This window comes from Pseudophryne corroboree, chromosome 2 (assembly GCF_028390025.1).
Source record: "Pseudophryne corroboree isolate aPseCor3 chromosome 2, aPseCor3.hap2, whole genome shotgun sequence".
In the NCBI taxonomy this organism is placed as follows: Eukaryota; Metazoa; Chordata; class Amphibia; order Anura; family Myobatrachidae; genus Pseudophryne; species Pseudophryne corroboree.
The window spans coordinates 766,044,623-766,332,980 of record NC_086445.1 but is presented as its reverse complement, the minus strand read 5'-3'; the positions used below and the strand labels follow the sequence as shown (position 1 = coordinate 766,332,980).

General features: G+C 43.9%; 1 protein-coding gene across 1 annotated transcript; it reads right to left on the bottom strand.

Annotated features, from left to right (window-relative positions):
- Positions 1-65,385: 65,385 nt before the first annotated feature.
- Positions 65,386-203,451, bottom strand: LOC135015769 (acetylserotonin O-methyltransferase-like). The gene is made up of 8 exons (XM_063952819.1): positions 203,369-203,451; positions 202,742-202,965; positions 174,643-174,772; positions 170,058-170,126; positions 169,366-169,484; positions 158,577-158,717; positions 86,998-87,120; positions 65,386-65,653 (listed from the first exon to the last, which is right to left on the bottom strand). The coding sequence occupies exons 1-8, from the start codon at positions 203,449-203,451 to the stop codon at positions 65,436-65,438; spliced, it is 1,107 nt and encodes a 368-aa protein (XP_063808889.1). The 3' UTR covers positions 65,386-65,435.
- Positions 203,452-288,358: the final 84,907 nt, after the last annotated feature.

Sequence of the window (288,358 nt, the reverse complement as noted above, 5' to 3'; positions counted from 1 at the left end):
GCCTTTGTCTCAGCCCCTGTCCTTAGACATCCCAACCCAGAATTGCCTTTCATCGTTGAGGTAGATGCCTCGGAGGTTGGTGTAGGGGCTATCCTTTCTCAGAAGGATCCAGATTCCCTTGAGTTACATCCTTGTGCTTTTATGTCCAGGAAATTCTCATCTGCTGAATCCAACTACGATGTTGGTAATCGGGAGTTGCTGGCTATTAAATGGGCTTTTGAGGAGTGGAGACATTGGCTTGAAGGAGCGACCCATACCATTTCTGTTTTGACAGATCACAAAAATCTTCAATACATTGAATCAGCTAAGCGACTGAATGCCCGACAGGCTCGTTGGGCTTTATTTTTCACTCGTTTCAAATTCATTATCACCTTCAGACCTGGTTCCAAGAATACCAAGGCAGATGCCCTCTCACGCAGTTTTCTTCCCGCTCAAGACAACAGTCCTGTTACTCTCATACTTCCGCCTTCAGTCATTCAGGCAGGTCTCACACAGGATGTTTTTTCTCAATTGAAGCTGCTTCAACATCAAGCTCCGGGAAATACTCCTGCTGGTCGTCTTTTTGTTCCTGAGTTTTTGAGAGCAACTGTTTTGGAGGAATTTCATGATAGCAAAGTTGCAGGGCATCTGGGAGTCGCTAAAACTTTTGAATTGGTATCCCGCTCAGTGTGGTGGCCTGGTCTTTCTAAAGACATTAAAGAGTTTGTTTTTTCGTGTCAGGTCTGTGCACAGCATAAAGTTCCCCGTTCTTTGCCTATTGGTCAACTTATGCCATTGAATGTTCCTCTTAGACCATGGTCGCATATCTCCATGGATTTTGTGGTGGATCTCCCCCTGTCAGCTGGATGCACAGTCATATGGGTGGTAGTGGACCGTTTTAGTAAGATGGCTCATTTTATTGGTCTTCCCCGATTGCCATCTGCCCAGGGATTGGCAGTCTTGTTCCTCCGTCATGTTTTCAGACTCCATGGGTTACCCACTGATATTGTTTCTGACAGGGGTCCACAATTCATTGCACAGTTTTGGAAGTCTTTTTGTGCTTCGTTAAAAATGAAATTATCATTAACCTCCGGTTATCATCCACAATCAAATGGACAGACTGAGCGAGTGAACCAATCCTTAAAACAATATTTGCGTTTGTACTCGGCCAAACTCCAAAATGACTGGTCTGAGTTTCTTCCATTGGCAGAGTTTGCTTATAATAATGCCTGTCATTCCTCCACCAATGTGTCTCCATTTTTTGCAGTTTTTGGTTTCCACCCCAGAGCTAATTCATTTTTCCAACATTCCTCTGTCTCCTCTCTGGCCCTGACCTCTCATCTTAAACTTATTTGGAAAAAAGTGCACATAGCTCTCAGAAAAGCAGCTTTCAAGGAAAAAGATTTTTCGGACAGGTTCCGGCGGCCGTGCACTTTTAGAGTAGGAGACAGGGTGTGGCTGTCGACTCGCAATATCAAACTTCGACAAACCTCAGCCAGATTGGGTCCTAGATTTATTGGACCATTTCTCATTATCAAAAAAGTCAATCCAGTTGCTTTCCGGTTACAGCTACCAAAAACGTTACGAATCGGAAATACCTTCCATTGCTCTTTGCTCAAACCATATGTTTCATCTAGCAGATTTCCTCGTAAAAAACCTCAGGGGAGATCACCAGTTAATGTACAGGGTCAGCAGGAGTTCGTGGTTGAGAAGGTTCTCGATTCCAAGCTGTCCCGGGGTCGGCTTTATTTTTTGGTGCATTGGAAAGGTTATGGTCCTGAGGAAAGGTCGTGGGTCCTAGATGAGGACCTTCATGCCCCAAGGCTCAAAAGGGCATTTTTTCAAGAATTTCCTCAGAAACCCGGATTTAGGGGTTCCTTGACCCCTCCTCAAGGGGGGGGTACTGTTAGGCGCCGAGGGTCTGCTCGTCAGTGCGGCCGGCGCCTAGCAACGGGGACGCCACTGTCGGATCGTGTTCCCCGTTGCTGGGTCTAAGTTTATATCATCACTGGTTTCCTGGCTGTGTAGCATGCAGCTGCACGGCATGTTGTAATTATCACTCATCTGTTTCCCTGGCCATGCAGCTTGTCAGCTGCATGGCATTTAATCCAATCAGCCTCCAAACAGCTGATTGGAAGACTCTCTGTTAAAAGCACTCCCAGGACTCCTCACAGACGCCGGTGATAGCTTCCTGTTTGCCTGATTCTGCTGCAGAGAGAGTTCCCAGTCCCGGTCTGTTCGTTTGTTCCTGTTCTCAGTGATCCAGTACTCGGAAGTTACCATCTGTTCCTGGAGTCTGACCGAGCACCTTTAACATCTGGTGGTGTTCGTGAGTCGCGGCGCAGCCGTGTGTTGCGGCTTGTCCGCTACTATTTATTATTGTGTTTATTTTGAGTTCTGGAGCTTTGCGGAGGATTCCGCTTCCACAAGATCCACTCTGGTGTCCAGCGGTGCCGGATAGGAGTGTCGGATCCGTGGATCCTTGGTTGTCCTTTTCCCTGGCGGCTAGTCCGCACATACCTTTTGATTTAGTTAAGTTAGCTTGTAACCCCTGGCTTGGTTGCTTAGTCAGAGGGCCCCTTGTTATCACCCTGTCTCGGACTTCCCCTTGTCTCCCATTAAGACCTGCGGGGGCATCGGGGTTGGGCAGACATAATCCGCCCTTCGAACGCGGCTGCCATGGGCTCAAGCAACCATAGTCTCGCAGGGGATTTCTGATAACACGGGCGAGACAACGGAGTTAGGGCGCCAGGGGTTACTAGGCTCTCCAGCTCCCACAACCTGTATTTCATTCCTGTACTCAGATCTCTGCCATAAGATCTTCTCCAGTCTGGAGTACAGGAATCGTAACACTCCTTTGGCAGCATGATATGTTCCAACAGACGCACACGAGAGCAGCGGGGACGGGCGGCGCTGTGACCGTCTTAGTCCCACGCATGCTCAGTCAGTGCGCCTGACGCTGGAACAACTGAGGGCGGAAGCGCTGCCCGGCACGCTCGTGACTTCCGGTAGTCACGGGCTCCGGGAGCGGGTACGCCGCTCGATTTCATGTTCCCTGGGGACCCAGCAACGCGGTGTATATGTGGGGGGGAGACACAGTAATTTAAATTAAAATATTACAACAATTGAAAGTTTTAAATTAAGTTGGTTGTCATTTCCCACTCAGGACCGGAAGTGACATCACTTCCGGAAATTACCTGAGTGGAGCTAATTGCCCAATTAAGAGGGGTATAAATATAGGCACATGTGAGCCATTGTGTATGCACTCCTGAGGAAGTCCAGCAGTACAGCGACGGACGAAACGCGTTGAGTGACAGACGAACACATCTGCTATCAGATAAGCTGTTTTATATTTATTTTATGGTACGGGCAACTTGTTTTTTTGTGTTAATGGTAAATAAAATTTTTTAAACTGTATTACACTATGGTGTGTTCTACTCTTCATCCTTTGCATTGTACGGTTTGAGACCGCAAACACAGACGTGACCAGTACATTAAGGAGTCCACTGCCAGAAGCGGGGAACGGCATTGATTTTCTGAGAAACGTTGATCAAAAGTGGTTATGAGACCACTTTACACGGTACACCTCTAATTTTAGGGTGTTCTTGGTGGAGGTATACTATATTGTCTATATTGCACTAGGGGCGCCTCTCTCATTTGTTTTTCTAGAATTATCGAAGATCTGCCGGAACAGCGGATCATTTTGGAGAATAGGCTGCCACCCCAGAGGATATAGGGGAAGTGCTCTGGACATTTTAAGAACTTATTGTAAAATACATGGACTTTTAGAGGAAGGTTTATTGCGCCAATTATCACTTCTTTTATTTCCAAATTACCATTGTTCGCTTGGATATAGGGCCGCAACCTTCAAATCTCCTTACATACATGGCTTCCCTCAGATCTCAAATAGGGGGACCAAGGAGAGGAGACATGTGTCACAAAATTTTTAATGAGAGTGAGAATCAATCCCCCCGTATTAATGACAGTTTGGACGACAAATTCTGGCACATTGAGAAATTACTTGTAAAGGAAATGAAGATTTGGTGGGACATCACCAGTCTGGAACAATATATTAAAGTAAACAGAGTACCCCGAGGCCTTAGAGTCCTTAAACAACCAACTTTTAACATTCAGAACGAACAGTTCATGAAGGAATGGGATCAAATATTACACGACTGTTCAATAAAATTAATGAGCCTTATAATAGAAGAGAAGAAGAGGGATCTAGTCATTATAGAGGAGGAAATTAAAAAAGATGAAACAACCTTGGAGCCGTATAAAGGGAAGGAAGACTACAAAATTAATGAAGTCGTATTGGTGAAGAAATTGGAGAAGATCGAGGGTGAAGTAGTACTTATCAAGGAAAAGAAATATAAACGAGATCGGATGGATTATACGAATAACAAAATTAAAAAGTGGAATGGAATCAGGAACTCCGACAATCAGAAGAATTGGGATTACCAAAAGAACTGGGAGCAGAAAGGTCACCCACAGAGACAGGGATATTACAAACAGAAGGAATATGGGAAACAACCAGGAACCCCAAGGAAGGTACATTTTGAAACAAAGAACAGGTATTCATCATTAGGAAGATTGAATTCTGAAACAGATGTGGATGATTTTTTATCACCAGTAGCCTCAGGGCAGAGGACACAGGGAGATCGACAGATCAAGGAAGTAATAAGAAGGGCCTCACCACTAAAAAGAAGACTCGAAGAGGAAGAAGAGGGGGCTTTAAGCGAGTACAAAAAAAGAAGAAACATGAGGCCATAAAAATTCCAGCAATGGGGGAGAAAGGGATCTTTAATTTATCAGAATACCAACTGACACCTATAGAAAATACACTGTTGACAAAAGGACTGTCTTTCGCACCCACATCTCAGATGGATCATTTCGAGGTTTTCACCGATCTGAATAAGTACGTGAGGAAACTCACCTTGAAAAGACATTTTCAGAAAAAGAATATGGGGCAAAATGAGAATGGACAAAGTACGTCAAAATCAGGACTAAAACTCCCTTCAAAATTTTATCCCCTTGAATCTAAAAGCAATCAAATAGATCTTTTTTATGAACTTGTGAAGAAAGACCTAGAACATCTAGAACACGGATCGGGAAAAAATCTTTCCAACTTTGAGAAGAAAGCACTCAAACATTTGAAAGACAACAAAGAAATAGTAATACGTCAAGCAGATAAAGGAGGTGGCCTGGTTGTCATTAACCGCAAAGATTATGAAGCAGAAGCTTTCCGGCTACTAGGGGACACCACCTCTTATAGAAAATTATCTAATGATCCCACACAGGCTTTTGTGGATGAACTAAGACCGATTCTGGTAAAGGCTTTACATGAAGAGGTCCTGGTAAAAGATGAATATCAGTTTTTGATGATCAACTATCCCACCATACCCATCTTTTATTTTTTGCCTAAAATCCATAAGCGTTTGGTAAACCCCCCCGGGAGACCTATAGTGGCAGGAATTAATTCACTAACGGCAAATATATCAGAATATGTTGAAATCTTCCTGAAGAAATATGTGCCTAAACTGAAATCATACGTTAAGGACACAACATCATTGTTGCAAATCCTGAAAGAGCAGGAATGGAAACCTGGTTACCTATGGGTAAGGATTGATGTTCAGTCGTTATATACGTCCATAAACCATGAAAAAGGGATTAGTTCATGTCTGGAATTTTTAAATGACGACCCCGACTTGGACACAAAACATAAAGATCTGATTTGTATTTTAATTGATTTTATATTGAAACACAATTATTTTAAATTTTTAGAGGATTTTTATTTACAGACATGCGGAACCGCAATGGGTACGGTTTTCGCACCCAGCTTCGCCAATCTACAAATGGGAAGCTGGGAACAGAAATACATCTATGCAAATAATCCTTTCTCGGAGAACATAATCTTATATAAAAGATATATCGATGATATACTTCTAATTTGGAATGGTACGGTGGACACATTTTACGATTTTATGGCACATATTGAGAGTAATGATTTTAACCTGTCCTTCACCCACAAAACAGATGATACTTGGATTGAATATTTGGACTTGATATTAATGGCAGAAGGGGACGAAGTTGTCACAAAAAATTTTGTGAAAAAAGTTGACAGCAATTCTTATGTACATTTCAAAAGCAATCATGCAACGAAATGGAAAACAAATATACCCTACTCACAATTCTGCCGAATTAAAAGAAATTGCAGTAAGGTAGAGGATTGTGAGGAACAAATTACATTATATGGAGAAAGATTCCTAGAAAGAGGCTATCCTAAGGATCTGGTGGAGGAGGCGAAAAATAAAACACACGCTACAGAACGAGACACTCTTTTAGCATATAGAAACAGAACCCCAAAAGAACAAGGTTTTAACTTTATCACTAGGTTCAATTGCCAGGAAAAACGAATACGCACCATTTTAAATAAACATTGGGGTATTCTAAAGATGGACACCATTTTGAACACTATTCTACCAGAAAAACCTATGGTGGTTTTCAAAAAGGCTAAGAATTTGAAAGACCACCTGGCACCAAGCATGATATCATCATTGAAACCAGAGATAAAGACACAATGGGATATGAAAGGTCTTTTTAAGTGCCAACATTGTAATGTTTGTCAATTTGTACATCCCCGATCAAGCTCCTTTACCAACTCGGAAGGATCGAAATCCTATACAACAAAAGACCGCACAACGTGCAATACATTGTGGGTCATTTATATGCTAGAATGTCCCTGTAAATTAAAATATATAGGGAAAACAAAACGTCCATTAAAAATCAGGATTCAGGAACACATCCGGAGTATAAGAAATAAACAGGAACACCACATCATCCCGAGACATTTCAAGAATTTCCATAGCTCTGAGACGAAAGAATTGACTGTGAGAACCCTAGAGAATGTCAAATTGGGGCCCAGAGGTGGAGATAGGGAAAAAAAACTTTCCCAAAGGGAGATGTATTGGATCTATGAACTTAAAACTTTGGCCCCAAGAGGACTCAATGATAATTATGAGATTGCCCCATTCCTCTGAAAGAGTATATTAGTGTGTGGTCAGTTTTATTTAATTATTTTTTGAGATATTTTAATATATTTTAGTCCTGAATATGTTTAAAATATGCACTAATTTTAAGTATTTTTATATATACTTTATATGTATATCCTGTACAGTATATGCCCTATATATATTTTTTTTAATTTTATTGACTCTTAATGATCCCTATTACTAATATCCTCTTTTATATATGATATAGTCTCTTATTATATTCATACGACTTCTTATTTTAATAATGCATCTAAATCCTTCATTTACAATGTTTAAGCAATATAATGATGAAATTCTGGGATAAAAATTCACTCATAAAGTTAATTGATTAAGAGTGACATTATAAAGTAAGATTGCATTTGTCTCCCTTTACTACAGCATTGTGCTGTATGGACTCCTTTGGCAGCATGATATGTTCCAACAGACGCACACGAGAGCAGCGGGGACGGGCGGCGCTGTGACCGTCTTAGTCCCACGCATGCTCAGTCAGTGCGCCTGACGCTGGAACAACTGAGGGCGGAAGCGCTGCCCGGCACGCTCGTGACTTCCGGTAGTCACGGGCTCCGGAAGCGGGTACGCCGCTCGATTTCATGTTCCCTGGGGACCCAGCAACGCGGTGTATATGTGGGGGGGAGACACAGTAATTTAAATTAAAATATTACAACAATTGAAAGTTTTAAATTAAGTTGGTTGTCATTTCCCACTCAGGACCGGAAGTGACATCACTTCCGGAAATTACCTGAGTGGAGCTAATTGCCCAATTAAGAGGGGTATAAATATAGGCACATGTGAGCCATTGTGTATGCACTCCTGAGGAAGTCCAGCAGTACAGCGACGGACGAAACGCGTTGAGTGACAGACGAACACATCTGCTATCAGATAAGCTGTTTTATATTTATTTTATGGTACGGGCAACTTGTTTTTTTGTGTTAATGGTAAATAAAAATTTTTAAACTGTATTACACTATGGTGTGTTCTACTCTTCATCCTTTGCATTGTACGGTTTGAGACCGCAAACACAGACGTGACCAGTACATTAAGGAGTCCACTGTCAGAAGCGGGGAACGGCATTGATTTTCTGAGAAACGTTGATCAAAAGTGGTTATGAGACCACTTTACACGGTACACCTCTAATTTTAGGGTGTTCTTGGTGGAGGTATACTATATTGTCTATATTGCACTAGGGGCGCCTCTCTCATTTGTTTTTCTAGAATTATCGAAGATCTGCCGGAACAGCGGATCATTTTGGAGAATAGGCTGCCACCCCAGAGGATATAGGGGAAGTGCTCTGGACATTTTAAGAACTTATTGTAAAATACATGGACTTTTAGAGGAAGGTTTATTGCGCCAATTATCACTTCTTTTATTTCCAAATTACCATTGTTCGCTTGGATATAGGGCCGCAACCTTCAAATCTCCTTACATACATGGCTTCCCTCAGATCTCAAATAGGGGGACCAAGGAGAGGAGACATGTGTCACAAAATTTTTAATGAGAGTGAGAGTCAATCCCCCCGTATTAATGACAGTTTGGACGACAAATTCTGGCACATTGAGAAATTACTTGTAAAGGAAATGAAGATTTGGTGGGACATCACCAGTCTGGAACAATATATTAAAGTAAACAGAGTACCCCGAGGCCTTAGAGTCCTTAAACAACCAACTTTTAACATTCAGAACGAACAGTTCATGAAGGAATGGGATCAAATATTACACGACTGTTCAATAAAATTAATGAGCCTTATAATAGAAGAGAAGAAGAGGGATCTAGTCATTATAGAGGAGGAAATTAAAAAAGATGAAACAACCTTGGAGCCGTATAAAGGGAAGGAAGACTACAAAATTAATGAAGTCGTATTGGTGAAGAAATTGGAGAAGATCGAGGGTGAAGTAGTACTTATCAAGGAAAAGAAATATAAACGAGATCGGATGGATTATACGAATAACAAAATTAAAAAGTGGAATGGAATCAGGAACTCCGACAATCAGAAGAATTGGGATTACCAAAAGAACTGGGAGCAGAAAGGTCACCCACAGAGACAGGGATATTACAAACAGAAGGAATATGGGAAACAACCAGGAACCCCAAGGAAGGTACATTTTGAAACAAAGAACAGGTATTCATCATTAGGAAGATTGAATTCTGAAACAGATGTGGATGATTTTTTATCACCAGTAGCCTCAGGGCAGAGGACACAGGGAGATCGACAGATCAAGGAAGTAATAAGAAGGGCCTCACCACTAAAAAGAAGACTCGAAGAGGAAGAAGAGGGGGCTTTAAGCGAGTACAAAAAAAGAAGAAACATGAGGCCGTAAAAATTCCAGCAATGGGGGAGAAAGGGATCTTTAATTTATCAGAATACCAACTGACACCTATAGAAAATACACTGTTGACAAAAGGACTGTCTTTCGCACCCACATCTCAGATGGATCATTTCGAGGTTTTCACCGATCTGAATAAGTACGTGAGGAAACTCACCTTGAAAAGACATTTTCAGAAAAAGAATATGGGGCAAAATGAGAATGGACAAAGTACGTCAAAATCAGGACTAAAACTCCCTTCAAAATTTTATCCCCTTGAATCTAAAAGCAATCAAATAGATCTTTTTTATGAACTTGTGAAGAAAGACCTAGAACATCTAGAACACGGATCGGGAAAAAATCTTTCCAACTTTGAGAAGAAAGCACTCAAACATTTGAAAGACAACAAAGAAATAGTAATACGTCAAGCAGATAAAGGAGGTGGCCTGGTTGTCATTAACCGCAAAGATTATGAAGCAGAAGCTTTCCGGCTACTAGGGGACACCACCTCTTATAGAAAATTATCTAATGATCCCACACAGGCTTTTGTGGATGAACTAAGACCGATTCTGGTAAAGGCTTTACATGAAGAGGTCCTGGTAAAAGATGAATATCAGTTTTTGATGATCAACTATCCCACCATACCCATCTTTTATTTTTTGCCTAAAATCCATAAGCGTTTGGTAACCCCCCCGGGAGACCTATAGTGGCAGGAATTAATTCACTAACGGCAAATATATCAGAATATGTTGAAATCTTCCTGAAGAAATATGTGCCTAAACTGAAATCATACGTTAAGGACACAACATCATTGTTGCAAATCCTGAAAGAGCAGGAATGGAAACCTGGTTACCTATGGGTAACGATTGATGTTCAGTCGTTATATACGTCCATAAACCATGAAAAAGGGATTAGTTCATGTCTGGAATTTTTAAATGACAACCCCGACTTGGACACAAAACATAAAGATCTGATTTGTATTTTAATTGATTTTATATTGAAACACAATTATTTTAAATTTTTAGAGGATTTTTATTTACAGACATGCGGAACCGCAATGGGTACGGTTTTCGCACCCAGCTTCGCCAATCTACAAATGGGAAGCTGGGAACAGAAATACATCTATGCAAATAATCCTTTCTCGGAGAACATAATCTTATATAAAAGATATATCGATGATATACTTCTAATTTGGAATGGTACGGTGGACACATTTTACGATTTTATGGCACATATTGAGAGTAATGATTTTAACCTGTCCTTCACCCACAAAACAGATGATACTTGGATTGAATATTTGGACTTGATATTAATGGCAGAAGGGGACGAAGTTGTCACAAAAAATTTTGTGAAAAAAGTTGACAGCAATTCTTATGTACATTTCAAAAGCAATCATGCAACGAAATGGAAAACAAATATACCCTACTCACAATTCTGCCGAATTAAAAGAAATTGCAGTAAGGTAGAGGATTGTGAGGAACAAATTACATTATATGGAGAAAGATTCCTAGAAAGAGGCTATCCTAAGGATCTGGTGGAGGAGGCGAAAAATAAAACACACGCTACAGAACGAGACACTCTTTTAGCATATAGAAACAGAACCCCAAAAGAACAAGGTTTTAACTTTATCACTAGGTTCAATTGCCAGGAAAAACGAATACGCGCCATTTTAAATAAACATTGGGGTATTCTAAAGATGGACACCATTTTGAACACTATTCTACCAGAAAAACCTATGGTGGTTTTCAAAAAGGCTAAGAATTTGAAAGACCACCTGGCACCAAGCATGATATCATCATTGAAACCAGAGATAAAGACACAATGGGATATGAAAGGTCTTTTTAAGTGCCAACATTGTAATGTTTGTCAATTTGTACATCCCCGATCAAGCTCCTTTACCAACTCGGAAGGATCGAAATCCTATACAACAAAAGACCGCACAACGTGCAATACATTGTGGGTCATTTATATGCTAGAATGTCCCTGTAAATTAAAATATATAGGGAAAACAAAACGTCCATTAAAAATCAGGATTCAGGAACACATCCGGAGTATAAGAAATAAACAGGAACACCACATCATCCCGAGACATTTCAAGAATTTCCATAGCTCTGAGACGAAAGAATTGACTGTGAGAACCCTAGAGAATGTCAAATTGGGGCCCAGAGGTGGAGATAGGGAAAAAAAACTTTCCCAAAGGGAGATGTATTGGATCTATGAACTTAAAACTTTGGCCCCAAGAGGACTCAATGATAATTATGAGATTGCCCCATTCCTCTGAAAGAGTATATTAGTGTGTGGTCAGTTTTATTTAATTATTTTTTGAGATATTTTAATATATTTTAGTCCTGAATATGTTTAAAATATGCACTAATTTTAAGTATTTTTATATATACTTTATATGTATATCCTGTACAGTATATGCCCTATATATATATATATTTAATTTTATTGACTCTTAATGATCCCTATTACTAATATCCTCTTTTATATATGATATAGTCTCTTATTATATTCATACGACTTCTTATTTTAATAATGCATCTAAATCCTTCATTTACAATGTTTAAGCAATATAATGATGAAATTCTGGGATAAAAATTCACTCATAAAGTTAATTGATTAAGAGTGACATTATAAAGTACGATTGCATTTGTCTCCCTTTACTACAGCATTGTGCTGTATGGACTCCTTTGGCAGCATGATATGTTCCAACAGACGCACACGAGAGCAGCGGGGAGGGGCGGCGCTGTGACCGTCTTAGTCCCACGCATGCTCAGTCAGTGCGCCTGACGCTGGAACAACTGAGGGCGGAAGCGCTGCCCGGCACGCTCGTGACTTCCGGCGGTCACGGGCTGCGGGAGCGGGTACGCCGCTCGATTTCATGTTCCCTGGGGACCCAGCAACGCGGTGTATATGTGGGGGGGAGACACAGTAATTTAAATTAAAATATTACAACAATTGAAAGTTTTAAATTAAGTTGGTTGTCATTTCCCACTCAGGACCGGAAGTGACATCACTTCCGGAAATTACCTGAGTGGAGCTAATTGCCCAATTAAGAGGGGTATAAATATAGGCACATGTGAGCCATTGTGTATGCACTCCTGAGGAAGTCCAGCAGTACAGCGACGGACGAAACGCGTTGAGTGACAGACGAACACATCTGCTATCAGATAAGCTGTTTTATATTTATTTTATGGTACGGGCAACTTGTTTTTTTGTGTTAATGGTAAATAAAATTTTTTTAAACTGTATTACACTATGGTGTGTTCTACTCTTCATCCTTTGCATTGTACGGTTTGAGACCGCAAACACAGACGTGACCAGTACATTAAGGAGTCCACTGCCAGAAGCGGGGAACGGCATTGATTTTCTGAGAAACGTTGATCAAAAGTGGTTATGAGACCACTTTACACGGTACACCTCTAATTTTAGGGTGTTCTTGGTGGAGGTATACTATATTGTCTATATTGCACTAGGGGCGCCTCTCTCATTTGTTTTTCTAGAATTATCGAAGATCTGCCGGAACAGCGGATCATTTTGGAGAATAGGCTTCCACCCCAGAGGATATAGGGGAAGTGCTCTGGACATTTTAAGAACTTATTGTAAAATACATGGACTTTTAGAGGAAGGTTTATTGCGCCAATTATCACTTCTTTTATTTCCAAATTACCATTGTTCTCTTGGATATAGGGCCGCAACCTTCAAATCTCCTTACATACATGGCTTCCCTCAGATCTCAAATAGGGGGACCAAGGAGAGGAGACATGTGTCACAAAATTTTTAATGAGAGTGAGAATCAATCCCCCCGTATTAATGACAGTTTGGACGACAAATTCTGGCACATTGAGAAATTACTTGTAAAGGAAATGAAGATTTGGTGGGACATCACCAGTCTGGAACAATATATTAAAGTAAACAGAGTACCCCGAGGCCTTAGGGTCCTTAAACAACCAACTTTTAACATTCAGAACGAACAGTTCATGAAGGAATGGGATCAAATATTACACGACTGTTCAATAAAATTAATGAGCCTTATAATAGAAGAGAAGAAGAGGGATCTAGTCATTATAAAGGAGGAAATTAAAAAAGATGAAACAACCTTGGAGCCGTATAAAGGGAAGGAAGACTACAAAATTAATGAAGTCATATTGGTGAAGAAATTGGAGAAGATCGAGGGTGAAGTAGTACTTATCAAGGAAAAGAAATATAAACGAGATCGGATGGATTATACGAATAACAAAATTAAAAAGTGGAATGGAATCAGGAACTCCGACAATCAGAAGAATTGGGATTACCAAAAGAACTGGGAGCAGAAAGGTCACCCACAGAGACAGGGATATTACAAACAGAAGAAATATGGGAAACAACCAGGAACCCCAAGGAAGGTACATTTTGAAACAAAGAACAGGTATTCATCATTAGGAAGATTGAATTCTGAAACAGATGTGGATGATTTTTTATCACCAGTAGCCTCAGGGCAGAGGACACAGGGAGATCGACAGATCAAGGAAGTAATAAGAAGGGCCTCACCACTAAAAAGAAGACTCGAAGAGGAAGAAGAGGGGGCTTTAAGCGAGTACAAAAAAAGAAGAAACATGAGGCCGTAAAAATTCCAGCAATGGGGGAGAAAGGGATCTTTAATTTATCAGAATACCAACTGACACCTATAGAAAATACACTGTTGACAAAAGGACTGTCTTTCGCACCCACATCTCAGATGGATCATTTCGAGGTTTTCACCGATCTGAATAAGTACGTGAGGAAACTCACCTTGAAAAGACATTTTCAGAAAAAGAATATGGGGCAAAATGAGAATGGACAAAGTACGTCAAAATCAGGACTAAAACTCCCTTCAAAATTTTATCCCCTTGAATCTAAAAGCAATCAAATAGATCTTTTTTATGAACTTGTGAAGAAAGACCTAGAACATCTAGAACACGGATCGGGAAAAAATCTTTCCAACTTTGAGAAGAAAGCACTCAAACATTTGAAAGACAACAAAGAAATAGTAATACGTCAAGCAGATAAAGGAGGTGGCCTGGTTGTCATTAACCGCAAAGATTATGAAGCAGAAGCTTTCCGGCTACTAGGGGACACCACCTCTTATAGAAAATTATCTAATGATCCCACACAGGCTTTTGTGGATGAACTAAGACCGATTCTGGTAAAGGCTTTACATGAAGAGGTCCTGGTAAAAGATGAATATCAGTTTTTGATGATCAACTATCCCACCATACCCATCTTTTATTTTTTGCCTAAAATCCATAAGCGTTTGGTAAACCCCCCCCGGGAGACCTATAGTGGCAGGAATTAATTCACTAACGGCAAATATATCAGAATATGTTGAAATCTTCCTGAAGAAATATGTGCCTAAACTGAAATCATACGTTAAGGACACAACATCATTGTTGCAAATCCTGAAAGAGCAGGAATGGAAACCTGGTTACCTATGGGTAACGATTGATGTTCAGTCGTTATATACGTCCATAAACCATGAAAAAGGGATTAGTTCATGTCTGGAATTTTTAAATGACGACCCCGACTTGGACACAAAACATAAAGATCTGATTTGTATTTTAATTGATTTTATATTGAAACACAATTATTTTAAATTTTTAGAGGATTTTTATTTACAGACATGCGGAACCGCAATGGGTACGGTTTTCGCACCCAGCTTCGCCAATCTACAAATGGGAAGCTGGGAACAGAAATACATCTATGCGAATAATCCTTTCTCGGAGAACATAATCTTATATAAAAGATATATCGATGATATACTTCTAATTTGGAATGGTACGGTGGACACATTTTACGATTTTATGGCACATATTGAGAGTAATGATTTTAACCTGTCCTTCACCCACAAAACAGATGATACTTGGATTGAATATTTGGACTTGATATTAATGGCAGAAGGGGACGAAGTTGTCACAAAAAATTTTGTGAAAAAAGTTGACAGCAATTCTTATGTACATTTCAAAAGCAATCATGCAACGAAATGGAAAACAAATATACCCTACTCACAATTCTGCCGAATTAAAAGAAATTGCAGTAAGGTAGAGGATTGTGAGGAACAAATTACATTATATGGAGAAAGATTCCTAGAAAGAGGCTATCCTAAGGATCTGGTGGAGGAGGCGAAAAATAAAACACACGCTACAGAACGAGACACTCTTTTTGCATATAGAAACAGAACCCCAAAAGAACAAGGTTTTAACTTTATCACTAGGTTCAATTGCCAGGAAAAACGAATACGCGCCATTTTAAATAAACATTGGGGTATTCTAAAGATGGACACCATTTTGAACACTATTCTACCAGAAAAACCTATGGTGGTTTTCAAAAAGGCTAAGAATTTGAAAGACCACCTGGCACCAAGCATGATATCATCATTGAAACCAGAGATAAAGACACAATGGGATATGAAAGGTCTTTTTAAGTGCCAACATTGTAATGTTTGTCAATTTGTACATCCCCGATCAAGTTCCTTTACCAACTCGGAAGGATCGAAATCCTATACAACAAAAGACCGCACAACGTGCAATACATCGTGGGTCATTTATATGCTAGAATGTCCCTGTAAATTAAAATATATAGGGAAAACAAAACGTCCATTAAAAATCAGGATTCAGGAACACATCCGGAGTATAAGAAATAAACGGAAACACCACATCATCCCGAGACATTTCAAGAATTTCCATAGCTCTGAGACGAAAGAATTGACTGTGAGAACCCTAGAGAATGTCAAATTGGGGCCCAGAGGTGGAGATAGGGAAAAAAAACTTTCCCAAAGGGAGATGTATTGGATCTATGAACTTAAAACTTTGGCCCCAAGAGGACTCAATGATAATTATGAGATTGCCCCATTCCTCTGAAAGAGTATATTAGTGTGTGGTCAGTTTTATTTAATTATTTTTTGAGATATTTTAATATATTTTAGTCCTGAATATGTTTAAAATATGCACTAATTTTAAGTATTTTTATATATACTTTATATGTATATCCTGTACAGTATATGCCCTATATATATATATTTTTAATTTTATTGACTCTTAATGATCCCTATTACTAATATCCTCTTTTATATATGATATAGTCTCTTATTATATTCATACGACTTCTTATTTTAATAATGCATCTAAATCCTTCATTTACAATGTTTAAGCAATATAATGATGAAATTCTGGGATAAAAATTCACTCATAAAGTTAATTGATTAAGAGTGACATTATAAAGTACGATTGCATTTGTCTCCCTTTACTACAGCATTGTGCTGTATGGACTCCTTTGGCAGCATGATATGTTCCAACAGACGCACACGAGAGCAGCGGGGACGGGCGGCGCTGTGACCGTCTTAGTCCCACGCATGCTCAGTCAGTGCGCCTGACGCTGGAACAACTGAGGGCGGAAGCGCTGCCCGGCACGCTCGTGACTTCCGGCGGTCACGGGCTCCGGGAGCGGGTACGCCGCTCGATTTCATGTTCCCAGGGGACCCAGCAACGCGGTGTATATGTGGGGGGGAGACACAGTAATTTAAATTAAAATATTACAACAATTGAAAGTTTTAAATTAAGTTGGTTGTCATTTCCCACTCAGGACCGGAAGTGACATCACTTCCGGAAATTACCTGAGTGGAGCTAATTGCCCAATTAAGAGGGGTATAAATATAGGCACATGTGAGCCATTGTGTATGCACTCCTGAGGAAGTCCAGCAGTACAGCGACGGACGAAACGCGTTGAGTGACAGACGAACACATCTGCTATCAGATAAGCTGTTTTATATTTATTTTATGGTACGGGCAACTTGTTTTTTTGTGTTAATGGTAAATAAAAATTTTTTAAACTGTATTACACTATGGTGTGTTCTACTCTTCATCCTTTGCATTGTACGGTTTGAGACCGCAAACACAGACGTGACCAGTACATTAAGGAGTCCACTGCCAGAAGCGGGGAACGGCATTGATTTTCTGAGAAACGTTGATCAAAAGTGGTTATGAGACCACTTTACACGGTACACCTCTAATTTTAGGGTGTTCTTGGTGGAGGTATACTATATTGTCTATATTGCACTAGGGGCGCCTCTCTCATTTGTTTTTCTAGAATTATCGAAGATCTGCCGGAACAGCGGATCATTTTGGAGAATAGGCTGCCACCCCAGAGGATATAGGGGAAGTGCTCTGGACATTTTAAGAACTTATTGTAAAATACATGGACTTTTAGAGGAAGGTTTATTGTGCCAATTATCACTTCTTTTATTTCCAAATTACCATTGTTCGCTTGGATATAGGGCCGCAACCTTCAAATCTCCTTACATACATGGCTTCCCTCAGATCTCAAATAGGGGGACCAAGGAGAGGAGACATGTGTCACAAAATTTTTAATGAGAGTGAGAATCAATCCCCCTGTATTAATGACAGTTTGGACGACAAATTCTGGCACATTGAGAAATTACTTGTAAAGGAAATGAAGATTTGGTGGGACATCACCAGTCTGGAACAATATATTAAAGTAAACAGAGTACCCCGAGGCCTTAGGGTCCTTAAACAACCAACTTTTAACATTCAGAACGAACAGTTCATGAAGGAATGGGATCAAATATTACACGACTGTTCAATAAAATTAATGAGCCTTATAATAGAAGAGAAGAAGAGGGATCTAGTCATTATAGAGGAGGAAATTAAAAAAGATGAAACAACCTTGGAGCCGTATAAAGGGAAGGAAGACTACAAAATTAATGAAGTCGTATTGGTGAAGAAATTGGAGAAGATCGAGGGTGAAGTAGTACTTATCAAGGAAAAGAAATATAAACGAGATCGGATGGATTATACGAATAACAAAATTAAAAAGTGGAATGGAATCAGGAACTCCGACAATCAGAAGAATTGGGATTACCAAAAGAACTGGGAGCAGAAAGGTCACCCACAGAGACAGGGATATTACAAACAGAAGGAATATGGGAAACAACCAGGAACCCCAAGGAAGGTACATTTTGAAACAAAGAACAGGTATTCATCATTAGGAAGATTGAATTCTGAAACAGATGTGGATGATTTTTTATCACCAGTAGCCTCAGGGCAGAGGACACAGGGAGATCGACAGATCAAGGAAGTAATAAGAAGGGCCTCACCACTAAAAAGAAGACTCGAAGAGGAAGAAGAGGGGGCTTTAAGCGAGTACAAAAAAAGAAGAAACATGAGGCCGTAAAAATTCCAGCAATGGGGGAGAAAGGGATCTTTAATTTATCAGAATACCAACTGACACCTATAGAAAATATACTGTTGACAAAAGGACTGTCTTTCGCACCCACATCTCAGATGGATCATTTCGAGGTTTTCACCGATCTGAATAAGTACGTGAGGAAACTCACCTTGAAAAGACATTTTCAGAAAAAGAATATGGGGCAAAATGAGAATGGACAAAGTACGTCAAAATCAGGACTAAAACTCCCTTCAAAATTTTATCCCCTTGAATCTAAAAGCAATCAAATAGATCTTTTTTATGAACTTGTGAAGAAAGACCTAGAACATCTAGAACACGGATCGGGAAAAAATCTTTCCAACTTTGAGAAGAAAGCACTCAAACATTTGAAAGACAACAAAGAAATAGTAATACGTCAAGCAGATAAAGGAGGTGGCCTGGTTGTCATTAACCGCAAAGATTATGAAGCAGAAGCTTTCCGGCTACTAGGGGACACCACCTCTTATAGAAAATTATCTAATGATCCCACACAGGCTTTTGTGGATGAACTAAGACCGATTCTGGTAAAGGCTTTACATGAAGAGGTCCTGGTAAAAGATGAATATCAGTTTTTGATGATCAACTATCCCACCATACCCATCTTTTATTTTTTGCCTAAAATCCATAAGCGTTTGGTAAACCCCCCCGGGAGACCTATAGTGGCAGGAATTAATTCACTAACGGCAAATATATCAGAATATGTTGAAATCTTCCTGAAGAAATATGTGCCTAAACTGAAATCATACGTTAAGGACACAACATCATTGTTGCAAATCCTGAAAGAGCAGGAATGGAAACCTGGTTACCTATGGGTAACGATTGATGTTCAGTCGTTATATACGTCCATAAACCATGAAAAAGGGATTAGTTCATGTCTGGAATTTTTAAATGACGACCCCGACTTGGACACAAAACATAAAGATCTGATTTGTATTTTAATTGATTTTATATTGAAACACAATTATTTTAAATTTTTAGAGGATTTTTATTTACAGACATGCGGAACCGCAATGGGTACGGTTTTCGCACCCAGCTTCGCCAATCTACAAATGGGAAGCTGGGAACAGAAATACATCTATGCGAATAATCCTTTCTCGGAGAACATAATCTTATATAAAAGATATATCGATGATATACTTCTAATTTGGAATGGTACGGTGGACACATTTTACGATTTTATGGCACATATTGAGAGTAATGATTTTAACCTGTCCTTCACCCACAAAACAGATGATACTTGGATTGAATATTTGGACTTGATATTAATGGCAGAAGGGGACGAAGTTGTCACAAAAAATTTTGTGAAAAAAGTTGACAGCAATTCTTATGTACATTTCAAAAGCAATCATGCAACGAAATGGAAAACAAATATACCCTACTCACAATTCTGCCGAATTAAAAGAAATTGCAGTAAGGTAGAGGATTGTGAGGAACAAATTACATTATATGGAGAAAGATTCCTAGAAAGAGGCTATCCTAAGGATCTGGTGGAGGAGGCGAAAAATAAAACACACGCTACAGAACGAGACACTCTTTTAGCATATAGAAACAGAACCCCAAAAGAACAAGGTTTTAACTTTATCACTAGGTTCAATTGCCAGGAAAAACGAATACGCGCCATTTTAAATAAACATTGGGGTATTCTAAAGATGGACACCATTTTGAACACTATTCTACCAGAAAAACCTATGGTGGTTTTCAAAAAGGCTAAGAATTTGAAAGACCACCTGGCACCAAGCATGATATCATCATTGAAACCAGAGATAAAGACACAATGGGATATGAAAGGTCTTTTTAAGTGCCAACATTGTAATGTTTGTCAATTTGTACATCCCCGATCAAGTTCCTTTACCAACTAGGAAGGATCGAAATCCTATACAACAAAAGACCGCACAACGTGCAATACATCGTGGGTCATTTATATGCTAGAATGTCCCTGTAAATTAAAATATATAGGGAAAACAAAACGTCCATTAAAAATCAGGATTCAGGAACACATCCGGAGTATAAGAAATAAACAGAAACACCACATCATCCCGAGACATTTCAAGAATTTCCATAGCTCTGAGACGAAAGAATTGACTGTGAGAACCCTAGAGAATGTCAAATTGGGGCCCAGAGGTGGAGATAGGGAAAAAAAACTTTCCCAAAGGGAGATGTATTGGATCTATGAACTTAAAACTTTGGCCCCAAGAGGACTCAATGATAATTATGAGATTGCCCCATTCCTCTGAAAGAGTATATTAGTGTGTGGTCAGTTTTATTTAATTATTTTTTGAGATATTTTAATATATTTTAGTCCTGAATATGTTTAAAATATGCACTAATTTTAAGTATTTTTATATATACTTTATATGTATATCCTGTACAGTATATGCCCTATATATATATATTTTTAATTTTATTGACTCTTAATGATCCCTATTACTAATATCCTCTTTTATATATGATATAGTCTCTTATTATATTCATACGACTTCTTATTTTAATAATGCATCTAAATCCTTCATTTACAATGTTTAAGCAATATAATGATGAAATTCTGGGATAAAAATTCACTCATAAAGTTAATTGATTAAGAGTGACATTATAAAGTACGATTGCATTTGTCTCCCTTTACTACAGCATTGTGCTGTATGGACTCCTTTGGCAGCATGATATGTTCCAACAGACGCACACGAGAGCAGCGGGGACGGGCGGCGCTGTGACCGTCTTAGTCCCACGCATGCTCAGTCAGTGCGCCTGACGCTGGAACAACTGAGGGCGAAAGCGCTGCCCGGCACGCTCGTGACTTCCGGCGGTCACGGGCTCCGGGAGCGGGTACGCCGCTCGATTTCATGTTCCCTGGGGACCCAGCAACGCGGTGTATATGTGGGGGGGAGACACAGTAATTTAAATTAAAATATTACAACAATTGAAAGTTTTAAATTAAGTTGGTTGTCATTTCCCACTCAGGACCGGAAGTGACATCACTTCCGGAAATTACCTGAGTGGAGCTAATTGCCCAATTAAGAGGGGTATAAATATAGGCACATGTGAGCCATTGTGTATGCACTCCTGAGGAAGTCCAGCAGTACAGCGACGGACGAAACGCGTTGAGTGACAGACGAACACATCTGCTATCAGATAAGCTGTTTTATATTTATTTTATGGTACGGGCAACTTGTTTTTTTGTGTTAATGGTAAATAAAATTTTTTTAAACTGTATTACACTATGGTGTGTTCTACTCTTCATCCTTTGCATTGTACGGTTTGAGACCGCAAACACAGACGTGACCAGTACATTAAGGAGTCCACTGCCAGAAGCGGGGAACGGCATTGATTTTCTGAGAAACGTTGATCAAAAGTGGTTATGAGACCACTTCACACGGTACACCTCTAATTTTAGGGTGTTCTTGGTGGAGGTATACTATATTGTCTATATTGCACTAGGGGCGCCTCTCTCATTTGTTTTTCTCTCTATATATATATATATATATATATATATATATATATATAGATAGATCAATACTGTAATAAGGTTCAGCTTTATTATATTTGAGCACATGGCAAGACACCATTTTAAACTTACTTCCTGGTTTTTCTTGCAGGAAGTTTGCTGCTGTCCTACAACACTCGGCCACCAGTGGATCAGGAGTGTTAGTAGGAATTCGGTACAGCTCAGGTTTCACTGATTGTAGTGTGACCCATGTGCACTGCACTTTGGGCTTAACACACTTTAGTTACATTTTTACCGAGTTGTGGGACTTGTCTGTCTTTGTCTACTTGTCTGTGACATAATGAGTAAGGCACCTGCAAAATCAATAAAGCAGCTTAGCTGCAAGGTCTGCGAGTGTGTCACCTGATGGATCTACAACATGCACAGTATGTTTTGTAAATACAGCTACAAATACAATTTCTCCTCCTGATCCAGCTAGGCTGATGTAATGTCTGGGTTACAATCGGAATTGGCCGCTGCACGAAAGGGGCGTGAGCCGGTTAGATCTGAGGCTAGAGTAATACCTCCTGAGATACCACAGGGGGATTAGGAGATGTCTAGGACTTTGCAAGGGTTACAAAAGTCCAAGTCTAGCTCAGTTCCGAAAGATAGTTATCATTTGTCTTATAATTTACCAGTTTCAGCTATGTTGCATTCTGACGATTCAATGCCAGATCTCATATCGCAAGAAGAACATGAGGAGGGTGAATTGGGCCAGGAGTCAGATAGTGGAGTTACTGATAGCCCACCCATTGATTATCTCATCGGAGCAGTACATCAGGTTCTAGATTTTACGGAGACTGAAGAACCTCTTTCAAATTATGAAGTGTTATTTCCTAAACAACAGAGAACTCTGGTGTGTTTTCCTTAGTCAGTTTCTCTTAATAAGCAGTTAACAGAAGCATGGAAGAATCCGGATAAACGGTTTTCTATACCTTGCCGCTTTCTGTCTAGCTACCCGTTCTTGGAGTCTATGACGTCTAAATGGGAAAATCCACCAGCTGTGGATTCCTCGGTATCAAAACTTTCTAAGAAGTTAACCATTCCAGTACCAGCTGCTACAACACTTAATGACCCGTCAGAGCGTAAGCTAGAAGCTATGCTAAAGTCAATGTATACAGCAGTAGGGGTGTTGCTTAAACCTGCTTTGGTGGGAGTTTGGGTTAATAAGGCTGTAATTGCATGGGCAACACAGCTCAAGTTGGCCATACAAGAAGACCACCTTATACTTCTCGCTGATCACATCTGTGAATCGGCTTCTATGGACGTCGGACAGGTTGTTCTCGCCTTTCAGCTTCACTAGTGGCAGCACGACGTGCACTTGGGCTGCGTTCTTGGCAGGCAGAGGCAAAGTCCAAACGAGGAATAGAAGCATTGCCTTACACTGGCGAGATGTTGTTTGGTCCTTAATTGGACAAATGGATTTCTCAGGCCACTGGGGGAAAGTCTGTTTTCCTACCATTGCCTACACAGGTTCCTAAACGTAAATATTCGGGACCAGTGTTCAAATCCTTTAGACCTCAACCCTTTTGAGGCCATGCTAGAGGAACAACCACACACAGTAGACGTGGTAGAGGACATGGTTTTCAACAAACCACTAACCATCGTCAGGACGCTAAGACCGCCAACAAGCCAGTGGCATGACGGGCTTCCAGACCATCTCGGAACGTCAGTTGTGTGAGCACGCCTTCAGACGTTTCACTTGGCGTGATTTCAGACATCCACAGATGGGTGGATCCGCAAGTCAGTGTTCAACGGTTACAAATTAGAGTACAATTGTCTTCCACCAATGCGATTTTTCAAGACAGGTCTGCCCGTGTCAGAAGACAAAAAGGCGGTTCTGCAGACCGTGATTCAGTCTCTCGTAGATTCAGCAGTTTTGATTCCGGTTCCAGTTCACCAACAGGGTCAAGGTTATTACTCCAGTCTTTTTGTAGTTCCAAAGCCAGATGGCTCTGTCAGACCGATATTGTACCTAAAGGGGCCCAATCAGTATGTCACTTACTACAGATTCAAGATGGAATCCCTGCGGTCAGTGATTGCAGGTTTAGAGCCACAGGAATTCATGATTTCACTGGATCTCAAGGATGCGTACTTAGACATTCCAATTTGGCCACTGCATCAGGCGTACTTAAGGTTTGCAGTACAACAAAACCATTATAAATTTCAGGCGCTACCGTTTGGCCTCTCGTCATCGCCTCGGGTATTCACAAAAGTGATGTCTGTGATGATAGCTCATCTCAGATCCTGGGGAGTGATAATAGTTCCATACTTAGACGATCTGCTCATCAAAGCTCCATCTCAACAAACACTTCTTCAACATACTTTACTAATGTACAGTGTACTCGTTCAGCACGGTTGGATTGTCAGCTTCAAGAAATCAAGCCTGATTCCATCTCAAATAATTCAATTCCTAGGAATTATTCTCGATACGGTGGATCAATGAATTTACCTGCCACAACAGAAAGCACAAAGTATTCATCATCTGGTACAGTTAGTGCTCAAACCACGGACAGTCTTGGTGCATTTGTGCATTCGACTGTTAGGAAAGATGGTGGCATCTTTCGAAGCACTCCAGCTCGGAAGATTTCATTCTCGTCCTTTTCAACTGGATGTTCTTGCACAGTGGTCAGGCTCGCATCTACAAATTCATCAGTTGGTGAGGTTGTCTCCAAGGGCCAGAGTATCACTACTCTGGTGGCTCCAACTTCACAATCTCACCACAGGAAAAAGGTTCGGAGTCTGGAATTAGATAATTCTGATGGCTGACGCAAGTCTCAGAGATTGGGGAGCAGTGGTCCAAAATTGTCAGCTTCAGGGTCTCTGGTCAGACCGAGAGAGATTACTGTCAATAAATGTCCTGGAACTCAGGGCGATTTACAATGCACTGTGACAGGCAGTGCACATGCTCCAGTCTTAGACTGCCCAGGTCCAGTCAGACAATGCGACGGCAGTCGCATACATCAACAAACAAGAAGGAACTCGAAGTCGCATGACCATGCGGGAAGTTGCTTGAATCCTGAATTGGGCCGAGAATCACCAAGTGATATTGTTGGCAGTGTTTATTCCAGGAGTGGACAACTGGGAGGCGGATTAGCTCAGCCATCAGGATTTTCATCCAGGAGAATGGCCTTTAAATCCAGAAAGAAATGTTCCAGATGTTGGTCCAGCAGTGGAGTTACCCACAGGTGGATCTAATGGCATCTCACCAGAATCATCAAACACCCCAGTATGTGTCCAGATCAAGAAAGCCAAAGGCAGTGGCAGTGGATGCTCTCACAATCGTGTCGCCATACAGCCTCGTGTATCTGTTTCCACCATTTCCACTGCTTCCTCGGTTGCTAAAGTGGATCAAAAGAGATTCCATGACAGTCATACTTGTGTCACCTCATTGGCCTCAGAGAGCGTGGTTCTCGGATCTCTGCAGGCTACTCGCAGACGATCCTTGGCCGCTTCCGCTACGTCCAGACCTGCTGCAACAGGGTCCGTTCCTTTACCCCAATTTAGTGTGGCTGCGTTTGACGGGGTGGCTGTTGAAACCACCCTCTTAAGACAAGAGGGCATTCCAGAATCGGTTATACCAACCATGTTATGTGCTAGAAAGCCAGTTACAGCAGCTCATTATCACAGGATTTGGCATGCCTATATAGGGTGGTATGAAGCTCGGAAGTTTCCGACATCATCTTTCAAGTTATCCCGTCTTTTGCTATTTTTACAGACTGGGTTAGATGGAGGACTACGTTTATCTACACCAAAGGTGCAGGTCTCTGCCTTGTCAATTTACTTTCAAAGGCGTTTGGCCCTTTTGCCAACAGTGCACACTTTCCTGCTGTTATGTTCTGCGTACATGGAACCCAGGAGATTGGGTGGCACCAGGAGAGTTCCAAGTACAGACACGTGAAGCTGCAACTTGACTGAGATACACAGATACCCCTAACAAAAATCCCTGACTCTGTTGTCCTTCCCAGTGGTCGATTAACACCTGCAAGACTATGGTTTCTTGTGCCCGTGGCAGCCGCATTTGAATGGGTGAATTAGGTCCGCCCAGACGCCGATGCCCCCGGTCTTAATAGGTGACAAGGCGTTAACCGAGACAGAGAAGAACAAGGGGAAAACTAACTAAGAGTGACACGACTAAAACAGAGAAGGATACAAAAAATAGCAAAGTAGTTTATGTGCGGCAAGGGCGTCTGGAACAGCAAATCAAGTAATGCAACCTAATTGCCAAATACGAACCCGTCGTAATAAGGTGAGGACAGCAATGTGGAAACCTCCGCAAAAATGACACAACCAAAAATAAAGACAATACGACTTCAGCCATAAAGTGCGGCAGAGCCGCTACTCACGACACCATGACAGGTGTGCGCAGGAAACGACCGGAACCCAGAAGCTTCGGATACCAGACCACTTTACTGAAAGCAATTCGGAGGACAGCAGGAAATGATCCCTCAGACAGGACTCAGGAAACGACACAGGACACTGGAGTACAAGCTAGACGCTGGAACACACCAGAGGCAGGAAGACAGGCTCCACAGGAAGCTGCTGACAGGGACCAGGAACAAGCTTACAGGAAGCTAACCAAGAACTGGAACATACAGGTACAATAACAAACTTCTATCAGCGGCGCTGGTCTGCAGGGCTAGCTGGGTAATAAGGGAAGCAAGCCCCAATCAGGGTGGCTGGAAGCCAGGCACAAGGTAATTGGCCAAAATACTGGCAGGTGAGGCTACACAGACAAGAGCCAGACTGCAATACACAGACTCACCACATAGTGACCAAATTATCTGACAGGTGAGGCTTAACACATAGAAAATATGCTGCAGTTACATAGACTCACCACAGGCGGCCAACAAGAGTCTTCTAAACAAGTACAAGAGAAATCCTGGCATGCAAACAGAAATATAACATAAAATTCATGAACAGAAAGCAAACAGGAATGAACCACTGCTTGTGCTTCATAACAGTACCCCCTCCTTAAGGGTGGACTCCGGACACCCCATAAAAGCCAAGGGGAACAGAAACAGAAGTATAACATAAAATACATAAACAGAATGCAATGGGGAATGAGCCACTGCAGTGGCTCATAACACCTGCAAGGTGTCCTCAGAGTACAACCTCCATTTATGCCACCTACAGCGCCATGGGACTTGAATCTGGTTTTATATTTTTTACAGTCCTCAATTTTTGAACCTTTACAACAAGTTGATGTTAAGTTTCTCACTTGGAAAACCGTTTTTCTCCTAGCCTTAGCTTCAGCAAGGCATGTTTCAGAATTGGGTGCCTTGTCGTGCAAGCCACCGTATTTGGTGTTTCGTGATGATAGAGCGGAACTTTGGACGAATCCCGCTTTCCTACCAAAGGTTGTATCATCTTTTCACATCAATCAACCAATCGTAGTTCCTGTGTTATCAGAAGGTGCAGGAACTCCAGCTACTTTGTATGTGGTACGCGCACTACGCGTTTATGTACCCCGAACATCAACAGTACGTTAAACGGATACATTGTTTGTTCTCTATGATGCAGTCAAGAGTGGTTGGCCAGCTTCCAAGCAGACCTTGTCCAGATGGATTAAGCTGACCATACGTCAGGCTTACCTTTATGCTAGGCTACAACCGCCTTCATCAGTTTCAGCTCGTTCCACAAGTTCTGTGGGAACTTCATAGGCAGCAGGTCGTGGAGCTTCTACGACGCAACATTGCCATGCGGCTACATGGTCATCAGTGCACGCGTTTGTGCGCTTTTACAAGTTTGATACATTTGCGGCATCAGCATCTAGCTTTGGCTGTCTAGTGTTACAGGTGCCAAACAGCTCTCCTGCCCAAGGGGGAAACTTTGGTACATCCCAAGAGTACTCCAGTGACCCCTAGAGGATGAAAAAGAAAATAGGATTTTGGTACTTACCAGATAAATCCTTTTCCCAAAGCAGTTTTTACCTGTCTTGCGGTAAGATCAGTGGCTCTTATGGTAACACATTCTCACCGACTTGTTCAAATGTTATGGTGATATCTATTATTGTGCCAACTGTTTAGTTGTCCGTTATGTTATGTGTCAACTTATTGTTGTCCGTTATGTTATAATGTTATATGTAATTCTCTATTGTTCATCCTCTCTATCGCTCCTGTGCGGCTCAGTAAAAACACTGAGGTCTCTATGGGAGTATGGAGGGGGTGGGGAGTTACTAATTAAAATATTTAAATGTGCCTATCCCTGCTAACGCCCCATCCATATCCCAGGAGTACTCCAGTGCCCCCTGTGGATTCAAAGAAAAGGATTTATCTGGTAAGTACCAAAATCCTATTATTATGCCCTCTGTTTCCTGTCTGACTGCTGGATACATTTAATGGTGCAATCTGCCTTTACTCACTCCTGGTCTCCATATTATTGCACCAGCTGTTACTCAGATAAGTCCCTAATGCTCAAGGTCCTGGGTCATATAATTACTGGTGAGTGTATCAAGCTCTATGGGAAAGGAGGGTTGCTATTGGTGAAGACTTCAATATACAGTATCTGGTTTTATGGCTTTAACTGGTGCTCAGTGGCCACAACACGATTTATAATGTCCATAACCTTCTTTTGTGTACTGTTTTATTTGCTCTTTTCTCTATTGTCTTATAAAAAAAATAACCTAGTCTTATTAAGAAACTAATTTTCTTTACGTTTTTAATATACCTTTTTCTGACTGAAGTATATATATTTTTAATTATATAAAACAAAATCAAGTAGTTAATATCAGTGTTTATCTGTCTCATATTGTGTCACTTTCCATCAAAGGCAATGTATGTTATCTAGTAACTGGAAGTGAGCTTATATGACAGGTGACAGACTGAAATGTCAAAGCTGATCTATTTTTTTCTACACTACGCAGGTTCATTCCTTTAGTATTTCCTTCAAAACTTTAATGATCTCAATGTACAGTATATGGACCATTTGTGATCATTTACTATTTAAGCATCTACGGTCATGAGTGGATTTGGGATAGGGGACCCAGGCATGTGGCCACTCCCCAGAATTGTTTAGACAATATACACAAATCATTTAAATTCCCTTTAGTATTGTTAAAATGCAATTTTATATAGTTTGCATCTGGCTTAGTTGTATTGAACTGGTTACAATTGGCAACACTGATGCATATGTGATCAGTATTTTAGCTGCGGCATTATGCAGTTTGGTTGCTATGTATGACAACTCATTTACATCTCAAGGGTAGTACGGATGGTGTAATAGGTAGCATGCTATGTTCTTGGACTTCCCTCTTAATTTATGATTGCCTTCACCTGTGTTGAACTGGTTTATTGGTAAAAACAAGATGTTTGAACACAGGTGATGGCAATCATAAATTAAGCGGAAAGTCCAGGAACAGAGCATTTTGTCCCTCCTGGAATGGGTCATATTGAGAGGTATGCACAAGCTTTTTGTTAAAGAACTTTGATCTCTGTGGTCCCTATTGTTTTGAAAGAGTAGAGTAGATACATGTAGTAGAATTTGATTCATTAGACAAAGAAATGTCCACTCTTCAACCATCTCCAAAACATTCTGGGGTATATTTACTAAACTGTGGGTTTACAAAACTGGAGATGTTGCCCATAGCAACCAATCAGATTCTGGCTATTATCTTCTAGAAGGTGCTAGAAAAATAAGTAGAATCTGATTGGTTGCTATGGGCAACATCTCCAGTTTTGCAAACCAGCATTTTATGAAAAATACCCCTCCTTATCCTAAACATCACTCTCATCTTAAAGAGGGATTACAAATCCCACTAATTGTCTCAAAGCATAGAACATATGTTTTATTTAGTAAAAATAAAAAAATTGAAGAGCGTCAACCCCTGAATAAGAAAAAACACAAATAAGTGGAAAAAGTAGGGGAGTATTGATATATATTTTATTGTTAAAACCTGTCTGGTTACAATTAGACGCAGAATGTGAAATGGAAGTTAGTTCACACAAATGTCCTTAACCAGGATGCTGTGTTTATTTGGTTAACAGTGTGTAAGAATCTGTTGCAAACGAATGACTATTCACACTGGTTGACTTAGATGGCTTCTTTACACATCTCAAATTTTATAACAGCACATTTGTCTACATGAGATGGCTTCCTGGTACTAGCTATGCCCCATCTTGCCCTAGCTATCGTTAGGCTGCTAGTCAGCATTGGAAGCCCTGCCCACTGGAACCCACAATCCTTTTATCCTTCATGCATTGCAGAATAATCACACCCAGGTAGTGCAGCTGTGTAAAACCTTTCCTATAGGAAATAACAGGATCCTTAACACTATCTGCCCATTGTCCTAGGGAGCGAGTCATGTTCTGGACATCAGATTGTGACAAAGTACCCTCTTGCCAAAAGTGATATACACATGGTTAAGCCCCAGACCGCCTCCGCCACGCCCCCAGACTGCCCCCTCCTGTGCGACCTGGCTGCTCCCTCCCTTGCCCATAAGTAGGCAAGAATGCTAATGGAGTGGATGGGGTCCGAGACACAATGCACCGGGCAGATCTTTGACCTTGGGAACCTGTTCTGGCCTTTCACTGGATGGATTTGGATGAAAACTTCACAGAGGGGTGGCAATTGGTCTGGAATGCCTAATGGAGTGGTTGGAGTCCCAGTCAGACCTCACAGCAAAATGCGCTGGACAGAACTCTGATATGAGTAGCCTGTTCTGGGCCCTCCACTTGATGGATTTGGACAAAAACTTCACAGAGGGGTGGCAATTGGTCTGGGGTGCCTGATTAAGTGGTTGAGGTCCCGATCTGACCTCATGGCAGAGTGCAACGGGCAGAACTTTTACACAGTGAGCTTGTACTGAGCCTTGCACTTAATGGATTTGGATGAAAACTTCACAGAGTGATAACATTTGCTCCAATAAGACACACTACACCAGACAGAACTTTGACACAGGGAGCCTATTCTGGGCCTTCCCCTGGATTGATTTGGATGAAAACTTAAATATTCTGTAATAGCTGATACAAATAACCATACAGTAGTTCAATTACCTGAAATAATTGATTGAAATAACCATGAATCAATGTACTAAAATAACTGACAGAAATATAGGTGGGAATACAAAAAATATTACGTACCCAAAAGCCTTGGAATAGCAACATTGATAACAAGAAGAAAACTTTGAACCCATCTCTCAATGTAAAAGTCATTATAAAAGTAAACAGAAAGGTAAGTTTAGGATTAGGGCTACTGGAGACACCCAAAAAACAAACAAATTCGACACTGGGCAGCTACACCACGGGGGTGTTGAATGAAATACTGAGCTGCAAATAATTTAAAAATGTTGACAGTTACATACAACTCATTGATAACTTAATAACTTGAACATTTAAACACAAGCACTGCCCCTACTTTAGCTAGTAAACAATAAATTATGAAACATACCGTATCAACATTTCAAATTAGAGATGTGCGGTTTGGTTCTCCACAAATATGGACCCACCCAAATTTTCTGGATCTCAACCAAAACCCAGTCCAGATCTCCCAGAGAAATCTGATCAGAACTGAGTCCTGGTTTGGATCTTCTTGTGGTTCTGAACTTTGGATTGCAAAAATTACACAATTTAAACTGTTTTTTTTTTTAATTTGTGTCAATGATTATCAATTTTTTACTGAACTAAAACCGAATCCAAACCAAAACACTAAAAGACTTGACAGTGGTTTTGCAAAAACCAAAACACGATAATTAATTATAATAAAAACCAAAAACAAGGGGGTTCTTGTATAAAAATTAGGGATGAGCAGGTTCTGTACCCTGAGTACTGAACCTACCTGAACATCACGTCCCAAGCCCGGATCCGAGTCCGGCTTGGGTTTTCCCCGCCAGACTCAGAAACCAGAATGACACAAAACGTCATCATCCCGCTGTCGAATTCTTACTGGTTTTTTATTCCATATAAGGAGCCGCTCGTCACTGCCATTTTCACTCCAGTCCTGGAGAGTGTAGCAAGAGGACGTATCTCCTCAGTATCTGTGCGGGAAAGTGGTGTGGTGCGTGGGGTGGTGACCCGCTCTTTTGTGTCATTCCACTGCTGTCTTGTGCTGCATCAGTCCAGTGGTGTCTTGTGCTGCATCAGTACAGTCACAGTGGAGGTGTCCTGTGCTACCATAAGTCCAGTGCTGCTGTATAAGTTCAGTGTAGTGGTGTTGTTTGTGCTTCATCAGTCCAGTGGTGGTGTCCTGTGCTGCCATAAGTCCAGTGGTATTGTCCTGTGCTGCCATAAGTCCAGTGGTGCTGCTGTATAAGTCCAGTCCAGTGGTGCTGTGTTGTGCTGCATGAGTCCAGTAGTGGTGTCCTGTGCTGCCATAAGTCCAGTGGTGCTGCTGTATAAGTCCAGCCCAGTGGTGCTGCCATGTAAGTCCAGTCCAGTGGTGCTGCCATATAAGTCCAGTGGTGCTGTCGTCTAAGTCCATCGGTACTGCAGTATTAGTCCAGTGGTGCTGCCATATAAGTCCAGTTCAGGTGTGCTGCCATATAAGTCCAGTCCAGGGGTGCTACTGTATAAGTCCAGGGGTGCTGCCGTATAAGTCCAGGGGTACTGCCGTATAAGTCCATGGGTACTTCTGTATAAGTCCAGTCCAGGGGTACTGCCGTATAAGTCCAGTGGTGCTGCTGTATAAGTCATGGGTACTGCCGTATAAGTCCAGTCCAGTGGTACTGCTGTATAAATCCACTGGTGGTGTCCTGTGCTGCCATAAGTCCAGTGGTGATGTCCTGTGCTGCCATAAGTCGAGTGGTGCTGCCGAATAAGTCCAGTGGTACTGCCGTATAAGTACAGTCCAGTGGAACTGCCATATAAGTCCAGGGGTACTGTTGTATAAGTCCAGGGGTACTGCCGTATAAGTCCAGTCCAGTGGTGCTGCCATATAAGTCCAGGGGTACTGCCGTATAAGTCCAGTCCAGTTGTGCTGCCGTATAAGTCATGGGATACTGCCATATAAACCCAGTCCAGTGGTACTGCCGTATAAGTCCATGCATACTGCCGTATAAGTCCAGTCCAGTGGTGCTGCTTTATAAGTCATGGGGTACTGCCATATAAGTTCAGTGGTGCTGCCAAATAAGTACATTCCAGTGGTACTGCCGTATAAGTCCAGTCCAATGGTGCTGTCGTATAAGTCCAGTGGTGCTGCCGTATAAGTCCAGGGGTACTGCTGTATAAGTCCAGTCCAGTGGTGCTGCCATGTAAGTCCAGGGGTATTGCCATATAAGATCAGTCCAGTGGTGCTGCTGTATAAATCCAGTGGTGCTGTCCTGTTCTGTATATTGTTAACTCCAAATAAAGAAGTTAATATTTAATCCAAATAGTTTTTACAGGGTTTGCCCTGTGTGGTGTAGGGGTACGCTCTCCTGTGCCACATACTGTTATATAACTCCAGAAAAATAATGGAGAACAAAAATTTGGAGGCTAAAATAGTGAAAGATCAAGAACCACTTTCTGATGGGGCGTGGCCTGGCACCGGAGGAGAGCAGTAGCAGCTTGCTTGTGCTCCTGCTTTTATGTCACCTTCCTTGTCCTCCTGGACTGCTCAGACCCGCTCCTCCACTGTCTACCGCTCCCCCAAGCCCCCTTATCATCCCCCTGTTGCAGCCTGACCAGAGCCGCAGAATCGGGGAGCGCCTGGAGGCTCCCGCGGATTGCGGCATGGTCTACACATCGGAGCCGGGACCCCGATTTAGATGCAATCCCGCCGGACTTCCGGGAGGACCGCTACCACCCTCTACGAGTTTCCTTTCCCCATCGCGGCACCCCTGGACGACCCCACACCGGCCGCTACACCCCGCTACCTCTCATCACCTGAAGCCGTGTGGCGCTGTGCCCGGAGGACGCCGTGGAGGGTGCCTGATAGCGCCCCTGCAGCCGCCGAGCCGCTAGACGGAGCGTGACGGCGAGAGACGCACTTCCTCCACCCGCCTGAATAGACGGCTCCGACTAGCCTGCAAGCTAGCCCACCTTCGCTGCCTCTGAAGAGGCAGCTTTACAGCTGTTACTAGAAGGGGTCCCTCTGCCCTACTTACTGCCTGGCTTGGCAGCTTTCTGATAAATACTGATACAGTGTAGGTGGGAGGGGAAAGGCTGATGCTCCACACTACCTGGCCTGCTGATAACATTGTTGGCTGATATATTAAGAACGCTCTGCTGGCCCCTGGACACACCTGCTTCCCTTGGATAATTAAACCCACCTGCTCTGCACCTAATGAGCCTGGAGACAGGTCCCCGGCTCCTACTGCGTGAGGATATTCCCCACCCCTCCGCTAAACATTCCGGTGGCGATATTCCTCACCCTTCCCTATATGATTGCCTGCCTCGGAGTCTCAAGAAAGGGAACATACTAGCCCCACACACGTTGGCCCGCTGTGGCCTTGGAGCACGTCTTTGTCTCAAATATTATCTCTGATCCCGGCTGGGAGACCTCCACATCTCTGAGTACCGTAACCGAGATGTGGTTACCTTGAATATGTTTGCCTAGTATGTGAGACCCCCTACACCCTTTACTATTCGGGCTCTCTGCGCTTTGTGGTCGCCCCTTTTCTCTGATACTCCTGCATGGAAAAGTTCCTGATACCTTTGCCCGTAATGTCCGCAGGCACTACTCAGCAACCTCGAGAGGATACTCCCTGTGGCGATTCATCCGATTCTGATCACTCGACTACACGCTCCTTGTCCCAGCATTCCCGCAAATCAAGACCTCCTGTGAAACAACCTAATATGAAACATAAAGACCTACTGGCAGTCTTGGGGCCTCTCCTCGATGAGAAGTTGGCGGGCATTAAAGAAGCCATAGAATCCTCATCGGCCCTGCTCAGTCAACACTCCACCCGCCTCGACGAAGCGGAGCAGAGGATATCGACCTTGGAGGATAACTTAGAAAAGGCGCAACGTTCCTTACAAGCCAAGCAATTGGAGGTCTCTGACCTCTCAGAGAAGCTAGATGACCTTGAAAATCTCAGTAGGCTTAACAATCTGAGGGTCATAGGCATCCCGGAGTCGATAAAAGGCCACGAGCTCCTAGATCTCCTTTCGTCAGGCATCCCGGAACAACTATCCATGGATATGAAAGGAGTCCCTCTTATCATCGAAAGAGCCCATAGGTTGGGGCCGGAACGCAAGAATTCTTCTGGGCGTCCTCCCCCGGTGATTATGAGAGTTCTGAATTATGCGGACAAAACGAGACTTCTTGACCACTACCGCAAGACTGCTAGCCTCTCAGTCAATGGTGAACGCCTCCTCATCTTCCAGGACTTCTCTGCATTGGTGGCCGCGAGGCGCAGAGAGTTTGCTCTTATCTGCACACACCTTTTTGATGCGAAGATAAAATTCTCCTTGCTCTACCCAGCTCGCCTCAGGGTCTTTGAAGATGGCAGACCACGATTCTTCGATGATCCCGTGGAGGCCAAGCGGCACTTCTCGCTAGATAACACTTGACCGATGTCTGCTCCTGCCTGAAACTAACTCTCTACCATCCGAGCCTGCGCTCGGGTCTCATGTACAGATTGCTCAGAGTGTGACTATTACACACTCTAAATTTGTTTTTTCCTTTTCTTGATACTTTTTGATGTTCTTGTTATTGTTTATATGTTTTGTTAATTATGCTTGCCTAGGCCGGGACCCCTTCCCTCCATGGGGGGAATCCCTCCCCGCTCGCTGGGACGGGTTGGGACCCTGTTTTATCTTTTACACTTTATTGCTAGTGTTCTTCCCGGTAGGGGTGGGTTGATATGTCTGCTGATGCCCACCCACTATCTCATGTAGATGGAGATCCAGATGCCACATCACTTCGTGTTGTCTCCTGGAATGTGGAGGGTCTTAATCACCCGGTCAAAAGGAAAAAGGTGATATCTCACCTAAAACGATTATCTTTCTCCAAGAGACACATTGGCTAGATGACCCTAGACACGCCTTAAGTGCCCCTTGGATCGGAGAATGTATCTCCTCTCCGCATCACTCTAAATCTAGGGGGGTAGCAGTATTATTCCACGCCAACCTACAATAATCTGTACTCAGAAAGCTTTGTGACCCTGGAGGTAGATTTCTGCTACTAGATACAAGTATCAATAACACTGTTTATACCCTTCTCAATCTCTATGCACCTAATATCTCACCTGACTCCTTTTTTGCAGATCTTTTAACAACTCTCCTTAATTGGGGTAGCCAAAATTTGGTTGTCGGCGGGGACTTCAATTTGGTGGTCGACCCATCCATGGACATATCCAGGGCACGTAACACCACCAATGCACCCTCCGCTCAGTTACTTTCCTCTTTCTGTACTCAACTAGAACTATTAGATCCCTGGCGTATACTACATCCTACTCAGAAAGACTTTTCTTTCTACTCCCATCCTCATTCCTCCCATTCTCGAATTGATTATATCTTTACTGTCACTGGCCTCCTCCCCAAAGTTACTCACACCTCTATTGAGAATATTATTATATCAGATCATGCCCCGATATCTCTCCATATCCGACTGACCCTGCCTTCCCGTAGTATCCCTAGGTGGCGTTTCCCTGCATATCTGCGTCACTCCACTGATTTCCTTCTTCATCTCAAACAGTCCTGGCTCAATTACAATCTAGATAATAACGACCAGAGTTTAGACTTGCCAATATTTTGGGGCGCAGCCAAGGCTGTCCTTCGCAGACACATAATGTCCTACACTCACTCTAAACGGAGGAAGTTTTCTTCCCAATTACAGACCCTAAGTGCCACACTCACCTCTGCGTACAGGAGATATACCCACCATGGCACGCCCGCACACAAGGAAGCTTACCTTTCTGGCAAACTCATCTATGATATGTTCCTCACGGAACGAGCCCATCTATCCTATGACTACCAACGCAACAGATTTCACAGGTGGGGCAATAAGTCGGGCAAACTGCTAGCCAATTTAATTAAGGGCCCTAAATCCCGCACATGGGTAAATGCAATCGATAACTCGAGCACACTGACCACTGACCCCGAAACCATATGCAACGAATTTCGGCACTTTTATCAATCTCTATACGCCAAAGGCCCTGATGACTTGGAGGCTAGTCGCTCCTTTCTAGAGGAGGCTGCCCCCCCAGTCTTGACCCAAGAAGAGAGAGACTCTCTGGAATCACCGGTCACGGTTGAGGAGGTTGTTGACGTCATCAAGACCCTACCTAACAATAAAAGCCCTGGCCCAGATGGCTTTGGCGCAGAGTTTTATAAAATGCTTTGTGATGAGATTGCTCCCACTCTTGCGTCTCTTTATAATCATATTCTTATCTCCAAATGTACTCCAATTAGATTTAATGAGGCCACTATAATAGTTCTAGCAAAACCTGGCAAGGATCCCTCCCTACCCAGTTCCTACAGACCGATCTCCCTTCTCAATCAGGATTTCAAAATTCTCACGAAACTGATGGCCAACAGACTACAGCCCTGCCTTTCCCGTATTATATCACCTGCGCAGATGGGCTTTATTAAACATAGACAATCTGTACAGGGTATTAGAACCGCCTTAGCGGCGATCACTTACTCACGCACTCACAATATCACTGATAACATTTTGATAAACCTTGATGCAGAAAAGGCTTTTGGCAAGATTGCTTGGCCTCACCTAGCTAGAGTCTTGATTTATCAACAATTTGGTGAGAACTTCCGTGGCCTTGTCGACTTCCTTTGTGATAACCCTACTGCGCAGGTGGTAGTCAATAATGTCCCCTCATCTCCCTTTATTCTTGAAAGAGGGACTAGGCAGGGATGCCCTCTCTCCCCCCTTCTTTTCAATCTGGCTCTAGAACCTTTTTTACGGTATATCCTCAACCTATCTGTTTTCCGGGGTATTAGGATAAGTAATAGAGAGGTGAAACTGCTGGCATTTGTGGATGATGTCCTCCTTTTTACCTCTAACCCAAGACAGTCTATTCCGGCATTACAGAACACTATTGAACGTTTCTCCTCCTTTGCCGGTTTCTCCATCAACTATGACAAATCCAAGGCTCTGGCCCTGTCTACCCAGGTCACCCTGGGGTGGGACACTCCTTTTCCGTTTCGCTGGGCCCCCACCCACATCACGTATCTTGGGATCCTCCTCCCCTCTGACCCTACTTGTCTCTACCTTGACAACATACGCCCTATCCTTACTAAATTCAGACTGAACTAGCGCTCTGGCAAAAACTGCCCCTTAATCTACTGGGACGCTGCAACCCAGTTAAGATGGCCAGCTTCCCTAAATTGCTCTATGTCCTCCAGATGGTTCCAATCATGCATTCAAAATCTGATCTATCCTCCCTTAACTCATCTATTTCTAAATTTATTTGGGCCAATAAACGACCCAGAATAAGCTTCTTTAAACTGTCCCAGACGGTACAGAATGGGGGTGTAAATTTGCCGGACATAGAGCAGTACAATAGAGCGTGCCTTCTTCGTTTCGCTATGGACTGGCTTAGAGGTACGTCAGTCTTTACCGACTCGATGTTTGATTCCCAACTTTGTGCCCCCCCGTCTCTTAGTTTTCTTCTTCACGCGAACAGATCTGAATTGTCGCCCCCTCACCTCGACAACTTACTCTTAACCTCTACCATTATGGCATGGCGATTATCTAGAAAATCTCTAAAGCTGCAATATACTTACTCATTATTTCTCCCTCTGGTTGGTAACCTGCAATTCCAGAAGGGTCAGGCCTCTTTTCCTTTCAATAATTGTCGCGCAGCTGGGATCACACAGATTGGTGACCTTCTTGACTCTAGGAAAAGGATTCTTTCTTTTGCTGATGTCTTAACCAAATTCGACATTCATCCTCACCATGCATTCTACTTTTTTTCAGGCCTCACACTATATACAATCTGTCCTATCCCATCTTCATCCGTCAGACTTTATTAATTCCCTAGATATGCTCCTACGCTTTGGGACACACTCCATTTCGACTATTTATGCCCGCATACGTACGGAACATGTACCCACTACTGACCTCACTCAGCTTCAGAAATGGTCCTCTCAAATACCTTCAATGTCTCCCAATGCCATACTGAATAATTTCACAGCTTCTTTAAAACTTATCCCGGCTAGCATATACCAGGAAATGTCCTATAAGATCCTACATAGAGCCTATATATCTCCAAAGAGGAGTGCTTTGATGGGTTTATCGGACTCAGCAAAATGCATAATATGCTCAGCACCATTAGCGGATCTCATGCACTGCTTTTGGCATTGCCCTCACATTCAGGCCTTCGGGGCTGCATTGAGGATCTATGGTACCTCCGAGTTGGGTTTGCACTTTCAATGTACTGCCTCTTGGGCTCTCTTTGGATGCGTTCTTGATCAAGTCGATCTCCCCACTCAGGATGCGAAACTAGTAGTGATTCTTTCGGCAGTAGGTAGGAAGGCCATACTTCAGCAGTGGTTCTCTCACATCCCCCCCCCCCAACGCTGTCACTGGCGACCTCTAGGCTGCTCTTTCTGTTCACGATGGATTGGCTGGAAACATCCCTCAATAAAGGAATACTAACCCCTGCACTATTTCAATGTTGGGGCCGGTTTATACACAAGCTGCCTACTCTAACGAAACTAGCCATTCAGCAGAGTTTTTGTTGCACCACATGGTATGGCCAACAACTCCTGGCTGATAACCCTTCAGTTTCCCTCCCCTAACTGCACGGTTCCATTCACCCCCCGCCTCTCCTCCTTTTCTCCCCTCATAACACCAATCTCTGCACATACCTTAGCTTTTTCTGTCCCCCTTTTCTACTCCCTCTTTATGGCTCTCCGTCAACTGTGTATTTTCTCTAGCTTTGTTGGTCTCTCCATGGATGGGTCGGCGATCCCCTGGCCTTTGCAGGTACTATTTTATTCTGTGTTTTAGTTTATTGTTTTTGGTTCCTGTGTTCCCCGATGGGGTGAATGCATTAGAATGTTATACTGTTTATGTTTTTGATTTGGGTTTATATCAGAATTACGATTGATGTTTTTGCAGAATGGCTCGTATATGACGTATACAAATCTGTCATTTATAATTCTGCTGCTTTATATTAGAAAATAGAAAATGGGAGGTTCCGCTCTAGGCCCCTCCGCCCTTCTGACTAGTTAACATGGGATTTAACATGACTCTGTACAATGATCGAGTTCTATGCTTTTTCCTGCTGCTAATTGTTGTTTCTAGTTAACTTCAATAAAATATATATTGAAAAAAAAAAAAAGAACCACTTCGTCCTACTGCTGCTGCTGGTGTTGCTGCTGGGAGTCGATCGTCATCCCAGAGGGGAAGTCGGAAGACCACTTGTACTACTTCAACTGAGCAACTGACTGTCATACAGTCCTTTGCGAGGAAGATGAAATATGACAGCAGTCATCCTGTTGCAAAGCAGATAACTGAGGCCTTGACAGCTATGTTGGTGGTAGACATGCGTACGGTATCCGCCATTAGTGCAGTGGGATTTAGACAATTGATGGAGGTAGTGTGTCCCCGGTACGAAATCCCATCTAGATTCCACTTCACTAGGAAAGCGATTCCTGGATTGTACAGGAACATTGAGAAAAGTGTCCTCAGTGTCCTACAAAATGCGGTTGTACCCAGTGTCCACTTAACCACGGACATGTGGACAAGTGGAGCAGGGCAAACTAAGGACTATATGACTGTGACAGCCCACTGGGTAGATGTATTGCCTCCTACAGCAACAACAGCAGCGGCACCAGTAGCAGCATCTCACAAATGCCAGCTCATTCCTAGGCAGGCTACGCTGTGTATCACCGGTTTTCGTAAGAGGCACACCGTTGACAACCTCTTATGGAAACTGAGGGACATCATTGCCGAATGGTTTACCCCACTTATATTCTCCTGGGGATTTGTGATATTGGACAACGCCACCAATATTGTGCGTGCATTACATCTGGGCAAATTCCAGCACGTCCCATGTTTTGCATACAATTAATTTGGTGGTGCATAATTTTTTAAAAAATTACAGGGGCGTGCAGGCGATACTGTCGGTGGCCCAAAAAATTGTGGGCCACTTTTGACATTCAGCCACTGTGTGCCACTCCTAGATGGGCCAGGTGTTTGTGCCGCACACTTATGTCGCTTAGCTTAGTCATCCAGCTACCTCGGTGCACCTCTCTTTTCTTTGCATCCTGTGCTGTTTGGGGCCTAGTTTTTAAAAGTGCCATCCTGTCTGACACTGCAGTGCCACTCCTAGATGGCCCAGTTGTTTGTGCCACACACTTGTGTCGCTTAGCTTAGTCATCCAGCTACCTCATTGCACCTCTTTTTCTTCTTTGCATGATGAGCTGTTTGGGCCCTAGTTTTTAAAAGTGCCATCCTGTCTGGCACTGCAGTGCCACTCCTACATGTGCCAGGTGTTTGTGCCACACTCTTGTGTCACTTAGCTTAGTCATCCAGCTACCTCGGTGCAACCTTTTGGCCCAAAAACAATATTGTGAGGTGTTCAGAACAGACTGGAAATGAGTGGAAATTAATGTTATTGAGGTTAATAATATGGTAGGATCAAAATTACCCCCAAATTCTGTGATTTTAGCTGTTTTTGTGGAGGGGGGGGGAGGGTTCAAAAATCATCCAGATCCAAAACCAAAACACTAAAGTGTGGTTTTGGCAAAACTAATCCAGATCCAAAACACGAGCGAGGATCCAGATCCAAAACCAAAACACGAAAAGTGCCCGCCGCACATATCTAATAAAAATTAGTAGGTAACTCGCATAATGCGGATTCCCTGCAATTGATTTCATTATAACAAAGTTACACTGTTAAGGTGCATACACACTGGGCATTTTCCCCCCCTGCCCAGCGATATCAGCGGGGGTGAATGGCTTTCCATAGCAGGACGGATTTTTTTTGAGTGAAAGTGAGATAGTGAAACCTTTCTTTTCTGATGGCTCAATGTACACAGACTTTGTATAATACACAAAGTTGTTAAAAGTATTGTATTAAATGACCTTCAGGCTGTGTGTATAGCTTAGATATATTTAAGTAAGGGGCCATTATCATGTGGCTCCTTGCTGGTTAATCATAGACCCAGAATGGGGTAATGGAGGTATGGGGTGTGGTGCCTCTGGACTGGCTGAGCTGGATGGCTCTAGTGTGGCTATAATACTATAGTTTTTTCACTGGTATGCTGCCCTGGGCTTTCTGGCTTATGCTGGTGCTTTTTTGGTGACACACCCTGCAACTAGATATAGCGCTAGGGACCCCAAATATACAGAGACGCCTTGATGCGGCTTTAGGGCTTATTCATACATTTGCGCAAAAATATATGTAACCGAGATCTCTGAATTCTAATATTGTGTGGGATTTAAATCTGGTTACTGTTATCATTCAGGGTGCTGGGGAAACAAAATGCCTTTTTTTTTCTTGCTTAGAAATACCCCTCCCTTTCAAGCACCTGCATGATATCACTAAGCTAATTGAGCATCTGCCATTATTTATGTCTTTTGTTAGAGGCAGAGAGGTTCCTGCATTAGGAGGAGGTGCAGGCCCTGACATGCCATATGGAGCATTATGGGGTTGCTCCAAGGTAGGTAGCTCTTAGCTTAGATATATTTAAGTAAGGAGCCATTATCATGTGGCTCCTTGCTGGTTAATCATAGACCCAGATTGGGGTAATGGAGGTGTGGGGTGTGGTGCCTCTGGACTGGCTGAGCTGGATGGCTTTAGTGTGGCATACCTTTACATTCTATTAACACTTTTCACATACTAATTTCTTTAACACTATTACTCCATTTTAATACATCTCATTTTTGTATCACCTTTCTAGCTTCGGCTTCCTGACACTAATTTATTAACACTATAGTTTTTTCACTGGTATGCTGTCCTGGGTTTTCTGGCTTATGCTGGTGCTTTGGGGTGCCACATCCTGCACCTAGATATAGCGCTAGGGACCCCAAATATAGAGAGACGCCTTGATGTGGCTTTGGGGCTTATTCATACATTTGTGCAAATATATGTAACCAAGATCTCTGAATTCTAATATTGTGTGGGATTTTAATCTGGTTACTGTTATCATTCAGGGTGCTAGGGGAAACAAAATGCCTTTTTTTTCTTTCTTGTGTGTATAAGGTGTATATGAAACATAAATGAATTTTGTGAATGTACACACACTTTGCTTAGTGCACAAAGTTATTACAAATATTGGCTAAAATTACCTTCAGGCTGTGTGTATAAGGTGTATATGAAACTTAAATCCATTCTGTGGTTAAACGTGGGTCCCATCACCATGATAACTCATTATGGTATGCAATTATTCCACAATACGGAAAAATCCGATATCCAAAATACTTCTGGTCCCAAGCATTTTGGATAAAGGATACTCAACCTGTATTAGAATATGATCACAATAACATGAGAATTTATTGATACAGTTCATATAGAAGACCCAATATATGTGCATTGTTATTCCCACACACAGCATATTTTATTATCACTATTTTCTTACTTTGTCTCTTCTTAGTATTGCGCAGTTTTTAATTATCTTTAAATGAACCAATAAAAGTTATATTTTATCTTTAGGTGCACTACACCAAGACAAATGCTTTTTTCGTCTTTCTGTTTTCATTGGTGGATAGGGCAACAATGGGTTGCTTCTTGCTTGCTAAGCTGATAAATGTGCCACTGTATCCCCAGTGCTTAAAGCGGTCCAAGAGAGATGGTGGAATTCATTTCCCCCACCACCTACTTCCCCCCCTCCCATTAGGCAGAGCCGGGACTGATGCTAGGGGCATGACCACGCAATACTACCCCAATTCAAATTACACCACACAATAGTACCATTTTATTCTCATTATACTATTCGCAGTACCCCTAATTCATATTACACCACATAGTAGTAGTGCTCCTAACGTTATGGCACTGAGTAGTGCCACTTATACACAATGCCCACAGTTGTAGTGCTGCTTTTAAAAATAGAGCCCCCAGTAATAGTGCCACTAATATACATAATGCCAACATTATCAGTGCCACTTTTACACATAATACCTCCACTAATAGTGCTGCTTATACACATAATGCCCACATTATCAGTGCCGCTTTTACACATAATGCCCACAGTAGTAGTGCCGCTTATACATATAATGCCACATTATCAGTGCCACTTTTACACATAATATATCCAGTAATAGTGCAGATTATAGACATAATGCCACATTATCAGTCCCACTTTTACACATAATAGCTCCAGTAATAGTGCTGCTTATACACATAATGCCCACATTATCACACATAATGCCCACAGTAGTAGTGCTGCTTACATATAATACACATAGTAGTGCCACTTACACATAATGCTCACAGTAGTAGTGCCCCTTACATATAATACACACAGTAGTAGTGTCACTTGCTATAATACACACAGTAGTAGTACTGCTTACATATCATACACACAGTAGTAGTGCAGCTTACATATAATACACACAGTAGTAGTGCTGTTCACATGTAATACACACACTAGAAATGCTGCTTACATATAATACACACAGTAGTAGTGTTGCTTACTATAATACACATAGTAGTAGTGTTGCTTACTATAATACACACAGTAGTAGTGCTCACTTACTATAATACACACAGTAGTAATGCAATTTTATTTAATACACACAGTTATAGTGCCGCTTACATATAATACACACAGTAGTAGTACTGCTTACACGTAATACACACAGTAGTAGTGACGCTTACTTATAATACCCACAGTAGTAGTGCCACTTACACTAGGATTTCACTGCTTGCTACTCTCACCCCATAGGAAGGAGGGTGGTTGTGATGCACAGAAATCTTACGGTTTGAAATCCAGAGTCTGCTGTCTGTTGTTCAGCTGCTGGATAGAAGTGGAGGTGAGCAGATGGCCTCCACATGCTCAAATGTGTGTCCAAGTCCATCTGCAGTGGCATCCAGCTCCAGAACAGTTTACGTTTCTTGTAATTTGCAGCGTGATGTCACATTACATACCAAGTAGCCGCCACAGCCATGTTTGCAGGGCAGGGGAACAACAGCACCAGCACTAAACAGGCTGGCACTGCTGTGTTAGTGGCAATTGCTGCCTGCTAACTTGTCACAGCCGAGTAAAGCACTCTCTATGTGTGGCAATGTGTGTAGTTAAGATGGGTAGGCAGAGGTGGAACAGGTTCTGTCTCCAGTTAGAACTTCTGGAATACAGTTCTGCCCTGTTCCAACCCACTTTAACCCCTGGGTATCCAAAATATGACCGAAAGTCATGCTCATCTGATCCCCAGTCAGCATCACAAAAGGCTCCAGTTCCTGCCTTCAAGTTTTGTAAGTCTTCAAGCCTAACTGATGATGTGCAGGCCCTTCATCTTTTAACTTAATTTTTATTCCAACAGATGCCTGACACTGGCTATGTGATTTTACTGCCCTGCTAGCAACAGAACATCCAGATATACAACTATGATGAACAACTTTTGCTCTTTTTTCTTTTGGTATATACAGTGATCAGTCACTGAATGCAGAAAGTCCATCTGAAATAGTACAGCATCTAGCTTAATGTACCAACAATGGGTTGGGGCTGAAATGCCAGCATTCAGAATTCTGACCGCAGCATCCCAATGGTTAGAAAAGTATACTATCCCTCCTACGTAACTTCCTAACCCTACCCCTCCCTTACCATAGCCTAAATCTAACCCTCCCTGCTGCAGCCTAACCCCAGTGGTGCCTAATCCTAACCCCCCTCCCCACAACCTAACCCTAACCCCCCACTCCTGCAGCCTAATCCTCCTCCCGCAGCCTAAACCTAACCTTCCCTCCCCTGCCGGTGCCGGCATTCCCAGCAGTATTGGGATACTAGCCTAGGTATTTTGACAACTGGGATCCCTACTATCAGGATCCTGACCGGATTCCCCAACAACGACCGCACTGTTTTAGACCATAGAATACCTTTTTCAACACTTTTCCTTCTTGTAACATGACCTCGTTGCAATTCTCAAGAGGTTCTATATGAATTTCCTTAACTAATTCAGTCTGTATTTTACTGTTTACAAAAGATTCACTTGTTCTTACTGTCCTTTGGAGACTTGGCCTGTTAACAACAGTCCATGTATCTTTGTCATCCAATGATGCAAGCTCTTTAGCTATTGCTGATTTCCATTCTTCCAAGTCGTTGCTTGACTTGTCTTTTGGATATTTTGTGGTTCACAGAAAATTATATTTGCAAACTACTTATAATATATTCTAGGGGATTTTCCTTTATTACTTCTCACAGAACTCCTGCTCTGAGATTGGAAATCCACATTAGTAGTCTCGCAGACATGCCTCCAGCTGTCAACAATTCCAGTGCAATAAACTAGATTTGCGGTTCTTGTTCCAGCTTCACTTTAGGTGGTGCTGTTTCTTGGAACACCACATCTCTGGATATCATAAACTTTTGTTTGTAATGTCCCATAGTGTGTATCATTTACTTTCCTGATAGTATCCAAGCATGATACACTCCACTGATTTGGGAACCAGTTTATGCCTCTTCTCCTTAGGGATTTGTGCATATGCTCTGTACCCAAAGACCTGGAGATGATTGATATTTGGCTTTCTTCCAGACCATGCCCCTAGTGATGTTTTGCCTTTCACAGCTATTGTGGATGCACATTTTTTCAGAAACTGTATACTGCATTCAATACTGCTACAGTCTCTTTTCTAGGCCTGTGTCACTCAACATAGTTTGTGATCTCTCCACAATTGTACAGTTGGCTTGTTCACTGACGTCATTCTTTTCAGGCATATATGCAATGGTTAGGTGGTGCTCTACAGTATGCCATATTTCTTCAAGATGGCTACATTTTAATATTATCCACCATTGTCAGATCCCAAGATCTTCAGTTTGTGGACAATAGCATGCCCCAGGTGGCCTAGGGTTCTATGGGACAGATGTATTAAGCCTGGAAAAGTGGTAAAGCAGTGATAAGTGGAAGCAGTGATAACACACCAGCCAATCAGCTCCTGTCATTTTTCAAACCCATAATTATTGGCTGGTGCATTATCACCTTCCGTTTATCACTGCATTTTCACCTTCCATTTATCACTTCTCCAAGCTTAATACATCTGCCTGTATGTACTAAGTCATGAAGAGAGATAAAATGGAGATAGATACAGTATAACTAACCAGCTCATAACTGTCATTTTTCAAACACAGCCAGTAACATGGCAGTTAGGAGCTATTTGGTTGGTACTTTATCTCACTCCACTATATCTCTCCCCAAGGCTTAGTTAACAGACCCCTTACTCATCTATGCCACAGCTCCATACAGACACCTCAATTGCATAACACTCCTCCATGTCTAGGACATGAGGTTGTAAAACTCCTTTCATAACAATAAATTTAGCCTTTGGAGGTTCTAAAGCTGTTTATCTTAACCTTGTTCAATTTGTCATGGGTGGAACAATTTAAAAAAAGATAAAATCTTGATAATGCAACGGTATAATTCAGTAAATGATATTTTAAGGTAATGAGCTAAAGCAAATGCTTACATCTAACCAACTGTACCCCTGACCTCAGAACCATAATCTCACTACGAAAACTTTTGTATGTTTTTAGTCATGGGTGGGACAATTGAAGCCCTCTGTTTTTGCAAGTTAAATATTGTACATAAACTTAAATTTTCAGACAAATTCTTAGATGAATCTTGAAGTACATGTAAACACTTTAAATAGCATCAAGACTCACTAAGAACTTGCAGAACATAAACAGCTGATCCATATGTATTGGTGGCAACTTTGGAAACAAAACGTCTTCAGTAGGCAGCTACATTACCAATACATGCATTTCTACCATGATTTAAGACAATAAATGGTGCTGCTAAATTATTTTTCTTTCACGGAACATAAAAGTTGAGATGTTTATTAACAAAATAATTAAAAACTGAACCTTGATAATGATTCTGAAAAAACAAGTATCAGGTTCACTTTCTCACAGAATACCCCTGTAAGGACTTTGTCACTGTTACCGGTGGGTTAAGTTCGCAGGGACAGAGATGGGTGGATTCCCAGAAAAGTACTTCAACAAACAACTTAAATATATAAAAACAGTGTATGAATTTATTGTGTACTTAGCTAAGGTTATTGATCAATTCATCAGATGTTCAATACAGCAATCACATCAGCATACTCAGGAGCCTCGCCCACTGCATCTAGAGGCTGAATTATATTCAGAGCAGCATGGCACTTCTGCAGTCAGTGGGTCATCCAGGCTGTCCAGTCTGTTAAGGCTACTGACCCATCTGAAGTTCACATACTTATAGGGCTACTGAGCAGCCTCAGATGTGGCAATACCATTTAAGGGCATAATCCTACAGATCACATACTGATTGGGTTACTGACCAACAGGATATATGATGCACAAAAGAATGTACAATGCTGTATGCAAAGTCCTGTTATTCACACTTATATAATGAACAGAATGAAGTTAAAAACACGTATTATGTATAGTCAGTATACAGTCTGACATGTAATCTCTTCAGTATATTTATTCATTCTGTTCTTTGTATTAGGTGCTAAAACTGCCTGAAAGCATCAGTTTGAAAATAGTGAAACTTATATTTTTGTATCACTCCTGACAGTCACCAATCCCTCCAACTGATGTAGGGTCACATATGCTCAATGATGTAAACCATTCTTGATCCCTTGCAGTTCCCGAGTCCACGTACCAGCAATCCTTCCTATGTCTGTCTGGGGCATTTAAAGCTTTCTCATTTATGTTATCATGCTTCTTTTGCAAGCGACTTGAGACTCTCAGTCTGCATTAAGAGGCCTTATGTCCCACTTTGTGTTATATGAAACACTGGTCCTTAGACTTTTTGGGTTTATTGTTTTTTTGTGAGTAAAGCAGTACTCTTAGCATTCAGTCAAGTGGTATGCGTTCTTTGGAACTGCAGAAACTTAGCCCTCCCAATCTCCATTGATAGCTTGGTAGCACAGGATTTCAAAGCCACTGCCCAAAAAAATCAAATTTGTGCATCAGATTTTACAGCACTGCAATTGCAACCTCCATTTTGTCCATCTGGAATGCTACAGATGTTAATTGTTTAAATATGGACAACATCTTGTCAATGTCCCGATGGAATTCACCCAAGGGTTCTTATGGAGCTTCACTCTGAACTAGCAAGACCGCTATTTTTGATCTTCAATGATTCAGTTATATCAGGTATGGTTCCCAAAGACTGGTGGAAGTAGTGCCAATATTCAAAAAGGGAAGTAAAGCTGAACCGGGTAATTATAGACCAGTTAGTCTTAAATCTATAGTGGGGAAAGTATTGGAAGGGCTAGTATACAGAAGTTACTTGAAGCCAATAAGGTCATTAAAAGGAACCAACATGGATTTGTGAAAGACAGATCATGTCAAACCAACTTACTTGGCTTTTATGAAACAGTAAGTGCGAACCTTGATCAGGGTTAGGAGGTGGATGTAATCTTTTTAGACTTTGACAAAGCTTTCGACACAGTACCACACATGCAACTTATCTATAAGCTACAAGAAATAGGGCTAGGGAGCACAATATGCACTTGGGTCAGAAATTGGTTAGATAATAGGGAACAGCGCATTGTGGTTAATGGATCATTTTCAAATTGGACTGAAGTACTAAGTGGTGTGCCACAAAGGTCTGTACTTAGACCACTATTGTTCAACATTTTCATTAACGACCTAACAGTAGGTCTAGAGAGCATGGTGTAAATTTTTGCAGACAATACCAAATTGTGTAAGGTTATAAATACGGAGGGGGATGCTGAGTTCTTCAGAATGACTTAGTTAAACTAGAAGCATGGATAGCAAAATGGAGAATGAGCTTCAATACAGACAAGTGTAAGGTAATGCACTGTGGTAGCAAGAACAAAAATAACACCTACACACTAAATGGGGTAATATTAGGGGATTCTGTACTGGAAAAAGACTTAGGTGTTCACATAGATCGCAAACTAAGCAGCAGTACCCAAAGTAGGATTGCAGCAAAGAAGGCTAATAAGATATTAGCATGCATAAAATGGGGAATTGATGCAAGGGACAAGAGTGTTATACTCCCATTATATAAATCACTAGTGAGGCCACATCTTGAATACTGTGTACAATTTTGTGCACAATACTACAAAAAATATATCCTGGAGCTAGAAAAGGTTCAGAGGTGGGCGACCAAACTAATTAAGGGCATGGAGATGCTGGAATATGAGGAAAGGCTTGCAAGGCTAGGCATATTTACACTGGAAAAGAGGAGACTAAGAGGGGACATGATCAACATCTACAAATATATAAGGGGACAATACACAGAGCTTTTAGTAAGATCAGCACAGCGGACATGTGGACACTAGCTTAGGTTACAGGAGATTCCGCACAAAATGGCAAAAAGGTTTTTTTCACAGTAAGGGCAATTGCTGTTCGCAATTCCCTGCCTGAGAGAGTAGTAATGGCCAACTCAGGGGGTCATTCTGAGTTGATCGCTTGCTAGCTATTTTTTGCAGCGCTGCTATCAGATAGTCACCGCCTATGGGGGAGTGTATTTTCGCTTTGCAAGTGTGCGAACGCTTGTGCAGCCGAGCGGTACAAAAAAGTTTTGTGCAGTTTCTGAGTAGGTCTGAACTTACTCAGCCGCTGTGATCACTTCAGCCTGTCCGGTCCCAGAATTGACGTCAGACACCCACCCTGCAAACGCTTGGACACGTTTGCATTTATCCAACCACTCCCTGAAAACGGTCAGTTGACACCCATAAATGCCTACTTCCTGTCAATCTTCTTGCGATCGGCTGTGCGAATGGATTCTTTGTTAACTCCATCACCCAGCACCGATACGCTTTGTACCCGTACAATGTGCCTGCGCATTGCGGTGCATACGCATGCAAAGTTTTGCCGAGTTTTGACCTGATCGCAGCATTTCAAAAAATAGCTAATGTGCGATCAGATTGGAATGTCCCCCTCAGTCAACACCTTTAAGAAGGGTGTGGTTCATAGGGTCAACAGTGTCAAGGTTGACCATGTTTGGGTCGACCACTATTGGTCAACAGTAACTAGGTCGACAGGGATGCTAGGTCAACAGGGTCTCTGGGTCAACATGGTCTAGGTCGACAGGTCAAAAGGTCGTCATGAGTTTGTAAAAAAATGTTGTGTCGTTTTATCCATACAGTAACTGGGAACCCCAATTAGTGCACCGTGTCCCCTCGCATGGCTCACTTCACTCGCCATGCTTCGGGCAAGATTACTATTCCCAATTGTAGTCTGGTGGATCGTTAAGTATGAAAAAGTTCCAAAAAAATGTGAAAACCTCATTTTGACCTTTTGACCTGTCGACCTAGAACATGTCGACCTATAGACCCTGTCGGCCTTGAAACCCTGTCGACCTTGTTACTGTCAACCAATAGTGGTCAATCTAAACATTGTCGACCTAGTTACTGTTGACCTAGAGACCCTTTAAGAATGGGTTAGATAAATTCCTAATGGATAAGGATATCCAGGGTTATAGTGTGTAGTCACGTACTATAGTTATAAAAAAAGAGGAATAAAACACAATGACTGACATCAGCATCAGACAAAATTAGTCCAAAAATAATACTGCATAGGAGACCACAAATAGGTTGAACTTGATGGACAAATTACATAGTAACATAGTATCTAACGTTGAAAAAAGGCAATGTATTCATATTTCTGCATGCACTCCATTTGGTAGTGTACAGTGTACATTCAAAAACAAAGTGGATAAGAGGTCAAAGGCGCAACTTGATCAAATTAGGGTGACATATAATAAATGTACAAACCAAAAGGGAGATTATACTTATATCAAGATATGGAGGTCATCAAGATGCAATTTCACAACTTGTCCTTAGTTCCACTTGAGGACATAAAATAACAGTGTACAAGCAAAAAAAGAAAAAAAACAATTGGTAAGAAAGTCTCTTGAAGGAATAAATAAGCACCCCATGTTTTTTTTTGAATGATGGTCAAAGGTGATGTGGAAGATCAGTCCCCAAATCAGAGAAGTTTAGAGTAGATCTCTATAGATAATGAATTTAGGGAATGCATACCCCACTCACATGAATATTAGTCCATTTAGACACATAATGGTTTCTTTGCCCTTTCCTCAAATTGATTAGTAGTATGGTATGGGGAACTACTCAAACAGTCCTTGTCTGAATATTTAACATATGGGGGATAAAATAAAACAATGTGAAGTATTACCTATAGTTAAGAGCCCTGCCAACATATACAACAATGCTGATTCTAAATGCAATTACTATAAGTCACAAATACAAACAATGGCATATATCACTCACATAATGGAAGTGAGGAATCGTCATATAAAGGTATATTTTTATGTGCAGTACGATATGGTGTGTATGGCAATGAAACAGCGTACCGAACTCACATGTGATGAAACAGTTCTCCTCATGTAAAGGTATCTTTAAAAGCTATCCATTCATCTCTTAGCTATCCACACTGGTAAATTTACATATGACGCAGGGATGATGTCTTTTAAAGATTTTATTTATAAAAAATGTAAAAAATAAGAATAAAAAAACAAACAAAATATAGGAACAACAAGATAGAAAATGTCCACAATCTCTAGCAACCGAGGTAACAGAGTTGGAAAGATGTCACACTTGAGGTTGAAAGCAGTCTGGACCTGACAACTTTATAAGTGTGTAGATGGTACCTCAGAGTCCCAAGATGTGGATATTGTGTAGGTTTTACTATCTGGCTTCAGCTTCCATTCATCAACATGTTTTGATCTGCAAAAAATCTTTTTCAAGATTTACAGTGTACGCCTCAGGTTCATTCTCACAACCAGACATTTATCTTTATATCCTGGCTGCAAAGATGGCCACATGTCACTTTCCTGTGACACTTTTTTGTGTTAGCATTCTACTTATTTCTTTACTTTCTATTATTTTATGCTAACACTGGAAAACCGGACATGCTCTATTTTCAGTATTTTGGTCTGTCTATCTCCTGTTTCATTCATACTGCTGTCCATATGAGTACAGAATTTATGAGAGCTTTATCATGTCTCAAATGATATGAGAAAATGCTCATAAAATGCTCCACTGAAATACTCTTAGGCTATGGCCATATGTTTGTTCCTTCCTTGCATTTTGTTCCAGTAGCCAAATCTGAGAATGAAATGGTGACAGAATTTCTAATGCTGGAACCTGACACTTTAAAAAGTGATTTGTTCTTTTTATTTATAAGTGGATTTTTGTAACTGTATATTTCAAGTAAACCCTCTCTGTGTGAACAATGTAGCCTAAGGGAAAATTTCATAGGCTGTTACAGTAGATGATACTTAAATATCAGAGATTTTAATATTTTTCCTGAATGGAGAGAAAGTATTAAGTATTTTAACTAATTTCACCAAGTACATAAGCCATCGTAATTTTGTAGGTGATCTAATTAGGCTTTTAGATGAAGCATTGAAGTGGGCAAAATGAGTGCTGATAATAAGTGGTTAAAAAAGTGACCTTTTCATTGAAAAATAAAAGTGCATTAACTAATGACATGTTTTATAATAATAATAGGACAAGTCATATTACACAGTGAGTCATAAGTCTTTAATGCCATTAATGTCAAATTTCTTTGCGATAAAGAAACTTTTCAATTAGGAAGTACACTTACAATGGCATGGAAGATGACTATAATTTGTTATACAAATTCACTGTAAACATGACATGAAAGCAAAAGCACGCACATTATGATTAAAAGTCATCATCATTAACTCAAGGCTTTATTTTATAATGTTCCAAATAATTTATTGGATAGTGATGATCTTGTGATGTTTCTTAAAATGATTCTATAGTATTATTAAATCCCACTATTTAGAACACAATGTAACATACACAACATATAAATTGTGATTGTTAGGGAACTCCAGCACTATGTGTGTGAGACCCATAGAGCCAGTGAGAGGGTATTCTGCCAATAACAGCCGCTGCTGTTCCCTTAGAGCTGTTGCACTCACCTGTGCTTGAGATGCCGCCTGGACGTAAACCTCTAGCAGTAGGGGCTCCAGGGCCGGTGCAAGGTTTCTCTGCACCCTAGGGAAATAGTCAGCAGCCCCCCTCCCCCAGGTAACCACCTCAGAATTTATCGGTTTTGGTTTGGATATTGGGGTTACGGTATTAGGGATAGGAAATAAGGGTTGATTTATCAGTGTGGGTTAAGGTTAGGTGTTATTATTAGGGAGAGGTACATATATATATATATATATATATAACTTTATAAAATATATTACATACGATATCCTGGCTCTCGGGATGCCGGCTGTCAGAATACGGACAGCGGCATCCCGAAGAATAAAATCCCAACACTTGCTAATTATATAAACTAACCCTGATCCCTAATCTTCCACCTCCCCTCCCCCTTCCTAATCCTAACCCTCCCCAGTGGTGCCTAACCTTAACTTTACCTTCCCCCAGCCTAACCCTAACCCTTCCTCCCCCAAAGCCTAATCCTAACCCTCCCCAGGGCTGCCTAATCCCCCCTACCCACAGCAAAACCCTCCCACCCCTGCAGACTAACCCTAACCCACCCACCCCTGCAGCCTAACCTCTCCCCCAAAATAGTAATTTGGAACCATTTTACAATGCTACACTCGTTCCCCAAGCCCAGCTGTTCATACTGGAAATGCACAGACCATATAGCATTAGTATATATATGTATATATATTCCCTCCAATGGCGGCACTCATGTCTCGTAAATAATGACAACAGGACACGGCTCTGATCGGCAACGTTTCAGCGCCTGTCAGCGCTTTTATCAAGCCACATAAAAGCACTGTGAGCACACTGAATGAGCCGAAATTCACATTGTAGCACACTGAATGAGCCGAAATTCACATTGTAGCACACTGAATGAGCCGAAATTCACATTGTAGCACACTGAATGAGCCGAAATTCACATTGTAGCACACTGATTGAGCCGAAATTCACATTACAGCAAACTGAATGAGCCGAAATTCACATTACAGCACACTGAATGAGCCAAAATTCACATTACAGCACACTGAATGAGCCGAAATTCACATTACAGCACACTGAATGAGCCGAAATTCACATTACAGCACACTGAATGAGCCGAAATTCACATTACAGCACACTGAATGAGCCAAAATTCACATTACAGCACACTGAATGAGCCGAAATTCACATTGTAGCACACTGAATGAGCTGAAAATCACATTATAGCACACTGAATGAGCTGAAATTGTGACAGCAGGGACAGCCAGAGTGACGACAGGGACAGCCAGAGTGACGACAGGGACAGCTAGAGAGACAAACAATTTGGAAGCTGCTCAATCATACCTGGAGATAATTATATATCAGGTGCTGGAAGGGGGAGGGGTCATAGACAGACAAACAAAGAGGAGGAAGGGGGGTGCAAATCCCCACCCCCAAATTCCCTTCCGCACACTGAAAATTACCTGTAACCATCCCTGAATCTATCTGGTAATAAAATTCAGAGAATTTGTCACAAATGTTTGCAAACACATGTTTAAGCTGCTGGCCACTTCACGGCTTCTCTGATACAGCAGTCCTAACTACTTAATAGCAGTGCCCACATTGGGCCATGTAATTTGTCACAGTACGCCTCATGATAAAGGTCAATACTAAAACATTTCCAGACAGAGAGCTAACTTACCAGGGAGCCACCCCCAGGATCTCCCATTGGCACTACAAGGAACAGCATGCCTTCCAAATGCTGCTCCCATTCAATGCCTCATGCTCACAAGCAGACAAACAATTTGGAAGCTGCTCAATCATACCTGGAGATAATTATATATCAGGTGCTGGAAGGGGGAGGGGTCATAGACAGACAAACAAAGAGGAGGAAGGGGGGTGCAAATCCCCACCCCCAAATTCCCTTCCGCACACTGAAAATTACCTGTAACCATCCCTGAATCTATCTGGTAATAAAATTCAGAGAATTTGTCACAAATGTTTGCAAACACATGTTTAAGCTGCTGGCCACTTCACGGCTTCTCTGATACAGCAGTCCTAACTACTTAATAGCAGTGCCCACATTGGGCCATGTAATTTGTCACAGTACGCCTCATGATAAAGGTCAATACTAAAACATTTCCAGACAGAGAGCTAACTTACCAGGGAGCCACCCCCAGGATCTCCCATTGGCACTACAAGGAACAGCATGCCTTCCAAATGCTGCTCAGTTAGGACTGCTGTATCAGAGAAGCCGTGAAGTGGCCAGCAGCTTAAACATGTGTTTGCAAACATTTGTGACAAATTCTCTGAATTTTATTACCAGATAGATTCAGGGATGGTTACAGGTAATTTTCAGTGTGCGGAAGGGAATTTGGGGGTGGGGATTTGCACCCCCCTTCCTCCTCTTTGTTTGTCTGTCTATGACCCCTCCCCCTTCCAGCACCTGATATATAATTATCTCCAGGTATGATTGAGCAGCTTCCAAATTGTTTGTCTGCTTGTGAGCATGAGGCATTGAATGGGAGCAGCATTTGGAAGGCATGCTGTTCCTTGTAGTGCCAATGGGAGATCCTGGGGGTGGCTCCCTGGTAAGTTAGCTCTCTGTCTGGAAATGTTTTAGTATTGACCTTTATCATGAGGCGTACTGTGACAAATTACATGGCCCAATGTGGGCACTGCTATTAAGTAGTTAGGACTGCTGTATCAGAGAAGCCGTGAAGTGGCCAGCAGCTTAAACATGTGTTTGCAAACATTTGTGACAAATTCTCTGAATTTTATTACCAGATAGATTCAGGGATGGTTACAGGTAATTTTCAGTGTGCGGAAGGGAATTTGGGGGTGGGGATTTGCACCCCCCTTCCTCCTCTTTGTTTGTCTGTCTATGACCCCTCCCCCTTCCAGCACCTGATATATAATTATCTCCAGGTATGATTGAGCAGCTTCCAAATTGTTTGTCTGCTTGTGAGCATGAGGCATTGAATGGGAGCAGCATTTGGAAGGCATGCTGTTCCTTGTAGTGCCAATGGGAGATCCTGGGGGTGGCTCCCTGGTAAGTTAGCTCTCTGTCTGGAAATGTTTTAGTATTGACCTTTATCATGAGGCGTACTGTGACAAATTACATGGCCCAATGTGGGCACTGCTATTAAGTAGTTAGGACTGCTGTATCAGAGAAGCCGTGAAGTGGCCAGCAGCTTAAACATGTGTTTGCAAACATTTGTGACAAATTCTCTGAATTTTATTACCAGATAGATTCAGGGATGGTTACAGGTAATTTTCAGTGTGCGGAAGGGAATTTGGGGGTGGGGATTTGCACCCCCCTTCCTCCTCTTTGTTTGTCTGTCTATGACCCCTCCCCCTTCCAGCACCTGATATATAATTATCTCCAGGTATGATTGAGCAGCTTCCAAATTGTTTGTCTGCTTGTGAGCATGAGGCATTGAATGGGAGCAGCATTTGGAAGGCATGCTGTTCCTTGTAGTGCCAATGGGAGATCCTGGGGGTGGCTCCCTGGTAAGTTAGCTCTCTGTCTGGAAATGTTTTAGTATTGACCTTTATCATGAGGCGTACTGTGACAAATTACATGGCCCAATGTGGGCACTGCTATTAAGTAGTTAGGACTGCTGTATCAGAGAAGCCGTGAAGTGGCCAGCAGCTTAAACATGTGTTTGCAAACATTTGTGACAAATTCTCTGAATTTTATTACCAGATAGATTCAGGGATGGTTACAGGTAATTTTCAGTGTGCGGAAGGGAATTTGGGGGTGGGGATTTGCACCCCCCTTCCTCCTCTTTGTTTGTCACAGCTAGAGAGACGACAGGGACAGCCAGAGAAACGACAGGGAGAGAGAGAGATGACAGGGAGAGAGTGTAACGACAGTGACAGCAGGGAGAGAGAAAGTGACAGTAGGGACAGGGACGGTAACGACAGGGTGAGAGGTGACAGCAGGGGAACATTACCTCATTTGTTGCTGGTGGCTGGCAGCGGTGAGGGGTGGGCTGCTGGCGGCGGGCGGCTGGCAGTGGTGAGCGGCGTGCGGTGGCCGGCTGCGGCGGTAAGCGGCTGTGAGCTAGTACAGCGCTCTACACAGCCGCCGGCTGCCGCGCAGGGACGGGGTGCACTTCCCTTGCCTCCTGCTGCACTTTCAGTTCCTCATTTCCGGGTCAGTGGAAGAAGTGGCGGTATACCATACCGCCGTATACCGCCCCACTTCGACCACTGTATATATATATATATGTATATACATATATATATATAAAAAACACAGGGTAGAGTGATGCTGTGTGACATTGAGGCAGGTCCACACGCCGGTCGCTGCTCACACTCCTGGCTGCACAGGGACAGGGAGAGCAGACGCCGGACTCTGCCAGGGAACGATTGTGCGGTGATACCAGCGTGTAACCCGCTGCCACTGCCTGCAGGTCCCTGGCTGCGCTGCGCTGCGCTGCTACTCACCGTTCTCCGCCGGGCTGACATCCGAGGCGGGGACACGCGCATGGAAGAGGGTATGCCGGTGGGGGAAGCAGCTCAAGCAATGGATCCGCGTGTAGTTGGTGACATATATCTTCGCCCCGTCCCCCGGGTGAAGGTCCGTTCTCCTCCTCTGGCTGCAGCAGCTCCGTGGCCTCTTTGAACGGTTTCAGGACCCTTTGGAGAAAGCAGGTCTTTTACGCGGTCATCGGGATGGGAAGGGGGGGGGAGTGAGGAGGAATGCGGTCACTTTTTTTTTTTCCCTATAGTTACAGTCCTAAAGCTGCCTAGTGGTGGCGCCGGCCCTGAGGGGCTCACACAATGAGCTGGAGGCCGCAAGGTAGCAATCCTGGAGTGTAGCAGCTGGCATGGCAAGGATTAATTGCAGGCAGACTGGATACAGGAATGATAACTGCAGACAGGCTTGACAAGATATGGTAACTGAATATTGCAGGACTGGATATGCACTGGTTACAGAAAATGATAACTGAAGGGATTAGGTGCTAGTTGCCCCAAAAATTCTAGAGTCAGTTATTGGTTGGCTCATTATAGGGGATGCTCTTCATATTACAAGGGGAAGGCACAATAATGTCTGCCACAACTTGATGGGGGCGGGGGGCACCAGCCAGTGGAAATACAGTGCAAACCCAACCCCCCTTTTGCACTTTAGAGGCCCCCCCATCCAGTGAAAAGAAGCAGGGCTGGGTATGAGGGTAAGGGAGCTGAGGGAGTCACAGTGGGGTTGGGTCGACCCTCTTGCTCACATGCAGTATCCTGTCTTCCCTATCCAATAGTAAAAGTAGAGGTTTAGATAGGTATAGGTCCATGTGTGTATAAAAAATGTATTAAGGTTTTTGTAATGTGTAAGCCCTTAATAAGAATCAGTGGGAATGTAGAATGCTCAGAACAGCGCAATAATGTTTTTTGGCACAACTTAGGGTTATCAGTTAACAAATGCAGTAGTGGTTTCAAAATAGGGAGCAGATTTATCAGCAGTTAACCAAACTGTGTTTTCTTTATGCTTTATTTTATGTGTTTTAACATAGAAATGCTATAATTTAATTTAAAAAAAAAAGATGTATATGTTTTTGTTGTGTATTGCACAGTAGTTTGTTACAGTATGTAAGTGGGAGTGTGCAACGCATATAACAACAAGTAGAGATTTCAGATTGCCTGGCAAGTTCACTAGTACAGTAGGCTGCACGATTTGTTCCAGTGTACAATGGTTAGGCCAGATGGGCTGCTCTCATCTAATCCCAATCTTCCAACCCACATGGGGGGGGCATATTTATTTGGCTATAAGGTTGAGCCGAACATGCCCCAATGCCTATGTGGTAAAACATGGTCTGTGAAAGTTCTGAGAGCCTTGACCTGATTTATTTTCCTTACCTTGTGTTCTATTGTAATTATATTCTTCAAAAAGTAAAGTGGTTACCAATTTTGCCCAAAATACAAGACTGCAGTTATTGGTTGGCACACTATAGCTGGGAGATGGCTAGTTGTCCTTTCTATCTTAACAGACTGGCTACAGTCAATCAACTGAAAGCAAATGTGTTAGTAGTGATTACAGAGCCACGCTGGGCCCCGTTAATGAACAGGGAGGGGGGGGGGGGAGACGTGGTATAAAAAGGGTGCCTTGCAGACATATTGAAAGCACATATTCATGCATGTAAGACTCTTTCTTCCTCAGGGTATAAGGAAATGTTTTTAAACATACTTCACAAAACATACCTCTCCGCATAAAAGATTTTTAATTGGCCTCTCATCATCTCATGCTTGTTGAAAATGTGGAAGCCCCCAGGTCGGACCTTTTTCACTGCCGTAGGCAGTGCCCTCTAATCAGAAGCTTTTGGGTGAAAATTCACAAATATGTCAACGATTATCTGGTGAATTATTTATCCCTATCGCCAGAAAGGGCACTCTTTGGCATTTTCCATAATAATCAGGCTATGTCAAAGGGTAGCAAAAAACTGCTTCTAGCGGTAAGTGCTGCAGCACGTAAATCCACATTACAAGTATGGATTCACCCTGAACCTCCATCATTACCATTATTTAAGGCAAAGTTGTTCTACTTGTTTAGAATGGAATGGGTGAGTGTAATATTGGAAAAAGACAAAAAAGTAGAACAATTATTTGGTGTGTGGGAGAGCTAATGTAGCTACACTCTACTCCTATAAGATTGCAAACAGTGTCGGACTGGGGCATGAAGGGCCCACCAGGGAAATTCAATCACAGGGGCACACTAAGGGGTGTTACCATATGCTGGAAGGGGTGTAACCACATGACCAGAGGGGAGTGGCCAGTCATTATAAGCACTACCCAGCATACTGTAGTATATAAAGAAAAAGAATTCTACCTCGCTGCCCACTTCAAGCTGTTGTGTATGTGCCTGGGTTACACCGGAAGAGAGCAGTAGTATATGTGCCTCGTTTATACCAAGAGAGGACAGTAGTATATGCGCCTGGGTTACACCGGAAGAGACCAGTAGTATATGCACCTGGGTTACACCGGAAGAGACCAGTAGATACACATATGCCCCAGTATAGTGTCAGATACACATATGCTTCCACAGAGCTGCTCACAGCTGCCACCCGGGCTCTGCTGCTGCTACTGCTGCCTGCTGCTCCTGTGTCTGAAGGCCAAGGAGGAGTGTCAAAGTCAAAAATATTACATAGAGAGAACATACAAACTCTACACATTATGAATCGCTGTATGTGCGAATACACGCAGCGAGTACAGCAATATATGGTAACATACACATTTACACAGACATGCTACAAAGATATATTCAACACATATTTCAAACAGCACATAAATTAAACATATCAAGCACTAGACATTATAAGGTTTTAAATTATATAATGGAGTATAATGTGATGTATGTCTATTGTTGGAGCAGAACAAGATGGACATGTCGTGCTTGGTGTCAAAGTAATCAGATTAATGAGTGGATTCATTTTTTGCCTGTGATTAGGTTGTAGCACATTGCAATGAGTAGTTATTATCAAATGTAGGAATATGAAGTCACTCTTATTGGAACAAAAGGACATTCCAAAAGACAGCATGTGTGGCCAGGAAACCAGAGGCCAGCCCCTTTGATGTCTTCTTCAAGGCTTGCATATGAACTGGCCAATGACTCATTATGAATGAGAAAGTTCCCTCCCCTGGACCAATAGCAGAAGACATGTTATCCCCCAACATGCACAGTGTATAGCTGATCCCAGAGACAAGAAGTTTCTGTTTGCTGATACTCTGCTGCTGTGAGTATTGAGGGATAGCTAAAGATCTAAAGATGGAGGAGATGGAGCGTAGTGAGCATGAGACAGGGAGATGGTAATTGTATGCTGGCAGTGACTGTATGAATTCTCTTGTAACAATTGCTTCCTATGAAAATGTACTCTGTAACCATATATATACTGTACATGTGATATATTGTATACATATCCTTTTAATATCAAATATATACATCACAGGTTCTCAAACTCGGTCCTCAGGACCTCACACAGTGCATGTTTTGCAGGTCTCCTCACAGAATCAAAAGTGAAATAATTAGCTCCACCTGTGGACTTTTTAAAATGGGTCAGTGAGTAATTAATACACCTGTGCACTTGCTGGGTTACCTGCAAAACATGCACTGTGTGGGGTCCTGAGGACCGAGTTTGAGAACCCCTGATATACATCAATGAGCTTTGGAACTCATAAATGTGTGTGTGTACTTGTTTTCTCTTAAGGGATGTAGTGTTTGCGACATACAGTGCACTTTTATCGTATATGGTAATAAGATGCGCCTTGCGTCAACAACATATATTAGCACTGGCATTTTAAATATTTATTAGAAATTAATTTGACTCTTACAGGAGAGTGCAGTCCGACTGTTTCCAGTATGATATATACTGATATTAAAATGTATTGGCAAATACTAATGCATGTTGTTATTTGTCACACTTTTCATGCTCAATTCTCATATTATATAAATTATGCAAATTAAGTGCTATATAAATAAACAGACACATGTAGGATCTACAAGTACCCGTTAAAATGAGCTGAGACATATTATACCTGACAGCAGCATAAGTCCTTGGGTGAGAAAATTAAGACATGTACAAGTGCTGAATTCCCCATACAGCCAGGACCCTGCTGTCAGGTGAACCATACTGTAATAAGTCCATGTGCAATTTACTCTCCAAACTTCTGCATGTGTATGAGATGCCAGCACTAGCAGCAGCACAGCCCGCACAAGGTACATGTACTGCATGCATGCATACATCGGATCACTCACCATCTACCTGAGGAGACTGAGAGACTGGAGTTGCTGGATGCTGCATGACAGGTGTAGTATGAGATGCAGCAGCAGGCAGGGGGCCTCCTCTAGCCCATTATAGTAATACAGACAGACCGAGAGAGCAGCTCGGTTGAGGCTAGATCCAAGTGGCCTAAGGGACCTTTTCCGTCAGGGGGAGGAGCCACGACACAAGGGGGAGGAGCTTCGCCAGCGGTACAGTTGCTCTAGTATCCACGCCACCAACTATTACCTTTAGTAATTAGGTGGCGAGCGAAGCGGAGCGAGCCACCGTGCCCGAAGCGTGGCGAGCGAAGCGAGCCCGCGAGGGTACTTTTCGGGTACCTTGTTCGGCCGTAGCTCCTCCCCCTGGTGACGGGTCTCCTCCCCTAGGTACGTCAGAAGGTCCCTTCTCCCACTCCGATATAGAGCCAACCAGAGCAGCTCCCCAGCCCTGGTAGCCGGCACTTCCTGCTCTGTCAGATGACGCTGTGCATGCTGCCTGCATGTGTTCTGCTCCCTGTCTCCCCAGGTGTCACTGCGCGCCCAGTGTCCAAGCCTCCACAGTCCAGGCTGTCACAGCAATATCCTAGCTGTGAATGGCAAGCCTGTTCCTCAGATGAGCAGTGACAGCAGCCTGGCAGAGAGAGCCGGAGCTCCCTTCCACTCCCATAGCTGAGAATTACACCCAGGCTGGGCTGCTGCAGGGTGCCTGCCCTCTCTGTGCAGGGTGTGGGGTGAATTTGTGAATGGCATATTGATCCAAACAGACTGCAGTGATATAATCTGCAAACATTGCACAACCAGCCTGGCTGGGACAGAGGGAGATGGTTATTGTGCAGGGATCAGATTTCATGGAACCAGTGTTATTAAAATTCTACACTGCATTCAGTATAAATAGTACATAGTATAGTGCATAGTGTACTGTATACAGTACATAGGGGATGGTCGGACAATGCCTGAATAAGCCACCTGAGGAATAAATGAGTCTCATACAGTCCCTCTGCTGCTGCTCCCACAGCTACTGATGCTTGCTGCTCCGTCTGAGGGCAGGGGAGGAGAGCGCACTCAGCGCAGTGCGCCTCTCCTGCCCCTCATGCTCGGTCCAACTCTGGTAGGCTCCGTCCTCACACAAAAGAGGGCGTGGCTACAGTAAGGCCTACCGGCGATCTCCTCGGCTCCCTAGTGGCCCAGTCTGAGCCTGATTGCAAATACACAACTCTTTAACCAATACTTTATGGTATATGACTAGAATATTGGGAGGTGATCCTCCGGTTACCTTGTAACACTTATTCTAGAGATATCTCGGGGGGGGGGGGGGGGGACATGAGTTTTTAAATTTTTTTAGTGTGTATATCGACATAGGTCGACATGGACACCATATTAGTGTACCACGTCCCCTTGCATGGCTTCCCCCTCCAGGTAAAGTTTGAACAAGTCGGTTTCAGTGAAAAAATCATGAAAAACTCATGTTGGCATTTTGACCTGTCGACATTTTACATGCAGGTATTTTGACCTTGTCTGTATTTTAAATGTCGGGATTTTGGCCATGTCGGGATTTTGACCGTCGGTCAATTGCTGTCGGTATTTTGACCGTCAGGATTTTGATTGTCGGTAAATTAACTGCATCCCTTTCCATGACCCTAACTGTGTGGAGTTTGTAATATCTCCCATTACCTGCGTGGGTTTCCTCCAGGTTCTCCGGTATTCTCCCACAATCCAAAAATAAACTGGTAGCTTAATTGGCTCCCAACTAAAATGAACCCTCATGTGTAAGTGTGTTCATGTGCATGTGGTAATCTCCACGGGGGCAGGAACTGATGTGAATGACCAAATATTCTCTGAAAAAGTGCTGCGGTATATGTGTGCATTATGGCCCTCATTCCGAGTCGTTCGCTCTGTAAATTTCTTCGCATCGCAGCGTTTTTCTGCTTAGTACGCATGCGCAATGTTCGCACTGCGACTGCGCCAAGTAATTTTGCTATGAAGATAGTTTTTTTACTCACGGCTTTTTCTTCGCTCCGGCGATCGTAATGTGATTGACAGGAAATGGGTGTTACTGGGCGGAAACACGGCGTTTTATGGGCGTGTGGATAAAAACGCTACCGTTTCCGGAAAAAACGCGGGAGTGGCTGGAGAAACGGGGGAGTGTCTGGGCGAACGCTGGGTGTGTTTGTGACGTCAAACCAGGAACGACAAGCACTGAACTGATCGCAGATGCCGAGTAAGTCTGAAGCTACTCTGAAACTGCTAAGTAGTTTGTAATCGCAATATTGCGAATACATCGTCCGCAATTTTAAGAAGCTAAGATTCACTCCCTGTAGGCAGAGGCTTAGCGTGTGTAACTCTGCTAAAATCGCCTTGCGAGCGAACAACTCGGAATGAGGGCCTATATAAATAACTGGTAAATAAATATTGTAGCAAGTATAAAAAAAAATGAGTAATAGTAATGTAACTTTCATAATTAAAGTTTTATAATGTTTAAATTTACCTCTTACAAGTGACAACTATTTCTGTTTATATAACTATGCATTGTAACACTCTGGTGACATCTGCTGGATGAATGTTTTATATATCTGGAAATAATACTGTATGTTCACACAAAACAAAGATAGTCTGCATTAATACATTTCAAATATATCTTATATCTTAGTCCAAACATGTTATATTAAATAATATTTAATTATAACTAAAATGCTTGAAGCACTAATACAAATAATAAATTAGAAACAAAGGATTAGAATTTCTATAAACGCGAAAATCATGCCAATTTTTTCCCCAGGATTGCATCATAAAGCTTTCCAGTTGATTTCACTTGTATGTCCCTGAAGCCACAGTCTGTGAGAATCTTGGTGTATTCAGATGGGGTCCTTTCTCTGCCTTCTGTCTGGACCAACATGTTTAATGAGTACAGCTGGGAAGTCACAGGGCCACTTCTGTCTTCATTTAAAAGAACTTCAACCAGAAGAACTCCACCTCCTTTATATATCACAAATGAAAGAGGCAAAGTATGTTTCACAAGTTAAGATTATTGGCAACATGATATAGATATATTTATGTATTTCAGATATTAAGATACAATTTTAATAAATTATCCTCTGCATATAAAGTATATATTAACTCACCACTCACAGCCTTTGCCACTCTATTGATCATGTATTCTTTCACTCCTGCAACATCTGTAACTCTCCTTAACCTGCTCTTGGTCACCTTCTCAGTGTCTCCCACACTATCCCAAATCTTCCCACATGAAATGTAATCTTGATGCCCTTGACTACACTATCTTCTCTTCCCCACTCAAAACCCTCCACTCTACTGTCACCATCTTGGCTTGTCCCAATCCAGTTATCACTTTGCACAACCACTCTCTCATCCTGCCTTTGGCTTTACCATCCATGTCACCTTGTTCTAAACCCCAGCCATAGCACTCCACACTCAGTTACTCCAAATATGCTCATTAAATTATGAATGCATGTGAGGTAATCTCACTCTCTTGCTGTATTCCTTCACTTAAATTCATTCTTTCTTTATCTACTGTAGTTCTGTCCTCCCTCAAGCCAAATAGTATTTAAGTTTTTCATCTGATCCCAATCTTCCAACCCATAACGGCTCTGCCCCACCTTCAACTCCTTTCTCTGCAGCCTCTCCTCTCATTCCTTCTCGCTCCGCCTGTGATTTCTCTTCATTTTTAACCTCCAAAACAGAATCTATGAGACAGAAAATCCCATCTACCAGTCACTTCCAGCACCTATCCCCACTTGCTCCCTTCTTCTTCCTCTTATGCTTCTTTCCCTGCAAGGCAGACATTTAAGATCTTCACTCTTCTCTCACTTCAACTTGCACCCTTGATCTCTTTCCATCCCAACACTTTGCTCTTTATCCACTAGCACATGTGTATACCTTGCCCACCTTTTCCGCTCTACTGCAGCTTTCCCATCTCCTTCTAACATGTACTCCAGTTCCCCATTCTCAAAAAAAAAGAAATTCTCTTGACCCCACCAAATCTTTTGAGAGGATTATCAACACAGATCTCACGACCTTCTAATCTGAAAATGCTTACACTTATCTATTACATCTGGCTTTCTTCCCCTCCATTACACAGAACCTGCTCTGAGCAAAAGTCACCAATTACCTCCTCTCTGGCATAGGCAAGGACCATTTCTCTGTTCACAATCTTTTTGATATCTCTGCAACTTTGAAACCTTTGCAATCTTTCCTTCTCCACACTCTACACTCACTTGGACTATGCTATACAGTCCACTCCTTGCTCTCCGTTTATCTCTCCAACCAATCCTCTGATTCATCCTACAAATTCCTGTTAGGATCTCTCAAGTTTCTATCCTTTACTACCTTCCATTTTTACTCTATGGTTATCTTATCAGCTATTTCAATCTGCATCTATATCTTTATGCTTTGATCTGCATCTACATTTTTATGATGACTATACCCTACTCTGCCGGTCTTCTCGTTACTTCTTGCAATTCCACCACGCCCTGAAGCTTAATTTGACCACAACATAATCTATTGTTTTACCACCCTTTGAATTCATAATTTCCCCATTTCTAATTCACTATGGATAACCACCATATCTTTTTTCATCAACTCACCATAACCAGTCCCTTTCCAACTCCTCTGTCAGTTCTCTAGAACATTACTAGGATTAGATACTCCCTCACCCATGATGCCACCAAAACACTGGTCCACTCCTTTATCTGCTATGTCAACTACTGTCAGCTCCTTCTCTCTGGTGTCTCCACTTCACTCTTCTTCAATATCTCCTTAATGTTGTTGTCAGACTAATCGTTCTTTCACATCACTCAGTCTCTCCATTCTGCAAATCCTTCCACTGGCTCCCTATCCCCTTCATAATTCAATTTAAATTCCTCAACCTCAGCTACAAAACTCTTTCCCTCTCTTCTCCCACCTACATCTCCAACGCATATTACAGAACACCTGTGACCTGCCCACTTGATTCTTCTGGCAACTCAGTATCCACGAAAAAGGTCTACAATCAATAGCTCGACCACCAATGGTAGACATGCATTAGGTCAACAGGGTCAAAAGGTCAACAGGGTCAAAAGGTTGACTCTACGATGGTCGACCCATATGGTTGACACAAGTTTTTTAAGTTATTTTTTATTTTTTTTCAACCTTTTTCATCCTCTACCATCCACGTGGACTACGAATGGGAAAAGTAACCTGCACCGGTAACAGAGCAAGGCAACTTGCCCGAAGCATGGTGAGCAAAGCAAGCCATACGAGGGGACATGGTACACTAATGGGGCTTGTTTGTGGCAGAAAAGTGACAAAACACCCCAAAAAATTGCATCTACCTTTTTCGTGTCGACCATTTCCATGTTGACCTTTTTGACCCTGTCAACCTTTTCTATTGTCTACCTATTCTCTGTCGACCTTTTGACCCTGTTGACCTAATGCATGTCTACCATTAATGGTAGACATATTGGCCCTCATTCCGAGTTGATCACTTGCTAGCTACTTTTAGCAGCCGTGCAAACGCATAGTCACCGCCCACAGGGGAGTGTATTTTAGCATAGCAAGAGTGCGAATGCCTGTGCAGCAGAGCGGCTGCAAACACATTTCTCTTACATCCTAGAGGATTATGGGGTCCACATTAGTACCATGGGGTATAGACGGGTCCACCAGGAGCAATTGGCACTTTAAGAGTTTGAGAGTGTGGGCTGGCTCCTCCCTCTATGCCCCTCCTACCAGACTCAGTTTAGAAAATGTGCCCGGAGGAGCAGGTCACAACTAGGTGAGCTCTCCTGGGTTTTTCTGGTAAAAGTTGTTTTTAGAGTTTGTTTTTTTACAGGAGGCTGTTGGCAACAGCGAGGGACTAAGGAGGGGAGCAGTTTCCGCCCTGCGGGGTCTGAGCCACTGACTCCGCTGACTGGACACTGAGCTCCAGAGGGGTCGGATCGGTCTCCGTCAGAGGGGACCGCTTGCCCCAGCAGCATGCCACCAACCCCTTACAGAGCTGAAGAGTGGTGAGTGAGACACTGACTCCCCTAGCAAGCGGGGGGCCGGTGTGAAGATGGCGGCAACAGGGAGGGAGCGCAGTACTAACTGCGCTCCTGGGATGGTTCAGAGGCACATAGTGCGGCGCTGTGAGGGGCGCCCTGGACCAGCGATTACCCCACACTGGTCAGCAAGTCTGTTGGGGTACGCGGATCTCAGCCACCAAGTTTTTCCTCAGGCCAGTATAATATCTGAAGAGCGGGAAGACAGCGCCATTAAGGGGGTGGAGCTTCTCCTCAGAGCGGACCAAGCAGCATTCCAGCGCCATTTTCCTGCCTGCACAGTGCTGGATGGAAGATCAGGTCCCTCCACAGCAGCTCCAACTGTCAGTACACGGTACCAGGGGGTTGTAGAAGGGAGGGGAGACTGTAAAACGGCTGTCTCCTATTAAGGGACACAGTCTGCGCTGGTAAGAGATCTCCTTTTACTGAAAGCGCTGTACTGTGGGTTGGCTCCGATTTCTGTGTCTCTCTTGCCTTTCATGGGGGGGGAAATCTGTCTGCCCCCAACTGTGTGTGTGGAGTGTTTGGTGGTCACCTTTAGCTATGTCCAGGGACACTGTGTCATATGCTGCAGAGGATTTATCCTACCAGGATAGCACTGGTTTAGCACAGATACCAGCAAGGGAACCAGAGTGGTTTTCCTCTATCAAATCTTGGATTTCTCAGGTTTCTGACAGGGTTGCTTGTTATGAATCTGCAACCCAGGTATTACAGAGCTCTATAGCTGTATGGCCTGTTTCTGGTACCTCAGGACACCCTGCTATATACCCCCACAAACGTGAGCTTGATAACACGGATACTGATTCTGACACTACAGCTGGTGATGGGGATGTGTTGCGGGGGTCCGCATCTCTAGCAAAGGGGGTGCAATTGTTGATAGAGGCTATCAGGGATGTGTTAAATGTTAATGATACCACACCTGATCAGGTTGAGGAGGCTTTTTTCACTGAAAATAAAAAAGCCTCGCTAACCTTCCCTGCGTCAAAGGAGTTGAATGCTATATTTGAAAAAGCATGGGAAAACCCTGAGAAAAAGTTCCAGAGCCCTAAAAGGGTCTAAGTGGCTTTTTCTTTCCCTGAGGAGGATAGGGAAAAGTGGGAAAACCCTCCGATTGTTGACGCATCTGTTGTCAGACTCTCAAAGAAGGTGGTTTGCCTGTTCCAGGATCTACCGCCTTAAAGGAGCCGGCAGATAGAAAAATTGATACCACGCTTAAATCAATGTACACTTCTTCTGGGGCCATGTTACGTCCCACTATTGCTAGTGCATGGATTGCAAAAGCAATAGTGAAGTGGTCGGGCTACCTTACTTGAGGATTTGGATACGATGGATAGGGATGACGTTTCATTGTATTTACGCAACATACATGATTCTGCAGGTTTTATGGTAGAATCCATGAAAGACCTGGGTTCCATGGCTGCGAGAATTTCTTCCATGTCTGTTTCAGCTCGTCGGGGACTGTGGCTGCGCCAGTGGTCGACCGACGCGGAATCCAGAAGGAGTGTGGAGTCCCTACCCTATACAGGTCAGGCTCTCTTTGGGGATGCTCTAGACGCGCGGATATCCACTACTACAGTGGGTAAGTCTCCGTCTCTTCCCTCAGCAGCACCTGCTCTGTAGAAATCCTTCTCTTCATCTGCACCGCAGTCCTTTCGGCCTAACAAGCCTAGAAAGGACAGAACATCCAATACCTTCTTTAGGGGAGGTCGGATTAAGTCCAAGAAACCTGCTGCTGCAAATTCCCAGGAACAAAAGCCTGCTTTGGGTATGCCAAAGTCCTCCGCATGACGGTAGACTGCATGCCCCGGTGGTGGGGCCAGTGGGAGCGAGACTCAGACTCTTCAGTCATGTCTGGGTATCGTCCGGCCTGGATTCCTAGGTGGTAGATATTGTGTCTCAGGAGTTCAATTTCAAGATGGAGTCTCTCAGGGCGGTGATATCAGGTCTGGAAGAGGGGGAATTCCTGGTATCCCTGGATATCAAGGATACGTACCTCCACATTCCGATCTGGCTGCCACATCAGGCTTATCTCCGCTTCGCACTGCAGGACTGTCATTTCCAATTCCAGGCACTGCCATTCAGCCTCTCCACAGCACCGAAGGTATTTACCAAGGTGATGGCGGAAATGATGATTCTCCTCCGCAAGCAGGAGGTGAACATCATTCCATATCTGGACGATCTGCTGAAAAAGGCATCATCCAAGGAGAAGCTACTGCAGTCCATTGTTCTCACAACACGACTGCTCCAGAGTCACGGTTGGATTCTGAATCTTCCAAATTCACATTTGGAACACACCCAGAGGTTGTCACTTCTGGGAATGATCCTGGATACGGAAGTGCAGAGGGTGTTTCTTCCACAGAAAAAGGTATTGGTGATACAAGTTATGGTCCGGGATGTCCTGAAGCCACCCCGGGTGTCGGTTCATCAATGCATTCGCCTATTGGGAAAAATGGTGGTCTCTTACAAAGCTCTCCAGTATGGGAAGTTCCACGCTCGGACCTTCCAACTGGATCTACTGGACAAGTGGTCGGGATCTCACCTCCACATGCACCAGAGAATTTGTCTGTCATCAAAGGCAGGGATTTCACTCCTCTGGTGGCTCCAGTTACCTCACCTTCTGGAGGGCCGCAGGTTCAGGATTCAGGACTGGGTCCTTCTAACCACGGATGCGAACCTTCAGGGCTGGGGAGCAGTCACTCAAGGAGTAACCTTCCAAGGACGGTGGTCAAGCCTGGAAGCCGGCCTGCCCTTCAACATGCTGGAACTAAGAGCCATCTACAACGGTCTTCTTCAGGTGGCCCCTCTTCTGAGAAATCGGGCCATTCAAGTGCAGTCGGACAACATAACAACAGTGACTTACATAAACTGACAAGGCGGAATGAAGAGCAGAGCGGCAATGTCAGAGGTGACAAGAATACTCCTCTGGACAGAAAAACACACATTAGCATTGTCAGCCATCTTCATTCCGGGAGTAGACAACTGGGAAGCTGACTTACTCAGCAGACATGACCTCCATCCAGGAGAGTGGGGCCTCCATCCGGATGTGTTCAAGGAAATAACAGATCTTTGGGGACTACCCCAAATAGACATGATGGCCTCTCGTCTCAACAAGAAGCTTCAGCGTTATTGTTCCAGGTCGAGGGACCCACAGGCAGTGGCAGTGGATGCCCTGGTGTCTCCGTGGGTGTTCAGTGTACATATTTCCACCACTCCCACTCATCCCAAGAATCCTAAAGCTCATAAGGAGAAAAAAGGTTCAAGCGATCCTCATTGCCCCAGACTGGCCAAGAAGGGCTTGGTACGTGGACCTTCTGAATGTACTGCAAGAAGAGCCGAGGCCTCTTCCTCTTCAGGAGGACCTGCTGCAGCAGGGGCCGTTCACCTATCAAGACTTACCGCGGCTACGTTTGACGACATGGAAGTTGAGCGCCTGATTCTTGCTCGGAAGGGCATTCCGAAAAAGGTTATTACTACACTCAGACAGGCTAGGAAAGGGGTAACGTCTAAACGTTACCATCGTATTTGGAAGAAATATGTCTCTTGGTGTGAGTCCAAGAAGTTTCCTACGGTGGAGTTTCAACTGGGATGTTTACTCCTCTTCCTGCAAACAGGAGTGGATATGGCTCTACGTTTGGGATCTGTAAAGGTCCAGATTTCAGTCCTATCCATTTTCTTTCAGAAACAATTGGCTGCCCTCCCTGAGGTTCAGACCTTTTTGAAGGGAGTTCTGCATATCCAACCTCCCTTTGTACCACCTACAGCGCCTTGGGACCTTAACATGGTGTTGCAGTTCCTCCAGTCGGATTGGTTTGAACCTCTACAGGAGGTAGAGGTCAAATTTCTTACGTGGAAGGCAGTCACGTTGTTGGCCTTAGCTTCTGCTAGATGCCTGTCCGTGCTGGGGGCTTTATCCTGTAAAAGCCCTTATTTGATCTTCCATGAAGATAGAGCTGAGCTCCGGACACGTCAGCAGTTTCTTCCAAAGGTTGTATCGGCATTTCATATCAACCAACCTATTGTGGTGCCAGTGGCTACTGACTTCTCAATTGCATCAAAGTCCATGGATGTCGTAAGGGCTCTGAATATATATGTGAAGAGAACTTCTCGTCACAGAAAGTCGGACTCTCTGTATGTCCTATATGATCCCAAGAAAATTGGGTGTCCTGCTTCTAAGCAGATGATTTCTCGCTGGATCGGGTTCACTATCCAGCAAGCTTATTCTACGGCAGGACTGCCGTGTACAAAATCTGTTAAGGCCCACTCTACTCGTAAGGTGGGGTCTTCCTGGGCGGCTGCCCGGGGTGTTTCGGCAGTATAACTTTGCCGAGCTGCAACTTGGTCTTGGTCGAACACGTTTGCAAAGTTTTACAAGTTCGATACTTTGGCCTCTGATGATCTGAAGTTCAGTCAATCAGTTCTGCAGGAGCCTCCGCGCTCTCCCTCCCATTCTGGGTGCTTTGGTACATCCCTATGGTACTAATGTGGACCCCAGCATCCTCTAGGACATAAGAGAAAATAGGATTTTGGTACCTACTGGTAAATCCTTTTCTCGTAGTCCGTAGAGGATTCTGGGCGCCCGCCCAGCGCTTTGTTTTTCTGCAAATGTTTTTTGGTTCAGTACAACTTCGTTTTAGTTGAGTACTGCATTGTTACTTGGTAAGTAATCTTTCAGCTGTTGCTGAGTAGTTCAAGCTCATCGGCTTGATGTGCCTTATATGTGTGAGCTGTTATGAATCTCACCACTATCTGTGTATAACCCTTATCTCAAAGTATGTTGTCTCCTCGGGCACAGTTTCTAGACTGAGTCTGGTAGGAGGGGCATAGAGGGAGGAGCCAGCCCACACTCTCAAACTCTTAAAGTGCTAATGGCTCCTGGTGGACCCGTCTATACCCCATGATGGTACTAACGTGGACCCTAGCATCCTCTACGGACTATGAGAAAAGGATTCACCAGTAGGTACCAAAATCCTATTTTTGTGCAGAGCAAGACCAGCCCTGTAGTTACTTATTCTGTGCGATGATTGCTGCGATGAATGACGGTAATGACGTCAGACACCTGCCCAGCAAACGCCCGGCCACGCCTGCATTTTTCCAAACATACCCAGAAAACGGTCAGTTGACACCCAGAAACTCCTACTTCCTGTCAATCTCCCTGCTTTCGCCAGTGAGACTGAAAGTGTAGCTAAAACCTGTGCAAAACCACAATGCTCTTTGTACCCATACACCGCATGTGCGCATTGCGGTGCATACGCATGCGTAATTTTGCCATTTTTTAAAATGATCATTACGCAGCAAACAACGGCAGCTAGCGATCAACTCGGAATGAGAGCCATTGACTGCAGACTTTTTTAGTGTAGATCTAATAAAACTCATCCTGGCGATTCACCTACTCTGTGATCACCAGTTCTCAATTACATCTTCATGAACTCTCCCACAATGCTCTAATCCCTCATCCTCCATTCTTAAATCTCACCTATTCAGTCATGACTACCCTCCTTCTGCCACCTTATTTACATTGTAGCTCTCAAGTGCCACCACTCCAACTTCTCACCTTACAAATTTACAGACAGGACCCTCTGTCACAGGGCCTGATTAAGAATCCCAGTCACCATAGGCTAATATCTGTGTTTATAATACTATCCTGTTCCTAATCAGGGTCCTCTCTGTGTGAGTTCTATGTTCTGGACCTATTTGGAAACAAAATAGTCTTTGAACTTCAAATATAAAAATACATTAAGTTCAAAACTATCTCTTCAGTATTTTAATAACTCATTTTGTTGATTCAGAAAACTGCTATATGCATGTTACAGAATATATTCAATATATTTGAATAGTATCTGGAAAGGGATTTTCAATACTACTGGATAATCAAACCCCCTAAACCCAATATTTTTATTGAAGCCTGTGCATCACATAAACCCAGCACCCAGTTGTCTGTATACTCTCCCCCCAGTTTATTGCAATCTCATGTACTGTACTGCGATTCAGGGCTTAAAGTGATCCTGGGGAGGTGGTGGAACTCATCTACCCTACCACCTGCTCCTTCACCTCCCCTTAGGTGGATCCAGGGCCAGTGGTCTCACAAGGAAGAGGCGTGGTCACACAATAGTACCCCGAATCCAAATTACTCTACACAGTAGCACAATGTTGTCCCCATTACACAGCATGTAGTGCACCTGATTCATATTATACCACATAGTAGTGCCCCTTATTCACATTACAACACACAGTAGTGCCCCTTATTCACATTATGTCACTCAGTAGTGCCCTTTATTCATATTACTCTACACAGTGGTACCACATATACACATTGTGAAATTACTGTGCAATACATGGAGGAGGTGGAACTGGTTCCCCCTACAATTACCAGTGGGGGAACTCAGTTCCACCTTGTCTGTCCCCCCCCCCACACCACTTTAAGCCCTGCTGCTATTACTGGCTTTTTAAGGCTGCAGCCACACATGCTTTTCTGCTGCCAGAGCCGGCCCTAACCAATATGATGCCCTAGGCAAGATTTTGGCTGGTGCCCCCTAGCACCGCCGCTAGTTCTGCCGGAGATGCCTGGCATGAGTGAGCTGGTAGCTCTGCTAATGTCGGGCGCCTTTTGTTTATGAAAATGCATCATATTATTTGCATTACTATGTGTCAAGGATGCACAAGAAGCTTCTGCTGATTAAAATGATATGCAGCATGCCTATATTCTGTGTGCGACTGCAGCTGTATCTGCATACATTACAGTGATTTCCAGGAATACACTGTAACGTAGCATTTCGTATGCAGATACAGACGCAGTCACACACAGAATATAGGCATGCCGCATATCATTTTAATCAGCAGAAGCTGCTGGTGCCCCTAAGCATAACAAATGCCCTAGGCATTTGCCTAGTTTGCCTATGCCTAAGGCCGGCTCTGCAGACATACGACCAATAATAAGAAGCTCAGATGCTGTTATAATATTTTCTAATTCTAGTCAAGGAATACATGCCAGTCATCAAGCCATATTGTCTATTATTTTACTCCAATTATGCAAACACTGTAGCCAGGTACATGATCACAATGAATTTGTTTTCCTTATGTTAACTACCTGTGCCTCAACCTAGCTACACAGTGGTCAATTTTGCCACTCAACCCAAAAGTATCATTGCTTCATGTTACTCCTTGTAATTTGGATAGGCTCAGTATAGTATTATATCTGTTTAGGCTTACACATGCTGCGTTATCAGGCCACCTGTCCAGATGCAATAATATAGAAGAGAGATCTCCAGGCACTGCTATACACAATTCTGATCCATATATTCCCGTGTTCCTCAGAAAGAAGATATGATATGAAATATATTCATTAGCAGATTTCAATGCTTCCGATCAGTCCTAAACTTTTTTTGTCATAGGAAACTGACCTGTACTAAAAACAATGCGTTCCCATAAAGGTTTCTTTTAAAACTTCCTGTGGCTTAAAATAAATAATGGAAGGCTCATCTGAACCAGGCTTACCTTTGTACTAAGCCCTATATGAGTTAAAAGGTATCTTTGGGTGTCTGCTTGCATGCAGACCTCCTGTCTCATCCATAGACGACTCCAACGTATGCGATAAAACAGCAGATTGTATATAAAAAAAAGTTTTATTCCATCATAGATAGGATAAAATTGATTTCACAAACATTGTGAAACACAATAAAAAAAAATCCAATAAAAATGAAAAACAAGACAAAAAAATACACATACACAGGAGGCCACTTCCACTGGTACCCCTTAGATGTAATGGGAAAATATTACCAGCCAGTATGGGGTTGGGATATAAAGTGCACATAAAAAAGTACCAACATAAGTGGTGTGGTCCAGCCCAGGGTCCTCCTGTGATAGTACCAACGCGTTTTGGATATAATCCTTCCTCATTACATCTAAGGGAGATCTATCTCAGTTGGATTACTGACAAGAAGCAGTAACTCTTTGATATAAAGTGATCTTGTATTCATGGGTTCCCCTCACCTACATGTGACCCCTGCAGTTCTACCATTGCTTGTTATGCCTCTTAGGGGTCAACTTATGTACATAACGAAAAATTAATTGTTACTTATCACTATACATCTCATTTATTTATTTACAGTTTCTTATATAGCGCAGCAAATTCTGTTGCGCTTTACAATTTCAAATAACAATAACAAACTGGGTGATAATAGTCATAGAGGTAGGAAGGCCCTGCTCGCAAGCTTACAATCTATAGGGAAATAGGCATATGTACACAAGGAAAGGTGCTATCTACTGCATAGAATGAGAAGACATGTGAGGATATGTGTGGACTGTACAGAGTGGATGCAATTTGATAGGAAGGTTTATGAAAGTTATGTGGGCGGTTCTGGAATTTGATATGCTAGCCTAAAGAGGTGAGTTTTCATGGAACACTTGAAGGTTTGGAGACTAGAGGAGAGTCTTATTGTGCGTGGTAGGGCATTCCACATCTCATCAGAGTTTGATGCGATATATAGCTTTGGTAAGTAGTTATTCATGTATACTCACCTTTCCGGCGATGTGATCTGGTATCCTGGGTTACAGTGGTGCGGTCTTCTCCTGTGGTCCCCTCTGCGATGCTTGGAGCCAGCAGGTCCCGTCTGTGCATGCGCCGGCCACTGAGGTCCCTGGAGGCTGCAGCACCCTTCAATTGAAAAGCTGGACTTTTTAGGAATGGAGTTAGGGCAGAGGTTCCCAAACTGTGTGCTGTGGCTCCCTGGGGTGCCCTGGGTTGGTGGTCCAGGACCAATTCAAATTATTCATGGTCAATATAATAGGCAAAACCAGTGCTGGTGTCTGCCGGTCATAAAATGTGGCCAAACAGAAGCAAATCTTGTCCCTCACCACACAACTGACCCTAAGGATGACATATAAATGCGATATACTTAATGTAATATTTCTTTCTAAATTTCTCAATAAGAAATTTTTGGCCTAGGGGTGCCGTGAAAAAAATTCTGATATTCTAGGGCGCCGTGATTCAAAAAAGTTTGGAAACCACTGAGTTAGGGGCATACTGTATGTATGAAAGCTTGGAGAAAAATAAAAAGCAGAATCTGCAATCCTTTCCATCACATGCTGAGGGCCGCCCATCGCAGGGAAAGGCCGCCCAGCATGCAAAATGGCCTGCCCAGTGACTGCGATCGCAATTTAATTGTGATGGCAGCAACTGTGGATGACTCCCTGCAGCCACTGCTAGGCTGCACATGAAGGCGGTCAGCCATCACATGCAGCCCCCCGAAAATGCTGCTGACCTGCCCCCATTTTGCCCGTGCCATCTCCGCAATGCCGTAACTCCACCCCCGCAATGGCCACCGCTGTCAAAGTGCGGTCACATCCTTCTGCGGTCCACGTGCGGTGAATGCGCGATCTGCCAAAAATCGCTCCATTGCAATTTGCGGTACTTTGCGTACCGAATTGAAAGTATCAGCCAATCAGCTCCTAACTGCCTTGTTACAGGCTGTGTTTGATAAAAGGGAAGTTAGTGTTATGGTGTTTGGAAGCACCTGTATTCTGGAAGCAGACACCAGGTGGTTGGCGTGACCCAGAGCAGAGGCGCGGAGTCTAACACACCAGGGGGTGTTCACCAGGGAACCCCGCAAGGGGATTTGGGCTTCGCTGCCCCTGATGTGCAGGTCGCGGCCCTCTGCCTGGGTCACCTGGTATCTGCACAGGAGTCCACAAGGTATAAACAGGATAATTTACCTGGAGAAATGCAGCTGGTAAGGCAAGGGTTAATTGCAGAGTGACTGACACAGCAGGGCAAATGGCAGAGGTTTGATTAGAGCTGAACTGGGACACAGAGGGAAACAAACTTGCAGGCTGAAAGTTCTGGATTGCAGAGCTGGAATTTGGCAGGATTCACAGGAGTTTGTTTGGAGTCTGGATACAGAATTGCAGGTACTGAATGGAGATGAACATGCAGAAAGGTCTGTGTGATTAGACTGCTGTTTGCAAAACTGGACAGGTGCAGGGTTACTGAGGCAAGATGCAAGACTGGCTGGAATAGTGCACAGATATCTTGAAGCAGGGATTCCAAGGCAGAAGAAGGACACACTGGATATATAATTGAAGTAGATACAGGTCCAAGATGAACTGGATGCAGGACTGTCAGGAATACTGGGACCAGTTACCAGGACACAGGAGACTGGGAACTTGCACAGCGTGCAATGGCCACATGCTGAGCACACAGGAACAGGCTCTAAGGAGTCCAGACTAGAACCTGACACTCTCTGATACTGAACTCTATCACTGGCACAGTGGTATGTGGATACTCCCTAGTTAAAGGGAGAAAGACCAATCACATGATAGTCAGGCTGAAGTTGCAGGTAATGAGGTCCAGGTGATCAGTTGCTAGGAAACGAGAACAACAGAAGGGAGCAGCCGGATCCAGGTGCTAATCAATGCAGAAAGCAGAACTGACAGATTTGCAGCTGCTGCACACATAACAGTACCCCCCTCTTCAGGGGTGGACTCCGGACACCCCACCTGGACCAAGGAGAACTAATAACAAAACAAGAACAAGAATTGACAAGACAGACTCAATTCCTCCGACGAGACTTCTTCTTTTTCTTTTTCCCAGGTTGTTTAGGTTTGAACACAGTAATGCCAAATATATTATCTGAACTGAAGGTACCTTCAACCAAAGGAATTTTATCGGCTTCAGAGTTGTAATCTGAGTTGGAGTCCACATCCAAGGGAAGGATTACGGTTTTCTTCTTTGTAATAGATGGTATAGAAGAAGTAGCATGGCAAGATTTAGCATATGCAGGACTCATGACTGACTGGATGGACACTGGATATTGTGGGTCATGCTTATTCATTACTTCACAGGATGGAGACAGAGAGGCATAGCCAGCAGTTAATATCCGGACTTGTGGTTTAGGTGAAGATGGTACTGTGCTGTGAACAACTTGAGACAGACAGTCCTTAGCCACTTGGTTCTTACAAACTTGATTTTTCTTGTTAGAACCTGAATCCTTGCTCAAAGACCTAGAACTCTCAGAGGATTCAGAAGGTACTAACTCAGGACCACCAAACTTCCTGATCACCGCCCGGCTGAAGGCATCCACGTTCTGCAGAACAGGATCACTGGACTCAATTAACTGGTTAGCCCATTTTCTTGCCTTCCCTCTGAAAGACATAAGAATTAGTAAGACAATCTCTGCCGGAGAGGTACAGAGTGGAGCCGTCTCCATAGTCTGTAGCATTAATTTGTGATACTGTTCCAGTTTTCCATAGAAGAAAGCTGGATCTGGATCTTGGTCTTTAGAAGGAGTCTGAACTTTGTGGTTGGAGTTTCTTCACAGATTTTATAGGGTTGGAAGCAAGATCAGAAGTTTTTTCAGAAGTCCTCTCTAAGGACAAAGCATGAACCACCCCTCCTGGGGTCACGACTGGAATTCTCCCTTCAAGTGATTCAACAACATTTACTCCTCCCAGGGTACTGACTGAAATGCCTCCTTCGGGAGTCGCAACAGGAATTTCCTCTCCTGAAATCTCAATAGGACTTTCCTCTTCAAGGGACTTGACTAGAATTCTCTCTTCAGAGATCTTGGCTGGAATCACCACTTTTGAGGTCTCGGCTGGAATTTCCCCTGCTGAGGTCACAACAGGTGCTACTTCTTCAAGGGTCATGACTAGAATCCTCTTTTCAGAGGCCTCAACTGGAGTCACCTTTTCATGGATCTTGGTAGGATCTCCCTCCTTTAGAGGAACATTCCTTTCATGGGTTTCAGGTAAATCTGATGCACTCTCAGGAACTGACAAATCCAATGCTCTTTCTAGAACTATGCAATCATATGCCCCCTTAGGGGCTCCAGGCTTGGATGCTCCTTCTGGATTCCGAACATTGTACCCCATGCCTGAGGTCGGTAGAGTGGACTCTTTTCTTGGGATCCATACATGAGATTCCTCTCCTAGGGTCGGCACCTGGCACAACTTTTCTGGAGGCTGGACATCACATTTCCCCTCTCGAGTCCTAACATTGGACTTCCCTTCTGGAGTCAAAATATTGGCTACCCCTCCTGGGGTCGAGCCATAAGCAGACACATCGAGTACTTCTCCAAAGGCCTGGATATCGACTTCCCCTCCAGGGATCAAATCATTGATCATGAAGTCGGATGCCTCACTTGAGGATAAAGAAAGGGGTTCATCTTCTGAGACAGGAACATAGCTCTCCCCATCTGGGGTCTGAACATTGGACGGAACATCAGATACTTCCTCTAGGGCTGGCGAGACCGAGCCCCCACCTGGGGCTGGACACTCGGAGCCCCCTCCTGGGGCTGGACACTCGGAGCCCCCTCCTGGGGCTGGAGTGTAGGATGCACTTCCTAGGGCTGAAGAACCAAGGTTTACCCCGGAATAGAGGGATTTACAAAGCCTCAATTGGTTCCCAAATCTAAGCTTGGGGCGTCGGGTCAAGGGACCCCAGTTGTAGGCTGGACTCTCCTTTTGGGAACCTTTGGCACCTTCATTGGAAGTTAGGGAGTTTGAAATGACCGTTAGAGTGGACTTATCGGCCTGGACCTTAATTGGTTGAGAGTTGTCACTTTTTCCTGACCTGCGGAGGGAGCAGTTCTTTATGAAGTGACTAGTGTTTCCGCAGTATATGCAAAGCAGGAGCTCCTTTCGTCGCTGGCGCTCAGCCTCAGAAAGTTTGGGGCGCCAAAAACTCTGGAATCTCCTTTCCATCACCTCCGGAGGAGTTACCCCGCAACTAGGAGAACCAGAGTCGGCGACCTCTTCTGCTTCATTACGTATGGAAGAGACTCTCACGGTGTCCGAAGAACTTCCAATCGTTTCTGAAAGTCAGAGCCGGCCCTAACCAATATGATGCCCTAGGCAAGATTTTGGCTGGTGCCCCCTAGCACCACCCCTGGTTCCGCCTCTGACCTTGCACTTCTTTACCAGAACCATCACCCCTCAGCCATAACAGTCCTTATTTTGGTGTTTGTACCCCCTATATTTTAAATAGGAACAGTTCGCACATTTGGCGCACAGCCCAAAAAGGGGTGTGTTTTTGCTGGCAAGGGGCATGGCCACACAATAGTAACCACAATTCCAAATACGCCACACAGTACTGCACTTTATTCACATTTGATCATGCGATAGTTTCCATAATTAATATTACATCCCACAGTAGTATCACTTTACCTTATAAACGTTACTCCTCACAGTAGAGCCCCTTGTTCACATTACATCACACTGAATTGCTCCTTATTCACATTACACTACACCCTATTGCTCTTTATTCACATTAGACGACACAGTAGTACCCTTTCTATACGCAACACCACATAGAAGAGCACCTTAAACACATAATTCCACACAGTAATGCCCCTAACACATATGAGACACATTATTAATGTCCTTCTAAACATAATGTGCTTACACATTATGACAACCTTTATTAATGCCCTTTTACACAGAATGTCCCTTACACATATGCCGCACATTATTAATGCCCTAATACACATAATGACACACATAGTGCCCCCTACACATTTGCTGCACATTGTTAGTGCCCCTATACACATAATGACAAATACAGTAGTACCCTGTTACACATACTGTATGCCACACATTATTAATGCCCTTATACACATAATGACACATAGTGCCCCTTATACATATGTTGCACATTAATGCATTTTTACATGACACACATAATGCACCTTACACATATTCCGAACACTACTGCACAACCAACCCACTCACATGCACACAGCACTCACACTGCTGCTAACACTGTGACCTCTGCCTCTGCTTGGATACAGATGTGTCCTCATAAATCTTGCCTCAGTGCTAACGTCGGGCACATTTTTTAATGAAAATGCATCTTATTTGCATTGTTATGTGGCTAGGATGCACAAGCAGCTTCTGCTGATTAAAATGATATACAGCATGCCTTTATACTGTGTGAGACTGTGGCTGTATCTGCATATGAAATGTTACACACAGAATATAGGCATGCTGCATATCATTTTAATCAGCAGAAGCTGCTGATGCCCCTGGGCATATCAAATGCCCTAGGCAATTGCCTAGTTTGCCTATAGCTATGGCCGGCTCTGTCTGCTGCACTTGCTTCATCATTTTGGGTGGTTGGGCAGGCTTCTTCACGCTTTTCTACACTTAATGGCAGTGTCAGGATGTCATACTGTGGATTTACATCCACATTACTGTAATGTTTACAGAAGCTTAGAGAAGCAGGGAGTTGGGCATAGCTGCAGACTTTCAGGCAGTGGGGCAGGGGGCACCATGAGAAGGACTAGTTAGAGCTGACAGGTACACTTTTGTGTGTCAAAGGGCACGCGTGCTCCCAGAAAAGGGGCATGGCCTAGTAGCTACAAGGGGCGTCTTTTCCTTTTGTCTACTGCACACCCTTTCTTTTATACTATCCTCCAGTCTTACATATCTAAAATACACCATAGCACAACTTATTGCATGTGTCACAGTGCTGGGCGGCAGGGGAATTTTACTGGTCAGACTTCCTGAAAAATAAAATGTGGGGAGCACATTGACTATGCTATGCCCCTAAGAACACCTGGGGTTTGCACACGTACAATATAAGGAACACACAGCATGACAGGATCCCCTCACCATTGAATCCTCCTCTGCCAATTACATGTTATATTAGCCACCCTGCTGGCTGTTGCTGCTGGTTCCCCTCGCTGCACTCTTTCGGTCTGTGAGGTCTCACAAGCAGGGCCGGCCAGCCAATAATGCAAGTTACGTAGCAGCGTAGGGTGCCATGCTCTAAAGGCGCTGTGTCCTGTCACCGCTCTGCAGAGTGAGACTTCCCTTACTTGTGTGTCTCACCTGTGGCTTCTGCTGTCCATCAGTGATCCTCTTGTAGCAACGGCTCTGAGTCTGCTGCACGCTGCTACTGGTGTCTGTGTTCTAGGGATGGCTATCGATGATTCAAAATCATCGATGTTTATGGCCGATGTAGAATACTTTTGCCATCGATGGGGGAGAACCAGATGGTTTCCGTCCATCGATGGAAAAGTATAACCAAATACTTTTTTTTTAATGTGGTTCCAGAACATGGAGCATAGCTCCACCCCCTGACACCCTCTAAGCCCCGCCCCTGGTTTTTCATTGGTCCGTGGACCATACAGCACCTTTCAGTGGTGGCCATCGAGTGGTTTGTGTACCATCGATGGTTATCGTTGATGGTATCATCAATGGAAACCATCGATGGACACCCCACTGATGGCCATACCTAGTGCGTTCCTCCGCTCCACTTCCCTCACCAGCCCCCAGCTGCTCTCTAAGCCAAAGTAATCAATCACAGATCGGCCTGTGCTTGTGAGAAGCGCATCGGTGGGCTCGGTGGGTGGTAGCTTTGGCCTGGTCTGTTGTGTATCAGCAGTTCCATGTTTGCTACACACTGCTCCCAGTCCCCGGAGTTTCCGTCTCCTCCACTGCGCTCACCGCACCCAACCATGGCCGATGCCTCTGACAAGCCCTACAGGGTAGAGTACGCCCAGGACGGCCGCGCCTCCTGCAAGAAGTGCAGGGAAATTCAGTGCAGCCGCGGAGGAGAGAAGATGGAAGAGGAGCAGCAGCATGGTAATACACACGGCCGCCCTCCCACCCGCAGGCACCCGGTGTGCATACTGACTGCAGCCTGTCTGCCTGAGCACCTGGCCCAGGCAGTCCCAGATCCCAGCCCCAGCAGCAGCACAGGGTTAGCTGCAGCATCAGCACAGCAGGGATACAGGAGCAGCCTGGAAGAGCCCACTAACATCCGGGGGAACGGAGATCTGTGTGTCGGCCTCCCTGCCATGATGAGTGCTTGCCCTAGCTGACTCTCACCTCTCTCTCTATTGTCCTCTGTCACCCTCACCTCTCTTTTTCTCTTGTCCTCTCTCTCTTTCTCTTGTCTTCACCTCTATCTCTGCTTCTCTCGTCTTCATCTCTCTCTCTTTCCCTCATCTTCATCTCTCTCGTCCTCACCTCTTTCTCTCTCTTGTCCTCTCTCACCCTCACCTCTCCCTATTTCTCTCTCGTTCTCTGTCACCCCCACCTCTCTCTTGTCCTCTCTCACCCTCACCTCTCCCTCTTTCCCTAAATTGTCCTCTCTCACCCTCACCTCTCTCTCTTTCTCTCGTTCTCACCTTTCTCTCTCTCCTCACCTCTCTCTCTCTCTCTCTTGTATTCACCTCACAGCTACTTCAATAGCGCCTCTACTGTGGTGTAACATGTATAAAGGGCTCTACCATGGCAAAATGTGTATACTGTAAGTGGCTCTACTTTGGTGTAACATATATAATCATCTGTACTATGGTGTAATGTGTATTAGCAGCTCTACTGTGGTGTAACGTGTAAAAGGGACTCTACTGTATAATGTAACATGTATAAAGGGCACTACTGTGTGATGTAACGTGTATAAGGGGGTACTAATGTGTAATGTGAATAATGGACACTACTGTGTGGTGTAATATGAATTGGTTCTATTCTGTGGCTATGCCCCTATATTTTCCCTGTTTAAATATGGGAAAGGAAACTGTCACCCTGAGCTCCTCAAGCTCTTGAACTGGCCCTGTATATAATAATAATAATAATAATAATAATAATAATACAGTATATATATGGCTCATCCTGCCTGTGATACAGTATATAATAATAATAATAATAATAATAATAATACTGAAAGGTTAGTGGATAAGTGGAATAGCCTACCATCAGAGTTGGGGGTATATGAGTGGGTTTTTTTTTAATCAACAGGTTCCTTTGTGTCATTGTTACATTATTACCTGTATTCATGATATGTCACACACCGAATAAATTACAGTTATGTAAATATGAGGGTTTATTCCTTCAAGGGGCGCTAAAATCTAAATCCGCTTGCCCCCAACAAAACAGGCTTGGGCCGGCCCTGCTCACAAGACACGCTGGAAGTAAGGGACAGTCTGCAAATTACTTGCCACTATACAAGCTTAATCAACGGTGTTTGAATACAATTATAAAGTGGCAGCTAATTTGCAGACTGTCCCTTACTCCCAGCATCAGATCTTGCAGAGAGGAAGAAACTAGTGTGACTGACTCAGGGAAGACTGAAAGAGCCTGAGCTCAGTTGCTGATAACCAGAAATTCCTGGAGGGGTGGACACTGGCCCAAGTGCCCACTCTCTGAATCCGCTTATGGTGCTAGCCTTACAAAGGGTCTTATTCAGGCCCAGTTGCAGCTGCGCATCTGTATGAAGTGGGCACATCCATCAGGTCTGCGCTCTGGCTATACTGCACGTGCGCGACCCTTCCCTATCCCGGAAGGATGTGGCCGCAAGGTGATTGACAGCAGCAGCATCGACCTAGTGTTTCGCTGGCACAGCGGGCAAAATGGGGGCATGTCAGGAGCATTTTTGGGGTGGCTGTGTGATATCACACGCAGCTGCGCAGGTAGGGATCAACCTCAAATCGCTGTGTTTGCAATTAAATTTCGAACACATTGCAGGTGGGGGCCACACACATGCTGAGCGGCCTTGCCCTTTGCTGGGCGGCCCCCAACATGTGAGTAGATGGACGCAGTTCTTGCTGTGGAAGCAAGATCTGTCCATCTCTGAATTATACCCTAAGTGCAGGTATAGAAGCTCAGTGCATACTGCAACTAGGTGCTTGCTGGCAGTGCCATGTGCCTCCAAATGCCATGTACCCTAGGCTACAGACTGATTAGCCTAATGGTTCATCAAGCACTTCTCTCTCCTTTTGTCTCATCCCTCTTCCAATAGCTCTTTCATTACATATATATATATATATATATATATATTGTGTAATTATGAATATACTTGTAATTATGCATTGGTATGCACTTTACCCTGTAATCTTGTTATTTTCTTTATTTTAATATTGTAGTTTCAGCACAGATGGTTATCTGTTTTGATACCATTAGAACTTATACGTTTAGCAAAAATTATTATCATCATTGTCATCATCATCACCACCATCACCATCAAAGATTTGAAAAAAGGAAATAGAATTTTGAGCTCCAGGGAGAAATAATTTTGTTCCTGATACATTTAACTGGCTACAAAATCTATCAATATTTCATTGGCCAAGTATTAAGTACTCAAATTAGCCACAATGTTGTGAAAACTCCTATTTATAGGCTGGAAACCAATTCAAACCCTGGACTTAATGTAGCCATCATTTTATGTAAAATCGGTAAAAATCTAAACTGAATATTAAGAAACTTATACTGAAACTGGAACCATATGCCTTTGCTTCAGCACATGACATAGAAACAGTAGGATTTATTTTCAAGAGATTAGGAACTCACCAGGTCTACAGGATTGGTAAACTTTATTCAGCAACAGATGACACTTATCTTCTGTCCAGTCATGTATAATCCTGGCTATAATAAATAGGTCTGCTTCAGGAATTGGGTCATTAAAGAAATCTCCTTTTGTAAAAAAAAAAAAAAAAAAATGCAAATAATTTATCATTTCAAAGAAGCTGAAAATCAGAAATCATGTAACAAAATTACATAATTGAGCTTTATTTACTACTGAGAGATATCCTGCATCAGTGTGATATCCACTATAATGTTAGTTCTGATCGCTAATATTTTATAATTATTTGGATATAATTTATTAAATACTTCTTTTATATTTGTTAGGGGTGTTACCCACTGCTATTAAAGACCATAACACCCACACAAGAAAAAGAGAGCAGCTGTGTGAGTGCACAAAAACATACACATTTTATTAGCATTGTTTAAAATGACATGGACACTCTGGGGGTGATTTAGACCTGATCGCACGCAGGCGTTTTTTTGCAGTGCTGCTATCAGGTAGTTGCCGCCTACAGGGGGAGGGGCTCAGTGGCAAACGCAGGATTTCTGGAGGGGGGTTTCCAAATGCAACTGCAAATATCCCACTCTGCGGAACATGGAATACAGTATAGATGATCTATCATATAGGCTGTATCTAATGGACCCTACACACTTTGCGATCCTCCGCCAAGCTGCCCGGCGTCGGATACGGCCGACGGGCGACCCATCACCCGGCTCCATAGCAGTGCAGGTAAATATGGATGAGATTGTCCATATTAGCCTGCATGCACAAGCGACGGGGCACCAGCGATGAACGAGCATGGGGCCGTGCATCGTTCTTTGCTGGTGCCTCCATACTGAAAGATATGAACGGTATCTCGTTCATTAATGAATGAGATCGTTCTTATCTTTCAGTATTATCGCCCAGTGTGTAGGGCCCAAAATATATTTAAATAATATAAATAAGATAAGTGGTCAGGAAAAGGTTAAACATACTATAATAAATAAATGCACAAACATTATAGAACCAGTACTGAACTTTCTAAGCACACATTCTCCCACCTCATGGTAAGGCTTCTGTCTCTTCTTTCTGGTAGCTACTCTTTGGTCCAGTGCACTCAATGAGGGCTCAGAACCACACAGACAGCAAACTTGATAGAAAAAGCTGCTACCACTGGCATGTGCAGCAGTTCTGCATGATGTGGCGCCAGTTCTAGTAATAGTATTATATGCCATTGGTATTGTTGTAATAATTTGCCACTTGCCAAGAGGAGGGGGGTTTCTGGGCAACCGGAAACCCCCCCCCCCCCCCCTGCATTTGCCTATGGGGTTAATCGCTTTGCAGGGGTGCGATCGCTTGTGCAGAGAGCTGCACAATCAAAAGTTTGTGCTGTCTCTGCACAGCTCAGGACATAGGGGGTCATTCCGAGTTGATCGTAGCTGTGCAAAATTTTGCACAGCTACGATCATTTTTCCTGACATGCGGGGGGACACCCAGCATGGGGCTAGTCTGCCCTGCATGTCAGTCCGGTCCCCCTTGCAGCGATGCCTTTGCACTTCAGGAGTAACTCCCGGCCAGCGCAGCTTTAGCGTGCTGGCCGGGAGCTACTCCTCGCTCCCTGGCCCACAGCGGCTGCGTATGATGTCACACAGCCGCTGCAGCCCGCCCCCCATTCGGTCCGGCCACGCCTGCGTTGGCCAGACCGCACCTACGAAACAGCGGACAAACGCTGCCGTTTCGCCCCCTCCCGCCCATCGATCGCCTCTGCCTGTCAATCAGGCAGAGGTGATCGCTATCCTGCTACGGCCTTCTGCCGTCCTGCATACGCAGGCGTTAAAACGCAGCGAGTGAATGGGTTGGAATGACCCCCATACTCAGCCACTGCGACGATCCGGACTGGAGCTGACGTCTCCCTCCCTTAAAACAGCTGGACATGCCTGTGTTCTCCCGGACACTCCTTAAAAACGGTCAGGTGACACCCACAAACGGCCTCTTCCTGTCAATCTTCTTGTGATCGCCGGTATGATCGCTTTCTTTGTTAAATCCGTCGTTGTCCGGCGATCGCCGGCAGCTGTTGCGCCTGCACATTGCGGAGCAAACGTATGCGCAGTTCAAACACGATCGCACTGCTGCAAAAAAAGCTAGCGTGCGTTCAGGTCTGAATAACCCCCTCTGTCAGCTAAAGTGAAATGTATTAGAATAATATTGAGTGAAAAAGGTAATGAAAAAGGGGTATTAAAACTTATTTGAATTAACAGAGACTGCTGTATCTATTGTGATAATCTTAATGAAAATAAAGGCATTATAGCCCCCATTCATATGTCATAAATTGTCAAGGAATTCCTTTTTCTACTAATAATAGTTATCTCTGTACTTTGTAACAGAAAAGTAACTGCTTCTGCTATATAATTCTCTATGAGTTTAAATTACTAAAAGAGATACAATGTTGCCAATGTTTATTCATGTGGTTAAGTGAATTTATATACAGTCACTGTGTCACTTCACATTTCATTACAGTGTGTTTGACTCCATGATTATATTCTCTATAGACTCAGTCACTTTTTTTTCCCTTTTTTGTGACTACACAAAATTTGCTTGTAATAATTTGTGTCACTAAATGGATCTCATTTACATATAAATCATACAGATGTTGCTGCTGCTGAGCCATACAAATAGCGCAGGTTAGCAAAAAAAAAAATGCACTAGAGGATCCACAGCATGCACTGCGCAGCTTCTCCACTGGGTGGCGATTGCTTCACTAATGAAAACTACAGTTCTGAATAGGTGCAGAAGGATATGGAACTACAGAATACTGTACAATGGCCCTCATTCCGAGTTGTTCGCTCGGTATTTTTCATCGCATCGCAGTGAAAATCCGCTTAGTACGCATGCGCAATGTTCGCACTGCGACTGCGCCAAGTAACTTTACTATGAAGAAAGTATTTTTACTCACGGCTTTTTCTTCGCTCCGGCGATCGTAATGTGATTGACAGGAAATGGGTGTTACTGGGCGGAAACACGGCGTTTCAGGGGCGTGTGGCTGAAAACGCTACCGTTTCCGGAAAAAACGCAGGAGTGGCCGGGGAAACGGTGGGAGTGCCTGGGCGAACGCTGGGTGTGTTTGTGACGTCAACCAGGAACGACAAGCACTGAAATGATCGCACAGGCAGAGTAAGTCTGGAGCTACTCTGAAACTGCTAAGTAGTTAGTAATCGCAATATTGCGAATACATCGGTCGCAATTTTAAGAAGCTAAGATTCACTCCCAGTAGGCGGCGGCTTAGCGTGTGTAACTCTGCTAAATTCGCCTTGCGACCGATCAACTCGGAATGAGGGCCAATGTATTGAGCCCTGACAAGCGGGTAGTCTTTTTTTTAATACAGTAATACTGCATGGTGGACTATGAAATCACCGGAACAGCAGACAGTGACAATATGTCTTACAACTGAAAGCTCCCCTGGTGCACTCTATAAAATGATCCCTACATTAAATAGAAATGTGAACACAGAAAAAGGATTTGCTCTCCGACTCATTCAAAGAGAAGCACAGTTCAAAGTTCTACACAGCTCTCTTAAAGAAAGAAAATCATTACAAGCAGCGATAGAGTTGGGATACACAGCACAATAATTTTTTTTTACAATGATCGACATCACTATGTCGCTATTGTCGATGGTTACCATGCATGAGAAGCTAGAGTTCGATTGCTTGTAATGATCTGCTTGTAGTGAACTGATTGTGCATCTCCGACGCACACAACCAGCAGTACCTTTTATTCATTGCTATGCTAATAGGATGCACAAGCAGCTTCTGCTGATTAATAAAATGTGGCATGCCTATATTCTGTGTGCAAGTGTGGCTGTATCTGCAAACGAGATGCTACGTTACAGTGATTTCCAGGAAAACGCTGTAACGTAGCATTTCCTATGCAGATACATCCGCAGTCTCACACTGAATATAGGCATGCCACATAGCATTTTAATCAGCAGAGTCTGGTTGTGCATCCTGTTTGCATAGTGATGCATATAAGACATGCAACTGTGATAAGACAGGATTATATGTACACATTTGAATTTAAAAGGAACAAGAATGAATAATCATCAGTGTCAATGTGAATAGGAATCTCATTCATGGTTATATTTATTGCACTGAATACACGGACAGTGCCCGACATAGCACGTGGACCCGCTGTGCATCAGGACTATTCAATATAACTATAGCAGCAAAGTTCTTCTTTTATTTATTATTTTATTTTTTGTTTAAAACATAAAGGTGCCTATTACTTAGTAAACTTGTAAGAGGTTTTCTCCACTATTAGGTATAAAGCCTAATATACTTGTAAACAGTCATCCCCTGGGTACTTAGTCATCTCTACCACATACCTATTGTATCATCTATACTTGTGATGTTATGCGGTCAGCATCCCAGCAGTCGCGATGCTGGTGGTCAAGTGACCGACGCCGGAATCCCAACACCACTTGGACACCTGGCGCTGGAACACTGACCACTGACATCCCAAAGGTAAGTATCAGGGTGACCGTTAGGGCATGGCTCAGAGAGTTTGTGTGTGTGTGTGTGTGTGTGTGTGTGTGTGTGTGTGTGTGTGTATGTTATGGGTAGCCGTAGCTGACACCCTCCCCCCACTATCTTAGTCCTAGCTGCCACCCCAGGTGGGTTAGGATTAGAGTAGGGGGCAGGGAATGGGTAATTTACCCCATTCCCTGTCAGCATTCTGAATGTCAGGTTGCCGATGTTAGTCATGTGACCACCAGCATTCCGACCGCTGGGATTGGATATCACACCCCTTTTGACAACTGATAACAAGCTTCAACAGAACAGAGATTCAATGCACTAACTGAAATGACAGATAATCAATGCTTCAATTCAGTTAGCTACCATTTCATCCTATGAGCCTGTCAGTTCTTAAACACCCTTCCGAGCAGTAACCTCTAGCACAAATGAGTATGCATCAGTTGCATCAAATAAACTATTGGCATCCCGGGGGTGAGGCCTCAATAAGAGTCTGGGGAAGATGGTGTTATGCAAATTGTTCCAAAACTAAGTATAACATAAAAAAGGTATGTCATGCAAGTGTTCTCCCTGCAATGCATTTGGGAAACTCCTTCTACTGGGAACACCATGTTATTACACTCGAAGGGTGTATAGTATGTGACCACACAAATGAAGTACAAACTGAAACATAATGCATACAGTAGATACATTAGGGTAAATTTACTAAGATGGGAGTTATATTTAAGCAGGGATGTTGCCCATAGCAACCAATCAGATTCTACTTTTCTTTTATCTAGCACCTTCTAGAAGATAATACTTGGAATCTGATTGGCTGCTATGGTGAACATACCATCTTAAATAGAACTCCCATCTTAGTAAATTTGCCCCATTGTGCTAAACACATAAACCATTGAAATAAAAATAAATTATATGTTTTAAAGAAATAAAAATAAAACAGTGCACAAAATGTAAAATTAAATGTATGCAGAAATATATCAATCATGCACAATTAAACAAATACATTGCAGAGAGCTAGAATATGTTACTAATAATGATAATATGTTACTCTTCAGAGAAATATATTAAAATCCCTAGAATCATTAAATTCACCAGAAAGCGATTGTTCATCCATCTTGAATATCTAGAACAACATCTACATGATGGCAGAAGGATTAACATTGCTGCCTCATAGCATTCTATTCCTCATCCTGATATGAACCTCTTTGTGTTAGATAAATGACTAGAATCAAAGAAGATGACTTACCCTAGCAACCCCTGTTCCCTAGAACACATTCAGCGGAATGTAATGGAGTCCGAGATCGCCAGAGGTGCGGGATGCTGGCCGATCTCTGACTTTTTTTTTAAAAGGGACAAACGATTACAAAACAAAAACAAAAATCTGAGATTGCGCCCCATCCCCGACCTCCACCTGTCTCGGACTCCATTACATCCCGCCATACGGGCCTGAATCAGTCGCATGCAATGGTGATGTTCAAGGAGTTGAGTGATATTTTGCTACTGCACATAAGCAAAAATCCCTAAACACTTGTTCGATGCCTGCATTACAATGTGTGTATGCATAAAGGTGCAGTTGCCATTGAGATGCAGGCAGTGGCAAACACAGGATTTCTAGATGGGGATTTCCAAATGCAGTCCACAATATCCCGCTCTAAGGAACATTGAAGCAAGAGTGAGAGTCTGAGGGGAGCCGAAGAAGAGCCTAGTAATGACCCTGGACATTTATTTAAACATTTTTCTTTTTATACACTGGACACTGTATGGAAATCAGTGTTAATTTTCAACACTATACCCAAAACAAGGTCCTCAAGGCGCCCCAACGGTCCAGGATTTAGGTATATCCATAGCTCAGCACAGATGGTTAAATCAAATTGACTAATGCGCTAATTAAGTCACCTGTGGCCTAGCATGAATACATTTAAAAGCAGGACCGTTGGGGTGCCTTGAAGACCGCGTTTGGGAACCTCTGGTAAAGGCTATATCAAACATTTTAACAATTTGAATAAATGGCCAGGAAAAGGTTAAACAAACCATAATAAATAAATGCACAAACATTATATAACCAGTACTGCACTTTCTAAGCACACTCAGAAAATCTGCACCTGTCATAGGACTGGTGCAAGTTTCAATTATTTGACCAATGGTGGTGTCCACAGATGCTGACAGTGGGCATCTCAATCCTTGCACATTCATACACATACAGTAGATGTTTACCAGGGAATGGCTTTCTAATGACATTTGCATAAAGATGCAGATAGGCGACTGACAAAATATGTAGCTGTGGAAAAGGCTACCTCTAAATCAGGCTCTATATGCTCTGCAGTGCAAGGGTTTCCCGATCATTTAAGTTCAAGGTAGTACTTGTTTGGAGACTAGAAATTTCCATAACAAAGATGTAAGTGACCCGCTCAATTCAGGCATCAGTCCAATGACACATTTTAGTAAATAGGCTCATGTCAGTCCAGGCAGCAATGAAATAGTAACGTCTAGTATAGAGGTAAGGTCAGTGCAGGCAGCAATCCAATGAGAAACTACAGTAGCAGGACAGGGTAAATCCAGTCAGCAATCCAGGAGCAAAATCCATAAAGAGGCAGATACAAGTAGCAAGTGAAATAGAATTGTCCAGGCACGGGGATTATGTGTGGGAAACACTATAACCAACATGGAGTGACGGAACCCAACGTTTGTAAAACACAGAGTGCTAATCAAGATATAGTTAATTCATATATTTACACTAAAAATGCCATTTATGAGGTATATGTTATAGTGACAACATCAATACTGAATAACCAACATTGTTCCGATAAGACAGGTAAATTGTTTAATTTATTCAATAAACTAGAGGTGTCAAGCAAGAATGTGCGCTGTTCCTTAATTAATGGTTGCAATAGTGTATCAAGGAATGTCGCTTTAGGCTGGAGCAAAGATCCTTGGGCTGATACAATTGGATGGCATGGTGGTAGATATAAGCCTTTGTGCACTTTAGGGATGTTATAAAGAACTGGTACTTGTGGATAATCTGGTAAGAGTACTGGTTTAATTTGCTCTGTGATCAAACCACAGTCTATCGCTGCCAATAGGCTATTGGATAACTGTTTTGTGCACCCCGGCATTGGATCAGCAGTCAGTTGTCACAGTATTTCCCTATTATAATTCATCAAGTCTTAAAGAACAATTGCACCCCCCTTATCGGCGCGGCATATTATAAGATTTCTATTTTCAGAAAGACTTCTAAGCACCTGTTGCTCTAATGGGGTCAGATTAGGATGTACTAGTGGTAACGATTTCATATTATTTTCCACTTGCTGTTCTAGTAACCTAGAGAATGTCTTAATACTGGGATTAAAAGACTGAGGTTCAAAGGACAATTTTGCTTTAAATGTTTTAACTGCTGTGGAATTGGATCTTGTGTAGCTGATATATCTTCTTTAAAAATGTTTTTATCAGTTTAGGTTTGCTAGTCAGATCATGTAACTCAATATTCCAGGAGAAGTCATCAAATTTTGTTGTAGGTACAAAATACAGGCCTTTAGCTATTAGACTGTATTCACTTTCAGATAGATCGTAGGAAGATAGATTCAAAATTAGGTATTTTTGGAGAGAAGAGGTTGTCCCACCCGGCCTCTGCCTTTTGTACTGTTGGCCCCTACTCGTATACCGCCTTTTGTGTCTCTTCTCACTGTTCTGGTGGTGACACCTAAAGGGCCATTCGCTTGATTCTGTTTCTTGTTCTCACTTTTAGTGCTAAGAAATTCTTAAAAGTATTCTGTATCAAATCTGGAAGCTTGATGAGATTGTTGACATCTGTTTCTTCTAAATAAAAGGACGTCTTGCTTCTCCTGGTTGTGTATTAGATAGCCAGCGATTCACGGTATGTTTTTCATAGTCAAGTTCTACTTTAATGAGTTTTTCTTTTTTATATCTAATTAGATCTCTCTTATAAATTGCTAGCTGATTTTTAGTTTTCCCAGCCACTCATTCTCAGCGTCAGTGTCAGAATCCTGGACTATTTCATTCATGTACTAAGTGTTCCATGTAGCTTACCTCCTGATCTGCAGGGGTTTTGGGATTTATCTCAGTCTTGCTAAGCTCCATGCTGTGTTCAGCTTCCAAGCTACAGCATGTGTTTGTGTTTCTCTCTCTTGATTAAGCCACCTGTGTGGGAATTCCTCTGTGTGAGTATTTGGCAGGTTCCTGTATACAACACCTTGGTCTCTCTGCGGATTGTTTTCAGCAGCCATGTTACCTGGTCAGTTGACAGGATTGTTTACCAATAGGAGTGCTAGTAATCCTCAGCTGACTCCTTCCTCCGATGGTGGCCTACCTGAGCGTATAAAGCAGGTCTCTGAAAAGAAGGGGCCTGAACATCTTCCTCCTTCAGTGCATGCTGCTGTGTGTTGGTGCTCCAGGTTCCAGGCTCTACTCTGTGTTTCCCAGAGCATTTCTACACTGATTCAACATTAAACTTTCCAAGTGCTGTGTGCTATCAGGAATCTCCAGTACAGCAGTGGATATCTATACGTGTTCTCCAGTGCCGATTACCATCGGATAGCTCTACGTGTTCTCCAGTTGCTATCAATTGCTTCTTCAAGTACCGACTGCCATCAGTTATTGCTTCTTCAAATGTTTTCTAGCTCTTCAGTGTCTCAAGTACTGAGTGCCATCGGTTAATATCGATTGCTTCTTCCAGTATTTTCTAGTTCTTCAACGTCTCAAATGCAGAGTGCCATCGGTTAACACTGATTGCTTCTTCAAGTATCTTCTAGTTCTTCAACGTTTTGGATATCTCTACATGTCCTCCAGTGCTGATTACCATTGGATATCTCTACATGTTCTCCAGTGCCGATTACCATCGGATAGCTTTACGAGGTCTCCAGTTGCTATCAATTGCTTCTTCAAGTACCAAGTGCCATCAGTTACTATCGATTGCTTTTTTAAGTGCTTTCTAGTTCTTCAGTATCTTAAGTACCGAGTGCCATTGGTTATCATCGATTGCTTCTTCAGATACCAACTGCCATTGGTCACCATCGACTGCTTCTTCAAGTACTGAGTGCCATCGGTCACCATTGATTGCTTCTTAAAGTATCTTCTAGTTTCCAGTGTCTCAAGTACAATGTGCCATCGGTCACCATTGATTGCTTCTTCAAGTGTCTTCTAATTCTCCAGTTTCTCAAGTACCATGTGCCATCATTTACCATTGATTGTTACTTCAAGTAACTTCCAGTTCTCCAGTGCTTCAAGTATCATCAGTCATTCTATATATTGTCATTTGTTGTTTCTCCTGGTTCTAAGGTCCTCCAGGCAATCAGTTCCTAGCATCTGGTTTCTGACTGTTCCAGCAGAGACTAATTCATATCTCACGGTCTACCTATAGCTATCTATACTCTGACTCCTCTGCCTTTACTGGGTACCTATCCAGGGGGCCGTGACCTGCTCATCGGGTGCCACGAAAACCAAATCCCCATAGGAGGGGGTCACTGGTGAAAACTTCCTGGTGGGTTAGACTCTGCGCCTATGGTCAGTCTCATGAACATCCGGTACTAGTGGTACATGTGGAAGTCCTACGCTACACTTACCCTGCTTGAATAATGTGGCATTACAACCCAGAATCCCCTCTCGCAACCATCAGCTGAGTTCATAGGGACTCAGGAAGGATGTAACAGTCAGCTTATAAGGATGCTCCCAAATAAAGTTATTTTTTTTAATTACTTGTAGTTCTTTTGTTGATTGCTCAATTGATGGAATATACACACACTTTTTATGGAAGCAATTCTCTATCAAACTGGGATTAATGATGAAGCAGAATCAATATCTCCAGAGATTGCCTTTAGTTAAAAAATTAAGAAATAGATTTCTACCTACATGGTATGTCGCTAAGCGATTATTATAAAGCCAGGAAAATACCTTGCAGCTTTAGAGTCTGTAATTGTCCTGCTATAGGATGCTTTGACCTCCAATTCTGTAGATGGTGGGTAGATATTCTAAATAAGTGCTCATTTGATTTAATGGTTCTTGTAATTGAGCAATCAACAAAAGAACTACAAGTAATTAAAGATAAAATGTCTTTATTTGAGAGCACTAATCTAGCATCCTTAGAAGCTGACCCTGAGAAGGAATGGCTGAGAAAAAAAAAAAAAACAGCTAGCAACTTATAAGAGAGATCTATTTAGATATGAAAAAGAAACTCATTAAAGTAGAACTTGACTGTGAAAAACATACCGTGTATCGCTAGCTATCCAATACACAGCCAGGAGAAGAAAGATTCAATTTTTTTAGAAGAAACAATTGCCAACAATCTCGTCCAGCTTCCAGATTTGATACAGAATCCTCTCACGAATTTCTTAGTACCAATAGTGAGAGTGAGAAACAGAATGAAGCGAGTGGCCTTTTAGCGATCACCACCAGAACAGGGAGAAGAGACCCAAAAGGAGGTATTATTAATATTTTTATTTACAGTTTCTTATATAGCACAGCATATTCCATTGTGCTTTACAACTGGAAGTACAAAGGTATACGAGAAGGGGCCAACAGTACAAAAGGCAGAGGCCGGTTTTGGACGACCCCCACTCTCCTAAAAGACCTAATTTTTAATCTCTCTTCCTACGATCTATCTGAAGGTGGATACTGGGGGTCATTCCGAGTTGATCGTAGCCCTGTGGCGATGGCGCATGCGCAGTTCTGACCCTATCGCGCCGCTGCTATAAACTGCAGCGTGCGATCAGGTCAGAATGACCCCCACAGTTTATTAGCTAAATGCCCTATCTTTTGTACCTGCAACAAAATGTGATGACTTCTCCTGGAATATTGCGTTACATGATGTGACTCGCAGACTTAAACTGAAAGAATTTTTTAAAGAAGACAGATCAGCTGCACGAGATCCAATTCCACAGCAGTTGAAAAAATTTAAAGCAAAATTGTCCTATGAACCTCAGTCTTTTAATACCAGTATTAAGTTATTCTCTAGGTAACTGGAATAGCAAGTGCAAAAAAATAAGAAATCATTACCACCAGTACATCCTAATCTGACCCCCAGTGCCTGATCAACCAATAGGCTGATCAGGTTACAGCGTGGAGCACAGGATCCTGGGGGCACAGTGGGTTTGGATGTCATGTGCGTCATGATGTCACACGCCAATGCTGTTCCCATGCTCCTAGAGTTGCTGGCCAGAGAGGAGGGTCCAGGAGGTTCTCACCTCCACCTGCCGCAGGGTCCACAAGGCTCCTCACCACCGCTGCCATCCTTTTGCTCAAGATGCAGGGTCCAGGAGTCTCATCACTGCTGCAGCCACTGCCATCCCGCTCTAGCCGCAGGGTCCAGGAGGCTCCTTACCACTGTCGCCACCATCTCACTCCAGCTGCAGGATCCAGGAGGGTCCTCACTGCCGCCGCCATGCTTCAGCCATATGTATATATATGTGGCACTGTGGGGACATGTGTATCTGGCACTGGGGGCATATATGTATCTGGCACTGGGTATATATATGTATATGGCACTGTGGGGACATGTTTATCTGGCACTAGGGGCATATATGTATCTGGCACGTGGGGCATGTATGTTTCTGGCACTGTGGGGACATGTATCTGGCACTGGGGGTGTATATGTATCTGACACTGGGGGCATATATGTATCTGGCACTGTTGGGACATGAGTATCTGGCACTGGGGGCATATATGTATCTGGCACTGTGGGAGATCTGTATCTGGCACAGTGGGGCATATATGTATTTGGCACTATGGGGCATATATGTATCTGGCAATGTGAGGCATATATGTATCTGGCACTTTGGGGTAAATATGTATCTGGCATTGGGGGCATATATGTATCTGGCACTAGGGGCATATATGTATCTGGCACTGTGGGAACATGTATCTGGTACTGGGGGTGTATATGTATCTGACACTGGGGACATATATGTATCTTGCACTGTGGAGACATGAGTATCTGGCACTGGGGGAATATATGTATGTGGCACTGGGGGCATATATGTATCTGGCACTGTGGGAGATGTGTATCTGGCACAGTGGAGCATATATGTATCTGGCACTGTGGGGCATATATGTATCTGGCAATGTGGGACATATATGTATTTGTCACTTTGGGGCATATATGTATCTGGCATTGGGGGCATATATGTATCTGGAACTGTGGGTACATATGCGTATCTGGGACTGTGGGCGCATATACATATCTGGCACTGTGGAGGCACCCATTTTTTGGCCTTTTTATATGTATGTGGCACTGTACTGGGTCATTATATGTATGTGGCACTGTACAACATGACTAAAAACAGGGTTATGACACAAGGTCATACGCCTACAAACGTCATACCGAAAGGTGTACACAGAAAAATGGGGTGTGGATTTGTGACAACTAGGCCATTCCCCCATTTTTGCGCACGCACCTTCTGCGCACGCATGATAGTGGCTTGCCTTGTCTACAGATCTTTTCTGGCTCTTTGCCTCTGACTGGTTGGCCATCCCTGTCCTAGGGGATGGACAGAATAAGAGACAGGAGGGAATAGTTGGAATGATAGAAATAAATACAGTAAAAGACAGGAGGGGAAGAATATTAGCTAAAAAAATCTAAGCAATAAAATTGGTGGGGTGAGGGGCAGCCACTTCTGTATTAGCCTAGGGCGACTGGAACCCTTAATCAGGCCCTGCTGACCCCATTAGAGCAACAGGTGCTTAGAAATCTTTCTGAAAATATAAATTTTCGAATACACCCTGCCGATAAGGGGGTGCAATTCTTCTAATAAGGAAATGCTATGCCAACTATCGGAAACCACAATTATATAGGAAATTGATCCAATCCAGTGCCAGGTTGCAAAAAACAGTTATCCAATAGCCTTTTGGCAGCGATGGACTGTGGTTTGATCACAGAGCAAATTAAACCAGTACTCGTACAAGATTATCCATGAGTACCAGTTCTTTATACCTTCCCTAAGGTGTACAAAGGCTTAGATCTACCTCCAGGCAGTCCAACTGTATAAGCCCAAGGATCTTTGCTGCAGCCTACAGCAACATTCCTTGATTCACTATTGCAACCATTAATTAAAGAACAGCCCACATTCTTGCTTGACACTACTTTTTTATTGAATAAATGAAACAACTTACCTGTCTTGTCGGAACAATGTTGGTTACTCAGTATTGATGTTGTCAATCTGTACACTATTATACTGCATTCTATTGAATTAATGTCCATTAAAAAACAATTGTTTCAGCATAGCCGACATGATGCAGTTCAGATTGACACCATAGTTCATCTATTTGATTTCCTGCTTAACAACAATTATTTTATATATGACAACCATTTTGTTCTTCAAACACAGGGACGTGCAATGGGGTCGGCCGTAGCGCAGGCTTATGCTAATATCTTTATGTTTTCAATGGAACAACAGATATTTTTTTATAAATCGTATCTTGTGGATTATATGTTGTTGTTCAGCAGGTTTATAGATGACCTTTTGATTGTTTGGCGTGGTGATAAAAAGATTTTGTGTGATCTAATTGATGACCACAATTTAACTGATAGCCCAGTAAAATGTACTTATCAATTTAGTGCATAAAATATTTATTTCCTTGATGTGAATATAGCGATTAAAGAGGGTCTAAGTGTATACATAAAGCCTATGGATCAAAACACAATTCTTATGGCCCAAAGCTGTTACCTTATCAATGGTTTTCCATATTCACAAATGATATGTATAAGACATATAAATGTGACATAAATATGGCTGAACATCAGATTGATATACTAATTGAAAAATTTCTATGCCGGGCTGTGCTAGAAAATTTCTATAAATATAAAACCAAAGTGATGGTCCTAGAAAGACAGAGCTTATTAAAATTTAAAGAACACAAAAGTGAGAGTACATCTAAACTCCCATGGGTAAATAAATATCACTCAGACTCGTATTAATAAAACAGCAAAACAATTGTGGGTCATTGTAAAAACTGATGAATCGTTGCAACTAACTGATCATGAGTTAATGCCCTGTTATTCCAGAGGCCATCATTTGAGGGATATTTTGGTAAAAACTGAGGTATTTACGAGAGCTCAGTCAAGCAAACCTTTATTGAGTAAAGCAAGAGTGCGTTGTTTTAAATGTACATGCACTCCCTGACAGTTTTTTTTTATATCAGGGGATTTGTTTGCACACCCCCATACTGGTAAATTAATGAAAATCCGACACCACTTTACTTGTGACTCCACGTTTGTGGTATATCAAGTTATATGCCCTTGCGGTTTGAGCTATATCGGTAAACCGAACGAAAATTTAAAGAAAGGATGTGGCAACACCGTGCTGCTATAAGAGCTGCACTGGCCACTAGTACCAGTGAAAAACCTGTCTCCCGCCATTTCTATGAACATAAACACTCTTTGAGTAATTTAAGATACCATATGATTGATTGCGTCCCAATGTCCTTAAGGGGTGTTAATAGAGCTCGACAGCTTCTAAAACTTGAGGCTAGATGGATACACAGGCTGGGTGTTGTTTACCTGAAAGGCTTAAATGAAAATGTGCCTTATGCATGTTTTAGATACATTTTTTTGGTTTTGTACTATTTGACTGATGATATATTTGTCATTATAGTAACAAGTAATAGTTAAATACTATCTGTAAGATGCTTTATGCCTGATAGTGCCAGCAGAAATAAGTTATTATAATATCATGTATACCAATGTACTTGCTACACTCTAAAATTTGGGTTCCGTTTAAATGTAAGAAATTTACTTACATTATGTGCTCTTTACAGCTTTTTTGATATGTGAGCGGCCTGATATGTAAGCGGCTTGTTTACTGTTTCCATAGTGACAGGTACTCACTTGTTTTGCTGTAGCGTCCGAGACTGATGACGCAAGGATGGGAAGGAAGTGCAGTCCCAGCCGCCAGTCCGGTATTTCACTTTGTGTATGTATTATATAAGGAACAGTATGTTACTGTTACTGTGTTCTTATCCTGATGACAATTCAGTATATATATTGAAACGGTGAAGTAGCACCTTAATGTCCGTGTCCTTTAAGAATATTATTGCCTAGAGTACAGCACATAAACTTATGATACTTGTCCCATTGTGAGGGCACCAGCAGCAGCAAAAGTATATATGTGTCTGGTATGTAATACCGGCTGTTGTGATCCCGGCGGTCAGGAGACCGACGCTGGAATCCCGACAGTTGGCATCCCAGAGGCAAACGCAGCCAGTCTCCTCGCAGGCTCTCTGCACTCACCACACTTCGGGCCCTGTGGCAAGCTTCGTTCGCCATACTATTATATTCCGCCTCTGTGGTGGTGTGGACCACCACCCGAGTAGGAATACGGGACTTCGGTCAGGATTCCGACTGGCAGTGGTGCTAGTATAAATTTTTTCTTAGTGGTACTGATAGTAAAAAATGGGCGTGATCACGTGTCATGAGGGGATGTGGTCACACAAAACTAGGGGAGTGGCTACATGGCAATAGGGGCATGGCCACATCATGGCACACACCGTAATGCCCCTTACACATTATGCCAAACACCGTAATGCCCATTACACATTATGCCACACACTGTAATGCTTATTACACATTATGCCACAGACTGTAACACCCATTACACATTATGCCTAACGCCGTAACACCCATTACACATTATGCTAGACACTGTAATGCTTATTACACATTATTTTAGACACCGCAATGCTTATTACACATTATGCAGGACACCGTAACACCCATTACACATTATGCCAGACACCATAACACCCATTACACATTATACCACACACCATAATGCCCATTACACATTATACCACACCATACTACCTATTGCATATTATACCACACACAGTTATGCCACTGACACTATTTTACAAAAATGCCCCTTATAAATGATGCCCCAGCAGTGGGCTGGTGGTAATGCATACCACCACCATATTTCTTAATGGTACAATGTACCACCCCATACCACCCTACTTTCAGCACTGCCAACCAGTGGACTTCACCAGCATTTCGCCAACTGGCAAGATTCCAGCGTCGGTCTCCTGTATATATATATATATATAAAAAATAATTTAAAAAATGACGATGATTTGTATTCTCAAATACCTGGTAAAGGAGCATAGCTAATCCAATAGCTCCATCTAATGGTCTTACATGGAAAATGTTCTCTTTGAACTATAACACATGGTTACAATATAATACCTTTTTAACAAGACCGAAACTGAAAGGAAAAGATAGCCCTAGTTTCTACATTATTTAAAGGAAGTTGTACTAATATTACAAGGACATAGCAGAGATTCTTTAGCTGAACAGAATCTTTTGGTAGCCAAAAGACTCTGGTGTCTACTGATGTCTCACTGTATAGCTGGAGACATTTTCTTCATCCTATAGAGATACAAGGAGCAGGATTTTATACCCTACTAAGTACATCCAGTGTATAAACTGGAGAGTTATAATAAGTTACTCATTTCATTATATATATATATATATATATATATATACATACAGTATATGCACATATAGGGACTATAGGCATTATCCTAACATATTCTTTGCACAGAGTGTGATGACCCAAGAGATTGTATAATTGTTTATAAACCAGTATGCCAAATATGTTTACTTGTGCTATTGCTCAGTAGCTAGCATCAGCAGCACTTTCGGACCTTATATCTATGGTTATTGAATTCTACATTATATCCCAAGATGCATACTGTAGCTCTTGATCCCATTTGCTAGCAATAAGAGAGTTGGGGTAGTTTTCTATATATGAGTTATGCGGTGATGTCATGCATACAGTACCTGTTGCATTTTACTGTATAATAAAGTAATTGTACATATGATGAAGAGGACGTTTTCACTCAACCTCTGTTGAGCCTTATCCCAGTTGTATGTGGTGGTACAGGTTGAGTATCCCTGATCCAAAATGCTTGGGGCCAGAGGTATTTTGGATATCGGATTTTTCTGTATTTTGGAATAATTGCATACCATAATGAGGATATCTTGGCGATGGGACCTAAATCTAAGCACAGAATGCATTTATGTTTTATATACACCTTATAAACACAGTCTGAAGGTCATTTTAGCCAATATTTTTTATAACTTTGTGCATTAAACAAAGTGTATCTACATTCACACAATTCATTTATGTTTCATGTGCTCCTTATACACACAGCCTGAAGGTCATTTAATACAATATTTTTAATAACTGTGTGTATTAAACAAAGTTTGTGTACATTGAGCCATCGAAAAACAAAAGTTTCACTATCTCACTCTCACTCAAAAAGTCCGTATTTCGGAATATTCCGTATTTCGGATATTTGGATATGGGATACTCAACCTGTATATTAAATTACACTATATATATATTTATATATAGCCAAACTGTCAAAGCTTTTACCTGCAGTATCAATGTTTTTTGTTTTTTATTCTCTTTATTTTGAAAAGTGGAAAACAGTACAAGATGACAATAATTACATCTGGAAATACAATTAACCAATGCATAATCCAATAAATGATGAAGGACAAACTATACATCCAAATGTAAAATAGCAGTAAAGTCCACTTACATTTTATATTTTTTGTAGACAAGTGGAACAAATAAAGAAATACAAATACCATTTGAGAATTGGGGGAATGGGGTTTAAAATGAGATGGATATAAACATTGGGTTTACCAAAATGAGTGGGAAGATCACATTCCATTCGTTATGAAAAGTGATAAGGCCGAACCTGCAGTGAGAGTAGTGCATGAACCTATAAGTTGCAAGGCAATTGTCTCTGAAAATGTTGGTGCCAAGGGTTCCATACTGCTGAGAATTTATCTACCGTATCGTGGAGTAGGGCAGTAATATATTCAATTGAGGCTGCAAACCAAATTTTATTATTCACTGCTTGTAGTGATGGGGCAGCTGGTTGCTTCCAGTTAGCGGCTATCAATAATTAGGAGGAATGGAATATATGATTACATAATTTGCTCCCTGGTCTGGATATCCGTTCCAGTGGCTTGCAAAGCAACACATGAAGTGGACTTTTGGAGATGGAGCAATTAAAGATTTTACCCAAAAGGGAGAAAATATCGTTCCAATAAGGGCCAATCCTTGGGCAATCCCACCACATATGTAAGAATGAGCTCTTGGAACCACAATGTCTCCAACAAAGATCTGAACTTAAGGGAAAGATACTATGTATCCTTACCGGAACCATATACCACCTTGAGTAAACTTTAAAGGCATTTTCCTTAATATTCTAATTTATGGAGGCTTTGGCAACCAACTGTCTAATTTCTGACCAATCCTCCTCCAAAGTTATACCCAAATCACGTTCCCAGGCTAGTTTGAATAACTTTTTGAAGGGGGGATGACCAGGAGAGAGTACAGAATTGATATAACACCTCTACAATCAGGGGTATAAAAACACAACCGTTGCGAAGGGAGTTGGAGGTCTGAGTTTGCCAGGCTTACTTAAGGAATGCACAAAACTGGTAATCTGCAGATAGTCAAAGTGTCTAGCGTGCTGTACGCCATATTTCTCACATAGGGCTGAAACATTTTGTGGGGCAAATTCCCCTGAGATGTGTAAAAGCTTGGTTATTCCTATGAGTATCAAGGTTTTATATATCAGGGTTTGCCCAAGTTGGCCCAGATAACAATGTAGTATTTATACCTCGGTGGAGGCACGTTGTTTTACCCATATAGCCTTGTATACTGAGTGTGGGTTACAAATGTATCTAAATGTAATATAACATGTTGCTCCAGTACTATATGCAGTACAACTTTTGACACTGTTCATGTAATAAATTCAAACCTTCACTTCTCAAATTGTAAAGTTGGAGTTTCAGCCTCCCACCTGGGAAACAATGAGTTAAGTTACAGTTTAAAATTGGAGATCATGAATAAATGAACCGTATTTATTTTGTAACTAATGGATCAGATCTTAGGTCCATCTTTAAGATCCTCTAGCTGACTCATTGGATCAAACCTAAATTGTGATATTTTATGACTTTAAAGTGGGCACAAACAAAAATTAATTGGGAGATGGAAATGTTAATTAATATGTTTAGGAACATTACTGACTAAGGGCATAATTCAAGATTGATTGATTGCAAAACAAAAATTAACCGAGAGAGTTAGATTTGGGTGGGTTATATCTGGGCCATAACTAGAAGGGGAAGGGGGGGGGCTAAGGGGGCGGGTTCAGTATGGTATGCCGGCGGTCGGGCTCCCGGCGACCAGCATACCGGCGCCGGGAGCCCGACCACCGGCTTACCGACAGTGTGGCGAGCGCAAATGAGCCCCTTGTGGGCTCGCTGCGCTCGCCATGCTACGGGCACGGTGGCGTGCTATGCACGCCACGCTATTTTATTCTCCCTCCAGGGGGGTCGTGGACTGAAGACCACCCTATGGGGGCATGCTGAGGAGATACAGAGGAGCAGAGTTGTATTTTTTTTTTACTGGCAGTGCTGTGCTGCTCCAGACAGACAGCATACGGCTCCCAGGGCAGTGTCTCTGACCCACCTGTCTGCCCGCAGCTGGCTCCGATGCTGTGTGGGTGAGCTCCTGTACCTGGGCTCTCTCCTATGCTGGCTACTGTCTTAAACTTTTGTCTTTGCCATGTAGTGCTTCGACTAGCATGCGGTGCACCATGCAAGCTATAGAAGCGAGCTGTTGGTGCTGTGTTTTTCAGCAGGCTATGATCTTAGTTGACTGCCCAGCACCAACCAATAACAAGCAGCCAGCTACACACCATTGAGAAGACACACTGCCCCAGACTTATGCTTGTAAACAGGTGCAGTCACCGATGTTACAGAAATAAATGGCTCACTTTGCTAGCTATCCACTTGACAGTGGAAACGAAGAGCCTGGACAACCTCCAACTCTCATCGACAGCAACTTTGTGGTGAGTTTAAAGACAGACTTTATTATCGGCACTGTGCTCCCAGTTAGCAGTATCAACCTCTGCTTTGAATCCCAGATGGGGGGATTTGGTGTAGCTTATAGGGGGATGTAGTGTAGTGATGTATTGCAGTTTATACAGTACATACATTGGTGTTTCTATAATGGGTGCAATGTGTGTGGTGTACACGGGTCCCTGGGTCCAGGGTGGCCCACACTGCACCCATTTTAATACTAACCATTTTGGAGTCTAGTGCCAGGTGCTGCGGTCGCAGTGGAAATTGACGCCAAAATTGCTGCAGCGCATGCGCAATAGCCAAATCGGTCTCTGGATCATGGGGGGCTCCATGTTTCCGGAGGCCTGCTCATGCGCAGTAGACTCCGGCACACTGCCAGAGTCTACAGAGCCGTTCAGAGGAGGTGGCTCAACCGGAAGTGCACAGGGGTACTCTCCTCTGTAGAAACGTCCCTGAGTATATAGGGGTATGTAGTGCACTGATGTGGTGTAGCATATAAGGGGATGTAGTGTAGTGATGCATTGCAGTATATATGTAGCATATATTTTAGTCTGACAGGGTTGTTGTTTTTTTTTTTTTTGGGTGGGGGGAACCAAATTATTTCCATGCCCCGGGTGATGAAAATCCTAGTTTCGGCCCTGGTTATATTGTTTCTGTGCAGGGTAAATATTGGCTGTTTTATTTTCATGCTCCAATTTAGATTTTAATTTGAACTAGCAAATCTAGGAATACAAAACAACTCCCAGGCATTGTCGTCAAATTTATCCTTGTATTTCAAATGCTGTAACTCAGAAGACTCAGAAGAAAACAGATTACATTAAAAAATGATATAGCTCTCTGGAAGGTGTGTATGTCTTGTCAAAGTCAGAAAAATATCTCTATGCACACTGCCATATTTGCACCTCACACTGGTCCGCGCTGCGCATGCGTGCGCTTTCCCGTGATAGCGCATACCCGCTGTTGCGTGCACCCGCTCGCACTCGGTATGCGTATTTACGGTAAGGAGTATGTAGTCGTAGCGTGCGACTCAATAGTTACATATTTTCACAATTAATGTAGTTTGTAGATCATGGTCCCTTTGATAGATTCTGAAAGTTTGGTTAATATAGCATGTTCCTGAACAGAGGGATTCCTCTTTGTATTGTGCGAAGGGTCTAACAGGGGTCATACAGTGGTGTTTGGTACCCATCGGAAGAGTATTTAAATAGCAATATTCCGGTGTTGGTTTGGAGCGGATTAATCGCTCGTGCGAATAGTTATGGACATAAGAAGTTATGTCCATTTATTAATATTTGTTCTTACTTAGTCATGCACCTGAACAGTTGGAGACAGGTATCAGTGGGTCTCAAATAGCTCTTTGACCTCAGAGATCCCCCAAACAATAGTTTGCATGTTGGGAGGGCCTCATATCTTCACATGCATAAGGTAAGCACAGGAATAGTAATTGAAGATCAATTGTACTCCAAATCCGCAGACGGAGTACAATAGCCTTTAATTACACTGAGCTTTGAGACTCAATGAGGAGGGCCAACACCTGTGTTTACGAATGGATTAGGGTTTGTATCCAGGAGAATGAGGGCTGAGATGTCATTGTCTCAACTGAAAGTGGACATCATGAATATAGAACAAAGCCCAGAGACAAGGTTCTGTTTTGTATTCGCCAAACAATAGCTCTCCAGAAGACAGGAATGTGTTAGTCATCACCCATTGTGTTGCATAACCAAGGCCACTGATACAAGACAGCCCACCTGTATGAATCAACCTATGACCTTTTGTTATAATGCGAAGCCGAATTCCTGTGTCCAATGGACGATAAGATTGTAGGGACCATTGGATTGCATTGTGTGTGGAGCATAAAAGACGGGCCTGTGGCATCCAGCTTACACTTCTCTTCAAACGATTATCATTGCTGATAATCGGGAAGCTGGATGTCCAGAGGCGCTTGCGATCGTTTCCCCTTGTGCGTAAGTTTCTCTCCGTAATCATATTGTCTTACTGTGAGCCATTTCTCTCGTCTCATATCTCTCTCTCCCCCTCTCTTCTCTTTCTCTCGTATTTTCCCTTGATTAGTATTGTATTGTATTGTATTTCTTGTATAGTTATTTGGTTAGGAAGTCTCTGTTATATTGTAGTGTATCATTTGTACTGTGATTCCTTTTTGCAAGTATATTAGTTATAATACATATAATAGGCTTTGGACCCTAAACAAGTATCTGTGTATTTTCTCATAGTGTTAAGTGTTCACAGAGCTTCGGTGACGCTCAAGCAGCTTTGTAGTTAATCAGGTTACACCAGGTTGCACTTACACATTGTCTCTACATAAAGGTATACTGTGTATCTCATTGTTAAAGGTATAGATATCAAGGTATAGCGTTGTGAGCGTCTGCGCCACTGGTGATCTCCTCGTGGTCTCGAGCGTCCGCTACGCCATAGCGAATCATTACGTTAGTCAACAGCCAATAGCGTGCCTGCCTGTGATCTCTGGGCCGTGAGCGAACGTGACGCTTGAGCGTCTCGCCTACGGCTGAGCGATCGTTACGCAACTAGCGTACCCTTACGGTACTTCTTAAGTAAACAGCGTACAGTGTTCTTAGACCTCATAAAGGGTTGTTTATACGATAAAAGAATCCAGCTTTATCAATTGGGGGCCGTCCAGTCCTTCTCATATCTGCACTAGGTAGATCAGCAGACATTATCCCTCAGCAAAGGGCGGGAGGTTGTCTCGCAGTGCTGACGGGATAAGCGTCTGCTTCGCTTAGATAAAGAGTGCTGAAGGAATCCGGGAACCGGAGGTAAGAACAAAACGCTTGTGTCTTTTAAAACTGTATTTTTCTTCTGTCTTGCGTATACACGCACGTATACATCTGTATTTCCTTTTCATTTAAAATTTTCGTATATCACTATCCTGTTTGCCAGTTTTATAGTTGATAGAAAAGTGCTAAAAGAGATTTGCTGTTATTTCATAGTTTAAGAATAGAAGTAATAGTTAAAGTATAGACCAACACACGGTTTGCCTGGGAGATAAGGCGAAGTCAGTGTGGTGTGCGGTAGATGATCAGGGATCATCTACATTGATAAAAGTATAAATTGTGTTACGGTGGATCTTTGCTTTGCGTACACGTGTCCCTAACTGAGACTTGCGTACGCAATCCAAAGGCCGACGCACGCAGTGTACATTACGCAGCGTAGCGTCCGGTTACGCCCACGTAGCTCAAGTCACGATAAGTTGATTTTTATCGCAAAAGCGATAAGTAGCGCAACGCGGTAAATAACACAAGGCGATAAATAGCACAAATTGATTTCAGCTTTCCAAAACTTAGTTTAAATACCTTACTTTACTGTAGTACCTCTGGGGAGAGCTATCAGAATACGGGAAATTATTTTTTTCTGATCAGAAAACTATAAGAATGATATTGGGTTGAAAACGGTATGAGTGTATTGAATCCCGCTTCGTGGACTTTGTGATCTATGTGATAATCCCGCTTTGTGAACTTTGTGATCTGTGTGGAACGTGATGAGCACGATCTGAGTGAAAACGTGCAACAGAGTGTGATAAAGTTTTCGTTGTATTACGCTCTGGCTGTTTTGGAGCACAGTAGGGAGACTCCAATGATCCTACCATTTATGGGCAACAAGTGTCTATAAGTGGTACGATTGGACCGCACGGTTGTATGTGTGACCAATAATGCAACGTGATATGAGGTCGTATATCCATGCGTAAATCTTGCCCTCATACGTGTTGTAGGGAGCACATGCAAGCGTGATTTGTGTAAAAGAAAAAGGAAGGGAATTTTCTCAGGAAAATCTCTAGAGATAGGGCCTGCAACGGCTACACGTGTCTGCTAGAAGGCGGAACGGAGATACCCGGAGCAGAAGAAGTTCAGTGGAAGAGCTTTAAGGATTTCCAACGAAGTTCTGTGTTTGGTGCATTTTAGGAAGTTTTTCTGTGTTAAAAAGGTCCACAATGGCAGCCAAGTGCACAATACAGAGACGGTCGGAGGTCAGGATTCAGACTCCAGAGGCTTGCAGACCCCGAGGGTCTGCTCGGTTAGTAATGTGGGGGAAATATGGTCCCCACTCTGAGACCTTTTGTGATGAATGGACACGAATGACTGCGGGGGATAAGGTACCATTTCCCGGGATAGGTAGTTTTGACTCAGAGGTGTTGCATAATTTAAGGAGAAAGATATGTCTCATTAAATCAGCAAAGAGACGAATCAAGCATTATGATTGTTTACAGTTATGGCAACAGGAAGGTGAAATGCAAAGAAATGTAACTTACTTACCTAACTTTCATCTTGAGAGGGGAGAGATGGCAATGGAGGGGATTGTGGTTGCGGAGAAAAGCACAAGGGTGAACAATAAAAACGCTCTTAGCAACTGTAGTATAGATGATAAGAATAAGTGTAATAAATGTAACAAAGATAATTGTAATACTGTTGAATGTACAACTATTAACCCATGCAAGTCGCACCCCATGTTAAACTTTCCTCAGGAACACCAACAAGAAAGTGAGCCCAGAACGATGTCGGCACCATTTCCAGAAGCCATCACACAAGACATCCAGGTGGACGCGACCCAATCGGTAAAGACTGTAAACAAACCCCCTAATGGAGGGTCAGGTGAGGTCGTGTCCACAGGTACGTATGGTATTATACATCACACACAAACAAATGTACCTTATATCGTAAAATCAATTCAGAATGACGTTACTGGACTTAATCCTGTTAGGGTAATCGCAGTACCAAATGGGAAAACTGACACTTCAGGATTCACTCCCGTCAGGAACATCGCCATGTACTGCCCCTTTTCCCGAACAGAATTAAGAACAATTCTGTCTGAATTTCCTGATCCCAGGAAAGATTTAGTTGCTTGTCAAAGATACATTAGAGTGCTAGGACATACTGCAGAGCCAAGTAACAAAGATTGGAGGACAGTTTTGAGGGCATGTTTACCCCCCGATGTTGATTCATTGAAATTTATCGCTGATTGTAAGCTAGATGAGGAAGTGCCACTAACAAACGAGTATAACCAAGATAATGTAAAAAGAATCAATCTACAGTTGAAAGAATATTTTCCTACAGTAGTAAAGTGGAATAAAATCTTTACAATAAAACAAAAAGAAGGTGAATCCGCATCAGAGTATTTTCACCGGGCTCTGCAGGATATGGCTAGGTACACTGGTATAGATGACATTGAAACTAACGTACACCACAGAGAGGTAGCTGTGTCCGTATTAATGGAGAGCTTAAAGGACACACTAAAAATTAGGGTACAAACCTCCATACCACATTGGAGAGGTATCTCGGTGGCGGCATTAAGAGAGTCCGCTATCGAGCATGACCGAAATATCAAAAGAACCAGGGAAGCGCAGGGAGAGCGGTTGATGACACTGAACATCCAAGCACTAGAGGATGCATCAAGTCGACCGGAACCCCAGGCCCCTAGCACATGGAGAAAGCCAAGGATTTGCTACCATTGTAGAAGAGAAGGGCATTATGCTAGCAACTGTAACAGCCCACATAAAGTTAGACCCCCTAGACCAAGAAATGAGCAAAGTAAGGACACACCAAATTATAATCAGAGATCCGACAGGAAGAATTTTGGCCCACACTCATGATATGTAGTCAGGAAAGGTGAACATTAGGACTGATGGTAAGCCTGAGGTAACGGTTAAAAAAAATTGGGAGGTCATTCACTGAAAGACACAGGAATGACCAGGTGAAACGTTGTAAATGTATCAGTGAAATGTTTTTTTTCTCTCTCTCTCTCTATCCCCATCTCTGACGAGTATTGGTAAGAATTCACACATTGCATATCCACTTGGTCCTTGCAGAAGTCTACCAAACCCCAGCATGACCTCCGCCACAATGTATTTCTGGCCAGATACAGACAGTGGAGTAATGCAGGTGCTGGTGGGGAGGGACTGCTCAAGGAGACCATTAGACACATAGATATGACAGCCTAATAAGTCTGACAATGTTTTTCTAATGCTAACAATGTTTTCGTAATGTTGACAATGTTTAAAAATGTTTTGTTTCTCTTTTCTTATTGATGGTTATTGTCGAGTTATGTAATGTATATATGCACATGAATTGTTCTCTATCTCTTTTGTTTTTTTTGTTGTCTCTCTCTTCCCACTCATGTTTCCATGGTTTAAAGATGCTATGTCACCCCTCAGTTGGACCAATGGTAATGCCAGATTTTTGCTCCTTACAGAAAGATCGTCGGTTGGGAAGGAATATTGCATCACCAGAATGTTCGTTTGGAAGACTGAGAGACAGCACCTTTGAGAGGACAGCAGAACAAGAAGAACAACAAGACGAGAGAACTTATTATCGTAACAAGTTCTCTCCCCCTCAAACTGTTTTCTTATACCCCATTTACAAATTTCTTCTTTTCTCCTCCTGTAAGATGGACTTGCCCCAAGAGACTGTGATATGGATTTTCCCGTTAACCATGATGTTGACCAGAGCAGTCTGTTTCGGTGAGAGTACCAGTGAGGTCGAGAAAGGATCCAGAAAGGTCCTGATGACTGAGACGGAGGTGTAAATTTCCAATAGCAACCCAATCACCAAGCAAAGGCGAGTACCGGGCACGATCTAACAACCATGTTATTTGTAAACAATTGTGAAGGATTGTTAGTTCAAAAAGAAAACTGTATCTGTAGGCTCTGTGACAATAGTTGAGGATGGATGCATAAAGAAATGCCAATCCAGTTTTAATACCCATATGGACCGGCATCCATTGAGTGACTATCACTCCTTAGTGGGTAGCGTGTTAAATAAAACAGATTGTTGGGTATGCTCTCAAGTACCTCAAGGTCATAGCAAATCAGGGCTAGTACCATTTCCTTTAACGTTAGGGGAGGTACTTGAGCTAAGTGGTGGGAGACCGGTGGACCGGAGGTTTAACATCTCCAGCCCTCCTAGCTTGAAGCTCCACCAATACCATGTGGATAGGTCCCTCTTATGTTTCAACATCTCCAATCCCCGAAAACCGGGAAATTGGGAAGTGTCATGGAGCAACCTTACCATGACCTTTTCACATAGAGCAGATAGAATGCCTACAGATACAGAGCTTGTACGCCACATAGCCAGTAGAGGAAAATCTTTCCGGTATAGGTACACCTTAGGAAATAGGATTACTAGAGTTGGAGAAGTATCACCAGGATACTGTGCACATATCGTACAACCTGATACGTGTATTAAGCAGATGGAAGAATTAGGATCAGGAGATTTCACATGAAAAATGTGTAACATGGTAATGACATATTCCGTCCCTTATGTTCTCCCCGATGATGCATATTTCATATGCGGGAGAAAGGCGTACAAGTGGCTTGCCCCAAACTCTGAAGGATTGTGTTATATTGGAAAAGTATTGCCTGAAGTGATGACTGTAACACATGACAAAATGAAAGACATACACCGTGGTGCCCAAGCTCCTTATACTCACACTCATTACGAGCACCGGGTTAAAAGACAACTGTCAGAAAGGTTAGAGCATCCGGCCTCTGATCTGATCCATGAATCCACCGGGATTCAGGTTCTGGTGGCGTTAGATTTCACTCGCACCGCTCGAGGAGTGATGAATTATAGATACATTTCCGCACTCGCCAATTTGTTAGATAATATCACTGAAATGTATGATGACACGTTTAGATACACTGGAAGAGAACTTCAAGCGTATAAAACAGAACTGGCACAGCATAGAATGGTTCTTAATTACCTCACAGCAGTGACAGGCGGATATTGTGTTACATTGGCAACACAGTACGGCGTGAAGTGTTGCACGTATATCACGAATAGCACCGAGGATCCGGTAGAGGTCATAGACCAAAAGATGGACGATATTCTCCAATTAAAGTGGGAATTTCGCCGAAAACACAATCTCACTCTTGCTGCTGTAGGTAATGAGCTGACTGGTTGGGTGTCATGGTTGAACCCGCGAAATTGGTTCTCCGGTTTGGGAGACTGGGCTCAAGGAGTCATAATGGATGTTGAAGGAATTCAAATGTATACTTCGCAATACCTCGAAGCTTGATTTACAACACGTACGGCACGATGATACATGACCCCCCAAACATGGACTCATACACACACGCTTCTGCTATCTCACTAGGTCATACCCTCCTCACACCTACTCCTCTCTCCTCCCCTACCCAACCATGGAAATGAATTAACCCCTGACCTATATTTTTCTCCTTTTGAAATGTTTTAGAAGGTGGCAGTTATTATTGACTGCCAAAGGGTAGACTGTCAAAGTCAGAAAAATATCTCTATGCACACTGCCATATTTGCACCTCACACTGGTCCGCGCTGCGCATGCGTGCGCTTTCCCATGATAGCGCATACCCGCTGTTGCGTGCACCCGCTCGCACTCGGTATGCGTATTTACGGTAAGGAGTATGTAGTCGTAGCGTGCGACTCAATAGTTACATATTTTCACAATTAATGTAGTTTGTAGATCATGGTCCCTTTGATAGATTCTGAAAGTTTGGTTAATATAGCATGTTCCTGAACAGAGGGATTCCTCTTTGTATTGTGCGAAGGGTCTAACAGGGGTCTAACAGGGGTCATACAGTGGTGTTTGGTACCCATCGGAAGAGTATTTAAATAGCAATATTCCGGTGTTGGTTTGGAGCGGATTAATCGCTCGTGCGAATAGTTATGGACATAAGAAGTTATGTCCATTTATTATTATTTGTTCTTACTTAGTCATGCACCTGAACAGTTGGAGACAGGTATCAGTGGGTCTCAAATAGCTCTTTGACCTCAGAGATCCCCCAAACAATAGTTTGCATGTTGGGAGGGCCTCATATCTTCACATGCATAAGGTAAGCACAGGAATAGTAATTGAAGATCAATTGTACTCCAAATCCGCAGACGGAGTACAATAGCCTTTAATTACACTGAGCTTTGAGACTCAATGAGGGCCAACACCTGTGTTTACGAATGGATTAGGGTTTGTATCCAGGAGAATGAGGGCTGAGATGTCATTGTCTCAACTGAAAGTGGACATCATGAATATAGAACAAAGCCCAGAGACAAGGTTCTGTTTTGTATTCGCCAAACAATAGCTCTCCAGAAGACAGGAATGTGTTAGTCATCACCCATTGTGTTGCATAACCAAGGCCACTGATACAAGACAGCCCACCTGTATGAATCAACCTATGACCTTTTGTTATAATGCGAAGCCGAATTCCTGTGTCCAATGGACGATAAGATTGTAGGGACCATTGGATTGCATTGTGTGTGGAGCATAAAAGACGGGCCTGTGGCATCCAGCTTACACTTCTCTTCAAACGATTATCATTGCTGATAATCGGGAAGCTGGATGTCCAGAGGCGCTTGCGATCGTTTCCCCTTGTGATTAAGTTTCTCTCCGTAATCATATTGTCTTACTGTGAGCCATTTCTCTCATCTCATATCTCTCTCTCCCCCTCTCTTCTCTTTCTCTCGTATTTTCCCTTGATTAGTATTGTATTGTATTGTATTTCTTGTATAGTTATTTGGTTAGGAAGTCTCTGTTATATTGTAGTGTATCATTTGTACTGTGATTCCTTTTTGCAAGTATATTAGTTATAATACATATAATAGGCTTTGGACCCTAAACAAGTATCTGTGTATTTTCTCATAGTGTTAAGTGTTCACAGAGCTTCGGTGACGCTCAAGCAGCTTTGTAGTTAATCAGGTTACACCAGGTTGCACTTACACATTGTCTCTACATAAAGGTATACTGTGTATCTCATTGTTAAAGGTATAGATATCAAGGTATAGCATTGTGAGCGTCTGCGCCGCTGGTGATCTCCTCGTGGTCTCGAGCGTCCGCTACGCCATAGCGAATCATTACGTTAGTCAACAGCCAATAGCGTGCCTGCCTGTGATCTCTGGGCCGTGAGCGAACGTGACGCTTGAGCGTCTCGCCTACGGCTGAGCGATCGTTACGCAACTAGCGTACCCTTACGGTACTTCTTAAGTAAACAGCGTACAGTGTTCTTAGACCTCATAAAGGGTTGTTTATACGATAAAAGAATCCAGCTTTATCAGTCTTAAAACCGTGTTACTACTGTACCTCTGAATTTGAATACACTTGAATTTATTGTATATAAATATCTACTGTCTATAGGCCGGTACACAATAGTCGATAAAGTAAATGACATCACTAATTTTGACCCTTCCTGAGCGACGTTTACTATATTGACTATTGTGTACGCTGTAAACAATGAGCATTGTACGGCCTTGGGGGTCGTTAATGACACTCTGTCTTGGCAGTGCATGCAGCTCAATTTGGACACATTAGCTTCGGTCGGCCGCGGCATGATGTCACTATGCGATATCGCTAGCGATATCGCACAGTGTGTATGCCCGCCATTGGGCGGCCTGGCTTGGGAGGGGAATACAATAGGCAATGTCGCTCACCCCACCTTATTATTTATGACTGATTTGTCAGAGAATTTGTAATCCAACATTTCCATAACTTCCCCTGCTCCACAAATATACAAGCACCTATGATACTGAATATTTAAAATCCTGTTACACACAAAGAAAGTTGTGTTGTTGCCATTGACACAGACACTCCTACTTGCAAAGTTTCTAATGGATTGTCTATATGTATTACTTCCAATAGAACTGATGACTTGGAGTACTGTGACTCTATAGAGAATTTCAACCAAAAAATAAATAAATAACAAATTTAGCAAGAATTTTATAAAAAGATATCTTTATACAGAATTTTTCTTTACAATTTTTCAAAAACAAAAGCTGATGTGTTGGAAATGGTTGTCTTTTTTATTTATTTGTCACTGCAAACATTAAGCAAACCACACACTGTACCACACGTCTTTCCAATGACTGAAATTTGCATCTACCAAGAATTAGAATACATTTCATTGGTTCAATAATTTCAATCAATTTATTTATCCTTTCAAAACACATCTGATGTGATTAACACTGAGAGTTTTCCTTACTGTGTATGGCTTGTTAAACCTCTAATGAGCATCTTAAATCCTCTGGTTTTCATATCTTTGATCCCCATCTACCTTTAATTCATCATATGCCAAGGGATATTACATTGATTCTTTTTTATAGGATTACCCAAGATTTTAATACTCGCCATATACTGTATCTCAATCTGCTGTCAGGGCTAAACATAGAGAAATGTTATTACTGCAGCTATAAGGATATAACTCAGAGACAGTAATTAAGGAGGCAGACCAGGGGGAAGAGGCCAAGGGATATAGATAGGCTAAAACAGTCTATCTTGAATGACTGAAAATGGTCTCTATGTATATAAAAAAAAGTCAACAAAAGGGTATTTATGATAAAGGGGGTAATTCTGAGTTAGTCGCAGCAGGAACTTTGTTAGCAGTTGGGGAAAACCATGTGCACTGCAGGGGAGGCAGATATAACATGTGCATAGAGAGTTAGATTTGGGTGTGGTGTGTTCAATCTGCAATCTAAATTGCAGTGTAAAAATAAATCAGCCATTATTTACCCTGCACAGAAACAAAATAACCCACCCAAATCTAACTCTCTCTGCACATGTTATTTCTGCCTCCCCTGCAGTGCACATGGTTTTGCCCAACTGCTAACAAATTTCCAGCTGCGATCAACTCAGAATTACCCCCAAAGGGTAAAGTGTGGGAATAAATACAAAAACATATACCGTATATACTCGAGTATAAGCCGACTTTTTCAGCACATTTTTCTATGCTTAAAAAGCCCCCCTCGGATTATACTCAAGTCAACGGCTGCAGCAGACACCGTGGGCTGTGTGGGCGTCCGCTGCAGCCGGCTCCAGGGACAGACACTAGAGTCATTATTGACCTCTAGTGTCTGTGCGGCGTTGCTATGGGAGAGACGTCATGACGTCTCTCCCATAGAGATGATCGGGTGCCGGGAAGCGGGCGCCGGAGCGGGCGGCCAGACGGAGCGGGCGGACAGACAGAGCGGAGCAGCAGAAGAAGCGGTCGGGAAGCAGGAGCGGGGCAGTGGTATTGTTTTTGTGTGTGTTTGTGTTTTTGTAAGCGGCGACGGGGGCACAGCAACAGGGGGCAAAGAAAGAGGGGGCACAACTACTGGGGGCAAAGAAAGGGGGCACAACTACTGGGGGCAAAGAAAGGGGGCACAACTACTGGGGGCAAAGAAAGGGGTCATAACTACTGGGGGCAATGAAAGAGGGGGTACAACTACTGGGGGCAAAGAAAGAGAGGGCATAACTACTGGGGGCAATGAAAGAGGGGGCACAACTACTGGGGGCAAAGAAGGGGCATAACTACTGGGAGCAAAGCAACGGGGGCATGTTTTTATCTGGCACTGTGGGGGGATATCTGTCACTGGGGGTATATGTGGCACTGGGGGAACAACCCTAGCAACAAGCATTACCCCCTGGCAACAAGCATAACACCTACCGCATGAAACCCCTGGCAACGAGCATGACACCCTGAGCATGAAAACCCCTGGCACCGTGCATTTCCCACCCTAGGCTTATACATGAGTCAGTAATTTTTCCCAGTTTTTTGTGGTAAAATTAGGTGCCTCTGCTTATATTCGGGTCGACTTATACTCGAGTATATACGGTAATCTTTTAAACATTCAAATACCAGGACTTTGTGTATTTCACCACTTCCCCAAGATGATAGAATGAGTTCCACCAGAGAAGTTGTTTGTGAGTGTCAGTGGAATATAAAAATACTAAAAATAGTTTACATGCTATATATAGGCATATTTCTGTTATGTATAATGCCAATCCAATTCATCTTAAATTTTGTGTAATATAAGGAATCACCTTGGGATGGCCAAACAGCACTGTACATAGCTTGAAAAAAGGTATTTTTTCCATTAAATTATTTAGAAACTGAGGTTTCTGCATAATTTAATGGTTTGTTGCTTGATACTAATAGCATATTGCTGGAGATTTCACTAAAATGTCCTGCTAAATGCTAATTAGTACTACAGATCGCAGTCCCCTTTATTATCATTGGGACTACAATCTAACCCCTACAGATGTGTCCTCACACTTTTTTGCTGGATTTACAGCCATGGTGTGGCGTTTCCACAATGCGAACGCATCGTGGAAATATGCATCACCATGGCTGCTTTCATATGCAAATGATCGCCTGCGCGTGCATATGCATGTGTGCCACGATCGCAAGCACAACAGGCATTATATCTATGGGTAGCAGGAGCATATCTAGCGGGTGCATGCGTATGCATGCACCCGCCATGGCATTGCGCATTCTCTGTCCCGTGATATGTTCATCGTGGGCAAAGATGTATAATGACACATCTGTATATACTGTGCCAAATCCTGGAAAGTGAAGCTTTTTAGATTTTAGCTATGTTAGTTTATACTAGAGATGAGCGTGTTCGGTTCTCCGAGATCCGAACCCCCCCGAACTTCACCTATTTTAAACGGGTCCGAGGCAGCCTCGGATTTTCCCGCCTTGCTCGGTTAACCTGAACGCGCCCGAACGTCATCATTCCGCTGTCGGATTCTTGCGAGATTCGTATTCTATATAAAGTGCAGCGCATCGCCGGCATTTTCACTCGTGCATTGGAGATTGAACGGAGAGGAAGTGGCTGCATTCTCTCCCTGAAAAGCTCCATATCTGTGCTCAGTGTGCTGAAAATATCTGTGCCCAGTGTGCTGCAAATATCTGTGCTCAGTGTGCTGAAAATATCTACGTTCTCTGCCTGAAAACGCTCCATATCTGTGCTCAGTGTGCTGCAAATATCTGTGCTCAGTATGCTGCAAATATCTGTGCTCAGTGTGCTGCAAATATCTACGTTCTCTGCCTGAAAAGCTCCATATCTGTGCTCAGTGTGCTGCAAATATCTGTGCTCAGTGTGCTTTATTGTGGGGACTGGGGACCACCAGTATATAATTATACTTATAGTAGTACAGTACAGTAGGCCATTGCTGTATCTTGCAGCTCTGTGTCACTGCAAGTATCCATTCCATATCTGTGCAGCATTTTTGTGAGCAGTATATATACTATTACAGTGCAGCATTTTGGTGACCAACAGTATATAGTTGTGTACAGTAGGCCATTGCTGTATCTAGCAGCTCTGTGTCACTGCAAGTATCCATTCCATATCTGTGCTGCATTTTTGTGAGCAGTATATATAGTATTACAGTGCAGCATTTTGGTGACCCAACAGTATATAGTTGTGTACAGTAGGCCATTGCTGTGTCTTGCAGCTCTGTGTCACTGCAAGTATCCATTCCATATCTGTGCTGCATTTTTGTGAGCAGTATATATAGTATTACAGTGCAGCATTTTGGTGACCCAACAGTATATAGTTGTGTAAAGTAGGCCATTGCTGTATCTTGCAGCTCTGTGTCACTGCAAGTATCCATTCCATATCTGTGCAGCATTTTTGTGAGCAGTATATATAGTATTACAGTGCAGCATTTTGGTGACCAACAGTATATATATATATATATAGTACAGTACAGTAGGCCATGTAAAATCCAAAAAACTAAAGTTCAGTAAAATGACCCAAAAATCTAAATTAAAAGCGTCTGAGGAGAAGCGTAAACTTGTCAATATGCCATTTACTACACGGAGTGGCAAGAAACGGCTGAGGTCTAGTGGTTCAGCTTCAAATGAGGATGGGAGCACTCATCCTCCCACTAGAAAAATGAAAAGACTTAGCTGGCAAAAGCACAGCAAAGAACTGTGCGTTCTTCTAAATCACAAATCCCCAAGGAGAGTCCAATTGTGTCAGTTGCGATGCCTGACCTTCCCAACACTGGACGGGAAGAGGTGGCACCTTCCACCATTTGCACGCCTCCTGCAAGTGCTGGAAGGAGCACCCACAGTCCAGTTCCTGATAGTCAAATTGAAGATGTCACTGTTGAAGTACACCAGGATGAGGAGATGGGTGTTGCTGGCGCTGTGGAGGAAATTGACAAGGAGGATTCTGATGGTGAGGTGGTTTGTTTAAGTCAGGCACCCGAGGAGACACCAGTTGTCCATGGAATGAATATGGCCATTGGCATGCCTGGTCAAATTACAAAAAAAATCACCTCTTCGGTGTGGAATTGTTTTAACAAAAATGCGGACAACAGGTGTCAAGCCGTGTGTTGCCTTTGTCAAGCTGTAATAAGTAGGGGTAAGGACGTTAACCACCTAGGAACATTCTCCCTTATACGTCACCTGGAGCGCATTCATCAGAAGTCATTGACAAGTTCAAAAACTTTGGGTGACAGCGGAAGCAGTCCACTGACAACTAAATCCCTTCCTCTTGTACCCAAGCTCCTGCAAACCACACCACCAACTCCCACAGTGTCAATTTCCTCCTTACACAGGAACGCCAATAGTCCTGCAGGCCATGTCACTGGCAAGTTTGATGAGTCCTCTCCTAACTGGGATTCCTCCGATGGATCCTTGAGTGTAACGCCTACTGCTGCTGGCGCTGCTGTTGTTGCTGCTGGGAGTCGATCGTCATCCCAGAGGGGAAGTCGGAATACCACTTGTACTACTTCCAGTAAGCAATTGACTGTCCAACAGTCCTTTGCGAGAAAGATGAAATATCACAGTAGTCATCCTGCTGCAAAGCAGATAACTCAGGCCTCGGCAGCTGTGGTGGTGTTAAACGCGTGTCCGGTATCCACCATTAATTCACAGGGAATTAGACAATTTATTGAGTTAGTGTGTACCCGGTACCAAATACCATCTAGGTTCCACATCTCTAGGCAGGCGATACCGAGAATGTACACAGACGTCAGAAAAAGAGTCACCAGTGTCCTAAAAAATGCAGTTGTACCCAATGTCCACTTAACCACGGACATATGGACAAGTGGAGCAGGGCAGACTCAGGACTATATGACTGTGACAGCCCACTGGGTAGATGTATTGCCTCCCGCAGCAAGAACAGCAGCGGCGGCACCAGTAGCAGCATCTCGCAAACGCCAACTCGTTCCTAGGCAGGCTACGCTTTGTATCACCGCTTTCCATAAGAGGCACACAGCTGACAACCTCTTACGGAAACTGAGGAACATCATCGCAGAATGGCTTACCCCAATTAGACTCTCCTGGGGATTTGTGACATCAGACAACGCCACCAATATAGTGCGTGCATTACATGTGGGCAAATTCCAGCACGTCCCATGTTTTGCACATACATTGAATTTGGTGGTGCAGAATTTTTTTTAAAATGACAGGGGTGTGCAAGAGATGCTGTCAGTGGCCCGAAGAATTGCGGGCCACTTTCGGCATTCAGCCACTGCGTGCCGAAGACTGGAGCACCAGCAAACACTTCTGAACCTGCCCCGCCATCATCTGAAGCAAGAGGTGGTAACGAGGTGGAATTCAACCCTCTATATGCTTCAGAGGATGGAGGAGCAGCAAAAGGCCATTCAAGCCTATACATCTGCCTACGATATAGGCAAAGGAGGGGGAATGCACCTGACTCAAGCGCTGTGGAGAATGATTTCAACGTTGTGCAAGGTTCTGCAACCCTTTGAACTTGCCACACGTGAAGTCAGTTCAGACACGGCCAGCCTGAGTCAGGTCATTCCCCTCATCAGGCTTTTGAAGAAACAGCTGGAGAGACTGAAGGAGGAGCTAAAATGGAGCGATTCCGCTAGGCATGTGGGACTTGTGGATGGAGCCCTTAATTCGCTCAACCTGTTGAAATCAGAGCACTACATTTTGGCCACCGTGCTCGATCCTAGGTTTAAAGCCTACATTGTATCTCTCTTTCCAGCAGACACAAGTGTGCAGAGGTGCAAAGACCTGCTGGTGAGACACTTGTCAAGTCAAGCGGAACGTGACCCGTCAACAGCTCCTCCTTCACATTCTCCCGCAACTGGGGCTGCGAGGAAAAGGCTAAGAATTCCGATCCCACCTGCTGGTGGTGATGCAGGGCAGTCTGGAGCGAGTGCTGACATCTGGTCCGGACTGAAGGACCTGCCAACGATTACTGACATGTCGTCTACTGTCACTGCATATGATTCTGTCACCATTGAAAGAATGGTGGAGGATTATATGAGTGACCGCTTCCAAGTAGGCACATCAGACAGTCTGTACGTATACTGGCAGGAAAAAGAGGCAATTTGGAGGCTTTTGCACAAACTGGCTTTATTTTACCTAAGTTGCCCCCCCTCCAGTGTGTACTCCTAAAGAGTGCTTAGTGCAGCCGGTTACCTTGTCAGCGATCGGCGTACACGGTTACTTCCAGAAAATGTGGAGAAGATGATGTTCATCAAAATTAATTATAATCAATTCCTCCGTGGAGACACTCACCAGCAATTGCCTCCAGAAAGTACACAGGGACCTGAGATGGTGGATTCCAGTGGGGACGAATTAATACTCTGTGAGGAGGATGCACACAGTGAAAGGGGTGAGGAATCGGACGATGAGGAGGAGGTGGACATCTTGCCTCTGTAGAGCCAGTTTGTGCAAGAAGAGATTGATTGCTTCTTTTTTGGTGGGGGCCCAAACCAACCAGTCATTTCAGCCACAGTCGTGTGGCAGACCCTGTGGCTGAAATGATAAGTGTGCATGTCCTGTTTATAGAACATAAGGGTGGGTGGGAGGGCCAAGGACAATTCCATCTTGCACCTCTTTTTTCTTTTATTTATCTATGCATCATGTGATATTTGGGGCTAATTTTTTTAAGTGCCATCCTGTCTGACACTGCAGTGCCATTCCTAGATGGGCCAGGTGTTTGTGCCGGCCACTTGGGTCGCTTAGCTTAGTCATCCAGTGACCTCGGTGCAAATTTTAGGACTAAAAATTATATTGTGAGGTGTGAGGTGTTCAAAATAGACTGGAAATGAGTGGAAATTGTGGTTATTGAGGTTAATAATACTATAGGATCAAAATTACCCCCAAATTCTATAAGTTAAGCTGTTTTTGAGGGGGTTTTGAAAAAAAAAACCACTCGATTCCAAAACACACCCGAATCCAACCAAAAATTTCCAGGGAGGTTTTGCCAAAACGCGTCCAAATCCAAAACACGGCCGCGGAACCGAATCCAAAACAAAAAAACCAAAACACAAAACCCGAAAAATTTCCGGTTCACATCTCTACAGATGGTGTACACAACTTTAAGCCTATGAAAGCACAGTAGCAGGAGAGAGATCTTTTGATCCCCCTCCTGCAGCCTCCATTTGGCACCTGCTGTATGGAGCAGCCATGTTGAAATGGACTCAGTGTTTAAAGGACAAAGTATAATTTCTGAACAGTTAAAACACAGACATTTGCATAATATGGACTAATTGTGTATTTATTTTTATCCCTGCATGTGTTATATATTTCTCATGCTGTAAATTCGACTATGCATCTCCATCTCATGCATATCATCTGTGTTTTAAAACTATGAAAAGTTATCTCCATCTTTCAAGCTACAAATTCCAACCTGCATTTCTGCATCCTGCAAACTCATGCATGTTTTATACTGTGTGATGTAATGTCTTGTTTGTAATTGGTATTACCTGTATGTGGTTGTTGTTCAGTAAATCATAGTTTACTATTGTATACTGCCTGGTGTGGGGTTGTTGTTGTTGTTGTTAAGACAGGTTACATCTTTAGGTTCAGTTAGAGGCAACCGTGGCTGAGGGGTGCAGCCGAGTTAAACCAACAGTTGTAAAGATAAAGTGTTATTTCTGAACAGTATAAACTTAACATTTTCCATTTTGTTATGTAGCATCTGAATAAGGGGTAGAAATTATAGATGCACAAACACAATTTTTAAAGGTATATGTGCAAATGTTAGAAGCTTTAGGGACAAAATCCCAGAGCTAATTGTGATGGTGACATGGGATGATCTGGATATTGTGGCTATTATGGAGTCATGGTGCAATGAGGATCATGACTTGGACATACCAGGTTACCATTTATTAAGAAAGGACAAAGTGGGTACAATTAGAGTAGGGTGAAAAAAAGCATTATGCTACTTTAATACAAAATATTGAAGAAAAAATTGAGGCTCTTTGGGTGACAATAGAAATAGGGGATAAAGACAAATTTGCAATGGGGTAATACTCAAAAATGGTGACAGGATATTGGGCATGCAGTATGTGTGGGTGAGAACCTAGGATCCAATGACCATCAAGTAGTATGGTTTAGTATAAATACAGGGTCCAACTCGTGCCACACAAAAAAGGATTTTAGTAAGGCTGACTGTGCAAAAATGGGGAGAGGTGTTAACGATTCATTGGTGGATTGAAGGATCTTGAAAGAAGTGCAGGAGGGTTGGGAAAAATTAAAAAGTGCACTACTTAAATCAACAGACCTTTGTATCAAAAGGTTTAGGTAAAGGACCAGGAAAAGGAAGCCAGTGTGATTCACAAAAGGGGCATTAACTAGTGTGAAAGTAAAATCAATGGCTTTTAGGAAATATAACAGATTCAGAAAAAGGAAGACAAACTGGTGTGTCTAGTCAGAAGCACAACTTGAGGAGAAAATGGTGCAATCTGTAGGTAAAGAGGGCAAAACTTTTTTTAAGTATGTAAGTGAAAGGAGAAAACCAATTGGAAGAATAATAATACTTAAGAAAGAGTGAACGTCTGGTTGAGGGAGACAAAACAATAGCAGATCTACATATTTAATTTTGCTCAGTATTCTCTACAGAATGAGGTAGATGAAAGTGCATTTACAGAGGAGAAGGGCCTAACAGAACTCTCAAAACTGAAAGTGGATAAATCAATGGGGCCAGAATGGATACATCCAGGGATACTAAAAGAGCTTAAAAGAGTGCTGGTAGCACAGTTAACAGAATTATTCAATCAGTCACTAGCTACTGTACAGGGCCAATTCCAGAGGACTGGAAAAGAGTGAATGTGGCACTACTGAACAAAAGTGGAAGCAAGAAAAAGACAAGTAACTACAGACCAGTAAGCCTTACACCAGCAGCAGGGAACGTAATGAAAACACTATTAAAAGAAATAGTTGTGGAATATCTTAAATTTATCAGTTTACAAGAACCCAAACAGCATGGATTTACTGGTGGGAGAGAATGTCAAACAAATCATATTAACTTGACTTTTTTGACTCCGAGACTAAAGTAATGGAGCAAGTGTGTATGAATGTGCGGATGTGCATGTGTGGGTGTGTGTGTGTGTGTGTGTGTGTGTGTGTGTGTGGGGAAGCGCTGTCGTTGTACCATATCTGGACTTTAGTAAGGCTTTTGACATGGTTCCACATAACAGACTGCTAAATAAATTTGAAAGCGAGGGATTGGATTTTAAAAGAGTTGAATGGATAACAACCTGGCTGCACAATAGGATACAGAGTTGTAGTAAATATGCAGTAATGAGGGAAATGTTACCAGTGGAGCACTCTAGGGATCTGTACTTGATCCAGTGCTCTTTAATATAACATAGTAACATACAGTAGTTACTGAGGTCGAAAAAAGACAATTTGTCCATTGAGTTCAACCTGTTAGTGATCTCCTACACTGTAATATTTTTTTAGACTCATTTTAACTAGAGATGTGCACCGGACATTTTTCGGGTTTTGTGTTTTGGTTTTGTATACGGTTCCGCGTCTGTGTTTTGGATTTGGACGCGTTTTGGCAAAACCTGCCTGAAAATTTTTTGTCGGATTCGGGTGTGTTTTGGATTTGGGTGATTTTTTTCAAAAAAACCCTCAAAAACAGCTTAAATCACAGAATTTGGGGGTCATTTTGATCCCATAGTATTATTAACCTCAATAACCATCATTTCCACTCATTTCCAGTCTATTCTGAACACCTCACACCTCACAATATTATTTTTAGTCCTAAAATTTGCACCGAGGTCGCTGGATGACTAAGCTAAGCGACCCAAGTGGCCGGCACAAACACCTGGCCCATCTAGGAGTGGCACTGCAGTGTCAGACAGGATGGCACTTTAAAAAAATTGGCCCCAAACATCACATGATGCAAAAATAAATTAAAGAAAAAAGAGGTGCAAGATGGAATTGTCCTTGGGCCCTCCCACCGACCCTTATGTTGTTTAAACAGGACATGCACACTTTAACAAACCCATCATTTCAGCGACAGGGTCTGCCACATGACTGTGACTGAAATGACTGGTTGGTTTGGGCCCCCACCAAAAAAGAAGCAATCTCTCCTTGCACAAACTGGCTCTGCAGAGGCAAGATGTCCACCTCCTCCTCATCGTCCGATTCCTCACCCCTTTCACTGTGTACATCCCCCTCCTCACAGATTATTAATTCGTCCCCACTGGAATCCACCATCTCAGGTCCCTGTTTACTTTCTGGAGGCAATTGCTGGTGAATGTCTCCATGGAGGAATTGATTATAATTCATTTTGATGAACATCATCTTCTCCACATTTTCTGGAAGTAACCTTGTACGCCGATTGCTGACAAGGTGACCGGCTGCACTAAACACTCTTTTGGAGTACAAGGGCCTCCAAATTGCCTCTTTTTCCTACCAGTATACGTACGGACTGTCTGACATGCCTACTTGGATGCGGTCACTCATGTAATCCTCCACCATTCTTTCAATGGTGACAGAATCATATGCAGTGACAGTAGACAACATGTCAGTAATCATTGGCAGGTCCTTCAGTCCAGACCAGATGTCAGTACTCGCTCCAGACTACCCTGCATCACCGCCAGCGGGTGGGCTCGGAATTCTTAGCCTTTTCCTCGCAGCCCCAGTTGCGGGAGAATGTGAAGGAGGAGATGGTGACGGGTCATGATCCGCTTGACTTGACAAGTATCTCACCAGCAGGTCTTTGCACCTCTGCACACCTGTGTCTGCCGGAAAGAGAGATACAACGTAGGCTTTCAACCTAGGATCAAGCACGGTGGCCAAAATGTAGTGCTCTGATTTCAACAGATTGACCACCCGTGAATCCTGGTTAAGCGATTTAAGGGCTCCATCCACAAGTCCCACATGCCTAGCGGAATCGCTCCATTTTAGCTCCTCCTTCAATCTCTCCAGCTTCTTCTGCAAAAGCCTGATGAGGGGAATGACCTGACTCAGGCTGGCAGTGTCTGAACTGACTTCACGTGTGGCAAGTTCAAAGGGTTGCAGAACCTTGCACAACGTTGAAATCATTCTCCACTGCACTTGAGTCAGGTGCATTCCCCCTCCTTTGCCTATATCGTAGGCAGATGTATAGGCTTGAATGGCCTTTTGCTGCTCCTCCATCCTCTGAAGCATATAGAGCAGGCATTCCCAACCACGGTCCTCAAGGAACACCAACAGTGCAGGTTTTAGTGATACCCAGGCTTCAGCACAGATGGTTAAATCAAAATAACTGAGGTACTAATTAAGTCACCTGTGTTCAAGCCTGGATATCACAAAAACCAGAACTGTTAGTGTGCCTTGAGGACCGCAGTTGGGAAACACTGATATAGAGGGTTGAATTCCACCTCGTTACCACCTCTTGCTTCAGATGATGGCGGGGCAGGTTCAGGAGTGTTTGCTGGTGTTCCAGTCTACAGCACGCAGTGGCTGAATGCCGAAAGTTGCCCGCAATTCTTCGGGCCACCGTCAGCATCTCTTGCGCGCCCCTGTCGTTTAAAAAAAAAAAACTGCACCACCAAATTCAATGTATGTGCAAAACATGGGACGTGCTGGAATTTGCCCACATGTAATGCACGCACAATATTGGTGGCATTGTCCGATGTCACAAATCCCCAGGAGAGTCCAATTGGGGTAAGCCATTCTGCGATGATGTTCCTCAGTTTCCGTAAGAGGTTGTCAGCTGTGTGCCTCTTATGGAAAGCGGTGATACAAAGCGTAGCCTGCCTAGGAACGAGTTGGCGTTTGTGAGATGCTGCTACTGGTGCCGCTGCTGCTGTTCTTGCTGCGGGAGGCAATACATCTACCCAGTGGGCTGTCACAGTCATATAGTCCTGAGTCTGCCCTGCTCCACTTGTCCACATGTCCGTGGTTAAGTGGACATTGGGTACAACTGCATTTTTTAGGACACTGGTGATTCTTTTTCTGACGTCTGTGTACATTCTCGGTATCGCCTGCCTAGAGAAATGGAACCTAGATGGTATTTGGTACCGGGGAAACAGTACGTCAATCAATTCTCGAATTCCCTGTGAATTAATGGTGGATACCGGACACACGTTTAACACCACCGCAGCTGCCAAGACCTGAGTTATCCGCTTTGCAGCAGGATGACTACTGTGATATTTCATCTTCCTCACAAAGGACTGTTGGACAGTCAATTGCTTACTGGAAGTAGTACAAGTGGTCTTCTGACTTCCCCTCTGGGATGACGATTGACTCCCAGCAGCAACAACAGCAGCGCCAGCAGCAGTAGGCGTTACACTCAAGGATGCATTGGAGGAATACCAGGCAGGAGAGGACTCATCAGACTTGCCAGTGACATGGCCTGCAGGACTATTGGCTTTCCTGTCTAAGGAGGAAATTGACACTGAGGGAGTTGGTGGTGTGGTTTGCAGGAGCTTGGTTACAAGAGGAAGGGTTTTAGTTGTCAGTGGACTGCTTCCGCTGTCACCCAAAGTTTTTGAACTTGTCAATGACTTCTGATGAATGCACTCCAGGTGACGTATAAGGGAGGATGCTCCTAGGTGGTTAACGTCCTTACCCCTACTTATTACAGCTTGACAAAGGCAACACATGGCTTGACACCTGTTGTCCGCATTTCTGTTAAAATAATTCCACACTGAAGAGGTGATTTTTTTTGTAATTTGACCAGGCATTTCAATGGCCATATTCGCCCCACGGACAACAGGTGTCTTCCTGGGTGCCTGACTTAAACAAACCACCTCACCATCAGAATCCTCCTTGTCAATTTCCTCCTCAGCGCCAGCAACACCCATCTCCTCATCCTGGTGTACTTCAACAGTGACATCTTCAATTTGACTATCAGGAACTGGACTGCGGGTGCTCCTTCCAGCACTTGCAGAGGGCGTGCAAACGGTGGAAGGAGCCACCTCTTCCCGTCCAGTGTTTGGAAGGTCAGGCATCGCAACTGACACAATTGGACTCTCCTTGGGGATTTGTGATTTAGAAGAATGTACAGTTCTTTGCTGTGCTTTTGCCAGCTTAAGTATTTTCATTTTTCTAGTGGGAGGATGAGTGCTTCCATCCTCATGTGAAGCTGAACCACTAGCCATGAACATAGGACAGGGCCTCAGCCGTTCCTTGCCACTCCGTGTCGTAAATGGCATATTGGCAAGATTACGCTTCTCATCAGACGCTTTTAATTTTGCTTTTTGGGTCATTTTACTGAACTTTTGTTTTTTGGATTTTACATGCTCTCTACTATGACATTGGGCATCGGCCTTGGCAGACGACGTTGATGGCATTTAATCGTCTCGGCCATGACTAGTGGCAGCAGCTTCAGCACGAGGTGGAAGTGGATCTTGATCTTTCCCTATTTTACCCTCCACATTTTTGTTCTCCATTTTTTAATGTGTGGAATTATATGCCAGTAATATATCAATAGCAATGGCCTACTGTTCCGTACTGCTATATATATATATATATATATATATATATATAGATTGGTAAATGCTCAATTAGCTTAGTGATATCATTCAGGTGCTCGAAAGGAAGGGGTATTTCTGAGCAAGAAAAAAGGAATTGGATTCCCCAGCACCCTGGATGATAACAGTAACCAGATATAAATCCCACATGATAATAGAATTCAGAGATCTTCGTTACACATATTTGCGCAAATGTGTGGTTAAGCCCCAAAGCCACATCAAGGCCTCTCTGTATATTTGGGGTCCCTAGCGCTATATCTAGGTGCAGGGTGTGGCACCCCAAAACACCAGAATGAGCCACAAAGCCCAGCATGGCATACCAGTGTAAAAAACTATAGTGTTAATAAATTAGTATTTAGGAAGCCGAAGCTATAGAGAGGGTGATACAAACATGAAATGTAATTAAAATAGAGAAATAGTGTTAGAAAATTAATAAGTGAAAAGTGTTAATAGAATGTAAAGGTATGCCACACTAAAGCCATCCAGCTCAGCCAGTCCAGAGGCACCACACCTCACACCTCAATTACCCCATTCTGGGTCTAATATTAACCAGCAAGGAGCCACATGATAATGGCTCCTTACTAAAATATGTCTAAGCTAAGAGCTACCTACCTTGGAGCAACCCCATAATGCTCCATGTGGCATGTCAGGGCCTGCACCTCCTCCTAATGCAGGACCTCTCTGCCTCTCACAACAGACATATAGATTGGTAAATGCTCAATTAGCTTAGTGATATCATTCAGGTGCTCGAAAGGAAGGGGTATTTCTGAGCAAGAAAAAAGGAATTGGATTCCCCAGCACCCTGGATGATAACAGTAACCAGATATAAATCCCACATGATTTTACATGCTCTCTACTATGACATTGGGCATCGGCCTTGGCAGACGACGTTGATGGCATTTAATCGTCTCGGCCATGACTAGTGGCAGCAGCTTCAGCACGAGGTGGAAGTGGATCTTGATCTTTCCCTATTTTACCCTCCACATTTTTGTTCTCCATTTTTTAATGTGTGGAATTATATGCCAGTAATATATCAATAGCAATGGCCTACTGTTCCGTACTGCTATATATATATATATATATATATATATATATATATATATATATATAAAGATAGAGGGTCCACACTCACGTTTGAATATAAACAGTGCTGGGGTGACATCCAATGAGGGAGAAAATTTCCACTCCAATACAATTCCAAATTATCGGAGCACTCACCAGTCTTCAAGTAGAAAAAAGTTTATTCAAACAATCAGCAGCAAATGGTTTATGTTGACGTTTCAGTCATGGTTCTGAACTTTGACAAAGGTCAGAACCATGACCGAAACGTCGACATAAACTATTTGCTGCTGATGGTTTGAAAAAACTTTTTTCTACTTGAAGACTGTTGAGTGCTCCGCTAAATTTGGAATTATATATATATATATATATATAACACTCTCCTTGGTCTGGCACTCCTCTTTCCCGCAGGGAATCTGCTCCTGTGCCCTCCTTAAGCAAAATAGCTCTGGATATGGGAAATGGAAGGCGGCACTCAGGAGACTTTCTTGAACGTAGAAAGCGTGCTTTAATGTGTATCAACGTTTCGGGAGACGTACTCCCTTCATCAGGACACAGCAATACAAGTGATCACAGTGATAAAACAAACTTAAATACCTTACCAGTCCCTGACTCGGCCACCTCCGTCACGGCCAGCGGCGTCCCGACCCCCGGAGCCCGCACTTCCGGTTTCGGCAGAACCCGCCCCTTCCGGATGACGTTGCTCCGTTGCCGGGCGACGCAGCCGCGGGGAGGACTCACACGAGCAGGAAACCTACATTGTCATGGCAACTTGTTACCATGACAACAAGAAGAAAATACATAAATATACCAAACCGTGCAAATCGGACCACTTGTGTGGATATAACAATGCATAAATAGTTAAAAAACACATCTAATGCCAGAAAGGCACACAGTGCTGTGCACAATATATGATGTGAAGAACAAATTATGCTCCATAAGAATCTGTGATATGAAGCTAATCTCACCTAAAGAATACATACTGACATAATAGAATGATAAGTTAAAAACATAAAGACACATATTGCTGCCATTTGTTATGTCTAATCTTGATAGGTACGCCTACAACAGACTACCATACAAATCTATAACTATATGAACTCTGCCCTCGTTAATCAACCAGCAGTTAGGGGGGGAGACCACTACCTCTCTCACAGGTACGTGGGTCCCCATGTATACACCTATCTGGAACTTATTAATGATTCCAGTGCTCTAACTTAGATGCACTGTCTACTAAGTTCTGAGTAACCCTTCACGTGCTACTGGGGGAATGCATACTCTGTTAGCCATGCTTAACCTTGCATCTATACCCTGCCTCAAAGAAAGCAATTTAGGCTTAAATATTCATTTACACCGCGAGGATGGATAGTGTCCAATTTATGGATCCATCTTGCTTCCAGTTGCAACAATTTTTTTGCTCGGTTGCCACCTCGGATGGAATCAGGAACCTGGTCCACTATTTTGTAGCGGACGGAGGCAAGGCTTTGACGCATCTGCGCAAAATGCCGTGCCACAGGTTGTTCACTGCTCCCTGACACCAAAGCTGCCCTAATCGCCGACCTGTGTTGAGCCATCCGCTCTTTAAATAAACATTGGGTCTTGCCCACATAGTAAAGGCTGCAAGGACAGATCAAAACGTAAATTACAAACATGGAGCTACATGTCAATGGTTTGAGGATCTTCAACTTCTTCCCAGTATGTGGGTGTGAGATGGAGTCCCCTGTTAACATGTAGCTACATGTAGTGCAGCCCAAGCATTTAAAGCAGCCTGCCTTGCGTGTCAAGAAATGTGTGGTGGGCCGTATCCTTGTAAAGCCCGTCACATCATTCTTAACTACAAGGTCTTTGATGTTAGAGCTACAATTGTAACAAGGCATTATTTGGCTATTCTTTAAGCTTACTAAATTAGGATCTGAAGTAATCATCGGCCATAGTTGCTTAATTTTCTTATTAGTCCTTCTGCTGGAAGTATTAAACTGGTTTACCCAGGCAATTTTAGAGGCAGAGGGCACAGGGACTTTAGCCTGTAACAATTCCTGTCTACTGAGGGATAGAGCCCTGGCGCGTGCGTTCTTCAAAAGACCAGGCGGGTAACCCCTCTGCGAAAATTTGTTCGTCATGATTTCTAACTGTGCCTCCAGCTCCTCAGGGTCGCTGGTGATTCTGCACACCCTGAGGAACTGAGAATATGGCAAACCCTGGATTAGAGCTGGGGGGTGGAAACTATCATATCTGAGAAGTGTATTGCGATCCGTGGGCTTGGAGTATAGTGTGGTATGTAACTCACCTCCTCGCACCAGGATTTTGGTGTCCAAAAAGCATATTTCAGACCTATGTGTGGCAGGGTAAACTTGATCGGGCTAGAGGAGTTGTTATGTTCCTCTATTAGTTTGACCAAGACTCCCTCGTTTCCGGTCCAAAACAGCAACAGATCGTCTATATACCGGGTATATAGAAAGATGGACCTGGCTGTCTCAATGTCCGCAAAAAACGTTTGTCTCTCCACCTCCCACATGTACGTATTGGCTAGCGATGGGGCCACCACTGACCCCATCGCACAGCCGGTCTTCTGAAGAAAGAACCTGCCATTGAACAAAAAATAATTGTGGCTGAGAGTGTATTCTAATAGTTTAACGAACAAATCAACATCTGGGCCCGTGTATTTAGAATTGTTGGTGATAAGGTGTCTCACGGCTGCTAACCCAGCCTGGTGGGGAATACAAGTGTAGAGGCTGGCCACATCCAGTGTGGCCAGCACCATGCCTGCTGGAATGGGTCCTAGCTGTGCAAACTGTCTCAGTAATGCACTGGTGTCTTTCAAATGTGTGGGAGTGGCTTGAATGCAGGGTTGCAGGAAAAAATCCAAATATCTAGCAATCGGCTCACATAGTGAGCCTCTAGCTGAGATAATGGGGCGTCCCGGCGGACGTTGCGCATCCTTATGGAGCTTGGGAATAGAATAGAAAATGGGGACGACAGGGTGTGGACTCAACAATTTGATATAAATATCGTGAGAAATCACGCCCTCCTCTTTAGCCTGCACTAACATCTGATCTAATTCTGTCTTAAACTGTACAGTAGGATCACCATCCAATTGGACGTATGTTTGACTATCTGCAAGCAATCGATCACATTCCGCTATGTAGTCATCAGTGTCTAATATCACGATGGCACCCCCTTTATCGGCGCTCCTGATAATGATGTCCTGTCTGGCGCTCAAATCTTGGAGGGCGCCATGTTCTTCCTTGGACATATTTCTATACACATGCGGAGGAGGATCATCCTGCAGTTGTTCCAACATTCGTGTGAATGTTTTGATGGTCGCGTTTTGCGACACTGGGTCGAACTGTGTACCCGAGGCCAGTCCTTTGATCAGCGGTGCAGACGTCCCTTTCTGTCTGTGGTCTACGTGCTTATCAAAGTGCTCTTTAAGTTTTAAACTTCTGTTGAATTTAAATGTTTCAACCTTCCATTGAAAATCATCTGGTGCTTTAGTCGGTACATACGACAGTCCTCTACTAAGGACAGCTGTTTCTGCCGTCGTTAGTGCCACATGTGATAAATTAAAAATTAAGTCCGACGTGACCTGGGTGGTCTTCTTCCCCGCCTGCCGCCTCGACTGGCCACCCCATCTGGTGGGTTTCTTCTTTTGCCGGAGGCCAGTGCCCGGGTGACTGCCCCTAAAGGGACTACTTGGGCAGACATCGCTGAATCAGACACAGCTGTGTCATCCGTTTCACTTGCAGACGTACTTGCTTGGGGTCTCTGAGTCCTTCGTCTGTAGCTTCTCTCCGTCTTTCCTCTAGATGCCACCCCCGTGGCTATTGCTAACCAGGTATACACCCGATGTTGCTCGTAATCAGCTTGTACTTTAAGCAATTTGGCTTTCTTGTATTTGAGCAACTCGAGTCTGTATGTTTCTACCTGGTTTTTCAGCTTATCCAGCCAGTTGGTCGTTTTATCATCAGAGAGGCTCTGGAGATGTTGTTCCTCAAATGCGCGGAGTTTCTCCCTGGTTAGATTGACCTCACGGGTGGACTCCTCTATGACCAGGAGCATGAGATCCATGGCGCACTTGTTGAGGACAGAGATCCACCGTCTGCAAAAATTCGGATTATAACGTCCAATGGTGGGGGTATTTTGTACCCGGAATCCCCTAGGGATCTGCTTGCTTCTGTAATAATCCGAGAGAGTTCGTCCGTGATACATAAAGTCCACTTCTCTCTTGCATAACTTAAACAACTCGCGGAACAGTTCCTCATTAGAGGACACCAGGTTTTCTTCAAAGGCGGGCTCTTTCAACAAAATGCTTTCTGCCTCTAGGTCAGAAAAGCTTAGCACGTCGTAGTTATCGCACTGTAGTAGGTATGCCTGGGCATCACCAGGGTCCCCTTCAGGCGTAGCCATATTATATCAGAAAAGGTTACTTCTTCCGTGCTGCTGTTAACTAAGGGTGTATGCGACCGACTGTCGCTGACAAGCTGCTGCCTGTGCCTTTAATTACACAATAAAGTGCAATGTGCTTGGTGCCTGTGTGCAGTGCTCAAGTGTGGCTTGGTGAGCCAGTGTCCAAGTAAGTGGTTCAAATGAACCTATGGAGGGTGCCCCGACCTGGTGGGACTAGGGGAAAGCGGCCCCAAGTCCCCCACATGCAACACTCTCCTTGGTCTGGCACTCCTCTTTCCCGCAGGGAATCTGCTCCGGTGCCCTCCTTAAGCAAAATAGCTCTGGATATGGGAAATGGAAGGCGGCACTCAGGAGACTTTCTTGAACGTAGAAAACGTGCTTTAATGTGTATCAACGTTTCGGGAGACGTACTCCCTTCCTCAGCACACAGCAATACAAGTGATCACAGTGATAAAACAAACTTAAATACCTTACCAGTCCCTGACTCGGCCGCCTCCGTCACGGCCAGCGGCGTCCCGACCCCCGGAGCCCGCACTTCCGGTTTCGGCAGAACCCGCCCCTTCCGGATGACGTTGCTCCGTTGCCGGGCGACGCAGCCGCCGGGAGGACCCACACGAGCAGGAAACCTACATTGTCATGGCAACTTGAAACCGGAAGTGCGGGCTCCGGGGGTCGGGACGCCGCTGGCCGTGACGGAGGTGGCCGAGTCAGGGACTGGTAAGGTATTTAAGTTTGTTTTATCACTGTGATCACTTGTATTGCTGTGTCCTGAGGAAGGGAGTACGTCTCCCGAAACGTTGATACACATTAAAGCACGTTTTCTACGTTCAAGAAAGTCTCCTGAGTGCCGCCTTCCATTTCCCATATATATATATATATATATATATATATATACTGGTGGTCAGCAAAATTCTGCACTGTCCTTCTACTATATACTGTACTGCGCACAACTACAATGCAGCACAGATATGGATAGTATACTTGACGACACAGAGGTAGAGCAATGGACTACTGAACCGTACTGCTATATATATACTGGTGGTCAGCAAAATTCTGCACTGTCCTCCTACTATATACTGCGCACAACTACAATGCAGCACAGATATGGACAGTATACTTGATGACACAGAGGTAGAGCAATGGACTACTGTACCGTACTGCTATATATATACTGGTGGTCCGCAAAATTCTGCACTGTCCTCCTACTATATACTGCGCACAACTACAATGCAGCACAGATATGGATAGTATGCTTGATGACACAGAGGTAGAGCAATGGACTACTGTACCGTACTGCTATATATATATATATATATATATATATTTACTGGTGGTTAGCAAAATTCTGCACTATCCTCCTACTATATACTGCGCACAACTACAATGCAGCACAAATATGGATAGTATACTTGACGACACAGAGGTAGAGTAATGGACTACTGTACCGTACTGCTATATATATACTGGTGGTCAGCAAAATTCTGCACTGTCCTCCTACTATATACTGCGCACAACGACAATGCAGCACAGATATGGATAGTATACTTGACGACACAGAGGTAGAGCAATGGACTACTGTACCATACTGCTATATATATACTGGTGGTCAGCAAAATTCTGCACTGTCCTCCTACTATATACTGCGCACAACTACAATGCAGCACAGATATGGATGGTATGCTTGACGACACAGAGGTAGAGCAATGGACTACTTTACCGTACTGCTATATATATACTGGTGGTCAGCAAAATTCTGCACTGTCCTCCAACTATATACTGCGCACAACTACAATGCAGCACAGATATGGAAAGTATACTTGATGACACAGAGGTAGAGCAATGGACTACTGTACCGTACTGCTATATATATACCGGTGGTCAGCAAAATTCTGCACTGTCCTCCTACTATATACTGCGCACAACTACAATGCAGTACAGATATGGATAGTATACTTGACGACACAGAGGTAGAGCAATGGACTACTGTACCGTACTGCTATATATATACTGGTAGTCAGCAAAATTCTGCACTGTCCTCCTACTATATACTGCGCACAACTACAATGCAGTACAGATATGGATAGTATACTTGATGACACAGAGGTAGAGCAATGGACTACTGTACCATACTGCTATATATATACTGGTGGTCAGCAAAATTCTGCACTGTCCTCCTACTATATACTGCGCACAACTACAATGCAGCACAGATATGGATAGTACACTTGACGACACAGAGGTAGAGCAATGGACTTCTGTACCATACTGCTATATATATACTGGTGGTCATCAAAATTCTGCACTGTCCTCCTACTATATACTGCGCACAACTACAATGCAACACAAATATGGATAGTAAACTTGACGACACAGAGGTAGAGTAATAGACTACTGTACCATACTGCTATATATATATATATATATATACTAGTGGTCAGCAAAATTCTGCACTGTACTCCTACTATATACTGCGCACAACTACAATGCAGCACAGATATGGATAGTATACTTGATGACACAGAGTTAGAGCAATGGACTACTGTACCGTACTGCTATATATATATATATACTGGTGGTCAGCAAATTTCTGCACTGTCCTCCTACTATATACTGCGCACAACTACAGTGCAGCACAGATATGGATAGTATACTTGATGACACAGAGGAAGAGCAATGGACTACTGTACCGTTGTGCTCTCTCTCTCTATATATATATATATATACTGGTGGTCAGCAAAATTCTGCACTGTCCTCCTACTATATACTGCGCACAACTACAATGCATCACAGATATGGATAGTATACTTGACGACACAGAGTTAGAGCAATGGACTACTGTACTGTACTGCTATATATATACTGGTGGTCAGCAAAATTCTGCACTGTCCTCCTACTATAAACTGCACACAACTACAATGCAGCACAGATATGGATAGTATACTTGACGACACAGAGGTAGAGCAATGGACTACTGTACCGTACTGCTATATATATACTGGTGGTCAGCAAAATTCTGCACTGTTCTCCTACTATATACTGCGCACAACTACAATGCAGCACAGATATGGATAGTATACTTGATGACACAGAGGTAGAGCAATGGACTACTGCACCATACTGCTATTGTTATGCACACCAGTGCCTGCAGGAATGTACTGGTGTCAGAACTGTTATGCACTCCAGTGCCTGCAGGAATGCACTGGTGTTTGAACTGTTATGCACACCAGTGCCTGCAGGAATGTACTGGTGTCTGAATGGATAGGTATGCAAAACAAATGAACTCACAGACAGACTGGGGAATATGACATTACGTACACAGAAGGTGATAGGGTAACAAAATACACACAAAGTGAACAGAGAAGCCCAGAGGCTAAGGAACTGGGTGTCTCCCTAGTATTAGTAATGCTCAGATGGGAAAAGCAAGATGTTGTGTTTTAATACGTAGAGAACCCGAAATGCTGTTGCTAAGGGCAACAGCAAAACCCTAAAGGGTTACCAACGGGTGTGGCAGTAAACTCCTTGGTCAGTGATGGAATGATAGACACAAGGAGAGTCTCCACAATCCTAATTCTCACTTGCAGTGCACAGGTTCAGCTTACTGCCACTAAACTGACACCTGACACCTTGCACAGTGAGACAGGATTTAGGCAGGCAAGTCTTAGAATACAGCCGCAAACTTGCTAAGTTCACAGAGTAGTAAAAGAACCCCAGCAAGCTAAACGACTGACTCCAGTCTTACTGCTAGGTCTGGATTGGCAGAGTGTAGTACCAAATCCCCAGGCCTATTTGCAGTAAGCAACAACAAATACAAAGCTACACAGTACTGGCTAACTTTCAGGAACTGACTAACCAACAAAGATTCAGCAGCATCTGCTTAACCTGAGAAGAGGCCTTATAAAGCAGGTGCTGTCCACGCCCCACTCAGACCTCACAGACTGTGAGCACAAAAACCAGCACCGGATCCCCTGCCGTGCACAGAGCCTATAACCACTGCACAGCACAAGACCCGAACCGGAGTATCAGCTGCGCTCAGGTTACTCCGCTAGCACTTGTCTCCCGGTTGCCATGACGACGTGGCAGCACAGGGCAGGAGACCCTAACAGTACCCCCCCTCTGACGAGGGGTCAAAGAACCCCTACCACCGGGTTTATCGGGGAACTGCGAGAAGAAAGAGCGTATCAGTCTGGGGGCATGAAGATCACAACTGCGCACCCACGACCGCTCCTCCGGGCCATACCCCTTCCGGTGCACCAAAAATGACAGCCGACCCCGAACCATCTTGGAGTCAAGAATCCTTTCAACAACAAACTCCCTCTGGCCACGTATCAGAAGAGGGGAAGGTCTTCCACTGGAAGAAGGATTACTAATCGCCCGTTTTAAAAGGGAACAATGAAATGTTTTATTGATACCCAAAGAACGGGGCAGATCTAACTGAAATGCCACCGGATTGATAACCCTGGTGTTCTTATAAGGGCCGATGAACCGGGGGCCTAACTTATGAGATGGCTGTCTCAACTTCAAATTCTTGGTAGACAACCAGACGAAGTCTCCTAATTTGAAGCTGCAGGGTCTTTTCCGCTTATCAAAAACCCTTTTGGTCACTAATGACACAGACACAAGGGCTTTCTTCACTTTCCTCCAAATACCTCTAAGGACCGAAACCACAGAGGAACCACCAGGCGTGGAGTCCAGGGGGTCAAAAGAATTGGCCTTAGGATGATGCCCATATACACAAAGGAAGGGAGAGATCCCTGTAGCAGAGTGAGCCGCGTTGTTATAGGCAAACTCCGCCATGGACAGATGAGCAACCCAGTCAGTCTGACACTTGGAGACATAACACCTGAGGAACTGCTCCAAGGACTGGTTCACCCTTTCAGTCTGCCCATTAGACTGCGGATGGTAGCCTGACGACAAGCTGACAGAAATCTGGAGATCGGAACAAAATGCCCTCCAGAATTTGGCCACAAACTGGGATCCGCGGTCAGAGACCACATCAAGTGGCAACCCGTGGAGACGCACAACATGCAGCATAAATAATTCAGACAGGCGTCTGGCCGATGGCAGCCCAACCAGTGGAACGAAGTGCGCCATCTTCGAAAACCTGTCAACGACAACCCAGATGGCTGTCATCCCCGAGGATTTGGGCAAGTCCACCACAAAATCCATTGAAATGTGGGTCCATGGCTTAGATGGAATAGAGAGTGGATGTAATGGGCCAACAGGAACCCCTCTAGGAGTCTTATTTCAGGCACAGATGTCACATGCCCGAACCAACTGATCCACATCCTTAGCCACGAGGGCCACCACACCGCCCTAGATAGCAACTCCCGAGTTCTGGCAATACCCGGGTGACCTGCCGACTTCTTGGCATGGAATTCCAGGAACACTCGCTGTCTTAACCTAGGAGGCACAAACAAAAGACCTACCAGAAGGTCTGGAGGAGCCTGCTCCTGTGCTCTAAGGACTAATGATAAGAGGTCCTGGGTAATGCCCACTTTAATACATGATGGGGACACAATGGGCAACGGCTCCTCGGTGGTCTCCTGGATTGGAGCAAAACTCAGCGAGAGCGCATCAGCCTTGATGTTTTTTGACCCAGGGCGATATGTTATCAAAAAATTAAAGCGAACAAAAAACAAAGCCCATCGTGCCTGCCTGGCATTGAGACGCTTCACTGACTCTAAATATGCCAGATTCTTATGGTCGGTAAGAATTGAGACCACAAACTCAGCCCCCTCAAGCCAGTGTCTCCACTCCTCGAGTGCATCCTTAATAGCCAACAATTCCCGGTTACCCACGTCATAATTCATCTCGGCAGGCGAAAATTTACGGGAAAAGTAAGCACAGGGATGAAGGCGATTATCAGACACTCCCATCTGAGAAAGCACTGCCCCAATACCCATCTCAGAGGCATCCACCTCCACCACAAAAGGACGCTCTGGATCTGGGTGTCGCAGCACCTTGGCCGATACAAATGCCCTTTTGAGACGGGCAAAACCCGCTTTAGCCTCACAAGACCAGTGAGCAACATCCGCCCCTTTCTTAGTGAGTGCCACCAAGGGCGCCACTATAGACGAAAATCCAGCGATAAATCGTCTATAAAAATTCGCAAAGCCCAGGAAACGCTGAAGCGCCTTCAAACTAGTGGGCTGCACCCAATCCAGGACTGCCTGTACCTTGGAACCCTCCATTTGGAAACCTTCTGGGGAGATAATATATCCTAGAAATGCGATTTGCTGAACTTCAAATTCGCACTTCTCCAGCTTCGCCCCAAGCCGGTGGTCTCTGAGTTTCTGGAGGACTAAGCGTACATGCTTCCGATGTTCCTCCAGGGAATGGGAGAAGATTAGGATGTCATCTAAGTATACAACTAAGAATCTATCCAAATATTCCCTGAGCACATCATTCATGAAATCCTGGAAGACTGCCGGGGCATTACAGAGCCCAAAAGGCATCACCAAATATTCATAATGCCCTGAGTGGGTATTAAAGGCAGTCTTCCATTCATCCCCCTCTCTTATTCGGATTAGATTGTACGCACCGCGTAGGTCAATCTTAGAAAAAATGGTGGCAGTACGAAGCTGGTCAAACAAGACCGAAATGAGAGGCAGTGGGTATGAGTTTTTAATCGTGATACGGTTCAATTCCCTGAAGTCGATGCAGGGTCGCAACGAACCGTCCTTTTTACCCACGAAGAAGAACCCCGACCCAACTGGAGACTGTGAAGGTCTGATAAATCCCTTAGCCAAGTTCTCCTGAATGTACTCTGCCATAGCCTGAGTCTCAGGACGTGACAGGGAGTACAACCTGCTCTTGGGAAGCTTAGCATTTGGCAACAAATCAATGGCACAGTCATAGAGGCGATGGGGAGGTAGTACCTCTGCAACTTTTTTGGAGAACACGTCCGCAAAATCTGCATAACACCCTGGCAATCCTGGCAAACTTAGCTGCGAGAGCCTGACTGGAAGGCTCAAGCAACTCCTGAAACAATCAGTACCCCAACTAAGAATCTCCCCAGAGACCCAGTCAAATTGAGGATTGTGGGCCCTTAACCAGGGTAACCCCAACACCAATGGGGCAAAAGTACAGACAGTCACATAAAAGGACAATTTTTCAGAGTGTGTGGCTCCAATAAACAAAGAAATCTGGCTAGTGCAAGAGGTAATTTTACCTTGGGATAATGGTTCCCCGTTTAACCCACAAATCTCAATTTCCGATGCCAAGGGTACTAAGGGAACAGAGTGTTTCAGGGCGAATTGGCGGTCCATAAAAACCCCGTCGGCCCCACTGTCTACAAAGGCCTCAGTCTTGACAGTTTGACCGAGGATCTTCAAGGTCACCGGAATGATAAAAGTCTTCTTGGGAAATTCTGACTTCTGGCCTGACAGGATATTTCCCATTACCCTCAGGCTCTGAAGTTTTCCGGCTTTTCTGGGCATGATACTACCACATGACCTTTATTCCCACAGTACAAACACAACCCCTGCTGTCTCCTCCGCGTCTTCTCATGCGAGGAGAGGCGGGTAGCCCCAATCTGCATAGGCTCCTCGGAAAATTCCTCAGAGTCTGAGGTTCCCTTGGGAAAGAAGGAAACCTCAGTCTCCCTTTCAAGCCTACGCTCTCTCAGCCGTCTATCCACCCGGATGGATAACTGCATGAGCTGATCCAAGCTATCAGGCAAGGGATATTGTACCAGTTGGTCCTTTATCTGGTTAGAAAGACCTCTTCGGTACTGGTGTCTCAGGGCTGGGTCATTCCACTGGGTATCATGGGCCAACCTCCGAAACTCCGTACAGTAAACCTCAACTGGCCTTCGCCCTTGCTTAAGGATTGAAATCTGAGCCTCGGCTGAGGCCGTCTTGTCAGGGTCATCATACAACATGCCCAGTGCCGTAAAAAAAGCATCAACACTTTTAAGCGACGGACAGTCAGGCTGCAACCCATATGCCCAGACCTGTGGGTCTCCTTGTAGCAAGGAAATCACTATGCCCACCCGCTGAATCTCCGACCCAGAAGACTGAGGCCTAAGCCGGAAGTATAGCTTGCATCTCTCCTTGAAACAAAAGAACTGCGAGCGATCTCCAGAAAAACGATCCGGGAGATTTACTTTCGGCTCCTTAACCCCTGATGGTGCTGCTGCTGCGGGAGCTCCACCAGCGGCCTGGGAGGTGTGCATTTTAATGGACAAATCATTAAATTGTCAAGTCAGGACCTGCACCTGATCGACCACCTGTTGCAACGTATTTTGAGGGGTATGCTCCATATTCCCACAAAATTTCAACAGGAGTATTAGGCTGCTGAATATGTTATGCACACCAGTGCCTGCAGGAATGTACTGGTGTCAGAACTGTTATGCACTCCAGTGCCTGCAGGAATGTACTGGTGTCTGAACGGATAGGTATGCAAAACAAATGAACTCACAGACAGACTGGGGAATATGACATTACGTACACAGAAGGTGATAGGGTAACAAAATACACACAAAGTGAACAGAGAAGCCCAGAGGCTAAGGAACTGGGTGTCTCCCTAGTATTAGTAATGCTCAGATGGGAAAAGCAAGATGTTGTGTTTTAATACGTAGAGAACCCGAAATGCTGTTGCTAAGGGCAACAGCAAAACCCTAAAGGGTTACCAACGGGTGTGGCAGTAAACTCCTTGGTCAGAGATGGAATGATAGACACAAGGAGAGTCTCCACAATCCTAATTCTCACTTGCAGTGCACAGGTTCAGCTTACTGCCACTAAACTGACACCTGACACCTTGCACAGTGAGACAGGATTTAGGCAGGCAAGTCTTAGAATACAGCCGCAAACTTGCTAAGTTCACAGAGTAGTAAAAGAACCCCAGCAAGCTAAACGACTGACTCCAGTCTTACTGCTAGGTCTGGATTGGCAGAGTGTAGTACCAAATCCCCAGGCCTATTTGCAGTAAGCAACAACAAATACAAAGCTACACAGTACTGGCTAACTTTCAGGATCTGACTAACCAACAAAGATTCAGCAGCATCTGCTTAACCTGAGAAGAGGCCTTATAAAGCAGGTGCTGTCCACGCCCCACTCAGACCTCACAGACTGTGAGCACAAAAACCAGCACCGGATCCCCTGCCGTGCACAGAGCCTGTAACCACTGCACAGCACAAGACCCGAACCGGAGTATCAGCTGCGCTCAGGTTACTCCGCTAGCACTTGTCTCCCGGTTGCCATGACGACATGGCAGCACAGGGCAGGAGACCCTAACAGCTATATATATATATATATATATATATATACTGGTGGTCAGCAAAATTCTGCACTGTCCTCCTACTATATACTGCGCACAACTACAATGCAGCACAGATATGGATAGTACACTTGACGACACAGAGGTAGAGCAATGGACTTCTGTACCATACTGCTATATATATACTGGTGGTCATCAAAATTCTGCACTGTCCTCCTACTATATACTGCGCACAACTACAATGCAACACAAATATGGATAGTATACTTGACGACACAGAGGTAGAGTAATAGACTACTGTACCATACTGATATATATATATATATATATATATACACACTAGTGGACAGCAAAATTATGCACTGTACTCCTACTATATACTGCGCTCAACTACAATGCAGCACAGATATGGATAGTATACTTGATGACACAGAGTTAGAGCAATGGACTACTGTACCGTACTGCTATATATATATACTGGTGGTCAGCAAATTTCTGCACTGTCCTCCTACAATATACTGCGCACAACTACAGTGCAGCACAGATATGGATAGTATACTTGACGACACAGAGGTAGAGCAATGGACTACTGTACCGTACTGCTATATATATACTGGTGGTCAGAAAAATTCTGCACTGTCCTCCTACTATATACTGCGCACACATACAATGCAGCACAAATATGAATAGTATACTTGACGACACAGAGGTAGAGCTATGGACTACTGTACTGTACTGCTATATATAAACTGGTGTTCAGCAAAATTTTGCACTGTCCTCCTACTATATACTGCGCACAACTACAATGCATCACAGATATGGAGAGTATACTTGACGACACAGAGGTAGAGCAATGGACTAATGTACCGTACTGCTATATATATACTGGTGGTCAGCCAAATTCTGCACTGTCCTCCTACTATAAACTGCGCACAACTACAGTGCAGCACAGATATGGATAGTATGCTTGATGACACAGAAGTAGAGCAATGGACTACTGTACCGTACTGCTATATATATATATATATATATATACATATATACACTGGTGGTCAGCAAAATTCTGCACTGTCCTCCTACTATATACTGCGCACAATTACAATGCATCACAGATATGGATAGTATGCTTGACGACACAGAGGTAGAGCAATGGACTACTGTACTGCTATATATATATATATATATATATATTTACTGGTGGTTAGCAAAATTCTGCACTGTCCTCCTACTATATACTGCGCACAACTACAATACAGTACAGATATGGATAGTATACTTGACGACACAGAGGTAGAGCAATGGACTACTGTACCGTACTGATATATATATACTGGTGGTCAGCAAAATTCTGCACTGTCCTCCTACTATATACTGCGCACAACTACAATGCAGTACAGATATGGATAGTATACTTGACGACACAGAGGTAGAGCAATGGACTACTGTACCGTACTGATATATATATACTGGTGGTCAGCAAAATTCTGCACGGTCCTCCTACTATATACTGCGCACAACTACAATGCAGCACAGATATGGATAGTATACTTGACGACACAGAGATAGAGCAATGGACTACTGTACCGTTGTGCTCTATATATATATATATATATATATATATATACTGGTGGTCAGCAAAATTCTGCACTGTCCTACTATATACTGCGCACAACTACAATGCAGCACAGTTATGGATAGTATACTTGATGACACAGAGGTAGAGCAATGGACTACTGTACCGTACTGCTATATAAATATATATATATATATAAATTGGTGGTCAGCAAAATTCTGCACTGTCCTCCTACTATATACTGCGCTCAACTACAATGCAGCACAGATATGGATAGTATACTTGATGACACAGAGGCAGTGCAATGGACTACTGTACCGTACTGCTATATATATAGTGGTGGTCAGCAAAATTCTGCACTGTCCTCCTACTATATACTGCGCACAACTACAATGCAGCACAGATATGGATAGTATACTTGACGACACAGAGGTAGAGCAATGGACTACTGTACCGTACTGCTATATATATACTGGTGGTAAGCAAAATTTTGCACTGTCCTCCTACTATATACTGCGCACAACTACAATGCAGCACAGATATGGATAGTATACTTGACGACACAGAGGTAGAGCAATGGACTACTGTACCGTACTGATATATATATACTGGTGGTCAGCAAAATTCTGCACTGTCCTCCTACTATATACTGCGCACAACTACAATGCAGTACAGATATGGATAGTATACTTGACGACACAGAGGTAGAGCAATGGACTACTGTACCGTACTGCTATATATATATACTGGTGGTCAGCAAAATTCTGCACGGTCCTCCTACTATATACTGCGCACAACTACAATGCAGCACAGATATGGATAGTATACTTGACGACACAGAGATAGAGCAATGGACTACTGTACCGTTGTGCTCTATATATATATATATATATATATATATATATATATATATATACTGGTGGTCAGCAAAATTCTGCACTGTCCTCCTACTATATACTGCGCACAACTACAATGCAGCACAGTTATGGATAGTATACTTGATGACACAGAGGTAGAGCAATGGACTACTGTACCGTACTGCTATATAAATATATATATATATAAATTGGTGGTCAGCAAAATTCTGCACTGTCCTCCTACTATATACTGCGCTCAACTACAATGCAGCACAGATATGGATAGTATACTTGATGACACAGAGGCAGTGCAATGGACTACTGTACCGTACTGCTATATATATAGTGGCGGTCAGCAAAATTCTGCACTGTCCTCCTACTATATACTACGCACAACTACAATGCAGCACAGTTATGATGGATAGTATACTTGACGACACAGTGGTAGAGCAATGGACTACTGTACCGTACTGCTATATATATACTGGTGGTCAGCAAAATTCTGCACTGTCCTCCTACTATATACTGCGCACAACTACAATGCAGCACAAATATGGTTAGTATACTTGACGACACAGAGGCAGAGCAAAGGACTACTGTACCGTACTGCTATATATATATATATATATATATATATATATATATATATATATACTGGTGGTCAGCAATATTCTGCACTGTCTTCCTATTATATACTGCGCACAACTAAAATGCATCACAGATATGAATAGTAGACTAGACGACACAGAGGTAGAGCAATGGACTACTGTACCGTACTGATATATATATACTGGTGGTCAGCAAAATTCTGCACTATCCTCCTACTATATACTGCGCACAACTACAATGCAGCACAGATATGGATAGTATACTTTACGACCCAGAGGTAGAGCAATGGACTACTGTACCGTACTGCTATATATATGCTGGTGGTCAGCAAAATTCTGCACAGTCCTCCTACTATATACTGCGCACAACTACAATGCAGCACAGATATGGATAGTATACTTGATGACACAGAGATAGAGTAATGGACTACTGTACCGTACTGCTATATATATACTGGTGGTCAGCAAAATCCTCAACTGTCCTCCTACTATATACTGCGCACAACTACAATGCAGCACAGATATGGATAGTATACTTGACGACACAGAGGTAGAGCAATGGACTACTGTACCATACTGCTATTTATATTCTGGTGGTCATCAAAATTCTGCACTGTCCTCCTACTATATACTGCGCTCAACTACAATGCAGCACAGATATGGATAGTATACTTGATGACACAGAGGCAGTGCAATGGACTACTGTACCGTACTGCTATATATATAGTGGTGGTCAGCAAAATTCTGCACTGTCCTCCTACTATATACTGCGCACAACTACAATGCAGCACAGATATGGATAGTATACTTGACGACACAGAGGTAGAGCAATGGACTACTGTACCGTACTGCTATATATATACTGGTGGTCAGCAAAATTTTGCACTGTCCTCCTACTATATACTGCGCACAACTACAATGCAGCACAGATATGGATAGTATACTTGACGACACAGAGGTAGAGCAATGGACTACTGTACCGTACTGCTATATATATACTGGTGGTCAGCAAAATTCTGCACTGTCCTCCTACTATATACTGCGCACACCTACAGTGCAGCACAGATATGGATAGTATACTTGATGACACAGAGGTATAGCAATGGACTACTGTACCGTACTGCTATATATATGTATATATATATATACTGGTGGTCAGCAAAATTCTGAACTGTCCTCCTACTATATACTGCGCACAACTTCAATGCAGCACAGATATGGATAGTATACTTGACGACACAGAGGTAGAGCAATGGACTATTGTACCTTACTGCTATATATATATATATATATATATATATATATACTGGTGGTCAGCAAAATTCGGCACTGTCCTCCTACTATATACTGCGCACAACCACAATGCTGCACATATTTGGTTAGTATACTTGACGACAAACAGGTAGAGCAATGGACTACTGTACCGTAAAGCTACATATATATATATATATATATATATATATATATATACAGGTAATCAACAAAATTCTGCACTGTCCTCCTACTATATACTACGCACAACTACAATGCAGCACAGTTATGTATAGTATACTTGACGACACAGTGGTAGAGCAATGGACTACTGTACCGTACTGCTATATAATACTGGTGGTCAGCAAAATTCTGCACTGTCCTCCTACTATATACTGCGCACAACTACAATGCAGCACAAATATGGTTAGTATACTTGACGACACAGAGGCAGAGCAAAGGACTACTGTACCGTACTGCTATATATATATATATATATATATATATATACTGGTGGTCAGCAATATTCTGCACTGTCTTCCTATTATATACTGCGCACAACTAAAATGCATCACAGATATGAATAGTAGACTAGACGACACAGAGGTAGAGCAATGGACTACTGTACCGTACTGCTATATATATGCTGGTGGTCAGCAAAATTCTGCACTGTCCTCCTACTATATACTGCGCACAACTACAATGCAGCACAGATATGGATAGTATACTTGATGACACAGAGATAGAGTAATGGACTACTGTACCGTACTGCTATATATATACTGGTGGTCAGCAAAATCCTCGACTGTCCTCCTACTATATACTGCGCACAACTACAATGCAGCACAGATATGGATAGTATACTTGACGACACAGAGGTAGAGCAATGGACTACTGTACCATACTGCTATTTATATTCTGGTGGTCATCAAAATTCTGCACTGTCCTCCTACTATATACTGCGCACAACTACAATGCAGCACAGATATGGATAGTATACTTGATGACACATAGGTAGAGCAATGGACTACTGTACCGTACTGCTATATATATACCGGTGGTCAGCAAAATTCTGCACTGTACTCCTACTATATACTGCGCACAACTACAATGCAGCACAGATATGGATAGTATACTTGACGACACAGAGGTAGAGCAATGGACTACTGTACCGTACTGCTATATATATACTGGTGGTCAGCAAAATTCTGCACTGTCCTCCTACTATATACTGCGCACAACTACAATGCAGCACAGATATGGATAGTATACTTGACAACACAGAGGTATAGCTTTGGACTACTGTACCGTACTGCTATATATATATATACTGGTTGTCAGCAAAATTCTGCACTGTCCTCCTACTATATACTGCGCACAACTACAATGCAGCACAGATATGGATAGTATACTTGACGACACAGAGGTAGAGCAATGATATACAGTACCGTACTGCTATATATATATATATATATATATATATACTGTTGGTCAGCAAAATTCTGCACTGTCTTCCTACTATATACTGCGCACAACTACAATGCAGCACAGATATGGATAGTATACTTGATGACACAGAGGTAGTGCAATGGACTACTGTACCGTACTGCTATGTATATACTGGTGGTCAGCAAAATTCTGCACTGTCCTCCTACTATATACTGTGCACAACTACAATGCAGCACAGATATGGATAGTATACTTGATGACAAAGAGGTAGGGCAATGGACTACTGTACCGTACTGCTATATATATATACTGGTGGTCAGCAAAATTCTGCACTGTACTCCCACTACATACTGTGCACAACTACAATGCAGCACAGATATGGATAGTATACTTGATGACACAGAGGTAGAGCAATGGACTATTGTACCTTACTGCTATATATATATATATATATATATATACTGGTGGTCAGCAAAATTCGGCACTGTCCTCCTACTATATACTGCGCACAACCACAATGCTGCACAGATTTGGTTAGTATACTTGACAACAAACAGGTAGAGCAATGGACTACTGTACCGTAAAGCTATATATATATATATATATATATATATATATATATATACAGGTAGTCAACAAAATTCTGCACTGTCCTCCTACTATATACTACGCACAACTACAATGCAGCACAGTTATGGACAGTATACTTGACGACACAGTGGTAGAGCAATGGACTACTGTACCGTACTGCTATATATATACTGGTGGTCAGCAAAATTCTGCACTGTCCTCCTACTATATACTGCGCACAACTACAATGCAGCACAAATATGGTTAGTATACTTGACGACACAGAGGCAGAGCAAGGGACTACTGTACCGTACTGCTATATATATATATATATATATATACTGGTGGTCAGCAATATTCTGCACTGTCTTCCTATTATATACTGCGCACAACTACAATGCATCACAGATATGAATAGTAGACTTGACGACACAGAGAGAGAGCAATGGACTACTGTACCGTACTGATATATATATATACTGGTGGTCAGCAAAATTCTGCACTATCCTCCTACTATATACTGCGCTCAACTACAATGCAGCACAGATATGGATAGTATACTTTACGACACAGAGGTAGAGCAATGGACTGCTGTACCGTACTGCTATATATATGCTGGTGGTCAGCAAAATTCTGCACTGTCCTCCTACTATATACTGCGCACAACTACAATGCAGCACAGATATGGATAGTATACTTGATGACACAGAGGTAGACTAATGGACTACTGTACCGTACTGCTATATATATACTGGTGGTCAGCAAAATCCTCAACTGTCCTCCTACTATATACTGCGCACAACTACAATGCAGCACAGATATGGATAGTATACTTGACGACACAGAGGTAGAGCAATGGACTACTGTACCATACTGCTATTTATATTCTGGTGGTCATCAAAATTCTGCACTGTCCTCCTACTATATACTGCGCACAACTACAATGCAGCACAGATATGGATAGTATACTTGATGACACAGAGGTAGAGCAATGGACTACTGTACCGTACTGCTATATATATACCGGTGGTCAGCAAAATTCTGCACTGTACTCCTACTATAAACTGCGCACAACTACAATGCAGCACAGATATGGATAGTATACTTGACGACACAGAGGTAGAGCAATGGAAAACTTTACCGTACTGCTATATATATACTGGTGGTCAGCAAAATTCTGCACTGTGCTCCTACTATATACTGCGCACAACTACAATGCAGCACAGATATGGATAGTATACTTGACAACACAAAGGTATAGCTTTGGACTACTGTACCGTACTGCTATATATATATATATATATATATATATATATATATATACTGGTTGTCAGCAAAATTCTGCACTGTCCTCCTACTATATACTGCGCACAACTACAATGCAGCACAGATATGGATAGTATACTTGACGACACAGAGGTAGAGCAATGATATACAGTACCGTACTGCTATATATATATATATATATATATATATATATATATATATATATATATACTGGTGGTCAGCAACATTCTGCACTGTCCTCCTACTATATACTGCGCACAACTACAATGCAGCACAGATATGGATAGTATACTTGATGACACAGAGGTAGTGCAATGGACTACTGTACCGTACTGCTATGTATATACTGGTGGTCAGCAAAATTCTGCACTGTTCTCCTACTATATACTGTGCACAACTACAATGCAGCACAGATATGGATAGTATACTTGATGACAAAGAGGTAGGGCAATGGACTACTGTACCATACTGCTATATATATACTGGTGGTCAGCAAAATTCTGCACTGTACTCCCACTACATACTGTGCACAACTACAATGCAGCACAGATATGGATAGTATACTTGACGACACAGAGGTAGAGCAATGGACTACTGTACCGTACTGCTATATATATAATGGTGGTCAGCAAAATTCTGCACTGTCCTCCTACTATATACTGCGCACAACTACAATGCAGTACAGATATGGATAGTATACTTGACGACACAGAGGTAGAGCAATGGACTACTTTACCATTCTGCACTGTCCTCCTACTATATACTGCGCACAACTACAATGCAGCACAGATATGGATAGTATACTTGACGACACAGAGGTAGAGCAATGGACTACTGTACTGTACTGCTCTATATGTAGTGGTTGTCAGCAAAATTCTGCACTGTCCTCCTACTATATACTGCGCACAACTACAATGCAGCACAGATATGGATAGTATACTTGACGACACAGAGGTAGAGCAATGGACTACTGTACCCTACTGCTATATATATACTGGTTGACAGCAAAATTCTGCACTGTCCTCCTACTATATACTGCGCACAACTACAATGCAGCACAGATATGGAGCATTTTCAGGCAGAGAACGTAGATATTTGCAGCACACTGAGCACAGATATTTGCAGCACACTTAGCACAGATATTTGCAGCACACTGAACACAGAAACTGAGATAACGCAGCCACGTCTTCTCGCTATCATCTTCAATGCACGAGTGAAAATGGCGGCGACGCACGGCTCTTTATATGCAATACGAATCTCGCGAGAATACAACAGCGGGATGATGATGTTTGGGCGCGTTCGTGTTGACCGAGCAAGGCGGGAAGATCTGAGGCTGCCTCGGAACCGTATAAAATGGGTGAAGTTCGGGGGGGTTCGGATCTTGAGGAACCGAACCCGCTCATCTCTAATTTTAACTGCTGTGAATGTTTAGCCATTATGTCACTTCTTCCTGTTTTTTTATTTTTTATTATTACTATAGTGCATGATTTACCCACCATAACCCTGTATATCCTTATCCATTAGGAATTTCTCTAGCCCATTCTTAAAAGTAGTGACTGAGCCCACCATTACTACTCTCTCAGTCAGGGAATTCCAAATACGTATTGTCCTTACTGTGAAGAAACCTTTCCGTCTCAGTGTGCGAAATCTCTAACCTCTAACCTAAGCGGGTGCCCTTTGTGACCTGTGTGACAATCTTACCAAAAACAAATCTCCCACTAGTTCTGTGTATTGACCCCTTATATATCTTTGTTTGTGACATTGCAAACTGTATTGAAGAGAATGCATGCCTATTTGCAGATGACACAAAGATATGCAACAGGGTAGACACACCAGGAGGGGGTAAAACAAATGATTGAGAATTTAGGTAGACTTGAAGAATGGTCAAGAATGTGGAAACAACAGTTTAACAATAAAAAAAGCTAAATCATGCACTTGAGTCTCAAAATCTCAAAGGCAAAATATAGTATCAATGGTACTTTATAATGGAAACTTATGAGAAGGAAAGTGATTTAGGAGTCACTATTAACTAAGTGACTTAAATGCAGGGGAAAAATATATTAAAGCAATGAGAAAGGCACGTCAGACGCTTGGTTGCATAGGGAATCAGCAGCAAGAAAATAAGTAATAATGCCGCTGTATAAGTCATTGACATGGCCTCATCTAGAATAATGTGTTCAGTTCTGGAGACCATATCTCCAGAAGAATATAAATACATTAAAGAGGGAACAAAGAAGGGCAACTAAAATGGTGAATGGCCTACATCACAAAACTTACTCAGAAACACTAAAAGATCTCAATATGTATAGTTTGAAGCAAAGAAGGGAAAAGGGGGACATGAGAGGCATTTTCAAATATATCAAGGGTTTTAACAAGAGAGGTACAGTAGGTTTGGGGGAAATTTAAGGAAAAATTACTTCACAGAAGAGGTAGTGGGTAAGTGGAATAACCTCCCATTAGAGGTCATAGAGGCTGAGACAGTAGAGCGATTTAAACATGTTTGGGATAGTTATATGAAAATCCTTGAGAAAAAACTAATGATCAAATAGGGTTAAAGTTACCCTAAGGGTTAAAAAATTGGCAGACTAGATGGGCCAATTGGTTCTTATATGCTATCAAATGTTTTTATGTTTCCATGTAACTGGCACTGTGCACATCCACAGTGTCAGATTCTCCCGGAGTTTTTTAAATAAAAACTCCTCCAAAATGTTGGGGACATTTCTTACAGGGAGAATGATTATTGCTAGCACTGTCCCTGCAGGTTTCCCTAAGTACATAGCGGTGATATTTTCATTAAAAATTTAAATTTTCCACTGTGAAACTGCGTCTTTTTCTTCCAGCCGTATAGAAAGGTCAAAACAGCTCCACATACAGTATATCGTATATATGGGGGAAAAATGGGGATACATAAAGTAGTGTAATCATGTTTTCACTTTGGTGTGGATCTCTTAATGGTTTAGCACTCATCTATTGGAGGTCAATAGTAATAACATGGTGTTCTACCATTGCCCGTAAAAGGAGATGTAATGTGTTGCTGCAAAAACACAGTGGGTTTTACCGGCAACAATGGGTTAACATATTCATTGCTACAGATGTAGCCATGCTCATCTTTGCTGCTATACAGCATGCTGCAAGACAGCTTTCTGTATGGCACACCGGGCTTTGACTATTGGCAGCTGGCAATCGCTCTATTAGCTCCTTTAATTCCATTTGTCACATCCCAGCGAGCCATGCAGAAAGCCGTATTGCAGCATGCTGCATCGCAGTAAAGATGACCATGGCTACATCTGTATATGCCTTTTTAATTCACAATGCTTGTAATTGCAATCATTTATTAACCACTTGCCTGGAATGGTCGCATCAGATGCGACCATGCCTGCAAGTGCTTTATCTGACCTGCGCGCACAGAATGTGACCAGTCAGATAAACTGTGTACGCAGCGGCAGGGAAAGGAAATTTCCCTCCACTGCTGCTGTCAGAGGGACCGGAGGGTCACCCAGCCCCCAGTGTTGCCGTACTGCCAATCATTGCAGATTGGTCAGCATGGCAGGATCCCCTACCCCAGTGGCTGCAGACAATAGCAGCTGCTGGTAAGTGGAAATCATTGCTCCCAAGCCAGACCCGGCCCCCCCTTCCCCCCCCCCCCCCGTGTTCCTGGCAGCTGTTCAGGCTCTAAAAACTAAAGATGCGATGGTTGCAATGTTCTGATGGTCACGATATTACCAATCGATGTTTCGATGTTTGACAAAAATTGTGTTGTTTTTTGTTTTTTTTAGAATGTTTTTTTTTTTTTAACTTAAGTCATTTTGGATAGGGTTTAATTCATGTTCTTCACCTAATTCACTCAAAAAAAAAAAAAAACAATTTCTAAGCTGTTTATTTTGGGGGGAAATTGTCAGTTAATTGGTTAATAGCATTGAAGTCTTGATACTCTTTTGAAATATGAGGGATTTTTTTCCAGCACTCCCCTTTTTTTTGTTACAGTAGGTTATTTCAATAAGCAAAAACATATTGTAGTGTGTTATTTATAAAAGATTGTTAAATTATCAGTAGTCAAGTTGGTTTTGTTCTAGGATCTAATTTGTGTATTTGTTATATATAATAAATAATCAATACATTTAATTATGATGACTTTGGATTTCATTTTTAAAACATTTGTATACTTTTATGTTTCCTTTTGTATTCTTAAAATGAAACCTAGTTAAATTAATAATGTTGATGTTAATATTATTTATGCTGATTCAACTAAAAATTTTATGTTAAGTAAATAATTCAAATAAAGATTTTACATAAAACAAAAATACACAGATTTTATTTTTCTAAATGAAAGTGAAAATTGTTTAGATGTTTAACCGGAAGCAATACTGGTTTTGTGTTCTTGTGTTGTGTAAATCTTACAATACCTTCTACATCAATAAAATAAAATAATAAAATAATAGGTGTAATACCTTCAATGAAAGATATATGTTGATCACTATCTGTCATGAAATATTTCTTTGCAGTTTGTATCACATTTTGCAGGTCCATAACAGTGACAGTAGATCCGGGATATGTAGATGCAAATTGTTTTGCAAGAGCTCCAGAACATCCTATAACACAGAATGATTATTACATCAAAATGCAATTGCCAAACTATAATACCCTAAGTGTAGTTTCACAGAGAGGGTGAGCTAGATTCCTGCAGTGGACCATATATAAAACACCATCTACCTGATGATGTGCATATTGCTATTTCAGCACAATAGAAATAAGCTGGTGTTGCTCCCAAAAGTAAAATATGATACATTGTTTTTAATAGAACAGGAGGGTACTCTATAATGGGGCTCTCTTAATAACTTACATTTATTAAATATACATTATAATCTGTCAACATATACTTTCAAACAACAAACATGCACAAAACATTTGTTTGACACATTTACAGTATGTCAAAGACAAATTAAAACCTCCTATGTTGACATGTGAAGTGGATGTATAATAGTAAAAGTAGTACAAGTGTTTTACAAGAAAACAAAATGCAAAAAATTAAAAAATGCACACACCATCCTGAAATTATCGATTAATTAGTACCACAATGATAATAGCTATGTGAAAGTTGCATCTTCAATATAATTTGCACTGCTACAAAATAGAAAAAAGTTTAGATAACATGTAAGAAAGAAAATAGAATTTGATCCTGCCAGAGTACAGTTTCTGCTGTCTACCGTGTGCAGTTCACAATGAACGGTAGATGAGAGTGCCTACCAGTCTTGTTACAGAAGTTTAAAATGAGCATCTACTTTCATTTGCAATGTAGTTTGAATTGAAGCAATGACAAGGCTGATCAGAGCGTACAGAACACAAAAATATGATTGTACCTTATACAGGTTGAGTATCCCATATCCAAATATTCAGAAATATGGAATATTCCGAATTATGGAGAGTGAGATAGTGAAATCTTTGTTTTCTGATGGCACAATGTAAACAAACTTTGTTTAATACACAAAGTTATTAAAAAATATTGTATTAAATGACCTTCAGGCTGTGTGTATAAGGTGTATATGAAACATTAATGAATTGTGTGAATGTACACACACTTTGTTTAATGCACAAATTTATTAAAAATATTTGCTAAAATTACCTTCAGGCTGTGTGTATAAGGTGTATATGTAACATAAATGCATTCTTTGCTTAGACTTGGGTCCCATCGCCATGATATCTCATTATGGTATGCAATTATTCCAAAATATGGAAAAATCTGATATCCAAAATACTTCTGGTCCCAAGCATTTTAGATAAGGGATACTCAACCTGTAGTAGTGAAGAGAGGGCAGTTTGTGGAGGTTTCCACTTGTCCTAGATTAGTGTGCCTCCTAGGGGCAATACATTTCTGTTTGTCCACAATACAGTATGTCATTGTGGTTACATGACTGCAGTGTGCTCTTTGGCATAGAAATCAAATTTCTTGTGCCTATAAATGACAGTTCTCTGACCACACCTGTGCCAAAGTATAAGATCAACATCTCTCGCTCCAGCACCTGTTACTTTTATATTCTGCTGTACTGTGTACTGCTTTTTTATGCTGATACTGAACCTATGCTTATATCCTGGACATTTTATCAATATACTGTTTCTGTACCCATGCCCAGGGCCGTAAATAGCTGTATGCAGATGGTGCATTGCCCACAGCGCAACTGCAGTGGAGGCACACCATCTGGCACTACACCCCCATGTATGTATGTTATATTTCGTGAGGTAGTAGTGGAATTTCCACTTTCCACAGGTGCCTGTCTCCCGCCGCCGCCTCTATAAGGTCCGGGGAGCAGGCGGCATTTGGTGTGACACAGCCTCATGTGGTAATGCCGCCTGTGAGAGCCGCTGTTACCTCTATGATGAAGAGGCAGTGTGAGCGCTACAGCAGGTGTCAGCTCCTAGATGTGAGCTGCAGCTGCCTCTGCTAATTCCGCAATGGAGAGGGAGTGACACAGGTCCCGTAAGTGAGCTGGCGCTGTCAGTGGTCATGATGCCTGTGTGGAGCCACTGCAGCTGGATGGCAGAGCATCTGTACAGGTGATAAAACAAACGAACAAAGACACCCCCCCTCTCTCCCTGACTCTGCTACCTAATGTGTCAAAAAGAGGGACTCTGCCGTACTGTGTAAAAGGGGGACTCTATGTGCCGTACTGTGTAAAAGGGGGACTCTTCCTGCCTAATGTGTAATAGGAGACTCTATCTGCCGTACTGTTTAAAAGGGAGCTCTGCCTTCCATACTGTGTAAAAGGGGGACTCTACCTGCCTAATGTGTAATAATGGACTCTACCTGCCATATTGTGTAAAAGGGAGCACTGCCTGCCATACTGTGTAAAAGGGAGCTCTGCCTGCCATACTGTGTAAAAAGGAGCTATGTGGCCACGCCCTTTCCCCATGAAGCCAAAAAATTAGCCCCCTAATTCCAAAGTTATGCTTGTTAAAACTAAATGGTCCTGTCCTAAATTAGCACATAGGTTACTTGCAAACCTGGGAAACTGCTTGATATAACAGGTAATTCCAGTACCAACAATTTCCTGCTTTCTTGAAGTACAGTATAAGAAGAATTGCTGTTAAATACACTACCTTTTCAATTGTCAAGTGTCAAATGGAGAAGCTGTCACAATACAAAGCATAGAACTGTGCCATATATTTTATTCAGGTAAAGACTCTACGATTAGATCAGTTCTATAAGCTAACTGTTCCTTAAATCTAGGCTACATCAAAATGATTCAAAAGAACCTCAAAATTGTTTCATTCAGAATTAATTTTTCTTCAGCAGGATTTGCCTTTTTTTCCCCTAGAGATAAATATTGAAGAGTCTGTCTGTCCATGTATTGATCGAGGGCTTATTAAAATTATAGGCAAAAGAAAGTATTAACTTCCTTGATTGCATAAAGGGTGCTGAAATATTCTGCAAGCTTGATTTGAAAGGAGAATATAATTAATACAAATTAAGTCAGGTGACATGGAAAATCAACTAAAATAATATGGATGGTCATTTTGATTACTTGTTAATGCCCAGTGGTCTGCCTCAGGAGTGCTCTGCAGTTTATTTAATGAGAATTTCTGTATAACTTGTATCATATATTAAAGCAACATCATTATTTATTCTACAACTCCATCATAAACATGGCTTCAAGTTTTCACTTGACTTCAAGATAACTATCTCTACTGGAAATTGAAAAGTGTGTGTTTAAATTTACAAACAATTTATTATGGTATACCTATCTGTCTGACTTTACTTGTTCCCCCCCACCACCACCACCACCACCACCACCACCTGCTTATCTGTTACCTACTTGGCTGTTGTGAGAGCTTGCATTCTAAAGTGATAAGCTTGGCTTTTTAAGTGAATTGTGAGTTGGACACAGCAGCAGGTGTGAGGAGAAACCAGGAGGAGGGGGTTGAATCTAGGTGTGAAGTAATCAGGTGTGAAGTAATCAGGAGGAGGGGCTGATTACAACAGCTGCCTAGAATCTATTTAATCAGTGACCAGACTCATTTGAGCTTGCTCATTGTGAGAGCTTGCATTCTAAAGTGATAAGCTTGGCTTTTTAAGTGAATTGTGAGTTGAAAACAGCAGCAGATGAGTTAGAATACAGAAAAATGTGAGTTTTATAATACGCAAGCAGGAACACAAATATTTACAATACCATTAAGTCTCTGGTGAGGCTGCAAGGGGCTGACCTTGTGAGTGAGAAAGAGGGTCTCTAACTTGGAGTAGCAGAGGGGCTGAGGTTTCGTGTGTGTGTGTGTGTGTGTGTGTGTGTGTGTGTGTGTGTGTGTGTGTGTGTGTGTGTGGCAGATATTTTGAGAGAATAGGGCTGTTTTTGTTTCTGTATTTGTTTTTGTTCTATTTTGTGTGAGAGCATACTAGGTACTGCCCAGGGACGCTGCTGGTGGGGAAATACCCTACTGCTGCTGCCAGCAAGTACTACCAGGGACCCACAATCAGCCTGTGGGGTCTGAATCCACTGCTGAGCTGCACAAGGGGGCAATGAAGACTGCTGCTGCAGACATCAGAGGAGAGGACGGAAGGGGAAGGAGACTGCTGAATACAAGTGAAGGAACCGGTGACCATTGCTGCATAAAAGTGAAGGATTAGGGGACACAAAGGATAGATAAGTATAAGCTTAACTTCATTATTGTATAGTGAGTGTTTTGCTAGATTGTTTTGCTTCTCTATTTCTTCTTGGGTAACAGGGAGTTAGACCTTACAAAAATATGGGTGGGGCTGGGATTGGGGATTTCACTCAGTGCATGTCATGCAAGATGTACGCGCACCTGGAGCAACCATCTAAGTGTGAGCACATCTGCACAAGGTGTGTGCGTATGGTTGCCCTGGAAGCCCAGGTAACTGATCTAGAGCAAACTGTTACGCGACTGAGGGAGATTCACAATCTTGAGCGAAGTTTAGATAGAACGGTGGAGGAGTTGAGGGAGGGGTCACTGGTAGATGAGGATGACTAGGCAGTTAGCTGGGTCCCATTTAGAAGGAAGAAAAAGAGGGGGAGGCTCAACATCTCTGAACTATCAAACCCGAATACATTTTCACGACTGGATGAGAAATCGGAGGATGATAGTGTGGAAATGATGGTGCTGGAGGAGACTGCTCCATCTAGCAACCAGAGGAGCGGTCCCTCTGGCGCAGTTGGGATAAAAGTTAGTAAGGTACCTAGTCAGATTGTGGTGTTAGGGGACTCCATTATTAGGAAGACAGATAGGGCAATCTGCTACTGGGACTGTGATCGCCGTACGGTCTGTTGTCTCCCAGGTGCAGCACATCGCGGACCAGGTAGATAGATTGTTGGGAGGGGCTGGGAATGATCCAGCGGTCTTGGTGCACGTTGGCACCAACGACAAAGTTAGTGGAAGGTGGGATGTCCTTAAGAAAGACTATAGGGAATTAGGCAAGAAACCTAAGGCAAGGACATCTAAGGTAATATTCTCCGAATTATTACCCGTGCCATGCGCTAGCCCAGGGAGACAGAGGGAGATTAGAGAGGTAAATGTGTGGCTTAGGGATTGGTGCAGGAAAGAAGGGTTTGTGTTCCTAGAACACTGGGTGGACTTCTCAGTCAGGCGCCATCTTTTTTGTTGTGATGGATAGCGCCTGAATGAGGAGGGGGTAGCGGTGCTGGGGAAAGGATGGTTATAAGGTTGGTGGAGATTTTAAACTAGGTGCCTGGGGGAAGGGTTTAGCAAGAAATTACAGGTCATTCAGCAGGGCCGAAACTAGGATTTTTGTCACCCAGGGCAAGGTAGTCATTTGACTCCCCCCCAAAAAAATATTTTTTTTTTACAATAAATAAAAAAAACCAATAAAAAAAAACAATTTAAAATAAATAAATAAATGAATAAAAATATTATATATATCTCTTTCAGAACTTTTTTACCTGAAAAATTGCCTTTTCTAACATAAATTTCATATCCAGGAAAAAGTGTCCCCATTTTACACAGTACGACAGGCAAGTGTCCCCATTTTACACATTGCGGCAGACAGGTGACCCCATTTTACACATTGCGGCAGACAGGTATCTCCATTTTACACATTGCGGCAGGAAAAAGTGTCCCCATTTTACACATTGCGGCAGGCACGTGTCCCCATTTTACACAGTACGCTGGCAAGTGTCCCCATTTTACACCTTGCGGCAGGTACGTGTCCCCATTTTACATAGTACGCTGGCAAGTGTCCCCATTTTACACATTGCGGCAAGAAAAAGTGTCCCCATTTTACACATTGCGGCAGGCACAGGTCCCCATTTTACACATTCCGGCAGGTGGTTGGGAGAGGGAGGGAGAGAGAGAGAGAGAGGAAGGGAGAGGGGCTGACTTACATTTGAAGCGGTTCTCGCCGCTCTTCAGCCGCCTCTCCCTCCTCGTCTGCGCGGCTCCCCCTTCTCCCTCCTCCCGAGTGCCCAGCTCGGGGGGCGGGGTTTCGTGGAATGACGCGTTTGCGCCGTGACGTCACGACACAATCGCGTCATTCTGCGAAACCCCGCCCCCCGAGCTGGGCACTCGGGAGAAGGGGGTTTCAAAGTCCAAAAAGTGCTGCGGCGGGTGTTAGGGGGTCTCGGCGCCCCCTCCAATCCGGCGCCCAGGTCGCCTGCCCCCCTAGCCCCCCCCTAGTTTCGGCCCTGCATTCAGTAAGAATAGCAGGGGTGGCGTTAGTGAACAAAATGGGGGAGGAGTAGGGGGAGGAATAGAGCAGACAGCAAGGGTAGTAACATGGGAACTAAAAAGGGTTTTAGAATAACAGTAACCAATGACAATTACGGGTCATCTTTGCTGCATAAGAATTATGATGTCCCCACCATAAGGGGAAATACATATCTCAATTGTATGTATGTAAATGCTAGAAGCCTTACAGGTAAAAAGGGGGAACTAGAAATCCTTGCAGCAAGCAAGGAATATGATATTATAGGCATTACTGAAACATGGTGGGACGAATCTCTCGATTGGACAGTCAATCTAGAGGGTTACATGCTGTACAGGAGAGACAGACTAAATAAGCGGGGTGGAGAGGTATGTCTTTACGTAAAGCCATTTCTAAAACCTGTTATATGGGATGATATTCAAGAAGGGACTGTAAATACTATTGAGACATTATGAGTAGAAATTCCATGCGGGGGTAAAGGAATAAAGTTATTATTGGGATTATGCTACAGGCCGCGTGGTATTAATGTGTCTGACGAGAAATTGTTACTGAATCAAATTGAAAGAGCAGCAGGAGTAGGAGACATAGTAGTGATGGGAGACTTTAACTATCCCGAGATAAATTGGAAAATCAATTCATGTGATACTGCTAGGGGCAATATGTTTTTAAACACGCTATATGATAATTACTTAGTTCAATTAATTGAGGAACCAACTAGGTACAATGCAATCTTAGACCTGGTATTAACTAACAATGGGTAATTGGTATCAAATATTGAAGTAGGAGAGCCCATAGGTAACAGCGACCACAATATGGTCACATTCAATATTAGTTTTCATAAGCAGTCCTATACTGGCTCAACTAGGACTCTAAACTTTAGCAAAGCCAACTTTGACATGATGAAGGAAGCGTTAAGGGACATTAAATGGGAAATTCTGTTTCAAGGATAAAATACTACAGATAAATGGGATGTATTAAAATCACTGCTAATTAATAATACTCATAAATTTATTCCCACCAGCAGCAAGAAAAGGAATAAAAATGCCAAACCAATGTGGTTTAACAAAAATATAAAGGAATTAATGGACCAAAAAAGACGAGCATTTAAAAAATACAAATCTGAGGGGGATGTGGAGTAATTTCAGCACTATAAAACTGTAACAAAATATGCAAAAAAGGAATAAGAGCGGTTAAAGCAGAAACTGAAAAACTAGTAGCAAAGGAAAGCAAAGCGAATCCCAAATTTTTTTTAAGTACATCAACAGCAAGAGACTAAAGAAGGAGAGTATAGGCCCTTTAAAGGACAAGAGGGGAGTCTTAATCAAAAATTATAATGACATAGCAAACAAACTAAACAAGTTTTTTTCAACGGTATTTACCAGAGAGGACCAAATGCTGGGTCTAACACAAAATCTCAACAAATATAATGTCCCACTGCTAAATGCTTATTTATGTGAGAAGATAGTCTGTGACCGATTAAAAAAGTTAAAGATTAATAAGTCACCTGGTCCTGATGGAATTCACCCGAGGGTTCTTATGGAGCTGCACGCTGAACTAGCAAGACCTTTTATTTTTGATCTTCATGGATTCAGTTAAATCGGGTATGGTTCCCAAAGAGTGGCATATAGCAGAGGTAGTGCCGATATTCAAAAAGGGGAGCAAAGCTGAACCAGGTAATTATAGACCAGTTAGTCTTACATCTATAGTGGGGAAAGTATTGGAAGGCATTCTAAGGGACAGTATTCAAAAGTTCCTTGAAGCAAATAAGGTCATTGAAAGGAACCAACATGGATTTGTGAAGGACAGATCATGTCAGGCCAACTTACTTGGCTTTTATGAAACAGTAAGTGCGAACCTTGATCAGGGTTAGGAGGAGGATGTAATCTTTTTAGACTTTGCCAAAGCTTTCGACACTGTACCACACATGTGTCTTATCTATAAACTACAAGAAATAGTGCTAAGAAGCACAATATGCACTCGGGTCAGTAATTGGTTAGATAATAGGGAGCAGCGTGTTGTGGTCAATGGATCATTTTAAAATTGGACTAAAGTACTAAGTGGTGTGCCACAAGGGTCTGTACTTGGACCACTTTTGTTCAACATTTTCATCAACGACCTAACAATAGGTCTAGAGAGCATAGTGTCAATTTTCGCAGACGATACCAAATTGTGTAAGATTATAAATACGGAGGAGAATGCTGAGTCTCTTCAAAATGACTTAACTAAACTGGAAGCATGGGCAGCAAAATGGAGAATGAGATTCAACACAGACAAGTGTAAGGTAATGCACTGTGGGGGCAAGACCAAAAATAACACCTACATACTAAATTGGGTAATATTAGGGGATTCTGTACTGGAAAAAGACTTAGAGGTTCACATAGAGCACAAATTAAGCAGCAGTACCCAAAGTAGGAGTGCAGCAAAGAAGACTAATAAGATATTAGCATGCATAAAATGGGGAATTGATGCAAGGGACGAGAGTATTATACTCCCATTATATAAATCACTAGTGAGGCCACATCTTGAATACTGTGTGCAATTTTGGGCACCATATTACAAAAAGGATATCCTGGAGCTAGAAAAGGTTCAGAGGCGGGCGACCAAACTAATCAAGGGCATGGAGACGCTGGAATACGAGGAAAGGCTTGCAAGGCTGGGCATGTTTACATTGGAAAAGAGGAGACTAAGAGGGGACATGATCAACACCTACAAATATATAAGGGGTCAATACACAGAGCTTGGGAGGGACCTGTTTTCTATAAGATCAGCACAGAGGACACGTGGTCACTCACTTAGGTTAGAGGAGAGGAGTTTCCGCACATTGAGGCAAAAAGGTTTTTTCACAGTAAGGACAATACATGTTTGGAATTCCCTGCCTGAGACAGTAGTAACAGCAGACTCAGTCAACACCCTTAAGAATGGATTAGATAAATTCCGATTGGATAAAGATATTCAGGGTTATGGTGCGTAGTCACGCATTATAGTTAATATAACTAGTGCTAACATAAAAATAACTAGTCCTATAATAAGACTGCATAGGAGACCACAAATAGGTCGAACTCGATGGACAATTGTCTTTTTTCAACTTAGTTACTATGTTACTATGTTGTATTGCAAACTGAGGACACATTCCTAGTATACGCAGGTATTCCTGGCCAATAAAGCTGATTCTGATTCGGATTATTCTTTACCCCTCATTGATAGCCCCAATCATAGCTCTCACTCACAAGAATGCCAACTCCAAACATTTGCCCTCTGAGCTGGTTTAAGCTTTTATTCTGTTAAACAGTATATTTCCCTTCTGCCCCAATCCTCAAAACCATTATTGTTAAAATTGATGCCTTATTTTTTGGGGTTAGAGCTGTCCTATTCAATTAATTGTATATAGTGAGGCTTCTTCTCTGTACTTCCTATGTAAAAAGAACTCACACCAAGAAAATGTATGGGATAGGAGATAAAGTACTACCCTCTACTAAAATAACTTTGTAAGAGTGAAATAATCTATTAGAAGAAGCTATCTTTTCAGTTATGGTCTAGGCAGATCACAACTTGTTATACTTTCTGTCATTGCAGCCTCTTAACACCCACCAGGCTAGATGGTTTATTTTCTTTCTCATTTTAATCTTGTGATTACGTATTGTCTTGAATTAAAAAATAGTAACCCATCTAACATCAAAGCTTCTTCAGAACCAGGAATAGTTTTGGCCTAAACTGTTCAGTAATTGCCTACCCCTCAAATACTTCTCTGAATAATCCACCTGCCAAATCCTTGCAACAAATACATGAACAAGCAACTACCATATATTAAACATTGTTGTCATCACATAGATTTATCAATACTGGAGATTTGATAAATCTCTAGCACAGTCTGTAAAATGACAGTTAATTGGTTAATACTACATCTCTCTCTAGTTTATCTCTCTTCAGGATTTCATAAATCCCCCCCTATGAATCAAATTACTATTTTATAATATTGTCATCTTGCAAGCAGGACCCACTTATTGTCTGGCTCATAATACTTAGTCTTGTGTTAATACTTAGTCTTGTGTCATTGCTGTACTTTCCTAACTGTTAAGTTCTGTGTAATATGCTGGACTAGTTACTATATTAATAGGTTAGGGTAATGTATTCAGCATTAGACTGTACTGAACATTAGCAAATCACTCGCCTTTAGCAGTCATTACAAATTAATATAATGCATTACTACCACTTCATTCAAGGTTTTATATTTCACAATTTTTTTCAATCAAAATTAATAAAGGATATATTTTAAAATGTATTCTGATAAATGTAAATGCTCTGTCTTAGTAAATGCTGAGCCCTGTCTTAGCATATATGAACATAGAGCCAAACATCTGCAATACTTTTTACTTACCCCTAGCCTTTCCAGATAATGCAATACAATTTGGGTGGCTGCACCTCCTTTTCCAACCTCTAATACAGTACTATCTATTCTGTTTTGAGTTGCTTACAAATAAATGATGATTATTTTTTTCGAAACAACTTTGTTCATCAAATTCTACAATTTGCCAAATATGATGCCAAAAAATACTATAGGCAATTTTTATTACCTCCAAGGTCAAAGACTGTGTGAAACATCGAGAGGTCAAAAGCTTGTATCACATACTTTCCACATATATTCCATATGGAGTCCATAAAACTTACAAAAGCCACCATCTCCTCTTCTGACCTAAAAAATAATAAATTCACCTAGTTACACATTAAGACTGTTCTGTAAACAAAACTGTGATACACAAAATGAAAGTTGCTTATAATCAATGTATTGGCCAATCACAGCTGCATGTAAGGGAGAGCTTCATCTAGACAAGAAAATACAACAAACAACTCCCCTGACACACTGCAATGGGCCAGCAAAATAGACATGCATCCTACATGATAATAAAATGCAGAGGGCTAAGTCACACATTTGCAAATATGTAACACGCCACTCACCGCATCAAGGTGGAAGTTGCATCTTTCACTGACATAAAGTAGTTAACATTTTTTAAACTTCAAAAATGTGTATTTCTGCTAAAGTTTTAGTAAAATGATTTTGCTAAAAAATCATATTGTTGACATTAACATTTTTGTAATGCAATTCTGCAAATCTTACATAACGCAAAGTTGTAGTGTTTTTGCAATGGGAAATATTTCACAGCAAATACATACAATAACATTAAAACTACAGTTTATATGTGAAACTGCTTTGTGAATAAAATTGTGAAGCAGAGATGGGTGATGTCATATTATATGGAAACGTTACCTGTAAATGGCTGTAAATATATCTTTTGACGATACCCCAAAAGCTCTTTCATACTGGCTTTTGCCTTCTCTGAAACACAATAGACAGTTTTATTATTATTATTATTATTATTACCAAAAAATTCCTTTTAATGTTTATGGTTACTCATTTTGTTATGCCAATTATGTAGGTTATCTAATATTTAACAAGCGCTACTGTATCTCTCTTTATATTGCAACCAAAAGCTATGTTTTTTTCTCCAAAATGCAAGCATTTTATTGTCATGTGTCATCCAGTCCTAAAATTTTATTAGCAAAAGAAAATATTGGGTCATTCCAAATTTAAAGTAAGCGAATTCTAAAGTAAAACTTTTTTGCATTATTTAATCCTATTTAGTTAACATTTTAAATTCTTAATTATATTTTTACAATTTAAGATGTAGAATTAATTACCAGTTTGTAGTTATGAACACAAGCATCCAGGGAGCTAGGGAAAGAGTCGACAATAACAATATCAACACTCGTAATGATGACACCACAATATCAACATTTATGATGATGACATTGTTAAAATGTCGATAGGCTGTGTATCAACATTCCCAAAATGTTGACAGGTGAAATACCGACATCGTCAGAATGTTGAAAATAGCAATAGGCTGTAGGAGAGAGGTTAGGCTCAGGCTGCAGGGAAGCATATGGAGGGGGTTAGGGTTAGACTATGGGAGGAGTTATGGGAGGGTTAGACACTTGATTGAGAGTTAGATTTAGAGGTTAGTGATAAAGGAGACATACTTACTGGAAGACTGGAGAATTGGAAGTCTGACCCAGAAGTAGCGATCACATGAACCCTGAGACCCAGAAGACTCAGATGAACTGCAGCAGCCATTGGGAGCAGGTAAGTCACCACTGGGCCACCATGATGAATGTTGACAATGTCAGTGTCAACATTATGACCATGTTGACATTCTCATGTCAACATGATGAATGTCAACATTATGACTGTCAACATATCCTACCAAACCATAGCTCATATTGCCTTTCTATTTAAGTTGCTTTCTGTTTATCTAATATTGAATGGAATAAATTCAGCTCAGACAAAAATTTGGCAGTTCTAACAAAGGCGTCGCACAGGGCTTGACAATTTTTTCTAAAATCTAGGAGCCAGGATGAAAGTGTAGGAGCCAGAACACCGTCCTCCCTACAAAACCCCCCTCATAAACAAAAAAATAACTGAAACCCAAATGGTCAACCCCCCCAACCCCCTCCCCCCACTCCAGAGCCACATCAATGAGCAGCTCCAGCCCCCAAAGGCAAACCAACCCCCAAAGCCCTATAAAAAAGGGTGTACCCCAAGGCAAAGTGGCCATCTGCAGACACAATGCTGTGCTGCTATCCCCCAGGCAAACAACAACCCCCTCCCCACAGCCACATTAATGATCAGCTAACCCTGGACAAACAATCCGCCACCCCCTGTAGCCATATCACTATCCCCTTTGAAGCTGCAATCTCTAGCCACGCCTAGACCCTCTTCTGCAGACAGAGCTTGGAAACAGCAGACAGCACAAACAGGGTTGGACAGTCGGAGTATGGACAGACATGGCTGATATAGACAGACCAAGTAGTCAGCGCAAGCCAGGATGGACAATCATCCCCTGTGCATGAAATTATCGCCACAATACAAAAATGCCTACATATCTAGGCTGGGGCTGTCGAGAATCCGCTTCCTCTCTCTTTGCCTGGTAGCCAGGCAGCAAATCTAGGGGCCATGGCAACCTGGCCCCTGGGATTTGTCAAGCCCTGTCTTAGCATATATGAACATAGAGCCAAACATCTGCATTAGCACTAGATAAGGCGGTCAAAGGGGGGCAGTTTAAACTTGCTGTACTTTAGCTGTAACATTTATACAATCAAAATTATTTTTAAAAGCTAAAATGAATACGTACAAGAAAAATTGGCATGATTTTGATTAATGCAAATTTTAAACAAGGGAAAAAAATAATTTTGTTAATAATGGGGCAGATGTATCAGTGAGGAAGTAGGTTACCCTATGGTGCTCAGGCGCTATGGGTATGAGATGCTGTGCCAAGCAGCGGCCTCAAAGATATACGGGAAGTCACTCCCACAAGGTAAACAAAAAATCAGAATAGAGGGTGCGCTAGATTTGTTCAATATGATAACAAATAGTAATGTAACCAATATCACAATTTAATAATAAGAAGTAAAATATATAAAATAAATACACTGAGTTTTTAGGGTAATTATACCATAAAAATGCATGCACGACTAATATAGAGTTAAAAAAGCACAAATAGTACTGTAAATATATCAAGGGTTACCCAAAAAGCCAGGAGTTGGAAAGAGAAATGAGAGAAATCAACCTGGATAAGGCATAAGGAAGTGATAAACCAGTGATAAATGCAAGGTGATACACGCACCAGCCAATCAGCTCCAGTATGTAAATTAACAGTTAGGAGCTAATTGGCTGGTTTATTTATCACCTTGCATTTATCACTGGTTTATCACTTTGCCATCTCCAGGTGAATACACCTGCCCCAATATTCTCTGTATAAATCTATAGCTCTGGAGCAAATACTGTAGGGATGACACAAAAAAAACTAAAATGTGGCCACTAAAATGTTTTTTTTTCCGGCATCTAATGCATATTGTAGTGTTGGAAGCAGATATAGTGGAAGACGGGTATAGGATCTACTGTACAGCAATACTGAAATTTTCTAGCAAAAACAATTGCCCTTCAGTTTAAGGGGTAAGAAAAAAAAACAATTTATCAAAATAGTTTTTCTGATGCTCAGAACGGACATTAGCAGTGATTATACAATTGTCCCATCACACACAAATATTTATTGTCTAAACCAGGCATTCCCAACTTCGGCCCTCAAGGCACACTAACAGTCCAGGTTTTAGTGATATCCATGTTTAAGCACAGGTGACTTATGTAGTGCTTCCATTGTTTTGATTTAACCATTTGTGTGCCTTGAGGACCGAGGTTGGGAATGCCTGGTTTAAACCAGTGGTTCTCAATCTCGGTCCCCAAGTACCCCCAACAGTTCATGTTTTCCAAGTCACCTAGCAGGTGCACAGGTGTATTCATTATTCACTGACACATTTTAAAAGACCCACAGGTGAAGCAAATTATTTCACTTGCAATCCTGTGAGGAGACCTGGAAAACTTGAACTGTTGGTGGTACTTGAGGACCGTGGTTGAGAACCACTGGTCTAAACCATGAAATGCAACGGCTATAGGAAGCATATTTTGATTCTGTTTAGTTGCATATATGCAGTGTTTAAAAACAATAAGTTAGGGTACTATTTACCAAAAAGTGAGTGGAGACCTTGAAATGTGTCTTTTAGAAAACAAATGATTATGGCCCCATATTGTAATAATCTTTTAAAGCCACAAAACAACTCCTAAACATCCAAGGTGGAAAGATTAAGTTCTCACACATCTGAACATCTCAGCAGCAAAACTGCAAAGTCCAAATAAGGAGAAATAACTTTTCTTCTCACAAGAATATAAAACATTGAGGTGTCTGTGAGGAAGGGCACCCAGGAACCTGCTGATTCTATAGAAATCATGTCTGGGAAAAGCGGATTTTAGTCCTGTAGAATTAGCAGTCACTCTACTGTGATACATGTACTGGGGCAGGGGAGGGGGGGGGGGGGAGGGGAGAGGCATTGGAACCACATTCAGCCACTGTAATGTTTTAGAATCTGACATGATTCCCCAACACAAACTTCACTACAGTCTACCTGGGGTCCCCAGAATACTTGTGCAATTTTTTTTTATATATTGTTTTTTTCTTTTTTTGGAGGGGCCGTTCTCTATTTGATATTGGCAGCTGTGGTACTTCTAAGACACCACCTCCACACTTTCACCTGAGGGGCGTCAGTTTGTGGCAGTTGTTATAAATTTTGCCTAGGGTGCCGAGAAACCTTGCCTGTCTCTGATTCAGGCTCGTTTACCTCACAAGTGGAAAAAGTAAATGGCATACAGTAACCACTACGTCTACAGTACTCTTTTATACAAATTTACTCAAACATATTTTAAACCCTGTGAATTATTTTTCTAGAATAACTCTCAATTTGTCAAACTAAAATCGATGGTTATGACCTTTGAATGAAAAATTCATGAGAAACACATGAATACTAATGGATGAAATACTTTGAAAGGAGCTAGACATGATCAATGCAGGTTCTCAGTATGGAGTACATACTATTTTTCCGCTGGCAGGATGCAGGCTGTCAAGATCCCAACAGCTGCTTCAGGCCCGCCAGAATGCCGGCAGTAGGGCAAGCGGTATGAGTCCCCTTGCAGGCTCGCTATGCTCGCCAAGCTGCAGGCTCGGTGGCTCACTACATTCACCACAGGTTCTATTCTCACTTTATGGGTGTCGTGGACACGCACAAGTGAGGCTAATCCCTGCGTGCCGGGATTCCAGTGTCGGTATCCTGACCGCTGGGATCCCAACAGCCAGCTAATTGATTGCATCCCCTCAGTATACGTACAGTCACATCAAATCCATGTAAATCAGCACATTTGAACTTTAATAAAAATATGACATGGTATATTTTATTTTTACAGACTGTACCTTACAGCTTGTGGTAAGAATTGCCAGCACGTATAGATAGTGTTAGAGTGGTACATCATCATGTGATACAGTGACTTTGGACTTGACTTGACCAGATATATGGAGGAAAGATCTGTGTTGGAATAAGAAGCTTAAAAAGGCAAAAAAAAAAGAAGAAATGAAAACCAGATTTAAGTGCAGGATAGACATTCACCTTCATATACAGTATATATATATATATATATATACACACAAAAAATGAGAAAGTGTACATGGAATTCAAGCGCTAAAGACAGTACTTCCCTTATTTTGGGATGATTATGGACCAATGCTTCTCCTCTTGGATAGGTGATGTTCTCAATAAATTTCACCAGGTTTGTGGAGAAACAGGGAACAAAGAATAGAACAAAATATAGTGTAGTGTGTCAGCCACACAACAACAATAATAAGTCCCAGAAACTTTTAATCCAGTATCCCCTCAGCGGCTGACCGCTAGTAACCTCACCGCTGACCGCAAAGTTCCCACCATTGAAGATAATGGAGCGGCTGTGCAATGCGCTGTCTGACAGCTCAAACACGCATAGCCAATCAGGAGAGTGCCACGACGTGGCGCTCCCTGATTGGCTGAAGGGACCCTCTGTGACAGGAGTCACGGGGGGTCTCAGCATTCGGGGAAAGAGGTCTCATGTGTAAACATGGAACCCCTTTCAGTGCGTGGATCGGGCATGCGGTTTGTTTTTTTGCCAAGTACGTGGATTACAAAAAAAGAACAGGACACACTGGATTTAGGTGAGTATAATTTTATTTTCAGGTACCCCGGATTCTACTTGGAGACGTGGACATAGGTAAGTATGTGTCAGCATGTATGTAATAAAGTTTTACTTTCACGCTGTGTGTGTCCTGTTTTTATTTGGGTATTTTTTTTTGCAGAAGAACTACAGGTACCAATGGGCCCGTTTTACCCCCACATGCTGGTGCTTGTGGTTCTCCAAGTACCAGCTTACAGGGGGGGGGGCTTGCTGGGACTTGTATTTCTTCTGCAAAAAACAATATTCTTTTATTTTAAACAAGGCTATCAGCCCCCCATCCGCAGCCCATGGATGGGGGGGACAGCCTCGGGCTTCACCCCTGGCCCTTGGGTGGCTGGAGGGGGGACCCCTTGATTTAAGAGGTCCCCACTCCTCCAGGGTACCCCGGATAGGGGTGACTAGTTGGGGATGTAATGCCACGGCCGCAGGGACCGGTATAAAAGTCTCTATTTTTTCAATCTACACTCCTATGGTTTTTTCTGGTGTTGTGCAGGAGTACCTCCATTCTATGTGTTTTATGGACTGTTTTTGTTAATTTTAAATACATTTGTTATTCCTTTTTTCACAATTGTGGATTGGATTGGAATTTTTTCATCTGGAAGCACATCTAAATTAAAGATACCTTGATGTGAAAGTAGCAGCTCCTGCAATTGTGAGTGGGGTACGCCATCCTGATATATTCACTAAAGGGAATTAAAAGATACCTTTATATGTCTGTCACCACTCTTTGAAGTGTGAGTTCGGGTATGTACCAATACTCATAGGATCCATCAGTAAGAGGGTGGGATCTACTCTGTAGAGATACCTCTATGTGTCCATTGTGGCTATCTACTGTGTGAGTACGGTACGCCATCTTGGACATTTTTTTCCATGCATCATAAGAACTGAGGGGATACTGGATTAAAAGTTTCTGGGATTTATTGTTGTTGTGTGGCTGACATACTACACTATATTTTGTTCTTTTTTTGTTCCATGTTTCTCCACAAACCTGGTGAAATTTATTGAGAACATCACCTATCCAAGAGGAGAAACATTGGTCCATAATCATCCCAAAATAAGGGAAGTACTGTCTTTAGCGCTTGAATTCCATGTACACTTTCTCATTTTTTGTATTGCATTACTGTTTTAGAAGTAAGGTGAAACTTCTGAGAGTCGTACTAGGTCAGCAGCTTTTAGCGCCTGACTGTGATATACTCAAATCCATTCCATATATATATATATACAGTATACACAGGTAATGAAGATGCAAGAAAGCAGTTTCTTATCAACATTTCGATGTATAATTCATTGTCATCAGGATGACGATGAATTAAACATTGAAACGTTGATAAGAAACTGCTTTCTTTAATCTTCATTACCTGTGTGCAGCCGAAATCTACACAATATATTTGGATCCCCTGTCAGGGAGACATTACAGCTAAACAGGGATGCTGCCCGAATTGCTGTTATATATATATATATATATATATATATATATATATATATATGTATGTCTTATGATAAAAATCACTTTACATTTGCTTTCACATCTGTAAGTTTAGAGCAGGCCACCGTTTTTCTTTGAGAGCATACAAGAAAAATTACTGCTACAAAATTGTAGCATATTGTGTGTATTTTCATATGTGAAACAAAAAAACAAAAGCAAAAACACTGTGCAATCCAGTGGCGGAACTTGAGTAGTGGGCCCAGATGAAAAATATAGCTTGGTTCCCCCTCCTCCAACCCAACCCAAGTTCACAATATGCCACATGGCAGTGGGTGACAGGGAGAGGCAGAAGGTGAAAGCATAAGGCACGGGGAGGCAGAGGGTAACATAGAGATGCAGATGGTGACAGCAGAAGGCAGTGTGTGACAGGGAGAGACAGAAGGTGACAGGGATACAAGCACAATGTCTGCGTGGAGTGGAGAACAGGGGGCATGTACCTTGGTGGGGGCAGGAACACAGCGACTTCTGCTCTGTCTGTGACTTGGGACACCACCCCTTGTTATTTCCTCAGTCAGGCAGGCTCTGAAAGTGGCAGTTACATCGGTTGTGAGCTGCCTGTTATTCACAGGCAGCAGTGAATCCGAAAAATGTACAATGGTCTATTAATTAGAGGCAATATGTGGCTGTTATCATCGGTGCTGATAGGTGGCAGGACTCCTCTATCAGTGCAGCACACACAAGGTCAGCCCTGCCTCCCTAAGGTAAGAGGCAGGTCCCAGGGCTCATCCTGCTGTCTGCACTGGTCCATTCATCTGTCATGCTCAAAATGGTTGGGGGGGAGGATTGAGGTTGGTAAGGGATAACTCATTGCTGGTCTGGGCAGCAGTGGACCCCTTAGTCCTCAGGGGCCCTGGTGCAATGCACTTGCAGTCTCAATGGTAGTTGAGTCTCTGGTGCAATGTAAGCATGTGGCAGCACAAAGATAATTTCTAAGTGTGTGTTGATGCAGCTGGAATAAAGATATGGCGGTCCTCAATCATCAAAATGTATATAAAAAAGTGGAATAATTGTATATATTTCTAAAATTGCATGTATTTCTAAAAGTACTGTAACCATCGCCAGTTAAAAGCTAATATAGGAGGACAAACATTAAAAGCAGAACATAACTATGCACAAAAATAAATTCCATAGGGGAATCAGGTTGGGGGGAAAAACATGTATGGGACAAAGCCCATACAGAATAGCACTGATTCTACAAGTGCCATCATAACAAACAGTTAATGGCTGGCAGGGCTTGATAATACTTGTATTTCCTCAAATTTACTTAATATTTTATACGCTTCTTTCATTAACACCTTTCATCTATGGGCTGATATGCTCTAGGGGTGCCACATGTATTTTTTATAATGGAACTCTACCAGGAAATGCCACCCTTTACTGACTAGGCTGGGACTGGCATCACAGTATGAATGGGGTACCCTAGATTACAAATGTTCCTGTTTTAGTGTGAGCATCCAGGAGGACCCAACTCTCATTGTCACCCTGTATTGGTGGTAAGCAGCCCAGGATATAGCCCTGGAGTTGATGACTAATCATTTTAGAGTAGTAGATAAGCTTTTCTTATTTATGTATTTATTTATGTATGCATTCTTCTTTTTATACTGTACAGCAGTAACCAGTAAAGATATGTGCTGCTGATGATGATAATGATGATTATCATCATCATCACATTTCTTTACTGCAAGTCTAAAGGTGCATACACACTAGGCAATATTGTAAACAATATCGCTCATCTTTACCTTCCAGAGCGATATCGTTTACAATAGTGCCCAGTGTGTATACTGTAGACCTATAATTTTTTCATATCAAGTGGCCAGTCCAAGGGACTGCGATGGGTGCAGCTTGCACCCCAATGTATGCAAATATGTATTTAAGCTGGTGGATGAGAGAAATGGGGCAATATGTAATAGCATTTGAGATGCAGGCTCTTTGGGAGTTTCTGCAAGTCTGCCCAAACCAGGTCGGTTTTGCCATGTAACTGATTGCAGCTTTAAAAATATAAGCAGACTCACATAAATTCCCAAACAGTCTGCATATTGGAAGCTATTACATATTGCTTATGGTCTATAGAAAAGAGACAGACTAGATACGCCAAGTGGTTCGTATCTGCCATCAAATCCTATGTTTCTATGTTTAGTGAAGAAAATGAGGTCTATATACAATATTTATCTGTGTAGCTTTGCTATACAGACATTGCCTTCATTATATGGGAAGGCCCACAGGATATATCAGTGAAGTGTATTGAAATCTTACATTTAAATGATTTAATTTTTAAACTACAGTAACATACATGATCAGTGATCAAGAGGTTGAATTTATTGACCTTAAAACTTATATTTGATGAACATCAGAACATCACAATATATTTACGTAGGAAGTCTACTGCTACAAATAGTGTTTAACATGATATTAGTGCACACTTCCCACCAGTACTTAAAGATATCCCCAACTGGGAGTTTTTATGTCTAAGGTAGAACTGTTCAAGCAAATCAGATTACAATACCCAATCGGTCTTATTAAGTCAGCGGCTGAGTGATAGAGGGTATATTAGACAAGCTATTAAACAAGCTAAATATGAAGCCAGCAAAAAGATCATCAGGCACTGATTTATACTAGTAGAAAGGAACTAAATGAAGAACATAATAAAATGATATGTGTTGGGAACTATTGTAGAGAGTAGAGATGAGCGGGTTTGGATCCCTGAGAACCGAACCCCCGCAAACTTCACACTCCGAGCCCAGATCCGAGCCCGGATCCGAGCACGGTTTGGGACTTCCCGCCATAATCAGAAACCAGAACGAGGCAAAACATCATCATCTTGCTGCAGGATTCTCATGTGATTTGGATCTCATATAAAAAGCTGCACGTTGTCACCATTTTCACTCCGGACATGGAGACTGAGGGAGATAGACCTCTGTCTCTTTCTGTGGGTGGTGGCATCAGGTGGGGTTAGTGTGTGCTCTGTAGGGGTGCTGCTGCTGTCACTGTGGTGTACCTGTGCTGTGTTAGGGGTGCTGTCCTGGCTGTCCTGGATGTCACTGGTGTTTCATGTGCTGCAGCTGTACATGGGTGTTGCTGTCCTGGCTGTCACTGTGTTGTACAGGGTGCAGGGCACTGTCCTCCTTAATGCTTTAAAGTAGAGGGGTGCTGCTGGCCCTGTATGTCACAAAAATTCAGTGGTGCAGTGAAAAATTAAAAGCACACTGCTGTATGCTGTTAAATATAGGGGTGCTGCTGGCCCTGTATGTTGTAAAAATTCAGAGGTGCAGTTAAAACTGAAAATCACACTGCTGTATGCTGTAAAATATAGGGGTGCTGCTGGCCCTGTATGTTGTAAAAATTCAGAGGTGCAGTTGTTAAAAAATAAAAGCACACTGCTGTATGCTGTAAAATATAGGGGTGTTGCTGTTAAAATAACATTACACTGGCCCTGTATGTTGTAAAAATTCAGGGGTGCAGTTAATAATGAAAAGCACTCTGCTGTATGCTGTAAAATATAGGGGTGCTGCTGGCCCTGTATGGTGTAAAAATTCAGAAGTTCAGTTGTTAAAAATTAAAATCACACTGCTCTTGTATGCTGTAAAATTTAGGGATGTTTCTGTTCAAATAACATTACACTGGCCCTGTATGTTGTAAAAATTCAGAGATGCAGTTGTTAAAAATTAAAAGCACACTGCTCTTGTATGCGGTAAAATTTAGGGATGTTTCTGTTTAAATAACATTACACTGGCCCTGTATGTTGTAAAAATTCAGAGGTGCAGTTGTTAAAAATGAAAAGTACACTGCTGTATGCCATAAAATATAGGGGTGCTGCTGTTCAAATAACATTACAGTGGCTCTGTATGCTTTAAGTATACAGGGTTGCTGTGAAAATTAAGGGGCACTGTTCTGTGTGCTGTAATAATGAAAGGGTGCTGTCCTGTGAAATGGAGAACAACAATTTGGTGGAAAAAATAGTGGAAGATCAGGAACCACTTCCAGTTCCTAGTACTAGTGCTGAAGCTGCTGCTGTCATCACTCATGACATTGACAATGCAATTCCATCAACGTCGTCTGCTAAGTCCGATGCCCAATGTCAAAGAGGGCGTGTAAAATCCATTAAGCAAAAATGAATAATCAGAAAAAAAAGAAATTATCTGACGAGAAACGTAAAATTGCCAATATGCCATTCACGACAGAAAGTGGCAAGAAAAGGCTAAGGCCTTGGCCTATGTTCATGACTGGTGGCTCAGCTTCTCATGAGGATAGAAGCCCTTCTCCCTTTCGAAAAAAAAAAATTAAGCTTATTAAAGCACAGGAAAATACAAGTTTGCATTCAGAGATATCACAAGTGTGTCCGCGGTTGTGATGTCTAGGCTTGAACGTCCAAGACTATATGGAAAGAGGAGGCTCCTTCCACCATTTGCAAGCCCCCTGCAAGTGCTGGGAAGAGCACTGCCAGTCCAGTTGCTGATATTATGATTGAGGATGTCACTGTAGACGTACACCAGGATGAGGAGGATATAGTTGTAGCTGGCGCTGAGGAGGAAGTTGACGATGAGGATTCTGATGGTGATGTGGTTTGTTTGAATGGGTTCACTACGGATTGCCGGCGGTCGGGCTCCCGGCGACCAGCATACCGGCGCCGGGAGCCCGACCGCCGGCTTACCGACAGTGTGGCGAGCGCAAATGAGCCCCTTGCGGGCTCGCTGCGCTCACCACGCTATTTTATTCTCCCTCCAGGGGGGTCGTGGACCCCCACGAGGGAGAATAAGTGTCGGTATGCTGGCTGTCGGGATCCCAGCGCTGGTATACTGTGCGCCGGGATCCCGACAGCCGGCATACTGAAGACCACCCGTTTGAATAAGGCACCAGTAGTGAAAGTTTATGTCCGTGGGAGGAGAAAGCCCATTCTGGGAAAAAAACAAAAAAGCCACCTCTTCGGTGTGGAATTATTTCTCCACAAATCTGGACAATAGGTGTCAAGCCATGTGTTGCCTTTGTTAATCCATAATAATAAGTAGGGGTAAGTACGTTAACCACCTAGGAACATCCTCCCTTATACTTCACCTGCTGTGCATTCATCAGAAGTCATTGTCAAGTTCAGAAACTTTGGGTAAGAGCGTAAGCAGTCCACTGACACCTAAATCCCTTCTTCCTCTTGTACCCAAGCTCCTGCAAGCCACACCACCAACTCCCTCAACGTCAATTTCCTCCTCAGTCAGGAATGTCAGTAGTCCTGCAGGCCATGTCACTGGCAAGTCTGACAAGTCCTCTCCTAACCGGGATTCCTCTGGAGGATCCTTGAGTGGTACGCCTACTGCTGCTGCTGCTGTTATTGCTGCTGGAAGTCGATCGTCATCCCAAAGGGAAAGTCTGAAGACCACTTGTACTACTTCAACTAAGCAATTGACTGTCCAACAGTCCTTTGTAAGGAAGATGAAATATGACAGCAGTCATCCTGTTGCAATTCACATTACTGAGGCCATAACAACTATGCTGGTGTTAGACGTACATTCGGTATCCACCATTAGTGCAGTGTGATTTAGACAGTTGCTGGACGTACTGTGTCCCCGATACCAAAATCCCATCTAGATTCCACTTCACTAGGCAAGCGATTCCCGGACTGTACAGGGACATTAAGAAAAGTGTCCTTGGTGTCCTAAAAATTGCAGTTTTACCCAGTGTCCACTTAACCTTGGACATGTGGACAAATGGAACAGGGCAGACTAAGGACTATATGACTGTAACAACCGTTACTGAACTTTGGCTTTTTGGATTTTACATGCCCTCTACTATCACATTGGGCATCGGCCTTGGCAGGGGTTCACTACGGCTGGCCGGCGGTCGGGCTCCCGGCGACCAGCATCCCGGCGCCGGGAGCCCGACCGCCGGCTTACCGACAGCTTGGCAAGCGCAAATGAGCCCCTTGCGGGCTCGCTGCGCTCGCCACGCTACGGGCACGGTGGCGCGCTATGCGCGCCACACTATTTTATTCTCCCTCTATGGGGGTCGTGGACCCCCACGAGGGAAAATAATTGTCGGTATTCCGGCTGTCGGGCTCCCGGCGCCGGTATACTGAGCGCCGGGAGCCCGACCGCCGGCAAACAGAAGACCACCCCTTGGCAGACGACGTTGTTGGCCTTTCATTGTCTGTCATGACTAGTGACAGCAGCTTCAGCACTAGGAGGAAGTGGTTCTTGATCTTTCCCTATTTTATCCTCCAAATTTTTGCTCTCCATTATTTTTCTGGAGTTATATAACAAAATATGCGGCACAGGTCAGCATATCCCTGCACCACACAGGGCAAACCCTGTAAAAATTATTTTGATTAAATATAAATAACCCCTTTAAATGGAGTAAATAATATACAGCACAGGACAGTACCAATGGATTTATACGGCAGTACCACTGGAATTATACGGCAGTATCACTGGACTTATACGGCAGTACCACTGGACTTATACAGCAGTACCACTGGACTGGATTTATACAGCAGTATCAATGGACCTATACGCTAGTACCACTGGAATTATATGGCAGTATCACCGGAATTATACGGCAGTATCACTGGAATCAAACAGCAGTACCACTGGACTTATACAGCAGTACCACTGGACTGGATTTATTCGGTGCGATCACTGGACTTATACGCCAGTACCACTGGACTTAAACGCCAGTACCACTGGAATTAAATGACAGTATCCCTGGAATTATACGGCAGTACGACTGGATTTATATGGCAGTACCACTGGACATATACGGCAGTATCACTAGAATTATATGGCAGTACCACTGGACATACACAGCAGTATCACTGGATTTATACGGCAGTACCACTGGACTTATTTATATGCCAGTATCACTGGATTTATACCGCTGTACCACTGGACATATACGGCAGTATCACTGGAATTATATGGCATACCACTGGACATATACAGCAGTATCACTGATTTATATGGCAGTACCACTGTACATATACGGCAGTATCACTGGACAGGATTTATACACCAGTACCACTGGACATATACGGCAGTATCACTGGAATTATATGGCAGTACCACTGGACATATACAGCAGTATCACTCGATTTATATGGCAGTATCGCTGGACATATATGGCAGTATCACTGGACATATATGGCAGTATCACTGGACTTATGCGGCAGTACCACTGGACTTATACAGCAGCACAGGGACACCACCACTAGATTGATGCAGGACAACACAGCACCACTGCAATGGACTGGACTTATACTGCAGCACTGGGCATATGGCAGCAGAGGAAACCACCATTGTAAACAAGAAAAAAAGAGACCAATCTGTGCGCAACAGGATTAATTTCTAAAATATAATAATTTTATTAATAATCCAAAATATGGATAGAAAAAATAAAATGTAATATATATATATATAAAATATACAGTATACACTATATAATTCAGAAGTGACCTCACAGTAATGTTGAACAATTTGTAGCAAATTTTAAACCATCTGGATCATATAAAAGAACCTGCAATAATACCACAATCACTCTAAACTTAACTCGTGATATAATAATCACAATAAAATCCCTTAATAAAAATCACACTGCAGTACACTGATTCATTAACCGTACAATGTCCACATATGCTACCTCTGATGAAACGACCGGGGCTAATGGTCGAGAAACGCGTTAGGTATTAGCTCTGTAGTGACCTCTGTATTTGGATCATCTACTATTGCCCTAATCATTGGGTAATTTGAACAGTATTGAACCCGCAACAAGGGACTTTGCACATCTCGGTATATTGGACTCAGGCTACAAAGGTAAAATCAGCCGTGCTAGCTGAATAGCTTCCAGGCAGTACGGTGAATGTCAGCCACCACTGCCGTAATTGCTGGGTAATTACTACACCCTAAACCCGCTGCAAAGGGACTCCGTGTATCAACGTGTTTTGGACACCGGCTGTTAAGGAAATTCCAGCCGCACTATTTGGGTGGTAACCGGGCGATGCAGTGAATGCCGGTACGTGGAATATAGATAACGGAGGTCTCGGGTGATTCCAGCTAGTGAACCAGCACAAGTACAAGTGTCAGTACGAGACGGTTACTCTACAAAAATATCCCCACTAATCAGCTCCTTACATCAGTGGCACGGGGAGGATATTCACCGCTCAGCTAGAGGAGACACTTGTTATATACCGACGGTACCCAATTGCATGGCATACAAATGGTTTAATTATATGGTTCTCTTTTTTTCGTTTTAATCACAGTACTGTGGTATAGACATTAATTATACAAAATAACTGATTCCTTAGATGAACCTATAGGTGTAGCACACCTCATTTAAATACAGGCTGGCCAGCATATGTGGACATTCTACGGTTAATGAATCAGTGTACTGCAGTGTGATTTTTATTAAGGGATTTTATTGTGATTATTATATCACGAGTTAAGTTTAGAGTGATTGTGGTATTATTGCAGGTTCTTTTATATGATCCAGATGGTTTAAAATTTGCTACAAATTGTTCAACATTACTGTGAGGTCACTTCTGAATTATATAGTGTATACTGTATATTTTATATATATTACATTTTATTTTTTCTATCCATATTTTGGATTATTAATAAAATTATTATATTTTAGAAATTAATCCTGTTGCGCACAGATTGGTCTCTTTTTTTCTTGTTTATCTTGTTTTGTGGGAGTTAGCAACCTTCCCCTCTTCACCAAATTGTGCAGCAATAGGAGGTTCTCTTAAAGTTGAAAGTTTCGGGCGCCCATTTTCCTTGTTTTTTCTTGAAACCACCAATGTGACTGGACTGATGCAGCACAAGACACCACCACTGGACTGATGCAGGACAACACAGCACCACTGCAGTGGACTTTTACAGCTACACTGGACATATGACAGCAGAGGACACCACCACTGTGACTGGCTGGACTGATGCATCATAAGACACTACACTGGACTGAGCAGCACAAGACAGCACTGGAATCACCACCCCACTTTCCCTCCCGCACAGACACTGAGGACAGAGACACGTCCTCTTTTTACACTCTCCGGGACTGGAGTAAAAATGGCGGCGACGCACAGCTCCTTATGTGGAATCCAAACCCCGCAAGAATCCGACAGCGGGATAAAGATGTTTTGCCTCGTTCTGGTTTCCAAGTCAGGCGGGAAAACCCGAGCCAGACTCGGATACGGTCTCAGGTGGTGAAGTTCGGGGGGTTCAGTTCTCAGGGAACTGAACCCGCTCATCTCTAGTTATAAATATCTTCTTTGTACTTCCCTGGATTAAATTAATACTTCACTTGTAATACAAAAGGAGTATTTTATTGTATTATTGTATCAAGTGTCCTTGTAAAAAAAGGTATGTGGAAATGACCATGAGACTCCTTAAACAAAGGGTTTTAGAACACATTGGGAATGTACATAATGCAGCTACAGACATGAGAAATTTTGAATAACTAACCTCTGTAGCATGACCTTTCCTTCCTGTTCATAATTAATGTGACAAAACGAGATGGACCTGGACTGAGAACCTTTTTATTCATCACTCGTTTCTCACAGCATAATGTACTTTTTAATCCTTGGCCCAGTCTAGGAATTTACACCAGAGCATAGGTGTATCATACATACTGTTATTTCATGTTATTAGGTATATATTGCCCTAGCGAGTACCTACAATATGGTATGTATTGGAAATATAAAGACCATTGCCATACTGTTTGACTATAGCAGGACAGCAGAAGCCATAGTGTGTAACAGGAGGAGAGCCAGGCGGCTGTGCTAGCTCATTACCACTTGTATCACATGTGTGAGTCCATTGTGTGAGGTGTGATGGTTGTTACTGGTAATGTAATCAGAACAATGACTGAGTGACTGGTAAAATAGCTAGCTGCCAGCCCAAGTTGTTTATCTACAGGAGGTCATCAGGTAATCTGGGAGGTACTGTACAGTAATTAGGTTAGAACTCTCAGAGGCTGTACAATGGGTCTCCACAGCACTATACTGACTGAAATAGCCTTGGGATATTCTGACCCAACCCTCGAAGAAGACTGTTTGGCACCAGAGGGGATTTGCTAATCAAGTATATAAGGAGAGCAGGTCTCAATGGAGGAGATTCTATTGTGGTGGATCCTGTGAATCAGACATCAGCAGGAAACCCTCTGAGCTGGGCATCGCTGTGCCACCAGAGGAAACCCTACCAGGACAGGGTCAGTGTGAGCCAGTACCCCAGGCTGGGGGACACAGGACTGCCTGGCAAACGGTAGTGATAAGATGCAGCTTATTTCTATTGCTACTTATGGATGCTGACTGTAAGAGGCTGCTGGCGGATACGTGCTACCAATTACCCTGTACCATGTGACCATCTTATGGTGTTGTGCTGTCATAATAAAGAGATATTTTTTATATATATTGATCTGCCTGAGTGAATTGAATCCCACAGTGGGTAACCACCATCCCAGCAAAGTGTGGTTTCCTCACATTTAAAACTTCAGAACCCTGATAGGCCTAAGAGAAGGAAATCTCACCTCTAAACTTTTGCTGAGAGAAACAAAATAGATCTTTGAGTTGGGATCTTTGATCACTAATGGACTTAATGAAAACATTCACTATAGCGCCCTTTTTGTGAAGACAAGAACTTTGATTGTATCAACTGGGATATATATTTTCCAAAATAACCCTTAATTAATCTTTCCTCCCTTATAATAATCAGGCTTTAGACTAAAATTGAATTGTATTAGTATGATATAGGCAAACCTCTTTGGTCTCTGCTTTCTTGATATGATAAGTAATAGAGATGAAATAGTTTGCTTAATAAAAATGTAGCCCAGCATAGTTTTATAGCATAATTTTGCACGTTACTCACTTTTTTATTCATTATTACACTCCTCATTTCTATATATTTAATACTTATCACCTTTCAAAATAGTAAAGGTAATATTGCATTCCTTCCTTTTTTATATATATACGTATACATTTCACTACTCACAAGATGTTTTGCACAGTCACACTGTACTGTTACATGTTTTCTTATCGACAACATGCATATTTAATATTTATTTTAAATATTTTTATTTTTTTATGTTATTTTACAATTATTTTTAACATAATTTCTGCAGATATACTATATATAAGTATATTTCTTAGTAAATGTGGGGTAATAGGTTACTTAATAGCAACGGTTAATATCAAGGTGATTTAATTTCATTTATTGTGGGAATATATACTTATGATGTAATGGATAATTGTTATTATTTTTATGATATAGATAATTTAAAATGGTTTGTTCAATTTCACTACATTTTCATTAACGTCTAGTGGGATGGTATTGTAATTGGAGTACAGATTATGACATCATCATAATGAACAATTACACACATAGGGTTCTATTCAATTAGTGCTGGTATTTCCGACAATTCGACAGGAATAGGTCAAATTTGCATTCGACCTATTCAATGCAAGTGCTGTTTTTCTGACTTTTGGAGACCCCAGCACTTGTCGAAAATCACGTGGATCGGTGGATTAGCTGAGGATCCACGGGTTTTGTTGAATTCGCTGCCAATTACGACAGGATTTTGGCTCTTTTTTGACAATGCTGATCCGACTTCAAAAAAAGTCGGGACAGTATTGTCGAGAAACGGGCAAAACCTGACGGAATTGCCAGAGAATTGAATACTGTACTGTCGGACCCTCAATGTTGGAGAAGATCCGACATGCATTAATTACCCCCCTTAATGTACTATAACCAATGTTATTGTATGTGTGCAAATCATCTGATATTACATTAAATCAGGGATATCAGGGGTTAACTTTCACCCCTATCCTGACATCATGTAGTTAAAACTTTTAATTGTTGGAAGTGCTCTTTAAAGGATAGTATACTTTTTGAGAAAGCATTTTCTATGAAAAACATGCATCAAGCAAACTAATTTGATGGGCACCCTCATTATTCTATAGAAAAATTAATGGTTGAGCTAATGTGTTCATTGGCTGTCAGCAAGTCATTGATTTTTATTTTTCATAACTTGCAGAGGTCGGATCTACTACACTGTGTTCATATTTATTTACTGTATGCTACTAGATTAGGACATGCTGTTTGCATACCAGGTGCTGTGGCTGTGTGCGGGAGACTACAATTGAGATGCTAAATGTCATTCTGCATATAACATATGCTTGCCACATCAGGACGGAATTAGGTTATTCTGTTAGCATACCCCAAAATACTATCAAAAATGTCCCTCCCAAAATGGCTGCCTCCTCCTCTAGCATCCAAAATAAAGGTCTCCTCTGAGGTGGCAGCCATTTTGGATTTGCCATTTCTCCCACAGTGCTGCTCCTCAGGCCAGTGGCTCCTCTTTGCTGCACTGATGGCAGCCTGGGACAGTTGTCCCCACAGTAACCCCATGCATACCTCCCAACATGACCCTCTCCAGGAGGGACAGAATGCTCTGCTCCTGGCAGAGGCGTAACTAAGGGGGGTTGAGCAGGGCACATGCCCTAGGTGCCTTGCACCTTGGCAGCACAGGGGGCGCCCTGTCTGGGTTGGACCCCACCGAGAGATAAGTTGGGTGATCTCCGTGTAATGAGGAGGAGGCAGCGGCAGACAGGACAGCGTGTGACAGGGGCACAGTGAGCACCGGGATATAACAGCAGAGGGTAGCCTGCTACTATAGCTGCTGAGTGCGGGTGCTGCTGATGTGGACACTGGCTGTGGGCGTTGAGGCGGTGCGGTGGGGCACGGGCTGGTAACTGTGATGGCAGCAAAACTTTCCTGGCAGCGGGTGGCTGCTGCACCCCCGGCACTCCCCGCTCTATTGTGTGTGTACCAATGTGCGGACTGTCAGCTTGGCACCATCACCCAGCTGCCAGCGCTCTCAGTAATGACCTTGCCCTGATGGTGAATTAACTTTCTATAGAATAACCATTATGGAATACCATTTATTATGCAGACAGACACAATATTGCATGTTTATGGGCTCTATTCTCGTAGTTACACAGCTACGTCACTGATATCTGCAGGAATGGAGGGGGGGAGGTGATGGTGGGCTGAGAGACGACACAGGGGGTGGGTGACGGTGTGCTGAGAGACAACACAGTGGGTAGGTGATAGTGAGCTGAGAGATGACACAGGGGGTAGGTGATAGTGTGCTGAGAGACAACACAGGGTGTAGGTGATAGTCATGTTGGCACGCCCCATTTTCAGTGGCCATGCCCCTCCTGGTATGTGACCACGCCCATTTTTTTTTGATGCGCACACATAGTTGCTTTTCTGTTTATTTATTTATTTATTTATTGGGGGGGTTGCCACTCTTCTTCTTGCCCTGGGCTCCGAAAACCCTAGTTACGCATATAATACAGACACTTGCACTTGTGTACCTGGCTGCTAAATATCAATACATTACTGTGGCATTATAAACCTGCTTCTAAAGTGCAGGGTACTGAAAACGTTGACAACATCTTTCTGAGACCAAACAGATCGCCCCACACACAGCAATAGTGGCTACTGAGTATAGATCTGGCTGACACCACCTGGCTGACACCACATTGCAGCTACAATAGATACACTATGCCGGTCAATCACATAAGAGACTATTAAATTTGACTCAATAATGCATGGGTGCTAGCTGTGGCTGTTTAGTGTTAAGAGTACTGTATTTACCTTATAACAATTATTAGGCTTAATCATTCAGAGTAGTGACTGCTCTTAAGTGTGTATATGGGTCTCTCATGAATCTTTAAACTATACGAATTATACATAACTATAGCTTTAATCACCTGATAGTGCAGCGTACTATAATCACATTTACAACCAATATGGGGCAATAGTAGTATACATAAACATAGCTGAATGATTCATTACATCTACTGTACTGTAGATTGTTATCATACATAAAATAAACTATTGGACAGGCACAAGATGAATGATCTATTGACAAAGATACATACAGTACCATATACAGTAACACAGCAAAGTGAAATTCCAGCGAAGGATAGTATATGGAGCAGTTTAAGCACTAAATGATCTCACCTTTGCAGCTGGCATACAGTACAAATCATTTATCTGCACTTACATTGAAAGGAATCAGCAAAATAACCTGACAGCAATTATATTTACAAGAAACTAGCAACATTATTGCAGTTAATGCTGTTACAAATGCTAATCTGCTACATGACAGGTTACAATTAGGGTGCCCAATCCTGGGCCATTTTTTCAGTCCCGGGAATTGGTTTCTTTTCAATGTGCTATGCCCAGCCTACATAACTCACCCGCATCTGGATGCGCGGGGGAGGAGAGGTCCACTTGCTGCGGGGAGGTGACGAGCAGATGGTGAGGTCCAGGCGGCTGGCTGCGCATTGTAACCTCTGACTTCACGCAGGTGGAGCCGGACAGCATTTGAGCCTCCTGAGGACTGTCAATGCTGCCCAGCATTGAAATAAAAAGGGGCTGGCTAATCCCGAAAACCCCGGGATTGGATCTCAGCCAATTATTGACCAAAATCCCATGATCCCACCAATCCCGATCCTGGGATTTGCCACTGTAGATACAATACAATAAAGTACGGTGCTGTTGTTTCTGTGATATTACTCTTGATAGTAAGCAGCTGATGAGAAGGTATTTTGGATCAACCTGATCCTGCTGCTATTTTTATAGAGGGCTATTGATAACAGACATATAGGAAATTAGCAATATTCCACTATTGTGGTATTTAATTCCCAAAAATGCATACCATACTCTTTCCACGAATTGTGATAATTGCATTAGCAGCTTATTATTTATTTGACAGAACATCAGATGTTATACCATATTTGGGGTGCCTGGTTTTTTTTTATTAGGAAAAAAACAGTGTTCCTCATACAGTATGTAATATATTTCATGTCACATTTAAGGTTTTATCATTAGTTTTTTTTAGGTTAAGTAATCAAATGTATCATTTAGATATCACTGCTAAATTGAGTTTCCCATTATAGAATTATGGGGGTCATTCCGAGTTGTTCGGTCGTTTTTCGCTATACTGCGATTAGTCGCTTACTGCGCATGCGCACGGTTCGCATAGCGCATGTGCTTAGTTATTTTACACAAAAGTTAGGTATTTTACTCACGGCGTAACAAAGTTTTTTCATCGTTCTGCTGATCGGTGAGTGATTGACAGGAAGTGGGTGTTTGTGGGCGGAAACTGACCATTTTCTGGGAGTGTGCGGAAAAACGCAGGCGTTTCAGGGAAAAACGCGGGAGTGGCTGTAGAAACGGGGGAGTGTCTGGACGAACGCTGGGTGTGTTTGTGACGTCAAACCAGGAACGAAACTGACTGAACTGATCGCAATGTAGGAGTAAGTCTCGAGCTACTCAGAAACTGCTAAGAATTTTCTATTCGCAATTCTGCTAATCTTTCGTTCGCAATTCTGCTAAGCTAAGATACACTCCCAGAGGGCGGCGGCCTAGCGTGTGCAATGCTGCTAAAAGCAGCTAGCGAGCGAACAACTCGGAATGAGGGCCTATGTCCTAGTTTTTGCCTTATATTTAACTATATGTGTTTGAGCACCTCCCACAAGTTATTGATATGGGTGCAGTGACGATGATTTAGTAAACTATTGGTTACTCTTGTGAGGGTTCATTTTTTACTTAGTACATTTAAATCCCAATTACTGAGATCCAAAAGATTTATACTCTTTTGTGCATACAGTGAAATTATATCTTTAAAATATTTAGCTGCTGATACATACTGTGTTTATGATGGATGATTTGAGGTTTTTCTTATATCAATTATCCATTTACAGCTGTGTATGTGTATGTGGATCTGAAAACACCAGCAATAATATTCAAAATCTTACATGGATGTCTTTGAAGTAGTATTTAACTTCAATAAATGGGCCTATATCATGCATCCACTGGATACCAGAAACAAAGGGGGTCATTCCGAGTTGATCGCTAGTTAAAAATGTTTGCAGCGCAGCGATTAAGTGAAAAAGCGGCACTTCTGCGCATGTGTATGCGGCGCAATGTGCATGCGCGACGTATTTTCACAACGGGCGAAGTATTTTTACACAAGGTCTAGCAAAGCTTTTGAGTCGCAATGGCAGCCGTAGACTGATTGACAGGAAAGGGACGTTTGTGGGTGTCAACTGACCATTTTCAGGGAGTGCTTGAAAAAACGCAGGCGTGGCTGGGCGAATGCAGGGCATGTTTGTGACGTCAAATCCGGAACTGAATGGTCTGAAGTGATCGCAAGCACTGAGTAGGTGAATTTTTTTTGTAGCCGCTCTGCGATGCTTTCGTTCGCACTTCTGCTAAGCTAAAATACACTCCCAGAGGGCGGCGGCTTAGCGGTTGCATGGCTGCTAAAAACAGCCAGCGAGCGAACAACTCGGAATGACCACCTTAGTTGGGCAGGTGTTTGGTCTACTTAGTAATAGATTTGGTTTTATAGCATGTGATATAATTAATCAAATGTCAGTTACTATGGTGACAGGTGGCAGCAGTGTGCAATTGAGATTAGTCCACATGACTTAACAAGGTGAATGTTTGTCTCTGTATTGGCAGCCTCACCAGGTTACATGGGTTTAGTAATGCATTGTTCATTTGAGCAGTATATACAGTAGGTACTGTAAATACTCAACAGAAAACTTTTAATTACAGTATAGTTATTTGTTAATAACATATAATAATGTATTGATGCTTCCCAAATATGCAAACAAGACTTTCACTGGTGATTAACATTAACATTGTATTGTGCTTACATACATATTTACTGTGTGGTGATAAATTTGTCTTATAACTGTATTATGATATGCATGGCTTAAAGTGGTCCTGGGGAGAGAGAACTCATCTCCCACCACCCCCTCCACCCCCTCTCATTATGTGGAGCCAGGGCCAGTGCTAGGATGTTCGGTGCACGCCTGCAAACCATAAATTTGTTCCATATGTCCCATACATTATAAAAGAACAGTGCACGCAAAAGATGTGCATCACAAAAAAGGCTGTGGTCTCACAAGGAAGGGAGTGGACTCACAATAGTACCCCCAATTCAAATTACGCCTCACAGTAGCACAGTCTTATTCACATTGCTTCACATACAAGTGGCCCTTACACAGGCAATGTCCACAGTAGTAGTGCCCCTAACACACACAATACCCACAGTAGGAGAGCCCCTTACACACACAATACCCACTGTAGTGCCCCTTACAGTAGTGGCGCTTATACACATAAAGCCCATTTGAAAGTAACTTAAGTGTGTAGCTGCACTGCTGCAGAGTATTTCTTACTAGCAGGAGGCACCAGCAAAGTAACTAGTTTTATCAAATCTTTGGCCTTGGTGTTCATGTGGGTCCTCTGAGAGTCAGAGTGACTCCTCATGTGGCAGGAGAAAGACACGTGTGGTAACATCAATGCGCCCCTCACTCCCCCATCTCACTCCCTGCTCCACTCACTCCAGAGGGACACATCTCCACACAACACTACTGTTCCAGCTAGGATTCCATACTCAGTCCCAGTGCTGGTACATTCTCTACTGCGACAAAAGTGGCTGCAGGTTGTGTTGGTATACCATACCATTGCATACCGCCCCACTTCGAGGACTGATCCTCACTAGTTGTTGTGGCCAGGCAAGGTGGTCGGAACTCAAATCAGAACTCAGTACCAATTGGCTGAGACTGAATCCTGATAAAATAGAGGTCCTTATGATAGTACCTCAACATCAAAGACTGCAGCATAGTGTTATGCACACCAGTGCCAGCAGGAATGTACTGGTGTCTGAACTGAGAGGGATGCAAAACAAATGAACTCACAGACAGACTGGGGAATATGACATTACATACATAGAAGGTGATAGGGTAACAAAATAAACACAAAGTGAACAGAGAAGCCCAAAGGCTAAGAAACTGGGTGTCTCCCTAGTATTAGGAATGCTCAGGTGGAAAGAAGCGAGATGTTGTGATTTAATACGTAGAGAACCCAAAATGCTGTTGCTAAGGGAAACAGCAAAACCCTAAAGGGTTACCAACGGGTGTGGCAGTAAACTCCTTGGTCAGAGATGGAATAATAGACACAAGGAAAGTCTTCACAATCCTAGTCCTCACTTGCAGTGCACTGGTTCAACTTACTGCCACTAAACTGACACCTGAACACCTTGCACAGTGAGAAAGGATTTTGGCAGGCAAGTCTGAGAATACAGCCGCAAACTTGCTAGGTTCACAGAGTAGCAAAAGAACCCCAGCAGGTTAAACGACTGACTCCAGTCTTACTGCTAGGTCTGGATTGGCAGAGTGTAATACCAAATCCCAAGGCCTATTTGCAGTAAGCAACAAACAAATACAAAGTTTACACAGTACTAGCTAGCTTTCAGGAACTGACTAACCAACAAAGATTCAGCAGCATCTGCCTAACCTGAGAAGAGGGTTTATATGGCAGGTGCTGTCCACGCCCCACTCAGACCTCACAGACTGTGAGCACAAAAACCAGCACCGGATCCCCTGCCGTGCACAGAGCCTGTAACCACTGCACAGCAAAAGACCCGAACTGGAGTATCAGCTACGCTCAGGTTACTCCGCTAGCACTTGTCTCCCGGTTGCCATGACGACATGGCAGCACAGAGCAGGAGACCCTAACAGTACCCCCCCTCTGACGAGGGGTCAAAGAACCCCTACCACCGGGTTTATCGGGGAACTGCGAGAAGAAAAAGCGTAACAGTCTGGGGGCATGAAGATCACAACTGCGCACCCACGACCGCTCCTCCGGGCCATACCCCTTCCAGTGCACCAAAAATGACAGCCGACCCCGAACTATCTTGGAGTCAAGAATCCTTTCAACAACAAACTCCCTCTGGCCACATATCAGAAGAGGGGAAGGTCTTCCACTGGAAGGATTACTAATCGCCCGTTTTAAAAGGGAACAATGAAATGTTTTATTGATACCCAAAGAACGGGGTAGATCTAACTGAAATGCCACCGGATTGATAACCCTAGTGATCTTATAAGGACCGATGAACCGGGGGCCTAACTTATGAGATGGCTGTCTCAACTTCAAATTCTTGGTAGACAACCAGACGAAGTCTCCTAATTTGAAGCTGCAGGGTCTTTTCCGCTTATCAAAAACCCTTTTGGTCACTAATGACACAGACACAAGGGCTTTCTTCACTTTCCGCCAAATACCTCTAAGGACCGAAACCACAGAGGAACCACCAGGCGTGGAGTCCAGGGGGTCAAAAGAATTGGCCTTAGGATGATGCCCATACACACAAAGGAAGGGAGAGATCCCTGTAGCAGAGTGAGCCGCGTTGTTATAGGCAAACTCCGCCATGGACAGATGAGCAACCCAGTCAGTCTGACACTTGGAGACATAACACCTGAGGAACTGCTCCAAGGACTGGTTCACCCTTTCAGTCTGCCCATTAGACTGCGGATGGTAGCCTGACGACAAGCTGATAGAAATCTGGAGATCGGAACAAAATGCCCTCCAGAATTTGGCCACAAACTGGGATCCGCGGTCAGAGACCACATCAAGTGGCAACCCGTGGAGGCGCACAACATGCAGCATAAATAATTCAGACAGGCGTCTGGCCGATGGCAGCCCAACCAATGGAACGAAGTGCGCCATCTTCGAAAACCTGTCAACGACAACCCAGATGGCTGTCATCCCCGAGGATTTGGGCAAGTCCACCACAAAATCCATTGAAATGTGGGTCCATGGCTTAGATGGAATAGAGAGTGGATGTAATGGGCCAACAGGAACCCCTCTAGGAGTCTTATTTCGGGCACAGATGTCACATGCCCGAACCCACTGATCCACATCCCTAGCCACCGAGGACCACCACACCGCCCTAGATAACAACTCCCGAGTTCTGGCAATACCCGGGTGACCTGCCGACTTCTTGGCATGGAATTCCAGGAACACTCGCTGTCTTAACCTAGGAGGCACAAACAAAAGACCTACCGGACGTTCTGGAGGAGCCTGCTCCTGTGCTCTAAGGACTAATGACAAGAGGTCCTGGGTAATGCCCACTTTAATACATGATGGGGACACAATGGGCAATGGCTCCTCGGTGGTCTCCTGGATTGGAGCAAAACTCCGCGAGAGCGCATCAGCCTTGATGTTTTTTGACCCAGGGCGATATGTTATCAAAAAATTAAAGCGAGCAAAAAACAAAGCCTATCGTGCCTGCCTGGCATTGAGGCGCTTCGCTGACTCTAAATATGCCAAATTCTTATGGTCGGTGAGAATTGAGACCACAAACTTAGCCCCCTCAAGCCAGTGTCTCCACTCCTCGAGTGCATCCTTAATAGCCAACAATTCCCGGTTACCCACGTCATAATTCATCTCGGCAGGCGAAAATTTACGGGAAAAGTAAGCACAGGGATGAAGGCGATTATCAGACACCCCCATCTGAGAGAGCACTGCCCCAATACCCATCTCAGAGGCATCCACCTCCACCACAAAAGGACGCTCTGGATCTGGGTGTCGCAGCACCTTGGCCGAGACAAATGCCCTTTTGAGACGGGCAAAAGCCGCTTTGGCCTCACAAGACCAGTGAGCAACATCCGCCCCTTTCTTAGTGAGTGCCACCAAGGGCGCCACTATAGACGAAAATCCAGCAATAAATCGTCTATAAAAATTTGCAAAGCCCAGAAAACGCTGATGCGCCTTCAAACTAGTGGGCTGCACCCAATCCAGGACTGCCTGTACCTTGGAACCCTCCATTTGGAAACCTTCTGGGGAGATAATATATCCTAGAAATGCGATTTGCTGAACTTCAAATTCGCACTTCTCCAGCTTCGCCCCAAGCCGGTGGTCTCTGAGTTTCTGGAGGACTAAGCGTACATGCTTCCGATGTTCCTCCAGGGAATGGGAGAAGATTAGGATGTCATCTAAGTATACAACTAAGAATCTATCCAAATATTCCCTGATCACATCGTTCATGAAGTCCTGGAAGACTGCCGGGGCATTACAGAGCCCAAAAGGCATCACCAAATATTCATAATGCCCTGAGTGGGTATTAAAGGCAGTCTTCCATTCATCCCCCTCTCTTATTCGGATTAGATTGTACGCACCGCGTAGGTCAATCTTAGAAAAAATGGTGGCAGTACGAAGCTGGTCAAACAAGACCGAAATGAGAGGCAGTGGGTATGAGTTTTTAATCGTGATACGGTTCAATTCCCTGAAGTCGATGCAGGGTCGCAACGAACCGTCCTTTTTACCCACGAAGAAGAACCCCGACTCAACTGGAGACTGTGAAGGTCTGATAAATCCCTTAGCCAAGTTCTCCTGAATGTACTCTGCCATAGCCTGAGTCTCAGGACGTGACAGGGAGTACAACCTGCTCTTGGGAAGCTTAGCATTCGGCAACAAATCAATGGCACAGTCATAGGGGCGATGGGGAGGTAGTACCTCTGCAACTCTTTTGGAGAACACGTCCGCAAAATCTGCATAACATCCTGGCAATCCTGGCAAACTTAGCTGCGAAAGCCTGACTGGAAGGCTCAAGCAACTCCTGAAACAATCAGTACCCCAACTAAGAATCTCCCCAGAGACCCAGTCAAATTGAGGATTGTGGGCCCTTAACCAGGGTAACCCCAACACCAATGGGGCAAAAGTACAGACAGTCACATAAAAGGACAATTTTTCAGAGTGTGTGGCTCCAATAAACAAAGAAATCTGGCTAGTGCAAGAGGTAATTTTACCCTGGGATAATGGTTCCCCGTTTAACCCACAAATCTCAATTTCCGATGCCAAGGGTACTAAGGGAACAGAGTGTTTCAGGGCGAATTGGCGGTCCATAAAAACCCCATCGGCCCCACTGTCCACAAAGGCCTCGGTCTTGACAGTTTGACCGAGGATCTTCAAGGTCACCGGAATGATAAAAGTCTTCTTGGGAAATTCTGACTTCTGGCCTGACAGGATATTTCCCATCACCCTCAGGCCCTGAAGTTTTCCGGCTTTTCTGGGAATGATAGTACCACATGACCTTTATTCCCACAGTACAAACATAACCCCTGCTGTCTCCTCCGCGTCTTCTCACGCGAGGAGAGGTGGGTAGCCCCAATCTGCATAGGCTCCTCGGAAAATTCCTCAGAGTCTGAGGTTCCCTTGGGAAAGAAGGAAACCTCGGTCTCCCTTTCAAGCCTGCGCTCTCTCAGCCGTCTATCCACCCGAATGGATAACTGCATGAGCTGATCAAAGCTATCAGGCAAGGGATATTGTACCAGTTGGTCTTTTAACTGGTTAGAAAGACCTCTTCGGTACTGGTGTCTCAGGGCTGGGTCATTCCACTGGGTATCATTGGCCAACCTCCGAAACTCCGTACAATAAACCTCAACTGGCCTTCGCCCTTGCTTAAGGATCGAAATCTGAGCCTCGGCTGAGGCCGTCTTGTCAGGGTCATCATACAACATGCCCAGTGCCGTAAAAAAAGCATCAACACTTTTAAGCGACGGACAGTCAGGCTGCAACCCATATGCCCAGACCTGTGGGTCTCCTTGTAGCAAGGAAATCACTATGCCCACCCGCTGAATCTCCGACCCAGAAGACTGAGGCCTAAGCTGGAAATATAGCTTGCAACTCTCCTTGAAACAAAAGAACTGCGAGCGATCTCCAGAAAAACGATCCGGGAGATTTACTTTCGGCTCCTTAACCCCTGAAGGCACTGCTGCTGCGGGAGCTCCGCCAGCGGCCTGCGAGGTGTGCATTTTAATGGACAAATCATTAAATTGTCGAGTCAGGACCTGCACCTGATCGACCACCTGTTGCAAAGTATTTTGAGGGGTATGCTCCATATTCCCACAAAATTTCAACAGGAGTATTAGGCTGCTGAATATGTTATGCACACCAGTGCCAGCAGGAATGTACTGGTGTCTGAACTGAGAGGGATGCAAAACAAATGAACTCACAGACAGACTGGGGAATATAACATTACATACATAGAAGGTGATAGGGTAACAAAATAAACACAAAGTGAACAGAGAAGCCCAAAGGCTAAGAAACTGGGTGTCTCCCTAGTATTAGGAATGCTCAGGTGGAAAGAAGCGAGATGTTGTGATTTAATTCGTAGAGAACCCGAAATGCTGTTGCTAAGGGAAACAGCAAAACCCTAAAGGGTTACCAACGGGTGTGGCAGTAAACTCCTTGGTCAGAGATGGAATAATAGACACAAGGAGAGTCTCCACAATCCTAGTCCTCACTTGCAGTGCACTGGTTCAGCTTACTGCCACTAAACTGACACCTGAACACCTTGCACAGTGAGAAAGGATTTTGGCAGGCAAGTCTGAGAATACAGCCGCAAACTTGCTAGGTTCACAGAGTAGCAAAAGAACCCAAGCAGGTTAAACGACTGACTCCAGTCTTACTGCTAGGTCTGGATTGGCAGAGTGTAATACCAAATCCCAAGGCCTATTTGCAGTAAGCAACAAACAAATACAAAGTTTACACAGTACTAGCTAGCTTTCAGGAACTGACTAACCAACAAAGATTCGGTTAACCTAACCTGAGAAGAGGGTTTATATAGCAGGTGCTGTCCACGCCCCACTCAGATCTCTCAGACTGTGAGCACAAAAACCAGCACCGGATCCCCTGCCGTGCACAGAGCCTGTAACCACTGCACAGCAAAAGACCCGAACCGGAGTATCAGCTACGCTCAGGTTACTCCACTAGCACTTGTCTCCCGGTTGCCATGACGACGTGGCAGCACAGAGCAGGAGACCCTAACACATAGTCCAATTACTTACACTTAGAGGTACAGAATTACAAAACACTTATCATGTGCGGAATCTTGGTGTTGTTATGGATGGTGGCTTGTCACTTAACCATCAGGTATCAGCCATAATCAACCCCTCATTCTTTTATCTGAGAACATATCCAGAATTAAGCATCCTTTGAAGATCTGACAAAGCCTGAGACCACAGGTGAAACGCGTAGATCGGTCACGGGTCTGGACGAAGACACTGTCCTCCCGCGGCACAAGCTCCATTAAGTCTGCCGGCAGACAACGACGCACTCCGTACCCGCACCTCAGACCAGCGCCTAAGCTGAATACAGAGGACCACCTGGATGAGTGCAGGTAAACACCTCCAACACATCACAAACAACGGCATCCAGCCAGACGTAGAGGGTTCCCTGGACTAATACGGACAAAGCACTTCTGACTACGGGGAATCTGTGAGTTAAAATCATCTGTTTTGAACAGACATTGTATCTTCCTGCAAAGGAACAAATTGAGACGGAGACTTTGTAACAATATTGTTACATCCCTTAGGACACAATGTCAGTTGTCTGTATAAAGGATATAAAATAAACCCACAACAAATTGATTCTTTTTTTTTGGGAGTCAAAAAAAGACTAATACATACACTTGGTGGATAGAGTAAAACGCACACTAGCGTGTCTACCCACTTTTAAATAATCAATTTTCCTTATCTGGTATCCTATTCTTTTTTCCACACACCCTCAGTCTTCTTTTCTCACTATCTGTTATTGTCTGTATACGTATACCGGTATTAAGTCTTTATTATACACGTCATATTTATTTATTTGTATATTTATTTATAAGTATCTGTATATTCTTAAATAAAACATATATTTTTATTTTACAATTTCCAAGCCGTATGTGTTATACTGAGCAAGCGCTGGGAGTAACTTTTTTCTTGTAGTATCCTTTGAAGATCTGCCAAAAGTCTTAAGGGGGGTACTCACGGGAGAGATGTGTGCTGAACGATCTTAACACAGACCGCTCAGCACACATCTCTCACCCCGCTCAGCACAGCGCAACGTGCTGAGCGAGGGGGAAAGCCGACGGGGGGCCGCTCACTTCACACAATGGTGAAGTGAGCGACCCGCTAGATTGAGCCTGCATGCAGCTCAATCTAGCATCAGCGATAGCGATGTGCGGGGCCGCGCATCGCTATCGCTGGAGGGCATACACACGGCAGATTCGTGCTTAAAATCTAAGCAATCTAGCAAGATTGCTTAGATTTTAAGCACGGATCTCTCCGTGTGTACCCCCCATTACATGCATTCATATCAGCTCAATTACACTACTGCAATGTCCTCTACCTTGGTCTCCCAGCAAAAGAATTGCACCGCTTACAGCTGGTACAAAATGCAGCTGCAAGCTGTTAACCAATCAGCCTTGTTCCAGCCATATAACACCCATTCTCTACTCGCTCCGCTGGCTGCCTGTAAGCAGTTTCTGATTGCATACCACCTGGCTCGATTACTGTGATCTGTAGATGAAGGACTTTGAGCAGTACCTAGATCCCCCTGGAATTTATCTGAGGGTCGAGCTTTTAGCCATGCGGCTTCGACTCTATGAAACTCACTTCCCTGCACAGTTCGAGAGGCCCACACTCTAGAATACTTCAAAAATAGACTCAAGAGTTTCATGTTTACTCAAGCATTTCCTTAATGTCCCTTTAGTACAGTATATCCATGTTCTTTGTATTTTAAGAAAAGCTTTTCTGCACTGTACTGTATTATCTTCATTCTATCTGTTAAGCGCCTTGAGTCCTTGAGAGAGCGCTATACAGTATATATATAAAATTATAAGTATTATTATAATACTGTACTCTGCACCTTGGCAAAATCATGCTGCTCAGATGGTGGGGTACATTAAAAATGTGCAGAGATATTTAGATTTGAGAGGGGTGTATCCAAACTTAAATCTAAATTGCAGTTTAAAAAAAAAAAACTGTCCAGCATTTGTGGGCTACCTGCAAAAGCAGCCAGAATTGAATGCAATAAATATATATGTACCCCTTGCATTGCAGCATAGTTAGTCCAAATGCAAAGGTACAGCACTTGCTCTTTTTTGCTTTACTTCCACCTCAGAATGAGGTCCTGAGAACATGTCATTCACAAAAGTATGTTACCTTCATTGTTCTTCAGTTCAACTTTCAGGAGTTTCAGTCCAACACAGGCAGTGAGCAGCCGGTCTGTTCCATCTACACTGGTACACAAGCGAGAAGCAATGGTTTCTGTTGTCAGAGGCTCCCCTAGTTCATGTAGCAAATCAAACACTCCCAGCTCGCATGCTGTAAACATGGTCTGCAAGAGAAAAGCATATTGTAAAACTATTACATTTACTTTATGGATACTGAATTTCAAAAGACTAAAATGTGAGATTTATGTATTTTGACCTGGGTAGAATGATATTAAAATGTTCAATTTGAGTGGATTGTGCATGTGCATATTAATTATTGTTACTAGCAACATTTTCACCTGATAATGTTTATATATGTTAAAGTACATAAATTATAGTCATTATTGTGTAAAGTACAACAAATGTAGGATTATAAAGGAGTCTACACCATTGAAACATTGTTTCTGTCATCCTCCCTACACCCAACTAATTAGCCTGTGAGGATCTTATGAGCTTGAAACAATTGTAACCCATGTTATTGCTTTTATGATGTCAGGGAAATGTTCTCCCAACATCATAAAAGTTTTTGCCAATTATAGTTTTTCACAACACATTAAATCAGACAGTACTTGCTTACTTTTGAAACGTGGTTTCAGGGAGATTATAGTTATTAGAAGAATGCACTGTAGAGGGGGGTATCATGCTCTGCCCAAAGGACATGTCTAGCTCCACATGTCTGGGTGTATCTATGCTAAAATGCTTGTGGGCAGATATTTCTATATAACAGTAGTAAGCATATATATTAAGACATTTTGCAAGTACTGATACTAACATTGCTGCCTTCAATATTTGATTTCTTATTTGTAACTATTAGCTGTGATATTTATTTTATTCTCACTCAGCACAATAACGTGATGTCTATGCAATAAATTCCAAATGCAACTTGACCCTGGGAAAAATGTACTAAAGTTCAATTTGGGATTCATTGTTATGAATCTTAAAAATTGACTGAAATCGATTCTAATCGAAAAGCACAATTCCTTAAAAAAATCCCTCATTTACTAATCGATTTTTATTCTATTTTCAAATCTAATTCGATTTTGATCGATTTTAAGAAGGGATTTTGTGTTCAGTTTATGAAATCTCTTCCAAAATGTAACCTTAAATCTCCATTAAAATTAAGTGCAAAATCAAAGAGAACTTCCTCATTGCTTCCTATTGCCCTAAATGTATCACATGCACACTGATTAAAGGAGAAACTCTCTCTTTACACTGTTTTATACATGAACACCTAACTGAAGAATAACATTGTGGTATTTAATAACAACAACAAATGCTTACAGTTGAAATAGTTGGCAAAAAACATATCCCTAATCTGCCTTCCTGTCGGCCTTCCACTTTCTGTGCTCACATAGTCAGTTTCTAGTAACAAAACCTCTGCCTGCTTACTGTTTATTGCATAATCTGGAGAGAGTGGTTTATTTAATACACAATTATGAAGTACATGACAGCAGAGCACAATATCAGACACTTTTGCCAAATGATATAATAATATGCCTCCCAAATTATCTAATTTTAATAGACCAAAGGTGCATTCTGTCATGAATTGGTGGCTATATGTGCCTCTTTTTACTTATGCTCAGCAGGAGTTTGATGATTTGTCAATGGAGTCAGAAGCCAGGAGCAACAGCCATAGCCTAAATAACCTGTTGGGTAGGGGGGGTAGTATAGATTTAGAACAATATAGTAACAAGTACTGTTAGATGCTTCATTAACACATATAGGCAACGTATCCAACAACAATCCCTCTGGCATTTGACTCACCTCAAATTTTATCATGAATTTAAGTTTCATTATTTCATGCTACAAAATTGTCAGATATTCTGCTATGCTGCTATCTATTGCACATTCATGGACTAGGTATGATCCCATTTGTATAAAAATGTGCAGTATTCAACTCATGAAGCTGCTGATGTTACTCTGAATAATGCTCCTGGGCAGAGACGTAGCTAGGGTTTTTCGGAGCCCAGGGCAAGATGGAAAATGCCCCCCCCCCCCCGCAAAAAAAAAACCACACACAAGGAAGCATGTGTGGCCACGCTCCAGAAGGGGTGTGGCCACTGAAAATTGCCCACAGTGCCAGATACATTGCCCACAGTGCCAGATACATGCCCCACTCAGTGCCAGATACATGTGCCAGTTACATTGCCCCACAGTGCCAGTTATATTGCCCCACAGTGCCAGTTAAATTGCCCCACAGTGCCAGATACATGCCCCACAGTGCCGGTTACATTGCCCCACAGTGCAAGATACATGCCCCACAGTGCCAGTTACATTGCCCCACAGTGCCAGTTACATTGCCCCACAGTGCCAGATACATGTCACACAGTGCCAGTTACATTGCCCCACAGTGCCAGTTACATTGCCCCACAGTGCCAGATACAATGCCCCACAGTGCCGGATACATGCCCCACAGTGCCAGATACATTGCCCCACAGTGCCAGATACATTGCCCCACAGTGCCAGTTACTTTGCCCCACAGTGCCAGATACATGCCCCACAGTGCCAGATACATTGCCCCACAGTGCCAGTTACATTGCCCAACAGTGCCAGATACAATGCCCCACAGTGCCGGATACATGCCCCACAGTGCCAGATACATTGCCCCACAGTGCCAGATACATTGCCCCACAGTGCTAGTTACATTGCCCCACAGTGCCAGATACATGCCCCACAGTGCCAGTTACATTGCCCCACAGTGCCAGTTACATTCCCCACAGTGCCAGATACATGCCCCACAGTGCCAGATACATGCCCCACAGTGCCAGTTACATGCCCCACAGTTCCAGGCCCCGCTCAGTGTCAGATACATGCCCCACTGTGCTGCCGCCGCCCCCCCCCGGTCACTCACCGGCCGCTTGTTGATGATATGTGAGGGGAGGAGAGCGCAGCGCCTCTCCTTCCCCTCACCGCTCCAGGTCCCCGGCGGCTGTCTGGCGCCGGTTCACTAGCCAATCAGAGCTCACGGACCGGCAGCCAATCAGGAGCCAGTCCGCAATCTCTGATTGGCTAATGCCGGAGACCGTACACAGCAGCGCTGCTGGCAGCGCTGCTAGTGCTGGCAGCGGCGGTGAGGGGAGGGAGAAACGCTGCGCTCTCCTCCCCTCACATTTCAGGTTGACGGGGGCGAGTGGGGCATGATGCCCTGGCCGCCGGCGGCGCCCCCCTCTCCTGGGCCTACCGAGGCGCCCAGGGCACGTGCCCCACTCACCCTACCCTAGATACGCCTCTGCTCCTGGGTTCTCTCAGTCAAGTGGTGATTTGCATATGGCAGGTAGGTGCATGACATACCATAACCTTAAACAGTCATTATTCCTACAGCCACACTGCTCCACATGCTTTGGGTACTATAAAAGTCATCACAATCAATTTCCTACCAAAATAATAGTGTTTAGAAGCACAAATTGAATGTCTAACATGATTCAAATTTATTTGGGTATTTGAAGTTTGATTTAGAGTTCGATTTTAAATCAGATTCTGGTAAATGAGGGGATCTTTTAGTCAACTATGGGAAAACATCAATGTTTTTCAAAAATTCGATTTTGAGTGGGATTTGAGTTGAATTCAGTTTTAGAATCGATTTGACATTCAATTTTGCCTTTAGGAAATCTCTTCAATCAAAATCGAATGGAATTCGAATTCCAAATCCTTAGAAAATCAAAATTTAAATGTAGTAAATATACCCCAGCTACTCTCTTTTAAACACCTCTTACTCCAATCCAAGGAATGGATTGTTATCTGTAATACTACAGCATACTTATGTGCATGTGTCTGTGCAGCTGAGCCGCAGCCAGATGAGCATGGCACATCTGTGTGTCCTATATTGTTCTTTGTGTAAAATTTAATACACTGCTAGGGGTCAGTTTACATAGTAAATAAATTGTTAGAACAGATTGGAGATTATGTGACTACATTAAGTGATACTCATACAGCAACCATAACATCATAGAATTGAGAAACTAATAGAAAATCAGTAACTAACATCACCAAGAACAAAAAGGACATCACATGTCAGTATTAGAGAGAGATATTACTACAACAACCACAAAAGCACAGGCACATCAGAACCGAGGGACCAATGGAAAAACAGTTCCTACATGAGCATAACTGGGAGAGGGCATGATGATACAAGCACACTCCCCTTGAGGAAGTTTTGCAATGGGACACACCTCCATTTTTCTCATTTGGCCATAGATCTCTCTTGGTCAAATGGAGATCAGTATCTATGGGCTTAATTCAGATCTGATCGCAGCAGCAAATTTGTTAGCTAATGGGCAAAACCATGTGCACTGAAGGGCGGGGGGGGGGGGGGGGGGCGGATATAACATGTACAGAGAGAGTTAAATTTGGGTGTGGTGTGTTCAAACTGAAATCTAAATTGCAGTGTACAAATAAAGCAGCCAGTATTTACCCGGCACAGAAACAAAATAACCCACCCAAATCTAACTCTCTCTGCAAATGTTATATCTGCCCTACCTGCAGTGCACGTGGTTTTGCCCATTAGCTAACATATTTGCTGCTGCGATCAGATCTGAATTACCCCCTATGTTCTCTCAGCTCACACAGCAGTGGAAAACTGTAAGTGTTGATAAATAGCCACCATAGTGTTGTAATGATTTGAAAAGTTATAGCCACAAATATAATCTGCCAGTGACAACTACTGTAACTCAAAAGTCTAATTGATTCTTGGATTCCCTGTGGAAGGTGAATCATGAAAATGTTTCACAACTTGTTTTCATAGTTGCATCGTAGGCACATAAAGAATTTTTGGGCTCCTATTATGATTAGTTTATCCCAAACAGATTTTGCCTGAAGAGAAGTAGCCACCACAATTATCTTTCTGTAAGCAAAAGGTGCCATAGATGCACCTTCTGAAACCGACAGGACAAGGCATCAGCCTTTAAATTTTTTAGAGCCAGGCTGATAGGTGACTAAAGGCCCGTACACACTGGTCGATGTATCGGCCGTTCTCTTGAACGGCCGATACATCGCGGGACCGTCGGCCAGTGTGTACGGGTGATACGTCTGTGAACTCCATCGTTCACAGACGTATCGCGTCGGCCGCGCAGCACAGCCGACAGCCAATATATCTAACGATATATTGGCCCGTCGCTGTGTGTGTACGGGGCGGTCGTCCGACCGCCCGTACACATGCTGCGGCGGCCGGCGGTGATTGACAGGTGAACTGGGCGGGGCAGTCCCCCGACGGATCGGGCTGTGTGTATGCACAGCACACTGCCCGATCCGTACATAGATATATCTGCAGATCAATTGATCTGCAGATATATCTAATAGTGTGTACCCACCTTAAGAATGCGTAAAGTCCAAAACCCATCAAGCCTAACATTGTGTCTCTTAGCAGATCTTAAATACTCCAAGTTTCTGTAATCCGCATAGACAGTCACTGGGCACATTTGTATAACTAAGATACACTGTGCAATACATTTTCTGTAAGGACTATTACTCCCATGAAATTTGTGGGCTATTACCAGGAATCTACTACAGTTTGCCGGCGCCCGGGATCCCGGCGCCCAGCACACCGGCGCCGGGATCCCGACTGCCAGTATGCTGGCAGCGGTGCAAGCGCAAAAGAGCCCCTTGTGGGCTCACTTTGCTCGTCATGCTGCGGGCATTGTGTCGCGCTACGTGCGCCGCGCTATTTCTTCTCCCTCCATGGGTGTCGTGGACAGCCAGAAGAGGGTAAATAGTTGTCTGTATGCCGGGTATCCGGATTCAAGTGCCACCCATTACCAGAAGCCGCAGATTCAGACCAAGGTGCTGCAGAAGACTGTTGTCCTGAAAATGTCTGCAATTCCTCTACCCGGATTTAAACAGTAGTCACTTGAATTAGCAGCAAGGCTTGTGCTTGCTGTACTGTTGAATTAAAACAGTTTGTGAAACTTAACTTTCTGTAGAATCCAGGTTAAGTTATTCTGTCATGTTGATACAATGTAACTGCGAATATTGGACACTACTGTATGTGCAGCATATGTCTAAACATCTTGTTTATAGAAATAATAACTTGATGGGGTGATGTATCAAGCAGCGAATGAGTGGATAAGTTGCCCATAGAAGCCAATCAACTTCATGGAACCAATAATCAAGTCAGGGGCATCTTAAGGGAGGAGGGGGCCCGTATGCACACTCCAGGTGGGCCCCCTCCTCTCTACAACTCTGTAGGCTCCGGCAATATGCCGGAGTCTACTGTGTATGCGCAGGTCTCCCAAAACATGGCGCCCGCCATGTTTTGGAGACAAAAGTCATACTGCACATGCGCGACTGCCATTTTTGCGGTGTTTATTTGCCACGACGGATGCCACTGCTGTGTCTGGCGGTGGACTTTGGAGAGGTGAGTATGAAAATATTGGTGCAATGTGTGCGGTGTGGGTCCCCCCTTTCATACTACAAGTAGGACTGTGGAAGGAAGCAATGCTAACCTCTGTGCCACCAGCATGCCTCAGCCTGGCAAGTCAGACATCTTCTTGGCTTTAAGCCACCATGAGACTCCATACTGGGCCCTTATTCAGTAACTGTTTGTGCCTCACAGGAGCTCCTGGTCCATCTAGTGCTGCAGTGTAATGGAAAGCTGAGATTTCATTTTGCAATGCAAGATCACTGAAACTGATAACCCTACACAGCCCTTACAGTTACAGTTATTAAGAAGAAAACATTTACAAAATAAAGGAAAAGAACCCCCACCATTATCTGTACGCACAGCGCTGCTGCAGGACTGCCAGTTCCTCCAAGGGATCTTCCATGACCAGACACTGGCACAGGGGTGTAGTTAAGGGGGAGAGCCTGCTGTGAGACCTACCTGTATACAGTATATTAGGCTCCTCAAGCACTATGTACCAAATGCCTCACTTCTAACTATATAATTGTTAGTTCTCAGGCTGGTGCTGGCCCCTCCTCTCTGAGTATCTCCACACACAATAGTCTGGGCAGGCTTGCTTGTACCTGATGTACTCTGTGTTTGTGTGTGAATGTAAATGTCCTCAGTCAGCCTAGTGAAAAAAGCTGTGTGCACTGTTTGTTACACCAGGTTTTTCCCCTTCCCTGCAGATTCTCTCATGTGTGAACAATGCAGTCAGCCCTCACAAGGAAGTGGGGCTTCAGGGGGTGATTTGCAGGAGCCTGCGTGGCTAAGCTTTATAAAATCTATGATGGCTGACATGTCAAAAGAACTGACTACTGGTAGACAAGAAAGGTAGTCTATGGCTGCTCTGACAAAAGATAGGGCAGACTGTAGACATGTTTCCCCTCTATCAAATGCATGGGATCTGGTTCCTAGGTCAACAGTAACTAGGTCGACAGTAACTAGGTCGACAGGGTCTCTAGGTCGACATGTTCTAGGTCGACAGGTCAAAAGGTCGACATGAATTTTTCTAAAAAGTTTCATACTTAACAATCCACGCGGACTACGATTGGGAATAGTAACCTGTGCCAAGCGCAGCGAGGCACCTTGCCCGAAGAATGGCGAGCGAAGCAAGCCATGCGAGGAGACATGGTGCAATAATTGGGGTTCCCGATCACTGTATATGGAGAAAATTACACAAACCACCCATAAAAAACTCATGTCGACCTTTTGACCTGTCGACCTAGACCATGTCGACCTACAACAGTGGTCCACACCCCAAATCCATTACCCCAAAAAGGGGGTTACCTGATATTCTCTCAGAATCTGAGGAGGAAGTACCAGATGTAGAGGAGGGAGAAGAGCTGGAATCTGATACTGAATTAGATGATTCCTCTGCTGCACAAGGAGTAGACTTACTTTTCATTGCTATAAGGGATGTCTTAAATATTCCTGGGAATGAAACAGATGTGCAGCAATCCCTTTCTCATCATAGAAAAAGCTACAGGTCACATTTCCTGACTCAAAGGAACTGGGTGATCTTTTTAGAGGGCCATGAGCAACTCCTGATAAGAAATTACAGTTATCAAAGAAATGGATGGCCACCTTCTGTTTTGCACAAGAGGGGCACAAGGTTTGGGAAACTCCCCCTGCTGTCGATTCATCAGTATCGCATCTGTCAAAAAAGACTGTACTGTTGGTTCCTGGGGATACAGCCTTAAAGGAACCCGCAGACAGGAAAACAGAAACTACTTTAAAATCTAATTATGTTGTAGCGGGGGCCTCCCAGAGGACTGTTATTGCAGGTTGTTGGGTGACACATGCCATGGGCCGCTAACATCCAAGCGGGTTTTGCTGGGGACAAGTCCCTGGCTTATATCGTGATACTAATTCAGCATATACAGGAGTCTGCCCGCTTCCTCTGTGATAACGTCAAAGGTATTAAGTAATAAATGCCTGTACGGCTACCATGGTGGTTTCCACATGTAGAGCGCTGTGGTTACATCAGTGGGTGGTGGACGCGGAGTCAAAAAAGAGTGTGGAAGCCTTAACTTTCACAGGGGGGAATTGGATACCTGGATTTCAAAGGCTACTGCTGGTAAGTCCACGTACCTCCCCTCGGCAGCTCCACCGGGTAGATGTTCCTACACTGGGCCATCTCTGCAGTCCTTTTGGATGCAGCGTTTTAAAGGTAAGGCGCGAGGTGCCTCAAATGCGGCATGGGGTAAGTCTTGTAAACCTGCGACCTCTACTTCCCAGGAACAGGGCATCAGCTCTGTCTCCTCCAAACCTCAGCATGATGGTGTCCCTCCATTCCAGGGGGACCTCAGTGTGGGATCTCATCTGAGATTCTTCAGCGCCATCTGTAACAGCTCCTGCCAGGACGCCTGGGTAAAAGATCTGATCTCCCAAGGCTACAAGCTGGTATTTGAAAGTCTTCTACCTCTCAGGTTTTTCAAATCGGGTTTACCAGCTTCAGAAACCATGCACCTCACGTTGCAGGAGTCCATTCAAAAGTTAGCCCAGACCCAGGTCATTGTTCCTGTGCCACCTCAACAACAAGGCAAGGGATACTACTCCAGCCTTTTTGTGGTACAAAAACCGGACAGTTCAGTGAGGCCCATTTTGAACCTCAAATCATTAAACCCATATCTGCGGGATTTCTGGTTCAAAATGGAGTCTCTGAGAGCAGTGATCTCAGGTCTGTAGGAGGGACAGTTTTTGTTCTCCCTGGATATAAAGGATGCTTACCACCATATACCGATACAGCCACCTCATCAAGCTTACCTCAGGTTTGCTCTGCTTCAGGAACATTACCAGTTCCAGGCACTGCCCTTCGGCCTATCTACGGCCCCAAGGATTTTCACCAAAGTGATAGCGGAAATGATGTTCCAACTCAGGATTCAAGGTATGAACATTGTCCCTACCTGGATGATCTGCTGATCAAAGCAATATCATACGAAGTACTGCTAGACAGCATCTCCCACACTACATTCCTGCTATTACACCACGGGTGGATTCTGAACTTTCAAAAGTCCTACCTAGAGCCAACCCAGCATCTCCAGTTCCGTGGGATGATCCTGAACATGGTGACTCAGACGGTCTTTCTCCCTACGGACAAGGCGAATGCAATTCAGGAGTTGGTTTGGGCCGTTCTGCAGAAGGACCGGGTCTTGGTACACCTCTGCACCTGTCTGTTGGGAAAGATGGTGGCCTCCTTTGAGGCCATTCAATTTGACAGATTCCATATGAGGATATTCCAGCTGGATCTCCTGAAGAAATGGTCAGGTTCACATCTGCAGATGCACCAGGTCATATGTCTCTCACCGCAGGCCAGGATCTCCCTCCTGTGGTAGTTGCACATCTCCAACCTCTTGGGGGGCGGAGCTTCAGGATCCAGGATTGGATTCTCTTGACCACAGATGCCAGCCTTCGGGGCTGGGGAGTGGTAACCCAGGGACATCAGTTCCAGGACCGGTGGTCACTCCTTGAAAGCCACCTCCCTATAAACATTCTGGAACTCAAAGCGATCTACAATGCTCAGCTACAGGCAGCTCATCTGCTCCAAGGCCTGGCCATTCAGGTACAGTCCGACAATGCCATGGCTGTGGCTTTTGTCAATTGGCAAGATGGAACAAAGACTAGGGCTTGCATGAGGGAGGTATCCAAGATTTTCCACTGGGCCGAACAGAATGCAAGGGTGGTGTTGGCCATATTCATTCCAGGTGTCAACAACTGGGAAACAAACTTCCTCAGCCTCAATGACCTCCACCCAGGAGAGTGGGGTCTTCACCTTAAGGTGTTTCAAGTGATAACAGATCTGTGGGGCTGCCCACTGACTGATCTGATGGCCTCTCGGCTCAACAACAAGCTTCAGTGCTATTGTTCCAGAACAAGGGACCCTCTAGCATCGGCAGTGGATGCGCTGATGTCTCCATGGAATTACCAGGGTGTACCTGTTTCCTCCGATTCAGTTGCTCCCCAAGGTTCTAAAGCAAATCAGAAGAGAGGGAGCTCAGGTGATTCTCATCGCCCCAGACTTGCCTCAGAGGGTTTGGTATGCGGATCTTCTGGAGATGGCCATAGAAGACCCCTGGCCTCTACCGCTAAGGGAAGATCTTCTTTAACAAGGACCGTTTGTCTACCCGGACGGCTTCATTTGACGGCATGGTGGTTGAGCGGAACCTTCTAGCTGAGAAGGGCATCCTAGGAAAAGTTATTACCACCATGATTCAAGCCAGAAAACCGGTTTCGTCGAAGCACTACCACCATATCTGGAAACTATATGTCTCCTGGTGTGAGGGCCAAAAAATATCCTCTTGCGGATTTCAACCTGGGGTGCTTTTTGCGCTTTTTATAGGCTGGTGTGGATATGGGCCTAAGGTTGGGCTCCATTAAGGTTCAGATCTCGGCCTTGTCCATTTTTTTTTCCAGAAGAAACTGGATGCTTTGCCTGAAGTCCAGACTTTCCTACAGGTTGTCCTGCACATCCAACTTCCTTTTGTGCCGCCCATGGCACCTTGGGATCTGAACGTAGTTTTGTCCTTTCTACAGGTTTGAACCTCTGATGTCGGTGGAGGACAGATACCTTACATGGAAGACAGTTATGCTCCTAGCATTGGCTTCTGCTAGGCATGTCACCAAACTTGGTGCTTTGTCCTGTAAAAGTCCCTACTTGGTCTTTCATGAGGACAGAGCGAAACTCCGGACTCGACAGCAGTTCTTACCTAAGGTGGTATCTGCATTCCACTTGAATCAGCCGATTGTGGTTCTGGCGGCTTCAACCTCTTCCTCAATTCCTGAGTCATTGGATGTGGTGCGAGACCTGAGAATTTATATCAAGAAGACTGCTGCGGTCAAAAAATCGGATTCTCTCTTTGTGTTCTATGATGCTCTCAAAAAGGGTCATCCTGCTTCAAAGCAGTCCATTGCCCGCTGGATTAGGCTCACTGTTCAACAGGCCTACGCTTTGCCGGCCTTGCCTTTACCTCGGTTTATCACGGCCCACTCCACAAGGTCTGTGGGTTTCTCCTGGGCGGCCGCCTGGGGGGTGTCGGCTCTACAACTGTGTCAGGCTGCTACCTTGTCAGGGACAAACAGGTTAGATACCCTGGCTGCAGAGGATTTCCAGTTTGGACATACAGTGTTGCAGGTGTCTTAACATGTTCCCACCCTATATGGGAGCTTTGGGATGTCCTCATTGTACTAAGGTCCCCAGTATCCCTTATGGATGTTAGAGAAAAGAGGATTTTAATTACCTTCTGGTAAATCCTTTTCTCGTAGTCCATAAGGGATACTGGGCACCCACCTCTCTGCTGCGACTTTCCTGCAAGTTTGTTCTTGTGTGCAGTTGTTTCAACAGCTGTTGCTGTGTGTTTTGCTAGCTGTTGCTAGCTCATTGTTGTGTTGTAAGGGTCCCCAGTATCCCTTATGGACTACGAGAAAAGGATTTACCGGTAGGTAATTAAAATCCTCTTTTTATCTCAAACCTTATTTGACCCTTATTTCTTTGTAAGGATATCCTTATGTCTATCCCATGCATGTTTAAATTGCTCTACTGTCTTAGCCTCTACCACCTCTGATGGGAGGCTATTCCACTTGTCCACCACCCTTTCTGTGAAGTAATTTGTAATCAAATTTCCTCTGCACCCCCCCCCCCCCCCCCCTCCAGTCTCAGTGCATGTCCTTGCGTCCTATTGCTTCTCTTCAATTGGAGAATGTTTCCCTCCTGGACTTTGCTAAACCCTTGATATAGTAGAAAGTTTCCCTCATGTCCCCCCTTTCCCTTCTCTGCTCCAAGCTATACATATTGAGATGTTTTTGTCTTTCTGGGTACGTTTTGTGATGTAGGCCATGCACCATTTTAGTTGCCCTTCTTTGTTCAGTCTCTAATGTATTAGTATCCTTTTGAAGATATGGCCTCCAGAATTGAACACAATATTCTAGATGAGGCTGTACCAATGACCTATACAGTGACATTATTACTTAATTCTTTCTGCTGCTGATTCCTCTCTCAATGCAGCCAAGCATCTGACTAGCTTTCCTCATTGCTTTGTTTCATTGCTTACCTGCCTATAAATCACCTTAAATAGTGACTCCTAGATCCCTTTCCTCCTGAGTAGTTTCCAGTATAGTGCAAGATCACTGAAATTCCGTTCTAGCACTGTGAGGTCTTGCGATAACTCTATGCAGCCCTTGTACAATTATTGAGAAAATATTTAATAAATAAAAACCCTGTATAACAAATGCGCATCTTGTAAATAATCCCAAAACATGGAACATTAATAAATCAAAATTAAGGTTGACTAATTGGAGCGATTAATTTGTGTCCATAACATAAAATAATTGAGAAGAACCTCTCTCTAATGCTGAGTACACAGTGCACACTTCAAGATATATCTACTAGAGATGATCAGGTTCAGACAGGGCACTCCTGGAATTATATGGCAGACATATAGACATACTGTAGGTGTGTTTGGAAAAATCTAGTTATCTTCAGCAGTTCCCAGAGAAAATGAAGTAGGAGATGTTGCCATGTCACGTTCCACTGGATTATGATTCTGTCTCTTCCGACTGACTTTGGCCACAAATGTGGTCTCTCCTCATTTTGTACTCAGAGTTGTATGTTTATTTGAAAACACTCCGTCAAACTTGTAATTTCCATTTCCACCTTTGCGGCTATATGTTTTCACAAATTTGGTTGTGATGTTGAAGCTTGTTTCATATTCTGCTCTAGGCTTTAGTTTAAACCTATGATCAAGTACAGCAGCACCCCTGAAATTATACGGCAGCGCCTCTGGACTTATACAGCAGATAGGCAACACCCCAGAACTTATACAGCATAGGCAGCACCCCTGGAGAATTACACAGCACAGCAGACAGGCAGCAACACCCCTGGATTTAAACGGCGGTGGGGAAGCCCCCCTGGAATGATAGGGCAGAGGGAAAACACTTTTGTACAGCACCCCAGGACAGCACAGGACTGCAGCACCCCTGTACAGCACAGGACAGCACCCATGTACAGCACAGAACAGCGCCCCTTTATTTTTACAGCACACAGGACAGCACCCCTTTATTTTTACAGCACACAGGTGTCAGGATTCAGACTTTTGATTAGAATAATACAAAGAATACAAAGAATATATGTATAACTTCTAAACATCATCTTTATTGTAATAATTTTTATAGTGAAAACTGGCCAAATCTGCAGAGCTCCCTAGAATTGCAGGGAAAGACAAGAGGTGGGACAGTCAGCCTCACCCCTGATAGTCAGACACTGTTTGCAGAGCTGCGGGCCACACCACAACCAGCTCTCTGCTAATTGCGACACAGTATGGCAGTGCCAGAGGCAGAAAACACCTACCAATGGGACTGCCTATAGTGTCTGTGACTGGCAGGTAGGACTTCCAATAGGAAGTCACTGCCAGTCACAGTGAAGCCATTGCAGTCTCACACACTGAACCTTGCTCACTGACATGAGTGGAGGTGGCTGATTTTACTGGGGAAGGGGCTGCATAGGTAAAATCTGCAACTGGTTAAAAGTTAAAACTATGATTCTGAAAGGAGTTATTCCGATTGTTGGCAACGCCACCTAGAGTGAAAAAGCCACCTAGAGTGGTGAAACGCGTCAGGTTTACACACCAGGAACTGGACCGCTCCACCTAGCACTACTCATTTTATAGGGAAACCGTTGGCCTAAAGACTTCTTCATCCAGCACTGTTTCCTGAGGTTGGGAACCTCCAGCTAAGCAGCATTATCAGCAAAGGACATCTGTGAACCAGGATCCACTACTGCCATTGCCGTCGCCGAACGAGCTTAAATAATTGGACTCCTTCTTTGGAACACAGTTGGAAACCTTGTATAGCTGGAACAGTTCACTTGCTGGTAAAACATGGCCATGTGTGAGTAAATACCACAAAAACATTGGACATTGGTTTCTATAGTAGTGCTATTAATGGTGGATAAGCCTTATAATTGAGTCTGATAGCTGTGTGTGTTTGACATCAGTAATGGTTTTTATTCTATAATTGTATAATAAATATATATATATATTATATATAAAATTATATACACATAGCGCTGTTATTTTATCTTATTCTTTTCATTCGTTCAGGGAGATTGACTACCTCCCACTACAGCTGCTAGGAGAAACCACTCATACGTGCGCCTGTTCATATCTATCTTGATATATACTCCAATTATTTTCAATCCTCCCTGATATAATCACAGCCCAGCAGCATTACATGTTTGCAACAATTCATGTACTGTACAATATATGTGTCTTCATATAGCATAAACATAATACACCTCCTTGCAGTGTGAATTCATAAAAACCTGTTGGTGGCTATTAGTTTCACAGCCACAAAGTATGAGCAAACTGTCATTATTTATCAATGCATGTACTATATTAAGAAGTGTCAGTACTTAGTAAGGTCTGAGTGTGGCTAATAGACTTATAGTTACTGATATCAGTATACTGCAGCATGATCCCAGTATGCATAATACCCACAAAACAGCTTGAGGCAGATATCAATTACCAGGCAGAGGAATATGAGGCCACTCTTACTAGGAACTACGTTAGTCCAGAGACCTTTTTTTTCTAGAATAACATCAGAATGTCATTCAAGCAATTGGGTTCCACAGCAAACTTGAATCAACTGCAACAGTTTCCATTAGATAATACACCAGACCTTTTCATTTATGCATAGAATTTTGCATATCAAATTCACTATATATATATATATATATATATATATATATATACACATGAGATATTCGGCACTCACTGCTTATTCAGAAAGTACAACCTGTGGGTGCCCTCCGCAGCAAACAGCATAAAGTATATACACAGATGTCGGCGGCACTCACGGGCTTTTCAAAGCCAAAAGACCAGACCAGTCAATTAGCGCTTAACGTTTCGGTGTATTTCAACCGTCTTCAGAAGCATGATGAAAAGCCAGTGAGTGCCACCGACATCTGTGTATATATATATATATATATATATATATATATATAAAACAAGGAATGGGGAATAATTATATAATTTTGAAGTTAACTGGGAAATAATTACAATTACTGATGTGCTACAATCCCAATCATGATTTCTATGTGTAATTTGATTGTAATGTAATTTTAATGCAAACAGTGTGCTAATATCCATACAATATGAATTCACACAGCCCACATATAAAGTATATATTGTGAGAATTTGATCAATCAGTCAGGGGAATTGTATTGTGCAATAAGATATTATTGGAAAATATATACAAAAAAAAGGACGTTCTTGGGAAATTAAGGACAATTGACCATGATCTGCTAATATACAATACCGTTCCATTCTTACCTTTGAGACTAAAAAGCCATCTTTATAATCAATGAGTTGCTGTGGATAGTCAAGATCTTCCGTGGAGTTCATGTTGGTGTTTCAATAATAGGCAATGGCTAACTGAAGCTTTGTAATCTTCTTTCTAAGACTATATGTGTATTTTTAGAGGGCTTAAAGGCTCAGGAAATTACTACGTAACTTGATCTATGTTGGATTCTTATATAAAGCAAGATCTTAAAAATGCATTTAGATATATCAGTATCACTAATAACTATTGGGTACATCCTCTGGTAGTTAAATGTACTTTATTCATTTATCTATGTTCAATGATGCAAGCTTGCCACTTCTACCTGCACTATTATTTGATTTTAAAAGCATAATTGCAAGTTGCAAATACGGAAAACTACTAGAGTTTATGGGGCAACTGACAAACTGCATTTTTCCTATTTATAGTCAACAAGGTTGTACAGACTGGTTTAACATGAAAATTTAAGCTGCCCTCTCCTTAAGTGTAAAGTAGAGATGAGCGCCGGAAATTTTTCGGGTTTTGTGTTTTGGTTTTGGGTTCGGTTCCGCGGCCGTGTTTTGGGTTCGACCGCGTTTTGGCAAAACCTCACCGAATTTTTTTTGTCGGATTCGGGTGTGTTTTGGATTCGGGTGTTTTTTTCCAAAAAACCTAAAAAACAGCTTAAATCATAGAATTTGGCGGTCATTTTGATCCCAAAGTATTATTAACCTCAAAAACCATAATTTCCACTCATTTTCAGTCTATTCTGAATACCTCACACCTCACAATATTATTTTTAGTCCTAAAATTTGCACCGAGGTCGCTGTGTGAGTAAGATAAGCGACCCTAGTGGCCGACACAAACACCGGGCCCATCTAGGAGTGGCACTGCAGTGTCACGCAGGATGGCCCTTCCAAAAAACCCTCCCCAAACAGCACATGACGCAAAGAAAAAAAGAGGCGCAATGAGGTAGCTGTGTGAGTAAGATTAGCGACCCTAGTGGCCGACACAAACACCGGGCCCATCTAGGAGTGGCACTGCAGTGTCACGCAGGATGTCCCTTCCAAAAAACCCTCCCCAAACAGCACATGATGCAAAGAAAAAAAGAGGCGCAATGAGGTAGCTGTGTGAGTGAGATAAGCGACCCTAGTGGCCGACACAAACACCGGGCCCATCTAGGAGTGTCACTGCAGTGTCACGCAGGATGTCCCTTCCAAAAAACCCTCCCCAAACAGCACATGACGCAAAGAAAAAAAGAGGCGCAATGAGGTAGCTGTGTGAGTAAGATAAGCGACCCTAGTGGCCGACACAAACACCGGGCCCATCTAGGAGTGGCACTGCAGTGTCACGCAGGATGTCCCTTCCAAAAAAACCCTCCCCAAACAGCACATGACGCAAAGAAAAAGAAAAGAAAAAAGAGGTGCAAGATGGAATTGTCCTTGGGCCCTCCCACCCACCCTTATGTTGTATAAACAGGACATGCACACTTTAACCAACCCATCATTTCAGTGACAGGGTCTGCCACACGACTGTGACTGATATGACGGGTTGGTTTGGACCCCCACCAAAAAAGAAGCAATTAATCTCTCCTTGCACAAACTGGCTCTACAGAGGCAAGATGTCCACCTCATCATCATCCTCCGATATATCACCGTGTACATCCCCCTCCTCACAGATTATCAATTCGTCCCCACTGGAATCCACCATCTCAGCTCCCTGTGTACTTTGTGGAGGCAATTGCTGCTGGTCAATGTCTCCACGGAGGAATTGATTATAATTCATTTTAATGAACATCATCTTCTCCACATTTTCTGGATGTAACCTCGTACGCCGATTGCTGACAAGGTGAGCGGCGGCACTAAACACTCTTTCGGAGTACACACTTGTGGGAGGGCAACTTAGGTAGAATAAAGCCAGTTTGTGCAAGGGCCTCCAAATTGCCTCTTTTTCCTGCCAGTATAAGTACGGACTGTGTGACGTGCCTACTTGGATGCGGTCACTCATATAATCCTCCACCATTCTTTCAATGGGGAGAGAATCATATGCAGTGACAGTAGACGACATGTCCGTAATCGTTGTCAGGTCCTTCAGTCCGGACCAGATGTCAGCATCAGCAGTCGCTCCAGACTGCCTTGCATCACCGCCAGCGGGTGGGCTCGGAATTCTGAGCCTTTTCCTCGCACCCCCAGTTGCGGGAGAATGTGAAGGAGGAGATGTTGTTGACAGGTCGCGTTCCGCTTGACTTGACAATTTACTCACCAGCAGGTGTTTGAACCCCAGCAGACTTGTGTCTGCCGGAAAGAGAGATCCAAGGTAGGCTTTAAATCTAGGATCGAGCACGGTGGCCAAAATGTAGTGCTCTGATTTCAACAGATTGACCACCCGTGAATCCTTGCTAAGCGAATTAAGGGCTCCATCCACAAGTCCCACATGCCTAGCGGAATCGCTCCGTGTTAGCTCCTCCTTCAATGTCTCCAGCTTCTTCTGCAAAAGCCTGATGAGGGGAATGACCTGACTCAGGCTGGCAGTGTCTGAACTGACTTCACGTGTGGCAAGTTCAAAGGGCATCAGAACCTTGCACAACGTTGAAATCATTCTCCACTGCGCTTGAGACAGGTGCATCCCACCTCCTATATCGTGCTCAATTGTATAGGCTTGAATGGCCTTTTGCTGCTCCTCCAACCTCTGAAGCATATACAGGGTTGAATTCCACCTCGTTACCACTTCTTGCTTCAGATGATGGCAGGGCAGGTTCAGTAGTTTTTGGTGGTGCTCCAGTTTTCTGTACGTGGTGCCTGTACGCCGAAAGTGTCCCGCAATTCTTCTGGCCACCGACAGCATCTCTTGCACGCCCCTGTCATTTTTTAAAAAATTCTGCACCACCAAATTCAAGGTATGTGCAAAACATGGGACGTGCTGGAATTGGCCCAGATTTAATGCACACACAATATTGCTGGCGTTGTCCGATGCCACAAATCCACAGGAGAGTCCAATTGGGGTAAGCCATTCCGCGATGATCTTCCTCAGTTGCCGTAAGAGGTTTTCAGCTGTGTGCGTATTCTGGAAACCGGTGATACAAAGCGTAGCCTGCCTAGGAAAGAGTTGGCGTTTGCGAGATGCTGCTACTGGTGCCGCCGCTGCTGTTCTTGCGGCGGGAGTCCATACATCTACCCAGTGGGCTGTCACAGTCATATAGTCCTGACCCTGCCCTGCTCCACTTGTCCACATGTCCGTGGTTAAGTGGACATTGGGTACAACTGCATTTTTTAGGACACTGGTGAGTCTTTTTCTGACGTCCGTGTACATTCTCGGTATCGCCTGCCTAGAGAAGTGGAACCTAGATGGTATTTGGTAACGGGGGCACACTACCTCAAGAAATTGTCTAGTTCCCTGTGAACTAACGGCGGATACCGGACGCACGTCTAACACCAACATAGTTGTTAAGGCCTCAGTTATTCGCTTTGCAACAGGATGACTGCTGTGATATTTCATCTTCCTCGCAAAGGACTGTTGGACAGTCAATTGCTTGGTGGAAGTAGTAAAAGTGTGCTTACGACTTCCCTTCTGGGATGACCATCGACTCCCAGCAGCAACAACAGCAGCGCCAGCAGCAGTAGGCGTTACACGCAAGGATGCATCGGAGGAATCCCAGGCAGGAGAGGACTCGTCAGAATTGCCAGTGACATTGCCTGCAGGACTATTGGCATTCCTGGGGAAGGAGGAAATTGACACTGAGGGGTTGGTGGGGTGGTTTGCGTGAGCTTGGTTACAAGAGGAAGGGATTTACTGGTCAGTGGACTGCTTCCGCTGTCACCCAAAGTTTTTGAACTTGTCACTGACTTATTATGAATGCGCTGCAGGTGACGTATAAGGGAGGATGTTCCGAGGTGGTTAACGTCCTTACCCCTACTTATTACAGCTTGACAAAGGGAACACACGGCTTGACACCTGTTGTCCGCATTTCTGGTGAAATACTTCCACACCGAAGAGCTGATTTTTTTGGTATTTTCACCAGGCATGTCAACGGCCATATTCCTACCACGGACAACAGGTGTCTCCCCGGGTGCCTGACTTAAACAAACCACCTCACCATCAGAATCCTCCTGGTCAATTTCCTCCCCAGCGCCAGCAACACCCATATCCTCCTCATCCTGGTGTACTTCAACACTGACATCTTCAATCTGACTATCAGGAACTGGACTGCGGGTGCTCCTTCCATCACTTGCAGGGGGCGTGCAAATGGTGGAAGGCGCATGCTCTTCACGTCCAGTGTTGGGAAGGTCAGGCATCGCAACCGACACAATTGGAGTCGGACTCTCCTTGTGGATTTGGGATTTCGAAGAACGCACAGTTCTTTGCGGTGCTACTGCTTTTGCCAGCTTTAGTCTTTTCATTTTTCTAGCGAGAGGCTGAGTGCTTCCATCCTCATGTGAAGCTGAACCACTAGCCATGAACATAGGCCAGGGCCTCAGCCGTTCCTTGCCACTCCGTGTGGTAAATGGCATATTGGCAAGTTTACGCTTCTCCTCCGACAATTTTATTTTAGGTTTTGGAGTCCTTTTTTTACTGATATTTGGTGTTTTGGATTTGACATGCTCTGTACTATGACATTGGGCATCGGCCTTGGCAGACGACGTTGCTGGCATTTCATCGTCTCGGCCATGACTAGTGGCAGCAGCTTCAGCACGAGGTGGAAGTGGATCTTGATCTTTCCCTAATTTTGGAACCTCAACATTTTTGTTCTCCATATTTTAATAGGCACAACTAAAAGGCACCTCAGGTAAACAATGGAGATGGATGGATTGGATACTAGTATACAATTATGGACGGGCTGCCGAGTGCCGACACAGAGGTAGCCACAGCCGTGAACTACCGCACTGTACTGTGTCTGCTGCTAATATATAGACTGGTTGATAAAGAGATAGTATACTCGTAACTAGTATGTATGTATAAAGAAAGAAAAAAAACCACGGTTAGGTGGTATATACAATTATGGACGGGCTGCCGAGTGCCGACACAGAGGTAGCCACAGCCGTGAACTACCGCACTGTACTGTGTCTGCTGCTAATATATAGACTGGTTGATAAAGAGATAGTATACTCGTAACTAGTATGTATGTATAAAGAAAGAAAAAAAAACCACGGTTAGGTGGTATATACAATTATGGACGGGCTGCCGAGTGCCGACACAGAGGTAGCCACAGCCGTGAACTACCACACTGTACTGTGTCTGCTGCTAATATAGACTGGTTGATAAAGAGATAGTATACTCGTAACTAGTATGTATGTATAAAGAAAGAAAAAAAAACCACGGTTAGGTGGTATATACAATTATGGACGGGCTGCCGAGTGCCGACACAGAGGTAGCCACAGCCGTGAACTACCGCACTGTACTGTGTCTGCTGCTAATATAGACTGGTTGATAAAGAGATAGTATACTCGTAACTAGTATGTATGTATAAAGAAAGAAAAAAAAAACCACGGTTAGGTGGTATATACAATTATGGACGGGCTGCCGAGTGCCGACACAGAGGTAGCCACAGCCGTGAACTACCGCACTGTACTGTGTCTGCTGCTAATATAGACTGGTTGATAAAGAGATAGTATACTCGTAACTAGTATGACTATAAAGAAAGAAAAAAAAAACACGGTTAGGTGGTATATACAATTATGGACGGGCTGCCGAGTGCCGACACAGAGGTAGCCACAGCCGTGAACTACCGCACTGTACTGTGTCTGCTGCTAATATAGACTGGTTGATAAAGAGATAGTATACTACTAATATTATATATACTGGTGGTCAGGTCACTGGTCACTAGTCACACTGGCAGTGGCACTCCTGCAGCAAAAGTGTGCACTGTTTAATTTTAATATAATATTATGTACTCCTGGCTCCTGCTATAACCTATAACTGGCACTGCAGTGCTCCCCAGTCTCCCCCACAATTATAAGCTGTGTGAGCTGAGCACAGTCAGATATATATATACATTGATGCAGCACACTGGGCAGAGCAGTGCACACAGATATGGTATGTGACTGAGTCACTGTGTGTATCGTTTTTTTCAGGCAGAGAACGGATATATTAAATAAAACAAACAACTGCACTGTCTGGTGGTCACTGTGGTCGTCACTCGTCAGTCACTAAACTCTGCACTCTCTACTACAGTATCACAGCCTCAGGTCAATCTCTCTCTCTCTCTCTCAACCCTAATCTAAATGGAGAGGACGCCAGCCACGTCCTCTCCCTATCAATCTCAATGCACGTGTGAAAATGGCGGCGACGCGCGGCTCCTTATATAGAATCCGAGTCTCGCGAGAATCCGACAGCGTCATGATGACGTTCGGGGCGCGCTCGGGTTAACCGAGCAAGGCGGGAGGATCCGAGTCTGCTCGGACCCGTGAAAAAAACATGAAGTTCGTGCGGGTTCGGATTCAGAGAAACCGAACCCGCTCATCTCTAGTGTAAAGCCTGGCATGCTTTCATTTTTCACTTCAAATTTGCCAAGGAGTAGAGACTAACAGCAGCCATTGCTTCATAGATATAGCCTCAAATCAAAAACACCTTAAAAAATGTAGCAATACAAGTATCTTCACTTACATCCTCTCTAAAATATTACTCATGTGATAGAGCCCAGTAACTGAATCTAAGACGATATATGGGGGTAGAATAGGCTGTGGCACCGGTATTCTGGCAGCAGCATTTCAAGGCTAGTTGGGATTCCGGCATCAATATTGTGAGTTGTGACCTCCATGATCCCGACTAGGGGTATTGTAACCGCTTCCCGGGGGGAATAATAATAGGCAACAATTTTGTAAAACTGGTCCAGTTCAATTTTGGTTATTTCTCAGTGAGTTTCAAGTTTTAATGTAGCTCTTTGTCTGTCTGGCCAGTATTATTTTATTCATTCTTGTTCTCAAGAAGAGGAAGAAGATGAAGAAGAAGAATAGAAACTTTTTCAGTTTCTACCTAAACTTCTCAAAATGTACTTAGCTACAGCGTGGGATAGATAAGATGCGGGGATGCAAAAAGGAAGTACGCTTGCAGAGTACCTAGGTACGAGATTGCCCAGCTGCCTGCCTGGGAGGCATAAACACACCCAGAAAGATGGCATGAGTTGAATCAAGTTTTCGCAAGCATGAGCAACAGTGATGAGCGGGTTCGGATCCTCGGGATCCGAAACCCCCCCGAACTTCACCTTTTTTTGCACGGGTCCGAGCAACTCGGATCCTCCTGCCTTGCTCGGTTAACCCGAGCGCGCCCGAACGTCATCATCCCGCAGTCGGATTCTCGCGAGATTCGGATTCTATTTAAGGAGCCGCGCGTCGCCGCCATTTTTTACTCTTGCATTGGAGATGATCGTGAGAAGACGTGGCTGGCGTCCTCTCAGTTTCTATGTTCAGTGGGCTGCAAATATCTGTGCTCAGTGTGCTGCAAATATATGTGCTCAGTGTGCTGCAAGTGCAAATATCTACGTTCTCTGCCTGAAAAACACTCCATATCTGTGCTCAGTGTGCTGCAAATATCTGTGCTCAGTGTGCTAATTGCTTTATTGTGGGAACTGGGGACCAGCAGTATTATATAGTAGGAGGACAGTGCAGAGTTTTGCTGACCAGTGACCACCAGTATTATACGTTCTCTGCCTGAAAAACGCTCCATATCTGTGCTGCATTGCAGTATATAGTAGGAGGACAGTGCAGAATTTTGCTGACCACCAGTATAACTATATATATAGCAGTACGGTACAGTAGTCCACTGCTCTACCTCTGTCGTCGAGTATACTATCCCATCCATACCTGTTGTGCATTTCAGTTTTGCACAGTTTGCTGACCACCAGTATATAATATATAGCAGTACGGTACAGTAGGCCACTGCTCTACTTACCTCTGTGTCGTCAAGTATACTATCCATCCATACCTGTGGTGCATTTCAGTTTTGCACAGTTTGCTGACCACCAGTATATAATATATAGCAGTACGGTACAGTAGGCCACTGCTTTACCTACCTCTGTGTCGTCAAGTATACTATCCATCCATACCTGTAGTGCATTTCAGTTTTGCACAGTTTGCTGACCACCAGTATATAATATATAGCAGTACGGTACAGTAGGCCACTGCTCTACCTACCTCTGTGTCGTCAAGTATACTATCCATCCATACCTGTGGTGCATTTCAGTTTTGCACAGTTTGCTGACCACCAGTATATAATATATAGCAGTACGGTACAGTAGGCCACTGCTCTACCTACCTCTGTGTCGTCAAGTATACTATCCATCCATACCTGAGGTGCATTTCAGTTTTGCACAGTTTGCTGACCACCAGTAAAATAAGAATTTACTTACCGATAATTCTATTTCTCGTAGTCCGTAGTGGATGCTGGGAACTCCGTAAGGACCATGGGGAATAGCGGCTCCGCAGGAGACTGGGCACAAAAGTAAAGCTTTAGGACTACCTGGTGTGCACTGGCTCCTCCCCCTATGACCCTCCTCCAAGCCTCAGTTAGGATACTGTGCCCGGACGAGCGTACACAATAAGGAAGGATTTTGAATCCCGGGTAAGACTCATACCAGCCACACCAATCACACCGTATAACCTGTGATCTGAACCCAGTTAACAGCTTGATAACAGAGGAGCCTCTGGAAAGATGGCTCACAACAATAATAACCCGATTTTTGTAACAATAACTATGTACAAGTATTGCAGACAATCCGCACTTGGGATGGGCGCCCAGCATCCACTACGGACTACGAGAAATAGAATTATCGGTAAGTAAATTCTTATTTTCTCTGACATCCTAGTGGATGCTGGGAACTCCGTAAGGACCATGGGGATTATACCAAAGCTCCCAAACGGGCGGGAGAGTGCGGATGACTCTGCAGCACCGAATGAGAGAACTCCAGGTCCTCCTCAGCCAGGGTTTCAAATTTGTAGAATTTAGCAAACGTGTTTGCCCCTGACCAAGTAGCTGCTCGGCAAAGTTGTAACGCCGAGACCCCTCGAACAGCCGCCCAAGATGAGCCCACCTTCCTTGTGGAATGGGCTTTTACAGATTTTGGCTGTGGCAGGCCTGCCACAGAATGTGCAAGCTGAATTGTACTACAAATCCAACGAGCAATAGTCTGCTTAGAAGCAGGAGCACCCAGCTTGTTGGGTGCATACAGGATAAACAGCGAGTCAGATTTCCTGACTCCAGCCATCCTGGAAACATATATTTTCAGGGCCCTGACTACGTCCAGCAACTTGGAGTCCTCCAAGTCCCTAGTAGCCGCAGGTACCACAATAGGCTGGTTCAGGTGAAACGCTGAAACCACCTTAGGGAGAAATTGAGGACGAGTCCTCAATTCTGCCCTGTCCGTATGAAAAATTAGGTAAGGGCTTTTATAGGATAAAGCCGCCAATTCTGAGACACGCCTGGCTGAAGCCAGGGCCAACAGCATTACCACTTTCCATGTGAGATATTTTAAGTCCACAGTGGTGAGTGGTTCAAACCAATGTGATTTTAGGAACCCCAAAACTACATTGAGATCCCAAGGTGCCACTGGAGGCACAAAAGGAGGCTGTATATGCAGTACCCCCTTGACAAACGTCTGAACTTCAGGAAATGAAGCCAGTTCTTTCTGGAAGAAAATCGACAGGGCCGAAATTTGAACCTTAATGGACCCTAATTTTAGGCCCATAGACAGTCCTGTTTGCAGGAAATGCAGGAAACGACCCAGTTGAAATTCCTCTGTAGGGGCCTTCCTGGCCTCGCACCACGCAACATATTTACGCCAAATACGGTGATAATTAGAGATGAGCGGGTTCGGTTTCTCTGAATCCGAACCCGCACGAACTTCATGTTTTTTTCACGGGTCCGAGCAGACTCGGATCCTCCCGCCTTGCTCGGTTAACCCGAGCGCGCCCGAACGTCATCATGACGCTGTCGGATTCTCGCGAGACTCGGATTCTATATAAGGAGCCGCGCGTCGCCGCCATTTTCACACGTGCATTGAGATTGATAGGGAGAGGACGTGGCTGGCGTCCTCTCCATTTAGATTAGGGTTGAGAGAGAGAGAGAGAGATTGACCTGAGGCTGTGATACTGTAGAAGAGAGTGCAGAGTTTAGTGACTGACGACCACAGTGACCACCAGACAGTGCAGTTGTTTGTTTTATTTAATATATCCGTTCTCTGCCTGAAAAAAACGATACACACAGTGACTCAGTCACATACCATATCTGTGTGCACTGCTCAGCCCAGTGTGCTGCATCAATGTATATATATATCTGACTGTGCTCAGCTCACACAGCTTATAATTGTGGGGGAGACTGGGGAGCACTGCAGTGCCAGTTATAGGTTATAGCAGGAGCCAGGAGTACATAATATTATATTAAAATTAAACAGTGCACACTTTTGCTGCAGGAGTGCCACTGCCAGTGTGACTAGTGACCAGTGACCTGACCACCAGTATATATAATATTAGTAGTATACTATCTTTTTATCAACCAGTCTATATTAGCAGCAGACACAGTACAGTGCGGTAGTTCACGGCTGTGGCTACCTCTGTGTCGGCACTCGGCAGCCCGTCCATAATTGTATATACCACCTAACCGTGGTTTTTTTTTCTTTCTTTATACATACATACTAGTTACGAGTATACTATCTCTTTATCAACCAGTCTATATTAGCAGCAGACACAGTACAGTGCGGTAGTTCACGGCTGTGGCTACCTCTGTGTCGGCACTCGGCAGCCCGTCCATAATTGTATATACCACCTAACCGTGGTTTTTTTTTCTTTCTTTATACATACATACTAGTTACGAGTATACTATCTCTTTATCAACCAGTCTATATATTAGCAGCAGACACAGTACAGTGCGGTAGTTCACGGCTGTGGCTACCTCTGTGTCGGCACTCGGCAGCCCGTCCATAATTGTATATACCACCTAACCGTGGTTTTTTTTTCTTTCTTTATACATACATACTAGTTACGAGTATACTATCTCTTTATCAACCAGTCTATATATTAGCAGCAGACACAGTACAGTGCGGTAGTTCACGGCTGTGGCTACCTCTGTGTCGGCACTCGGCAGCCCGTCCATAATTGTATATACCACCTAACCGTGTTTTTTTTTTCTTTCTTTATACATACATACTAGTTACGAGTATACTATCTCTTTATCAACCAGTCTATATATTAGCAGCAGACACAGTACAGTGCGGTAGTTCACGGCTGTGGCTACCTCTGTGTCGGCACTCGGCAGCCCGTCCATAATTGTATATACCACCTAACCGTGGTTTTTTTTTCTTTCTTTATACATACATACTAGTTACGAGTATACTATCTCTTTATCAACCAGTCTATATATTAGCAGCAGACACAGTACAGTGCGGTAGTTCACGGCTGTGGCTACCTCTGTGTCGGCACTCGGCAGCCCGTCCATAATTGTATATACCACCTAACCGTGGTTTTTTTTTCTTTCTTTATACATACATACTAGTTACGAGTATACTATCTCTTTATCAACCAGTCTATATATTAGCAGCAGACACAGTACAGTGCGGTAGTTCACGGCTGTGGCTACCTCTGTGTCGGCACTCGGCAGCCCGTCCATAATTGTATATACCACCTAACCGTGGTTTTTTTTTCTTTCTTTATACATACATACTAGTTACGAGTATACTATCTCTTTATCAACCAGTCTATATATTAGCAGCAGACACAGTACAGTGCGGTAGTTCACGGCTGTGGCTACCTCTGTGTCGGCACTCGGCAGCCCGTCCATAATTGTATACTAGTATCCAATCCATCCATCTCCATTGTTTACCTGAGGTGCCTTTTAGTTGTGCCTATTAAAATATGGAGAACAAAAATGTTGAGGTTCCAAAATTAGGGAAAGATCAAGATCCACTTCCACCTCGTGCTGAAGCTGCTGCCACTAGTCATGGCCGAGACGATGAAATGCCAGCAACGTCGTCTGCCAAGGCCGATGCCCAATGTCATAGTACAGAGCATGTCAAATCCAAAACACCAAATATCAGTAAAAAAAGGACTCCAAAACCTAAAATAAAATTGTCGGAGGAGAAGCGTAAACTTGCCAATATGCCATTTACCACACGGAGTGGCAAGGAACGGCTGAGGCCCTGGCCTATGTTCATGGCTAGTGGTTCAGCTTCACATGAGGATGGAAGCACTCAGCCTCTCGCTAGAAAAATGAAAAGACTAAAGCTGGCAAAAGCAGTAGCACCGCAAAGAACTGTGCGTTCTTCGAAATCCCAAATCCACAAGGAGAGTCCGACTCCAATTGTGTCGGTTGCGATGCCTGACCTTCCCAACACTGGACGTGAAGAGCATGCGCCTTCCACCATTTGCACGCCCCCTGCAAGTGATGGAAGGAGCACCCGCAGTCCAGTTCCTGATAGTCAGATTGAAGATGTCAGTGTTGAAGTACACCAGGATGAGGAGGATATGGGTGTTGCTGGCGCTGGGGAGGAAATTGACCAGGAGGATTCTGATGGTGAGGTGGTTTGTTTAAGTCAGGCACCAGGGGAGACACCTGTTGTCCGTGGTAGGAATATGGCCGTTGACATGCCTGGTGAAAATACCAAAAAAATCAGCTCTTCGGTGTGGAAGTATTTCACCAGAAATGCGGACAACAGGTGTCAAGCCGTGTGTTCCCTTTGTCAAGCTGTAATAAGTAGGGGTAAGGACGTTAACCACCTCGGAACATCCTCCCTTATACGTCACCTGCAGCGCATTCATAATAAGTCAGTGACAAGTTCAAAAACTTTGGGTGACAGCGGAAGCAGTCCACTGACCAGTAAATCCCTTCCTCTTGTAACCAAGCTCACGCAAACCACCCCACCAACTCCCTCAGTGTCAATTTCCTCCTTCCCCAGGAATGCCAATAGTCCTGCAGGCAATGTCACTGGCAATTCTGACAAGTCCTCTCCTGCCTGGGATTCCTCCGATGCATCCTTGCGTGTAACGCCTACTGCTGCTGGCGCTGCTGTTGTTGCTGCTGGGAGTCGATGGTCATCCCAGAAGGGAAGTCGTAAGCACACTTTTACTACTTCCACCAAGCAATTGACTGTCCAACAGTCCTTTGCGAGGAAGATGAAATATCACAGCAGTCATCCTGTTGCAAAGCGGATAACTGAGGCCTTGACAACTATGTTGGTGTTAGACGTGCGTCCGGTATCCGCCGTTAGTTCACAGGGAACTAGACAATTTCTTGAGGTAGTGTGCCCCCGTTACCAAATACCATCTAGGTTCCACTTCTCTAGGCAGGCGATACCGAGAATGTACACGGACGTCAGAAAAAGACTCACCAGTGTCCTAAAAAATGCAGTTGTACCCAATGTCCACTTAACCACGGACATGTGGACAAGTGGAGCAGGGCAGGGTCAGGACTATATGACTGTGACAGCCCACTGGGTAGATGTATGGACTCCCACCGCAAGAACAGCAGCGGCGGCACCAGTAGCAGCATCTCGCAAACGCCAACTCTTTCCTAGGCAGGCTACGCTTTGTATCACCGGTTTCCAGAATACGCACACAGCTGAAAACCTCTTACGGCAACTGAGGAAGATCATCGCGGAATGGCTTACCCCAATTGGACTCTCCTGTGGATTTGTGGCATCGGACAACGCCAGCAATATTGTGTGTGCATTAAATCTGGGCCAATTCCAGCACGTCCCATGTTTTGCACATACCTTGAATTTGGTGGTGCAGAATTTTTTAAAAAACGACAGGGGCGTGCAAGAGATGCTGTCGGTGGCCAGAAGAATTGCGGGACACTTTCGGCGTACAGGCACCACGTACAGAAAACTGGAGCACCACCAAAAACTACTGAACCTGCCCTGCCATCATCTGAAGCAAGAAGTGGTAACGAGGTGGAATTCAACCCTGTATATGCTTCAGAGGTTGGAGGAGCAGCAAAAGGCCATTCAAGCCTATAGAATTGAGCACGATATAGGAGGTGGGATGCACCTGTCTCAAGCGCAGTGGAGAATGATTTCAACGTTGTGCAAGGTTCTGATGCCCTTTGAACTTGCCACACGTGAAGTCAGTTCAGACACTGCCAGCCTGAGTCAGGTCATTCCCCTCATCAGGCTTTTGCAGAAGAAGCTGGAGACATTGAAGGAGGAGCTAACACGGAGCGATTCCACTAGGCATGTGGGACTTGTGGATGGAGCCCTTAATTCGCTTAGCAAGGATTCACGGGTGGTCAATCTGTTGAAATCAGAGCACTACATTTTGGCCACCGTGCTCGATCCTAGATTTAAAGCCTACCTTGGATCTCTCTTTCCGGCAGACACAAGTCTGCTGGGGTTCAAACACCTGCTGGTGAGTAAATTGTCAAGTCAAGCGGAACGCGACCTGTCAACAACATCTCCTCCTTCACATTCTCCCGCAACTGGGGGTGCGAGGAAAAGGCTCAGAATTCCGAGCCCACCCGCTGGCGGTGATGCAAGGCAGTCTGGAGCGACTGCTGATGCTGACATCTGGTCCGGACTGAAGGACCTGACAACGATTACGGACATGTCGTCTACTGTCACTGCATATGATTCTCTCCCCATTGAAAGAATGGTGGAGGATTATATGAGTGACCGCATCCAAGTAGGCACGTCACACAGTCCGTACTTATACTGGCAGGAAAAAGAGGCAATTTGGAGGCCCTTGCACAAACTGGCTTTATTCTACCTAAGTTGCCCTCCCACAAGTGTGTACTCCGAAAGAGTGTTTAGTGCCGCCGCTCACCTTGTCAGCAATCGGCGTACGAGGTTACATCCAGAAAATGTGGAGAAGATGATGTTCATTAAAATGAATTATAATCAATTCCTCCGTGGAGACATTGACCAGCAGCAATTGCCTCCACAAAGTACACAGGGAGCTGAGATGGTGGATTCCAGTGGGGACGAATTGATAATCTGTGAGGAGGGGGATGTACACGGTGATATATCGGAGGATGATGATGAGGTGGACATCTTGCCTCTGTAGAGCCAGTTTGTGCAAGGAGAGATTAATTGCTTCTTTTTTGGTGGGGGTCCAAACCAACCCGTCATATCAGTCACAGTCGTGTGGCAGACCCTGTCACTGAAATGATGGGTTGGTTAAAGTGTGCATGTCCTGTTTATACAACATAAGGGTGGGTGGGAGGGCCCAAGGACAATTCCATCTTGCACCTCTTTTTTCTTTTCTTTTTCTTTGCGTCATGTGCTGTTTGGGGAGGGTTTTTTGGAAGGGACATCCTGCGTGACACTGCAGTGCCACTCCTAGATGGGCCCGGTGTTTGTGTCGGCCACTAGGGTCGCTTATCTTACTCACACAGCTACCTCATTGCGCCTCTTTTTTTCTTTGCGTCATGTGCTGTTTGGGGAGGGTTTTTTGGAAGGGACATCCTGCGTGACACTGCAGTGACACTCCTAGATGGGCCCGGTGTTTGTGTCGGCCACTAGGGTCGCTTATCTTACTCACACAGCTACCTCATTGCGCCTCTTTTTTTCTTTGCGTCATGTGCTGTTTGGGGAGGGTTTTTTGGAAGGGACATCCTGCGTGACACTGCAGTGCCACTCCTAGATGGGCCCGGTGTTTGTGTCGGCCACTAGGGTCGCTAATCTTACTCACACAGCTACCTCATTGCGCCTCTTTTTTTCTTTGCGTCATGTGCTGTTTGGGGAGGGTTTTTTGGAAGGGCCATCCTGCGTGACACTGCAGTGCCACTCCTAGATGGGCCCGGTGTTTGTGTCGGCCACTAGGGTCGCTTATCTTACTCACACAGCGACCTCGGTGCAAATTTTAGGACTAAAAATAATATTGTGAGGTGTGAGGTATTCAGAATAGACTGAAAATGAGTGGAAATTATGGTTTTTGAGGTTAATAATACTTTGGGATCAAAATGACCGCCAAATTCTATGATTTAAGCTGTTTTTTAGGTTTTTGGGAAAAAAACAGCCGAATCCAAAACACACCCGAATCCGACAAAAAAAATTCGGTGAGGTTTTGCCAAAACGCGGTCGAACCCAAAACACGGCCGCGGAACCGAACCCAAAACCAAAACACAAAACCCGAAAAATTTCCGGCGCTCATCTCTAGTGATAATGTTGTGCGGTTACATCCTTCCTGGCTTTGATCAGGGTAGGGATGACTTCATCCGGAATGCCTTTTTCCTTCAGGATCCGGCGTTCAGCCGCCATGCCGTCAAACGCAGCCGCGGTAAGTCTTGGAACAGACAGGGTCCCTGCTGGAGCAGATCCCTTCTTAGAGGTAGAGGCCACGGGTCCTCTGTGAGCATCTCTTGAAGTTCCGGGTACCAAGTCCTTCTTGGCCAATCCGGAGTCACGAGTATAGTCCTTACTCCTCTCCTTCTTATGATTCTCAGTACCTTGGGTATGAGAGGCAGAGGAGGGAACACATACACTGACTGGTACACCCACGGTGTTACCAGAGCGTCCACAGCTATTGCCTGAGGGTCCCTTGACCTGGCGCAATACCTGTCTAGTTTTTTGTTGAGGCGGGACGCCATCATGTCCACCTTTGGTTTTTCCCAATGGTTCACAATCATGTGGAAGACTTCTGGGTGAAGTCCCCACTCTCCCGGGTGGAGGTCGTGTCTGCTGAGGAAGTCTGCTTCCCAGTTGTCCACTCCCGGAATGAACACTGCTGACAGTGCTATCACATGATTTTCCGCCCAGCGAAGAATCCTTGCAGCTTCTGCCATTGCCCTCCTGCTTCTTGTGCCGCCCTGTCTGTTTACGTGGGCGACTGCCGTGATGTTGTCTGACTGGATCAGCACCGGCTGACCTTGAAGCAGAGGTCTTGCTAGGCTTAGAGCATTGTAGATGGCCCTTAGCTCCAGGATATTTATGTGAAGTGATGTCTCCAGGCTTGACCACAAGCCCTGGAAATTTCTTCCCTGTGTGACTGCTCCCCAGCCTCTCAGGCTGGCATCCGTGGTCACCAGGACCCAGTCCTGAATGCCGAATCTGCGGCCCTCTAGAAGATGAGCACTCTGCAACCACCACAGGAGAGACACCCTTGTCCTTGGTGACAAGATTATCCGCTGATGCAGGGGCGGAACTACTGGCGGGGCAGGCAGTGCATTGCACTGGGGCCCCGCCGCACTCAGGGGCCCACAGCCGCCGGCCGGCATTTAGAACAGATTGACATGCGGACGAACGTCCGCATGTCAATCTGCGGTCTCCTCTCCCTCCCTGCTGCGGTGCCTGCTCCCCCGGCCCCCCCTCCCCCCCCTATGTGTTGGAGGGACACGAGCGCATCGCGCGTCTCTCCTGTGTCCCTCCTGGCTCTCCCCCAGCTGTCTAAGGAAGCATGTGCCATTCGTGAGCTCTGATTGGCTCACGAACGGCACTTCCTTCATTAGACCGGCCGGGGGGAGAGCCAGGAGGGACACAGGAGAGACGCGCGATGCGCTCGTGTCCCTCCAACACATAGAGGGGGGAGGGGGGGCCGGGGGAGCAGGCACTGGGGGGACAGATCTGGCACTGGGGACATATACCTGGCACTGGGGGGACAGATCTGGCACTGGGGACATATACCTGGCACTGGGGGGACAGATCTGGCACTGGGGACATATACCTTGCACTGGGGGGGCATATACCCGGCACTGAGGGCATGTACCTGGCACTGGGGGGGCATATACCCGCCACTGGGGGGGGGCATATACCTGGCACTGGGGGCATGTACCTGGCACTGGGGGCATATACCTGGCTCTGGGGGGGGGGCATATACCTGGCACTGGGGGGGGGCATATACCCAGCACTGGAGGCATATACCTGGCACTGGGGGGGAAGCAGGCACTGGGGGGGGGGGAATATCTGGCACTGGGGGCATATACCCGGCATTGGGGGGGCATATACCCGGCACTGGGGGGGAATATCTGGCACTGGGGGCATATACCTGGCACTGGGAGCATATAACTGGCACTGGGGGGCATGTACCTGGCACTGGGGGCATATACCTGGCACTGGGGGCATATACCTGGCACTGGGGGGGAATATCTGGCACTGTGGGAGAATATCTGGCACTGGGGGGGCATATACCCGGCACTGGGGGCATATACCTGGCACTGGGGGGGGGAGCAGGCACTGGGGGGGCATATACCTGGCACTGGGGGCATATAACTGGCACTGGGGGCATGTACCTGGCACTGGGGGCATATACCTGGCACTGGGGGGGAATATCTGGCACTGTGGGAGAATATCTGGCACTGGGTGCATATACCTGGCACTGTGGGGGAATATCTGGCACTGGGAGCATATGTGGCACTGGGAGCACGGCCCTAGCAACAAGCACTACCCACTAGCAACGAGCATGACACCCAGTGCATGAAACCCCTGGCAACGAGCATGACATCCTGGCACCGTGCATGGAACCAAGTGCATGAAACCCCTGGCAACAAGCAGGTAATTTAAAAGTAATTGGAAGCCTTACTGTAGAACTTAATGTGTAATGGGCATTACGGTGTGTGGCATAATGTATCACGGACATTGCGGTGTGTGTCATAATGTTTCAGGCATTACGGTGTGTTGTATACTATATCACGGGCATTGTGGTATGTGGTATAATGTCTCAGGATCATTGTGGTGTGTGTAATACTGTGTCACAGACATTGTATGTGCTATAATGTATCAGGGGCATTGCAGTGTGTAGCATAATGTATAACGGGCATTGCGATTCCTGGCATAATGTGTCACACGCATTACGGTGTGTGGAATAATGTGTCACAGGCATTACGGTGTGTGGCATAATGTGTCGGGGCATTACGGTGTGTGGCATAATGTGTCGGGGGCATTACAGTGTGTGGCATAATGTGTAGGGGGCATTACGGTGTGTGCATATTGTGTCATGTGCATTATTGTCAGTGATCGCAAAAACGCGCTATGGCGCGTATTTTACCCAGAAACAGCCGCCCAGGACTCACATTTAGAAGATGAGCGGGTCCCACAGGACGCGCTCATCTGAATATGTGTTTGCATGTGTTAAGCCTGTCAGCGGAATGCAGGAGGTGACTGGCTGTTTCCTCGGCCAATCACCTCCTGTAGTCTCCATCCAATCACAGCCTGCAGCATCTCCCGCTTTGAATCCTGCTCCCCGCCAGCACATGAATCTGTGCTGCAGGGCTGACAGACTGGCCCCGCTCATCCGGCTCCACTGCCGCTCTGCCGCCAGCACCCTCCTCTGCGACTGGGAGTACAGCTCCGGATCTGCCCGCCGCCACCCCCCTACCCGGGACCCGCTCAACGCCCCACCGAGACCCGACAACTACCTTCCAGCAGGAGCCGGCCGGGCTGCGCAGCTCCCGCTGTAGGTAAGCAGTAGACAGTGCTGCATCGCCCCGCTTCACCTGGAGTAGCTGGTGCAGATGCGGGATGTCCGGGGGCTGCAAGCTCCGTGTGTGCAATGTGAGGCCGCTCAGAGTGTCAGGGCCTCACTGACACCATTTTTCTGACAGCACAGTGCAGTGAGTGCACTGGCACAAGTAGCCAGCCTGCGCCGCAGCATGAAGGAGCTATCTGTGAAATCGCAAGCAGAGGCTGGCAAGAAGGAGCTCCTCCGATCGCTTCCCCTGACGGGCTGGCCACTGCTAAATATACCAGTAATCAGTACAACTGTGCAGTGACACTGACTTTCCCATTGCACCTGGGGCTCCACTACTTTGACACAGTTGGAACTGATTATCGGTATATTTAGCAGTGGCCAGCCCGTCAGGGGAAGCGATTGGACGAGCTCCTTCTTGCCAGAGAACAGCCTCTGCTTGCGATTTCACATAGAGCTCCTCCAGGCTGCGGCTACTACAGGCGCAGTCTGGCTACTTGTGCCAGTGCACTCACTGCACTGTGCTGTCAGAAAAAATGGTGAGTGTCAGTGAGTTGCTGCTGGGGGCGGAACCACTTGTGTCAAACGGCTCCTTCGTGCAACTGGAGGTGATAAGTGAGTGGTTACTGCAATGTGCCTCAGTGCTCTACCAGGCGCATTGTGTATAATAACGTGCTCTACCAGGCGCATTGTGTATAATAACGTGTTCTACCTGGCGCAATGTGTATGATAACGTGCTCTACCTGGCGCAATGTGTATGATAACGTGTTCTACCTGGCGCAATGTGTATGATAACGTGCTCTACCTAGTGCAATGTGTATAATAACGTGCTCTACCTAGTGCAATGTGTATAATAACGTGCTCTACCAGGCGCATTGTGTATAATAACGTGCTCTACCAGGCGCATTGTGTATAATAACGTGTTCTACCTAGTGCAATGTGTATAATAACGTGCTCTACCAGGCGCATTGTGTATAATAACGTGTTCTACCTAGTGCAATGTGTATTATAACGTGCTCTACCTGGCGCATTGTGTATAATAACGTGTTCTACCTGGCGCAATGTGTATGAAAATGTGCTCTACCAGGCGCATTGTGTATAATAACGTGTTCTACCTGGCGCAATGTGGCTGATAACGTGCTCTACCATGCGCATTGTGTATAATAACGTGTTCTACCTGACGCAATGTGTATGATAACTTGCTCTACCTAGCGGCAATGTGTATGATAACTTGCTCTACCTAGCGGCAATGTGTATGATAACATGCTCTACCTGATGCAATGTGTATGATAACTTGCTCTACCTAGCGGCAATGTGTATGATAACATGCTCTGCCTGGCGCAATGTCTATGATAACGTGCTCTACCTGGCGCAGTGTGTATAACGTGTTCTACCTGGTGCACTGTGTATGATAAAGTGCTCTACCTAGCGGCAATGTGTATGAAAACGTGCTCTACCTGGTGCAAAGTGTATGACGTGCTGTACCTGGTGCAAAGTGTATGACGTGCTGTACCTGGTGCAAAGTGCATGACGTGCTGTACCTGGTGCAAAGTGTATGACGTGCTGTACCTGGAGCAAAGTGTATGACGTGATCTACCTGGATCAGTGTGCATAGGAGGTTCTACCTGGTGCAATGTGTATAAGCGCCACTACTGTGTGGTGTAATGTGAATTGACACTATTATGTGGTCACGCCCCTTCCCTATGGGGAATCTGCCTGCCGCTATGTATAAAAATGGGGAATCTGCCTGCCGCTATGTATAAAAATGGGGAATCTGCCTGCCGCTATGTATAAAAATGGGGAATCTGCCTGCCGCTATGTATAAAAATGGGGAATCTGCCTGCCGCTATGTGTAAAAAGGTAGAATCTGCCTGCCGTAATGTGTAAAAAGGGCACGCTATCTGCCGTTATGTGTAAAAGTGTATGGTGTCTGCCGTAATGTGTAAAATGGGGACACTGTCTGCCGTTATGTGTAAAATGGGGACGCTGTCTGCCGTAATGTGTAAAAAGTGCATGCTGTCTGCCGCTATGTGTAACGAGGGCACGCTGTCTGCCGCTATGTGTAACGAGGGCACGCTGTCTGCCATTGTGTAAAAAGTGTATGCTGTCTGCCGCTATGTGTAACGAGGGCACGCTGTCTGCCGTTATGTGTAAAAAGTGCACGCTGTCTGCCGTTATGTGTAAAAAGGGGAATCTGTTCGCTGTAAGGAGTAAAAGGGTCTCTACCTGGTGTAGTGGTGCTACTGTGCGGCGTAATTTGAAGAATGGAGACTACTGTGCACCGTTTTATGAATTGGTATTATTTTGTGGACACACCCCTTCCCCACGAAGCCACGCCTACGGCGCGCACTGCCCATGGGGTGGACTTGGATGGGATGGGGGGGGGGGGGGGCCCAAAGCATTTTGTTGCACCTGGGCCCACCGCTTGCTTGTTCCGCCACTGCGCTGATGCATCTGAAGATGCGACCCGGACCATTTGTCTAGCAGATCCCACTGGAAGGTTCTTGCGTGGAATCTGCCGAATGGGATTGCTTCGTAAGAAGCCACCATCTTTCCCAGGACCCTTGTGCATTGATGCACTGAGACTTGGCCTGGTTTTAGGAGATTTCTGACTAGCTCGGATAACTCCCTGGCTTTCTCCTCCGGGAGAAACACCTTTTTCTGGACTGTGTCCAGGATCATCCCTAGGAATAGAAGGCGTGTCGTCGGGATCAGCTGCGATTTTGGAATATTGAGAATCCAACCGTGCTGCCGCAGCACTATCTGAGATAGTGCTACCCCGACTTCCAACTGTTCCCTGGATCTTGCCCTTATCAGGAGATCGTCCAAGTAAGGGATAACTAAAACTCCCTTCTTTCGAAGGAGTATCATCATTTCGGCCATTACCTTGGTAAAGACCCGGGGTGCCGTGGACAATCCAAACGGCAGCGTCTGAAACTGATAGTGACAGTTCTGTACCACAAACCTGAGGTACCCTTGGTGAGAAGGGTAAATTGGGACATGTAGGTAAGCATCTTTGATGTCCAGAGACACCATATAGTCCCCTTCTTCCAGGTTTGCAATCACTGCTCTGGGTGACTCCATCTTGAATTTGAACCTTTGTATGTAAGTGTTCAAGGATTTTAGATTTAAAATTGGTCTCACCGAGCCGTCCGGCTTCGGTACCACAAATAGTGTGGAATAGTACCCCTTTCCCTGTTGCAGGAGGGGTACCTTGATTATCACCTGCTGGGAATACAGCTTGTGAATGGCTTCCAATACTGCCTCCCTGTCTGAGGGAGACGTCGGTAAAGCAGACTTTAGAAAACGGCGAGGGGGAGACGTCACGAATTCCAATTTGTACCCCTGAGATACCACCTGAAGGATCCAGGGGTCCACTTGCGAGTGGGCCCACTGCGCACTGATCTTCTTGAGACGGGCCCCCACCGTGCCTGAGTCCGCTTGTAAAGCCCCAGCGTCATGCTGAGGACTTTGCGGAGGCGGGAGAGGGCTTTTGTTCCTGGGAACTGGCTGTTTGCTGCAGCCTTTTTCCTCTCCCTCTGCCACGGGGCAGAAATGAGGCGCCTTTTGCCCGCTTGCCCTTATGGGGCCGAAAGGACTGCGCCTGATAATACGGCGTCTTCTTAGGTTGAGAAGCTACCTGGGGTAAAAATGTGGATTTTCCAGCAGTTGCCGTGGCTACCAGGTCTGATAGACCTACCCCAAATAACTCCTCCCCCTTATAAGGCAATACTTCCATGTGCCTTTTAGAATCCGCATCACCTGACCACTGCCGCGTCCATAAACCTCTTCTTGCAGAAATGGACAGCGCGCTAACTCTTGATGCCAGTCGGCAAATATCCCTCTGTGCATCACGCATATATAAAAATGCATCTTTCAAATGCTCTATAGTCAGTAATATACTGTCCCTATCTAGGGTATCAATATTTTCAGTCAGGGAATCCGACCACGCCACGCCCGCACTGCACATCCAGGCTGAGGCGATTGCTGGTCGCAGTATAACACCCGTGTGAGTGTATATACATTTTAGGATATTCTCCTGCTTTCTATCGGCAGGTTCCTTTAGGGCGGCCGTATCAGGAGAGGGTAGTGCTACCTGTTTAGACAAGCGTGTGAGCGCTTTATCCACCCTAGGGGGTGTTTCCCAACGTGCCCTATCCTCTGGCGGGAAAGGGTATGATGCCAATAACCTTTTAGGAAATATCAGTTTTTTATCGGGGGAAACCCACGCCTCATCACACACTTCATTTAATTCCTCAGATACAGGAAAACTACAGGTAGTTTTTTCTCACCAAACATAATACCCTTTTTAGTGGTACTTGTATTATCAGAGATATGCAATACATTTTTCATTGCTTCAATCATGTAACGTGTGGCCCTACTGGAAGTCACGTTTGTCTCCTCATCATCGACACTGGAGTCAGTATCCGTGTCTGTGTCTGCCATTTGAGGTAACGGGCGTTTTAAAGCCCCTGATGGCGTTTGAGACCCCTGGACAGGCACAAGCTGAGTAGCCGGCTGTCTCATGTCGTCAACTGTCTTTCGTAAAGAACTGACACTGTCACGCAATTCCTTCCATAAGCTCAGCCACTCAGGTGTCGACTCCCTAGGGGGTGACAACTCTATAATAGGCAATTGCTCCGCCTCCATCTCATTTTCCTCCTCAAACATGTCGACACAATCGTACCGACACACCGCACACACACAGGGAATGCTCTGATAGAGGACAGGACCCCACTAGCCCTTTGGGGAGACAGAGGGAGAGTATGCCAGCACACACCAGAGCGCTATATATAGACAGGAATACCACTATAAAATGTGCTTTTCCCTTTATAGCTGCTGTTATTATTAGAACTGCGCCAAATTAGTGCCCCCCTCTCTTTTTTACCCTTTTCTGTAGTGCAGGACTGCAGGGGAGAGTCAGGGAGACGTCCTTCCAGCGGAGCTGTGATGGAAAATGGCGCCCGTGTGCTGAGGAGATAGGCTCCGCCCCCTTCTCGGCGGCCTTTTCTCCCGCTTTTTGGTGAGTTCTGGCAGGGATTAAAATACATCCATATAGCCCTGGGGGTTATATGTGGTGTATTTTCGCCAGCCAAGGTGTTTACATTGCTGCTCAGGGCGCCCCCCCCTAGCGCCCTGCACCCTCAGTGACCGAAGTGTGAAGTGTGCCTGAGTAACAATGGCGCACAGCTGCAGTGCTGTGCGCTACCTTGTTGAAGACTGATGTCTTCTGCCGCCGATTTTTCCGGACCTCTTCTTGCTTCTGGCTCTGTAAGGGGGGCGGCGGCGCGGCTCTGGGACCGGACTCCGAGGCTGGGCCTGTGTTCGGTCCCTCTGGAGCTAATGGTGTCCAGTAGCCTAAGAAGCCCAAGCTGGCTGCAAGCAGGCAGGTTCGCTTCTTCTCCCCTTAGTCCCTCGATGCAGTGAGCCTGTTGCCAGCAGGTCTCACTGAAAATAAAAAACCTAAAACTAAACTTTCACTAAGAAGCTCAGGAGAGCCCCTAGTGTGCACCCTTCTCGGCCGGGCACAAAAATCTAACTGAGGCTTGGAGGAGGGTCATAGGGGGAGGAGCCAGTGCACACCAGGTAGTCCTAAAGCTTTACTTTTGTGCCCAGTCTCCTGCGGAGCCGCTATTCCCCATGGTCCTTACGGAGTTCCCAGCATCCACTAGGACGTCAGAGAAATAATATATAGCAGTACGGTACAGAAGGCCACTGCTCTACCTACCTCTGAGTCGTCAAGTATACTATCCATCCATACCTGGGGTGCATTTCAGTTTTGCACAGTTTGCTGACCACCAGTATATAATATATAGCAGTACGGCACAGAAGGCCACTGCTCTACCTACCTCTGTGTCGTCAAGTATACTATCCATCCATACCTGTGGTGCATTTCAGTTTTGCACAGTTTGCTGACCACCAGTATATAATATATAGCAGTACGGTACAGTAGGCCACTGCTCTACCTACCTCTGTGTCGTCAAGTATACTATCCATCCATACCTGTGGTGCATTTCAGTTTTGCACAGTTTGCTGACCACCAGTATATAATATATAGCAGTACGGTACAGTAGGCCACTGCTCTACCTACCTCTGTGTCGTCAAGTATACTATCCATCCATACCTGTGGTGCATTTCAGTTTTGCACAGTTTGCTGACCACCAGTATATAATATATAGCAGTACGGTACAGTAGGCCAGTGCTCTACCTACCTCTGTGTCGTCAAGTATACTATCCATCCATACCTGTGGTGCATTTCAGTTTTGCACAGTTTGCTGACCACCAGTATATAATATATAGCAGTACGGTACAGTAGGCCACTGCTCTACCTACCTCTGTCTCGTCAAGTATACTATCCATCCATACCTGTGGTGCATTTCAGTTTTGCACAGTTTGCTGACCACCAGTATATAATATATAGCAGTACGGTACAGAAGGCCACTGCTCTACCTACCTCTGTGTCGTCAAGTATACTATCCATGCATACCTGTGGTGCATTTCAGTTTTGCACAGTTTGCTGACCACCAGTATATAATATATAGCAGTACGGTACAGAAGGCCACTGCTCTACCTACCTCTGTGTCGTCAAGTATACTATCCATCCATACCTGTGGTGCATTTCAGTTTTGCACAGTTTGCTGACCACCAGTATATAATATATAGCAGTACGGTACAGTAGACCACTGCTTTACCTACCTCTGTGTCGTCAAGTATACTATCCATCCATACCTGTGGTGCATTTCAGTTTTGCACAGTTTGCTGACCACCAGTATATAATATATAGCAGTACGGTACAGAAGGCCACTTAGCTTAGTCACACAGCTACCTTATTGCACCTCTTTTTTTCTTTGCATCATGTGGTGTTTGGGGACTATTTTTTTGAAGTGCCATCCTGTCTGACACTGCAGTGCCACTCCTAGATGGGCCAGGTGTTTGTGTCGGCCACTTGGGTCGCTTAGCTTAGTCACACAGCTACCTCATTGCGCCTCTTTTTTTCTTTGCATCATGTGCTGTTTGGGGACAATTTTTTTAATCTGCCATCCTGTCTGACACTGCAGTGCCACTCCTAGATGGGCCAGGTGTTTGTGTCGGCCACTTGGGTCGCTTAGCTTAGTCATCCAGCGACCTCAGTGCAAATTTTAGGACTAAAAATAATATTGTGAGGTGTGAGGTGTTCAGAATAGACTGGAAATGAGTGTAAATTATGGTTATTGAGGTTAATAATACTATGGGATCAAAATGACCCCCACATTCTATGATTTAAGCCCGAATCCAAAACACACCCGAATCCGATAAAAAAATTTCAGGAAGGTTTTGCCAAAACACGTCCGAATCCAAAACACGGCCGCGGAACCGAATCCAAAACCAAAACACAAAACTAGAGATGAGCGCCTGAAATTTTTCGGGTTTTGTGTTTTGGTTTTGGGTTCGGTTCCGCGGCCGTGTTTTGGGCTCGAACGCGTTTTGGCAAAATCTCACCGAATTTTTTTTGTCGGATTCGGGTGTGTTTTGGATTCGGGTGTTTTTTATCAAAAAACCCTAAAAAACAGCTTAAATCATAGAATTTGGGGGTCATTTTGATCCCAAAGTATTATTAACCTCAAAAACCATAATTTACACTCATTTTCAGTCTATTCTGAATACCTCACACCTCACAATATTATTTTTAGTCCTAAAATTTGCACCGAGGTCGCTGTGTGAGTAAGATAAGCGACCCTAGTGGCCGACACAAACACCGGGCCCATCTAGGAGTGGCACTGCAGTGTCACGCAGGATGTCCCTTCCAAAAAACCCTCCCCAAACAGCACATGACGCAAAGAAAAAAAGAGGCGCAATGAGGTAGCTGACTGTGTGAGTAAGATAAGCGACCCTAGTGGCCGACACAAACACCGGGCCCATCTAGGAGTGGCACTGCAGTGTCACGCAGGATGTCCCTTCCAAAAAACCCTCCCCAAACAGCACATGACGCAAAGAAAAAAAGAGGCGCAATGAGGTAGCTGACTGTGTGAGTAAGATAAGCGACCCTAGTGGCCGACACAAACACCGGGCCCATCTAGGAGTGGCACTGCAGTGTCACGCAGGATGTCCCTTCCAAAAAACCCTCCCCAAACAGCACATGACGCAAAGAAAAAAAGAGGCGCAATGAGGTAGCTGACTGTGTGAGTAAGATAAGCGACCCTAGTGGCCGACACAAACACCGGGCCCATCTAGGAGTGGCACTGCAGTGTCACGCAGGATGTCCCTTCCAAAAAACCCTCCCCAAACAGCACATGACGCAAAGAAAAAAAGAGGCGCAATGAGGTAGCTGACTGTGTGAGTAAGATAAGCGACCCTAGTGGCCGACACAAACACCGGGCCCATCTAGGAGTGGCACTGCAGTGTCACGCAGTATGTCCCTTCCAAAAAACCCTCCCCAAACAGCACATGACGCAAAGAAAAAAAGAGGCGCAATGAGGTAGCTGACTGTGTGAGTAAGATAAGCGACCCTAGTGGCCGACACAAACACCGGGCCCATCTAGGAGTGTCACTGCAGTGTCACGCAGGATGTCCCTTCCAAAAAACCCTCCCCAAACAGCACATGACGCAAAGAAAAAAAGAGGCGCAATGAGGTAGCTGACTGTGTGAGTAAGATAAGCGACCCTAGTGGCCGACACAAACACCGGGCCCATCTAGGAGTGGCACTGCAGTGTCACGCAGGATGGCCCTTCCAAAAAACCCTCCCCAAACAGCACATGACGCAAAGAAAAAGAAAAGAAAAAAGAGGTGCAAGATGGAATTGTCCTTGGGCCCTCCCACCCACCCTTATGTTGTATAAACAAGACATGCACACTTTAACCAACCCATCATTTCAGTGACAGGGTCTGCCACACGACTGTGACTGATATGACGGGTTGGTTTGGACCCCCCCCAAAAAAGAAGCAATTAATCTCTCCTTGCACAAACTGGCTCTACAGAGGCAAGATGTCCACCTCATCATCATCCTCCGATATATCACCGTGTACATCCCCCTCCTCACAGATTATCAATTCGTCCCCACTGGAATCCACCATCTCAGCACCCTGTGTACTTTGTGGAGGCAATTGCTGCTGGTGAATGTCTCCACGGAGGAATTGATTATAATTCATTTTAATGAACATCATCTTCTCCACATTTTCTGGATGTAACCTCGTACGCCGATTGCTGACAAGGTGAGCGGCGGCACTAAACACTCTTTCGGAGTACACACTTGTGGGAGGGCAACTTAGGTAGAATAAAGCCAGTTTGTGCAAGGGCCTCCAAATTTCCTCTTTTTCCTGCCAGTATAAGTACGGACTGTGTGACGTGCCTACTTGGATGCGGTCACTCATATAATCCTCCACCATTCTTTCAATGGTGAGAGAATCATATGCAGTGACAGTAGACGACATGTCCGTAATCGTTGTCAGGTCCTTCAGTCCGGACCAGATGTCAGCATCAGCAGTCGCTCCAGACTGCCCTGCATCACCGCCAGCGGGTGGGCTCGGAATTCTGAGCCTTTTCCTCGCACCCCCAGTTGCGGGAGAATGTGAAGGAGGAGATGTTGTTGACAGGTCGCGTTCCGCTTGACTTGACAATTTTCTCACCAGCAGGTCTTTCAACCCCAGCAGACTTGTGTCTGCCGGAAAGAGAGATCCAAGGTAGGCTTTAAATCTAGGATCGAGCACGGTGGCCAAAATGTAGTGCTCTGATTTCAACAGATTGACCACCCGTGAATCCTTGTTAAGCGAATTAAGGGCTCCATCCACAAGTCCCACATGCCTAGCGGAATCGCTCCGTGTTAGCTCCTCCTTCAATGTCTCCAGCTTCTTCTGCAAAAGCCTGATGAGGGGAATGACCTGACTCAGGTTGGCAGTGTCTGAACTGACTTCACGTGTGGCAAGTTCAAAGGGCATCAGAACCTTGCACAACGTTGAAATCATTCTCCACTGCGCTTGAGACAGGTGCATTCCACCTCCTATATCGTGCTCAATTGTATAGGCTTGAATGGCCTTTTGCTGCTCCTCCAACCTCTGAAGCATATAGAGGGTTGAATTCCACCTCGTTACCACTTCTTGCTTCAGATGATGGCAGGGCAGGTTCAGTAGTTTTTGGTGGTGCTCCAGTTTTCTGTACGTGGTGCCTGTACGCCGAAAGTGTCCCGCAATTCTTCTGGCCACCGACAGCATCTCTTGCACGCCCCTGTCGTTTTTTAAAAAATTCTGCACCACCAAATTCAAGGTATGTGCAAAACATGGGACGTGCTGGAATTTGCCCAGATTTAATGCACACACAATATTGCTGGCGTTGTCCGATGCCACAAATCCACAGGAGAGTCCAATTGGGGTAAGCCATTCCGCGATGATCTTCCTCAGTTGCCGTAAGAGGTTTTCAGCTGTGTGCGTATTCTGGAAACCGGTGATACAAAGCGTAGCCTGCCTAGGAAAGAGTTGGCGTTTGCGAGATGCTGCTACTGGTGCCGCCGCTGCTGTTGTTGCGGCGGGAGTCCATACATCTACCCAGTGGGCTGTCACAGTCATATAGTCCTGACCCTGCCCTGCTCCACTTGTCCACATGTCCGTGGTTAAGTGGACATTGGGTACAGCTGCATTTTTTAGGACACTGGTGACTCTTTTTCTGAGGTCTGTGTACATTTTTGGTATCGCCTGCCTAGAGAAATGGAACCTAGATGGTATTTGGTACCGGGGACACAGTACCTCCAACAAGTCTCTAGTTGGCTCTGCAGTAATGATGGATATCGGAACCACGTTTCTCACCACCCAGGATGTCAAGGCCTCAGTTATCCGCTTTGCAGTAGGATGACTGCTGTGATATTTCATCTTCCTCGCAAAGGACTGTTGGACAGTCAATTGCTTGGTGGAAGTAGTACAAGTGGTCTTACGACTTCCCCTCTGGGATGACCATCGACTCCCAGCAGCAACAAAGGCAGCGCCAGCAGCAGTAGGCGTTACACACAAGGATGCATCGGAGGAATCCCAGGCAGGAGAGGAATCATCAGAATTGCCAGTGACATGGCCTGCAGGACTATTGGCATTCCTGGGGAAGGAGGAAATTGACACTGAGGGAGTTGGTGGGGTGGTTTGCGTGAGCTTGGTTACAAGAGGAAGGGATTTACTGGTCAGTGGACTGCTTCCGCTGTCGGCCCAAGTTTTTGAACTTGTCACTGACCTATTATGAATGCGCTGCAGGTGACGTATAAGGGAGGATGTTCCGAGGTGGTTAACGTCCTTACCCCTACTTATTACAGCTTGACAAAGGGAACACACGGCTTGACACCTGTTGTCCGCATTTCTGGTGAAATACTTCCACACCGAAGAGCTGATTTTTTTGGTATTTTCACCAGGCATGTCAACGGCCATATTCCTCCCACGGACAACAGGTGTCTCCCCGGGTGCCTGACTTAAACAAACCACCTCACCATCAGAATCCTCCTGGTCAATTTCCTCCCCAGCGCCAGCAACACCCATATCCTCCTCATCCTGGTGTACTTCAACACTGACATCTTCAATCTGACTATCAGGAACTGGACTGCGGGTGCTCCTTCCATCACTTGCAGGGGGCGTGCAAATGGTGGAAGGCGCATGCTCTTCATGTCCAGTGTTGGGAAGGTCAGGCATCGCAACTGACACAATTGGAGTCGGACTCTCCTTGTGGATTTGGGATTTCGAAGAACGCACAGTTCTTTGCGGTGCTACTGCTTTTGCCAGCTTGAGTCTTTTCATTTTTCTAGCGAGAGGCTGAGTGCTTCCATCCTCATGTGAAGCTGAACCACTAGCCATGAACATAGGCCAGGGCCTCAGCCGTTCCTTGCCACTCCGTGTGGTAAATGGCATATTGGCAAGTTTACGCTTCTCCTCCGACAATTTTATTTTAGGTTCTGGAGTCCTTTTTTTACTGATATTTGGTGTTTTGGATTTGACATGCTCTGTACTATGACATTGGGCATCGGCCTTGGCAGACGACGTTGCTGGCATTTCATCGTCTCGGCCATGACTAGTGGCAGCAGCTTCAGCACGAGGTGGAAGTGGATCTTGATCTTTCCCTAATTTTGGAACCTCAACATTTTTGTTCTCCATATTTTAATAGGCACAACTAAAAGGCACCTCAGGTAAACAATGGAGATGGATGGATACTAGTATACAATTATGGACGGACTGCCGAGTGCCGACACAGAGGTAGCTACAGCCGTGGACTACTGTACTGTGTCTGCTGCTAATATAGACTGGTTGATAAAGAGATGTAGTATGTATGTATAAAGAAGAAAGAAAAAAAAAACACGGGTAGGTGGTATACAATTATGGATGGACTGCCGAGTGCCGACACAGAGGTAGCTACAGCCGTGGACTACTGTACTGTGTCTGCTGCTAATATAGACTGGTTGATAAAGAGATGTAGTATGTATGTATAAAGAAGAAAGAAAAAAAAACCACGGGTAGGTGGTATACAATTATGGATGGACTGCCGAGTGCCGACACAGAGGTAGCTACAGCCGTGGACTACTGTACTGTGTCTGCTGCTAATATAGACTGGTTGATAAAGAGATGTAGTATGTATGTATAAAGAAGAAAGAAAAAAAAACCACGGGTAGGTGGTATACAATTATGGACGGACTGCCGAGTGCCGACACAGAGGTAGCTACAGCCGTGGACTACCGTACTGTACTGTGTCTGCTGCTAATATAGACTGGTTGATAATGAGATGTAGTATGTATGTATAAAGAAGAAAGAAAAAAAAACCACTGGTAGGTGGTATACAATTATGGATGGACTGCCGAGTGCCGACACAGAGGTAGCTACAGCCGTGGACTACTGTACTGTGTCTGCTGCTAATATAGACTGGTTGATAAAGAGATGTAGTATGTATGTATAAAGAAGAAAGAAAAAAAAACCACGGGTAGGTGGTATACAATTATGGATGGACTGCCGAGTGCCGACACAGAGGTAGCTACAGCCGTGGACTACTGTACTGTGTCTGCTGCTAATATAGACTGGTTGATAAAGATATGTAGTATGTATGTATAAAGAAGAAAGAAAGAAAAACCACAGGTAGGTGGTATACAATTATGGACGGACTGCCGAGTGCCGACACAGAGGTAGCTACAGCCGTGGACTACTGTACTGTGTCTGCTGCTAATATAGACTGGTTGATAATGAGATGTAGTATGTATGTATAAAGAAGAAAGAAAAAAAAACCACGGGTAGGTGGTATACAATTATGGATGGACTGCCGAGTGCCGACACAGAGGTAGCTACAGCCGTGAACTACCGTACTGTGTCTGCTGCGACTGGTTGATAAATAATGATATAAAAAATATATATATATCACTACTGCAGCCGGACAGGTATATATTATATAATGACGTACCTGCTGGACACTGTCTGTCAGCAGAATGAGTTTTTTATAGAATAAAAAAAAAAACAACACCACACAAGTCACACGACGAGTGTTTAACTTTTTCAGGCAATCACAATATAGTATACTACTAACTATACTGGTGGTCAGTGTGGTCAGGTCACTGGTCAGTCACACTGGCAGTGGCACTCCTGCAGCAAAAGTGTGCACTGTTTAATTTTAATAATATGTACTCCTGGCTCCTGCTATAACCTATAACTGGCACTGCTCCCCAGTCTCCCCCACAATTATAAGCTGTGTGAGCACAGTCAGATATATACATAGATGATGCAGCACACTGGGCTGAGCAGTGCACACAGATATGGTATGTGACTGAGTCACTGTGTATCGTTTTTTTCAGACAGAGAACGGATTATATTAAATAAAACTGCACTGTCTGGTGGTCACTGTGGTCAGTCACTACTAAACTCTGCACTCTCTACAGTACTCCTAAGCTCCAGTAAATCAAGTGTCTCTGTTTAAAATCAATCTCACTCTCTCTCTTCTAATCTAAATGGAGAGGACGCCAGCCACGTCCTCTCCCTATCAATCTCAATGCACGTGTGAAAATGGCGGCGACGCGCGGCTCCTTATATAGAATCCGAGTCTCGCGATAGAATCCGAGCCTCGCGAGAATCCGACAGCGTCATGATGACGTTCGGGCGCGCTCGGGTTAACCGAGCAAGGCAGGAAGATCCGAGTCGCTCGGACCCGTGAAAAAAAACATGAAGTTCGGGCGGGTTCGGATTCCGAGGAACCGAACCCGCTCATCTCTACAAAAAACCCGAAAAATTTCCGGTGCACATCACTAATGAGCAATGAAGAGTCTTATACATTTCAAGCTGAAAAGGATTAACTGTGCCATACCAGTACTTTCACACATGTATAGTTCAAAGAGTGCATGTTGGTACAAGTTTCATTACTCCTTTTTCTTGGCATATCAGTTGCACAGTCCTAAAAATGACTGGTGCATCCAATGATGATTTTGGTGCATCCAATGATGATTTTGATTTGATTTTGATTTGACTCCAATGATTTGATTTGATTTTGTAGCTACAGCACATCTCCTTTACACCCCTTAGCCTGACGTCACGTCGGGCTAAGGGGTGTGAAGGAGATGTGCTATAGCTACAAAATAACAAGGAAGATTTGGATCGTGGGAGAACGTTACCCTTTAAGTGTCTCTCCAAGGGCTTCTAAGGCACCTTATCTTTCATCAAGCTACAGGTGCCGTAATCATCATTCTGCAAGAACACAAGAGCAAGGAATTCCACCACACGCTGGTGTGGAAGCTCTGCTATTACTAAAACGGACTGACAGGTATTTAGATAGGGTTAGACAGGAATTATACTAATCCGTATCTTTTGGCTTTATTGGAACCCGATCCTTAAAAAGTCCTAAAAGGGCTGTAAACATTTTACTAACTTTTTATTTTTCCACAGGTTTTGTGCATATACACATATATACATATCAAGGGCTCATTACTTCTATTCCACATTGTATAATTTTTAATAGAGCTGCTCTTAAACCCCATTTTAGCACGATTACGTATTTTATGTATAGTATATTACACTTGTATATTGTGTGTGACTGGGTCTGTATAAGAACAGAACTTGTATTGGAAAAAAGTTGCTGCTGTTACATTGTAGCACTTCGTATACAGATCCAGAGACTCAGTTGCACACAGATATACAAGTGTCACATATCAAATTAGTCAGCACAGTCTGCTTGTGTGTTCTGGTCACATTGCTTTGCGATACAAAATGCATTTTCTGCAAAAAAGATATCTGACACTAGAAGAGTTTCAAGTGACCTGGTGTGCATAGAGGGGCTGTTTGGCATGACTGCAACTAAGATGGAGTGCAGTAGGGTATGACGGCGGCCGGGCTCCCGGCGGCCAGCATACCGGCGCCGGAATCCCGACCGCTGGCATACCGACAGCAGGGCGAGCGCAAATGAGCCCCTTGCGGGCTCGCTGCGCTCACCATGCTGCGGGCAAGGTGGCGCGCTACGCGCACCACGCTAACTATTCTCCCTCTAGGGGGGCCGTGGACCCCCAAGAGGGAGAAAAAGTGTTGGTATGCCAGCTGTCGGAATTCCGGCAACAGTATACTGTGTGCCGGGATCCTGACAGTCAGCAAACTGAAGACCACCCCTAAGATGTATGAGGGCACGTTGGTAATGTAATGGGAAGTAATCTGGAAGTGATAGCATACTGACATGGAGATGATAGCTGCTTCTGTCACCTGTTGATGGTTATAAAGATTGCGGAATTTACCCCAAACCTGTAATTTTCAGAGTTATAACTGCATTTTAGAGTTAGTACATCCCCATACCTCTCAACTTTTGTGCTACTGCAGGAGGGACAGTAACGTGCACCAAAGGTGCATACCCACATTTGGGGGCATGACCTTGCAGTAATGGGCGTGGCCTCGCAGTAAGGGGGCGTGACCTCACGGCAAGTGCCACAATCACAAACCACGCCCCTGTTTTTGTCACCATGGGGGAATGGACAGCGCTCAGTAAGCTGCTGGCTATGCCCCCTGTCCCTCACTGTCGGGGAATAGATGCTGTGTGCATGCGCAAAGCATCTGTTCACTGCCTCTCTGATCAGAGCAGCGAGTAACAGGGGGGGATCTCCCAACTACCCCCCCACCCACGGGACACTGCAAAGTATGTAAATCCCATGACTGGTACCGCAATATGTATAATTCCTAGTGGGAAGGAAGCAATATGTAAAATCCTCTGAAAGTAAGAAACTCTATTATCGAAACAGGAGTCTACTGCATGTACTAAGATTTGGAGAGAAATAAAGTAGACAGAGATAATGTACCAACCAATAACATGACAGTAAGGAGCCGATTGGCTGATACTTTATCTGTCCAATTTATCTCTCTTAAAGGCTTAGTACATAGACCCTGCAGCATAAAGTTGGGTACACACCTGTACAATCATCTACCCATTCTTTTGTTTTTGAGCCCTTTGATTTCGGAAGAGAGTGTTATCGTGTTCAATAATGTTTTGTCGGAAGAAAGACAGTCAAATCAGAGCAACACATCTTCTGTGCAGTTTAATTTTCATCCGATTTGACAGGGCAAGGTTGGACCGAAAGTGCTGTGTGTATATACCTTCGACCATCCTTGAACCGTTCTTACGCCTGTACACCAAACCAGGTCTGCCTCTGTTGGCGTGCATAATTAAACTCAATTCAGGAAGCATTGTGGGTGTGACGCACCTCTTCTTGTAAACATTCACTTTTTGGGCCTAATTCAGACTGTTCGCTTTCTGGGTTTTTTTTGCAGTCCTGCGTTCGCATAGTCGCCACCCAAAAGGGAGTGCATTTTCACTGTACAAACAGATCTTGTGCAGTCTCTGAGAAGCCCAGGGCGTACTCAGCCGCTGCGATCACTTCAGCCTGTTCAGGACCGGAATTGATGTCAGACACCCACTCCGCTTGGACATTTCTGCGTTTTTCCAACCACTCTCAGAAAACGCTCAGTTGCCACACACAAACGCCTTCTCCATGTCAATCTCCTGGCAATCGCCCATGCAAATGGATTCTTCGCACAAACCCATCACTGAGCGGCGATCCACTTTGTACCTGTGCGACGCGACTGCGCATTGCAGTGCATACGCATGTGCAGTTTAGACCTGATCGCAGGCTGTACGAAGATGCAGCCTAGCGATCAGGTCTGAATTAGGCCCTTTATTCATTTGTTCTGCACTGATGCATACATCCTTTTACCTTTGCCCCACCACCTAAACTGCAATCCAGGACTTGCTGGAGTGTGTAGTTTGCTGCTTTTAGAAACATTCAAGGACTGCAATTGTAAATTCTATTTATCATAGAAAATATAGGGGGTCATTCCGAGTTGATCGCTCACTAGCAGTTTTTAGCAGCCGTGCAAACGCTATGTATTTTAGCTTAGCAGAAGTGCGAACGCTTGTGCAGCCGAGCTCTGCAAAACAAATTTGTGCAGTTTCAGAGTAGCTCTGAACCTACTCAGCGCTTGCGATCACATCATCCTATTCGTGTCCGGATTTGACGTCATACACCCGCCCAGCGAACGCCCAGCCATGCCTGCGTTTTTCAGACATGTCTGCATTTTTACAAACACTCCCTGAAAACGGTCAGTTGACACCTAGAAACACCCCCTCCTGTTAATCTTCTTGCGGCCATAAGTGCAAAGGAAAACTTTGCTAGAACCTGAGCACAACCACAAAGAGCTCTGTACCCGTACGTCGTGTGTGCGCATTGCGGGCCATACGCATGCACATAAATGCCATTTTTTCACCTGATCGCTGTGCTGCAAAAATAGGCAGCGAGCGATCAACTCTGAATGACCCCCATGGTGTCTGCAGTATGTGGTTTCAGTATTGTAGTTTTGTGGTATAATGATAAATGGATCTCTTGATTACCATACAGTATGTACCTGAGCACAGGTACTAGTCCATTGGGTAATGCTGGTACTATGTAAAGTGCAAAAAGGAGGGATTGAACTGCACACCCTATTATTAAACATAATGAAAGTTGCTGTCATGCTGAGGCTTCTAGTACTATACAAGATAAAGAAAAATGATGATACACACTCTACTGTATGTACTAAGAACACTGATAGTCAAAATAAATTTGATAAACTCTTACACTTAACATGGAGTATAAGTGAAGTTGGCCAAATATGTGGAACAATCCATCACGTCCAGGTGAACTTCATTCTATGGGTCCCTAACATCTCTAATACTAACACATTTTATAAATGTATCCAGCTCTTATCTTTAAATAGAGCCCATACTAATATGTAGTTAGCAATGTAGGAACCTGTGCTATGTAAAGTGCTCACCCACTCACAGCCCTGTCCTAATACCCCCATCTCTGTACTCTAACAGACCTGTCCTAATATCCCCTTCTATGCACTTACAGCCCTGTCCTAACCACCCCCATCTATGCACTCACAGCCCTGTCCTAACCCCCCTATGCACTCACAGCCCTGTCCTAACCCCCCCTATGCACTCACAGACCTGTCCTAACCACCCCTATGCACTCACAGCCCTGTCCTAACCCCCCTATGCACTCACAGCCCTGTCCTAACCCCCCCTATGCACTCACAGCCCTGTCCTAACCCCCCCTATGCACTCACAGACCTGTCCTTACCACCACCTCTGCCCTCACAGTCCGGTCCGAATAGTCCACTCAGCACTATCAGTCTTTTTCTAATATCCCCTCTCTCCACTCACAACACGGTCCTAATATCCCCATCATACAGTGACTCGGTGGTGCTTTACAATTGCACTACTGTATATTATAACATAGCAATAGCTGTAGAGATTGATGCACAAACAAACACACCCCTCACTTAGAGCGAAAGGCATCGTGACACATGCACAGTACAATCGCTGCACATGCGCAGTCTGTCAATAATTACTTACTTCATGCAATCATGAATTAGGCTCATATAGTGCTATGGATTGTTTGAGGAAGGGGAGCACCAAATCGGTGTCTTGCTTAGGCCCCATGAAGTTTAAATCCGCATCTGGTATCTGGTTAAATATACAAGATCCATTTTATATATGGTGGGGGTGTGCACTTTGAATGTTTCTGATGATGTCATCAGATACGGCCGCCGGTCGGGTGCATGGTCCCGTTCCCGGAAGCCGCTGCAGCTTCTTCACGTGGGTGGCACAGTGATAAAAGGTATGTTTGTCCTGTTATTCTTAATAAACCTGACGACAATGCGGATGCATTGAAACGTTGTTATGCACACTTGACTCTTTGCTGTGGTCTTTTGGGCTGAGTGCCGCACACCGTTCCTCTATATATATATATATGTATATAGAAATCCATATATTGCCGGCACTCACTTGACCTGAACAGCATGCCCTGGTGCAGCATAATCCAATTTACAGCTCCATGTAAGAAATGGCACTCAGAGTCGGCGTTATCAGCAAAAAACAAAACTGTATTGAAGTTGAGTACTTTCGGGGACAGCACCCCATCCTCAGAACCTTACAGCAGATGAGACAGATACAAAAAATGACACACTCACCCACAATTTAAACCCCCTGGCTCCAATCCGCTCCGTTCAAGCCTCCTGCGCTACAGCTGGCGTCCGCGGCTGGGACCCGGCAAGCGTGACGTCCATCGGGCGGAAGTGGTCACGTCGTCATGGACAGGGCCGAAACTAGGGTTGCTCTCACCCGGGGCAAGTTAGTAAATTTGCGCCCCCGCCCCCCCCCCCCCCCCCGCAAAAAAAAATGCTTATAATTAAAATATAATTTATATATATAAAAAAATCCCACACGTTACACCACAGAGGAGCCTCTTGTACACGTTACACCACACTGCAGCCGGGACCAGATGTACACACACACACACACACACACACACACACACACACACACACACACTGTATAGGGACCAGATGCACACTGACACACTGTATAGGGACAAGATGCACACTGACACGCACACACACACACACACACTGTATAGGGACCAAGATCCGCTACTGTGTGGTCCCTATACTTATGAGAGGGAGCATAAGAATACGCTGGAGGAGGACACCAGTTGCAATTGGCTGCAGAGACTGGAATCCCAGTGTGACCAATACCGTAGGGAGCTCCTGAAGTTTAAGAGGAGCAAAAGGTTTGCAGTGGATTCCGACTATGATGAGTATCGTGTATATAATTGGCTTGCCGGGGGTGGCAATCAAGGTAATTCTCTTTCCTTGTCTAAACGTAGACCATGGCAGAGGAATAGATCTAATCAACGTAATACTGAAATTAGATTGAGTACTGATAGTGATTTTGTGGTCTCCGAATCTGATGAGGGTAACAGGTCTGGTGCAGTCCCTTTAAGTGCAGCAAAAAAGGACACGTCAAAGATCAAAGACGACCTCTCATCCGCAGGGGTGGCCAGAACCAGAGGGACCAGAAAAGTACAAGACAAGAAGAAAACTTAATCTTCAATCTCTCGGATCGGACCCTAACCCAACTAGAACTACAAGTTCTCAATAGGGGCCTGAGTTTTGTACCTACAAATTTCTTCAATGAGTTTAATTGGAAGCGGGATCTTCATCTGTTTTCACGCAAACTGAGACTTAAAGAACATTTTCATGGGAAGCAATTTGATAGCGGTAACCCAGTTTTTTCTTCGTTTTTGAAAAAATCATCCAGATTTACATTTGATCCTGTTTCAAATAATCCATCTATCAGAACATTTAGCAGATTATTGGATGAATCTGTTAATAAATTTACTCAGGTACCACATCAAATTAGAACAAGAAAAAGGGATAGAAAGGATTGTCTCTTGGTTGGCGCACAAAGAGAAGAAATATTAGACCTAATCTATCTAAGTCTGAGTTTAGGGCTTTACAACAGCTTATATCCTATGAGGACATTACGATTAGGCCTGCAGATAAGGGGGGCGCTATTGTCATCCAAAATTTGGGGGACTATGAAAATGAAGTAATGTCGCAACTTTCTGATCAATCTGTATACATGAAATTACAGAACGACCCCACTGCTAAATTTCAGAGTGAACTGTTTGCTATTCTCAAAGAGGCAGTTCAAAGTCACAAAATTACCAGTAAGATCTTTGAAGTACTATGTGTGAAGTACCCTAGAGTTCCAGTACTCTATACGATTCCCAAATTACATAAGGATAGCCAGAAACCCCCTGGAAGGCCGATCATTTCGGCCAGAGATTCTCTATACACGACTGTCTCTCAGCTGTTGGACTGTGTACTACAACCCCATCTCATGGCTCAGGACACTTTCCTCAAGGATACTACTACTTTTTTAAAGCTTTTAGATGATTTTCAGGATGTCCCACCTGGAACTTTATTGTGTTGTTTGGACATTAGTAGTTTATACACCAGTATTCCTCATGAGGGGGGTCTTGATGCTATGAGGGGTTTTATACAGTCTTGTGTGCCACAGGAGGAGTTTGATCATGCCCTATTTATGCAATTGCTTGAGTTGACATTATGCCGGAATTATTTTATCTTTGATGGTTGTTTCTATTTGCAACTAAGGGGGTGTGCTATGGGTTCTCCCGTAGCACCTTCCTATGCAAATGTGTTTATGTTTGCGCTTGAGAGTCGGATGTTCTTCCAAAATAGCCGGTACAGGGGGAACATCCTACTCTATAAGCGCTACATAGACGATGTGTTCCTGTTATGGACGGGTGGTCAACATGAATTTGAAAACATAATGGTGGATATTAATGGGTTGGACACTCCAATTAAGTTCACGTATACGTCAAGTAATACGGATGTGAACTTCTTGGATGTTCATGTGATACTATTTAACAATCGATTCATCACAGAGGTATACACAAAAGTGACCGATAGAAACACGCTACTGGTAGCATCTAGTCACCACCCGATGACTTTAAAACAAGGTTTACCACTCTCCCAAATGATGCGAGTCTCTCGCATTTCTAGTGATGTCGCTACGGTTCCTTCGGAACTGGACAAAGTTGTTGACAGATTTTTGGTTCGTGGTTATGAGAGGAAGACCCTTTTGGCTCAAAAGTCTAGGGTGTTGAATATGTCCAGATCTGAATTATTAAGCCCACGTATGAGGAATCAAGATCAGATCCTGCCATGGGCCAGTGACTACACAGTGGCAAGTCCGGTAATCAAACAGGCCACCAAAGCTCTGTGGCCTATTGTGAGCTCTGATAATGATCTCCCTATGTTTAGGGGCAAAAGACCGGTGGCGGCCTTTAGACGAGGTAGCAACCTTAAAGATCTTCTTGTCCACACGGACATAACAGGTCGCAATCTACCACAGGCCCCTAATGTTTATAGGAAACCCTTTGGGTGTTACTCATGTAACGACTGTACTACCTGTCGTTTTATTGTCACATGTACCAAGTTTAAACACCCACATGTAGATAAGATGTACGATATGAGGTTTATCTTAACCTGCAAAATGTTGTTTGTGGTTTACGTGGTGGTCTGTCCTTGTGGGTTGTTCTATGTAGGACAGACCACCCGTAAGTTCAAGGAACGCATGAATGCACATAGATCAGCGATACGCTTATCATTAGCTGGCAAAGATATTGATCAACCGGTTCCTCGTCATTTTAAGGAATTTAAGCATAAATTAGAGGATATTAGATACTTCATGATTGATCATGTACCGGTGTCACTTCGAGGGGGCGATAGAGCTAAGGCGTTATTGCTTAAAGAATCCCGTTGGATTGTAAGGCTGGGTACTATTAAGCCAGGGGGGCTTAATGATAAGATAAATTGGAATAGTTTGACTTAGCCTCTGTGTTCCTTGTTCGGCTGTATTAAATGTCATCTCTCCTCTGGGTGGCTGTGTATCTATGAGATTTAGTGGCATTTTTTGTTATGGTACTCTTGAGTTGTCCATTTGTGGATCGAGGGGCATGTACTATTGTTTAGAATTCTGTACTTGTGATTGACGACTTTTGCACTGTCCCCCCATGTGTACAGCATTTTCTCTGATTAACAGGATTGCTCTCTGTACATGAGGTGATAATTTCCATTTCATTGCTGCTAGTTCGTGTCTTTTTAATTTATATGTTATATGTCTGTATTTTTACATTTGAATATTTTTTTGTACTGATATACGTCACTATTATGTATATGTTCGGGTGCAGGGCACTATCTATCTCCTGTCCGAAACCCCCGTGATCAGCGCTGTGATTGCTGCAGTAACGTGACCGGCTGTGCAGTGACAGCCGCGAGAGAGGCCGGACGTTTTGGAACGCAGGCTGCTTGCCCTGGGTGGCACGCAAGCCTGTGGGTGTCCATGACGACGTGACCACTTCCGTCGGATGGACGTCACGCTTGCCGGGTCCCAGCCACGGTCGCCAGCTGTAGCGCAGGAGGCTTGAACGGAGCGGATTGGAGCCAGGGGGTTTAAATTGTGGGTGAGTGTGTCATTTTTTGTATCTGTCTCATCTGCTGTAAGGTTCTGAGGACGGGGTGCTGTCCCCGAAAGTACTCAACTTCAATACAGTTTTGTTCTTTGCTGATAACGCCGACTCTGAGTGCCATTTCTTACATGGAGCTATATGTATATATATATATATATATATATATATATACTATATAATTCTGTGGGCATCCGCACTCAGCTGCACATCTAGGATCCAAACAGATGGTGCTCCACTCCAAGGAACAGTTACCTCCAATAGATAGTTATTTGTAAAAGAGGACACTCACCATTTTTTTTAAAAAGGTCAGAGGTCATTTATTACCACATCATCAAGTCGACATTTAAATCATATCCAAATGATCTTTGTCAAGACACCAAAAGGTATTGCAAACAACAGGACACCAGAAGCAGCATGTCCAGCCAGCTCACACACAGAAATACAGTATTTATACCATCAGCAATTAGAGACCATCAGACACACCCACAATCACTTCCTGTGTTGTACTCAGACGAAAAAACCAACTCAACGTGGTTGACAAGGAGAAAAATAGTCTGCTTTCGTTGTCCTGACTGTACGACTTGTAGGTCTATACCAGCGGATCCTCATTTGCACCTCCGCACAGTGGAAAACAGATCACTATCAAGCATAAGTTATCATGTCTGTCTGAGTTTGTTATTTACATCATTATATGCCCATGTGGGCTTTATTATGTTGGACTTACGACGCGTTGTTTTCGAGAACGGATGGTTAACCATCGCTATTCCATCCGGCAGGCACTTGAGACAAACAAAACAGATAAGCCGAGAGCAAAACATTGGCTACAATACAAACATTCTATATCGAGCCTTAAATGCATGCTGATTGACCATATTCCTCCTTCTATTCCTGGAGGGGATAGGGAATTAAAGCTAAAGCAACAAGAATCAAGGTGGATCTTTGAACTAGGGACTATCACCCCACAAGGACTCAATGAAGCAAACCCGTAAGGCATTTTTTTGTACTGATACGGATGAGTTCCTCATATTGATCTAATTTAATTAATATTGTTTAGTTTTTTCATCTAATATGCACCTGCAGCAGAGTTTTTTGTTTTGTCTTATTTTATTTTGTTTTTTTTGTTTAGTGTAATTTATGTGTCTAGCCACTCCCGCGTTTTTCCCAGAAACGGCAGCGTTTTTTCACACACACCCATAAAACGGCCAGTTTCCGCCCAGAAACACCCACTTCCTGTCAATCACACTCCGATCACCAGAACGAAGAAAAAACCTTGTAATGCCGTGAGTAAAATACCAAACTTCTTAGCAAATTTACTTGACGCAGCCGCAGTGCGAACATTGCGCATGCGCAGTTAGCGGAAAATCGCACCGATGCGAAGGAAAATAACGAGCGATAAACTCGGAATGAGGGCCATTGTGTGTATACCATTACAATTGGAGACATCAGACATGCCCTTTAATGCTGTTTTTTAGTATATACCATGGCCTCACTTGATTTATACTTATCTATTTCTGTATTTAGAATGAGACTCCGATTGACATTTAGGACGGTTTTGCACACTGTGGTGGCTGGTGCCCACCGTATCCCTGACTACGTATAAGCATTGATTATCTGTCATTTCAGTTAGTGCATCGGATCTCTGCTCTGTTGAAGCTAGTTATCAGTTGTCAAAAGTGGTGTGATACCCAATCCCAGCTGTCGGGAGGCTGGTGGTCACATGACCAACATCGGCAACCTGACATTCAGAATGCTGACAGGGAATGGGGTAAATTACCCATTCCCTGCCCCTACTCTAATCCTAACCCACCTGGGGTGGCAGCTAGGGCTAAGATAGTGGGGGTGGCAGCTAGGGCTAAGACTTGGGTGGAGGGTGGCAGCTACGGGTAACCATAACACACACACAGACAAACTCCCTGGGCCATGCCCTAATAGTCCCCCCGATACTTCCCTTTGGGTTGTCAGTGGTCGGTGTTCCAGTGCCAGGTGTCCAAGTGGTGTTGGGATTCCGGCGTCGGTCACTTGACCACCAGCATCGCGACTGCCGGGATGCTGACTGCATCACATCACAAGTATAGATGATACAATAGGTATGTGGTAGAGATGACTAAGGACCCAGGGGATGACTGTTTACAAGTATATTAGTCTGAAGGAATGGGGCATAGTTTACATCCTCTCCATATCTAATAGTGGAGAAAAACTCTTACAAGTTTACTAAGTAATAGGTACCTTTATTTTTTAAACAAAAAATAAAATAATAAATAAATTAAGGACATTGCTGATATATTGTTATATTGAATAGTCCTGATGCACAGAGGGTCCACGTGCTATGTCGGGCACTGTCCGTGTATTCAGTGCAATAAATATAACCATGAATGAGATTCCTATTCACATCCACACTGATTCATTCTTGTTCCTTTTAAATTCAAATGTGTACATATAATCCTGTCTTATCACAGTTGCATGTCTTATATGCATCAATATGCAAACAGGATGTACAACCAGACTCTGCTGATTAAAATGATATGTGGCATGCCTATGGGGGTAATTCCAAATTGATCGCAGCAGGAATTTTGTTAGTAGTTGGGCAAAACCATGTGCACTGCAGGGGAGGCAGATATAACATGTGCAGAAAGAGTTAGATTTGGGTGGGTTATTTTGTTTCTGTGCAGGGTAAATACTGGCTGCTTTATTTTTACACTGCAAATTAGATTGCAGATTGAACACACCACACCCAAATCTAACTCTCTCTGCACATGTTAAATCTGCCTCCCCTGCAGTGCACATGGTTTTGCCAAACTGCTAAAAAAATTCCTGCTGCGATCAACTTGGAATTACCCCCTATATTCAGTGTGAGAATGCGGATGTATCTGCATAGGAAATACTACGTTACAGTGTTCTCCTGGAAATCACTGTAACGTAGCATCTCGTATGCAGATACAGCCACACTCGCACACAGAATATAGGCATGCCACATTTTATCAATCAGCAGCAGCTGCTTGTGCATCCTATTAGCATAGCAATGAATAAAAGGTATTGCTAGTTGTGTGCGTCGGAGATGCACAATCAGTTCAATTCAAACAGATCATTACAAGTAATCAAACTCTAGCTACACAGGCATGGTAACCATCGACAATAGCGACATAGTGATGTCGATCATTGTTTTTTTTTTTTATTGTGCTGTGTATCCCAACTCTATCACTCCTTGTAATGATTTTCTTTTTTTAAGAGAGCTGTGTAGAAGTTTGAACTTGCTTTTCTTTGTATTAGTCGGAGAGCAAATCCTTTTTCTATGTTCACATTTCTATTTAATGTAGGGATCACTTTATAGAGAGCACCAGGGGAGCTTTCAGTTGTAAGGCATATTGTCACTGTCTGCTGTTCCGGTGATTTCGTAGTCCACCATGCAGTATGACTGTATTAAAAAAAGGACTACTGTATTTACTGTGCACTGGCCCGCTTGGCAGGGCTTAATACATTGTACAGTATTCTGTAGTTCCATATCCATCTGCTGCTATTCAGAACTGTAGTTTTCATTAGTGGAGCAATCACCACCCAGTGGAGAAGCTGCGCAGTGCATGCTGTGGATCCTCTAGTGCAGGCATTCCCAACCGTGTTCCTCAAGGCACACCAACAGTGCAGGTTTTAGTGATATCCAGGCTTCAGCACAGATGGTTAAATCAAAATAACTGAGGTACTAATTAAGTCACCTGTGTTCAAGCCTGGATATCACTAAAACCAGGACTATTAGTGTGCCTTGAGGACCGCGGTTGGGAAACACTGCTCTAGTGCCTTATCATGCCTTATTTCGCTGACGTGCGCTATTTGTATGGCTCAGCAGTAGCAATGATCAGAGTATCTACATCTGTATGATTTATATGTACACGATATCCATTTAGTGTCACAAATTATTACAAGCAAATGACAGTGTGTGTGTAGTCACAAAAACGAGATTTATGGTAAAAACAAGGATTCACATCGGGGTGTAGAGTAGGATCTTGATCCGAGGCACCAACAGGCTCAAAGCTTTTGACTGTTCCCAAGATGCTCAGCGCCGCCTCCTCTATAACCCTGCCTCCATGCACAGGGAGCTCAGTTTCGTTAACCAGCACAACTCAGTAGCAGGTACCAGAGACGACAACCGCTCGTAGCCAAGTACACTACACACTCACCACAGGAGAGGGTGTCAGTGGCTATGCCAATACCAACCCAAAGAAGCTAAGTGCGTCAGGGTGGGCACCTTGTGGAGCCCAGTGTTCCTCGCAGAAAGAGATTTAACAATGGTAAGTTTTTACCATAAATCTCATTTTCTGCTGCGGGGTACACTGGGCTCCACAAGGATTCACATCGGGGATGTCCTAAAGAGGTTCCTTAAGGGAGGGGATGCACTGTAGCGGGCACAAGAACCCGGCGTCCAAAGGAAGCATCCTGGGAAGCGGCGGTATCGAAGGCATAGAATCTTATAAATGTTTTCCCAGAGGACCACGTAGCTGCCTTGCACAACTGTTCAAGGGTCGCACCATGGTGTGCCGCCCAAGAAGGTCCAACTGACCGAGTAGAATGGGCCTTAATGGTAGCAGGAGCTGGACGACCAGCCTGTACATAAGCATGTGAAATCACTGTTCTAATCCATCTAGCCGGAGTCTGCTTGGAAGCAGGCCAGCCACATTTGTTAAACCAAACAATACAAAAAGAGAATTATATTTCATAATGGAGGAAGTTCTCTTCACATAGATACGGAGAGCCCATACCACATCCAAAGATCGTTCTTTGGGAGACAATTCAAGAGAAATAAAGGCCGGAACCACAATCTCCTGGTTAAGGTGGAAAGAAGACACCACCTTGGGCAAATAACACCGGTCATGGTGAAAAATCAAATAGGGAGATTTACAGGATAAGGCACCCAAGTCCGAGACCCTCTAGCTGAAGCAATAGCTAGCAAGAATAGGACCTTAAGGGAAAGCCACTTAAGGTCAGCAGAGGCAAGAGGCTCAAGAGGAGACACTTGCAAGGCCTCCAAAACCACTGATAAGTCCCAAGGGGCCACAGACGGCACATAAGGAGGCTGAATCCGCAACACACCCTGAGTGAATGTATGGACATCAGGTAGGGTGGTAATCTTTCTCTGAAACCAAACCAACAAGGCAGAAATGTGAATCTTGAGGGTGGCCAGACGCAAACCTAAGTCTAGGCCCTGTTGTAGAAAGGCCAATAGTTTGGCGGTACTAAACTTGAAAACGTCATGATTGTGAGACGCACACCAAGTAAAGTAAGCATTCCAGACCCTATGGTAGATCCGAGCAGAAGCCGGCTTACGGGCCTTCAACATAGTTTGAACGAACGCCTCAAAAAAACCCTTGGACCTCAGGACGGAAGCCTCAGGGGCCATGCCGTCACAGCCAGATGGGCCAAATCCTGGTAAATACAAGGGCCCTGAACAAGGAGGTCTGGTCGTTGTGGAAGTAGAAGGGGACGATCCCATGAGAGACCCAGTAGATTGGAGAACCAGTGCCGTCTTGGCCACGCTGGAGCGACCAGAAGCAGGTTTCCTCCTTCTTGCTTGAACTTCCGTATTACTCTGGGCAGGAGTGACACTGGAGGGAACACGTACGGTAGCTGAAAGTTCCATGGAATTGCCAGAGCATCCACGAACGCAGCTTGAGGATCCCTTGTCCTTGCTCCGAAGACCAGAACCTTGTGATTGTGTCGAGATGCCATCAGATCCACATCTGGAAGGCCCCACGTGTCCACGAGAAGTTGAAATACCTCCGGATGGAGGCTCCCCTCTCCTGCGTGTACGTCCTGACGACTAAGATAGTCCACTTCCCAGTTCAAGACGCCTGGAATGAACACTGTGGATATGGCCGGCAGATGGCGTTCTGCCCACTGAAGAATCCGTGATACTTCCCTCATTGCCATGCGGCTTCGAGTGCCACCTTGATGATTGATGTACACCACTGTGGTGGCGTTGTCCGATTGTACTTGAACAGGTCTGTTCTGTATTAGATGCTGGGCCATTGTCAACGCATTGAACACTACCCGCAGTTCCAGAATATTTATCGGGAGTAGAGACTCCTCCTTGGTCCACCGACCTTGAAGAGAGTGTTGTTCCAACACCGCGCCCCAACCTCTCAGACTGGCATCTGTCATCAGAAGGACCCAGTCGGATATCCAGAAGGGAAGGCTCAATTGTTGGTCCTGCAGCCACCAACTCAGTGACAGGCGGACATCCGGAGACAATGAGATCATGTGAGATCTGATCCGGTGAGGCAGGCCATCCCAATCAGCCAGAATTAACTTCTGCAGAGGGCGAGAGTGGAACTGAGCATACTCTACCATGTCGAAAGCCGACACCATGAGACCTAGCACTTGCATTGCCAAATGTATCGACACTTGCGGACGAGATTGAAAGCATCGAATCCTGGCCTGAATCTTCAGGATTTTCTCCTGAGACAGGGACAACCGTTGGTTGTGAGTGCCCAATAACGTTCCCAGGTGTAACATGCTCCGAGCAGGAACCAGGGAGGATTTCTTCCAGTTGATTAGCCACCCGTGGGCTTTCATGCACTGGACCGTCAGATCGAGATGACACAGGAGAATTTCTGGGGAATTTGCCAGGATCAACAAATTGTCCAATTATGGTAGGATCCTGACCCCTTGGCGGCAGAGTGTAGCCATCATGACCGCCATTACTTTGGTGAAAACCCGGGGAGCCAATGTCAAACCAAAGAGTAACACCCGAAATTGCTAATGAAGGTTGCCCACCGCAAACCGCAAGTACTGTTGATGAAAAAAACGCAATAGGAATATGCAGGTAGGCATCCTGTATGTCCAGGGTGACCATATAGTCCCCAGGCTCCATGACCAGAACAATAGAGTGCAGAGTTTCCATACGAAACTTGGAGACCCGCACATGCTTGTTCAAGGACTTCAGATTGAGAATGGGCCGCAAGGACCCGTTCGGTTTCGGGACTAGAAACAGCGGTGAATAGTACCCCTTGCTTCTCTGAGCCAGAGGCACCTGTACTACCACTCCTGTGGTCAGGAGGGAATGTACCACCGAGTGCAATGTGTTTGCTTTTGCCGGATCCAGAGGCACATCTGTCAGGCAAAACCACAGCGGGGGATGATTCTTGAAGGGTATGGCGTAACCTCGAGAGACGACTTCCCTCGCCCAGGTATCTGAAGTGGTCTTCAACCATTCCTGGGCAAAACCTACAAGTCAGACCCCTACCTTGGGATCCCCCAGAGCAGAGCTGGATTAAGGCATTGGGGGGCCCGGGGTTCTTAAGATGGGGGGTCCCTAAGGTCTAAAATTATATATATATATATATATATATATATATTTATTAGAGATGAGCGGGTTCGGTTCCTCGGAATCCGAAACCCCCCCGAACTTCACCCATTTTACACGAGTCCGAGGCATACTCGGATTCTCCTGTATGGCTCGGTTAACCCGAGCGCGCCCGAACGTCATCATCCCACTGTCGGATTCTCGCGAGATTCGGATTCTATATAAGGAGCCGCGCATCGCCGCCATTTTTCACTCATGCATTGGAAATGATAGTGAGAGGACGTGGCTGGCGTCCTCTCACTTTGTTTCAGGGGGCTGCATATCTTTTTTCTGGGGACCAGCTTTATTATAGGAGGAGTACAGTGCAGAGTTTTGCTGACCAGTGACCACCAGTATTATATGTTGTCTGCCTGAAAAACGCTCCATATCTGTGCTCAGTGTGCTGCATATATCTGTGCTCACACTGCTTTATTGTGGGGACTGGGGACCAGCAGTATTGTATAGGAGGAGTACAGTGCAGAGTTTTGCTGACCAGTGACCACCAGTATACGTTGTCTGCCTGAAAAACGCTCCATATCTGTGCTCAGTGTGCTGCATATATCTGTGCTCACACTGCTTTATTGTGGGGACTGGGGATCAGCAGTATTATATAGGAGGAGTACAGTGCAGAGTTTTGCTGACCAGTGACCACCAGTATTATATGTTTTCTGCCTGAAAAACGCTCCATATCTGTGCTCAGTGTGCTGAATATATCTGTGCTCACACTGCTTTATTGTGGGGACTGGGGACCAGCAGTATTATATAGGAGGAGTACAGTGCAGAGCTTTGCTGACCAGTGACCACCAGTATTATACGTTCTCTGCCTGAAAAACGCTCTATATCTGTGCTGCATTGTAGTATGTAGTAGGAGTACAGTGCATAATTTTGCTGACCACCAGTATATAATATATAGGAGTACGGTACAGAAGGCCATTGCTCTACCTACCTCTGTGTCGTCAAGTATACTATCCATCCATACCTGTGGTGCATTTCAGTTTTACACAGTTTGCTGACCACCAGTATATAATATATAGCAGTACGGTACAGTAGGCCACTGCTCTACCTACCTCTGTGTCGTCAAATATACTATCCATCCATACCTGTGGTGCATTTCAGTTTTGCACAGTTTGCTGACCACCAGTATATAATATATAGCAGTACGGTACAGTAGGCCACTGCTCTACCTACCTCTGTGTCGTCAAGTATACTATCCATCCATACCTGTGGTGCATTTAAGTTTTGCACAGTTTGCTGACCACCAGTATATAATATATAGCATTACGGTACAGTAGGCCACTGCTCTACCTACCTCTGTGTCATCAAGTATACTATCCATCCATACCTGTGGTGCATTTCAGTTTTGCACAGTTTGCTGACCACCAGTATATAATATATAGCAGTACGGTACAGTAGGCCACTGCTCTACCTACCTCTGTGTCGTCAAGTATACTATCCATCCATACCTGTGGTGCATTTCAGTTGTGCGCAGTATATATAGCAGTAGGCCATTGATATTGATACTGGCATATAATTCCACACATTAAAAAATGGAGAACAAAAATGTGGAGGGTAAAATAGGGAAAGATCAAGATCCACTTCCACCTCGTGCTGAAGCTGCTGCCACTAGTCATGGCCGAGACGATGAAATGCCATCAACGTCGTCTGCCAAGGCCGATGCCCAATGTCATAGTAGAGAGCATGTAAAATCCAAAACACAAAAGTTCAGTAAAATGACCCAAAAATCAAAATTAAAAGCGTCTGAGGAGAAGCGTAAACTTGCCAATATGCCATTTACAACACGGAGTGGCAAGGAACGGCTGAGGCCCTGGCCTATGTTCATGGCTAGTGGTTCAGCTTCACATGAGGATGGAAGCACTCATCCTCTCGCTAGAAAAATGAAAAGACTTAAGCTGGCAAAAGCACAGCAAAGAACTGTGCGTTCTTCTAAATCACAAATCCCCAAGGAGAGTCCAATTGTGTCGGCTGCGATGCCTGACCTTCCCAACACTGGACGGGAAGAGGTGGCGCCTTCCACCATTTACACACTCCCTGCAAGTGCTGGAAGGAGAACCCGCAGTCCAGTTCCTGATAGTCAAATTGAAGATGTCACTGTTGAAGTACACCAGGATGAGGATATGGGTGTTGATGGCGCTGAGGAGGAAATTGACAAGGAGGATTCTGATGGTGAGGTGGTTTGTTTAAGTCAGGCACCCCGGGAGACACCTGTTGTCCGTGGGACGAATATGGCCATTGACATGCCTGGTCGAATTACAAAAAAAAATCACCTCTTCGGTGTGGAATTATTTTAACACAAATGCGGACAACAGGTGTCAAGCCGTGTGTCGCCTTTGTCAAGCTGTAATAAGTAGGGGTAAAGACGTTAACCACCTCGGAACATCCTCCCTTATATGTCACCTGCAGCGCATTCATCATAAGTCAGTGACAAGTTCAAAAACTTTGGATGACAGAGGAAGCAGTCCACTGACCACTAAATCCCTTCCTCTTGTAACCAAGCTCCTGCAAACCACACCACCAACTCCCTCAGTGTCACTTTCCTCCTTACACAGGAAAGCCAATAGTCCTGCAGGCCATGTCACTGGCAAGTCTGACGAGTCCTCTCCTGCCTGGGATTCCTCCGATGCATCCTTGAGTGTAACGCCTACTGCTGCTGGCGCTGCTGTTGTTGCTGCTGGGAGTCGATCGTCATCCCAGAGGGGAAGTCGGAAGACCACTTGTACTACTTCCAGTAAGCAATTGACTGTCCAACAGTCCTTTGCGAGGAAGATGAAATATCACAGCAGTCATCCTGCTGCAAAGTGGATAACTCAGGCCTTGGCAGCCTGGGCGGTGAGAAACGTGTTTCCGGTATCCACCGTTAATTCACAGGCAACGACAGACTTGATTGAGATACTGTGTCCTTGGTACCAAATACCATCTAGGTTCCATTTCTCTAGGCAGGCGATACCGAAAATGTACACAGACCTCAGAAAAAGAGTCACCAGTGTCCTAAAAAATGCAGTTGTACCCAATGTCCACTTAACTACGGACATGTGGACAAGTGGAGCAGGGCAGACTCAGGACTATATGACTGTGACAGCCCACTGGGTAGATGTATTGCCTCCCGCAGCAAGAACAGCAGCAGCGGCACCAGTAGCAGCATCTCGCAAACGCCAACTCGTTCCTAGGCAGGCTACGCTTTGTATCACCGCTTTCCAGAAGAGGCACACAGCTGACAACCTCTTACGGAAACTGAGGAACATCATCGCAGAATGGCTTACCCCAAATGGACTCTCCTGGGGATTTGTGACATCTGACAACTCCACCAATATTGTGCGTGCATTACATCTGGGCAAATTTCAGCACGTCCCATGTTTTGCACATACATTGAATTTTGTGGTGTAGAATTATTTAAAAAATGACAGGGGCGTGCAAGAGATGCTGTCGTTGGCCCGAAGAATTGCGGGCCACTTTCGGCATTCAGACACCACGTGCCGAAGACTGGAGCACCAGCAGACACTACTGAACCTGCCCTGCCATCATCTGAAGCAAGAGGTGGTAACGAGGTGGAATTCAACCCTCTATATGCTTCAGAGGATGGAGGAGCAGCAAAAGGCCATTCAAGCCTATACATCTGCCTACGATATAGGCAAAGGAGGGGGAATGCACCTGACTCAAGCGCAGTGGAGAATGATTTCATCGTTGTGCAAGGTTCTGCAACCCTTTGAACTTGCCACACGTGAAGTCAGTTCAGACACTGCCAGCCTAAGTCAGGTCATTCCCCTCATCAGGCCTTTGCAGAAGAAGCTGGAGACATTGAAGGAGGAGCTAAAACAGAGCGATTCCGCTAGGTATGTGGGACTTGTGGATGGAGCCCTTAATTCGCTTAACCAGGATTCACGGGTGGTCAATCTGTTGAAATCAGAGCACTACATTTTGGCCACCGTGCTCGATCCTAGATTTAAAACTTACGTTGTATCTCTCTTTCCGGCAGACACAAGTCTGCAGAGGTTCAAAGACCTGCTGGTGAGAAAATTGTCAAGTCAAGTGGAACGTGACCCGTCAACACCCCCTCCTTCACATTCTCCCGCAACTGGGGGAGCGAGGAAAAGGCTAAGAAATCCGAGCCCACCCGCTGGCAGTGATGCAGGGCAGTCTGGAGCGAGTGCTGACATCTGGTCCGGACTGAAGGACCTGCCAACGATTACTGACATGTTGTCTACTGTCACTGCATATGATTCTCTCACCATTGAAAGAATGGTGGAGGATTATATGAGTTATCGCATCCAAGTAGGCACGTCAGACAGTCCGTACGTATACTGGCAGGAAAAAGAGGCAATTTGGAGGCCCTTGCAGAAACTGGCTTTATTTTACCTTAATTGCCCACCCTCCAGTGTGTACTCCGAAAGAGTGTTTAGTGCAGCCGCTCACCTTGTCAGCAATCGGCGTACGAGGTTACTTCCAGAAAATGTGGAGAAGATGATGTTCATCAAAATGAATTATAATCATTTCCTCCGTGGAGACATTCACCAGCAATTACCTCCAGAAAGTACACAGGGACCTGAGATAGTGGATTCCAGTTGGGACGAATTAATAATCTGTGAGGAGGGGGATGTACACAGTGAAAGGGGTGAGGAATCGGACGATGAGGAGGAGGTGGACATCTTGCCTCTGTAGAGCCAGTTTGTGCAAGGAGAGATTGATTGCTTCTTTTTTGGTGGGGGCCCAAACCAACCAGTCATTTCAGTCACAGTTGTGTGGCAGACCCTGTCGCTGAAATGATGGGTTTGTTAAAGTGTGCATGTCCTGTTTATACAACATAAGGGTGGGTGGGAGGGCCCAAGGACAATTCCATCTTGCACCTCTTTTTTCTTTCATTTTTCTTTGCATCATGTGCTGTTTGGGGACTATTTTTTTGAAGTGCCATCCTGCCTGACACTGCAGTGCCACTCCTAGATGGGCCAGGTGTTTGTGTCGGCCACTTGTGTCGCTTAGCTTAGCCATCCAGTGACCTTGGTGCACCTCTTTTTTTCTTTGCATCATGTGCTGTTTGGGGACTATTTTTTTGGAAGGGCCATCCTGCCTGACACTGCAGTGCCACTCCTAGATGGGCCAGGTGTTTGTGTCGGCCACTTGGGTCGCTTAGCTTAGTCATCCAGCGACCTCGGTGCAAATTTTAGGATTAAAAATAATATTGTGAGGTGTGAGGTGTTCAGAATAGACTGAAAATGAGTGTAAATTATGGTTATTGAGGTTAATAATACTATGGGATCAAAATGACCCCCAAATTCTATGATTTAAGCTGTTTTTGAGTTTTTTTTGTAAAAAAACACCCGAATCCAAAACACACCCGAATCCGACAAAAAATATTCAGGGAGGTTTTGCCAAAACGCGTCCGAATCCAAAACACGGCCGCGGAACCGAATCCAAAACCAAAACACAAAACCCGAAAAATGTCCGGTGCACATCACTAATATAAAAAATGACAATGTGTCCAGCACTCCTATAATGTGGGTTACCTTCACCTGGTGCCCTCGCAAATTACAGGATGCAGGTAGGCGACGGCGCGGCACTCAGGGCTTGGAGAAAGAAAACAACCAGCGACAACCAAGTCTGCAACAACATTTCAATCAATAGATTTTCATCAGGTTATCGTGTCGTGATTCCGGTGTCTGTATTTCGAATGCTGGGATCCCGACTGCCAGGATCCCCACCCTGCTCATATATATATATATATATATATATATATATATATATATTACAGAATAAACAGTGGCACTCAGTCTTCTGTGTCCAAAAAACTGTTTTGAACAAGTCACATACAACTGACGTTTCGAGGCTCGCAGACCTTCTTTCTCCTTTTTCACACCTTGAAAAAGGGTCTGTGAGCCTCGAAACGTCGGTTGTATGTGACTTGTTCAATACAGTTTTTTTGGCCACAGAAGACCCTGAGTGCCACTGTTTATTCTGTACTATACCTCCACCCCCCATTGTAGCACACTGAATGAGCCGAAATTCACATTGTAGCACACTGAATGAGCCGAAATTCACATTGTAGCACAGTGAATGAGCCGAAATTCACATTATAGCACACTGAATGAGTCGAAATTCACATTATAGCACACTGAATGAGCCGAAATTCACATTATAGTACACTGAATGAGCCGGAATTCTCATTATAGCACACTGTATGAGCCGAAATTCACATTGTAGCACACTGAATGAGCCGAAATTCACATTATAGCACACTGAATGAGCCCAAATTCACATTGTAGCACACTGAATGAGCCGAAATTCACATTATAGCACACTGAATGAGCCGAAATTCACATTATAGCACACTGATTGAGCCGAAATTCACATTGTCGCACACTGAATGAGCCGAAATTCACATTGTAGCACACTGAATGAGCCGAAATTCACATTATAGCACACTGAATGAGCTGAAATTGTGACAGCGGGGACAGCCAGAGTGACAATAGGGAGAGAGAGAGTGACGACAGGGAGAGAGAGAGTGACGACAGTGACAACAGGGAGAGAGTGACGACAGTGAAGACAGGGAGAGAGAGTGACGACAGTGACGACAGGGAGATAGAGTGACGACAGGGAGAGAGAGTGACAACAGTGACGACAGGGAGAGATAGTGATGACAGGGAGAGAGAGTGACGACAGTGACGACAGGAAGATAGAGTGACGACAGGGAGAGAGAGTGACGGCAGGGAGAGATAGTGATGACAGGGAGAGAGAGTGATGACAGTGACGATAGGGAGAGAGAGTGAACACAGGGAGAGAGAGTGATGACAGGGAGAGAGAGTGACGACAGGGTGAGAGAGTGACGATAGTGATGACAGGGAGAGAGAGTGACGACAATGAGAGAAACTGACGACAGTGACGAAAGGGAGAGAGAGTGACGACAGGGTGAGAGAGTGACGACAGGGAGAGAAAGTGACGACAGGGAGAGAGAGTGACGACAGGGAGAGAGAGAGAGTGACGACAGTGATGTCGGAGAGAGAGTGACGACAGGGAGAGAGAGTAACGACAGGCAGAGAGAGTAACGACAGTGACAGCAGGGAGAGAGAGAGTGACAGTGGGGACGGTAACGACAGGGAGAGAGGTGACAGCAGGGGAACGTTACTTCATTTGTTGCTGGCGGCGGTGAGCTGCGGGCGGCTGGTGGCTGGCGGCGGTGAGCGGCTGAGAGCTAGTACAGCGCTCTACACAGCCGCCGCGCAGGGACGGGGAGCACCATGTGCAGCAGGATGGCCACTTCCCTCGCCTCCTGCTGCACTTTTAGTTCCTCATTTCCGGGTCAGTGGAACAAGTGGCGGTATACCATACCGCCGTATACCGCCCCACTTCAACCACTGTATGTATATATATATATATATATATATATATATATATATATATAAAACAATCCGGCACTCCCTCGTATGCCACAGAAATAACCTGCCAGTGTGCCCTCCTAGGGACCAGCAAAGCCCATCCATTGTGCAAACAACAGAGGCGGTACTCCCGGACATTTAGTATTTGGTGAAAGATAAAGTGCTTTACTGCAACGTTTTGAAGTAATCCCCCCCGTCATCAGGACACACTTGTCCTGTTGACGGGGGAGAAGTATCCTGAAACATCGAAGTAAAGCACTTTACCTTTCACCAAGTACTAAATGTCCAGGAGCACCGCCTCTGCTGTTTGTGTGTATATATATATATATATATATATATATATATAACCTTAGAGAGGGCGGCACTCAAAGACTTGGCAAAAAAGAAGTAAATGAAAAACCCCCGCAGGGCAATCTTTAATGTAACATTAAAAATTGCCCTGCGGGGGTTTTTCATTTACTTCTTTTTTGCCAAGTCTTTGAGTGCCGCCCTCTCTAAGGTAATATATGCTGATCAGTGGTAACAAGCCCTGAAGAGAAGGCACCGGAGCAGGATTTTGCGTCAGTCCGGAGTGCCGGGGTTCTTCTGTTGTTTATATATATATATATATATATAGATAGATAGATAGATAGATAGATAGATAGATAGATAGATATAGATATATATATAATGTGTGTGTATATATATATATATATATATATATATATTTTATATATATATATATATATATATATATATTATATATCCTGTGTGTGTATGTATGTATGTATGTATGTATGTATATATATATATATATATACATATATACATATATACATGCCTATACGCACACAACCCAGAGCCTACGTTTAAATTTAATACATAACTTTAAAAAAAAAATTAAACAACCCATCCTGACCTTACATCAAGGATGGAGCCTGTCTCTAGTCTTCACCCGGCCAGTACACACGCGCTGGCAGGGAGCTTCCTTCTTTCCTGCAGCCTGTGTGCACAGCCAGTCGCTGAGCAGCAGGCTTGCAGGGTGACACAATATTGGGCAGCTGAGTCGTCACTCAGCAAGCAGCCCAGGAAGCGCTCAGCAGCGCCAGCGGCTCTGTGAGCGACGGCTGCTGCTGGGCTGATAGTGGGGAGGGGAGCGCAGTGCAGTGCCGCGGATCGGATCGGATTACAGATCCGATCTGTGGCGCTCGAAGGGGGGCCCTTTCAGACAGGGGGGCCTGGGGTACTTAACCCCGGAGCCCCCCCCTTAATCCTGCTCTGCCCCAGAGGGAGGCCCATCCCGTCATGCAGCAGGCTTGTCCATTTTGGAAGCTCGCTGACAGGCGGCCTAGACACACTTCGGTCTGGGCTTGGCAGGTCTGGAAGCACAAGCTTGCTTTGTGCACGCCTGACCTTTTGCTTTCCTGGAGGACGAAAGGGCTGAGGGAAAGTACTTTTAGCCTTCTACATTGAAGGAGCTGTACTAGGTAGGCAAGCTGTTTTAGCAGTAGTTAGATCAGCCACAATCTTATTGAGGTCTTCTCCAAAGAGAATGTCTCCCTCGAAAAAGAAAGCACCTCCAGTGTTTTCTTGGAATCCATATCCACCAACCAGGAATTCAACCAAAGGATACATCTGGCCAAGACGGACGTAGTAGCAGCCTTGGCCGCGAGCACCCCAGCATCGGAGGCCACATCCTTATGGTATAGAGAAGCCATGGCAATATGCGAGAGACATTGTCGAGCATGCTCAGATGCATTGGAAGGCAGTTCCACCTCAAGTTCCTGAGCCAATGTCTCAACAACTTCAGTAGCCCAAGTCACTGCAATTGTTGGCCTATGCACAGCCCCCGTTAGGGTATACATTGCTTTTAAACAGCCCTCCGTACAGCGATCCATCAGTTCCTTCAGAGAGGTGATGGTAGCTACTGGCTGAGCAGAGGAAACAACCAGATGCGCCACATGAGAATCTACAGGCGGAGGGGTTTCCCAATTTTTACATACCTTCACAGAGAGAGGATTGTGAGCCAACAGTCTCTTATTCGGTGTTGATTTTGTCCCTGGATTTTTCCAGGATTCCTGACGTATGTCAGCCAGGTGTTCAGAATGGGGTAAAACTTGTTTAACCACCTTCTTACGATTAAGCCTATTCGGTTTCTTGGAGACAGAATTAGGCTCAGGATCATCAGCCACCAGAAGAATGAGTCTGATTGCCTCAATCAAATCTGGGACATCCACCAATGGCTTCCCTTCCCCATCAGAAACATCAGTGTCAGTGTCTGTGGGATCCGTATATGCATCGTCCTCATCAGAGGACGTGTCTGGAATAGTAGTGGATTGGGAGGAGGTAATGGCCCGTTTAGAAGATGACTTAGTCTTAGGCGGGCGGGAGTGACACTTAGATTTAGGCATAGATCGGTTCAAATGCTGTAACTGAGTGGAAAGCTGATCCGCCCATGGCGAGTTTACAGCAGGGACCATAAACTGTTGCAGTGGCACAGGTGGTCCCACAGGGGGCGTCAATTTAGTCACAAGCGTGTTTAACAATGTGGAAAATGTAGCCTAAGGTGGGTCTTGTGATGCCCCAGGAGCTACCAACCCACTAGGGGGTAAGGAACCCCCTGAACCTGAACTCTCAGATGCCATATTATCCTCTGTTACGTCCGCGGCCTCACTACCACACAGTGTGGGAGAAGCCCCAGCGTCGTTGCCACATGTAGCAGACATAACTATGTGCACAATATTGGGCAACCAGGTACAAAGTGTAGCAGCACTATACCTATCAAGAACTCTCAGTAAAGCGTGCCTATGATAGCACAGACCGGGAGTTCAAGAGATATAGATTAAATGGTGACTATAAATCACAAGTAAAAATACACTGTCAGTATATCTTGTGATACAATCCTATATTAAACAGAAAGAAAAACCTGAAATACTTGGTCCCCTCAGATATAGCAATATAGGAATAGCCCACTGAGTGAAATACCCTTTAATAAGGCAACCACGCAGCAGCTACATGCACACACACATATATATAGTGACAAACGTACCATGCAGAAATTATGTACCATAAAACTGCACTGGACTAGTAATACAAAGTAATACTCAATATGGCTATATGTGTTAACAATAGATATAACAATGCAGAGTAAACACTGGATGTATATCACAGGGTGTTTGTACCACACAGCCCTGAATGTATGCACTCTTTCTTAACTAACACTGTCCCAGTGACAGGTAGAAGACTAAAGTGTCCTGTAAGAAGCACAGCACTGGCAGTCAGGAGGTTCTACAGTGGAGGATTTGCCCCAGCAGTCCTAGAAACAGCACAGCTCAGTCTATGATGGCCGCTGGTCAGGAGTGAGGGAGAGATGTAGCTCCAGGGAGGGACCATTGCTGAAATGGTGCCCTGGGGCTGGGGGGAGGGGCCTGTCAAAGTCGAAAAATATAGAAACCTACATTGCCTTGTTTTATCCCCATGCGTGTGCCCGCTGCACATGCACAGGCCCTCCCGTGTGTGCGCATATTCGCAGTCGCGTGCACGCTCAGGCGCACGGTATGTGCATTTACGGTAGAGTTTGTGCGCGTCTAGCATGCGACTCGATCGCTACATATTTAATCAAAATAATGTATTTTATAAGTTAATATTCCCCTGAGTTCAGCAGGTATCAGTGGGTCTAAAATGGCTCTTTGACCTTAGAGATTCCCCTTTGCATGTTGGGAGGGCTTCACATATCTTATGCATAGTTAAGCACAGGAATAGTAATTGAAGATTAATTGTATTCCGAATAAATTACACCTAAGACCAGTCAGTTTCTTTCCCGCAGACGGAGTACAATAGCCTTTAATTACACTAAGCTTTGAGATTCAATGAAGAGGGCTGACACCTTTGTTTATGAATGGGTTTAGGTTTCTCTCTAGAAGAATGATTGCTGAGATGTCATTGTCTCAACTGAAAGTGGACAGTGAGAAAACAAAACAAAACAAAACCCAGAGACAGGGGTTGTTATGTATTCCCCAAACAATAGCTTCCCACAAGACAGGAATTTGAAATAATAACAAGTGTTAGTCATCACCCAACGTTTTGAATAACCAAGATCACATGGCCAGCTCAGCTCACTGATGCAGCTAGCCCACATGCTGTGAAAGACACACCCACAGGTTGCATGCATACCTGAGAACTTGATATCAGAGCCCACCTTCCCAAAACCACTGAGGCAGATGTACAGTAGCTGCACACAGCTACACAGCTCTCAGAAGCATGGCTTGCTCATCACCAGGACCGATCTCCTTACTAAGGCTAAGTATCATACCCAATATCTCATAGATAAATAACATAGAATAGTTAAATATGTGTTTGTGGTAAAGTAGTTGTGAAATGATTATCATAGAATAGTTGAAATGGAGATACAAATGGCTTGGGGTTGGTGGTGCTTGTGCAGTTATGTGATTGTTGTGTGTTTGTGATGATACTCTATGAAATCTGTAATGAATTGGAACAGTAGACAATCTGTAGCATAGCATCTCTGGTATACATTTATGGATGGTGATTTATAACAGATTATAGTAGTTTTACATGATGCATCTTGCTGAAGGTTAGAAGTCAAAACATACTTCCGTTTGTTACTGTAGTCATGTGCTTGTAGCAATAGCAGGCTGATACTTGTGGGTACCTGGTGATCTGGTCTTGTGATGGCTCATATGGACAGCATGAGATATGTGGTGCTGATTCTGGAAGGATAGCATAGTCAGCATACCATATGCTCTGGTTATTGAGATTCTGTGTTGGCTTGAAATTGTGAAAGGTGATTAGATGGTTTGGAATTGTAAAATCAGCACATATGCATTATATTGAAGCTTAGACATTTTGGAATATAGTGGAGTCTTATGTCTTCTGCTATGTGATTATGGTGTAGCAAAGAATGCCATGTGTTTGGACTTGCAAATCTAAAATGGCTGCTGGCATTCCCTTTTGAACCATATGTTACAGACTTTGGAATCATGGGAGTTTTTCCCAAAATGGAGTCTAGCTTCTGTCCCATGCGGTATTGTAGGGACCATTGTATTGTTACTGTATGTTGTGTATATAAGAACAGCCAGCCTGGGTGAGCTCACTTTTCTCTCCACAAAGGTTCTCAGCATTGACTAACTGCGCAGCGATCATTCCCACATGTGTAAGTTCTCTGCAGCCATTTTACCTCCTATTTGTTGTAAGCCATTCTCTCTCTCCTTCCCCTTAAATGTAATTGTGCCACTATTGTATATTAACGTGTAGTAATTCTGTTAGGTATTTATGTTAGCATGGTAGTGTATAAACTGTACTGTATATTCTTTTGCAATTGAACGTTCATTCTCTCCCTTAAAGGTGTTAGAACCTTAGACCGGTATTTGAGTGTTTATTATATTGCTAAGGGTTCTCCGAGCGTCTCAGTCGCTCATACAGCTTTTAAACTAAAAAGGTTACACTGCATTGCATCTACACATTATCACTGCACAAAGGTTTACAGTATAAGTACATTCGTTAAGGTATAATTATTAAGTTTTAATTCTGTGAGCGTCAGTGCCGCTTGTGTTCGTTTCCTGTTCACAAGCATCCGTTACGCTATTAGCGTAACATTACGTTGATCGGCCGCCTATGGTGTGCTTGATACCAACAGCGTATTCTCGCGAGCGTTTGTGTCGCTCGAGCGGCTCGCTCCCGATACAGCGTCCGCTACGCTAAGGGCGTACCCTTACGGTACCTCGTGCGCCAATTGCATACTGTGGGACAGATTTATTAAGCCTGGTGAAGTGATAAAGTGGAAGGTGATAAAGTACCAGCCAATCAGCTCCTAACTTCCATATTACAGGCTGGGTTTGAAAAATGACAGTTAGGAGCTGACTGGCTGGAGCGTTATCACCTTCTACTTTATCACTTCACCAGGCTTAATAAATATACCCCTGTGTCTCTTAACCTTTTATAGTGTTTAATAAAGGATAAATATTAGGCTTTGTCAATTGGGGGCTCCTCCGCTCTTCACATATCTGCACTAGGTAACTTTAGCAGACATTATCGGTCAGCAAAGGGCGGGAAGGTGGTATCCCTCGTAGTGCTGACCAGATAAGCGTCTGCTTCGCTTAGTAAGGAGTGCTGAGGGAATCCGGAACCGGAGGTAAGAACAATACGCTATTATCTTTTAAAACTGTTTATTTCTGTTTTTGCATACGCACACACACATGCAAGCACACATCTACATTGTTGCAGCTCACTTTCTTGTTGCCATTAGAATTGATTATTAGACACGTGCTGAAGAAATCTGGTGCTATTTAGTTGAGATTAAATAGGATAATTGTTAAGGGAATAATTGTAAAGGACACGCACACAGCATAGCAAATACTGTGTGGTGTACGGTAAGCGATTATAGCTGAATATCGTTTACATTGATAGAAGCGTGCTAATTGTGTCGCTGTGGGCATATCCGCACTTTGTGCATACGTGTCTCGGACAACGTGCGAAATCACGCACGTGGCGCAAAGGCATATTCACGCGGCGTGTTTTACGCAACGGAGCGTACGGATACGCCCACTGAGACTCAAATCACACAATAACCTTGTTTAGGGTGGGCGGTATAGTACAGCCACCTGATAATAGCACACGGTTGTTCTGTTTTTCCAAAAAGTATTAGTTAAAAGAAAACCTTTTTCTACTGCAAAACCCAGGGATTAGACCCCTACCTGTATGAAAGGAATTTCTGTACAGAAAAATCAGTGTGTATATGAGTGAGTAGGAGTGAGTGTGGAACTTAAGGTATTATTTTTGTGAACCCACAAATCGGGATCCCGTCGGAGACCACATCAGGTGAGTGGACACTTGGTGGCGTGGGACTAGCTCACCCGCGTTAACATTGTATAAGGTAAAGGAGCAAGTAGTTTCCGCAGACAAAAGGACTGCGAGGTATTTAAGCGCAGCCCCGGGGGTTTGGCGTAGCACCCATATAGTCAAGTTAAAGCTCCGGCTGAAGGTTTCGCAGCCTAAACAACCGATTCCGCTGGTCGTAAGGCGGATAAGTAATAGTTACTTATACGCAGTGTGACTGTACCGCACGTAATTGTGTGCACTAGTTTGTTACCTTGATACCCATCAACAATTTACTGTGGGATCATAAACGCTATTTGTACATTCTAACGTGATTTGTGTAGGTGTTTGTTATTTTAAGGGAGTTTCGCTGTTCACTCAGGAAATCTCTAACAACCAATACTTACTGGGGAGGGTAGCATACTCCCACGCGCCCCAGTAAATAGAGGTTACAGGACGGAAGTGAGTGAAGGCACTAGTTGAACTTTCACCGTCGCCTTACCGCGGGCAAGTTGGTCTGTTTGTAAGAATTAGCTAAGACAGTAATATCTGCAAACGATGGGGGCCAGTTGTTCAAAGAAGGGACGTCCAACAAGGGTTCACGTTGGTAGTTGCTGGCCCAAAGGGTCCGCACGGTATATAATGTGTGAAAAATACTGATCACACACACAGGTATTATGCAAAGAATGGGAACGAATGACAGAGGATGATGGGGAACAGTTTCCCCGGGTAGGCAGTCTGAACCCTGATGTATTGCAGAATCAGAGAAAAAGGATAGGTCTAATAAAATCTGCAAAGCAGAGGATTAGACATTATGATTGTTTACAATTGTGGCAACAGGAAAGTGAAATGCAAAGAAATTTAACTTGCATATCTGACTCTCATCTTGGGAGGAGAGACATGGCAATGGAGAGGATTATGGCTGCGGAGAATGGCGCGATGGTGTACGATAAAAAAGCACTTAGTAACTGTATTAAGAATGAAAGTAACAAATGTAATAATGTTTATAAAAATGAAAGTGTCAAAATTACAAATGTTAACCTGTGCAAGTCGCACCCCATGTTAAACTCCCCTCAGGATTACCAGCGAGAAGGTGAAACCAACACGATGTCAACACTCTACCCAGCAGTCATCATACGAGACACCCAGAGGGACACTGCCAAGTTGGTAAAGGCAATAGCAGAACCCCCTAACGGAGGGTCAGGTGAGGTCGTGTCAACAGGTAAGTACGGTATTGTATGTTACTCACAGACAAATGCATCTTACACCAAAGAGTTAACACAAAATAGCATAATGGAACAAAATCCTGTCAGGGTGAACACAAAATATTAAAACAAATGTACACTACAGGAAAGTAGCAGTTTAGGTGTTAATAAATGGTTTAAAGGAAGTATTAAGAATGAGTATACAAGCCTCTCTACCTAACTGGAGAGATATCTCAGTGGCCGATTTGAAAGAGTCCGCTATTAATCATAACCGGAACATCAAAAGCAAGCCACAAACCCCTGTGAATAGGTCAAAAGTAAGAAGGTGTTACAACTGCTTAAGGGAAGGTCATGTTGCACGAGATTGTAGGTCTAAAAACACACACAAGGTATATACACCCCCTAGACAACGACATGACCATAATAGTCAAAGAACCAGGGAAACACAGGAAGAGCGGTTGATGGTGATGAGCATCCAAGCATTAGAGGAGGCATCAAATCAACCAAAACCCCAGGCCATTGGCACATGGAGGAAACCATGGATTTGTTATCGTTGTAAAAAAAAGGAAGGGCATTATGCCAGTAACTGCAACAGCCCACATAAAGTCAGACCCCCTAGACAGAAACACGAGCAGAGTTACGACACTCGGAAGTATAATCAGGTATCACACATGTCAAATTTTGGTCCACACATATAATTTATGATTAGGAAAGTTGATCATTAACCTTGATAAAGCCTGAGGTAACAGTTAATAAATTGGGAGGTCATTCCTTGAAGACACAGGAATGACCGGGTAAAATTTGTAATGTATCTGTAAAATGTTTCTTTTTCCCCATCTCTGACGTTCACCACAACAGCTCCAACATCACCTGACTACCTGACCTTTTCAGAAGTCTACCAAACCCCAGTATGACCTACCAGCATCGATGTATCCTGGCCAGATACAAAGGGTGGAGTATGGAAATACTGGTGGGAGAGACTATGCAAAGATACCATTGGACATGTAGATGTGACAGCCTGATGGTGAACGGAAGATCTGACAATGTTTTTTTCTCTCCTGAAAAAATGTTTGAAAAATGTTTTTTTTTTCTGTTGTTGTTTATTGTTGATTTATGTGACGCATATATATATGAACGGTTCTCTCTCTCTTGTTGTTTTTTTTTTTTCTCTCTCTCTCTTCTTTCTCATGTTCTCATAACGTTACAGATGGTATGTCACACATTAGTTGGACAAATGGTAATGCAAGATTTATTCTCCTTACAGAAAGAGCGCTGAGCTAGAAGAAATATTGTATCACCAGAATGTTTAGAAGACTGAGAGACAGCACCTTTGAGATGACAACAGAACAAGAAGAACAACAAGACTAGAGAACTAATTATCGTAACAAGTTTCTCTCCCCCTCAAACTGTTTTTTTGTACCCCCATTACAAATTTCTCCTTTCTCCTCCTGTAAGGTGGACTTGCCTCAAGAGACTGTGATCCGTGTTTTCCTGTTGACCCTGATGTTGACCAGAGCAGTCTGTTTCGGTGAGAGTACCAGTGAGGTCGAGAAAGGATCCAGAAAGGTTCTGATGACAGAGATGGAGGCGTAGATTTCCAAGAACAACATAATCACCAAGGAAAGGCGAGTATCAGAAAACGATCTGGTAGCATTGACCATAGAAGGAATTGTGAAGGATTGTTAGCTGAAGAAAATTGCATCTGTAGGCATTGTGATAACTTAGTTGAGGATGGGTGCATCAAGAAATGTCAGTCCAGTTTTAACATTAACATGGACCGGCATCCATTGGGTGACTATCACTCATTAGTGGGTAAGGTGTTAAACCAAACAGACTGTTGGGTATGCTCTCAAGTACCTCAAGGTCACAGCAAGTCAGGACTAGTACCATTTCCTTTAACGATAGGGGAGGTACTTGAGTTAAGTGGTGGGAGGCCGGTGGACAAGAGGTTTAATATCTCTAGTCCTCCTAGTTTGAAGCTCCACCAATACCATGTGGATAGGTCCTTAGTGTGTTTTAACATTTCCAATCCCCGAAAGCTGGGAAATTGGGAAGTGTCATGGAATAACAAGACCATGACCTTTTCATATAGAGCCGATAGAATGCCTACAGATACGGAACTTATACGCCACATAGCCGATAGTGGAAAATATTTCCGATATAGGTATACCCTAGGAAGTAGGACCATGAGAGTTGGAGAAGTATCACCAGGATACTGTGCACATATCATACAACCGGATACGTGTCCTAGACAGATGGGAGAATTAGGGTTAGGAGAGTCCACATGGAAAATGTGTAACATGGTTTTGACATATTCAGTCCCATATGTTCTCCCCGATGATGCATATTTCATATGCGGGAGAAAGGCGTATGAGCGGCTTGCCCCAAACTCAGAGGGATTATGTTATATTGGAAAGGTACCGCCTGAAGTAATGACTGTATCGCATACCAAAATGAAAGATATTCACCGCAGTGCCCCAGCTCCTTATACTCACACCCATTACGAGCACGTAGTTAAAAGGCACCTGGTAGAGAGGACAGAGCATCATGCCTCTGACCTGATCTATGAGTCCACCGGGATTCAGTTTCTCCTCGCAATGGATATCACTCGTACCGCCAGGGGGGTGATACATTTCAAATACATAAACGCGCTCGCGAATTTGATAGACAATATCACTGAAATGTATGACGACACTTTTAGGTATACTGGAAGGGAGCTCCAAGCTTATAGAACAGAACTGGTTCAGCATAGTATGGTTCTCAATTATCTCACGGCAGTGACAGGTGGATATTGTGTCACACTGGCAACGCAGTACGGCATAAAATGCTGCACTTATATAACAAACAGCACCGAGGACCCGGTCGAGGTCATAGACCAAAAGATGGACGACATTCTTCAATTAAAGTGGGAGTTCCGCAGGAGACACAATCTCACCCTTGCTGCTGTGGGTAATGAGCTGACCGGTTGGGTGTCATGGTTGAACCCGCGAAATTGGTTCTCCGGTTTAGGAGAATGGGCTCAAGGAATTATAATGGATGTAGGGAAATTTCTTCTGTGTATCTTGGGTATCGTCATATTGATTGGTTTGGTATTTAGATGCGTTCGGGCTTTAACGAAGTGTAAACGAAGTACTAGGGTGATGAGTCTGAGGAGTGAGGACATTGTAATTCCAATTGATTTGATTTACGACCCAACCATTGAGACCACGCTGTGATAAAATGTGATTCCACGACCCGTTTCTTTCACCCGTTTCTCCTTTGTTTTCCTCCAAGGTACAAGGACTCGCTTGGAAGAAGGATTTGAAGACCACATTTATACAAAGATTTTCTTTTATGGACTATGTTGCCAGCCCCAATATCCCTAGTGACTTTAATGAAAACGCTAGCCCAGAACTTTAGAGTTAGTAAAAAAAATTTATGGACATTGGAATGGCTTTTTGCTCGCATTTTAGCAAAAGCCCAAAGAGACATCCGGCAACATGTACATCGAGACCAGACTTCAGACAAGACTTCAGTTGGCGAAATGTAAATTAACCTCACATAATGGTATCTCTACCCCGTAACGACACTTCTCATTTTTCACCTCTACAACCTCTAGGTAACGACACACATAGTTGATAGGGAATATAGACACAGATATCAGCACTCACATATTCCCCCATTCATGTATCATCAACTAAATGTGCTCCCAATTTGTTGCAACCAAAAGCGAAGAAGAGCTCGGTAGAGTTTGACAGCCCATCCACAGACCCTTAATACGGGATAAGAAGGATTCAAATGTATACTTCGCCATACCTCGAAGCTTGATTTAAAACACGTACGGCACGATGATACATGACCCCTCAAACATGGACTCATACACACATGCTTCTACTATCTCACTAGGTCATAAGTTTTCCCACCTTCTCCTCTCTTTCCCTTCCCAATCATAAAAAGGTATTTGATGATGACATATATTTTTCTGTTTGAAATGTTTAGAAAGTGGCAGTTATTGGTGACTGCCAAAGGGTGGACTGTCAAAGTCGAAAAATATAGAAACCTTCATTGCCTTGTTTTATCCCCATGCGTGTGCCCGCTGCACATGCACAGGCCCTCCCGTGTGTGCGCATATTCGCAGTCGCGTGCACGCTCAGGCGCACGGTATGTGCATTTACGGTAGAGTTTGTGCGCGTCTAGCATGCGACTCGATCGCTACATATTTAATCAAAATAATGTATTTTATAAGTTAATATTCCCCTGAGTTCAGCAGGTATCAGTGGGTCTAAAATGGCTCTTTGACCTTAGAGATTCCCCTTTGCATGTTGGGAGGGCTTCACATATCTTATGCATAGTTAAGCACAGGAATAGTAATTGAAGATTAATTGTATTCCGAATAAATTACACCTAAGACCAGTCAGTTTCTTTCCCGCAGACGGAGTACAATAGCCTTTAATTACACTAAGCTTTGAGATTCAATGAAGAGGGCTGACACCTTTGTTTACGAATGGGTTTAGGTTTCTCTCCAGAAGAATGA

Excerpts from the sequence above, each read along its gene's own strand:
- LOC135015769 (XM_063952819.1), bottom strand. The coding sequence starts at position 203,451 with ATGTCCTTTGGGCAGAGCATGATACCCCCCTCTACAGTGCATTCTTCT. Across the intron at positions 202,966-203,368 it reads CCTGAAACCACGTTTCAAAA|TATCCATAAAGTAAATGTAA; the intron begins GTAAGCAAGTAC and ends TTTGAAATTCAG. Across the intron at positions 65,654-86,997 it reads TTACCAATCCTGTAGACCTG|GAGGTGGAGTTCTTCTGGTT; the intron begins GTGAGTTCCTAA and ends TGATATATAAAG.